General features: G+C 36.9%; 1 protein-coding gene and 1 non-coding gene across 7 annotated transcripts; both read left to right on the top strand.

Moving 5' to 3' along the window:
- Positions 1-55,126: 55,126 nt before the first annotated feature.
- CBLB (Cbl proto-oncogene B) lies at positions 55,127-274,676 on the top strand. Of its 6 annotated transcripts, none has more exons than XM_037063336.1 (19): positions 55,127-55,147; positions 56,681-56,862; positions 70,490-70,740; positions 146,096-146,242; positions 162,781-162,937; positions 168,200-168,321; positions 171,929-172,066; positions 175,348-175,435; positions 178,646-178,777; positions 192,259-192,462; positions 213,631-213,816; positions 215,340-215,705; positions 223,567-223,661; positions 238,793-238,939; positions 242,208-242,305; positions 242,421-242,552; positions 245,563-245,703; positions 256,584-256,703; positions 271,131-274,676. In XM_037063336.1, exons 2-19 carry the CDS (start codon positions 56,695-56,697, stop codon positions 271,388-271,390), a joined length of 2,952 nt encoding a protein of 983 aa, XP_036919231.1. In that variant the 5' UTR covers positions 55,127-55,147; positions 56,681-56,694; the 3' UTR covers positions 271,391-274,676. The 6 variants fall into 6 exon arrangements, with proteins under 6 accessions (XP_036919231.1, XP_036919234.1, XP_036919235.1 ...); XM_037063339.1 differs by lacking the exon at positions 55,127-55,147 and adding an exon at positions 55,221-55,347; XM_037063335.1 differs by lacking the exon at positions 55,127-55,147 and adding an exon at positions 55,359-55,746.
- Positions 170,051-170,157, top strand: LOC118999026 (U6 spliceosomal RNA). The gene has a single exon (XR_005069019.1). It is a non-coding gene; the product is annotated as a U6 spliceosomal RNA (small nuclear RNA).
- Positions 274,677-288,358: the final 13,682 nt, after the last annotated feature.

Genomic DNA, 288,358 nt, shown 5'->3' with positions numbered 1-288,358 from the left:
GTTCATCATAATCTACTAACAAGTATTAATCACTTATATCCTCATTTAAATTTATAAGTAGCAACTCTACAGTGGAAAAGTATTATCTTCACAATTAGAATTAAACCTGTCATATTATGAAAGCTGTAATCTACTATGTCATCAAATGGAGCAGAAGGTCTTTCTCTGATAGACAATGTTCCCTCCCCCAGAAATATGCACATATTTCATATATGCTACTGATGGTCAACATTATAAAGGAAAGTTATTTCGAGAAATATTTTTATATAGAAAATTTAATAATGGCTGTTTACCATGGGATAGGTTCAAGTAGTGATGAAAATTATCTCCTTTTCCTCTTCCTCCTCCCATTCTTCTCCTCCTTTTTCTTCTTCTATATCACGTCCAATAGCAGCAGCAGCAGTGTCTTGCCCTAATTCACTATGAAGTTTGAATTTTCTAATCCCCTGAAAACAATACAATACACTGAATTTTAAAAATTATCCCTACTCTACTAGTTTAGCGTTTTGCAGCAGGGTTGACTGATTTATTTTACTTTTATGTAGGATGACAATTAATGAAACTAAATTGTAAATTTAGAATAGGTTCCACATTGGTGTAGGAGGACAGGCTACGTAACCTTTTGAGATAATTCTATGTCATGAAATTTCATGAGTATTTCACTTATGCAACACTGACCAGAGGGTCTCCTAGTGCTGATTTGATCAAGATAGACTCTCAAAAAACTGTTTCAATATGTTAATTTTAAAAAATGGTATGATTGAGGGCCTGAGTTTTTTGTTTGATTTTGTTTTGTTTAATATCTAGCCATTGTAATGGTTTGGGAGTTGATCAGCACACATGTGCACTGTGACTTATTGAAGAAGATACTACTTTTATAAAAAATAAGCAAAATGCTTGCTTTTTATAAAACAACTTAAATGTCCAACAAGTTTAGACCCATTTGAAAAAAAACTTTAAAAGAAAATTTAGAAGACCATTTATAACCTAGAGATTGGAAAGAAATTCCCATATTAAGAAAAATATATAGATACTATAAAAATATTTTTATGCAAAAAATGGTATTGATATACAAATACTAGTGTAAAGTACAAGGTAGAGGACAGAAAAAATGAAATAACTATAATGCATAAAGAAATTTCACAAAGTGGTTATAAAAAGCTTAAGAACATGAAAGACACAGATGAAAATGATATGATATGCATACAAGACACAGAAGAGCAAATCTAAGTGGCTGATGAACGTATGAAAATGTGCTGCATCTTCATCAATGTCAGGAAAATATGAACTAACTAAAAAGGATAACACCTAATGCTAAAGGGAATCAGAATGAAAAACAGTAATCTGATACATTGCTGCAGCAATTTTGGAAAGTAGTCCTGCAACATCTGCTAAAATTCAACTATACATGCTCTTCATCCCCATAATCCAATTCCTGGAATTTTCCTAATAAAAATAAAAGTACCTGTAGGTAAAGGTAGACACAAAATGGAGTTTGTCACAGTGTAGTTTAACGGGATATAAATTAAACACACACACACTAGTACTGTCATAAACCACGGTGTGTTGGTAAACTGGCCCTCTGGAAAAAAAAAACAAACCAACTGGATTTGCTGCATCTGCTGTTTTTCATGTTCCCACGGTTGCTGATTCCAACCTATGAACATGATTCACTGCATGCAAAATTGGGAAGAGATAGGCTCCTACGAGCCAACGCAAGCTGACTCCAATCCACCACTGGGCATGCTAAGCAATGAACTTTACTTCATACATATTATGGAATATTATACAGCTGTTAAGCAGTATGCATTAAAGCTACTCATTTGCATTAAAGAGATTTCTACAGGATGCTTTTAAGTGACATAAGAAGGACGCAGAGAAGTATATGTAGGGGACAGCCTTATTTGTACAAAAGACATACAGGCTGCATTATTTCCTCTCTGACCCCTCCGCCACAGTCAGCGAAGCAGCACCACAAGGAGGTTTGCCCTGCCCAGGTGACTACCAAAGGCCCCATCCCCTCACAACTTATCAGGGGCCCTGAACAAAGAAATTGGGCCAAAATGAAAGAGCAGAGCAAAACCTCAGAAAGAGAGTTAAGCAAGAAGGATACAGCCAACCTATCTGATGGAGAATTTAATGCCCTGGTAATGAAAATTCTCACGGAATTGGTTGAACTTGGTTGAAAAATGAAAGATACCCAAAATGAAATACAGGAAAATATTCAGGGAACCAACAGTGACAGGAGAGAAACTAGGACTCAAAGCAATGATTTGAAACAAATCAGATCAGAATAAAGAAAAAAGAATCTAAAAAAATGAAGAGAGGTTGAAGAATCTCTGGGACAACCTGAAACTTTCCAATATCTGAATCATAGGGGTTCCAGAAGAAGAACAACAGCAAGAAACTGGAAACTTATTTGAACAAGTAATGAAGGAAAACTTCCCCAATCTCGCAAAGGACATAGACTTTCAGGAAGTCCAAGAGGCTTGGAGAGTCCCAAAGTCGAACCCAAAGAGGAACACACCAAGGTACACATCGTTAAGCTACCAAAGATGAAAAACAAAGAGGCAATCTTAAAAGCAGCAAGAGAAAGGAGACAGTTAAACCTACAAAGGAGTTCCCATAATACTATCAGCTGATTTCTGAAAAGAAACCTTACAGGAAAGAAGGGTCTAGAAAGAAGTAGTTGAAGTCACAAAAGGCAAGGACTTACATTTAAGATTTCTCTATCCAGCAAAGCTATCATTTATAACGGAAGGGAAGATAAAGTGCTTCCCAGATAAGGTTAAGTTAAAGGTCAAGAGTTCATCATCACCAAGCCCTTATTATAGGAAATGTTAAAGGGACTTATCTAAGAAAAGGAAGATCAAAAATATGAACAGTGAAATGACAACAAACTCACAAATATTTTTTTTAAAAAAGACATACAAAGGCCAAACTCTGTGTATGTATGTGCACATGGATTTAAACTTGATTATATGAGTGCAGGACAGGTACACACAGCACTAACAAGATACGCGCCAAAGGCAGGGGCAGAGCTCAGGGGAGGTGATGCCAATGTGGAGGAGAAAGCGCTGCCACCCCTACCAGCAAACTTTATGCAAACGTATTCATGAAAACCAAGGAACTCAGTGTGAAAGAATTTCAATCTAAAATGGAACTGGAGGACATAAAGTGGAAAATCTCACACATGTTCCCTCAGGGAAACAAAACTTAAGGCCTAGGAGGTTGATTTCCCATAAATGGCTGAAACGTACCACAAATGACTGATAATGTTGGAATTTCTTAAATGATAGAGAATTGGTTGGGGTGCTTTCTATCAACCTTGGGAAGGCTAGCTCATGGTTTCCAGAGGCATGAACGAAAAATAATCCGGGTCAGTTGGTTGCACAAAAGAAGCTGGATTGAGCTCTATTTGTATGTCTGACTAGTTTTATCTGCTCAGGGATTTTTCAAAGCTGGTCACCATTTGTTGTTTACTTGAACAGATTCTAACTAAACTTTCTCTTCTCTACATTCCTTGTCCATACATGCAGCCTATTCCAAACCCCCAACAGACTTGCCTGTATCTTGCTACAACTTGCATGTCCAGAATAAATTTAGCTTTTTGAGTTTGCCTCAGTGTATCTCTTTATTTAGTCTGACATCAGCAATAAAGTCCCTAAACAACACTGTGATACAAACTGGAGAGAATCAGCCTGGAGGAAGACTGAGAGCTGTATCACTGCTATTCTCTCACCACTGATTGGCAAAGGTTTGTACCAGGTCCTTTGAAGGCAGTAACTGGAGACTAACATAAAAATTTGTTCTATATCTTTTATACTCAGACCTTAAGAAATTGTCCTTTTGTTTTTGTGGGCTCCAGACAATTTGAATATTGGCAATTGCACATGGTTCAACATACAATGCAATAATACGTATGTTTAGCAAATGGTAATCTCATTAAATTTTCTGAAATGGAAGAGACTTGGCTTTGTTTGATGAGCATATGAGGCAGTGCCCAGAAGATGTTTTGTTGAGTTGTGCACTTGAAACTGGTACGGGTTTGTGAACCAATTAAGTCCATTAAAAAATTCTAGTTCTGGTTGGTGTTACTCAGTTGGTTGGAGCATCACCCCGCACACCAAGAATCCGTGGGTTCAATTCTGGGTCAAGGCATACATGGAGGTTGTAGGTTCGATTTCCATTCAGAGCACCTACAGGATGCAACCAATTGCTGTTTCTTTCTCACATCGATGTTCCCCCATCTCTCTTAAATCAATAAATACATATTTTTGAAAAATTCTAAACATTCTAAATTTTGAAGCACAACAATGTTGAGAGGAATTAAAAGTCAGTAAGTAGGATGGATAGTGAGTTAGATAGAAAGACATAGACAGACAAACATAAAAGCCCAAAGAAGAGAGTTTGGTTAAGTTGTGCTAAGCATTAAATAATAATCTTTCGAACATTCCTACCCAAACCAGAAAATAGATAAAACTATTTCCATAGAATTGTTAACTTGTTTCATGTTTCAGTTATCTTGCTTAAAGAAACCCAAGGTGTCAGTCCACAGGTGGTATTTTTGTGACTTTGCTTGTGGAAAAGGTAGTGGAGATGGCTCTCTAGATCCATGCTTTGATCTGTGCGCGTATGTACAAAGGATGTTTACCCTTTGCTATGGCAACACACTCAACACATTTCTAAAGAAGATGAGTGTATGATGCCGCTGAAGGGGTAATAGCTACTTTCCCCTCAGTGCTGATACTTTGATAAGCCTTCATGGTGTGACAGAAGTCTCCTCCACTTTGTCCAAGCCAGCGCTTGTCTGCCTTCTCAGAGCTTTTCTTGAGCAACCTTGAGTGCCGTGTGCTTTCCGTGTTCCCTCCCTGCATCAGTAAATTCCATTTTTTCCTTTCTTCTCACAATTAAAATGACCTATAGCAGCTTTTGTGCAAGTATATGCAGCGGTTTCCAAAGTCTTCCCATTTGCCTTTTTCGTACACTAATATTGTGTCTTCTTACCTGTGTTCCAGCTTCCGCTCCATTCCTGTCTGTCTCTGGAGAGGCAATCACCAAAGAAATAATGGGGCCTCAAACTTCTCTGGCTCATAATTTCTCTTTACACGATGAGTGTGGGCAGCTACACACAACCCTATGTGGCTGTGTGCACATCCTTTATTACTCCTGTGTATCTCACACACAGGGGTGTTCCAGGGAAGGCTTCTCCAGTGGTCTGCTTCACTATGAAACCCTCACAAAACAGGGATTAAGAGATGGAAAGATTAAACCCTTGTCTGAGGTATCATTGATAAATATGTTTTCTCATACAGTTGGTTCTCTTTTTATTTTAATACTGTTTTCTTTAGCCCATCAGTAAATGAATGGATCAAAAAAACTATGGTACCTTTACACAATGGAATTCTATGCAGCAGAGAGAAAGAAGGAGCTCTGACCCTTTGCAACAGCGTGGATGGAACTGGAAAGCATTATGCTGAGTGAAATAAGCCAGGAGGTGAAAGACAAATACCATATGATCTCACCTTTAACAGGAACCTAAACAACAAAACAAACAAGCAAGCAAAATATAACCAAAGACACTGAAATACAGAACAGGCTGAAAGTGACCAGAGGGGAGAGGGGAGGGAATTTCAGGGGAAAAGGGGAAGGATTTACAGGAACTAGTATAAAGGACACATGGACAACAACTAAGGGGGGTGGAAATGGGAGGGAGGTGGGAGCCCTGGGGGGGGGGGGCGGTTGAGAGGGGAGTAAAAGAAAACTGTACTTGAACAAGAATTAAAATAAATGAATTTAAAAAGAGAGAGAGAGATGGAAAGAATGGGATCAGGCAGTACAAGAAATTCAGAAAGATATTTCTACTCCCTAGAATGAAATGAAGTTGATGTTAAAGGAACTGAGACCAGAAAAACTGGTCAAGGAATTTTCCTCCAGGCTGTCCCAAACCAGGACCCAGGAAGAGATAAGAGTCTTTGCTTCTGCTTCTTCTTGAGCAACTTGTTCCCAAAGGAAATAGGTGAAAGCTCCCCTGAGAGAGTAACCTAACTGATAGATTTTTATGAACTTCTCTTTAAACTGTGGCATTATTTAAGTCCCGTGGGATGCATCTTGGTGTGCTGTTTACGCTCCGTATGCGCTTTCTAACACTGCTGCTCCCTGTTTCTCTTCTTCTGAAACTCATATTGGACATAGGCTAGAGCTTTTCGTTTCATCCTCCCTACCCTTTTCCTCCCTGTATTTCCCATCTCCCTGTACCTTTGCAATTTGCTCTGAATCATCCTCAGTGCTATGTTGGCGGTTCAGCAATTCTCTTCAGCTGTTCTGACCTGTGCCTTAAATCTGTTAAGTGATAATAATAACAATAATTGCAATAGTTTGGTTTAATTCTTGTTTTCTAGGTAACCCTTTTTCAAGTGTTTCCATTCTCATTTTGTGAATCCCAGTCCATCCTCTGTCTCTTGGAAAAATTCAAACAGCTATTATAAACTTCCTTTTAGGTTTCTCTCTGTCTCATCCGTGGACACATGGGGTCATACTTCTTCATGTGTTTTTTAATTATTACTTTGTGTTCATCTTCAGAATTATGTTCTATCGGATACTTTCACATGGCTTTTAAAGGGCCCCTTATGGGAGGACTTCAAAGCTGCATCTGCCAGGGGCTTACAGAGATCACAGTAACAAACAAGATTTTAAATTAGGTTAGGCCTAACACTGGTGTGCAACATAGGGTCTTAGGTACAATTGTCCTGGAATGACTCCACACTTTGGGACAGAGAGAGACCTTTGGTCCAGGTGACAACTCTCCTGTCCTCATTCCCAGTGAGAAAAGGCTATTTATTACCAGTTCTCACCTTGTTCTACACAGAAAGCTCCATTTTCGTGCCCTGCCACACCCCAGCCCAGGGACTGAAAGCCAAGTCCCCAGGTTGCTGGAGAAACCACTTGCAATATGATTTCTGAGAAATGGAAATACAACAGGTCTTCCTTTCTGTGCCCCTCTCCACTTCTGCAGAGAGTCCCAGATCTAGCAGAAAGTGATATGGAAGTTGCCCTGGTTCAGGGACCAGTGCAAATAAGGCAAGATCTCTGTCTTAGAGAAACTGGGATGGGTCATCTGGAACTCAGACACAGGGAAATACCACACAGGGCCTCGGGGGCCTCTAATGCAGATTGAGGTGCAGAATGGCAGCTTGTTGAACTTCTCATCTTAAATTAATTACTCTTCTTCCCCCTCCCCCACCTCATCCTCGTTCCAGAGCTGGAGCGTGCTCACCACTGAGTGACGGCTGATAGCTTGTGATTGTTGGTAAAAATGGATGAAGTGGCGAGAAGCCAAGCAGATCTTACAATGTTGACTGTCTTTGGGTTAGTACAGAAGTTATTTTTGTTCCATGCAAGGAATGGAAGGAAGTACCATGAGTGTTTGTATAATATTTTTCACATATTTCTGCCACAATATTCTATAAACTGCAACTTTACCATGTATTGTATTTTGAAAAATCAGACCTATAGTGTCAGACTTCAGGAATGAGAAACAGAGACCAGAAACAATAGGAAAGGTATCTCAGTGAAAGAGGAATATTTCTTTTTCATATCCTATGAATCCTAAAAATGTTTGAAAATAAGAATAAAGCCTATTATTAAATTATTTTTGAGAGGGAGGGCTCAATTCTCAATACTAAAAGGATTATAATATTAAAATTATATCCAGAGTAACTGCTTAAGAAGTATGCTCTCTTTGGAATAATAAAAATATTTGGAACTAGATAGATATAGGAGTTATGCAACACTGTGAATGTACTAAATAAATTTTTACCTAAATAAAAAAGTGTATCAGAAAATATTTTCCATGTGTACATTTTTCACTCGATGTCCTCAATTATTTCCTGTAGCCCGACTGTATTCAATGTCAATGGTTACATGCTCAACAAAAAAAAATATGAAATGGAATATACTGCCCTCATATTGAACTGAACATCTGCCAATATGCTTTTCCTGAGAGATTTTCACTGGGGTTTTGTCAGTTTTAATAGATGTATTTAATCTTCTCCAGTCCTAGTTTTCATATTGACTAACCATGTCTCTGTTCATGGTAGAGTCATAGAACCTAAGCACCTGTTTTCCCAAGACTTAGACCACAGAACACACTGGTATAAGGAAAGGGATAGGCAACAAGAAGCATTAAGTAAAGGAAAAGAAGCAGAAGGATTTTGTTAGGCATTCCCAATTTAAAATAGGCAGATCATTAAGCAAACAGAGCAGTGATTTTTTAAAACGTGCAATACCTGACTCTTCATTCAGGGGCACTGTCCTTTTCCCTTAGATTGTCAAATAAAAAAAACGACAACAGCCAATACAACAACAGCAGGCCGGTGTGAGTGAAGCAATATTATACCTAGTTTTTTGTGTGTCAGATTAGCAAAAAATATATTTTTGGTGTGCCTCAGAGTTTTAACAACTAGTTTATGTGTGTCATGAAATGAACAGGGTTGAAAACTGCTGGAATAGATTATGCCTTCCAGATTGGGAGGAAGGAGAGAGAGCCATATGAGTAAGGACGCTGGGACGGAAATACTGGAAATCCAGTGCAATCATGCTCAGGAAATGAAGAAAAGCGGAGGGAAAGCTGCTGTGAAATAAATTCAGAACCAGCTTCAATTACCCTTAAGACTATCTTTCGGTACTTCTGCTTCCATGTTGAAATTGATTTTGTGTACTTGAGAAGAAGTGATGCTTCCCTACAAACTTGAACTGGTTATTACTTTTCTTGTCTTTCCAGAATGATCGTTAAGGCAGGAAGTGAAACAGTGTGATTGGCCTAGCCCTGACCATGTCTCCACCCTATACCATAAGTGCAGGGTCTGTGCTTCCACAAGGTTGTGATGCAGGACAAGCAATTCCCAAGGGAAGATGGTGCTGCTCAGAGTACACAACCAGAGTCCCCTGTAGAAATAAACAAGTAAGGTGCTCCTCTGGTGCATTAAGCACTTTACAACTGCATTCAGACACCATCCCATACATTGCACACTATCCCATATGTTGCACATGTCAGTTAGTCCTCACAGCCACCCTGAGTTGTAGTCACTGAAACTCAAGTTCAGAGAGGTTGGGACTTGTCCAAATCTAGCGTATTTAGCAAGGCCTGAAGGAGGATTTGAATTCATATGTGATTCTAAAGTTTGCTCTTTTGGGGTGGGAGAATGACAGCTTCTTTGCTAATTCAGGTACTAGAATTTCTCATTTTTGTGCCTCCAAACATTTAGTATTTTTCAAAGGGACATGCTGGATGCAATACCAACCACACATCCTTCTAAATTTCAAGCAGCAGAACTAGCAGATGGTGTAGGTCCTAGACCTCTGTGATGTTCTACTTCCTTCCACCCCTCTGGAAATTAAAAATATAGAGCAAACTTCCCTCAGTGAAGTGGATCTGAAAGGAGGAAACTCAAGTCTCCTCTTGCACAAGTGCCTGGCTCAGCCAAGAGTTGCTTAGGCTCTGGGGCTCCTGTCTCTGTGATGACTCCTCTCCTTCTCCTGTGTTTGATGACCGGTGACCAAGAACACTAATTACCTGAGCCACTTTCTCAGTGTCTGGGATATTTGATCTCACTTTCAGGGGAGAAAAGAGATATCTCTGAAATGGAAGAGAACAGGAGAAGGGGAGGCTGGAAACATCAAAGACCAATCTCATCCAATTCATAATCTCGCCTAAGGCTGTTTAAATTATGACCTTCGAATGGTTATAATTTATTCCTACATTCTCATCCATTTATTTTGGATATACCTATGCCTGGCCTGAATGCTGAGCCTACCCAAAGAGAGTATATAAACAGACAAATAAAGGTTGTAAGTAAAGGTTTTTGCTTATTTATTTATTTATATTTTTATGATTCAAACCTGCCTGAGGTATAAGGAGGCAAGTCACTCCTAGGGGTCAATTAATACTGCCTTCAAGAAATTTATATAGTAAATTTTAGAAGTAAAAAAATAAACCAAAAAAGATTAGTGAATAATATAAGATATGATAAGTAATAAATGGCCTGGAGTAGCAATGGATTAATTCAGAAAAGTAGAGATTCTTGTTTATTACTTGTTATAGATCATAACAGAGCTTGGTCAGGTCAATAAAACTTAGTGCCTTTTTATAGCTTTAAGTTCCAGATTCACATTTTTAAGAATAATATTTACTACTTAAAAACATACCACCAACATCTGACGGCAAGAATATACTAGTAACCTAATCTGCAATGTAAATCATGGGCTAAATCATATTTACCACAAGACCATGCATTTTCACTATCCTTTTAAAAATAAAAACTATCAAACTAAACACAAGTAATATTTACTGAATCAAATATTCTTTTTTCAAATATTCCTTATAAAAGGCAGTATAATAAATGATTAAGGTTTCTGTTAATATCTTTCTCAGTAATGTTTTTCTTTTTCCATATTGGTTTCTAAGTCCTAAACTGTTAAAATATATTAGGCCATTTATTATTTAAAATTATTGTTCTAATTCACTTCACCCTGAAATTTAACTGTATAACTAAATCTTACTTGGGGCCAGTAAACAGCCATCCTATTTCCAGAAAACCTGTCATCAGAAATGCTTGAAGTTTTACTGATCTGTTAACTTGGAGAACTTCAGTGGAGGGAAAAAGCCAAATAACTATCTATTTCACAGACTAATTCTAAAGTAAAAAGACATACATTTAAATTCTCTTCTCTCTGATCTTTTTCTTCATGTCTCTGTATTAGTAGTCAAAGTAATAGTGGTTAACATTTCATGAGGGCTTACTGTATATTATCAACATTATCTCCTTTAATCCTGTAATAGCCCCTGTGAGTTGGATGCTATTATTCTCAGCCTCCTGTTGTGGATGAGAAAATGCAGGTACAGAGAGGCTAAGCACGTTGCTTAGAGGCACATCTCTCATAGGTGGAAGAGCCAGGGTTTAAACCCAAGCAGCCTGACTCCAGACCCCAATCTTTAAATATCCGATGATCACACAGACATGAAAGATAACGAGAGATACGTGGAATTGCTTTCAAAAACAGTTGAACAGTATTTCTCTTCATCTGCTACTTTATTTCTTAAATGACTCTGCAAACATAGGATAACAACATTTGGATGTCTTAGCACTGTTTCTAGTAATATCTTTGCAACTGTTTAGCCAACAGGAAAACACATATTAATTTAGAACTCAGTTTTCAGCTCCCCTACATTGTCTTTCACTTCTCTGCAGTTCAATAGGCGAATTTTAGTGAAGGGGAAGGCTGAGTGCACCCTGTAGAGAAGAGCATGGAAGATGAGTTGGGGGAGGAAGGGAAAGGCAAAAGCCGCTGTAGTCAGTTCTGGGTGACAATTTTGCTTTTGTTTTTTGTTTTGCTTTTAAGTTTGGAGAGAGGGAGAAGAGAGTCAAAGGAGGACTTTTTAAGATATTAGGATAGAGGCAGAGAATTCTAGGTTGTTTTGGTCTGTGATATAAAAAAATCGCAAAGTATATCTCAACTCTATTTTATTATATTTTGAAAGACTTTATTAGATATTTGACTTACCTTTCTTTCTCTCGCACTCTCTATGTCTCTATCACTATCTCTTTCTTCCCAACATTGGGCTAATGCTGGTATTTCTTCTGAAACATCACCAAGCAGAAGATCAACAACTTTATCTGTGTTACTGTTTCTAACTTCCTTAGTTACATATAGAGTTCTACATCATTCTTTTGTAGGGGCTGGGGGCTGGGGGTGGGGGGATCGATCTCTCTTAAACAAAGAAGAAAAGAATGTATTACTTTATTTAAGTGTTTGAGTGGTGCCTTTAACGTACATTCCCAGCAAACACCCTAACTTCAATTTTTCTTTCTTCGCTAACTTCCTATTATCTTTGGTAAGTCTCTCAACAGCACACACTACCTGAGTCTTCTTATTTGTCAAGTAATGCCTTCTTTCCTTTAGTTCAACAGAAATTAAGTGAAAAGCAACTAATGAGAACAAAGCCTATTGAAATAAAGATTATTACAAATCTAGATAGTATTAATTAAGTTCTTGGACAAATCACATGTAAGTCATAGTCTGTTTAATAATTTCCCTTTGCTTCTAATTTCTGCCACAACAGCCTATTTTTCTAGGCACAGTTCCTTTATCTCTACCTGTCCTTAACAATTTTGATTCCCCTACCACCACGGGTGTCAAGCTCATTTTCACCGGGGGCCACATCAGCCTTGCAGTTGCCTTCAAAGGGCCCAATGTAATTTTAGGACCAGGTAAATGTAACTACTCCTTAACAGTTAAACAAGAGCTCGGCACTGCTGCTGGGTAGAAACAAGGCGCCGGCCCAGATAAAATGAGGTGGAGGGCCAGATTCGGCCCACAGGCCTTGTGTTTGCCACCTGAGTCCCTAGCCTCTTATTTTCCCTCAAGCTGTCAGGCCCCTCTCCCAATGTCTGAGTTCTTTGCCTATCTCCAACTCTATATCTGATCATCAAAATGACTCTCAGTTCACCTTCAATTTTCTTACATTCCCCTTCTTCCACTGCCTTGACTCAAAATGAAAAAAAAAAACCTGTATTATTGCTAAAACCTGCCTTCTGTGCGCCTCTACTGTAGACAGAGCACCTGGGTGGAAAAACTGCTCCACCAAGCAGCTGTGACCATTTCTAGTACTCAGTGTTAGATCCCACCTGGCTCCTCTGTGCCAGTAGCTGTTGTGTTTATCTTTGGTTAGCTGTTTCTTCCACTTCCACGAATGATTATTCCAGATCTCAGTCTCTTAAATTCCCTGGCCCACTCCCTCCACGTTCTTTCTCAGCAGGAGACCTTGCCTCCAGTTGTGCCAAGACCTCTGAGGCCCTCAGTTACCATCTATCCCTACCTCAAGGCTCTAAATCTACAAGTCTGTCTATAAACAAACCCAAGTTGACTTTTTCCCCCAGTATCTAAGAATTCTATGGCTTCTTACCTATTTTAAACAAGCCTGTGCATTCATGGTTGCTCTGGAAACTTGTGCAGTTAAAGATTATCTTACCTCTTACTGTATTTTCAACCTCTCTCTCTCAACTTGCTCTTATCTGTGAGATCGTAAACATGCTCAGGTGTTCCCCATTATAAACAAACTTCCCTTTAATGAAATATTTTCTTTTTGAGGCCATGTAATCTTTTTCAGTCCTTTCTCATTCAAACTTTTCGAAAGATTAATGCGTATTTCTATCTCCACTTTATCATCCCTGCACTCATTCCGAATCTGTAGAAATAAGAATTTCGTTTATTTTTTTCTATCACAACCCCAGATGATCCTTCACCTGAAAGGGCCCATTAACTTGTTTACTGCGTTGGGTTTTACAGCTCTTAGTAATCACGGGCCACGTGGTTAACAAGTCACCTGCATTAGCCCTTGGCTACAAGCCACCTGCCTGAGTATATTATGCCCCTTGCCTGTCTACAACAAGGCCCCGCCCTTTTCAGTGTGGCGTTCCCCCGTCCCACTGCTGTCCAAGACGCTGCTTCTGTCTATGTGGTCCCTTAATAAACTCTTCCCATAATTCTGGAGTTGCCAGCCTTTTTTTATAGGTCTCCCAGCCACAGGCAATCCTCACAATAACCTATGTCTCTAGGATCTTTTATACAACTTTGGGGCTTCCCCATCTATCTAGTAACCCACACTATAAATATTTACCCAATGATTTCTTTGCCCTTATGTCCTCCCGTTTAATAAGTATCCTGCTGATTTTACCACCCAGATATTTCTTAAATATATCTAATTCTCTTCTTTCCTATTATTCCCACATTATCTTTAAAATGCATTATTTTGGCATTACCCCAACAGGCTCCAAGCTATCCCCCTAAAATTAATTCTCCATATGTCTGCATGTGTTTGTAATCTTTCTATATCTCTACATTTCTTATAAGAGAAAGGACCACGATCCCACACATGACACGGAAGGTTCTCTACAATCTGGCTTCTACCCATCCCTCTAGCCGTCCATTGACGACACTTTTGTTCTTCTACTTCCTGTTTTAGCAGCATTAGTGGAGTTCCCCAGATACCACCTGTCTTTGCTGATTCTATTCCTGGTCTCAGATGCCTACCCTATCTTTATTGACCAATTTCTGCTCATCAGTTAAGACAAAACCTGTAGGAAGAACCCCCTCTCCTCCCCATCGTCTGGAATCCAGGTCCGTCTTCTCACAAGTATTCAGTCACTGCACGTCCTCTGTTGTGCCTATGTCCTCACTAGACTAGCCTGTACTTGACTGAAGGAGACATAAATGTCCACTGCCTAGAATGATGCCTAATACTCCCTGAATGTATATTTGAAAAAAGAAAAGAACAAATGAGTAAATATAGCTACCAGGAATAATGCCAATGTACTGAATTTAATTTACAACTCCTCCATGAACATCTGACACTAAGCCCAGCTACTACTCCGTATTTTTGAGAGAGTTATCACTATTTCACTTAGCCCCACTAATCAGCATAAAGGTTAATTTTATGCTCAACACTATAAATTAATGTTGAGCCTTTATACTTTTCTTCCATGACAATGTTTAGTCACAACAACTGAAAGCATACTATGATGTACAAAATTATAGAAATTATTAAATTTTTATGATAAAAATTGTCATAGTGGTAAAATTCTGTTGTAAGTGAAATAATGAATGATAAACTACACAGACAAGCTAAAAGTTTATTTTTAGCTTATTGTACGTAGATTCTTTCTGCATCCAGCTTTTTAAACAAGGTAAAATTTTTATTTTTAATTTTCTTAGTTTGCCTGTTTTATGGTTTAGTGGTATATAGACTGTTATGGTGACAAAAAGAGAGAATTAGAAAAATTGAAAACAATTTATGAATAATCTCTCCAACATTATATATATCAGGGAAATCCCAAGAAAACCAGAATCACCTTCCAGAGGATGGGCCCCTTGTTGTACAGGCTTCCCCCTCTACGTGAGTCTTCTAGGAGCCTATCTGTATCAGTGTGCCAGCTGGCATTGTTGTGAGAGGCTGTGTTTGGCCTCAGTGAAAATTTGTTGAAGACTCTTTCAGTGTGGTTGCCCATTTCATGATGAGGAATTTACAAGCACACCTGCCCACACTATTCTGAGCGTTCAGCAGTTTTTGACCAAGAACAGCATGACCCCCGTACCGCACCCTCCTTATTCAGGTATGGGATCTCATCCCCAGTGACTTTTTTTGTTTCCCTGGATGAAGAAAGTTCTCAAAGGGAACATTTTGCCCTCATGAAAGAAGTGAAACAAAAACCAGCAGAAGCACTAAAGAGGCATCAAAATCGACAAGTTCAAAAACTGCTTTGAATGTCCCAATAGGTGTATTGAATCAAATGGAGAGAACTTTGAAGGTGATTAAAGTTTAGACATGTAGAAATACACAAATTTTTATAAATAAATTCTACATTTTGGGGGTCTCCCTCATATACGTATATACATACATATATATGATATGCAATAGGAAATATTCTGCTACTAAGATAATACAGGTAGAAACCAGGCAGTTCATTTCAATGAGGAAAAACTTAGGTATCTTATCTTATCAAACAAAGGCCTCCTTAACCAAAGCCCCTTTATGAAGCAAATAATGACTGATAGGGGCAGGATCTGAATTTAAAGACAAATTATGTAATTTGAGTGGTGTCAAATTAAGAGATGTCAAATCAACAAAAGTCTAGTTCTTGAGTGTAGCAGCCGAAGTGAAGCCGCCAAACCCACAGTTCCAAGCCCACACACCATAAGAAGGTCTCTAGCAGTACCAGCAAAAGGACACCATTCAGTAACCACGGAGTCATATTATTTTAAACAATTAAAACACTGCATTGTCTATAAAAAATAGAAATTACCTTCCACATTAACATATCTCCAACTGAAATTTTTTAAATGTTTTGCTTTCAATGGAAAACCACCTGAAATTAATATATGCTGAATGCAATAAAACTTTTAAAAGTAATGAGGATGAATTAAATTTTTACCAAAGCTTCAATCGTTACGCTCAAACTCTTACTCTTTGTCAAGATGCAATCAGTTTCTATGCGGTTTTATAACAACGCTTTCTGTAACTTGACAGATTTTAAGAAAAATGTTTAAGCCCTGGCCAGGTGGCTCAGTTGGTTGAAATGCCCTGTACACGGAAAGTATGGAAGTTCAATCCCTGGTCATGGCGCATACATAGGCTGCAGGTTCGATCCCCAGCCAGGACTTGTACGTGAGCCAACCAATTGATGTTTCTCTCTCTCCCTCTCTCCACCCCCCTCATCTCTAAAATCAATAAACCTCAGGTGAGTATTAACGTAAAAGAAATAAGTTTAAGATCAAGAGCATTCTAAGACCCAAGGATTACCCTTGTCAATCTAACCAAGTAACATTTAAAACATCATGGATTCTTATTTCAGGAGTACGTATCTTTAAGAAGCCGGGGTATTTTAGTACCTTGAACTTTCAGTGGCATTTGGAAAATCTCTCTCAGAAGGAAGTGGAGTGGTGAATTTTCTATTTTAATGTTCCAAATCCTTCCATGATGTCATGTTGGACAAATCTTCCTGGCAACTGGCTTGCTGGCATCTTGTCACTCACTGCTTTCTTAACATTAAGATTTTAGTAATTAAAGACCTCTCAATACTTATCAACCATTAATTTACCTATATTTGTCTTTCCGAATAAACTCCAATATCTTAGGATGCACATTTTCCTTTTCTGTTCCACAGTGACTTTCTTCTGCTGTCAAGGGTTACTAGTGAGGACTTGGCTTTTATTATGAAAGAAATAAGTAGGCAGAGTTACTAGAAGCGATCCCAAAGGTACAATCAAGTCAGATTAACGAACAAGGTTTCCTGGTGGATTTCTGAAACAATGTAAGCAAATTACTGTTTAGTTATGAGATGAATTTTACATTTACTCTAAAAGTTTATCCTGAATATTGACTTGTTTTGAAATTCATACTTTCTTCCGCATTTTTACCAATGAAGCTAAAAAAACAAATGTATTGTTGAGTAATCTTAATATAATTAGGATATAATGATATTAAAATGATTAAAAGATGATTTTTAAATAAAAGAGAACTATACTCCTATGATAATTATTTTATAAATTGGAGCAAATTACAATGAACTAATTTTAATTTAAACACACACACACAAATACCAGACCCATGCCCTTATGATAATTATTTTAAACTGGAGCAAATTGCAATGAATTGATTTTAGTAGTTTTTAATATAACAAATTTTAAAACCAGTGTCTTCACTGAATAATTTTGTAGAATTGAAACTCCTCTGAAAAAGACTGCGATACCTTTAAATTGGGCAGAGGAAAATAAATGTCTCTCAGCAAACACGACCAACCTTATAAGGCTTTGGGAAGTGCGTGGAGGTAAGCTCCTTCCTGAAGTGTTATGGCCTCTGAGAATAGGAAAGAGATCTGGTTGCCAAGGGACGCTCTCATTCTCATGGCTGGTTCTGCTGTCTGGAAAAAGAGTCATGCTTCATTTAGTAATTCCAATGTTTCTTTCACTTCCTGTAAATGACAGGGGCAGGACTGGGGAACACATTCATTCACAAAAAAGGAATTGAAATATGCATCCCGTGGGAAGGTGACATTTATAGAACTGTCTAAAAATATGTATCTGGCTAGGTCAGCTGATCTTTTGTAATATTATTGCAATGACCACTAGGTTTATACATTGGCTTTGGATATGTGCTCATTTCTGAAGCAGAGTCATTTTGAAGAACTAATAAAATGAGCTTGCCAAAGAGATACATTGTTAATATAGCTAAATCTCTTCATATCTAGTTCAAATCAGTACCCCCAAGCAGAACGTATAAATACCTATGAAATTTTAAAAAGTAATAGTCTACTTAGGATTTCTTATCAATGACATTATCCTCATAACATCTTCTTACGAGCTATAGTCTTTTTAATTTCATGAGTAATTTTATGACATTAAATAGGTCATAAAAATAACTAGGTAACAGAGAATAAACATTGCAGGACAAACCAGGTCACTGTAGCTCACCAAGCACAGTTGACTAGAAAACTGGTCATTCTTGGCCTCTGCTGATTTGAAGCAGGAACTGGATTTCATCACAGCTAATAGGGACCACTTGAGAAGAGGCAGAGGATAGCGTGTATGGGACACAGATCACAGACACCGTCTTGGTTTCCAGGCTTTACCACATTCCCACTACCTCTCACACACTGCACCACCACAGCCCAAGATTTTCACTTCTTTAAATCTTGGGTTCAAAACCAGGAGTGAGAACTGAATAATTTCTAAGGCTTTTTTGGGGGGCTCTAAATTCTGTGATTCCACATTATATTATCTTTAGCTCTCTTTCAGTCATAAATGGAGACCCTATTTGGCTTGTGTTTTTAGGTTCATTCAAGTCAATATTTCAAGTTAAAATTAAGCAGTTTTACTTTCTAAAGTTCATTAGGTTGTCTGACTTGCATATCTTTTTACCCACAACACAAAGAGAATGCATCACGCCCTGTCCTTCAGAAAAAAAAGCAGCCTCTCACTTAAAGACAGAAACGCAAAGGACCGAAGGCACACTCTTTCTGAGACGGTGGCCACTGTCTGCACAGGAGGCTGCTTTCTCGCAGGAGGGTGAATCAGGCCCTCTTTAGCCTCCCCCAAGACACAATGCGAAATACATATGCATATATGGCTTTCTCTACTAAATAAAGAATTGGTGCAATTTAAGGTAATAACTAAGTAAAATGAAAAAACTAAAGATTTGTGGTCAGTAGTGCATTTTCAGTTTCTAAAGTGAAAAAATAAGAGGTGAGTTCTCCACAAGGGAGTCCACTCATAGGTATCTCCCTCATGCTTCCCAGTGCAACCCGCAGACCCCTCTACACACACACACACACATACACACACACACACACACCCCTCATAAAAGGAACAGCAATCACTTAGTGCTTCTTTCCCAAAACTACTCTTCACCATTGTTCATCCATCTTTTTTTTTAATTCAGGAAACTTTATCACTGCTTATTCCCACAATATATTTTCCCACAGTGCATTTTTCCTTGTCTCAGTTCTACAGTCTAGATTCTTGAAGGGGAAGAATTTTTTAAAGATTTTATTTATTTATCTTTAGAGGGGAAGGGAAGGAGAGGAGAGAAATATCAATGTATGGTTGCCTCTCGTGAGTTCCCTGCCTGGGAACTGGCCTGCAACCCAGGCATGTGCCCTGACTAGGAATCGAACCGCGACCATGTGGTTTGCAGGCCCACACTCAATCCACTGAGCTATACCAGCCAGGGGGAAGGAGAAGAATTTTGACCATCCAATGAAGAGGCAGGGACCAACTAACTGTCTCAATGACCCTTTCTCAGGCTGGAGGAGGAACACAAATCAGCCTACCTCTAAGGCCCTATCTTTGTCCGAAATCAGAAAAGTGAGATGGAGATCAGGTTCAGATCAACAGATATTATCCTGCCTTTTTGCACCATCCTGGTCATTTGGAGGTGTCTGGTCTATGCAGAGGAAGGAGAAGCGACATGAGAGTAGGTAGGGGAATGAAGAGCTCAGGAAAATCCTGCTTTAGAAGTAAAATGCAGGAGTCAGCTGTGGCGCAGTATAATCAAGAGCCCAGTCCTGATTGCAATGTCTACCACAGAGGGTAACTTCTGCAATGGCTAAGGGGTTCCCAGTGGTCAGGTGGTAAGGGAGCTCTGAATTTCACAAACTCTAGTTTCTGTTTTTTTTTAATGAATTTCTTAGGAGTAGGATCTAATTATTTAATTTCCATGGCATTTCTTCCACCAGTCCATCAAACTAACCCCTAGTTACACTCTGCTTCCAACATTTAGTGGTTCTGCCATTTGGGGATCCAAAAGATTGCTTTACCACATATAAATATGTGCATTTATGGTGCTTACTGAATGGTGTTTGGTTTTGAGAGTGATATTTTCACACCACACAAACAAATTTTGTACCAACTGAGAAATAAACAGAAGAGTCAGATAGAAATGAAAATGTATTCCTGACTTATATCTGATAAAGACAGATTAAAACTTCTCATGACCTTGAGACCAAATGGGTTTCTTCACAGGTCTAGGCATTGGAACTTACCTTTGGAGCGAGTTGGGTATGCAAAGTAGTGCACATTCTATATCTGCCCCACAGTGAGTTGCACACAGAGTTCAAGAGAAAAACTCACACGTGTTTGACAACCTTTAGCATAGTGACATTGGCATTAGCCAAGAAAGGCATAGATCAATGTAAGTCAGACACCTACCAACATACCCAGCATACAAATCACTCCTCCTTCCAAGGAAAGGAGCAAGGGAAGCCAGAGAAAAGTAAACGGTTTCATTGTAATATTGTTGAAAGAGTTAAAGTTCCTTGTTTATAAAAAAAATAGAACATGGGATGAGAAAGTGGACAGTTTCCCTTGCAATGGTAATGAGAGCAGTAACTTTTAGCAGATTACCCCGAATTTATACATGGACTGAATGTTAGTTTTTTTAAGTTAATGATTACAAAACCTGGACCCTATCTAATAATTTTAATAGTGCTCATATTTTTTTACTTCTCCAGGGCTTATTGTAGATGCATTCCTTTCTTTACTCAGCGCACATAGAATTCTTACTCTGTGACAGGTACTAGGGATCCGATGGTGCCCCTGAAGAAAGAATGATGTACTTGAGATGAACAAGTGAGGAAACAGCTTCAGTATGTGGTGGAAAGTGTTACAGCAGAGGAGAGTGATGGGGCAAGTTTCACACAGGTGGTTATAGAAATTGAAATTTGAAAGATGAATAAGAGTTAAACGGGCAGGGCAAAGAGAGGAGAAAACATCCTAGGCAGAGAGAGAGCAACATGCCCAAAGGTGTGAGAAAGCCATTCCACTCCAGCTTTGGGTAATCAGTGCAGTTTGCCTGGAATTTAAGCAACCAACTAAAGGGGGATTTCTTTATCTTCCTCAGTTAGATCATACCCCTTCTTTTTAAGACATCACTTCATACTTTCATGCAAAAGACTTATTGGACTCTGTTTCCTTCAAAGTCAAGACAATAACAGAAATGGAGCCGTGTTCTTCTTTAATGACTTCTCCATACTTTCACAAACGAAAAGCAATATTGTAATTTATTTCTTTGCAGTCTTTTCCTTAATACCTATATTTGAGGGGAGCTCTTGTGTTTATACTTTGTTTTGTTTAGAGAGTAGCCAAATTTTCCCCATATTAAAAAAATTATGTACTGTTGCATCTATTCCTGGGGATATTTGCAGAAGTTCTTTCTTAGGACCTTTGTTTTTCCACCTACACTTTAAACTCCATCAGAAAAGAAGTGGTCTCATTTAGGAAAATAGAGGTCATAAATTTACTATGCCTGAGAATTCAGAATACATACAAAAAAGAGGACAGAATTTAATCGTGGACAATTAGACAAGGATCAGCTGATTACAAGCTTTGAACTATTCATAAAGAAGTCATTTGAAGGGAGCAACATGATCATATCTGTACCTTAAAATTTTTTGTGGGGAATGGACTTGAAAAACACGACATGAGGAAGACTAATTGTTCATTGGTCTCTATATTCATCAGGATAAGCTATTAGTAGAAGTTTAACTAGGATGAGTTTAAAAAGAGAGAAGGGGTGGATCTAAGAGAAGTTTAAAAGGACAGTTTGAGAGGATGAGGTGGAGAAGGTAGGGATAATTAAGGGTAAAGACTGGCAGAGACCTTTGCCGAGATTAGAAAAAGGTGGAAAAGGAAATCCATGGGACAGGGAGTGGGGGAAAATACTGAATGTAATTTTGGACTTTTTTTTAGCGTGAGTCCTCTGTGGGGCAATCAGTTCTTTTGAAATATTTTCAAAGGTAGTAAAAGATCTATCAGAGTAGAGTCCATTTTCAAAAGCTGGCAAAATTACCTCCATAGTAGGACTGCTATGTAAAGTGCATTTGGTGTGAATGCTCTTTTGTTTTTATTTTAAAGGCCTGTGATTATAAATCAGTCATGTATGTGGTTTCTACAACCTTACTATAATGTAGCTTAATTTTTATCCCAAGTTGAAGCAATTGGCATAGATTAAAGACCTATAAAAGATTGGTATGCTTAGGCAGTCAAGAATGACATTTGAAAAGTCTGAAGTCAGAAAATAAAGGAAAATTCTTGGCTGAAATGTAGGCTATTTCAGTCAAATCTCCATTTCTCTCTCATCTATGAACTCAGTGCCAAGACATTCTTATTCTATCAAAGTCTCTTGTAATGTTTTCAATGAAACTCTGTTTCTAGAAGCTTCAGCATATTGTCTACAATGAGATAAAATGTCCTTTAAGATCCATCTTCCTTCCATAGACTCTCAAATAAGAAAACTTTAAATAATAAAAGAGAAATGCATGCTTAAATATGTAAATCCAGAAAATGTCTATCTCTCAAGATTTTATGAGTAGCCTACTTTTGTGGAGTATCATCAAGGGTTATCTGAGAATTACTAGGAATATTAAATCAAAATTATCTATATGACTAATGATGAGGTCTTAAAATGCTGCATTTTTCTTCAACGGGTTAAAAATGAGCTACGGAATGTGCTCTCCATCTCTCCCAATTCACACAGTACAGGTCATCCCTTGGAGAAACTATTCACATCCAGGAAATGTTGGGTTTCCAAAAGGAATGAAATTCTGTCTTTCCAGATTGGATAATCTTTCCAACCAGATTCCCAAAAGGAATAAAATTCTATCTCTAAATTGGTTTTGGTTTGTTCGTTTGCTCGCTTGCTTGTTTGTTTGATTATTTTCAGATCAGGCGGTGGATGAAATTCCCAGGAGAGCCCTGTTTTGGCAGCACAAGTGAGGGATGAGTTGAAGTTTATCTCAATGCCCAGTACTCTAAGAAATGGAAAATAAACACAGGATGGCTGTATACAGTATAAAATGCCAAAACAGTTTTATACTTGTAAATAATTATGTTAAGACTGTAGAAACATTTGCCTGAAATATTAGGTAGAATTTACTGTTATTCCCTAAATCTGCATTATTGTCTCCTAAAGATTTAATTTTTATATATGTGTAATGTATCAGAAATGGGCCAATAATAAGGTTCTGATTTATAGGTTCAATGTTAAATAATTATTTGGATGTCTCATAACAATCACATGCTAGAGGAGCAAGTTGCAGATTAAATTCTATACCATTCCATAAGGCGAATGGAGTGATACATTTATTTAATAGGTTTTAATAAAAACACATTTATTTTACTAAAAATAACAGTACATTTATGTAGTGGAAATACAGAGAAAAATGGCAATTAAATAAAAATTGTCTTCTCCCACCCCAAGCATCCACTACCAACCTTCTGCAGTCTCCCCAGCCTTCTTCTCTCCCAACCTACCCATGAGGAACTACTGCTATCAGCTGTCAGAGTCTGTTTGCTTTTATTTATTTGTTTGTTTTTTGAATATTCATTTTTGTATATTCTACTGAAAAAAACTTGTGTATTTAGATATACATATGTACTTACATATGTATCAACAAACCTATATACTTCTTTTTTAGCAGAAATCTGAACACATTGTAGCCTATTATGCAGTTTAATTTTGTTTTCACACATATCTTGAATATTGTTTTATATTAATGAATAAAGAAGTACGTTTTCTTTTATGGTGCAAGCATGGTGTTCCATTGTATGAATGGCTATAGTTTTAGAAAGAGCCTTTCCCTAAACTTTCAATAAGTTTGGTTAGAGAATATACTGACTTTTGAAGTCTCAAAAGTAAAAAAATCTAATTACTGTTCAGTCAGGTAGGTCTCAATTCCATATCACTTCTCTGAATAATTTTATAGGTAAAGGAAGAGTCCTTAACAGCCACCCCCTCCTCCTGCCAATATAGAGGTCAATATCAAGGTCTCAAATACTCTGCTCTGCCTTGAAGAGTTTTAATTTTAAGAAAAAATACTCTCAAAACACTTAGATCCTTGACATGGTAAATCCACACTGAGTGCAATTACAGATGGGTATTTCCTCCCTTCCTCTTTGTACTTTTCATCTGAAACTTCAAAATGTTTCGTATTAAACCTATATTAACTGGACAATTAAATGTTATAAACTTAATGATAAAATTAAGAACCTTAAGAAGAGAACTGCAAGGTCAGCAAAAATTCTCAGTCGGAGGAAGGTCAGGCATCTGACTGCTCACAGGAGTCACAGATACCATCTGCAGCCTTCTGCCTGTTGCTTCATAGTTTGGGATTCTTGGGTCAGGAAGTGAATTCCTGAGATGATAATCTGTGGGAATTTCTTGTGTCCTTCTCAGATTCTTTTCTGAAGACCTCAGCAGAAATGATTCGCCAGAATGAAATCTAGGGAGAGAATTGATCTCAAAAGTTTACTCTGTCCCTGAACTCCTATGTCTTGAATTCACAAAGTCAGCACCTACTGTCAGAGCTCACCAAGTAGTGTGAATGCAGTGAAGAGTCCTGCTCTCCCCAGACACTTCTCAGAAGCCCCATAAGCTGCTCTCCAAAGATTCTGCCTCCTACGGAGCAGCTTGGAATAGAGCCAGCCTATTGCTCTGGTTTAATAAAACCAGGAATCTTTGTTGGACTGGGTGTTTCTCTGATAATACTTTTCTACTTGTTTTCCTCTTCACTCTCAAAAAGTTAATCAGTTAACAGCGTGTTTCTGAAAAATATTACTAAAACTTAATATTCTCTTTATTTTATTAATAAGCTATTTTGAAGAAGTAAACGAAGTTAATGTGTCTGCAAACATACTTTGTTTTTGGAGGAAAGTATATCCCTAACCATTTTGGATTCAATATAGTTTGTGCCTCAGATGTGTCCCCTTCCTAATAAATACAACCTTTCGTATGTTCCATGTTGATCCGGGCTATTAGAAAAAATTCAGCCAAGATTCTATTTCCAAGATTTCTACTGTATGTTAATTCTAGACTCCAATGCTTTCCAACTGACAGTAAAGTCAAATAAACTCAAAGTCGAAGGCCCTTTCCCCAATGTGGATCCTGGATCCATACTTCCTGTCCACACCTCTCCTATGAAGTTCTCCCAATGCCCAGCACTTCACCCAGAATTCCCTGCTGTGCTGCCCACTCACTTGTCTAAAACTTAGACTGACTTCAATGAACAGGTTACGCCAATGGGAGCTTGCTATGCCCATCAGTCACTATGCATTGGGTAATCTGTGCATGGGGTAGTTTTCTGAGACAGTATCTGTAGCAAAACTAGTTTGTCCAGCTTCTTCTCTGCCTTAACTTTGATTGAAGCTTGATTACTCTGTTCTCAACATCCCGCATTATACCAGTTTGAACATCTCATTCCTGAAGCCACCTGATTACTTAATTTAGATTTAAGGAAATTCTTCACAACAACTAAATCTTCTTTTTTGGCTATTCTAGCTGAGTATGCCATTCTTGATCCCCTAAGACAGGACTAGTTGCCTCTACGATTTCTGCCATAATGCCTTCTATTTATGCCAATTGGTGCTTATTACATTATATTGTAATTAACTGTCAAAAATTTTGTCCTATTCACTGTTACAGCTCAGTGTCTAGCACGTTGCCTGGCATGTAAAAATGTTCCATAAATATTCATCCAATGAGTAAATGAAATAAAGTTGAAGCCAAAGGAGAAAGAAAACCATAGTGAGAGATGTGAGAACAGAGAGGAATAGAGATGTGGCATAACCATCACAGATGATTTCTTCAAAAGCATGTTGGTGTTAGAAGTTAGTCTGACACGTAACCACGAGCAAACCTTGTGCAAACCTGCCGATATACAGCAATATGATACATGGTGATGGAGTGAGATGAATTCTGAAGCAGAGAATAGGATAATTTTTGACGAAAAATGTATTATAAAGAACAGTAGGAGATGGAATATAAAAGCACTTTATCATAGATTACTTTAAAAGCATTAACATACCAAATGTTAAGATCACATTTAAAGTATATATATATATATATAATACAATGTGCCTTGGCCTGTGTTTCTTTTTGAAGTATAACTTTAATGAAAAATTATGATATAATGTCAACTGGAAAATAATTATGCAAAAATGTATTCATGTTTCAAATACCACTACTGCAGCAATACACACACACACACATATATGTGCACTGAAGGAAAAGGGAAACATCTCAAAATATTACCAGGCTATGTTTGGAGAAAGAATATGGCTAACATTTTTAATACTACTTGTTTTCCAAAATTTAATTTAACAAGCATATATTGCCTTAATCATTTCCAAGTTTCTTTTTTTTTCCTTGCAAAAAATCAATCTTGTGAACAAAGAATGTAGTTCCCATAGCAACTAGACAGGTTGCAAATCTGTTTCCTTGAGTACACACAACCATTGATTCTTTTCAACAGAATAAGACAGTGAAACTCGACATTAAAAGAATTGTTTATACCCAAACCAAACATATTATTATACCTTTGAGGACTAATGAGCACTAATTATTATTACAAAAAATTCTAATGCTTTAAGATATTTGCAGGCAAAGACATGTATTTCTCATTTCTCCACAGGTGTCTCCAAGAAGGTGGGGCATCTAAGCATGTGGAATGAGTCTTCATCTATTCTTCTCCATCTAAAAATGCACAATCATGCACTTAAGACATAAATGCATAACATAAAGAGACATTCTGCTAATGTCATGTACGAGTCCAGAGCTCATTTAAAAAAAAGAGAGAGAGTATGTAAATAAGATTTAGCTGAGCAAATAAACTATAGAAGTTTTATACCCATACTCTGAGTAGGTAGGGGTCTTATGGAAAACCAAACACTATCTGTGAGCATTAAAAAATGAAATTTATTTATTAAAAATCTGTATTTATTCTTACATGTTTAAAGCTCAGCCACCTTCAAAGTACACTCCGTTTGATGCAATACCCTTATTAAGACATTTTTTTTCTATTGCTCAAAACAGCTTTTGAACTTGTCAATTTTGATGCTAAAACTTTTAGTGCTTCTCCCATTTTTTGTTTCACTTCTTCCACATCAGCAAAACTTTTCCCTTTGAGGACTTTTTCATCTGGAGAAACAAACAAAAAAAAGGTTGCTCAGGATAAGATCTGGTAAATAGGGAGGATGAGGCATGGGGGTCTTGCTGCTTTTTGTCAAAAACTGCTTTACACAGTGCAGTATGGGCAGGTGAACTCATAAATACCTCCTCATGAAATGGCCAAATGCATTAATGAGACTTCAAAAAAATTCACTGAAGCTGAATGCCTCCTTTCACAATAATGCCAGCTGGTACATGAATACAGATGGGTTCCTAGAACACTGAATTAGCCGGGAAGCCTATACTACATGAGCCCCACCCTCCAGAAAATAATTCTGGATTTTTTTGTATGACTATGTATATGGATAGATAGACAGGTAGGTAAGTAGGTAGATGGGTAGATAGACGATACATGAACAGGTAGGCAGGTGGATAGATATGGATCCTTGCTTTCATGGATCTAAATATATCTTAAAATATAAGAGAATAAATATTTCTCTGCTTTTATTAAAAATAGAAAGGTCACTGAGATTTTTGGTAGTACCACAACTTTTACATTGGGCCCATTTTACTTGCATTATAGAAACTTTAAAATAAAATTGTAACTGTTTATATAAAAATAGCTATTGGCTGTGATCATAATATCATAACTAAAATAACAGTACCATTTCAGGAAGATGTCAACTAAAAGACAGTCCAACTTATATTAAAATTTTACTCATCATCAAAATTACTAGAACATTGATTACTAGAACATTCTTCCTTTTAAATAGTTTTTAAATTGTAAATTTCCATTATGACCATTCATTTGCCCCAAAAACCTGAAATTATAATGGTTTCTCTAAAGCTTTCTCTGGCTTCAATAATTAAATTGCAAACCCACAAAAAATAATAGGGTTTTATAAGGGAACATCGTAGAAGCTAATGTTTTTTAAATGTATAAAAGCCATAATATAAGTAGTGCTTCATTTCTGCTTTATACTTTGATTTTTATTTCTTTCTTAATGATATGCAAATTGGTATTAACTAGCTCTAGGTAAAACATCAAGAAAAATTATAGTAATTATTCTTGATTCATGTTTTATTATTCTATTTAAGTAGAAAAATGTGTTTTCAATGATTAGCAACCTGTCTTCAGGTTCAATTCTTTATATTCTCAAAGTTTTATCTTTATAACTAATTACTTAAATATTCTTCACAAGTTTAGGTAATTAGAACTATGAGAAAATTTCAAAATTGTTTATTTTAGTCAACTTAGATTCTCTGTTTTTTACTGAATATCCATTGCTTTTCATTGCTCTACATATAAATAGAAATGAGTATTTATTAGTTGTCATTCGTTTTCCTACAAATGTTTACATGGACATCAATACATAGATCATAAAACTATTTATTAAGTGTGTTCAATATGTCAAGCCTGTGTTCAATATTCACATATATTATCTCATTCAATACTCACAGCAACTCTATGGAGTAAGAAGTATCAATACTATACTGATTTTGCAGATTAAAAAAATAAACAAGGATGAAAGGACTAAAACATCTTGACCATGACCATGGCTTACAGGAGTCAAAGTAAAGGTTTCAACACAAGCAGAAAACCAATAAAATATATATCTAATCAATCTATCTAATTTAATAATAAAATTCACATGAGGTCAGAAAAGGTGAGTAACGAAAAATGTGGCTAATGATTTCAAATCATCTTCATCTTGTTGATATATGAACTACCATATTTTTTCGTGTATAACACACTCACATTTTGGTGTGCATAATACATGGATTATTATACCCATGGAATGTAATCATTATATCCATGTATAATGCTCATCTTTATTTTTCTCTGAAAAATTTGGGGAAAAAGTATGCATTATAAATGGTAAAGTACAGGGTATATTTTGTAAATTTTGCTTAATCTTAATTTGGAGTCTGTTTTGTTTGTTTTTCTTAGTGACCTAACAGTCATTAAGAAATGATCATGAAAGTGAGAATCATGAAGACAAACCAGATGATAACAATGCTGTCTCCAGTGATTTCAGATTTCATACTGAGGTACCTGGATTCTAAGAAAAGCCAGGGAAATGTGCATATTAAAAACTGCTCAGCAGGTATAGATGTTTATTTGAACAGAAATCCATTCTTTTTCCTAATCAGGTGACTTTGGAAGTACTCTCTGAATTCTGGAGGCAGAAAAGGGAAAGGAATTAGCAGCGTAGGAAGGATCTGTAGCAATTTCACAAGCTAAAGAAAAGTTGTTTCATTTGCCAATTCTCAGAAGTCCAGATATTATGCTACCAGATTCTAAGACTAATTCTAAGACACAGGTAACATCATGATGTAGCCCCAGGTCCTATAATGTTTTCAAGAGTAAGAAGTGTGCAAAAGGCTACTTAAGAGTCCTCAATCTTAGGTAGGCAGCTTGTCTGCCAGTAACTTTTGTCACAGACCTTGGCAGGGGAAACATTTAATTTCGTAAGCCTTTGGGTTGTTTTCCCGTGTTACTGAAAGAGTGAAAACCTGAAAACGTCATACTTTGGGTTGTTTGTCCAGACTAGGAACTGTGACATTAAACCCAATCACCTTTGACTTAACTGCCTCATCTCTGATTCCTAGTCCTCTAAATCAGGACTTACTGATCTGTGAATGTCACATGACCAGTGAAATACAAAACAGATTGATAGCAGAAAGACTGGAAACTGAGTTCACATTTTCTAGAGGTAGAATATAAAGGAGAAGACCATGAAAAATGCATGATAAAATATTTTTTCTAACATGATTGAAAATGTGTGTGTGTGTGTGTTTTTTTTTTTTTACTTTTAACCAATTAGAAAGGAAGTTAAAGTAGAAATAAAGCAACTAGCCCTGGCTGGCATAGCTCAGTGGATTGAGCACGGGCTGCAAACAGTCGCAGGTTCCATTCCCAGTCAGGGCCCATGCCTGGGTTGTGGGCCAAGCCCCCAGTGGGGGCCACGTGAGAGGCAACCACACATTGATGTTTCTCTCTCTCTTTCTCCCTCCCTTCCCCTCTCTAAAAATAAATAAATAAAAATATTTTTAAAAATTTTTAAAAAGAAATAAAGCAACTAGCAAAAAAGTCACCTCAGAGAAAAAAATTAAGAAAAATTTTTTTCATATTCCATATTTTTTATTTTAATTGTTGTTCAAGTACAGTTTTCTGCCTTTCTCCCCCAGCCCTCCCCACTTCCCTCCCATTTCCACCCCTTCCCCATTATTGTCCATGTGTCCTTTATATTTGTTCCTGCAAACCCTTCACCCTCTTTCCCCCTGAAATTCCCTCCCCTCTCTGCTCTGGTCACTGTCAGCCTGTTCTCAATTTCAGTGTCCATGGTTATATTTAGCTTGTTCATTTGTTTTGTTGATTAGGTTCCTGTTAGAGGTGAGATCATATGATATTTGTCTTTCACTGCCTGGTTTATTTTGCTTAGCACAATGCTCTCCAGTTTCATCCATGCTGTTGCAAAGGGTAGGAGCTCCTTCTTTCTTTCTGCTGCATAGAATTCCACTGTGTAAATGTATCATAGTTTTTGGATCCATTCATTTACTGTTGGGCACCTAGGTTGCTTCCAGCACTTGGATATTGTAAATTGTGCTGCTATGAACATCGGGTGCATAGGTTCTTTTGGATTGGTATTTCAGGGTTCTTAGGATATGATCTTAGCAGTGGATTGCTGGGTCAAAAGGCAGATCCATTTTTAGTTTTCTGAGGAAATCCATACTATTTTCCATAGTGGTTGTACCAGACTGCAATCTCACCAACAGTGCACTAAGGTTCCCTTTTCTCCACAACGTTGCCAGCACCTGCTGTTTGTTGCTTTGTTTATGATGGCCATTCTGAGTGGTGTGAAGTGATATCTCATTGTGGTTTTAATTTGCATCTCTCTGATGGCTAGCAACATTGGGCATCTTTTCATGTGTCTCTGGACCCTCTGTATGTCTTCCTTGGAGAAGTGTTTGTTCAAGTCCATTGCCCATTTTTTAATTGGGTTGCTTGTCTTCTTAGAGTGGAGTTATGTGACTTCTTTATATATTTTGGAGATTAAACTCCTGTCTGTGGTATCATTGGCAAATGTTTTCCTATATGGTCGGTTCTATTTTTATTATAATACTGTGTCCTAAGAAAGAAAATATTTTGAGTTCTACCTTAGGTATGGCTGGTTTACTTTACTTGGAAACTCCAGTTTATATTGAGTTAAAGGATTAACTAATGAAAAATAATTGAATTTACTTAAAATTGAGTTCACTTAATAACTAAGTTCATTTAGTTATTTTTATAAAGTTCTCTTTATGTATTGCTTAGGAAGCTAAGATAATAGAACTCATTTGTGATTGTGCTATGTAGTATACTAGCCATTAGCCACATGCGACATTTAAATTTTAATTTTGATTCATTATAATTAACTTTTAAAATTGATGAAAATTAATGAAAAGATGCTCAACATCATTAATCATCAAAAAATTCAAATCCAAACTATAACAAGATATCACCCCACATCTATTAGAATAGCTATTATCAGAAAGACAAGACATATTATAACAAGTGTTGGTGAGGATGTGGAGAAAAGGGAACTCTTGTGCACTGATGGTGAAAATTTAAATTGGTGATGCCACTATGGAAAATATTTTGGAGGTTCCTCAAAAAGCTAAAAATAGATCTACCATGTTATCCAGCAGTTCCACTTCTGGATATTTATCCAAAGAAAACAAAATATGGATCAAAAAGATATATGCACCCCCATTTTCATCACAGCATTATTACAACAGCCAAAATATAAAAACAGTCTAAATGTACAACAATGAATGAATAGATTAAAAAATTGTGGTATAGCTGTGGTTGCGTGGCTCAGTTGGTTGGAGCGTCGTGCATACGAAAATGCCGTGGGTTCAATTCCCGGTCAGGGTATATGTCTAGGATGTGGGTTTGTAGTTCCAGTTAGTACTTGTATTTTCACGTCAGTACGCATATGGTAGGCAACTGGTTAATGTTTCTCTCTCTCCCCACCCCCCGCCCCATGCTTCTTCTCTCTCTAAAATCTATAAACATATCCTCGGGTGAGTGTTAAAAAAAGAATGTGGTATGTATATATCTAACACAATAATTGAATATTATTCAACCGTAAAGAAGAACAAAATCTTGCCAACTGCAACAACATGGATGGACAACACAGGCTTTATGCTTGGTGAAATAAGTAAGAGGAAAACAAATACCACATGTTCTCTCTTATATGTGGATTCTCTAAAAAATGTATATCTTATATAATAGATTAGTGATTGCCAGAGGTAGGAGATGGGAGAAATGAGTGAAAGGGATCAAAAAAATAAATTCAGTGAAATTTAAAATGTAGTCCCTCAGGATCATTGACTACATTTCAAGTGTTTAATAGCCACATGTGGTTAGTGACTACTTGTTGGGCCACCAAAGAGATCATGTCTGTCGTTGCTGAAAGTCCAACTGGACTGGTATAATGCATAAAGCAAGGGTTCTAAATTTGGACACACCTTAGTTAATATCTTCAGCTATATCACTTACTTGCAAGCTAATTTACTTACATTCAGCCACTATTTTATGCTTTAAATAGAGATAATGTTCTCTACTTTTTTCCATTGTAGTTCTTATACTGGTAAATGTTGTGATTAGGTCAAGAAAGCTCCATTTAGGGGAGGTGGTATTGTTAGAGAGTTTGAAGTACCGAGGTCTGGACTTAGAAAGGCCTGGGTTTGAATCCAAGTTCTGGTGCTTACTAGCTGTGTGATTTAGGCAAACTACTTAACTTTCTAAACATCAGCACCTACCTCACAGGGATGTTATAAGAATTAAAGAATTAAAGAAAAAATACAGCTACTAAATACTTTGCCTAGTGCATGGTTCCCATTATGTATTCAAAACATGCAAGCTAGCAGTTGTGTTGTAAATGTTATTTACCTATCATACCCAAGGCAAATTTGAATGCTACAGAATAATTTTTTAATTCAATAAATCAAAATATAAAAGCCATAAGATTCTGCCAAATTCATAAGTAACAATAATAGTAAAAATTGTCACTGCTGTTATTAAGGAGTAAGATATTCCATTAATTCAATTCAGCTGTTAACTAATATATGCTTTTCCTTGTCGAATATAATTAATTTCATTTTTATTTTAGAGAGAGAGAGAGGAAGAGATAGAGAAAGGACATCAATGTGCTGTTCCACCCATTCGTGCACATATTGGTTGATACTTGTATGTGCCCTGACCTGGGATGGAACCTGCAACCCTCACCTATATTTTTCTCAATGTTTTACTCAGAATCAATGTTTTAAATAATGTTTTTGTTTCTTAAATTATCTTGACCTAAGTGAGAAGAAATTAATAAATGTTATTGTTAAAATAAACTCAATAGAGTAAGATTTCTCTACTATGCTTTCATTTTGAAGTGAATAGACTTTTCTCTTGCTGTATACTGAGGCACTGGTGCAGGCGATGGTCTGTTTCCAAACCACTTACCATTGACATCACATGACATTGTGAAAGGCTGCAGGTTTCACGACCACAGAGTTGAATTCTGAAATGGTGCAAGGATGGATTTATTTTATTTTTTGGCACTTCCACACATGCACATTAAATTTACTCCACAGAAAGGCTTTCAGTGTCTTTAAATTATGACTGGAAAAGCCTTTGAAAATGAAAAAAATTTTTCCCATGCATTTGTTGGTTTGTGGTTTTACCACCATGATGTTCACATGTGAAGTTTTATTAACGGAGATATTTAAGCTATCTACAATAGACTGTCATATTGTTATTTTAATCTATAAATCTTTGATACTTTATACACTTTATGAACCATAAAATCATATAGCTATGATTTTCTGTAGCATAGATATATGAAATGCATTTTCAACTTAATGATATTTTCAACTTACAAAGGGCTTTTTGGGACATAACCCCATTGTAAGTCAAAAAGCATCTATAAATATATATGAAATTAAAGGTAAAAAAGGTTACTTTTTTATTACTTAGATGGTTTATGTTGAAGAAATATTAAAATGGAAGATAAAATATGCTTTAAAATATAGAGGACTCTTGCTAGAAAATATGTACAAAGCACTTGCTAGAGTATATATATATATACTTATTAAAACTACTATTTAATAAACTTAAGATTTGGTTTTTGCAGAAAATAAAAATATATTTGTGTTCTTCACAATCAAAATTATTATTTTCAGGCTGACTGCATAGAAATACATACAAGCAATACTATGGTAAATTGCCTTAGCTTCAAGTGTCAAGAATGCTCATGTTTCACCTCCTCTAGAAAGAGTTATTTCCTGAGATGAGAGATGGCTATTGCAGTAAAAGCCAACTTAAAGTTTTCCACAGCGACTACTATAGTACTCACAGTATATAGGATTAATTTCGATAAACTTTATCTTTCTCCAGTCTTTAACCAGTTTATGGATTGCATGTCATCTCCGAGTCCGGGAAAGTGCAAATCTTTAATAAGTGTTTGTGCTCATCGTTCCCAGGTCATAATTTTAAAATCCTGTTCTTGTCAGTCTTGAAAAAAATGAAATATTCTTAAATAGCCAAAGAGGAAGATTTCATAAAATCTTATTTTTTGGCTGTCTTTTTGAAAATGATATGAAAAACCTCTGAAGATATAAAATATACAAGGAAGTATTTACCTTTCACAGACTAAGGCTACTGAAAAAAGAGAAAAGAAGGAAGCAATTTATTAAATAAATCTATTGAACAGCATTTGTCTCCAAAGTTTCGATGTTAATCACAATACCCTATACAATCATAAATAAAACAGAGTCCTCGAACGTAAGAATGTAGTCTCGAAAAGGCAGGTAGAATTTGTGCCGGCAGGACAAGGAGCTCTGGGAGGAAGGTAGGCCAGACAAAGTCTTTGCAGTGGTTAATGCAGGGCATGTACTAGGCACACAAAATATTCCAGTTAGCTTGGAATATAAGGTGTTAAAAAGAAAACGTTTAGGTTTAAATAAGAAAATATTCATTGAGTCAAGAGAACCTATATGCTGGATACTCTATTGATTAGACAGTTTGGAATGCTAAAATTATTTTTTTTATTATGGGAGCAACAGAAAAGTGTTTTTGGAAGACTAGAAGAAAGATTGAGGCAAGAAGAGATTAGATGTGGACTCCACCTGGGAGATTTTGCCACAGCCCGCAGACAGGGTGGGGTGGACCCGCCGCAGGAAAGAGCAGTGATGGCACTGAGGACATTTATGAAAAGTGTGCTCTGGAGGTAAAGTCCATGACACCTGGCAAACAAATAGAACTAGACAGCAAGAAAAACAGAGAAGCCAAAAAAGTCTGAAAATCTGGGCCTGTGGTACAGGCGATGATGTAAAACATCAACAGAATTAGAGAACTCAGAAGTGTAAGCACATTTGGAGCTGAGTTGATGTGTTAAAATGAAGAGTTTAATTTTTATCATATTTTTAACAAATGTTTATTGATCTTCTATTATCTGCCAGAAACCAAGCTAAGTGCTGGAGTCAAAAATGCTGAGCACGAACAGACTGAGTCTACTGAAGAAAACAGCTGAGCTGTTGGACCACACAAATGACTAGAAACTTAAAAATGTAAGAAATGTAAGCACTGTGAAGGGGAGATAACTGAGTTACACTTGAGTTTATGATAAAAGGAGGGGTTTGGGGGTTTCTAGAGAAAGTTTTCTCCCTCTAAAATGACTCTTCTTCTGAAATCTGAAGGACAGGGGGTGGAGGTCAAACAAAGGCCAGCAAAGGGCCTTCTTTCTAAAGCTCTCTGTGTGTGTGTGTGTGTGTGTGTGTGTGTGGTAAAAACAACCACCGCCACTGCTACAGCTCCTTGTCGAGAGAAGGAAGATGGTATTTATGAGAAATGGAAGGGTGGCCATGACACTGAAGTAGACAGTGACAGATGGGGAGGCATGATTTTGGACAAGAGCGTTAAGAAAGAGCTAAACCATGCAGATTTTTGTAGGCTGTGTTAGAAGATTTTTTTCTACCTGAAGAGCAATAGAATAACAGGGAAAATGTTTAAGCACAAAACCACCATAATCAGAGCATGAGGGGGAACCACAGACTAGTGGAATGGGAGCTAGAAGACAGGGGAGAAGTAAACATATTTAAGAAATAGTTTGGTGGTAAAAAGAGTAGAATTTTATAATGGATTGGAAATTGTGAATTAGGGAAAATGAAGGGTAAGGGTGACTTCTATATTTTTGTGTCATCCGACAAGATGGTTAAGATGGGGATTGTGGAAAAGGTCCATTCACACAAGAGGAGAAAACTATGAACTGAATTTTGGACACAAGTAATCTAGAGAACCAAGAGAATTTCCAAATAGATATATCTGTAGCAATTAAAATTGAATAGGTATCCTTGAGGTAGGTGAAAAATGGAAATAAAGACCCAGAAGTCACTGGCTGGGAGCAATAGTTGAAGCCATGAGAGTAGATAAGAATCCAAAAGTAAAATGAAAAATGAGATGAGGGGAACCAAGGATAGAACTTTAAATACCAACATAACATAAATGAGAAAACACAAGGAAGACATCCCTGGGAAGCAATAATCACAGAGACAGAGTGGAATCTGAATAATGAAACACTGCAGAGTTTCATAAAAACATAATTACCTACATTGTTCATGTATAATCTCTGTTACTTATTTAATGATATGAACAGCAACAAAATGTGCCAATAGTGCCTTTGATGGTCTTCTAGGTCCTTTTTCCCCACCACTCCACCACACACACGCACACACACACACACACACCAGTTATATTAGGTAAGTGTGAGTAAATGGTTATGAAAGTTACCCTTCATATTCCTCAATAACATGTCTCAATTTAGAGCAACAGATTCTTGATGTATCCTCTTGTTTGTCTGAACTTAACCTGTTAAGATATTGTGGCAGAAGGCCAGTTTAACTTAACAATGGACGGTATCAGCGTGTAACAACAAAGTCATAGGCTTACATGAAAACTATAAAAGGATATTTGCTGTATTGTTCTTGCCCTTGGAATGCTCCTTCCTTCCTTTCCTGTTTTCTTGCTGCCATAGGATGTCAGCTCAGATTTACTGTCATTGTTGTCATTTGGCCAATGAATATCATGAAAATGGTAGGCACTTAACCTTGTGTGACTTCACTAGCAGGCAGTCTGAAGTCTGACTCCTCTAGGCAGGTTATCAGATTGGCTGAATGTTCTTGGAATACAAATGTGACTGTGAGGTTTGTCTCCCCCCCCTGAAATTTACCCTTCAGAATTGTTTTGCATCTCATATAAAAGTTACAGCTTGTAAAAACTACAATCTGCTTTCTCATGGGTTTCAACAGTAGTCTATAGATTTAGGTAGCATTCTGAAATCTCATAAGAATTTCCTTAAAAGCAAAGACCTTTTTTTTATGGGAAATAAACCTAAGGCAGGATTTCTGAACTTCACCCTATTACGTTTTGGACCACAGCATTCTTTGTTTGTCTTGTGCATTGTAGAATATTTAGCAGCATCCCTGGCTTCTATTTTCCAGATGTCAGTGGTACTCTTCGTCCAAGTCATGATAATCAAAAATATCCCCAGATATTGCCAAAGTTCCCCTGGAGGCAAAAATCACCCCAAGTTGCAAGCCTATGTATCTCATTGGAAAGTAAAAATAAATAGCATTTGTATAATATACAAGGGTGGGCAAAAGTAGGTTTACAGTCATGAGTACATGAAACAGTTTGTTCTTATATTATTACTTATTAATTATTGTATTATTTTCCACATAAATAACTGCAAACCCACTTTTGCCTACCCCTGTGTACTGTGAAACATAATTAAATTTCCCTATGTCTTTCTGTCATGAAGTGGTATAATCACACCTAAAAACAAATAGCAAGTTCTAAATAGTAAACCATCAATTTCTAGTAATGATTGTCTTAGCTTTTTAGTTTTACTAAAAAATTAGGTAAACACTTTGAGGGTGAGCTTTTGGGGGGGGTAATGTTTTGAATTTTACATACCAGTTTCATTCATTCATTCATTCATGCAATTAATATTTACCAAACTACCTTGATGCTCCCATTATTGAGTGTTAGGGAAAAAAGAGGAGGATAAGCAAGGTCACTGCTGTTCTCAGACTTGCATTCAATGAGGAAAAATACAGTACACAAATAAAGGCCTGTTAAGCAGAGAAGCAAAATAGTTTGATGTAATTGAGCAGATGTTGGCAAACAATGGTGGCCTGTTTTGGCAAATAAAGTTTTATTAAAACACAGTCACACTCTTTTATTTACTTAATGTTTGTGGCTATTTTCCTGCTGCCACACCAGTCAATTAGTAGTAACAGAGAAGCTATGACCAGCACACCTCATTGTTGCTACCTGGACCTTATAGAAAAAGAAAATTATAGACTCCTGGTAATAGAGTAAGATTGGGTGGCCATTTCTGATTGAATAAATAGAGAACAGTTGTGATACTGAGCTTTACGGTGAATACATACCTAGTCTTTGCCCTGCACTATCTCCTAAAACTCTTGGAATCTTCTGAGTGATAAGAGGAATAAAGTTGTCTTTTGTTATTCATAACAACTCTTTCGAGCACTTCTGGAAAGCCCCTAAGGATAAGGGCTTATTCCCAAGGGCCCCAACCAAGTGTTTAGGGGGTTGGAACTTTCACCCACATCTCATACACCCTCCTTTCTTCTAGATTGACGGGGGTGGGGTGGGGTGGGTGGGTGGGTAATGAGTGACTTAATCACCAAAGGCCAAAGATTAAATACTCATGTTTATAAGTATTGAAGCCTCTATAAAAAAATCTCAAAGTTATGAAATTCAGAGAGTTACTGGCTTGTGAACAAATTTGGAAGCCCAGAACCCTGCAGGGGCAGAAGCTCATGTGCTCAGGACCCTTCCAGACCTTTTTCTACGTGTCTCTTCATCTGACTGTTCTTTTGTATTCTTTAATATACTTTGTAGCAATAAAAAGGTAATCTAGTAAGTAAACTGTTTTCCTGAGTTCTGTGAGCTGCAGTAGCAAGTTAATCAAACCAGAGGAGGGGGTTGGGGGAGCCTCCACCTTCTAGCCATCAGTCAGAAGCACAGGTAACAACCTAGACTTACGATTGGTTCCCAAAGTGGGGGAGGGGTGGGGCAGCCTATGGGGCTGAGCCTCTAAGCCATGGGGTCTGGTGCTAACTTTAGGTAGATAGTGTCAGAACAGAATTGAATTGTAGGACACCCAGTTGGTGTCCATCACAGTTGAAGAATTGCTTGGTGTGGGGACAAGTGCTTACACACCTGGAGTACAGAAGTATTAAGTGAACAACAGAGAAAAAACAGGAGAGTTTTTTAAAGACAGCATTCTTCACAGAAGACATTCAAACTGACAACCGACTAGAAGAAATCGGTTCTGAGAAGATAAGGGGGCAAAGTATCCAAAAGGGGAGGCTGGAATGATACCCCTGAGGCAAGAGTGTGCCTCGGGTGGGTGGGAAATGAGAATAGTCTCAGACGAGATCTGAAACATAATGGGGACCAGGGGAGTGGGGGCCAGGAGGGAATACCAGGGACCAGGACTTTACCTCCAAATGGGATGGGAAGCTGAGTGAAATGTGAGAGTTTTGTGTCATGCGAGCCAGGTCACATTTTGACAGGCTACTCTAGCTGTTCTGCTGAGAAAAGGCTAAAGAAAGGCAGGGGAGGTCAATTAGGTGGCTCCTCGCTGAGCCAAGTGACACCGGTCTCTTGGGCAGGGTTGTTAACACTAGAGATGGGGGGAGGGATGAATTAGGGGTAGGTTTTGAAATCCGAATTTACATGATTTGCCACTAATGTGGCTTTTAAGTTGGAGACAAAAACAGCATCAAGACTAACATTTAGATTTTTGTCTTAAATATTTGGGTGAGTTGCAACGCTGTTTACTAATATGGGGACTCAAGGGAGGAAATGGGTTTGAGAGTCTATGATATCAGAATTTCTGGGTTTGGCCTATTATATATTCCTGTGGAAATTATGTACATATACACACATATATGTGTGTGTACACATACATGAGCCTAGGGTTCCAGGGAGAGGTCAGAGTTGCAGACATGTGTTTAGAATGGATATGTAGATGGTCTTAAGGTCATGAGGGTGGATGAGGTCATTTAAAGAGATGTCATAGAGAGAGAAGGACAGGAGGGGAACATGCAGGGTAGAGCTCCAGTCTGTCTCACACTTAGATCACTACAGCAGGAGTAGCTGGTAAAGTACATGGAAATAAAACCAGCAAGGTCGTTGTCTTGAAATTGTCACACGGTGAACAGAACATTCCATTATTTTGTGATACCAGCTCTTTATGTTTTCACTTTACAAGAAATGGGAGGTTAGTGAAATTGGGTGACTAGTTAGAAGAGAGTAATCAGTACAATGACTAAACTTAGATCTTAAATACGCAATGCTCACAACTGAGGCGACCCTTGGTTTTTGTACTGTTAGTGCCTACACCTCCCCACTCCACTCTCGAGCTGGAATAAGGTTCCCTAATCAGCCTTCAATTTTCTGACTCCAGTTACTGTTTGGGGGATAGATGGATGATACAAACCAGGAGAATCAGAACCTTCCCTGGGAGTTTCCTCCAAGCGTTGGGAAAGAGAGATTCTTTTCACTTAGAGAAGGAGGACGCGTTAGTAACTGTCAGTGGAGGATGGACTACCACGTGGAGCCAGCTTGCTTGCAAATAGGACCAACACAGGGGCAACACACGGATGTCTGAGTCCCCATGAACCCAGCTGGGCCTGAGCCAAAGGCATGACCTCCAGCCCCTCCTTTCCTCATTATTTGACTTAAACTGGCTTGAGTTGATTTTTTTAGCACTTGACACAAAAAATTTCTAGCACAATGTTTCTTCTTGTTTATTTTGTGTAACAGTATACCTTCTTCTTGTTTATTTTGTATACCAGTATACCAGTATACATTAAATGAAACTGAAATTTCATTGTTTAATGATAATATATTGATTTAAAGTTAAGCAATCCGTTCAGCTATTTAGCATAGAGAAATTAAAGGATCTTAAAAGCTTTTCTTTCTATCAATACTCAAAAACATTCACTTATAGGAAAAGAACAGCTTCAGCCAAATTGTTAGCCTATTCAAAATGTCAGCACTTTGAGAAATGAATGAAATTTTTCTTTGTTATTTTTTCTTTTTAAATTTAAAATCACCCTTTTTTCCTCCCTTGCCTTTGTTTTCATAGTTTTATGAATAGACAAATCAGGGCAATGTTCTTCTGGTGGTTTCATTTGACCTTTGTCTAGTGTTTAAAGTGTACTATCACATGTACCATATTTCTTACCCTTGCTGCTCCTTGAGATCTGACGTGATAAATTTGTTGTTATTGTAAGTGTCTAGTACAATGCCTCTTGCACTCTTATATTGCAAACAAACTTTTAAACTTATGAAAAATATATGTTACTGTATTATGTTTATTGATATAATCAGTATTACCTAATTATGGTTATACCCAGCTGTTCTCTTGAAAAGTCTGTTTCTGTAAACTAGTATTGGTATATTTTGGGGTTGGAGATAAATAGAGTTATGACTCCTTCATTGTGTAGAGCATGAGATGGGATTTTCAACTACTCTACATTTCTCTGGGATCAGAATGAAAAATCTGACTTCTGTATCAAACTGTGAATATTATGGTCATTATTTTGGTGCTTTTTCGTCTCTTCTAAAATTACAGACACTGTTTCTGGGTTTTTTTATTTTTTACCAGAGAGAAAGTAATCCACTATTTTCTAAGACTATCTTATGAACAGAGATAGTGGCATTTTAGAACTCAGTGGAATCTTTATTTGTAAGTGCCCTCATCTAGGGCTTATTAATGTTCTGATTCTACCAGCAACAGTCTCTGTACTTCTAATGTCTTTGCATTAGAAACTTTAAGTGAATTTAGTTTTTTGTTATGAACAAAACCCAAGAACCACCGACCTCTATAGTTAACTTTAGTCACTGCATAGCTTGTTCCCTTCACTGTTAGGTCCTTTTTTATGTCATTAGTTATTAAGTCCTATTTGCACTTTTCTGGCCTAATCTAATCCAGTTTTGTTTCTTTTTTTACGTCAGGTTATTAATTAAATTGACACTGATGTTAAGCAGTTTCCTTAACCCTCAATACCCCTCCCTATTTTTGCACTATTTGGACAAGCTGGCATTTATTAAATACTTATTTTCACACATTGTCCTTTAATGACTTTGATCAACTCCTTTCTGTCTTTAGTATGGGTTTTAAGATACAAACATTATTAGGAAATCTTTGGAATAAATTCCACCTATTCCATATAAGACTCCAAATAGGTGTTTTTGTTTCCATGGTGATAAGCTTCCTTAACTAGTTAAATATTACATGTTAGAAGCTGCCATGTATGAAGAATACAACCTGAACTATACAGAATAAGAATATTCTCATGAAATCCTGATTCAGCACATCTCTTTAACTATGTTATGCAGGAAGTTATTATAAGTTTTTTCTCTTGAATTTATATTTATTATTAAAGCTTACCCTTTTATGATGCCTCATGTCAGGTATCTTGTGTTATGTACATGTTGAGTTTAATCAGTAAGAGAAATGATCTCTAGCGGGGTTTGAAACCTTTCTCTTTGCTCTTGGTAGGAGGTCTTGTAAGGTATATTTGGAAAACTTTCATGCATTTGGGCCTGATGTGTTGTAAATGGCCCTGTATATCTATAGGGGATGTGCGCATGTGGGTATGTGCGCAGGTTTGAACTGATGGATGGCAAGAAGGCTAATTTATGCAATCAACAAGATAGGTAAAAAAATAGCTGAGTAGCATTTTGAATGAAATATGCGTCAACTGAAACAAACAAATGAACAAATAGATCACAACTGATGGAATAGAAGACTGCTTACCAAATTAACAGTCTGTAAAATAACCAAGGCCAGCTACACTCTATAATGGTAATGAGACCATATCTGCAACAGTATTTATAACTGACCATCAGGCCTTTTTACTTTATGTTTTAGAGCAGTTTTAGGTTCACAGCAAAGTTGAGAAAAAGATACAGAGGTTTCCCGCATCTCTGGTAACCCCACACATTCATAGCCTCCCACATTGTCAACATCCCTCACCACAATGGTGCAATTTTGCATTTGAGGAAGCTGAATAGACACAGCATAGTCACCTAAGGTCTACAGTTTATCTTAAGTGAGCATCGTATCTTCAGAGATACAAACTGGAGTACGGTCAGAGAAGAAACACCGAAAAGTGAAGGGATAGGAACCAAATAACACAAGGACCAGTTTGAGAAACTAAAGTCAGTTAGCGTAAAGAACTGAAGGTTCAGGTGATGTATGTTGTCTTATTAATACACTATGAAGATCTTTCAGCCAGACGTTGGCTCTCTGTAAGGAGAAGCTTTCTTTTCACAACCAGAAGTGCCTAAGTGGAACCTAATCAACAAAACAAACAGGCAGGCAAAATAGAAGCAGAGACATGGAAATAAAGAACAAACTGACAGAGGGGAGGTGAGAGGGAGATAACAGGAAAGAAGGGGAAGAAGGGTCAGGTCAAGGAACATGTATAAAAGTCCCAGGGACAAGACAAAGGGTGGGGTCGGGGAGGATTGAATATGGGAGGTGGGGTGGGTAGGGGAGGGAGAGTAATAGGGGAAAATGGGGACAACTGTAACTGAACAACAATAAAGAAAAAATTTTAAAATAGAAGTGCCTAAGTGAGAGTGGAATCTCCTCTTAGTAAGTTGATAAAAGGCTATTTCCTCACTTAGTAGGATTGTATATTTTGGAAGCTTTGGATCTTGTTAATCCAGAGACTTCCTCTACCCTAAGATATTTTCCCATCTATCAAACTAATTGTTATTTAGCCAGATACTTTTAGACATACGATGTGGAGGAAGACATTGAATCTACATGAAAACTAAAAGACCTCTTTATCGCCTAATACGGCCTCAAGCCCATGTGTATAGAAATACTTACTCTAACCTCAAGTCAAGTTTATTACCCCTTCTCTATTCTTGTCAAACATATATGAGTAGATACATGCTGCTATTTTACTTCTTTTAAAAATCATATTCAAACTGAGTCAAAGTCATTATCCTTCTTTAAAGTGTGTCCAGTCTTCATCCTTTTAATGTCTTCCCACTGCAAGAGCTACCGTACCACTCCAGACCCTAAACTGTTCAAACCAAACCAGGTCAGCAGCTTCCTAACAAGAGCTTCTGCTACTAGTCTCCTCATTTTTATATCCTGTTAGATAGTTCACCACACTACTAATAATGTCTCTCGAGTATTGATTTTATTTTACCTTTACCCTGTTCAGTAACTCTTGAATTTCCCCTTTGACTACTGAATTAGCAGAAACTCCCAATTATATCATGTACAACTTCTCATAATTCAGTTTTCATTACCTTTGGTATTTTGTCATTTTCAATGTGAACTTTCTGGCATAGGAGCTGATACCTTTCCTTCCCTTGGATATAAACTTCAGTATTTATTATGTTTCCTGTGCGCACTCCATTCCTCAACCTTTAACCCTCATCTCTGAATTTATATTCTGTTCATTTATTGAAGGTCTAGCTTACTTCCTCCCTCACTTCTCTTGCCCTAATTAAATAGCTGTTTCTTTCTTACTTTCACAGTAGGCTCTGTAATTTTGTGTTTATATCAAATACTTGTTAAATATACCAGCAGCAGCCAATTTACAGTGTGCATGTGAGAAACTCCAGATACATAATGTGATCCCATTCACTTTCTACCAATAATATGGCTTAATTGAGCATATGCAACTTCAATTCCACATTGACACTTATTTCTTACTAACATTAATTAGCCCCTGAAAAAACGTGGGCTATTCTCCGTCATCCACTGAGAGGAGGAAATGTTTCCATCTAGTATATTGCAGTTAAGAAGCATTAGACAGAGGATATGCCATCCACTAGGAACTGAGCGAAGAAGCTTGCTTGCACGTTGCAATGAGCTATGATAGCATCTTAAAATATGTTATTTTTAGCTCTGCCAAGAAATATCTAATTTCATGCAAGAATTACCCTGCACTTGACTCAGAGCTAAGACTCCCTGGCTATTTCTTTTAAATATACAGGGATGCAACAGTAGAATTGTTTAATGTTTTAAAAACCAAGTAAGGAAGAAACGAGAGAAAGAAGAGACATGTAGGGTTTGGGGAGTTTTTCTTTCTTTCTCTTTCTCAGACTTATTTGTAACTGGGGGGAAAAAGACTGTCAAGAGATTTTGCAATTGACAAGTATTAAGGTGGTTATTTTTCCCCAAATTTTTAAAAATCATTTTTTAAGCTTCTTTAGAAAATTGAGTAACTTCAGCAGGTGGTAGCTAGTTCTCTCTCTCTCTCTGCTATTGACATTCAACTCATACAATCCCCTCATTTATTCTTTTGTGTACATTAAAAAATCAATGTTCATAATTTTGATTGCCTTTTCAGAAATCTTCTGGTGACTTGTGAGAGTAAGATGGAAAATTGAAAAGAGGTCATTTAGAGAGCAGGTTTAGGGGGAAGAAGAGAAGAAATCAATTGTATTCATCACCCTAGTCCCTTCCCAGAGGATGCCTTCCCAAATACCACCTTGTATTTTCACATTCATTTTTCTTCATATTCAGATGCAACTGTAACTGGTGAGAAAGCCTTTGATCTATATTTCCTAGGTAAGTATTATTTGCATGAATATTTCTTTTCACTATGATAGAAAATATAAGCAGCACATATCTCCCAACTGAGGTTTCTTACTCTCATCCTTGTGTGATGGTCATGAAATTATATTTAAAAAGTACATCTGGTTTTAATTAATGCAAAAGATAAAATAGCAATATGATCTTCCCCTTTAATATTAGAAATAGACACTTTCTTCTAGTGAACAGGCAAAACAAAAACAAGACATGTGGGGCAGGGGTGGAGCGAGGAAGAATATACAGCGTAAGTGAACCAAGTGACTTCCTGCCAGGAGTTGTGTGACATGGTGTAGTGGGGTGCGTATAACCAGATGAATCAACCCATCCCAAGCCTGACCCTTCATAAGACACTACCCAATGAAGATACCTATCATCCTGGAATAAATGCAATTGTTTGGGAAAAAGATGACATATACCTACCATGTGAGACATTGTGTCATAATTTTACAACCAGGCAGTTGGGAATGGGAGGAGGGAACGAGTGAAAAAGGGAGGGAAGAAGGGAGGAGAGAGAACAGGAGCTTGCTTGCAAAACTTGAATACAGTCTGAATACAAAGTGTACAATGCGGGTAAACTTAACATTAAAAACCACAGGCAGCCGCTGAGTCCAAGAAACTTGAGATGAAGTAAAGCAGGCTTGGTCAGACTGGCCACATAAATTTGTGAGCATCTGCGTGCATGTGTGCATTTGTGTATTTTGTGTGTGTGCACACACATGCATTCGTGTAAATGTGTAGGAGTGCTGGAAAGGGAAACCATTGTAAAGAAATCACTGAAAATGATCAGGTGGTATCTGTCATACCCATGTCTAGCCAGCTGTAATTGAAATTGTTGGAAATCTAGTCCATAAAGGGCATAGTCTGATGAAATGTCTATTGAGAGATGCTGACAATTGACAGAGACAAGAATTTTGGTGATGAACTTAATACTGTTGGTTCTTCTGGGTGATGCATGAGAGAGCTGGGACTCGATTACTCCGCTTTCTGATTTTTCAGTATGTAGCACCCAGTGTTGGAAAAGAATTTGACTCACGAATATATATCCTTTACTCATAGATAAAGATTAAAATACCATGTAATAGGGCATGCAATGGTCCAGAAAGTTGTCCTTGTGTCTCATGTTTCCGTACGTCGTTTTATAAGGCCATTTTCTTTTCTGGATGATTACCAATTCACTTAGTGTGACAGGACACATACAAAATTTGTTAGTGCTTATATACAAGTAGATTAAAAACAAATAACCCGCCCTGGCTGGTGTAGCTCAGTGGATTGAGCACGGGCCTGTGAAGCAAAGGGTTGCCGGTTCGATTCCCAGTCAGGGCACATGCCTGGGTTGCAGGCCGGTTCCCAGCAGGGAATGCACGGGAGGCAACCATGCATTGATATTTCTCTCCCTCTATCCTTCCCTTCCCCTCTAAAGGTAAATAAATAAAATCTTAAAAAAAAAACAGAAAAAACAAACAAAAAAACAAATAACCCTCTTGTAATCCGAAACAACCCACACATTTACAAATAGTAAAATGAATATAATGTTTTTAATGTTTTATTATTTGTGAAAAATACCTTAGCACAAACATTCTAAATCTGTTTAGTATAAATACGAGAAAATATCTTATTTCCTATTTCACTCTGGTGACTGGAAAAGAAAAATCCCTACAAAAATGTAGTATTTAAATATATTTAACGACACATAGACTGTACCTGAGAGTGTATCTAATGAAATAAAATGCCGCACACAACCATGTAAAGTTTTACACAAGCACATGACCAAGTCTAATCTTTTCTGTCAGGCTTTGGTTACCAGAGCATGGCTTCCTGGTAGGCTGAAGCATGCTAACTCTCCATGTTAAAAAGATGACCTCCATTACCATGTGCTCTTTCTTCCTACCTGACTCGCTTGAGCCCTGTAGTTGATCACCTGAACTACTTTCTCACCAAAAGCCTTGATTTCTTTCATTCTTGTGTTTCTGCAACACCTGCTTAGTAAAACACAAACCTGTGTTGGAACTATAATCTTACGTCCCCAGCACCCTGCTACAGAAATTCACAAATCACTCCAGCTTGGCATCAACTATCCGATTCATGGTCTCCAAGCTCCATTGTACCCTCAGAATAAATTCTCAGTCTTTCTCTTGTCCTTTTGGCTTTCTTCAACTCAAAATCTTCACTACTCTCAAGTGTCCTTCAATTTAAGATAACAGTTTTGTCTACTACATTCAGTAGAGGTGGAAACCATCAAGCATGACCACTCTTGACTTGTTACCTCCTCTAAAAGGAGGTAAGTATTTATCGTGAAAGTATATGTAGTTTCATAGATATTATTTATATATTTCCATGTTTCCCCTTTTTATTCTCAGAGGTCTCCTTTTTCATTCTCATAGGATAAGATGCCCTTTAATTTCTCTTAAAAATATATATCTCTGCATTCATCTACAGATGTGTCTGATTTCTTATTTTCATCCTTGTACAGATTTCTTAAAAGACCAATCTCTACTTTTCAATTTATCATCTCTCCTTTGTTTCAACCCATTTTTCAATTGGCATCGTTTCCACTAAGGTCACAAATGACCTCTCAGTTGTTAACTCTGATAAATGTTTCTTTCTTTGTTTCTCTCTCTCTCATCTCTTTCTTTCTTCTCTCTCTCCTTCCCTCCCTCCCCCTTCCTTCCTTTCTTTCTTCCTTCCTTCCTTCATTCCTTCCATCTTTCATTCTTTCTTTCTTTTTTCAATAGGACCCCCCTGCTCTGTTGGAAACTATTGTTTGCTCCATGGAAATGGTGTGCTTCCCTGGTTTCCAGTATACGACACTGAACTGATTTCTTTTGTGCTCTACTTTTCTTCTCTGCTTTTCTCTGAAGTTTGATCATGAGGGTTCAATTTACCATTTCATGCTTTTCTTACCCCATATAACTGTCCTTTATTATTTTATAACACTCAGGAATTACTCACTTGTCGATGTTGCCAAACTTATGATCATATACATCCATATATGATCATATATATATCATCTAACTAAATATTTCTTCTGCTTATTTGATAGATTCCTTTTTTATTTTTAAAAACAAAATTAATTCTCCCTTTCCCCAGACTGTTGTTTGATACTCTCTGTGCTAGTTGTTGAGTCTATCTGTTACCAAGTTATTAAAGCTAGAATACTATCATATCATTCTTGACCCTTTCATTTCCTGCACTTTTCATATTCCTGTAATTATCAGTGACTAAACTAAATAATCTAGTTCTGAACCTCACTTGCTAATGAGGATCACCTGGGAAACTTTAACACTACCCGCAAGCGCAGAATCTCTGGCAGGGGGGCCTGGAAATTTGTTATTCTAAGAGGCAGAGAATTGGAAACCACTTACCATAATATTTGTCACCTAGGTCACTTGTGTTTTGACTCTAGTACCACTGCCCCAACTTGTAGGTCTTCATCATCAATGTACTGCATGTGTCCTAACTGGCTACCTGCTTTCAGTCTTATGCCTCTCCAATCTACCAACAATCTGACCATCAGGGTAAACGTTTTGAAATATAGATGTTACAATGTAACTTCCCCCTCTCTTCTAATCTAATCCTATGTACTCTACCCTTGCTTAAAATCCTTCAGTGTTTTCCAAAAAAAGAAAAAATGGAGAAAAGAAAGGATGAAATCAAAATCCAGGTCTTTAATTGGACAGCCGAGGCTTTGTTTTAGTTTACTCATCACTTGCCACTTTTGTCCCATATTTGCTTCTCTATTTTCTACAAACTGGACCCATTTATTTCTGTGCATACGTAGCTGTATTCATTCTTTTGTGCCTTTACTCATGAGTTGTCCCTCTGACTAGAAGGACTCCTTTGCGATTAACTATTAATCTTCTTTATCTTTTGTCTCAACTTTGTAATCACTTTCCCAAGCTGGGTTAAGCATCTTGCTCAGTTTGTCATTGTGGACTCTGCTGAAAGAAATCTCTGCTTTTACTGCTTGAGCTCATTATGACGTCTTACTTTGCCTGCTTTCTCTCTGGAAACAATGTCTGGCTGAATCACCTTTGTATTCCCTGGTGTCTGGTCAGAGGTGATCAAATAAAGTTAGATGGCTGATAGACGTTGGGTCCTGAAACAATCAAGCTTAAAATATAAAGAGATAGTTTTTGTACTTGAGAATGTGAGCCTGGGATCCAGCAAACAAGACTTTCTGTAGATTTAGAGTATATTACATCTTTACTAACATTATTTGTGTTATTTGCTTCAGATTTGTACATTCATTTTGGAAATTTCCGGTCTTAATTTGGCTGTTTCTTTTGGAAAAAAGAATATATAACTAGTCTATATTAATAGTGGTCTAATTAGTATTTATGTTTCTTACAAAATTACATAATTTTATACTACTCAATCTGTGAATTTGAGTTATTTTCTATATGTATATAAATTTTAAACGTACTTCTTTTTTATATTTTATTTATTTATTTTTAGGGAGAGGGGATGGGAAAGAGAAAGAATGGGAGAGAAACATCATTGTGTGATTGCCTCTCATGTGTCCCCTACTGGGAATGTGGCCTGAAACCCAGGCATTTGCCCTGACTGCGAATTGAACTGGTGACCCTTTGCTTCACAGGCCCATGCTTAATCCACTGAGCTACCCCAGCCAGGGCTATTTTCTATATTTTTAAGGGCCCAATTACCCTGGGCAAATTTGCCAAGTTCCACATCTGCTAAACTGAGTGAAGTGAATTAGTATCAAGATTCTTGTCAGCTTTAAGAAATTAGGAATTTAGCTCTGGCTGGTGTAGCTCAGTGGATTGAGCACAGGCCTGCAAACCAAAAGATGGCGGTTCGATTCCCAGTAAGGGCACAAGCCTGGGTTGCAGGCCAGTTCCCAGCAGGGTTGCACAAGAGGCAACCATACATTGATGTTTCTCTCCCTCTCTCCTTCCCTTCCCCTCTAAAGATAAATAAATAAAATCTTAAAAAAAAAGAAATTAGGAATTTGTATTTTGTTTAATTGTAAAATAAAAATCTAATATTTTACTAATATACACACATCAAAATGCATAAGGATTATAGATAAATTACTTTGTGACAAATGTTATCAAATTTTACATCCTCACACAAATGTTTGCGAGGACAGAAAATTATTCATAGTTTTTTGAATCAAGCATATTAAGTGAACATGAAAAATGTACTATGAAACATGAAGAATGCTATGGAGGTACAAAGGTATACAAAACAGATAAAGCAGTAGGTTTATTCCAAAATGTGAAGTGTCTATTTTTAACACTTTATTATAAATCCTTTATCTTATTACAAAGAACAACTGCAAAATAAATCATTATCTGGGGAAAAATGTCAAGGAAGTGATTTTGAAGATTTTTTTTCAGATATGTGATTGTTTGATATGAACTTTAAGATGAAATGTAGTAAGGAAGTTACTTATTAATTTTGCCCATTTTACACCTGGTGATATTGAATTGTTTAGGGTTATTGAGCCTACATGCTGTAATGAAAATTGTAAATAATTTACATATACTTACATTTGACAAACTTCAACATATATATGTGTCTGGTAATACATCTAGAAGATGCTAGTGTCTGCTAAGGAATTGATAACACATATAGTATCATATATTAACTGGTTTATTAATCATAAGCTTAATTCTTAGAACAAGATCTTTGTGGTAGGATTTTGTAGTTTCTTGCCAAGCATCTACGTACTCCTTTCTCTTCAGAAACAAGACCTAAATTTTTGGCTGGTCATATTCTTTCCCATAGTAGAAAGCACATTGCCTTCCAGACATTTTTACAGCTAAGTTTTTTAATGAAATTGAGTCTGGCTTTGAGATAATAAAGAAAAATATTTGTGAGAGTTTTCTGAAAATGACTTAAAGAGAATTGACTCGGCTGAAAGTTCAATATAATGTTCCACCTTTCTTTTTATCATTTAGCCCCCAAAATCAGTGGTGATAGCTGGAGCACCAACAACCATATTGGAACGTAAGGTGATTGTGAGAGTAGAAATTTAGGTGCTGGGATGATACAGGAATAAGAGAGAAACTTGTGTCCTTGAGAAAATTATGCAACCACCATCCTGCCAATGGTTTCTACTTTCAGACTTTTTCTATGTGTGAGAAGGATAAGGTTCTATCTTGTTTAAGTCATTGCTATTTTTGCGTTGCTGTTATTGTTAAGCAAGAATTCCACCTGAGCCCAAACTAATACTCAGAGTGTGCTTATATCTGATGGATCTGCACATCAATACCCTTCACTGCCAGCTATTAGTATGCTGGTAAGGAGAGCTGGAAATTTATTCCTCTCAGCACGGAATGACTTATTAAATACCTATGTGACTAGGTAATAATGCTCTTATTTCTCTTTAGTCTGAAAATTTGGACAGGAAGAGGGACAGCCTTTTTCCTAGGCAATACCCTTAAACAGTAAATTTATTTCTTCAACAAACATTTTTTTGACTAGCTATTATGGATCAAATAAATTATTGGAATGCTTTGCTATTTAGTCAAATCATGTTCATTATTACAAGAGTCATCTGTAAGTTTGGAGAAAGTAGAAAAAAAGAAAAGAAAAATATTTGCTCCAAATAATTGTGTTTTTAAATTTTTTCCCCTGTGTTTAAACACAGGATTATATCAAATATTAATGCTCAAATTACAAGGGTTTGTAGGTACCATTACAAAATTGCTCAGTATCCCTTCCACAAAGTCTGCCAGTCTTTTCTGGGAGTCTGGGGGAGGGATTTCACATGTGCTTAGGATCGGTCTGTATGTATTCATCACCCACTGGCCGCTATGGTGTTTGCAAGACTCTTAGGCAGCTGTCTCACCATTCTGCCTCATGTAAGGATCTTCCGGGAGAACATTCCTCTTCTATAAAAATGCCATATCCAAGTTCACTCTAGGTTACAAATCACCATCCTGCCAAAGGAGGCTACTTTCACGCTAAACTACGCGATGTTGGAAACTGACTTATTTTGTTTACAGATGAGGAATTTCTCTAGCCAATTCTGTCACCTTGATGCAGTACTGCTTATGTTCTGAGTATCACAAAGTCTCCCATGAAAACATCTGTTTACTCTTTCTAGTCCCTTAGTATACATTCATTTATTATGCTCTGCCCCTTGTTCTCCATTGGAAGGGCATGAGGTATGAAGTTTTATCTCAGTAGTTCTTTACTCTCCCATGTGTGTCAACTTACGCTAATAGTTTGCAGGAAGGACTACTGTATTATTAGCTAGACATAACCAAATCCTTCTTTGGGCTCAAATGAAAACCCTGCTACACCAGAGCTTAACTTGGACTCTAGGTGGCATTGATAAAACAGCTAGTTGAGAATGAAGCTGCAATTTCTTGATATTATGTTTTATATGTGTGTAACATATATGTATCAACCGTATCCCACAGAACTTGTAATTTGTATCAATGTGATATGCTTGATACCATCGGCAATGCCATTTTCTCATTGTCATTTCTCTCAGTTGCAAAAATAATATAAAAGAAATGCACACGCTATTACATGTATTTTATTTATTTAGATATAAATATGAGTACTGTACTTATTCCCTTAAGCCACTGTTTTCATACACACTAAAAACTTTCTACATATGGCTTATACACTTTTTGGATTTATTCAAAATGTGACCCAGTAAGTTTTTTCCTTTTGCACTTTTCCCTTAGGAAATGTAGTTTCTGTTACTATAAGTAACAGGAGAAATGCATGGGTAGAGGAGATAGGGAGAGGCCAGTACGTTTGTAGATAAACACAATGTGAAAGCAAGGGAATACTCTGCAATTATTGGCACCGAAATAATGGCGAAGAAACGAAATTATTTCCTGAATCATATTTTATCACCTTACTCATTGCAAAGAAATGTTTTGCCTGTTTTAATGATCTAAATTTAGGGCTGTAAAGTCTTTTATGAGAACACAGGATCCTGGATAGTAATAATTGCAGTAGTAAAATATTTATTTAGGTAGAAAGTGGTTATAACTATTGAAAAACAGTTTATCAGTTTATTCAGAGAGCGAATATATATATATTCACCCATGTATATATATATATATATATATATATATATATATAAAACAAAATACTACATCTGAGAAGCCTACATGTAAAATTCATTTAAGACTACCAACTGTAGGAATGAAAATTCCAAAGCATGACAATCAGAGCAATTTTTAGTAGCACATGTGGTAGATCGAAGTTAAATAGAAAAAAAACAGAAAGCATGTCTTTAGTCGAGTGTTGTTGAAAGAAGAGTCCCGGCACCGTAGCTTTTTCCTTTTAAGACTAGCTGAATGTGGACCTTTCCAATGGTATATAGAGCCACAGAAAGAGAGATTATAAATGCTAGGAGAGAATGGCAGATACAATAAAGTTGTTAAAACCAAAGGAAAATGGAGACCAGCTTTGAATCTTCTTTGAGCAGACAAAATCAGTTTAGTCATTAATTTAGTTTAATTACCAATCACTGTGAAGATACTGCTTTCTCACCATGTAAGTTGTTTTGTAATGATACACCCCAATCTCATTCCCTGGTTTGGTTTGGATGCTCCCAGTTTGCAAACTGTCTTTTTGTGGTGTGCCCAGTAAATTTTTATCAATTACTACTTTATTGATTTATTGTTTTTACTGTGGCTATTTCTGAATTTTTGACAGGTTGCTTTTATGATGAAGAGCAATTTACATAAAGGTGACTTGGGCAAAATATAAAAGTTGTGTCCTCTTCAGTCATTTATGCAGAAGCTTCTACTTAATAAAAGGGGTGATACATATATTAGCGACTCCCATCATCACTGCCCTGGCACTTATGGAGACTGTGTGGCCATTGTAGTCAACTATTTGCTTTCTCATCACCCTGGTATTTAATCTGCAGTTCCTCTACGACTAACTGTAAGAAGGAAACACTCAGAAATTTAGGAAGTTTTGTTTGCCAATCAGGTGGGTGACTGTTGCTCTTTCTTTGACAGCCAACAAGAAGCATATCTCAGACCTGCTTGGCTTCTGTCCTGGATAGAATAGTTTGGCAGCCCTAGGGAGATGAAATTCTTCAGCCTGGGACACGCCCAGAGTAGAGAAGCAACACCCTCTCAGCCACTACACTGTTGCTATGAAACAAAAGACTAGGAAGGTGAGCAAAAGCAGGAAGTCCCGCCTTTTAGTCCCGGTTGGCTTGGGCTCCAGCTCCCAACACTCACGCCCACCCGTCCAGTCCTGATTGGTCAGCTCCCTAGGGTGCTTGAATCTTTCCTTCCATTTCTTTTCCCTTTTCCACTTTCGTTCTCGGATGATTCCAGTACTCCCATTTCCCTCAGAGTCCCTTTTCATTTGGGCGCTACGACCAATGGGCCTTCCTTTGGAGCCATTGTGTACCCTGGAAGACGTGGACCGGGTGGTTGTGCACAGGCGGCCGACACCTCCCGCCTATTGGCGCCGCCCTCTGTCTGGCAGTGTAAGACCTTACGGGATTGGTTCATTCCGGCTCGGCCCCGCCCCCGGCCCTGCCCCGCGCCTGGGTGTCTGTGTGTGTAGCCTACGGGGGTGGAGTGTCCAGCGAGTGGTCTCCTCCTCCAGCTGAGTGCCGCTGCGGCGTCCCGCGGCCTCTCCGAGAGTCTGGCGGGAGGGGAGAGCGGGTGTGGATTGGTCTTAACGGTAATTGCTGCGTCTCCCCGTCTCGGTGGCGCGTTGCTCCTTCCTCGGGAGAGTGCGTTTACGGCGATTGCTCCCTGCCCGGGTTTACCCACGTACCGTGGGCTCGTGCGTATAGAGTCGGACTCGTGCACACGCGTGTCTCTGGACAGATACGGTGTCGAGAGGCCAGGAGGGAAGTGGGCACCCGGGAGGCTCGACGTTTCTTTCCGGCCAGGGGGCCCAGGGGCAGCCAAGCGCGGGCCACTGAGGAAGAGGGGACAGCCCCAGCTTCCAGCTGTCGTCGCCGCCGCAGTCACAATTTGAAGAGGGGTATTTAAAGAGCGGAACCGGGCCGGGCCCTGGGAGGAGGAAGAGGGAGTAAAGCAAGACGGGCTGCTGGAATCGCAGACAACCCGGGAGGTGCGTCCACTCGGGAGCCGGACCCGGAGTGCCCCGGACGGAAGGGGCTGCGGGTGCTGGAGGCGCAAGACATAATTTGTCCTTTCTCCGTTCGCCTTCCTCCTCCAGCTAAGGTCCGAAAAGTGGCAGGGGAGGGGCCTGAACGTGGAAGGGGGGCACAGGCGTCCCGAAACAAAGCTTTGGACCGACCTCCCCCCGCAATCCCACAGCCGTGGGTGAGATGAGAGGCTAGGAGAGCAAGATGTGAACTCGTCTTTCTGTGTCCGCTCTTGTCAATTTCTCACCCTCTCTTTTGAAATTGGTTTTTTTTTTTTGTTTGTTGTTTCTTGGTTCATTTAGCTCTTAACTTTGGGATAACTCCACTGCTTTGCCTTAAAGAATAGTGTGTTCATGTGCCCATACTTCGTGGTTTTAGCGGGGAATATCCAAGTCCTGAGTCTTTGTTGACAACAGACGTGCTTCTTATGCTTCTGTAGAAAAATCTTTACGTTTATATAACTTAGTGAAACCCAGCAGAGTGAAAGGGCGGTTTTCCAATGAGTCTCCCAAAAATGTTTCCAGGGACTTAAGTTCTAGACTTTTAAAGTGGAATTAAGGCAGGGAGGGGGAGAACATTATGTTCTCATCTAGTTGGAAGAAACCTATGCAAGTTTTTTGTTGTTGTTTTGACTTGGGTATTAATCAGTCCTTCTCTGCGTTTTTAACTCTTAGTGTTCCAAAAGCAAATCTAAGTCCATTGCAACCTAACATTTTGTGTGTAGAGATTGAAAGTGCAAATTCACACTTTATTTAAAAGTTGAATCTGGGACCCTGGATTTTGTTCTTACTGAAGAAGGAGGATGTAGTGTGTGCAAGTTAACCAGGTCAGTTTTCTGTTGGCTAAGTATTTTTATGACCAGCTAACTTTTCTTTTTTAAAAATTTTCCTCTCAAAGAACTAAGATTCCAGATGGCAAATTCTATGAATGGCAGAAACCCTGGTGGCCGAGGAGGAAACCCCAGAAAACCACGCATATTGGGTATTATTGATGCTATTCAAGATGCAGTTGGACCCCCTAAGCAAGCAGCAGCAGATCGCAGAACTGTGGAGAAAACTTGGAAACTCATGGACAAAGTGGTAAGTTTCTGTGTGTGCCTGTACTTGGCCCTGTTCACCCTGAATGTGGTTTCTCCAGTTTTATTTATACTGCTAATTAACAATAATTGTTATGGTGACAGTCTTTTGATTTGGATTGCCCATGTTTCTTACATCCACTGTGTGTTTTAAAAAGTTGGATTCAAACCAAAGACTTTTTTCCCTTTTGTATTATACTTTAAGGATCCAACTTTTTCTACATGACTCAGATACGCAAAACTTCCAAAGTTTTTACTGTTGGCTGCTCTTTGTTGGTGCATGGCCATAGAATACTTTGGAAGTGTTTGTTCTATTTGATGTGAAGTTGTGTTGCTATTAGATAGCAAAAGAGTGCAGACAAATAATTTAAGAAATCTTTGATGGGCTGCTTGTGACAACCACAGTGTGTGATGCTGAGAATATTTGCAGGGGAAAAAGCAGATCAGTCCTTACACGAGGAAGCCGTATTTGAGAGTTTCCATTTTCATCTTTGAGAGTTCATCTTCATTAAGAAACTTTTTTGTTGTTGTTAATGGGAGAGTTATAGTTTCTTTCATCTCTTCCATTTTGAAACAGGAAGCCTTTTTGATTGCACATTGTTTATCGTGAAAGGAAAATTTATGATGGAGGTGTGGGGCTAAGAGTATCAGAAACCTCTGTGGTTTTTGCATGTTGCTTTCAGATGAACTACAATTTCACAAGAAGAAATTAGGCCAGATGTCAGAACCAGAATTAATAGTTCTTGCTTTTGAAGCAGTAGTGCTGTCCCCTAACATGTTGGTAAATGTTTTAGCACCTTACGGCTTTATTTCATAGATATATGGGGGTAATTATACATTTACTTGGGTCAGGTTCTTGATATCTTTGTGATTGTGGAAATGGAGGTTTAGAAAAAAAACATTCCTTTGTAGGGATATACTAAAGCCTTTTACAAAAACAAATGGTATCAGTCATCTTTACCTTGGTTTGTAACAGTGTGCAAATACTTGCTACAAAAAGCCAGTGTTGGTGGTATTAAAAATACAGAAAGATGGTAAGATTTACCTTATTTTCATTTATCCTTAGGGAAAGTACAGATGGATAGGTGAGTGATAGGCTTGTTATTGTGTGTCTAGTGGGGCAGAGCCAGAGTATTTTTGCCAGGTAAATATCCTTAGTTTTGGGCTTAATTGTGACCTATTTAAGCTTCTGCCAGTTTATTCAAATTGTGATATTAAAGTGCTCCAGACAGAATGATGTCATAGTGTCAGCCCTGCAACTTGCTGCTTGAGGTCAGATTTTGACTATTTAGCATTGGATACTTAAGAATGAAAAGTATGCAGTTGAAAAAATTGCATTTATTTGGCAGGCACAATACTAGCTGCCTTTGCATTTCTAAACAGTATGCAGTTGAAGTCACTCTCATTGCCTAAACCATTATTTGGGTGTAAGAGGAGGAATGTAAGGTTTTTCTCTAAACTATCTGTTTTTTGAGTGGGAAAAAATGGGTCATATTCTCCCAGGAAGCTGCTCCTCCCACTTTACCCCCTTCTTTGAGTGGTCAGAATTTGTACAGAACATCAAATGAAAAAAGATTTATGTAAGGAAGTGGTGAGCTATAGTTAATATAAAGTTGTTATTTGTGCAGCACTAAGAATGTGTGCATATAATTTTGGTCTGTAACTGATTACTCACATAAGTTTTGTCTACTTTTATTTATTTCAGCATGGGTTATGGTAAAATAGATGGGTATTTGGTAGGTAAGCTTCTGCCATTTTTTATTTGATTAACCCTTTTGTGCATTTGGATTTAGCCTCTCCATTTGAGAAACTTGACTTACAAGGAAATCTATTACTTCAAGTCTCTACTTAGTGGAATGTGGGTTGGGGTATTGGCAAAGGTGGATTGTATGGTTTTTACCCCATTTATCTTCATTATTTGTCAATGATGAAATTGTTGTGTTCACTTATGAATGCATTCATGGGCTTTGTGGAGGGAAATTACATAAACCATCGTAAAAGAGCTCAGTTTGTTACTTTTTCATCACATAATATTAAAAGGCATTGATAATTACTAACTAAAATATATTTCATTTAATTGTGTAATGTGGAAACATTCCCCACATGTATTTATCTTTTCTTCCTTCTTTGTCAGTGGTGAAGGAAGCGAGCGGTTCATAGTCTCAACATTGTCCTAGTGATTACATCAGGATCTTTATTATTAGTCCAAAAGTTAATCTCCTGACACATTACCTAACTGTTTTGTAAAACAACTGCAGTAGTATGAGTTTAGCTCATGAATAACAGAAAGTCATAATTTCAGATCTAACTGTAAGTTGTGTAAAAGGCAGGGTAAAGTGTTTAGTTAGCGTTTTTTTTCTTTATGAAGCCTCTTCAAGGGCAGATCTTAGAGGTGTAAATAAAAAATACGCTTTAAGTTCAGTCTGTCTCACCTACGTACACAGTTGGATAACTTATTTTGCCGCGGATATGAAGCAGTCCAGGGTATAGTCTTACCATACCCTGGCCTATAGAATTTAAAATGCTCAACTGAGATTCCAGTTCCAACTAATTGTTATGTTTTTAGAAGGAAGGCTTTCTATACAAGGTCACTGAGAGTTGGAGGGATTAATTGCTCAGTGTGTTCCTTACAAGATGTAAAATGTAACAAAACTTCAGTTGCATTGAATGTAGTAAATTTACTGAGAAGAAGAATACTGGCATATCCCAACGCCTCTCACATTTTCTGGCCTTAGCTGTATGTGTCACTGTAAGTCAGTAGCTGACCCCAAATTCTTTCGGGTCAGTTCATGTCCATTTGATACAGTGATAGAACTGTGATCTGGGTTCAAATATTCTGAAATGTGGGTCTGTTCCAAAGTATTACGGAGATGGGGTTTCTTAAACACTTAGTAAACATTTATTGAGGGCCTACTGTGTTCGTATTAAGTACTGAGGATGCAAAGCTAGGTAAGATACAATAAGTTTGCCCTTGACTTGTCAAGGAATTCAGAAACTAGCCTCAGAGCCAGGCATAATTGGATATGGATAATAGGGGCTGTAATGCAGACTTACACAAAGTACAGTGAGAGCAGTGTCGAAACAACCACCTTGTTTTCTGGCCACTGTTGAGACAGTTGTCTGTCTGGATTCTGCTGGACACTGCCTTTAGGAACAGCATTATTGTACTCTTGAATACGTGTATGCTGAGGTGTGAGGGTGAGGAAGTGATTGCTAATCAGTATGGTAGGAATGATAATTTATTAATGTGAGGTTCCTGAGCAGGATTTTCACAAGTGTGATGGAAAATGGAGGAAACAATTTTCTATCTAATAGATACTAAATGTACTGAGCATATGTAGCTGTTCAGGAAATTAAAAAATAATTAATTGAAGCCTAAGAGCAAAGCACATTGAGTACCTGCCTACATTTTTGTCTTGCTGTCCTTGTCATTTATTTGAAATTACATTACTGAGTTTTAAAAGCCTTTAAAAAGTTATGCCAAACAGCCTTTTGTGCCTTTTACCCTCAGTACGTTTAGTATGTTTGTCAAGCTTTGAATATAATTCATACTCTATCTTTATAACTTCATTGTGACCATAATATATTTTAAAGTTTGTCAACCAAAGAAGCTTGAATTATATGTAAGTATTTGTTGGGTTTAAGAATATTATCTTCATTGGGCCCTTGGGACAGGGAATACCATTCATTTAAGTAGTTCTTCATGTATTTTCTTTTCCTTAGTGAAGCTGTTCTGTGTCAGCAGAATCACGGGCCCCAGTAGGTTTAGACCGATGATAACGCATTAATTACTTGGGCATGTTGTTTAGTACTGAGTTAGGTTTTGAATTTGTTCTTAAATAAATGAAGTGATCCCACAGTTTGCTACTGTCACTGTTATTTTCTTTATTTAGTTTTATTTTTAGAAAATTTTATTGAACTCATTGGGATGACATTGGTTAGTAAAATTATATCGCTTTCATGTATACATTTATACTACATCATCTGTATATTGTATTGTGTGCTCACCACCCAGTCAGGTCTTTATCACCATTTACCCTGCTTCATCGCTTCTACCTCCCCCACCCTCTTCCCCTCTGGTGATCATTGTATTGTTCTCCGTGCCTATGAGTTTTTCCCCTTGATTTTGTCACCTTTTTTAACCCAGCCCCCAAGCCCCCTTTCCTCCAACAGCTGTCAACCTGTTCTGTATTACTATGAGTCTATTTCTATTTTGTTTGTCTATTTACTTTGTTCATTAGATTCCACGTAGAAGTAAAATCCTATGGTACTTGTGTTTCTCTGACTGGCTTGTTTCATTTAACATGCTTTCCAGGTACATCCATGCTGTGTTACTTGTCACTTTTAGAAAAAGCTTTTGATGAAGTAAAAAGAAAAAATTTAAAGCAGCCCTCCCAAGAGTTACTTTGGCTTATCCTTATTATACAGGGCATGTAGCAGATGCCTTACTCAGTTAGTAGTATTTTAACTGGTATAAAATTATAATCATCCAGATTTTGAATAAATTTACTTTATATCAAAGTTCCTTAATATGCTGCCTATTGGTTTTCTCTTTCATTTACCATATCTGAACTGTAGAGAGAAATTTCATAATTAATCATACCATCCTGTAAAATGTAGTAAGTGCCATAATATGTGAGGCAGTGTGTGGTGGAGGCAAAATGCTAATATGGAATGCAGCATGGTGGAGGTGCTAACCAACTGTTAATTTGCATGTTTTGGGTTCCAGAAAGGGAGAGAATATATAGGTTGGAGGGGTGATGGGTAAAGGGAGATTACGCAGTGAGAGAAGGTGAGTTAGAGAAAGACGAAGAGGCTTTACCACTATGTCTAGGAATTTGAACTTTATTTGGCAGACAAAGAACCATTGAAGTCTTTGAGCAGAGAAAAAGTCAAGGCTATGATGTGACAGATTACTCTCTTGAATCTACAGAGTAGGATTAAGAGAAAAGAAACTTAAAAGTAGGAATAATAATCAAGAGAAATTAAAACAGACTAGACAAGAAATAATGAAGGGCTAAGCTAGAGAATTGACATTAGAAAAGGCAAATGCTGGTTCCAAGGTGGGAGGCATTTTGGAGGTAAAATTTGCAGGTCCTGCTGACTCTTTAGATACACAGAATGAAAAAGAAGGTGAAGTGAAAGTGACCCTTGAGGTTTTCAGCCCAGTTGACTCTGAAGGCAGTGATGCCCTTAATGATATAAAGAACATAGGAAGAAAAAGAGGAAGCTTGGGAGTTGGTGCATGATAAGTTTGTTTTTGGCCATGTGGAGTTTGACATGCCAGAGTGAAATACATTTTTTTCTCTATTTTTATTGTTGACACTACTACAGATGTCCTTACCCCCCCTCCCCCCATCCCCAGGCTTTGCCTATCTTCCTTCACCAAGTCCCTGGCCCACCTTACCTCTGTCCATCAGAATGAAATGCATTTTGAAGTCAGAAAATTGTGCAGTTTAAGAGAAGTCGAAACTAGAGACATGTTTGGTGGATATGCCCGTTGAGGTAGCATGTCAAGCTGTAGAACAGCAAGAGATTTGCAGGGCAGAGTGGAAGGTGAGAGTCAGAGAAAAGGTCAGGGATTGGAATTTTTGGCTGTGTGTCAAGTTGTATTTGTCATTAGATGGCAGTGAAGGAAAAAGAATCAAAGAACGGTATTGAGAGAGGTAGGAAAAGAATTGGATTGGGTAGAGACAGCTTCAATAAGGAGGTAGTTTCAAATTTGTAGAAAGTCAAATTCAAGTGGAGAAAACTAGGTAGAATGAAAATTTAAGAAGTCACTGAATTTCAAGATTAGTGACCACTGTTAGTCTTTTAGAATAGTTTCACTTAGGAGATGGGGCTAGATTAAAAAGAATGGAGTATTTAAAAATTGTTTTAAAATTTTGACAACTAGTAAAGGAAGTAAGTTGTGATACCTTAAAGGTTTGAGTAGAGTATAACTGTGTGTGGGGGGTGCTGTTGGAGATGTTAGTTGGTTGTGGAGAAGGAGTATAGGGAGGGAATGACTTAAGATGTAACGGAAGTAGAAACAATGGATAAATCAGCATTGTCAGTTACAACGCTGAGAGGGAAAGGCTAAGAGCCTGTAAAAGACTAAACTTTTGGTAGATCACTAACTTCTGGTTAGACAAAAGGAGAATAAGAAAATAAACAGACCTTTTGAGGGAATTTGTAAATTTTATGTTGGGTTTGCAGGAAGTGGTTTAAGATATACCATTTGTAATGTTTACACCATGTTTGAAAATTGCATGTTATAGAATAAACGCAATATATTTTAACCAGTCTTCTAGCAATAAGTTGGTAAATAAATAAAACATTAAAATGGAAACCACTTCTCACCTTGTACATTAAGATCATCTTAGAAACATACTGTGACTTAAATGATGCCAGGATGCTTTTTTTATCTATTCTGCTTGCTCATATATTTAAGTATTTAAAATTTTAATATATATTTTTAAGTTGCTGATTTTTTTCTTAGTAATGATAAAAGTATTTTGAAAATATCTGAATATCTGACTAAACTTTGGCTCTTTAACATGTTACTATTAATATAATTGTTAAGCTCACTCATATTATCTTCCAATAGCAATAACAAAAATAATTATTAAATTAAATGTATTACCTGTTAAAAATTTTCATGTCAGCATTGTTGAGAAAAAGCCCCAGTAGTCTAAATTGAAGATGGGTTCCAAAGAGCTGACAGGTGGGCTTATTCAAATCCATAAGGGCTTTAATAGGAGAAACTTGCATACACTGGGCAGAGCGGCTGCTCCCCATGTGGCCGGTGGGAAGACTCCACACCCCTCCCAGGACAAGATCCCTTTTTGTAGGGGGTTAATAGTGAGACCATATAGTGGGTCCTCATGTGGACCACTAGAATAATGAATAATGCATTCCTAAGCTAACAGATAACATCAGGCCGTCATCCCACTGTATACATTTGCTAGTCTCCTTCCTGGGGGCATGACGTTTATCTTTGGGCGAATTCTGATTTTCTGAGTAGTGAGCCAAGCCTGAGGCTGCAGAGAGTTAAGAGTCCAGCATTTCCCAAATGCTTTTGCCGGGGGAGCCATATTGTATCTAATGTAAGTTCTCCTACAGGGATGTGCTCTGGCGGACTGCCTTGGGCTTATTAGCTTTATTCTTTGCTTTCCTGCACCAGCATTCCATACTTTTAAAGAGTTTCAGTTACTGTGAAGAACTTCAGGAAGTAAAAGAGCTCTTAATGATCAATAAAATGCTCAGTACCTTTGGTCTAATTCTCATACATTTGCAAAACCTGCAGGGATTTTGCCATGCTGTGGTATAATATAAACGATATAAGGAGAAGAAATAGTAAAGAGTAGCAGGTGTCAACTATGTGCCAGTTTCTGTGCAGAGCACTTTACTTTTCCTCTTCTAAGAATTAGAACATCCTAAGCAGTTTCTAGGAGAAACTGACTCAAGGTTGTAAAGCTAGCAAATGGCAGGGCTACCTCCTAGGTTTGAGTGATTCCAATGCCTGTGTTCGTAGTATGCAGATTGAGTACACTGCTCCATGGAGTAGTGTGATTGGCGTCTTTCCACGAGTGTCAAGTCAAAAGCATCTTTACCCTCTATATTTGATGTGAGAAATTCTTCTCCAAATTTTGCACTCAATTTTTAGACAGGTTTATTCAATCTATTATAGACTTCCTATTCATATTATTAGCCTACTTCTGATAGGTTCTTCCTTTGTTCCTTTCCTTTTACTCCTCCTTCCCTTCATCAAGTATTTATTGCACATTTATATACAAGATTGTACATTAGGTGAAAGAGATAGACCAGTAAGATAGATATTTTCTCCACCCTTAAGGAACTTCCATTTTTATTTGGAAGAAAGATTGTGGACAAATGAATACACAGTTGACATTTTAATTACATCTAGTCAGTTATTCAGTGGTGCTTCCTATATACATCTTCTAAAGACACCTTCCTTGAAAACCACAAAGGAATTGGTAGTTTCCTCCAAATCCTACTATAATTAATAAATTAGATTCATAACCAGTTTTATATGCTATCTTTCTTGTTTTGCCCAACTGATATTCTACGTAGAAAGAGTTTTGTATTATTTTTATACTTTGTACAGTTTTATATTTTATATATTTTTGTACTTTTGTACTTAGTGATGATTTGCCAACTTCAAATGGAAGGAACCCAAACTACTCACAGATGCATTTAATCATGATGATGTGCTTCTGTGTGACTGCAGTAAGGAACCTCTTACAACGTTGGCATGAGAAGCAGAGACAAGGCATTCCTTCAGGGTTTGGGGATTGTCTTTAAAAATGGGGTATTTTGCTTCATGGGTACTTTTCTTGATTTCATATAACTAAATGTTCCATGAAGTGAGGCGTGTTTCATAATGAAAGTCTGTTGTAGTGTAGATGCAGTTCTCCCTTGATGATGAAGTTTCCATTTGCTTCAGTAGACTTTCTTTCATACATTTTAGGGGCTGGTTTGAACCTTGTTTGCAAGAAATATGTTAGGTGATCTAATACCTTTCTTTTTGTTATGTTTTGGCTGGAAATTTTAATTAAGGCAGAGTCAGGAAATTCTTTTAATGTAAGAGTATTCCAAGAATAATTGATGGCTTTGAAAACTCTACTATATTGGTTTGTATTTGTGCTTTTGCTTTTGTATGGTTTACTATAAGTATATGATGTATGTACATATAAATTCATATGTTTTCTGAAATATATAGTATGTATAGATTAGACATATATTTTATGTGTGTCAAACAGTGCATAATTATAATATAGAGAGCTCTGCTTAAATATCTTTAAATACATTTAAATAAATATACCAGGCAATTATATAATGTAATGGAGAGAGTGCTTGACTCGTCAGTCTAGACATTTGAGTTCTGAGCAGTAAATTCTGCTGGGTTCCAATTCTGTGTTTTAGTATTGTCATGTCAGAAGGAGGGAGTGGGTCTTGGTGATCTCCAAGGTCATCTTTAGGTAGCTATAAAATCCTTTTGAGTCAATGACTATTGTGGAATTTTTAGCCCAATTCCAATACTGTTTTGCTTTTTATTTCAAAATCAAAGAGTAATATTGCTAATGAACCAATCTTTTCACGTACCGGTTGGTGCCCTAAGAAGTTTATTATTATATTATGTGACTGAAGATTGTTTTTTTGTATAAGCTCTTCTGGGTTGGGACCAACTTTTATTCTAGGGAGTGACTTATGTAATTCTAGAAGAGATCTAAGTTGCTTGCATCAGAACTTGAACCTTGTGGTGAGCTTGAGTTTTTCCTTAATATACTGCTTTTTGAAAAGCAATTTTTCTTTCCATGGCTTTCACAGTTCCTTGCACATTGCAGGCACTCAATAAATATTTATTGAATTGAATTGAATTTGACCTGCTTAGAAGGCATAGTCCTGGTGTAGGGATATTCATTTTCAGCAGGAGCTGTCATAAATCACAGGGTTTAATACTAATGCACCTGATGAACTATACACGCAGCAGCATATGGTAGTTCAAATTTGCACTTTCCCAAGTGCAAATTTAGAAAACTGTGACTTAAAAGGGCCTTGGTGAACTGACTCTAGCCTATTTTAAATCTATTCGTACCACACATCCATGGGTTTCTTGTGTCCCCACCTTTTTGAATGACTGCTTTGACTCTCCTCTTCACACACCCTGTACTCTGGTGCCTCTCAAGCCTTTCACACCCCTTTGTCTGGAATATTCCCTGTACAGATTTAGGTATGCCTTTCCTAACACTCCTGTGTGTAAACAGGTGAGCTGCACCATTTCTCCTTTAGTGCTGTGTACGTTCCTGATTTGCAGTACTCATATTCTGCTGTCATCAGAATTCTTTTCTAAGCCACTGGTCTTTTTCAGAAAATTGGAGAGCAGGCCTATGATTTATTTCTTTTTGTATTCCCTAGGGCCTGAAACAATGCCTGTCACAAACATTTGTAGAATTAAAAAGTCAATTTGGAAGTTCATGTAAATGTGCAAATGGAGTAAAATAAAAATGTAAATGAGTTTCACTAGAAATCATCAATTACATGTCTGATTCTAATTAAATTGTGATATAGTTAGAAAGAAGATCAGCCTGAGATTCAGAAGATGTAGGCTCTTGTGTTGGATTAATGACTTTTTAATAGTCCCTTAATCTTTGTAGTTCTTAGTTTCTTTATCTGAAAATGAATGGATTGGACAGGATCTTTACTAAGATCCCTGCAAGCAAGAATTATATTGCTCCTAAGTTAATTACAGAGAACTAGGTCTCTTCTGCCAGACTCCTTGAGGCAGGAAGTATGTTCTAATCATCTATAATTTCCTGGCACAAAGCTTAGTACCTGGTGTATAGTATTTATTCAAACAATGTTCCCGAATAGAGCGATAAATTCCCACAGAGTATTATGATTTAAATAAAGCAAATGAGAAAAAGTTCAGGTAGATAATAGTAAATTAACAATGTGTAACATTTTAAAAAATCTGTTAAAGAACAGTTATTTGGAATGTCTGAAAAAGGTACCTGAGAGAATTTTATTTTTGAATTGTGGTTTTGTTGACCATGGAAGAAATTTTTTATTTATCAGTTAAAATATTCAACAGTAGAGGAAATGAATTTGGAACCACCTAGTTCCCCAACTACAAGTTAATAATTTATCAATCTGTAACATGTTGTACCAAGTTTTATGTTGCTGAAATTAAACTGCTCCTGCTATAGGATGTTGGTAGTAATGTTTTTGAAAATTGTTCATATTAGTTATACTATTTTTCAGTTTTAAGAATTGAAAAACTATATCCTGTTTCAGCAAGGATTTGTTAAAAATCATTGACATATTTGTGACACCATTAGTCTGTGGGGAATGAGCATCTCTCATTGTATCAAGAAGTCACAAAAATAAGAGTGTATAAAAGTTTAATTGGCCATTTTAAGTGTTCCTTTGTAAAAATTTGTCAGTTTTTTGATAAATTATTAGCTGTCTCAACTTTTCTATTTGTTCAGGAGATCAAAATAATGTTTTTACACTTAAAGTATGCCTGTGCCTTTAAGTTATTGATTTGAATAATTGTATAGTTTAAACATGAAAATAAGGAAGTAATGTAACCATATTATTTATGTATAATTTATATATATGTACACCCATACACTATTCCAGAACCAATCAACCAAGCCATCTACATTTCTATTTTACTTCTGTGCTATGTACTAGACAGTTCTGTTTTAGGCACTGTATACAAAAAGAACAAAGATATGAAAGTGCCTTCAGTGACTGTGAGAAATGTTTCTCTTAAATTAGGGGCTGATATTTGATAGTTTGAACAAGATTTTTTCCCCCACAAAAATTGTATGGCTATTTATTAAAGAAAGGAAGTGAGGCTACTTTTTTTTCATTTGTTGTTTCTTCAACTTTTTATTTGTGGTTCTTGAAAGTATTATTTTTCAACTGCTTTCTGTTTGGCCCAGGCACTTTTGTGAATACCCAGTAGTGGACCCATGCTTTGCAGAGCCTGAAATTTGGAGAGATCCTTTTAATAAAAAAGAATACAAATACAAAAGTATAAATACAAAACTGGGTATGAGAGTGAATTTTCTTAGAATAATAAAGTTATAATAATTTATATTTTGATTCTCTTCCATTGACCACATATACTTCTAGTTCTTGGTACCACTGGCCACATTCAAATGACCAGATTTTGCCTGGACCTTCCTCTTGCCCCCATGCTGGGCTAGTCAGCCCTGTGGCTACTTGAAGTATTCTAGAAGCCATTCTTTTGTCAAACTGGTGACAGTAATTTAACTAGTTCCAGAAAGGACTATGCACTTCACATATACCTTTCACTAAGCTAAACTAAATGTATCTCCAACTCAGATTCTAGTTAGCCAGATTCCAAAAAACTCCAGTGCCATTCAACAGAAAGTGAAATGTGATGGAGGTAAAGTCACTCTAGAAAAAAACAGTCAAGTTAACCATTGTTAACCAACTGTATTTAAGGTATCTTGCTCTTGAAAATTTTACAATAAAAAAATTAAGGTCTTCAAGAGTCAAGTATCTGAGGGGCCCTCAAGTTTACATTTGACTAGCTTCTCAGTAAATCCGCCTGTATGTGTGCATTTTGCCTCTTGTAAAAGTGTGCACCCCACACTGTGTATGATCTTGTGCCTTTCCCAATGATTTCACTAAATAATTACTGGTTTCTTATGCTCTGGTTCAGGGGTAAGAATGAGATATGTTAATTTTGACCAAATCACATGGACAAGTGGAAGTGAATATAGTAGTTNCCTCAAGTTTACATTTGACTAGCTTCTCAGTAAATACGCCCGTATGTGTGCATTTTGCCTCTTGTAAAAGTGTGCACCCCACACTGTGTATGATCTTGTGCCTTTCCCAATGATTTCACTAAATAATTACTGGTTTCTTATGCACTGGTTCAGGGGTAAGAATGAGATATGTTAATTTTGACCAAATCACATGGACAAGTGGAAGTGAATATAGTAGTTGAGTTACTATCTTTCCTTGCTAGCAGAAGGCATTTTCAGTTCTGCAGGCGGCCCTCAACACCCCACTGGTTGTGTGGCACTTGAGTGACTGAACCGTTATGCTGCACTGCAGGTTTGTAGGCATGGGACATAATCTGGGGAGATGGAATAGACCCATTCTAACCTGACTCCTATTACTATTTAATGACTCAGTTATTAAGAGTGCACCTCTTTGTTTCATTCTCCTCAGGTTTTGGAACAATATACCAAAACATTAATTAAAATCAAGCCCTGGCTGGTGTAGCTCAGTGGATTGAGCGCAGGCCTGCGAACCAAACAACTGCGGTTCGATTCCCAGTCAGGGCACATGCCTGGGTTGCAGGCCAGTTCCCAGCAGGGGACACACAGGAGGAACCATACATTGATATTTCTCTTCCATTCCCCTTCCCCTCTAAAGATAAGTAAATAAAATCTAAAAAAACTCAGCAAAAAAATCAGTGAAAGTATTGTAGCTGGGAGTTCAGCGTAGTAAAATAATGCATAAATATGAGACAATGGTTACCAGTAGAAGAGGCTCATTTCCTCATTTTTATTTAAAATAGTGATTTAGTGGTATACAATAATTAACACCCTAAAGTTCTATTAAACCATGAACAGTAAGATATTGTAAAAAAGAAAACAAAATCTTAGGGGTTGAAAGTAAAGGTATGATGTAAGAAAAATTGAGCAAAAACAAACTCATGGACACAGACAACAGAATGGTGGTTACCAGAGTGAAAGACGGGTGGGCAGAGGTAGAAGGGGGTAAAAGGACAGTAAATGGTGATGGAAAGAGAAGACTTGTGCTGATGAACACATGATACAGCACACCGATGATGGATTATAGAATTGTACACCTGAAACTTACATAATTTTATTAACCAATGTCACCCCAATGAGTTCAATTTGAAAAACTGAATGGGAGAAGAAAATGGGATTTAATTGTATTAAGATAGATGCGGGTATTTGTCAACTCTTTCCAGATTGTTAATAATTTTAACATTAAAATTTATATTATGCAAAGTGAAGAAATAGTACATAGATTACTAAGTTTCTCAGTTTTTCTCTGAAAGAATGTATTGTGGTTCATATGAAATATTTTATTTTTGTCTTTGTTTTTAGGTCAGACTGTGTCAAAATCCCAAACTTCAATTGAAAAACAGCCCACCATATATACTTGATATTTTACCTGATACGTATCAGCATTTGCGACTTATACTGAGTAAATATGATGACAACCAGAAACTTGCCCAACTCAGTGAGAATGAGTACTTTAAAATCTACATTGATAGTCTAATGAAAAAGTCAAAACGGGCCATAAGACTCTTTAAAGAAGGCAAGGAGAGGATGTATGAAGAGCAGTCGCAGGACAGGTAAGAATTTTTCAGGTTTTATGTCTTGTAGTTAATTATGGTCATCTGTGTTGCTTTTTGTTTTGTAGGTAGCATGAACGTCACCATGTTTGTTTGGGGGGAAATGTCATTTCATTTGTGCATGCACTTTTCACATTATTTAAACCTTCTAGTTTTATATAAGTTTATGATAATAACTAGTTTGTGAGATAGTGTTCTTATTTTTTAATAGATATTATATTTAAGAGCATACTTAGATTTACAGAAAAGTTATGTGGAAAGTACAGAGTTCCCATATACCCTTTCCTCTCAACATGCAGTTATTCCTGTTAATATCTTGCGTAGTATGCTGCATTTGTGAAGACAGTTGATGATCTTTATTGATGCAGAATTATTAACTAAAGTTCATAGTGTATATTAGGGTTCAGTACTTTAAAAATAACATAGCTCTTTGTGGTTTAGCCTTATTATAAAGTTATATAGTTTAAATCATGTAATGTAATACTTTCAGACCTGCTTCATTCACTGAACAATAGCTTGGCAGCTCATTTATTTTTATCCTTGAATAATACTAATTACAAGGGCCTACCAGTCTATTCATTTATTTCTTGATGATGTCTTGGTTCCAAGTTTTGGCAATTATTGATAAAACTGCTATAGATATTCATATGTAGGTTTTAGTGTAGGCATAAACTTTTAGCTCATTTGAGTAAATACCGAGGAGCATGATTGCTTGGTCTGTGCTCATCTTGTGTACCTGTGTAAGAAACCCCCCGACTGTCTTCCGAAGTGACTATAACATTTTACATTCCCGCAGGCAATGAATGAAGGTTCCCCATTGCTTCATATCCACCAGTATTTGATACTGGAGACACTGTCTTTAAGGCAGAGTCTAGATTGAATGAATGTATGGGTGTGGTGGATGCGGGTGGGAGATGTATGATAGATAGCTTGGGCTCTCATACTTGTCTGTAAAGTGAGAAACTGGGCCGAGGTGGCAGAGACTGAAGTGACATCAACTGACTCCTTATTTTTGTAGCTATAATTCTTGACTTGGAAATTCCTCATCAAAGTTTGTTGTTTGGCTAATTGAATTTTAAATTTTATGATCTACCTTAAACCAGATAAAATAGTAGTTTTTTATTTCTGGGATATTTTAAATGTATCTAGAATATTCACTGATAGTGGTAATTTACTTAAATTTCTAAAGGAAAAAACAAATATGGTATTAATTTAAATATATCTTAACATAGTTCAGCTGAATTTCACTTTAAGATACTTAACCTCTCTGGATTTTACTTTACTTTTATACATAGAAAAGTTTCTAAGAAGCCTGTAATGTTCCTTTCAAATTGGAAAAACTAGCCTAATGAAACATAGGTTTTTATAAGAGAAAATTCAGTTATCTAGGTATGCAGACTCTGAAGTTGTCCATAAAACAACCTAGAGTGAGTAGATATATCTAATTTAGATCTAGAAAAACTCTGCCAAATGTAGAATGTCATAAAGTATTACTTATTTATAGTTTGCTCTGTAAATTGGTGATGGATGCCAACATAGGAGTCTAACCAGTTATCTAGCTGTGGGCTCATCACTTATATTCTTGGACCACAGTTTACACATCTTGAGGGTGGTGAATCTTCCAATTGCCTTTTAGCGTTAAAGCTCTAAGACTCTTTCTAGGACCACCCAGGAGAACTGGCAGTGCCAGAAGGAGCGGGAAGAAAGGTGGAGGCCTATCACAGGGGTGGTTTCTTCTTGGAGACCTTTCAGGAATGGCCAAGATTATGGGAAGCCAGATATTTGTTTAAAACTATATTTTCACTTTGTAGTTCTAAGACTGATCTAAGAAGACTAAGTTGTTTTAGAAACCTCATTATGGTCCCTATTCAGATTTAGTAGCCCTGAAATTCTTTCTGGTCCAGCAAGGTAATCCATTAACTTTTACATTTTAGGGTATTAAGACAGTGAGAAGGTATGTAACTTCTAGGAATTTGTATTGATACAGTGTTTTAATTGGATATAGTAATATATGATGTGGTAAACTTGTATCCCACTTTTACATCTTCTATAGTAACAAGAAACATTTTCTGACTCATTAGATGTCTTGTAACAACCATTTCATTTATACATTTTGATATTTGGGGGATTATATAAGAGCGTATCATGGGGGACTGTATAAACTGGTTGTGTGTAGATATCTGTAGATGATAAGAGATTGCGTAATGCTGGCTGATTACATTGAGACTCCTCTTTAAATTCTGTGTTGTAAGTAAATGTCACTTTCCTAAATTCAACCTTGAGACAAAGGTTATTAGTTTCTTTGCTGGTACAACATTCCTGGTTGGATTTTACTGTTGTCCATGTCCTGTATTTTGATGGTGCTGTGTGGCCGGCTGTGTTTATGCAACACTTACATCTGGTAAAATAGCCAATCATAGTTTATAATGTACCATTCTTGGAACACCATAACAAGGACATGGATTTTTGATTTATCTTTCTTTTGGTAGTAATATGTTTTTACACACTCACTTCCAGGTTCTGCTAGGGTTCCAAATGCAAACTGAGGCTAAAGTGTGCCATTGTATGTGAAGCTCTTGGGTATTTTGCTCTGTAGAATTTAAAAGAAACTTATTAAAATGTTATCATAGTTAACAGGCAACAGAGTATTCTATTTAGTAGACTGACTCTTATCTAACATGTATGCCACACTAATTATTGGGAATATTATAAATTCTCTGAACAATCTCCTTTTTTACATTCTGCAAATAATATCACTGAGGACATTAGTATTATTGCTAAAAATGAAGGACAGTGATAGTAGAAATAGTAATTTGGAGTTCAGTGACTGCACCAGTATTTTCTCTAGTGTTTGGTACTTTTTTTTAAAAAAAGATTTTATTTTATTTATCTTTAGAGGGGAAGGGAAGGAGAGAAGGAGAGAAATATCAATGTATGGTTGCCTCTTGTGAGTCCCCTGCCAGGAACTGGCCTGCAACCCAGGCATGTGCCCTGACTGGGAATCGAACCGCGATTGTGTGGTTCTCAGGCCTGCACTAAATCCACTGAGCTACGCCAGCCAGGGCTGTTTGGTACTTTATTAAAAAAAATTGTGCTGGATGAATACATGAATAAAAATGTTTATTTTAATGTCCCTGTTGTATCAAGAATAAGCTCTGGATTTGTTTTAAATGTAAGGGGAAAAATCAGCTATCAGTTTTGAACTAGCTCTGTTTTAGTTGATGGTCAAAATATGACTAGCCTGAATTTTTAAAGCAATTTAACATACATGTGATAAAAATAAGAACAAAAAAGTAAATATAGCAAATGGCATGAAATGTATTTCCTGAATAGAAGGCAAAAGGTAGAAATTATAGTTAGAAAAATTCACTACTGAAATAAATATTAAAGGCACATAGTACAAGTCTCTTGCTTTGAGAATAGGTGGAATAATGACTTCTGGAAGAGGCAAGCCTTGATTGATTTTTACAGTAAACCTTTTCCTTGTCTAGTTTCGCTTTTCTCCATTTTTTGTTTTTGGTTTTGTTTTTCTGTTTTTCTACCAACAATTGAACCTCACACTGGGTCACTGTTTCTCCAGCTTGAGTGTCTAAACCATTCTGAGCTGGTGTTTCTGGGAAGAGTACAGTGATTTTTGGCACACAAAGTTTTTGTGCATATGTGTGCAGTGGGGGTTGGGGAGCTGGTAGAGAAGGGAGAATTTGTACTTTCAAGTACAGAGACGAGGAGGAACTTTATATCATATTGCTTAAAGTTTAAATGGCAAAAGCAAAACTGGTGTGATGGCGTTTAGAGCTGAAAAATGTTGATCCTGGAGATGCCTTTCTTCAGTGACTTGACTTGCAATTTCATCAGATGACCATTTTAATAGCAAAATTTTTATATGATAAGTTATCTATTAATCACAGACTGTGCAAGGCCTGGGGTTGGACATTGTTTTTAAGAACACTCAGAGAGGATGGCCTAACAATGTTCAGATTTTCCATGTTTTAGAGCTGCTTCAGTGAACCGGGGTGCTACAACCCATTTTTTCCCTCCCACACTCTGGTTTTGCAACCACTGAAACAAAACCAGAAGTCGACCAAGGTGGAAAATAACTGTTTGATAACCTCTCTGCGAAGAAAATAAAGGCTTTTAAAATATGTGTGCCAGAGAGTAATACATAGATGGTGTATTATTATTAATGTCATTTCCAAGTCCTGGACCATTCCTTATACACATGTGTTGTACAAAGCAAATCATAATATATATAGTTTGTATAATATTCATTCTCATTAAGATATTTTTTAAAAATATTTTGACATCAAAAAATTGGTTCTGAAATATACTAGCCTTTATTTAAAGTCCTTCAGGAAAAAACCCTTTTCTTCATTGAAAAAAAGAAAATGTATAACCTGTTGATGTTAGAAAAGTGCCATTCCTCCTAAAGGACCACAGATCACTGTGCTTGCTCTTTGTATCTGTGTGGACCTTTGTGAGATACTGTACCAAGAATGTGTGGGAGTGATAAATTAAAGAGACACGCTAAAGTTGAAAGTTGAATCAAAAACAGTCTTAGTTATAACAATAACAACAATAAAAGCAACTACAAAACACAAAGCCGCAAATAAACCTACCTTTTTTCCTCATATCCCTGTACGACATGTCACATTGCTTTGGCCTAAGAATAATGTTGCATAAATTTAAATATTTATATTTGCATAAACACGAAACATGTTGATTACATGGTCATTGAAAGAGTTCTGAAATTACTCATGGATTTTCAGTTTAACCATATAAAGAGGTTGACTTGTTTGTACAATGTGGGCTTTATGTAACAATTTTGTTACTACATCTCACAGGTTAATAGCCTTGTTTATAATGTCACTTAGTTCCACATTTTCTCATAGGCAGCTTTGTGCGTTATGAGAAGGAAATGAGGAAAGAGCGCCGTTGAACTGAGTGCAGGAGTCTCACGTCTGATGCCTTTTCTGCCCCAGGTGGTCTTTGTAACCTTTGTTGGTTTTCTGACTCCAGTCTGTTTCTTCAGCCTTTAAATTATTTTCTGGTAGTCACAATAGTTTTTTTGGCTCAGATATTTCAACATCATAAAAGGAAGATATAGTTTGTTTCAGACTAATGATGTCGTTGCTACTTTAGTTTATTCATTTTTCAAATTCAGTAGTAGTTTATGCTAAAACTATTGTTTATGTTATTACAGTAATCATTTGCAGAAGAATTCATCTTAGGGTCGTATCTTTTATAAATAATTTGTACACTGTCAAATGCATTTTATTTATTCTGTAAACTATCTATTTAATGGTATATGAGAGGGAATGGCTTATACCCTTTAGAAATAATTTTACAATAAAAAAATGAACCTAGTCTATTTCTCTTTTTTATTCATAAATGGTGAAAATTGCAGTTCTTTTGCATTCATGAGGAGAAGAGATAAGTGCAAGTAGAAAAACATGATTTCTAAATAAACCAAAATAGGTTATTAATCTTTTTTGAACTCAAGTATTTGCTGTTTACCTTTGCTCTATATTTGTTTGCATTCTAGGCATTTTTTCCATTTCAGTGGAAGACTAGAGAAATTAAAAGGTTAAAACATGGTGTTTTAAAATGATAATATATAACTTGGATTCAGAGGACAAATAGTAGTCTGTCCTTTTATGTAGAAGTGTGTCTGCCAGTTAGGACATGAAATTTTCTTTAGAAAACTTCCTGAGATTGACATCATAAATGAATAAAAAGTTTACTAAGTTTTGATAAGATCCTTTATTCATATTTCAAGCATCTGGGATATATGAATATACTTTTCTAAAGTTTGGAAATGAAGCTTATTTCTTTAACATACTCATCAAGTAGAGGCCACAAGAAAGTTAATTAAACACATGTTTTCGAGTTACACAATGGGAGTCTGTTAGAGTGGCCAGGTGAGAACGTGCAAAATCTTTTGACCGTTAAAGACTTGAGGGCTAGCTGTATCCACACTTCTTTGCTAACCAGATACAAAGTAAAGTTCATGTTGATTTTCATGTAGGTGAAAAGTGAAAGGGGTTTCCCCAGCAGTTTCCTCTTTGGGGTACAATTTCAAAATACAAAAAATACATATTATTCAGATATGACTTTAAACAAAATCTACTGTTTTTAAATAAAACATTTACATTTAATCCATTTATTCGCTGTTTTATTTTTTCAGCTCTGTGTTAATACCGCTCAGCCTCCTACTCTGTTAAAAACTTTATTGCAATTTCTTTAATTTCCTTCCATGTCAAATTATATATTATACACACATGGCGGTTTGATTTTAAAAGGAGAATATTTGTTTTGCAGTATAGTGTTTATCAAATGTTTATAAATTCCTGAGAGTGGTAAGTGTTGGAGTATAAGAGAGTAAGCCACCTCACAAGACTCAAGTGAACTTGGCTTTACGGTTGAATACCTTTTATGTTTTCAGTCTTAAGGAAGCTTATTAAAATTGATGTTTTCCTTTTAGTAACTATCTGGTGACATTCAAATTTGATAATTAAAATCCAGAAGCACTTAAGAAAGAATGTCTGTTTTTAGTTTCCTAATAACAACACTCCCACAAAGAAGGTTGCTGAGTGATGTCTTTCAAGTGGCAGATTTGTTATTTAGTTAAAGAAAGCTCCTTTGGCAGTTTCTTGAAAAACTAAATTAAAGTCTGTTTATGAAACAGACAAGCTGCAGTGATAATCCTATAGCCTGAGGAATGCTTGGCAGTCTAGAAATCTAGGCCTAGAAGCATCTTTTTTTTTTCTCTTTCCCCTAGAGATTTAACAAAGAAGTGGCATTTTCAGGGATCCAAACAGATTAGCATCTAGCACTAATTGATTAGGTCATAATGTATTTCTGTCTGTAATGTATTTTTGAAATATTGCAGTACTTCAGAAATACTCATTTTTCTAAATGTATTTTTAATTTTAGTCTCTGGTATCTTTAAATTCATTGTTAAAACATGAGTTCTTATTTGAGGTTGCATTTACACACATAGTTTGCAGGATTGACATATGAAATCATTACAAAATTCAAAAATAAAAAGATTGAGGCTGCCTGTCCTGTTTGGTTGAACTGCTGAGGAACAGATGATACTGAAAATAATTCAAATTTACTATTGAAATGTGTCACTTTGAGCATCTGATCGTGTGATCATCCAATCATAGATGTGTGACTTAGTTTTCTAGGGCTGCTGTAACGAATCGCCACAAACTGAGTAGCTTAAGCAACTGTTTGTTGTTGCTTCAGTTGATTCTCTCGCAGTTTTGGAGTCCAGAGGTCTGAAATCAAGATGCCAGCCGGGCCATGCTCCCTCTGAACCCTCTAGGATAGGATGCTTCCATCACTCCTTCGGCTCCGGATCGCCCCGGGCGTCCTGGGCTGGTGGCCCCGTAACTTCAGTCTCCGTCAGCGCCTGCGGTTCTCTCTGTGCATGTGCCCGACTTTCTCTCATACAAATATTAGCGTCCCTGGATCAGGGTCTAGCCTAGTGACCCTGTCTTAACTTTATTTTTACATCTACTAAGTTCTTATTTCCAAATAAGATCCTGTTTACAGGTAGGGTGGAATTAGGGTTTCAACATCTTTTTCAAGGACGAAATTCAACCTGTAATAGTGACTGAATATGGCAGTGTAGAATTTATACTAAGGAGAGGAAGAAAGTTGAAACTCGGCCTGTATGTTGTGAGTGTTTTAAAACTTTGATAGAAAATAATGCCAAACAAAATTATTTAAAATAATTTTTTGAATGGCCTGTAGCTTAAATGTTATTCTAGTTTTTTTCAGACATGATAAAAAGCATGGTGAATAAATTTATTTGTTAATTTTTATGCATATATTGGAAAGCATGGTGAGTTCAACTTTTATCAGTAATAAAATTTTTATATGTATTGACCTGATTTAATTTATAAGTACCTTGTTATAACAAACATTCTCACTAATTTTAATGTATAAAATGCCATTTCTTTAGGAATTATTAATGCTATAAATATATATTTAATTAAAAGTTATAATATTAATAGCCTTGATTATTCTTAATATAGAATTCCTGTGCTATTTTATTTTATGATAAGCTCTGGAGGATTAATTAAAATATTTAATTATGACTTACATCATCACCATTAAATCTCTTTATAAAGTTTCCTCTATTGTAAATAAAAAAAAGGGCATAGGTATTTTCTGTTTTGATGGCATAGAGAAGGATACATTTTACCTTCACTTTGTGTCTCTAATATTAAGATAAAATGTATTTTAAGTATGATTTCATATTAAAATTGTAGAGAATCAATTCCAGACTTTTACTTTAAATAAGAGTAAATAATGGTTTCTAAAAATGGCGCATGGATTGGCTTAAACCAAGGTTCGGCAAACTGCACAGAGCTAGATACTAAATATTTTAGACTTTGCCAGATCATGTCTGGCAGTTGTCAATTCTGCTTTTATAAGTAGGAAAGCAGGCATAGACAATATGTAAATGAATTGGAATGGCTGTGTTTTAATAAAACTTTATGTACAGAAATGAGGTAGACTGAATTTGGTCTGTGAGCCACCTCTTGGTTTAAAGTGTTAATCTCAGTTTTGGGTGCTAAAATTTTAAGTTTTTTTTTATCAACATGGATGGAAGTTGTATCACTTAGGAATGTGTTTTGCTGAAAGTAGTAATACCTGACCAACACTATACATACATAGCATACACATATATATACATATGACAGTTGCATTGTGACATTCTTTTGAGTTAATAAAGCACTTGTAATAATCCTAACCTGCATGTCTTTTTCCGTACAAACAACTGTCAACCTACTTTTGCCCACCCCATATATCTCTCACAGTGCTGTCAGGTACCCATTGTCTTTCTGGCTTTGGAATCTCTTTGCCTAGTATTTGGGTTTGTCCTCATTCTAGGCACTTCATTGGGGTGCCTGGCCCCAATGTGGAAATGTCTTGGGCCAGCTGGTACGTGTGGGTTCTTTGACTTCGTGTGGGAAAGATTTCACAACACAGTTCCACGTGATTATGAGAGTATGCTTAGTAAAGCTGGGGACAGTGAAACAAGGAAAGGTTTAGTGTAGATAGGGGTGTCAAACTCATTTTCACCAGGGGCCACAAAGGGCCGAATATAATTTTAGGACTGTGTAAATGGAACTACTCTTTAATGGTTAAATGAGAGCTCGGTGCTGCCACCAGGTAGAAACAAAGTGCTGGGCCAGATAAAACAAGGTGGAGGGCTGGATTTGGCCCACAGGCCTTGTGTTTGCCACCTGTGGCGTAGAAGAAGCAACAGGAGAGCCTAGGTGAGGCTGCTTTGGCTTTCTAGAAATGTTACAGGAAAGAAATGAACCTAGGTGGGCCTGCTGTTAGCTCACTGGAAAGTCAGAGAAGAGGGGGCTTTGGAAACAGGTTTAGGGGGAAGCCTGGGATGAGCTGCTGCTGTCCTTTGCTCCCCTGGGTGCAAGTCTGGTGGGGTCCTTTAGAGTTTAGGAGATGAGCGCATGTGGGGGAAAGAAAGCAGGGGGGGGGAGGTGTGAGTGCTCCCCAGAGGAAGAATGAGCTGGGTCCTTTGTTTTGAGGGTTTCTATCTCTTTCTTGCTGGTGGGAATCAAGGAGGTGTCTCAGGGGAGGGTTTCAGCAGAATATTCATCAATTTTCCAGGTGTGCTCTTTGTAGTCTTTGCTGATTGACTGGTCAGTGCCAGGACGGGGGATCGATCATTGGTTGTTACAGCATGTCCTGGTATTGCTACCCCCCATGCCCTTCCTCCCAGTTCCCTGGTTTTGCTGCTTTTTTGGGCCTAGAGCTGAAATACAACTGAGGCCCAGATGTTATCTCCAGGGAGATGATCTTTTGTGTCTGGCTGTAAACTGTTCAGCTGGTTTGTTCAGCCGTCCGTCTCAGTTTCCCCGTTTCACTTGCCAAGGAGTTTTCCTAGGTTTTTACCATCCTGCCTCAGTGAATGTGGAACTCCTGCTGCAACTCCATCTGTATTTTTTAAGGCCGGAGGCCGGAGTAAAGAAGGGCAGCACCACGTATGTCTGTGCTGTTTTTATCGTTGATTGAAAAGCTGCCCTGGAACCCTTCCACTGACTTGCTCCCTGCAGCCAACTTCTCTTAGGTCTTCTTAGGCCTGAAAAAATGTGACATCCAGAACAATAGTGCAATCTGTTCAATGTGATTTTTTTCTATTCTTCTTGGCTTTCTAGGAAAAATGTTCAAAAATAAAAGAGGGCATAAATATACTAAGATAGTTTTATCATTTTAAAAGAGAAAACTGTTGTGTTCTTTTTTCCTTGAGTATTACCTCATTCCCTTTTAAACTTTTACTATTGTAAACTATGTTTACACTCAAATAATTAAAAGCAAATTATTAGTAGCTTAGGAAGACTGAATTTTTTTATCAGAACTAGATCATTATCTTTGTTATCAATGTTTGTAACTCAGAGATGAGTGGTAAATATCCCAATGCCATTTTTTATCTAGAGAAGTGAAATGGAATGGAGGCTCCATGATTTGTGTGTACTCCTGTGTTGTGTATTTCTAAATGATGTCTCATGGCCAGCTGGCGTGTGTGAGCCTGTGGCTCCTGGCATCTGAAGGTGTGTCAGCATTGTAAACCCTTTCTTAAGTTTGTCTCAGGAAGACTCTTTGAACAATGAGCACATTTTATACTTGTAGAAATGAAATGTGTTTTTTCATCTTCATTAAACCAGTATTCATATTGTATGTGAGTTCATTAAACCAGTATTCATATCGTATGTGAGATGGTCAGTTAATGCAACTTTGTTGTTTTTTTAAACAAGACAGTTTATATTTATTAAATTTGGGATTATTTATTTAAAGCTTAATTTCTGAAGCATGCCTTTTTCTCTCTCTCTCTCTTTCTCTGTGTGGCTGTGTGAAATGTTGCCTGTGATTTTCAAAGCTTTTAATTTTTCTAGTTGATCAGGGATTTTTAAAAATTTTTTTGTTTCCTTTAAGGAAATAGGAAAGATTACTTAAATATTTTTTTCTGAAATATGTCAATGAAAACAAAATGTTAGCTTTTTTTGCAGATGCTGGGAACACTTCAATTTTTGTTTTAAAGTAGTTTTTATGAAGTATATTCATTTTATGATTGTAACAACACATGTTTATGTGGAGCTGTCCAATTTATTCTTTTCCAGAAATTTCAGAAAACTTTAATTTGATTAAAGCTCTTCATTCTGGTCAGCCAGGTCTGTCTTACCTGATTAAAGTACGTTTTGAATGGATTCAAGGCTTAAGAAACAGCAAAGTCTCCTTACCAAATTTTGCATTTTTTTCTATAAAATTCTAATTTAAGTTTGTTTTCTCCACAGTTGGATATGTAAAAAAAATTTTTATAAAGCATCTGAAGTCTTGAAGTTGCTACTGTATCACATACTTTTTTCCACTTTATCAATATCTGGTAAACTACAACCTGTAGGCTAGATCCAGTCTGCACTTCTTTTTATAAATAAAATTTCAGTGGCATTTGTACATGCCCATTCTGTCTAAAATGACAGAAGTAGGTAGTTCCCACAGAGATTATATGGTTCACAAAATGGAAAATATTTATTATCTAGGCATTTATTGAAAAAATGGACCAACCCCCGCACTATTATAATGTATTTATAATCTTAAACATTTTCTTTGTAATGATTTTCTTTTCTCCCCTATTTTTGCCAGTGATGCTTTATGAACTACTGACCATTGTGATCTTCACTTCTAAAAAGTTAATGAAAAATTTCTAATGATTAAAAGCTAAAGCCCACCTAGATCCCTATTTCCTATCTTATATCAGTATTCTGATGTGTGTGATAATTTTTAAAATGCAATAAACTTAAAGTCTTGTAGGTTTTAATTATTTTAATCCTCACATGGGGATATTTTTTTATTGCTTCTTAGAGATAAGAAAGGGAGAGAGAGAAATGTCAATGTGAGAGAGAAGCATTGATTGGTTGCCTCTCATGGGCTCCCTGACTGGGGACGGAACCCGAAACCTATGCATGTGCCCTGACCTGGAATCGAACCACTCCCCTTTGTTCATGGGACGATGCCCACAACTAACTAACTGAGCCACACTGGCTAGGGCTGTAGGTTTGTTTTCTTTTTATTTTCTTTCTTTCTTTTTTTTTTTAAACACTAGATATATCCCTAATGTCTTTGGCAGTCATCTGGTCTCGTGCTTCCCCTACATAGTCCAAGGACCAGATGATATACTCTACTCCTCTAGAATGATTAAGTCAAGATCCCTAACTTCCTGCAGTACTGCTGTCTTTGTCACCTGGGATCTGAGTAGCCACACTTATAAAAAGTACCTTAGCTGCTTCTGATAACCCACCTGCCCTTAGGATCACCAAGTCAAATCATGCTTTGTGTATACAGTTATCAGGGACCATTGAGATGGCACAGATGGAACTAGAGTCCTGGATCTGTTCAGAATTCTTTTCACTTTACTGAACTTAATTCATCGTCACTCTAGGGATCTGCTCCCAGTTTGTTGTAATTTATTTTAATGGACCCCCAAGAAAGATAAGTTTCTCTAAGGTCTTCGAAGGAATGTTATTGGACTATGCAATATCTATTTAGTCGGGGCATTGACTGCTTTTCCCTTAGATTTTTCAAGTTCAAAAAATGGCAATAACTAACATGAGATAGTCCTCTGGTGTGAATGCATCAAAATTATGCCTATTTATTGGTCAGACTGGCAAAAATCTAATATATTTTTAGTGTGTTGCAGAATTTTAGTAATTACCTTATACATGCCATGAAATGAAATATGTTGACAATTGCTGGCCTAACCACTATCCTTAGAATTTACCTTTGCATGCCTGCCTTTTATCCTGCCATTTTCCACTCTTCTTCCACTGTCCCCCTTGTTGACGCAGATCCCTTTTCTCATTGTCGACGTCACTAAAGCTCCCACTCTGCCCTCATCCCCCTCTTGTTTGAGCATTTTCTGATTGCTCCAGGCGAATGTCTTTTTTTCCCTCTGACTATAGATTTATTAAGACCTTTTATGTGGCACTAAACTATATTTTCAAATATCTTTTATCTTTTAAAAAATATTGGCAATAAGAAAGGTCACTTTTTCTCCTGTGTATCTCCCACAGTATCCAGAGCAGTATTCCATAGCTGGCAAACATTCCTAAGAATGTACGATCCTTTCTCTAGAATTGCTGTAGGGCTATTTGATAACCCTTGATTGTGGTCTACTAGGGTCCGGCAACAGGAGAAAGTGTTACACGGGGAAGCGTACTGTAAAGTGGCCAAAGACTACTTTTTATCGTTTGTAGATAAACTTGGAATATCAGTGTCTTCAGATTTGGCAATGAGTGCCACTGATCTTCAGAGGGAAAAAAATGTCCATAAACATACTAGTACCATTACTTATTATAGAGTAATCATATTTTAAAACAGTTCTTAATTCTCTGTGTGTAGAAATTATCCTTAACGCGATGACATGTTGAGATAAACCTGGTGAAGTTACTACAATTTGGAAGTACTTTTTTTAATGGAGTTTTAGTTACCCTTATCACCTATAAAATAAATCCCTGAAAATTTTACCATACTGCCTGTTCCCACAAAGTACACAAGGTAATGAGCACATCTCAAGGCTCTCCGACTGACTGAGTAGTTCTCCTTCTGAGCCCTTCTGAGTGTTCTCACTTCCTCTCATCCTTATTTTCACATTTCTTCAAAGACCGTTTTTGTTTCTGTGCTATGTTGTATTTATGGCTCTGAGTACACAGGACTTTTCAGCAACTGGGAATCCTCCAAAAAAATGTGTGCTTTTGACATGAATAGTCCAGTTTCATTTGGCATATATTATTGACATAAGTGCTTCATCCTTTTTATAGCCTGCCTGTGTAGCAGATGGTTGTTACGTCATTTATGACTCTACAGGGAGTGCATCAATACATGTGCACAAATAAAAAATGGCTTATTATGGTAATCCTCTTGCGCTCTTCTTGATGGGGTTCCCCAATGCAGATAAGGACTTTCAAACTTGAAAATGAGTGTTCAAATTTTTAGCTAACATTTTATTTGTGTTCATGTATTTACTTAAATGCTATCTTTTTTCCTTTTTTTTTAAAAGGCAAGGTTAGATGGCTGGATCTGCTCTTCTTGCCGTATATGCTGCTTTTTTTCCCTTTTTTTTTGGCAGGAGCGTTCCAGCTCCAAGAGACATCTGAGACATTTTGAATGTGTGGACAGGGCTTTTAAAGAAAGGAATTGCTGTTCTCTTTTATCAACCACGCAGACTTAGAAACAGACTTTAAAGGAAAACAGAGGCATGTGTGTTCTCCCTGTGTGTTATTGTTGCGCCCCCTCACAGAGCTGTTCGGGTTTGTCAGCAGTTTGTTTTGACTCACTGTACCAAGGTGGGCGTGGTTTCTTGTGTTTCTGTAAGTTGACTAGTGTGGGATGTCAGTAATCTCAACTTTACCATTTTGGTTGGCCTTGATCCATCCTTTTCCTAGGCCATATTTTAGTACTAACACTTGCCCTAAAATATTTACCAAATAGTTTTTTCTTCCTATAATATTGGAAGTCAAAACTTATCCTTTAGATACACAGGGTGGGGCAGAAGTAAGTAGACAGTTGTTTGTATGGAAAATAATACAATAGTTAGTAAATAATAATACAAGAATAAACCGTGTTTTGTGTACTCAAAACTGTAAACCTACATTTGCTCACCCCTCTATACTCTGTTTGTGCCTCTGTGGTATGTTCCTAGTAAATTCTCTAGTCTAATTTGGGAACCTCCTTGAATTATTTTTTAATTTATCTTGATAATTTTTTTACATAGTGAAATTTAATTTTATTTATTATGGCAAGATTGGAGATTCTTCTAAGTTCACATTTCATTTCCTGAGAGTCAGTTTTAGAAAGAACCATGACAGATTGTTTTGACCAGGGATGAGGAAGTCTTTGGTAGCATCCGAAAGGATGGGGCCTCTGGACTTGATTAAAAGGGGCTTCCAGTTTTAGAACCGTTAACAAGGAAAAGGTGGATTAGGCAGATCTGTTCTGACGTGTTCATTGTTTCCTAAGAGAAGTGGCCCTCCAAGGAGTTGTGCAGTACGGTGGTCCTCGTACACGGTTTTGACATGATTTTAAGATTGGGAAGTAAAACTTTCTGTATGAGACAGAAAAGGCAAACTGTTTTTTTTTTTTTTGGTCACTCAGGGTCACCACTACATTTAAAAGGTCAAGTGTAGCTGTCTTATGTTGCTGATAATTTTCCATTATGTAACAGCTCTTTATTTACTTTATTTATGTAGGATTAATAAGAATTATATATTTATGTGGGATTAAAATTAAAACAGCTGTTTAGATGAGATTAAAATAACTAGAATTCTTTTAGCATTTTTAGTACTTGACATTTCAGAGACAGATGGCAAGTAAACACAGTGAGAGAAGGACTTTATTTGCTGTGTTACAATCTCAGACTACTCTAAAGAATTTTAATTAGATGCTATTTTAGGAAGTTTCCAATTCACTGCAGGTCAGGGGAGCTTGGACAGAGCAATATGGACTCCAGGTAGTTTTACTGTGTCAGTAATCTCTTGCATGTGGTTAAAAGTTCATCTGGAGCTAGAGGTTATATTTTTAAAATTGTGAAAAATTTTCTGGGCTCCAAGTATGCCTTAGAGTAAAACTATTTTTCTACTTAACTTTAAATAATATTATTTTAAATTTCTAGTGGGAGTTCAGAATCAAGTTGGTTAATTTACACATTTAAAAATTTCTTTTGGTATCTTGTTTTATTTTTAGTAAGCTCGTGTTCATTTTTCTTTATGGTGATTTTGTGAATATTTTTAATTTCCCACAGCTCTACGGGAGATGTTTTTGACTGTGAGATAATAGTTATTACATAATTCAAAGTTCAGTTCTTCAGTTTGCCCAAAGAGTATTTGTAAAATATGACTTTAAATTTTTATTTTTCTGATCGAAGGTAGTTTTTAGAACTGTTCATGGTATAGGAAAATAAATTTATGTATAAAGCTATCTTGTTTCTTTTCATCTGTACAAATAATATGAAGATGTTAGAAAAACTTTTGCTTCTCACCATTAAGATGAAAGTGAAGAGCCTTAAAAGATGTCTGGTACAGATAGTTCATGGAAGTTAACAAGTGATACGTAAAAGGCAGACCACCCTTCAGTTGCAAAATATTACAGTTTGTATAACTGACCAGTTCAGGGGACAGCATTTACTCATAGTTTATTTGGTGAATAAAAAAAGATTCCCTTGAGAGGTCCTATAGATAAAATTTCCCTCAAGATCACATCACTGATGGAGAATATAGTCTCTTGTGATACGGTCATAGTAAAGTTAAAATAATAATGTGACTTTCTCTAATTGGTATAGAGAAGATAAGATTAGAATTTTAAAAAAGACCTATGCACATTATGTGTATTGTTTTTAATACAAATGAGTTCTTTTTGTTTTATTCTCATTTTGCATTTGTAATCAACGTATATAGTTAATTTTGTGCTAAAATTTGTTTTAAGTACTACATAATAGTATTATGTGGCTCATTTTTCTTTCCTCATTTACCTATATTAATCCTCTGGTTTCTCTTTAATTGCTAGAAATATATTTGTGTTTCCTTTAGCTCTTTTGTTGGTTTAAATAGCATTTAGCATTATTTTATTGGAAAAATCCCAACTCTTGTGTACAGCTATATATAAGAAGCAGTTTCTTGGATTCTGGGTAAAAGCCTTAGGGGGTTACCATCAGGAAGTCTGTTGTACTGTTGTGTTAACTGTTTCTCCAAATTAAGTCAATAGGGCAAAAAGTGAAGATCCTGGTATTCTCATGTAGGCTAGATTTTCCCTATATAACCTGTTCTTTTATTATCAGAGTTAACCTAGTTCTTGAACATCTTGTTTTCAAATTCTTGAGTTCATTTTGATTGTTAAAGCTTTGAAGTATATAGAGTGAGGATTTATTTTGCAGTAAGGAAAAAGAAGCGGTAGCAAAATAGAAGGGCTATTTAATGGATACTTTGAGAAGGTCATTTTGTTCTGGACCTGGTAATCTTAAGGCTTAGAAAAATAGTAACTTTCAGGGTTTTTTTTAAAATTAAAGGTTTTACTTAATTTACAAGTTCTAAATCCTTTGAGATACTGGTCTTTAACGATTGTGTAACTATTCCAAAGAAAACTGAATTTTCATTTTAAAATTTATGCTGCTTCAAGATTTTTTAAAAAGACCTATCTTGAAATTATTTATTGCTGATGTCAGTAGATTTAAAAGAGAAGAATATTAGATTTTTGAAATTTTCATTAATAATAAAACTATTTGAATTCTAAGGAAAATGCCTTGGTGTATGAATCTTACTTTATTTCAAGTAAGAATTAAACTCATACATATATACACAGAATACCTCTGGATACTGAGAACACGTTTTAATAGCATTTCTAGAAAATGAAACTGATTTCAAGCAGAAAGAAAATATCCAATTGAGTGTTTGTAAGCCAAAAGAGCTGTAACAAAATAAAAACCACTATTTTTTATTTTACATGTAAAGTGTTTTTGTCTTTAGTTTTAACTGGTCATGGAAATTAATAATGTCTGTTTGTCCCGGAGAAAAGTACAAAAGTTTGGTCTGCTTTCACAGTGCTGCTTCAAGAAAGACCCCGGCATGCCCTCTAGAACCTTCATGTGTAATGCGTTGTAGTTTTTATTTTCTGGTCTCAGAATCTATTCTCATTATATAAGACCGTATGGGTGGAATGAATGGAAACTGTGATGGCAATAACCTTGAGAAATAACATGACAAAAACCACTATTTATTCATATGAATGGTTTATCTCTTACATTTTTCCATTATCTACTTTTCTAACCCCATCTCAAGACAGTTTCCCTCAGGTCTTTGTGCTTTAGCCACTTAACATTTTTTAGTTTTTCAGGCCTTCAGGACCTCCACACAACTACTGCTTCATCTGCCTGAAAATGTTTCCAGCCAACTCTCACTCGTCCTTCAGATCATAGCTTAAATGTCAGTGCCTGAGGGAGGCCTTCCTCCCCACTCTGCAGTATTCTGCACTTTTTCTCATGGTACTCCATTCTCTTTCCAGAACCTGTCATAATTTATATAATTTTCTTTCTTTTTTTCACCATTTTCCCCCAGAGCCTACTCCAGTTTCTACACATAGTAGGTACTTAGTAACTATGTATTAAAGGAAGGAGGGATGAATATCTACTAATCTCAAGACACGTGGTATTTAAGGAGCACCATAAAACTTGGCGGGCGTGATTAAACCTGTATGTGGACAGGGGCTGTTGCTTTGTTTTTGTTTTGTTCAGTTTTGTTTTCTTCCTGGGGGTGGAAGAAAAAATTTAATACTTATTAAGCCAGAGAAATGCAATTAAATTGGGCTTGTTAATCTTGTATGATATTTCTTTTAATCACTTGAGGATTGTATTTTCTTGTGACATTTAACAAAAGATGAAGAAGGCCTTGCCGCCACATTCATCACTCTTTTGCCTGCTGATCTATAATTACAGCCACCATCTACAGTATGTTTTAGTGTAAACTAGGTAGCATGGAAACATCGGGGTTACAAGTGAAACCGCTTTCCTCATATTTAATTATGTGCTGTACTTCGCTGCTTAAAGTGTAGTATATTTAAAAGTTTACTCAGACACATGATATTGGAACCTGATGCATCAATGATATATTTCTTCTTGTTAACAACTGAGCTGTTTCTTGGTGGCAACTCTTTAAGTTCATGAACATAATATTATGAATATAATATAGGTGGGGTCTTTGATACACAACTTTCTTCCTGAAACAGGTGAATAATACTGTAATTATGTTATATCTTCTTGAAATAATTGTCATTCTTTTAATAATTACATCATGCCAGATTATTTTAATAACATTTTTAAATGACTCCTTTTTTTTAGTTGTATCAACCTGAAACTGTTGTGATTAGCTTTTTGGCTTCACCCTACTTTTCTGATCCATGTTCTTTACCTCCATCTGTAACTCAGTACCCCACACTGCAGTATTCTCTCATCTGGTTTTCGTAAATTGAAATCTTTTTAAAAAATATCATGTTTCTCTCTTGCTTACTCTTGAAAAACAAATAAGCTTCAGCCTTATTTGTCTAATTTCAATTCCTGGATTGAGCCATGATCTTTTCCACTTTAGTGCCTCTTCAAATTGTTTCCCTTTTCTGAAAAGCTCTTTCCCTTGACACCTCACATTTTAGGCCAAGGACAAAGACTGAAGTGTACTTATCACCTTAAATGGGTCTTCTGTGACCACTAAAATAGCTTTTCTCTATTAGTATTCTCAAAGTTTGCCAATGGTTTCTTCTTTTTATTTATGTAACCTGTTGTTCAAGATACAGTTGAAGTTCTTACACTTGAAGCATTTTTTGAACAATTGAGGGTTGGCACTTGAGTTATTTTAGCTTTTACTATTTGTCAAAACATTCTGGTTGGTAGTGTAGAAACAGTTTTTTCTTGTTCTTCAATGTCCGGTATCTAGCTAAGGGACACTCATATCCCTAAGACTCACAGAAGGGGGCACCTGAGTCAACTGGGGGGTTAGGGAAGACTTCCAATGGAAACTATATATGAGTTGATGCTCGAGGGTTGAGTAGCAGTTTTAGATATAGGCTGGGCAAGGGTATCATGGGAGACATTTTAAAGGTATGGGACTTTAACTTTAGCTCAGGAGTATGTGAAAGCATGTTGTATTGGGGTTTTGTGGTTTCCAGTATCTCAGCAGCGTGGGAATTTGAAGATTATGTTCCCTTATTGCACTTCACTTTTTCTCTTCTGCTCTCTGACTTTTCGACTAGGAGCGTGGTTATGTTTCTGATGGGAGGCATTGGGCAGTGTATATCAAAAAAACAAAAACAAAAAAGGAAGATACTGTGATAGTGTACCACACCTTTTTTGTATTTAAATAACAAAGTTTTGCATATGGGATATTTCATACATTAGCTGTTTGTTTTGAAATTTTGATACCACTTCACACTGGTCAGAATGGCCGTCATAAACAAAGCAACAAACAAGTGTTGCAGAGTTTGTGGAGAAAAGGGAACTCTAGTGCACTGTTGGTGGGAATACAGCCTGGTGGGGCTGCTGTGGAAAACAGTATGAAATTTCCTTCGAAAACTAAAAATGGAACTGCCTTTTGACCCAGCAATACCACCGCTAGGATTATATCCTAAGAACCCTGAAACACCAATCCAAAAGAACCTATGTACCCCAATGTTCATAGTAGCACAATTTACAATAGCCAAGTGCTGGAAGCAACCTAGGTGCCCATCAGTAAATGAATGGGTCAAAAAACTATGGTACTTTTACACAACGGAATTCTACGCAGCAGAAAGAAAAAAAGAGCTCCTACCCTTTGCAACAGTATGGATGGAACTGGAGAGCATTATGCTAAGTGAAATAAGCCAGGCAGTGAAAGACAAATACCATATGATTTCACCTTTAAGTGGAACCTAATCAACAAAATGAACAAGCAAGCAAAATATAACCAAAGACATTGAAATTGAGAACAGGCTGAGAGTTCTCAATATATAACCAGAGGGGAGAGGGGAGGGAATAATGGGGTAAAGGGGTGAAGGGTTTACAGGAACAAGTATAAAGGACACATGGACAATAACAAGGGGCTGTGGAAATAGGGGAAGGAGGTGGGGAGGGCTAGGCTGGTGGAGAGGGGTGGAGGGAAGAGGTGAACAACAATAAAAATTTTTTAAATTGAAAAAAAGAAATTTTGGTGCTACTCATTTGTGTTTTCAGAGCTTCAGTACTTTTAGCTTTCTACTAGATTATGTGTTCTGTGCAGAGTGGGCACTCAGTTAGTACTTGAGAGAATCCACCAGTTTTTGAGAATAGAGTTTGACTTTTAAGTTTGGTGTTTTTTTTTCTTCATTATGCCCTAATTGAAGTTGTAGAACACAGTGTGTTTCACATTAGGCTCACGAGGGAAGCATTTGATTATATGAAGGTATGTGTCTTACTTTGATACCCTGAAATGGCTTTGTCTCTGAAAATACATGATCAAATATTTTCCTGTTTTATAACTTCTTTAAAATTTAATCTTAGACTGCAGGGTTGTTGTTGTTGTTTGTTTTTAACAAACTTAGATGGTATTTTAAAAGAAAAATTTATGTAGGTCTCATCTGTCTTCTATCTCACAACAAAATCTGATTGATCTTTCTTGTTATCATATGATGTTTCATAAGATTGATTCTGTATCAAGGTTACAGACACTTCCCCTGACAGAGGAAAAACATTCAGATCTTTGTGTTGCTGACTCAGGGGAAAGTGTTATATACAGAGGAAAAGGCTTTAATAGGAAACGTTGCTTCCTCTAGGAAATGAAGTACGAGGATATAAATGTCTGTCATATCAACGAGGGACAGCCTTATTAGGCAGTTTTGGAACACCCATTCAATGGCTTCATTAGTACACTTTTCCCATCATGACTCTCAAGGATTTGTAAGATGATTATACCAGTCTTACAAGGTGTTTTATGTCGACAGTGATGCACTGTGGAGGAGGAGTGGAAAGTACAGAGTATAACTCTACATTATTACTCTCTTACTTGTTTCTTAGCATCTAAAGCAGTAGAATTTAATCTGTGTCCCACTGACAATGGAGTCAAGTCGAATCAGCCTGATCACTGGGGTTCTTGGGTTTATACGTGTGCTGACTGGTTACATATAAAATGAGATATTTCTGTAAGTTAAAACAGTATTTGAAGACAGCATTTTATATACTGTTATTAGGATTGCACTAAATTTTCAGCAATAATAAGTGATAGTCATTTCTTATAATGACTTTCAGAGCAGGAATTCCTCCATTTAGAAATGTGAACTAGTGTTTCCAAAATTATATAATAATATATCTTTAATCTTTTGTGACATGCTACATTAAGTAGTAGGAAATTTTAAATTAAAGCAAAAGCTAATGAAGTTGAGGTTTGTCTCAAAGCTAATTGGGAGACTTCGGATGTGACACAGTGCTAGGAGTTACTGATACCAGGTCTTATTCTGAGAAAAGTTAAACAGAAAAAGATAGAAAACTTTAGTTTTAGAGAAGTTTTTCTTTTGTATTATAAAGAGAGCTGCAGTAACGCATATAGAAGTTGATCTTCTGCCTTCACTGTGAGAAAACAACTATATAGATAAACACTATGCATTACATTTATTTCAGCCATGTGTTTGATAGTGTAATGTTTATTTTGCCATAAATTACAAAACCAGATTGGAAAAGTAACCTATATTTCCTAAAGTAGTCATATGTCATAAATTTTGCAAAAATGGTATTTTTAAAAAAAGATTTTATTTATTTAATTCATTTTTTAAAATTTTTATTTATTTATCTTTAGAGGGGAAGGGATGGGGAGAGGGAGAGAAATATCAGTGTATGGTTGCCTCTTGTTCATCCTCTGCTGGGAACTGGCGGGCAACCCAGGCATGTGCCCTGACTGGGAATCAACCACAATCGTGTGGTTCCCAGGCCCGTGCTCAATCCACTGAGCTACACCAGCCAGGGCTTATTTATTTAATTTTAGACAGAGGGGAAAGGAGAGAGAAAGGGAGGGAGAAAAACATCATTGTGTGGTTGCCTCTTGCATGCCCCCACTGGGGACCTGTCCCCCAATTCAGGCAACGTGCCCTGACTGGGAATCAAACTGGTGACCATTTGGTTCATAGGCCATTGCTCAGTCCCCTGAGCCACACCAGCCAGGGCATAAAAATGGTATTTTAAAATATTTTATCATTACATTAGAGGATGTTATAGTGTCTCTTTAGCTGTTACTATATGGGGAATAGAAGATTAAAAATTTTTTTATTTTTATTTTCAGGATGACTGTAACTGAAAAAGAATTATAGCAAGTTTTTCATGTTAAATTTTCTGGTATAGAAATGTGGCATTTAAGTTCCCTAGAAGCTTCAGTTCCATTGTGGTTAAAATGTTTTCTCACCTGTTTGTACTACCTCATTACTGCTGATGTAAGTGCTATCTTGAAATGTGCCTAGAGAAAGTTGTATAAAACTTCCTTTGGCCTATTCTAGACCAAGGGCCAAGCCACCTTAGATCCGCTGATTATCTAAAAAATGATAAAATAAAAAATCAAGTAGGTTATATTCAGATATGTAAGTTTATTTATTAAGATACTTCAATTTATATTGTATAAATAATTGTCTTTTGTAAATTTATCAAAGAAAGGTAGAATGTATTTTGCTCCAGGTCAAGAGTAATAGTATTTTAATTTATTGAGGCATATTTATTTATTTTTTATACTACGATTATAAAAAATTTGAGGGTGAAATGGGGAAAATATTCATTTTAGTGTTAGTTTATAAAAATAGTTGGTAGTTTATATAATCCTGCTGTTAATGTTTCTTGGCATCTGTCTTAATATTTTGTCCTTTAAGGAAAGATGGTCTAATTTAGCTTCATTCACTCAGTGAGACTTCATGTAATATCTAATGAAAATAATTTTGTAGTTTCCATTGTTATTTGTATTAGTGGTTGCTAAATGTTTCCCACAAATGTTTCTCATTTTGCTCCTTTCTCATCATGACATGGTCCTTCCCAGTTTTTACCCGTAGTAAAGAGTACTTCCTGGCCTCACCTGGAGCTGATGTAGCCTTGTGAGTAAGTTCTGACTAATTGGGTCAGAGTGGAAGTGAGGTGTGCAGCTTCTAGATTATGCCCTTAAAGGGAGGCCACATGCCTTTCTCTCCTCCTTTTTCCCCGCTCCCTGTTGGCTAGAGTGTGAGGGTGGTTATGAGTCATCTTGGCCTAACCAGGAGAAGAGTGATTGTAGAACTTCAAGGGAGAGAAAGCCTTGGTCATCGAGCAAAGCATAGATGAGAGCTGCTGCACTTTTAGGTTAGGGGGAAAAGAGCATCAATGTGGAGCACTATTATTCTGTGTCAGCCCAAACTACAAGCTAAAATCTGCCACGGTGTTGAAAATATTCACCGTTTCTGCTGCATTGTTTTGTGATTTAAGTTTGGGATTTGTGTAAGTGAAACTGTGGCCATATAAATAAAGCTTTATGAACTATGCCTTGTTTAGGCTATAGCAAACACTGAATTCATGCTAGTGAGGCCCTTTAATACTATAGTATTCTTTTTTTAAAGATTTTATTTAATTTTAGAGAGGGAAGGGAGAAAGAAAGAAAGGAGAGAAACATCAATGTGTAGTTGCCTTACATTGCACGCCCCCTACTAGGGATCTGGCCCCCAACCCAGGCATGTGCTCTAACTGGAAATCGAACCGGCAACCTTTGGTTCACAGGCCGGTGCTCAATCCACGGAGCCACAGCAGCCAGGACTAATATTATAGTATTCTGACTTATGTGATGTGGTTGTTCTATATTAAAACATCATGTAACTGTCCCTAACTGTTGAATTTTAGGACCCATTGAGGAGTAAACAGGATATTATCTCATAATAATCTAGATATCCTTTGTTTGTAGTGTTTGTATCTGATTTACTAGACCTCCCTTAATTTATCTTTGTCCCCCATGTCTTTTTATTCCCTTTCCACGTTTGGGCAGTGTTTGGGGAAGAAGCCCTGGTGCAGCTCTGCCTGACTAGTTCACCAAGCCCAGGTGCCTGGCATTATTACTGAACACCCACACTGGTGAAATTCAGTTATTTGCTTGGAGGGCTTGAAGCTTGTATTATAATGGATGGAAAAATGCCCTATGCTTTGCAACCTTTTAGACCAAGTAATAACACTTACAAGAAATTACAAATGTTATAGGAACCAAATCTTGTGTGGGAGATAAATACAAGGGGGAAAAAGTTTCATAATGATGAGTGAGAAATTTTCAGAAAGCATTGTTTAGTTTATCATTTTCAATCTAAAAGGCAACTTACATCATCACATCGGGGATGGGGTGTAGCTTCAGTGAATGATAGGGTTTGCTCCCCAAGTCATTGTGGCGTATTTCATTATATTGAGATACTCTGCCCCTGCAGATTCATTGAAAATTGTGTGATGCCATAAGTGGGCGAGTTGAAAGAAGGGGGGAAGTATTGTATTGCAGGAACAATGTGTGTTCCTCTATTCCTGTTCTTTCCAACCTCTCTATTTGTGTCTGTGCCAAATTCCATCAGATTCTGTATGTGTGGATATAAAGCGTGCAAATAACAGGCATCTTGCATTACAGAGAAACCTAGGAAATGGCAACATGTAATCTTCATTGCTTATGATTCATTCACATTGTAAAATTCAGTTTATATGTCAATGGGCAAAGTGTAGGGAACATTGCCTTCCATATCAATATAGAAAACCTTTTAGCACCACATTCTATACATGTACCCTGATCCTTGGACCAGTGTTGGAAATCTCTTGTACAACTGTAGCCACTTGTACACTGTTGTTCTCCTAATTACTTTAAAAAATCTTCCTGTCAGGGCTTCCACAATCTTCTGACTCTTTAACAGGCACATCCTTGTATTGGGTTGGCCAAAAAGTCTGTTACATTTTTTTTTCTGTAAAATAAAAGACACCTTTTTCATTTTCACTAATTACTTTTGATTTAGATATTTTGAGTATGTTGGCTGCCTCCTGCTATTTGTTTTAGTGAGTAGAAGCCAAAGGTACTCCTAAACATCTTCCCATGCATAAGACAGCCCCATAGCAAAGAATTATTTGGCCAAAATGTCAATAGTATTAAGGAACTTAATACTATTAAGTATTAAGGAACCATTAATTAAGGAACTTAATCCACTTTTGTCAGCTTCAATTGGTCACAGCTCCAGTACACCTTCTCCATACACTGCAAAAATCCTTTTTTGTGTTTCAGCTGTGTTTTTACCTTTCTTGAAATAATAAAGCATAATACACTGAAGATGTTACATTATTTTCTTCCATGTCCAATATTTAATTGGCTATATAAAAATTCACCAACTTTGATAATTTTTTAAAAATGCATGCTGATATGGCAGCCGTTGAAGTTAAAAATAACAAAAGCTCTACTAGAGCCATTGTATGGGGGGAAAAACTAAACGAGCTTTTTGGCCCACCCAGTAGATGTCCATATCAGTCTTTATAGCATCCTCTTGCATTTGAGGGGAGCTTCCTGCGGAGTCTATTTGTGCTCCAGGTGTTACATTTGTACTAAGCAACCATAATTCTCACCTCATTGACTTGAACGTCAGGGACTCTTACCATTATTCCACTCAGTCCTGTATATCTCTGGCAAAATCATGCTATCTTTTAGAATTCTTAATTCCAGAATCTCACTCTACAAACAAATCCCCAATCTTTCTACCTCTCATTTCCTTGTATCTATGAAATCTCCTTTTAAACTTCATTGATATTTCTGTTATTCATTCTTCAGGCCCCACTCATTTCCATACCCAGTTTAGATCCCATTAATCATTAGCCAGACAGATCTGAGTTCAAACTCTAGCTCCCCAAGTCAGTAACTGTGTAACTTAGTTACCTTTGTGTATCAACATTTTTACTTGTAAGGAAGGTATTGTAATAATGTTCATCTAGTGGAGTGGTTGAGTATATGTGGAAAAATACTGGTTATCTGCCTAGTAGAGGTCAATGCAATTAGTTAAAAATTAACCCTGGCTGGTGTAGCTCAGTGGATTGAGCACGGGTCTGTGAACCAAAAGATCACAGTTCAGTTCCCTGTCAGGGCACATGCCTGGGTTGTAGGCTAGTTCCCAGCAGGGGCCAGTTTCCAGCAGGGGATGCACCAGAAGCAACCATACATTGATATTTCTCTCCTTCTCTCCTTCCCTTCCCTTCTAAAGACAGATAAATAAAATTTAAAAAATTAATATGAGCTTTTATATTTTAATATTATTTGAGAGAATGATAAAAGATGATGACAAAGCAGAAGATAGGGACAAAATAATGAAGGGTTCAGGAATATAGATTTGATCTTACAAAAGTCATGGAGAACCACAGTAGGTAAAGCGACACCATTTACGAAATACATGTGAGAGGTTACTCTGGCACAGTTTGTGTGACAGTGGGAAAGACTGGAGAGCCGGATAGGAAATTCGTTGGATGATACACTGGAGCTATGGTGTTGCCAGGTTACTGTGTCTTGTTTAGTAATTTATCTCTCTTTAATGAAGATTGTGTTTTAATACTGCATTGTGGCATTTTGTACTATATGATTTTAATACTTTTTTAATGAATTAATAGAGAACATTTAATGTATGTAGTAAATGTAAGTTCATTTTTCTGGTCAAGGACACAATAGGTTTCTTTTGAAGTACCTAGTGTCTCGTTGCCTTAGAGTTGTACGATGAACTTGAGTCTCCACAAACACAATTGGGGTTGTTTCATGCTGGAGCCATTTAGAAGCCCAAAGTGCTTGGTGTTAATTTTCAAAAAACAGTTGGATTTGCTGTTGACATGCTTAATTAAAGCGATCTTCTCAGAAATTTGAATCTCATTAAATTGATTTTGTCTAATTTTAATGAATTTATGTTATCAAAATAGTCTCAAAGATGCCATTCAGATTTGAAATGAAATATGAGTGGAAAGATTGTGGCTCACCTGATAATAGGGTGCATTGTTTATCACACTGGAAAGTGGATACTTCAGATTAGGACGGGGACATAATGCCTCCATAAATTATTGGCTTCACACCTTTTCATCGGTATAGTCAGTCAAAAGCAGATGAGAATTTCAGCTAATGGGAAGGCACTGTCCTTGTTCTTCCTTTCTCCCCCTTCCCTGGGTTCAAGGAGTTGAGATGGGACTTCAGAGTGGAAGATTGGTTTAAAGACGTCGTTTTCCCACCCAGGGTTTGAACCTTGGCTAGTGTCTGATAAGATATTAGCGGCAAAGTTGTGAAAAGAAGAGAGAACAATGACTGGATGAAGCCCCTTACCCCACTGTTATCTGTTGAGGGTTCCCAGTGTGCCATCGTGTTCCAGGCACCACAGTTTCAATGGTGAACAACGAGATGTGCCTCCAGTTCTCTTGGAGTGTGTAGTGAGTCTTACTTAATGTCATCGATAGGTTCTGCACCTTGAAGTGAGATGATGTAGAAGGAAACCAGCTTTGCCACAGACTGCTTGATGTAAACAAGAGTTAAGTTCCTACAGCATTTCATCAACGTCATAACAAAACAACATTGAACAAAACAAGTAGTATAGGGTCTGCTACATACATTCTAGTGGAGATGCACACCATGAAATTAACATATACAAGATGCTACTATTTCAATTAGTGATGTGTTCTGTGAAGAAGAGTAATCTAGGGGAAGAGGATGGAAAAAAGAGAAGATGCTTTATAGGGATGCTCTAGGTACTGTTCTGCTTGCAGCCTGGTGTTATGCACATGGCTCTATAATTTCTTGACGCATTTCCCAGGAGTGCAGGTAGTTCTTCCTGTAAGTCTAAGCTGGAAAGGGTGAAGGTAGGAGACTGAAATTGCCCTACCAGTGGCTGGCGTGAGGTGGAAGGATGCAGGAGGCTGTCCGCTGCCCTCAGTGTTCTTGCTGCCTCATCAGGGTTCCTCTATCAGTTGAGCCGTCAGCCTTCTCCATTTCTACCACAAGGACTTCCACAGTCAGTGTCCAATCCTAGTTTACTTGTTATTACTGTACACCAGTTTTGAGGAGGAATGTGCTAGGTGATGCTGGGGAAGGGTGCAAAAAAAGAATAAAGGGGTCCAGAGAGGGGAGGGTGGAATTCACTAAAGACAGCCTTTGTCTGCTTCACAGGTACTCTGAGCCAAGGCTGTGTTTGTGGTGTTAGCCCTTAATGTGACAGAAATACGTGGCATTTGGTTTAGGTTCTATGTACATATTTTGTTAACTAATCTTGCTTGGACAACACAAGACCAGTCTGTAGTCCATTTTACATGAGTAAGCAGGGTTGGTGTTTGACATTTGAATTCGAAACTGTGGTAACAGTCACCGCAGTAGTACCCTTTACAAGGCCCCTTATGCATAAACTTGCCCTTTAAAGAAAGAAGATTGCACTTCCTCCCATTTATCCCCAAAGAGTGAATAGGGCTGCAGAGGGAATTCTTGGGGATTTGACAACCTGTGAGTCTGGAGTTTGGGGAATTCTGAAGCTATAGGAAGATAAGATCGGTAGGCTTGAGTTTAAGATTCCCAGTGAACTTCCCGCCCCTCAGGAAAACTGACGTTGGGGAGAAGAGCTGTGAAAGAGGGAGGGTTTTAGAGAACCCCTGAGGAATGGTGACTGTGGCGAGAAATGGGGAGAAGGAAAGAACCTTATTTGGATTTGAAAAAAAGGACACGGGGCAGGTTGAGAGTCAGCTATTTAGAATCCACAGTAAAGCCAGAATTGGGGGGAGGGGTGGGAGGTGCCATTGAGGAAGGAGAGTAATGGAGAAACAATAAGAGTGGGAACTCTTAAGGAGCCCTATAAGGTGCATTTTACTCTGGGAGTGGAAGAATTTCTAGGTGCGGCGCTTAGGGGACCCTGGCGAGTTAGAGCTCAGCACAAGAGAGTCATTGCAACTTGAAACAAAAGGGTCATTGTGACTAAGATAGAGAAGTGTCCTCCTTTTCAAAGGTCAAGACTGCTGAGGCACAGGGCTCACCATGTTCCTCATGAGGAGGAGTAACCCAGGAGGAAAGGCAGTAGTAGCTTGTTTATCAAAATGTACAGGTGAACTTGGAATATATTGATTGATTTGGAAATAGGATATATAAGCTAACTAGGTAACATGAAACTCCCATATGCTTCTCAAAATGATTACTTTAAACTCAAGATTTTCTTGTAATTTAAAAATAGTTTGTGGTCTGACAATGTCTGTGTTGAACTGCTATAGCCTGGAATGGGGTTTGTTGTATCTAGAGAAATGCAAAATTTAGTCTTTAAGTCTGGAGCGGGTGCTCAGAACTTCTTGCTCTTTCGCCTTACAGTGGTGTGGATGGGAGGGGTTTAAGGGAAGCAGAGGTGCAAGCAGGCCGTGAGCCTTCTGTTGTCCTGTGTGGTTTTGTTGGTCAGGGACACTGATCATAGCCAGAAGCAGCTGTTTCAGTGAAGTTCAGACTTGCCATGTATTTTCAGTAGAAGCAGGAAGAATGTCAGAGGTGATGTTTGAATTTTATGGCCTTCTATAAGGGTGTAAGATAAGGCTGTTTAGACCTTCTGTCCTCTGTTATTTCATTTATCAAACTCAAGCACAGCTTTTTAATTTCAACACACTTAACTTCTGGGGATGAATAGGGCATTGAACGGGTTCTATAAACAAGTACGTTTCTGAGCCATAAACAGGAACACAGCAGCACAAAGATAGCATGTCAACAAGACAAGGGATGTGATGAGGGAACGAGGCTGAGAGCTTTCTCTACTCCATTCTGGGGAAGCAACACTGTTATCTTTGATTTAAGGAGCAGTGAGGTTATAAATCAGAAAATGCTGATGTGCCTACCTGCCGTTATTCAGTTCTCTAGACAGCTTCTGAGTGATAGATATGTGAATAATATTATATGTTGATTAAACACATGTTGCTTTTTATAGAAACCACAAGATGGAAAGGCAAAAGAAATTGGATAGAATTGCTTGGGTATTAAGAATAGTGGAGGAGACTTTGAAGAAAATTTTAAATCCTGTCACTTGGGAAGTTTACTTGGGAAGTGTCACTTGGGAGACACTTAACCACTCCCCCGCTGCCCCCCACCCAGTGCCCTGAGTCCTGTGTGAGTGAGAGCGTTATTTTAGTCCTCTCCAAAGGGAGGAGACCCCATTCACTGTACCCAGGATACAAAGTGCCAGTTTGTTCCAGAATTAACCAGCCATGGGAAGATGTAAAATCTTTGCCTGCTAGCATGCTCATCCTAAGAATAGGCCCTGAAATGCTGCAGTTACTCAGGAATTGGCAGACCTGAGAACTGTTAAGAGGTTTTCTTTCTTTCACATTTGCCGGTTTTTCCTGAACAGCTTTCCTGTGCCTCTTGTGTTTAGAGCCACGTGACATGTTATTCTATTCAGAAGTGTAATTTGTTGTTAAAGAGGTTAACCACTGTCATTATAGTTGTATGCATGCATATGCACCATATGTATTTATATTTAAGTGCATATGAATAAAAATAATCATAAAAGTTGTAATTATAATTTATAGTAGCAAATGGCAGAGAATCAAAGAAATTATGTATCTATACAATAGAACATTTTTGTTTGTAAAAATAATGAGTTGTATCTGTACATGCTGGTATGGAACAATTTTCAAGGTTTTACACAAACAAGAAGGCACAACTAAATGCAGACAAGTGTGTTTAGTATAATAACATGCTGTGAGCAGGGATATATACAGACACACATGTTAACATCTATGTCCGTTTATATTTGGACCATGAGAAGAAGTGAGACGGATGGAGTCATGACTTTGGAAATGAGAAACTCTGTTTCTTCCTCTAAGATAGGGGGACAGAAGTTGGGCAACAATAAAGAGAATATTGAAATGATGAAAAATTAGTTGAGGGAAAAAGGAAGGGAATTCAGTGAGCACAAATCCTATGTATTTTTTGAAGCGTACACTGTAATACCTGGGAATCTTGCGAATGCAGGGTCATCAGTTGAATAGCTGCAGTACCTTCTCATATGCTCAGGGAAAGGGGCGTGGAGAGTGCCAATTCAGAGTTGGCACCAGCATTCTTTTTTTGTTTTTAAGATTTTATTTATTTATCTTTAGAGGGGAAGGGAAGGAGAGATGGAGAGAAATATCAATGTATGGTTGCCTCTCGTGAGTCCCCTACCGGGAACTGGCCTCCAACCCAGGCATGTGCCCTGACTGGGAATTGAACCGCGGTCACGTGGTTTGCAGGCCCATGCTCAATCCACTGAGCTACACCAGCCAGGGTGGCACTGGCATTCTTCAGTGCCCCTGACCTCTGGCATCAGGTTCTCTTCTACCTGCCTTGCATAAAGTTTTTCTCCCTCCCTTCTTTCTTCTTTCCCTCCTTTTCTTCCTCCTTTCTTTCCTCTCCTTTTGTCTTGTCACCCCCCCTCCCCCTTTTTGTGTTCATTTCCCTAACCTCTATTTCTTTCTTTTTGCAGTAACACTTCCGTGACTCTGTACTCTTACTGTGAAATGTTAACATCCTGCCTGTAGACTGGTTTTGGGGATAGTATGCTACCTATTGGTAGAACTAGAAAGGGCTTACTAGAAGTAAGATCATTTGCTTTGGCACTGGACTTTTAGGAAGGCGAATGTATAAATCTTTCAACTATTTGGCATTGAAATATGGATGGATCTCTTAGGCAGATGTTTACTAGTTGAATAGGTTATGTGTCTCTGATCTTCAAGAGACTAGAATTGTTGAATAATGTTAGGCATCTAAATTATTTTGTTTGGATGTGAGGGACAGAATGAATGCCTTGATCAGTGTTCTGAATCTTATAAAATTAGGAAAGTAGAAACAATGGAATATTTAGTTCTTACTTGGCATTTGTATACAAATTTAAATGTTGGGGATCATAGCATCTTATGGTACCTTACAATCATCACTTTATGTCCTACCTTAAAGGACATAGTTAAATTTTTTTTTAAACCAGATCAGATGAGCCTTCATTAAAATGTTGAATTATTAGTTTTTTAAAAAAATAAAATTTTGCTTTCTCTAGTCAAGAACAAAATGGAGTGGAGAGTAACAAAGATGGAAAACATACTTCCTAAACTTTTTAGCCAAATGAATGTTTTTTTTTCCAACTTAGCAGTTGATTTCTTTGCAGTGGAACAAAGTCTAGTATCTGTATATATTTTGTTGATTTTATGGTATAGAATTCTTAAACATTATCCTAACAAATTTTCTCCTGTAAACTTTTTGAGGTTTTACGTTTTTAATATTGTGCTGGGTGAAATTCATAAAACTTTAAATTGTGACTGGTTTAAAACAAGTGAATTGATCTTTCTAAAGGGAAATAGTTTATTTTCTTTGGTTACTGTAAGAACCAAAAAAATGGGATTGGGTGGGGGAAGAGAACTGCTAATTGTCGAGCATGAGCTATGATATCTTAGCCATTTATTTATATACAATTAATTTTTCCTAAAACCACATTAAATTAGAATCAAATTAAATGTACCCAATCTTATTCCTATTTTAAATTCTGTTAGCTGCTTCTTTCTGAACTCTTATTATAATTAGGATGAAAATATTTCATATAGAAATATAATATTTTCATTTTAGGATTTTTTAATGTAATAATAGCAAATCAGTATATCAACAGAATTTTGAAATTGTTTAATATTCAACATATAGAGTGAGCAAATCTGAAAGGAAATGTGGCGTCCATTTAGAGAATTTTGCGCGAAGTTCTGATATTACTGTATTTCTAGAAATGATAGTTGAAACTTTTCAGGAGTGAAGAAATGAAGGCACAAGAAATGTGACCAAAACATTTGTGAAAACAATAAGAAAACAAAACTAAAACAACAACAGAAAAACTATAATATTGATTACTTTTGACCAGAAGTTAAGATGTAGAACCATTCAGTTTCTAAATTCAAATATAGAAACTAAGTTTCATTACCTGCTTTCACCTAATTTTATATTTTTATGAAATCTTTTAATTTGACTTTCAGAGAAACTCTGTGCTCCATATTTAAATATTTATATTTATACATCTCAAGTGGTTTACACAACAGTTGACTATATGTAGCTGATATCCAAGTCTAGGCTTAGTCATGTTATATCCAACATTTTATGAAGTACGTATGATGCATAATGGAGTTTCTGTCTTCATGTGAGTAGGATTTCTGTTTTGCAGATTGACAGGTGCAGTAAGTCAGAGAGAATTGAGTTGAAATAGCTATTTTTCCACTTTCCTTTTGCTCACAGACACAGGCACTTTCTCAGGATTTTTTTTCCATGTTAGTGCCATGGGGCAAATCTTCACTTTACTTTTTCTATACTCTATATTTCATAAACTGCTAAAAGACTTGAAGAGATAGACTGGCTTAAAATAGCTGTATACTCTATTGTTTGTAATTGTTTCAATGAACCTAATCTTCACAATGACCATTTTGTAAATTTCTATAGGCTTTCTATGTGTTATTGGTTGAAAATTCTTCTGTTATGTTTAGAATTATTTGAGCAGTATTTGCATTTCACTTTCTCTAGGCAAGAACAAAATGGAGTAGAGTAACAAAAATGGAAAACAGACTTTAAATTCAGTGATAATGTACAGTTGCATTTATGGTGTATCATCAGAAGTAATCATAATCACACTTTTTTGTTTTTTGGCTTTTAACTTAATTTTGAGATTTAGTTTTTTGCCTTAAAAATGTCACTACTGTTTTTCAGCATTTTAATTGATGTGAAAGAACTGCGCAGTCATTGTAGTTTATCTTGAAATTGCTCTCTTTTAGTAGGGAGCACTATTAATGTGAACCCCATTTTATTACCGTTTTAATGTCTTTCCAGCGTCTGTAATCGCCTTCCTATTAGTACAGGAATGGAGTCTCAGTACATGTTGATTGTTGATGATGATGAACCATTAAAATTAATGACTTATTTACTAAATGGAATTATTATGGAATAAAGGGTTTTGTGTTTCTATAGAAGCTGATTTTGTAAGATTATGTGTGTAAATACATTTCATTAGTACCAATTTATTAGTTATCATTCTTCAGAATAATTATTATCAGAAGTTTTTTTAGGACAAGTTTTCACTAATTTTGGTGAAGTTTTTGGTAATTTTTTTAATGCCAATAAAAAATGCAATTTTTTTTATTGCCAGTCTGGTGGTTTACACAACTCTTTAATTTTTCCTACAATGCCTTCTGTTATTTCCTGGATTTAGGCTACAGTATATTCTGGTTTTCAGAACTTGCCCTGAGATTATCTTTGACCATATTATTTAACTCAGTGGCTTGTCTTCTGCTGTTTCTCTCACTGGTTTTTGAAATAGTCACTTCTCTGGTTTTCAGTAACATTATCTGTCTCAATTCATTTCTCACCTCTAAACTATGCCTTCTGTATTCCTCTGGTCAGGTTCTCTTCCTCCTAAATGACAATATTCCCCATGGCTTAGTCTTTGACACAGTCTTACCTTTTCTTGGTGACTTCATTTAACTGCCAGTACCATTGTCATGTTTATGCTTCTCGTGTTTCTGATTATTTCTGTTCAGTTTAGCTCTAGTTCCACATTGTCTGTGAACATGTATGCTGGGAACTCGTAACATTATTTCAGATGAATGACTCTGAACTCTTCTGCTTAACTCCCAACATCCTTGCTTCTACTAGTGTCAGCAAGCTTCAAATCCTGTGTGGCTGCTCATTCCTCCCCATCTCCCTTCTTCATTTAGTACTAATTTCTGTTCAGTCTCCTCCCCCTTAAAAATTACCTGTGCTGCTGCTGCTGCTGCTGCTTCTCTGTTGTTGCAACTATGCTTTTTAAGCCTTCTGTTACTCGGGGCTAGATTACTGTTAACAGCTGGCCTTCCAGTATCCTGTTCCTCTGTTGTGCTAAAAGCTTGGGGAGTCTGCCTTAACACTTGTGTCCCCATTGTGGACATTTGCCTCTGTTTCCGAAAATTAAAAGTCTTTGTAATCTCATTTACTTTACATATCCTATCTCATTTGTTACTCTAGACTCGTCTCCATCTCTTTTATTTCCTCTCTTAATCCTAGGCACCTATCATGGTGATTTTTGTTTCCTTTGGTTATAATAGGTCCTCCCACCTATCTGAAATCTCTTCATTTTCTCCATGCAAGTCCTGTCCTAGCTATTCATGAGTCTTTTGGCCTTGCTGATTTCTCCTTTTCCTAAACCTGTCTTAGCTCTTTTGAGCTAGATACCAATGTATGCAAAAGTATATTTTAAATTCTACAGTTGTGGTAGACTTGTCATTTCAATTGAAATTTAGATTCCTTTTGTAGAGATCATTTACTTTTTGATACTTAGTTTGGTAGTGCTGGACCCATATTTTGATGCTCAATAAACTTGATAGTTGATTAAATCAAATAAGGAGGTGATAATTCAACTTTTAAGTACAGACTTTGTTTCTTAAAAGTGCTTGGCTTGAGATTAAGTGAATAGCACATGTATACAACACATAAGTAGAATTCATCATTTATTCCTGTAGGTACTTCTAAAAGTACTCTTCGCCTCTCTTTTTTCATAGACTTTATGGAGTGCTTCTATTTCTTAACAATGCATTTTTAGCGCAGGGAATAATGAATTGTATTTGTAAGCGTTTCATTAGTGTATTTATGACTTTATGTGTACTCAAGAGAATTAATATAGCAAAATTAAGGTTTTGAAGAAAAGAAACGCTTAAGTACTAAATACGAAGATTGGGCAAAACTGCTTAGTAGTTACCTAAATGGTTTAAATGATATCAATTAACAAGTTTATTTCCATTGGCTTTAATGCAGTCAGTTTGCTCTTCTTAATTTTATAGTTTAGCAAAGTGGAAAACAAGATTAAATTAGGTGATGCCATGCAATTTTTGTGTGTTTCAATGGAAGTGGTAAAAATGTTATGGATATTCCATTGTAATGTAAAGCTATTAATAGTCTTTCTTCCTGTGGTTTTTGCTTATCATCTTTTTTTAAAATATTTTATTTATTTATCTTTAGAGGGGAAGGGAAGGAGAGAGGAAGAGAAACATCAATGTATGGTTGCTTCTTGTGCATCCCCTGCTGGGAACTGGCCCCTGCTGGAAACTGGCCCCTGCTGGGAACTGGCCTGCAACCCAGGCAGGTGCCCTGACTGGGAATCGAACCGCGATTGTCTGGTCCACTGAGCTACATCAGCCAGGGCTGCTTATCATCTTTGAATCTCTCCTTTTACTACTACACTCAAAGAGAACAAAGAAAAAATTTTCACACATTCAAGAAACACATAGGTACCTCTTGATCTGTAAGACATCCTCTCTAGATTTAAAGTTGTCTATCCTGAAGGCATTCTCAGATTAAGGGAATAATGTAGGTGTACAAAAGACATTAGGATTTTGCAGAGGAAGAATGCTGGGAAATGTTTTGAAAGAAGTATAAAACAGAACTTTTGAAGATGGATTTCTTATGTCATGCTGGACCATTTATGGAGAGTTTTGTGAACAGCATTTGATTCCATGTTCAGAAACAAATGGGCTATCTGTGGGCAGAGGGTGGGAGGTGGAAAGACTGTCCTGTGCAAGGTACAGGGCAGCAGATACGAGGTAGGTAGTAGGGAGTGTGGAGAGTAGAAAATACAGATCTGGAGATGGGTGACACCAGATCTTGAATCTTAGACTAAGGAATATGTGTCAGATTCTTTAGGATGTGAGGAATAATAATAGCAGAGTAGCGACACAATCAGTTGTGAATTTATGAAGATTTGACACCACTGGGCAGGAAAAACTGGAGTTTGATGAAATCAGTAATCAGGGCACTTCTATATAGGCTATTGCAATAGTGTAAGTAAGAAGAAGTTGAAGCCTGAAATTAAGATAGTGGCAGTGAAAATGGGAAAGAATGAATGGGACAAGAGTGATTTTGGATGAATCAGCAAAACTTGGTGCTATATCCCTTTGTGCTTCCATGAGAATATTTAGTCATTAAATATACACTACACATTTATACTATTCTCTTCAAATATGGTCAATGGTGGAGTACTTAAGTAATTTGAATATTTTAATTGTAGCAACAAAGTCTGTTTACCGTTACGGCAAATAACTTAGATGAGATTTGTTACAGAATTAAGTCAAGTTCAATACAGTATTTTGCATAAAATAAAACAAAATGAAAGTAACAGTTATTTGGCTTCAGTGATGCTAGTTGGTTTAGCTATATTGACAGATCTTCATATCTGAGTTCTATTTTGTAAGTTTTATTTTTTATCAAATTATATTTTTCTTGTTGATGAACATGTAAAAATAAAGCATATAAGAGCTTTGACTGGGAGAATTTAATTCTGTCCTCCTTGAATTTTCAAATTCTGCAGCATGAATGTTTGGGCATAAAAACCAGAGGATTTTTTTTCTGTTTTTAGTTGAAAGAATTTAAAAAATCAAAATTGCTTAATTGAATTATATTTTAAGCCAGAAACTACATTCAAATTTCAGTATCATCAACCAACTTTTCCTGCCCTAAAATATTTCTTCATTGAAGAGTCTAATAGGCATTGCTAGGAGCATGTAAGACAGATTTTCTTCCCTGAAATTCTGCCATTGATGAAGAGTAGAAAAGCAGATTTCCCATGAGGGAAGAAAAATGGCCACAGTTTTCTAAAAGGAATTGAGTGTGATACTCAGTTTGGAGTTCTAACTGATGTTTTGTTTGGTTTTTGGTGTAGCTTACCAGTTATCTCCTAAATTTGGTTCTGTGTGCATAGCTGCTTACTTGTGCCTCGAATGTGAGTCTTTTTCCTCAAAATTATATGTTCTCTAATATTTCTGTGATAGATTTTAAATACTATATTGTTTTTGGTTCTTGGGGGCATAGCCCAATAGACCTTGGATGATAAATGTGTAAGTAACTTGGACTCACATTTCGTAGTAAAAAATGCTAATGTTTAGGAGGAGAAAGGATGGCTTCTTATAACTTTATTCAGAAAACCTTTGCATAAAAATAATGTAAATATGAAGTGATTAAGGAATACCCACTTAGTAACACTTTAGAATAATCAATAACTGTTGTCTGCAAAGTGGGTTTTCTTTTATTCTCATATCTGTTATTACTAATTCCTAAAAAATATTTTCTTTCATGAAACAAACTCGTGGAGGTAAGCCCCAAGATAACTATGCTGAAGATTTTGTTTGATCTACTTAATTTGACTTCCTCCTGTTTTGTTTGTAATTGTCACTTAGAAAGTATGTGCACTTATATAGTGAAATATTCTGTAGAGTTTCTTCTTAATCATTTTTCCACTTTTCTTTCAGAGAAGATGACCAGTCATTTTCCTTCTGTGTTAGCTGAGTTTTACCCATTTAAAAATGTTTTTTGTTAGGTCATTTTTAATAGTATTAGAAATATCATTTTAATACATATACTACTTTATTCTTTGCTTTATCTTTTAAAATGCATTTTGGCATTTAATTCTTTCAACAGATATACGTGGGATTGATAATTTTGTTTATATTTTATAGATGAGAAAATTGATAGACTGTCAGTTTTTCTTCTTTCTTTTTCTTTTTTCATGTTAAAGCAGAAAGTTTATTTAGAAAGTTACAGAGGCAGAAAAAGGGCCCTTGCAGCTTAGGGGCGAGAAAGGCAAAGGCGATGAATGTGCAGGGGCCGGGAGGGGAGGGGGTCAGAAGAGATGGAAGGCCACGGCGCTGGTGCAGAGCCTGTGTGACGCTACACTGTTTGAGCAGCCTGCCGAAGATGACCAAACTGAAATAAGAAAGTGGGGTTCTGAAATTAACATTGATTTTGTTTAAAACAGTAGTCAAGGAGAAGCTTAGCAGTTACCTTATATAAAATTATAGAAATAGGAAGAACAGAGGATATGAGTCTGAAATCTTTGGCAAGTCTCAAATCTTAAACATAATCTACAATGCCCTCCTGAGTCTGTCCCTTGCTTTCCCTCCAGATTCATCTCATATCCGGTTTCCCACATTTCTTTGCTGCATCCACGGACCCTTTTTTTTTTCAGTCTCTTGAAATTGCTGTTCCCTTTAACAAAGAACTTTTGCCCATGCTTATTTTGCCTGTGGCTCTCCTATCTTTTCAGTATCGGTAACCCCTGCTTATTCCTCAGATCTCACCTTCCGCAGAAAAGATGTTCCAGACTTCACCAGGTGAAATTCCTTTGAGTAGCCCAAGAAACAGTTGCAGTGTTACTTTATTTTCGTCACAGGTTGATTCCTGCCTTTGTCACACAGACCTGTAAATTCTGCAAGACAACTGTGATGTGCTTGGGTCCGCTTTTCTGCACTGTTGTATTGTGCGTGACTAGCACAGACATCGGGACACACTGGGTTCTCAGTAAACCTTTATTACGTGAGTGGGTGGGTTCATGGCACTATCTTTGCTGAAATTTCTCCCAGGGTCTTTTAACATTAATAATCAACCAGTCACCTTTGTCAGCTTCTGCATTTACCTATTGTCTGCTTTTACTCCAAGTGCCGCTTGCAGGAAAGTAATAATGCAGAAATGACTGGTAGGCTGAAATCACTGGAGCTTAATTAAACAACAAACAAGTTTAAGAAGTGGAAATGGAAGAAAGGGAGGGAAACCAAGTAGGAAAAAAAGGAAGTGATTTTCACAGTACTACAAATTTCATAGCTGGATGGAATATGGGAATTTATCTAGGCAAATCTTTAAAAAAAATTTTAACCTTCACCTAGTCTCCCTCAGTGTTAGCATCTTGCATAATTGTAGCGCTATATCAATAGCAGAAAATTGACATTGGCATCGTTCACAGAGTTTATATTCAGATTTCTCCAGTTATATGCATATACTCTTTTGAGAGAGAGAGGAGATTTTTAATGAAAAAAAAATACAAGTTTATAGACTTGCTTCGGTGACTTGTTCAAGGTCACCCACCAATCCATGAGACAAAATAATTGTTTGTTAAATTCGATGTTGCTCTCAGTCCACTGGCCATAAGTTACAGAATTCTGCAAGTATCTGGACTGTTCATTAGCATTAGTGCTAGCATTTGGTTAATCTTCTTACACTGAGAGATTAACTACGCCTCTTAACCGGCTATGTTCATACAGACTCAGAACATTTAGTTTTATCAACTTGGATCTATGTCAAATATTGGAATTAAACCTCCGCTTTTGATTTTGCCCAGCAGGAGACGTCTAATATCCAGGGAAGGCCTAATTAAGGTTTCCTGAAACTATTCTTTAATCACTTGGATTAGAATAAAAAATAAATGTTTTTAATTGCTTACTTATCTGCTGATGCTTTTCTTCTGGTAACTAATTGCTTCAATAATAAAATGTAGTAGTAAAAGTTGAGGCTTAATGGATTTTAAACATGTGGCATCTGAACTATATATGGTATAGAATACTATATATGGTATGTATACTTAATGCATTGAGCGATATTTTAATCTTAAATCTATGAACTACTGAAGTATGAACCTATAAACCCTAAAGTATGAATTACTTTGAGTATTAAAATTGATCATCAGTGGGCAACCTTAATACTTCACAGAAGTAGCAGGCCTTTATTTTTATTAAGAAATATAAAGAAATTAATATAAATTGATATTTTATTTGGTTTTGAAATCTGATAAAAAGTTAACTTCTTCTTGTTTGAAAGCAATTCTATTAAAAGCCTGTCTGAAAAAAATAAATAAAAGCCTTTCTGTATTTTCTGATTGTAGAAAAAAATAGTTTATAACTGAATTACTTTCTCAAACTATGCAGACCTTTGATTGGGGGAGTTTTCTAGCACTTGACATGACCTACACAATTATGAGGGTAGAACTAAAGTTTTACTAGGAATGGGTGGCGGTTTCTCCCCTAAGTTCAAGTTATACCTATGAAGTAGCTTCTAATTTTTTTTTGTAATTTCATTACATTAGGATAAGATATAGAATATAGGTTGTCTTTTAAAATGTGTGATTCTTATGGATTTAAGATAATAGTAAACCACTTTAAATAAATCTCATTCACAGAAAAATTCTGGGTATTTTAATTTTTATGGAAAAAAACTTTTTTAAAGGTTTTGGGCCAAGAACTTTTTATTTTAGTATTGTAATAGAGAGTGGTATAGTGGTGTAGATTATAATTAGAATGTCAATTATATCAGAATGTCATTGAATAAAAAATGAGGGAAACATATTTCCTAGTAAAAAATCTCTTTGGATTGGCACTATTACCAGGCAGTCATTGATTTTGAATGGGCAGAAATCCACAGCAAAACCAATTTCACTTAATTTGTAATTTGTAAGCCTCCTATCTAGGCTTAAAGCATATTTCTGGGTGTATGCTTTTTGTACTTGATGAAGTGTTAGCTTATTTCTTCTTTTTGAAGTCAGTGAAGAATTTTAAAGTTTTGTTTTTTTCTTCTAATGTCTATGAAAGTGCTTATTTAGGAATGTAAAACTTGTTATGTTTGCTATGCTAGCTTATACTTCTTAGTTATTAGGGAGTTCTGGTTCACTGTTTCTAAATATCCCACCTTTATTTTTCACTGAATCTCTCCATTTCAGAAGCATGATAGTGGGACATTAAAACCACATGTGTCATTTACCATTTATTGCTTTGTTGTTTTGCTACATACCATTAAACAGTGTATGTGACCTTTGCCCCATCTGAGCACTCATCTGTTTGAGAAAGCAGTTAACCAACTAGGATTTGCAAAGGAAAACAAAAAGAACAGTGTTTGGCAGTTGCTGAATGCCTGGAATTTGTACACATGCCTATCTTCCAGTCATTGGTTTTATGACTCAAATAACCATAAACATAAAGAAGACCTTTTATTAGATAGACTGGTATTAAAAAAACAAGATGGTGGTGAGATTATTTTCTTGTTGTTGACTGTAATTTTTTTTAGAGACAATTTAGTTTCACAGCAAAATTGATGGGAAGGTACACTCTGCCCTCAAACATAGATAGCCATCCCCATTATTAACATTACCAACCAGAATGGCACATTTGTTACAGCTGATGAACCTACATTGACACATCATAATCACCCAAAGTCCATAGTTTACACTGCGGTTCATTCTTGTTGTTTACACTGGATTTGGACAAAGATACGACGTGTATGCATCATTGTGTATGGATGTATTGTGTAAAGGGACGACGTGTATGCATCATGCAGGGTATTTCACTGTTTTGAAAATCTGTGCTTGTTCTCTTCGCCCCCACCCCGCAACCCCTAGCAACCACTGGTCTTTTTACTGTCTCCATAGTTTTGCCTTAGATTATTCTTTTGCTTGTTATTCTTGGCAGATTATGGGTATGTTTCATAATAAGAAAATGTCTGAAGTCACTCTTGGCAAGCTTGGGAGTGTCTTTGTGACAGAAGCATCATACTGGCTGGTTGTCTGGTTTCCTGCCAACCTCATTAGCTTTCCTGTAGAAGTCAGATGATTACTGACACAAATTTCAAGTAATGATATCCCATTCATGTCATTCAGTTAGACTGTATTAATAATAATAATTTCCTATGATTAAATTCAGATGTTGGTATATTTGTTTCCTGAGCTCTTCATGGATGGAATATGTGTTGCTTATATACTTAAACAAAAGCTACTTCTGATCTTACTGTAACAAAATAGAGTATAATGAAAAAAGTTATTCTTAAAGGTTTTCTTTCATGTGTGTATTTGTCTGTTTTTATCTGACTGTTCATTCATTTATCTAAGTATATTTCCATACATTCAGAGTTATGTCAATATTGCCTAGAACTGTGCAGGGCAGCTAGCTAGCTGAACTCAGTAAATGTCCCGCGAGTGCGTGAATGAATGAATGCATCAATCTCCTTACATGATGGGTCGTTTTATGTGTTTATTTAAGCAGACAGCATCTGATCTTATAAATGAAAAGATACAATTAAGGTAGCTAATACATTACTTAATTTTACGAATTTTTCATAATTTACTTTCCATGCTTCCAGTCTTTGGATATAAGTTAGTCTTGGATTTGTCTTAAAATGACCTTTTAAATTATCACATAAAAGCATTTGAACCAATAGTTACTAGTTTCTGTAAATGGAATAAAAGCAACCAAATAAACAACAACAACAAATAACTGTTGGGAATATTGCCAGTAAATAATATTTACTAATGTTATTCTCATCTTCAAAGTATTTCCACCTGAATGTATATTATTGTTGGTGGCTCAAAGAGTGAGAAATAAGTTCAGATTCTGTTATCTATGTTAACTAAGAACAGTTGAGACATTTAATATGTACAAATTATGTAAGGGAGAACAAAAGAAATATAAAGTATGAGTCCTGCCTTCAAGAAATTTAAGAATATAGTTGGATAAATAGAGTCCAATGACATAAGAAAGTCTATGACAGGGGTGTCAAACTCATTTTCACCAGGGGCCACATCAGCCTCACAGTTACCTTCAAAGGGAGGAATGTAATTTAGGACTGTGTAAATGTAACTACTCCTTAATAGTTAAGTGAGAGCTCAGCGCTGCCACTGGGTAGAAACAAGGTGCCGGGCTGGGTAAAACTATTTGGAGGGCTGGTGGTGGCCTGCGGGCCTTGTGTTTGTCACCTGGGGTCTGTGATATAATAGGAAACTGATAATAAGTTTATATTGTGAAAACACAGTGTGCGTCCTAATGGGATCTCTGCTGAACAAGTGATTACCTGAGCAGCTTACCACAACAGACTCCAAAGGAATGCAGATACGGATCCTTAGGGAAACAAATATTACTAAGGATTGTGGGATGAGGATTGGGCGTGACATAAGGCATAAGGCTGAGGAAGAGAGAATAAAATTAATAATTTAGCTTGGTCTTCTGTAGCTTTAGTGTTAAGCTAAGGATGTTTAAAAGTTTATTTTTTATGGTTCTTAAGTTTTTAACAAAAACACTATTTAAATTTATTTATTTATTTATTTATTTATTTATTTATTTTATTTATTTTTAGAGAGGGGGGAAGAGAAGGAGAAAGAGTGGGAGAAAACATCAATGTGTGGTTGCCGCTCATGTGTCCTCCACTGGGGACCTGGCCTGCAACCTATGCATGTGTACCCACCAGGAATCAAACTGGCAACCCTTTGCTTCACAGGCCCGCACTCAATCCACTGAGCTACACCCGCCAGGGCACAAAAACGCTATTTAAATTAAATAATTTTTGTAGAAGGATGGGACACTAATTTTTTCTTCTTACATTTATATGGAAAATTCTTTTCCTTTTATTGATTTTAGAAGGCTCAGTAGAAGAAAGACGTTAATACCAAAGCCTGTATAGCCAAGCTAGCCAAACAGACAGTGGATCAACAATATCTTTTAGAAAAAGTTCTGTAAATAAAGGTTCCTTCTTGGTGACTTGGTTTCTGACTTTATTACATAAAGCAGTGACACATTTATTCCATACACAGGGATAGTACAATGAATGAGTACTGACTAAAGGATCTTAAGATTCCAGATGTGGTTCTGTTTCCAACTAGTTGTATGATGTCAAGCGAGGTTTCTGGATCTTTTACTTTATGAATTCATGGAGTTGCTCTACATGATCTGGAAAGTCCTTCCAAGGTCTATTAATATATTTGATTTGACTTCAAAAGCAGTAATTCTGAATAATCTTTGAGCATAATCTTAAGAAGGATTGCAGTTGATTATTTTTCTTTAAAGTAAATAAGATTTTTTGTTTTGGTTGTTAATTCTTACTATGTTTTGTGAAATATGTATATATATATAAAAAGAAGCCATGTTTTCCCTTCATTGTTTGTGTTTCTCTGAACATTGTGTTATTTCACAAATAAAACTGTATTAAACTATTAGAAATGCTAACAGGACACATACCAAATTCGCAGGGTTCTTTGCAAAATTATGTGACTAGTTAGTTTAGTGATTGAATTATTAATAATGAAAACTGGACTCTCTAGGAGAAGTAGCCTTCCTCAAAATTTTACCTAGTAACATTTATTTCAGTGCAGTTTCGACGTTTCAATAGAAATTTACTTAGAAAAGTTAAAGTTTCCCTTTAAATAATGGTATCTATTAGGTATATGTGATCAAATGTTCTAAGTACTAATTGACATAAATATTTAGTTCAGTATTTTTGTTAATGAAAACCAAGTAATTTCCAATTAGTGAGGAAGCCTAAAAAACTCTTTATTTGTGTCTTTGAACAGCTCAACAATAGCTTACTAAATTACATGGTTCTGTTTTTAGGTTTGTAAATGAAAATGTGTTTCTTAATTTTTTAAAAAAAATTTGTAAGCATCTGTGACAACTTGAACTGGCCTCATTTGTTTTTTAATTCTGGTAAATTATTTAATTATTAAAAAAATTTCTATTCTTATCTGCATTTTAATGGTTTTCAGATGTTTATTTTTACTAAGTCTTTTTTTGCTTAATCTTTTTAGAAACTTTCTACCCATTAATTTTTAACTTAAAAATAAAAATAACCCGATGTAACCCATGCTATTTCCTGTGGCATATCTATTTTCTTTGAGTTTCTTTTCAGCTAGCTATTTGCAAAGCCTAGTGTGAGGGATTAATGCTCATCATATCTTGGTGACCTTTAAGAAGAATATATGCTTGCTGGTAACAGATAGGGATCTTACTGTTACTTACCTTACGCACTTACTATCTCTGTCTTCTTTGAGAAGTTTTAATGAGTCAGTTTATTAGACCATGTAAATAAGATAAGGAGTTTGACTTTTAAAATTTTATCAGTTTGTTTGATTATTGAGTGGTGAGTATTCCTAGCATCCTGGTTTTTCCATCTATAAAATGGATGCATTTGTACTCACAAAAGAGATGCTCTCAGATTAATGATCTGGGGTTTTGAAACCCCTCCAATGTAAGTATTCTAAAATTTCAGTGTACTATTTTTGCCCTGAAGACTCGTTGGAAATAAATTTCATTCAGCAAGATGTAAAATTGAGTTGTTGTGACCCCTTTCTGATTTGTATGCCATCTGCCTTTTTCCTCCAACTTGCCTTGTTCGTTTTTCTTTTCAAATTTTTCATTGAATTTATTGGGGTGGCTTTGGTTAATAAAATTAAGTAGGTTTCAGGTGTACAGTTCTATAACACATCATCTGTGTGTTGTATGTTCGCCCCTTGTAGTCACGTCTCTTTCCCTCGCCATTTATCCCCTCTTCTACCTCCCTTTCCCTCTAATAATCATTATACACATTCTACTTTTGCTTTGGAGTGAAGTTTGGTGAATAGTTCAAAATATAGACAACCTCCCCTGGAGGACTGTGTTCATTGTCCTAAAATTTCCTTTGTGTGGTAAAGATTGGTTATGTTTGTTGAGATCTTTCCAGGCAAAGGTACCTAGCAGAGGTTATATAAAAGTTATTTATTCATTCACTCAACACATGCTAGTGAGAATGAAAAATCTCTTTGAATTTCTGAATTTTAAAAACTGGAATGAATTTGTTTGCATTGTTCTTTGTCTAGCAAACGTCTATCCTACTCAGTCTCTGCTGTGTGCAGATCACTATACGCAACATAGTGACTACGTGACCCTATCCTTAATACTCTTTCTTTTTAATTGATTTTTTCTTTTCTTTTCTTCCTTCTGACCCTTTCTTTCATTCTTTTGCTGTTTTTTCAAAAAGAATCACAGCAGAGGAGACAGATCAATGAATACAACTCAAGGGAAGAAAAAATGTAAATGCTGCACTTTTGATACTGGCAAGGTAGTACAGGGCTCCAGAGAGTAGAGGGATTAATTGCACCTTCTGGGACTGGAGGTAGCTTCAGTAAGGGATGAACACAATTTGGATAAAGCACCCATGCAAGGGGAGGGTTTCTCCGTCTGAAGCAATAGCATGAGTGAAAATAGGGGTTCTGAATGTATCTGGCATTTCAGAGAATTCCATGTAAAAAGTACAGGAAGTTGGGTCAGGTATTGTAAGGAGACATGTAATGAGAAAAATGTGGCTGGCTGGGATTGTCAGTTCCGGCCTGAGAGAATGACTGACATGTTCAGAAGTGTGGATTTTGATCTGGCTGGTGTGGCTCAGTGGATTGAGTGCCAGCGTGCAAACCAGGGGTCGCTGGATTTATTCCTAGTTATGGCACATGCCTGGGCTGCAGGCCAGGACCCCAGTAGGGGGTGCGCAGGAGCCAACCACACATTGCTGTTTCTCTCCCACTCGTTCTCCTTCCATTCCCCTCTTTCTAAAAATAAATAAATAAAATCTTAAATAAAAAGAAATGTGAATTTTTATAAAAGTAAGGCTGCCATTGACATTTGTTTCAGGAGACGAATGATCTGACCCACGTTTTAGAAAGATAATCCTGGACAAAGTATGGAAATGTATCAGATAAGATAGACTAGAGGCAGGGAAACCAGCAGATACCCATGACTATCTTTTGGATGAGAGATGGTGAGGGTCTGACCTAAGGAACTGTTATTGTGGTGGATGTGGAAGGTATTGTGTATTGAAGAAGAGGAGCTGATAACTATAATGTTGGAACTATAAGTGCTGGTTATTTCTTTTAGATACTGGTAGTGAGTGGCATTAAAGATGGAATGCTCCTCACTATGCACTGAGGATAGAGGAACAGCAGGTCCACTATAGGGAATGTCCTAAGTGGATTCAAGGATCTTTAAAGAGGAGACAAAATAAAAGAAAACAGAAACAAAGCAATAGATGTAACTGAAGGTGGGAGAGGATGAGTTTGAAAGATGTCTGCTAGAACTATAATGGAAACCACATGCAATTTCAAGTTATCTAGTAGCAGATGAATTAATTTTAATGCTTTGTTTAATCCAAAATGACAAGTATCATTTCAATATGTAATCAGTATAACACATTTTTAATATTTTTCTTTTTTTAATACTAAGTCTTAGAAATCTACTGTGCATTTGCCCTTACTGTAGATCTCAATGTACACTAACTGTGTTTGGAGTGCTTAATAGCAGATGTGCCTAGTGACTTACCTGTAGAGGACAGTGCAGGTTTAGGAGGTCTTTTTTTTTAAATTGTCTACAATTTATACATATTAAAATTGCTGGGATTGGTAATTTAAGTGTGCAATCAGTGCTATGTGAGAACTGGTAATTTTATGGAATAAAGTTGTATGTAGCTCAAGAGAAAAATGCACAGGCCTTCATGTGAATAGAGGAAATTTCCTCTTAGGATTACCTTAAAATGCACTCCTGTAATGGAATATCTTGGTATTTCTAATAACTGTTCCTAGTTTCCAATATTTGGGGGCCAGCAGTACATGTTTTTAAAGATTTTATTTATTTATCTTTAGAGGGGAAAGGAAGGAGAGAAATATCAATGTATGGATGCTTCTCATGAGTCCCCTGCTGGGAACTGGCCTGCAACCCAGGCATGTGCCCTAAGAATCGAACCACGATCCTGTGGTTCACAGGCCCGTGCTCAATCCACTGAGCTACACCAGCCAGGCAGCAGTACATTTTTGAGGGGACAGTATAACTTTAAAAAAAAAAGGTAAGGTGATAAAAAAAATGTAGCCATTCAAGGGGTATAACATAATAAATTTAAGTTGATTTTATCATCCTAAAGATATATACACCAGCCCTGGCTGGTGTCACTCAGTGGATGGAGTGCCAGCCTCCAAACTGAAAGGTTGCTGGTTTGATTCCTAGTAGGGGCATGTGCTTGGGTTGTGGAGCAAGGTCCTTGGTTGGGCACCTGTGAGAGGCAACCAATCAGTCTATCTCTTGCACACTGATCTTTCTTTTCCTCTCTTTCTCCCTCCCTTCCCCTCTCTAAAAGTCAATAAATAATGTCTTTAAAAAAAGACTATATACTCAGCTTTATTAATAACTTTGTCATTTCAGTCAGCTTTTAGATTATTTGAGTTGGATTTTCCACTAAGAGTATACTGCTTCCCCCCCGCCCCCAGCCCACTGGAATAATAGAACAAATAATTAAAACTAGCACATGGAAGAATTTTAGGAGACTGCTGAAAAGGGCGCAGGTTGAGCCACAACGCCTCTGTGCCCCACCCTGACTGGAGGAGGGTGGAATGCATGAGTGGAGTGCTTTAAGACTGGCTCCTTTTTTCTGAACTTTGAGAATGCTGAGGAGGTGGTTCACTTCATGAAAATAAACTGCATGTCTTTATGGTACCCTTGATACTTTGAAAGGAACTGTACTTAATAGCAGATAGCGGTTTTGGTGGGGAATTGGAGACATACAAACTGCCGTGCAAAGGCAATTCAGGAAGGGGCTTGAAAAATAAATCTCAGCCCTCATAAATTCAGTCTCTCCTCTCTAAAATTGAGACTGAAGAAATAAGTAGAGGTTCTATAATTATTCTACAAATTGTGTATTCCAAACTCTTGAGTAATTATCACAACTAAAAATTAAACATTACAGTAACCACAAGTAGCAAATTACCTAGAATTGCTTGCTCAGTGAATATCTTTCAGTAACCAAAATTTGGACATAAAGTGATTATGCAGGAGAGCTATTTATAATGGAGTACTTGTTAGCATCAGCTGGTGTGAAGACTTGGCCAATTTCTCTAATTTAATTTTCATCAACACTACAGGTTTAAATTGTTACTTGCCTCCCTGTCTAAGCCAAACAGTAGTCCTTGTCTTAAACTAAAAAGCAGCTAAACTGGTGAAAGGGAATAATACATTAAAATATCTACATGCATTTATAAATTCCAAGAAAATATTAACATTCATATGTTAATTCCCTTGATAATGCCATTAAATTTTTTTCCATCATTAAATGAAAATTTCATTGTCTTCTAAGTGCAGTTAATTTGACAGTAGAGTCCACTGATCCTATAAAATGTCTGAGCTGGTTTTATAATAGTTTCCGTGAGTACAGATTGAGCTGTGTCTAGATGGAACCAGCTAAACATCTTCCTCTTCCCTTCTTCTGACCTTCCTTGTCAAAGTATGGGGATAAGTGGATGATTGATTTTTACCGCCTGACTCTTAGGAATTAAGCATCATTTTCACCTTTTTGGTTCTGGCTGTGAGTCTCTTCGAAGCTGTTTGGGATCTGTGAGTCTCAGTGTCTGGGACTTGGATTTGGTATTTGGCTCCAATGCATTATTGAGTTTTCACTGAAGATTTTAGTTAGCAGCTTTGGTGAGCACTGGTTTCAAACCTCTTCTGGCTTGTAGATACCTTTAAGAGTCTGGTAGGGATCTATGGATTCTTTTCCCCAGAAAGATATATGAAAATGAACAGTTTTGCATAAGGCCTGGGAGGAATTAGTGAGACAGAAGCAAAGTGGGCATTGATCCAGCTGGAGAGGACGGGGAGTGAGAAGGGGCGCTGGCGCCTGGAACAGCTGCCTGTTTAGGTAACGCAAGTCCTGTATGAAGGTCCCAGTGCGGAGTGAGGCTGAGGGCAGGGGCCAAATAATGAAAGGAGGGCAGGGATCTGACATCCAGTGTGATACGCGTGTGTGTTTCTCGTGAGGTATTTTAAAATTATGTCACATTACTGGCTTGTTTACAAGATTACCTTGAAAATTATTAATATGATTCAGCTTATTAGTTCTGGTGAATTGATATGTTTATTATCTTTGATTCAAATATGTATATTTTTCTTTATGTATTTGAAGGAAGCTGTTTCTATTCCCCCTTACAACCCAGGTACCTCCAAAAATCGTGGGGTCTCCAAGCATTCCGTCCTAGGTTGTAGTTCAAAGTGTCTTGCTGATAGAGATGGCGTCCTGAGCTTGTCCTCATTTCTGAAGCACATTTTTGAGGAAATCCTATTATTATTAATTCCTGCATTTAAGAGTTTTAACAAACTTGTTTTTGTTGTTAGCAGTAGGTTAGTTTAGAGTCCGGTCTTGCCTCTGCCAACACAACAGTCGCAGCAACAACAACAAATTGCAGAGGCGCCTTCAACACGGGCAGCTGGCAAGGCCCAGCCTGTGGGGGAGGTCCCCTAGCTGCCGGCTGCACCGCAAGGGGTGGAGGAAGGAGCCCACCTCACAGAAGTGAATTCGGTGATGTGGTGAAGCACAGCAGAGTTCTTTGTAAAACGAAGACGTCATTTGTACAGACCTGTGTTAACACTAATGCTTCCTTAGAGGCCAGTGAGTAATCTGACTAGCAGTTGGTTAGAGGGTTACTCATTTTGAAGTAGCTAAACATATTTTAAATAGTCTTAAATTAATCCGTTTAGTTTTAAATAATTTTAAATACATCAAAATTATTAAACATAATAACATACTTTCTCATTAAAAATGTTGTATTTTCCCACTTTCATAAGTGTGGTATTTAGTAGAGTGATTATGTATCATTTTAAGTTTCCTATAGCTGGGTTATTCAAGCTATTAAGTTACAGACCATTTATGTATTAATAATGACTACTGCTGCTTTTTATGTTATTTTTCTGAGTGCTTTACAGATTATTTTTATTAATAAGTCATTATTTCAGGGCCAGTGAGGGTAAGTTATAAAATTTGGCTTTCAACCTGCTCAAGTCATGAGTATTAACTTGTTTTAAAGTATAAACTTACTAATCAAACATTCAAGGAGTGTGTTTTAAAACTCTTACCAAGATTTTTTTGACATGCCAGAGTAGCATTTTCTTTCTCTCTCTACTTCTGTCTCTTTCTTCAAGTGGTTGAATAAACCAAATGGGTCAGCATTCTTTTTTTAATAAAATATGCATTAAACTGTCTTTCACAATTTGTTTTTATATCTATTTACTAAATCGGATTTGTGCAGTAGTTTGTTAAAACCTAAATCGTACGCCTTTACATTTTTTACCTTTGTCAATGTACTATAATTGTCACTTCCCGATAATTCAGATCATTCCAGAGATTTACTCCAGAATTATCAGTAAGTGTCCTTAGAATATTATTTGGCTCACAGTTTTAGATTAGATTTGTGGTTTTATGTATATTTTCATTTCCTAGAAATTTGGATGTAAATTATAGGTTTTTGTTTTCAAACCTGCTATAACCAGATAAGAGCTTGACACTTAAAGAATTCTGAAATTATTTTTTTCTGTACATTAAATGTCTTTTTAAAAATACTTTATTTATTTATTTTTAGAGAGAGGGGAAGGGAAGGAGAAAGAGAAAGAGAAACGTTAATGTGAGAGAGACATCCACCTGTTGTCTATTGCACGTCCTCAACTAGGGGCTTGGCCTGAAATCCAGGCTTGTAGCCTGGGAATTGAGCAGGGGACCTTTGATTTTCAGGGTGATGCCCAGCCTACTGAGCCACACCAGTCATGGCTAAGTGTGTGAATCTTTACAGTGATTTTTAGTCATGACCATCCATTAGAATCATCTGGAGAGCTTTCACAGCAACACCAGTGCCCTGATACTCTCTGAGGCTCTGATTGGTCTGTGCCGGTGTGGGCAATGATAGGTTCAGTAGGCTTCTCTGGTGGTTCTGATATGCCAGCCACCTTGGGAACTGCTGAATGTTAGAAGGTTCCTGGAGGTCTTCCTGCTCATGATTTTCAGTGTTGGCTGTACATTGGAATCACTCAGAGAGTTAATTAAGCAACTCTTGGTGTCTGGGTCCTATGCCTAGAAGTTTTGATTTAATTGTTCTAGGATATTGCCCGTGCATGTGGATTTTATAAAACAGCCAGGTGAATGTATACAATGGCAAAGGTGAGAACCACTGGTCAGCAGCTTCTTTTTTTCAGGTGAGGAATCTGAGGCTCAGAGTAGAGAGATTTAGTGAGTTGTCCAAGATCCACAGAACAGAACCACAAATCTGATTTTAGGACTTGTAGTAAAATATGTTTACCAGGGCATCACATATTTTTATGGAAGTGTGGGTTTTGGCATGTCAGAAGTACCTAAAAAATTATATTCTTTGGCTCCTTAGTTCAGAAAATGACAAATATTTTCTCTATTTTAATACTGGACATGTGAAAGTTAGCCAAGATTTAGTCATTTTCACAGTTGTGACAAAGCAGGAATTAGGAGCTAGAAATTAGATACATTTAAGTATTCTAGAACTTGCACACATTAATCTGGAAGTAAATTACACTAAGAAAATAATCCAGCTGAAATGTATTATACCAGGTTAACCCCAGGCTTTTATTTGTATAGCAGGAATTAAAGATGCTTGTGTTTATAAATGGGTCGTTCTCTAGGAGAAGGTTGCACAGATCTATACGGTTGGAGTTATAGCTACAATATACGTTATAAAGTGTAATTTATCAGTAAAGATAATAGCAAAGGTAGAAGTTAGAGAAGTGGTTTAGAAATATAATTTTTAGAGTGTCAGGGAGGGAAAATATTATGAAAATATTATAGGCTAACTGTATGTTCTTATATAATTAGGTAACAAATGTGTGTTTGATACTCCTAGGGCAGAGGAACGGTGTTAGCCCACATCTAATTACTTCCCCAAACACACAAATGAGTCTTTTTGTAGGCGTAGCTCCAGCTGTAGGCGTAGCTCCAGCCCCCTCCAGTCCCCACCACACCTGCCCCTGGCTTTATTATTACACTTATCTTTCTGTAGCCTTTTGCTTAGCATCTTCGTGAATATAGTGTGTATTTAAGAATTATTTGTCAAATAACTTAAGTAAACTACAAACTCTTAAGGTGGTGTTTTGCAAAATATGACCTGCATACTAGCAGAATCAGCAGCAGGAATGCCTGGGAAACTTAAGGAAAGGCCAATTATCAGTCCCCATTTACTGAATCAGAGTCTCTGAAAGTGGAGCTCAATCATCATTGCTTTAGGACCCTCCAGATTTTATTTTGCTCATTGTCACAGGTGAGGAATACCATACTTTTTTCGTACTCTCTGAAAGACCTAGAATAAAGAGTAAGATGGTGGCATTTACAAAGTGAACATGGATGCCAGGTACTATGCTGGGTGCTTTACAGACTTTATCACAGTGCTTATTAGCTTTTGCTGAATAATGAACCAAGTGACTTAAGAGAACAGTAATTATTTCTCACGAGTCTTTGGGTTGGCATGGTGGTTCCTGGGGTCTGGGCTGCTCAGCTGTGGCTCAACAGTCTACAGTGGCCTTGCTTTGTATGCCTGCGGCCTTGGCTGGATGGCTGGAGTTCTTTCCATGCGTCTTTCATCCCCAAGAAGGATAGTCTGGGCACGTTCATGGGATTGCATAACGGTTCCCAGGAGAAAGAGAAAGGGCCCACCAATGCACTAGGGCTGGAGAAGCCTCTGCTTCTGCTGCAGTTACTAATGGCTCATTGGCCTAAGCATGTCACATGACCAAGTCTTGATGAAAGGAGTGGAGCCAGAGATCCCGTCTCTTGATTAGGGAGCAGTCATATTGCAAAGGTACATGCATACAGGGATGGAGGAATTTGTAGCTGCTTTATAATTTATTCTGTAAATATTTGTTGATGATAAAACTTGTTTATTCGTCACAGAATATAATTAATGGCCTAAAGGTATAAGATATCCGTTGAACACAAAAAGGACATTTAAAGAGAATTCCATTTGTGATAATCTAACATCTTACTCTTTCTATCATGGAGAACTGTTTTATTCCTGCCTTCTGCAGAAAGAAGGCCTTTGGGTACTTTTTTAAAATTTGTGGATCTGTAACAAAAAATGGGTATAGGAAATGGCAGTTTCAAATTCTGGACTATTTCAATACAGCATTCTTTCTCCTAAAAATATAATGATATAAATGTTTACTTAGGCGTCTTGGTTTCGGTCTTCCTTGGAGTGGGTTTATCAGTCATAACAGGAGCTTTAAGACCATACACACCCAATTCCAAGTTGGGCGTCTGTGTTGGGGGGGAAGGGCTGGTAGGTGTGGACAGCAATTTAAAGTATGTCCTAGAATACTAGTTGCTAGGAGAACATTCTTTCATCCTGTATCCACCTCAGACCTCAAACCTGAATCTTCAAAAATGTATTTTATTGTTGGCTGGATTATATACTTACTATAGAAAATGGATTATATACTTAACTATAGAAAATTTGGAAACACAGGAGTATAAAGGGAACAATAAGATAAAAATCACATGTATATAACCTCCCCACCCAGAGATAACATAGCACAAATGCTGTTTCTGAATCAAATGTTGCAATGCCTTTTTTTCTTATATGCAGGTATTTTATTGCGGATGGGAGTTATGAGCCACTAAAACTTCATGGTGCAACTCTTGCTTCATTTATTTAACAAATGTTTACTAATTATGCCTATTATATGTACTTGATAAAGAAGTAAAGACTGCCAAAAGGTAGCTTTTCCATGATTAAATGCTCTCTTTTTTAACTTAACTTCTACATTAAACTTTTTGTGTTGTTCTACTCTTTATTTCATTAATTTGTTTATCCTGTTAACCTTCTTGATGTTTTTTCTTCTCATTTTTTCAGTTGAAGGGACTTTTTTCTTATTATTTATCATGTGTTCTTTTCTCACTACTATTTTTTCTACATTTTAATTTTTATTACTCTGGTCATTTTTATATTTTTATTTCTTCCTGTAGACACATTGTTTATTGGATCTTGAGAGATTAGCAACAAATTATCATCCCGGAGGTCTCATTTTGTCTTTCACCATTTCTTCTTTTTGGAAGCACTGGTATTTCTTTAGGAAAGAAATGAGTCCTTCCTTGCTGCTGAGCCCTACCTCACTACTCGATGACCTTTTGAGGAGTGCAGCTTAATTTTTGGCTTTATCTGTGATGCTCAGCCATCTCCAAACAAACAGAAAAAGACCATAAATGCCTCTGAATTCCTGACCTTCTCACACGGGCACATTCACTAACAGGTTTTGAGATCTAAGCTGCAACTACATTCGAAACCTTGTATGTTTGCATATAAACTCATAACACTCAAAATAAGCAGTGAAGTGGGGAAAAGGGTAGTTCCTGGGTTTTAAAAGAGGAAGTTTCTTTCCCCACCCCAGTCTCAATCTCTAATATCTGGTAGTGACAAGAGATGAAGGTAAAAAAGGACTTAAATTCCCTTTCAGTCTTGCCGTCAACCATTTGATTTCTGGTAAATTTTAATTTTTATTATGGTCTGTAGGGTCAGATGTTTTGGCTAATGACTTGTAACAACCTGAAGGTTGTTCTGAATGCCTTACAGTTTTCTGAGTGGTCATGTTACCAAACAGCAAGTGGGGTCCTGCTGCCCACTGACACCCTCCAGGCAAAATTCTGGAGGCCAAGGTTTGCTGGTAAAGGAAAGGAGTCTTTATTCAAAAACTTCACATTTTGGAATAACAGCTTTCCACATGCGTTAGTCACTTAAACCTATCAATGAAAAAAATGGCTAAAATCTTTAACTCTTTAGTTACAGCTTTAATCACTTAAGCTTTTCAGTTAAGGTTAAACTCTTTAATAACACCTGTCTATCATTCTCCCTGTTGGTTTTTAATTATCTTATTGTTATAAGGTTAATTTACAAACAAAAACGTAAGATACAAAAGTTACACATTTCTGGAGGAATGGCAGGCTTCTGGCTCATAGCCCGTCCTCTCTAGAACACCCAAAGGAGAGTAACCCTGCCACCTTCTGATCCTAGGCTCTGCCCCGAGTTCCTTCCCCTCCAAAATAGTATCTGTTGGGAAAGTCAGGCTGATGCAACATGATCATCAAGGGATCCTCCAGGGAGGAGCCAGGTTACCATCCTCAGCCCTCCTTTTATTTTAAACATTCTGGCCCATAATTCCATGCATTCTGGAGGCATTCAGCTTCTCAGACAATCCCATTCCTAGACTGTTTACCAGTATCTTGGGCAACCTCCTCCTCTGACCTCTCTACGTCTCCCCAGTGATCTGATCAGACCCCTGTATCAGTTATAGTGAGATATGCTAACATTTCAGATCCCTGGATAGGGTTAAATTTGATCATTTGCTAATGAAACTTTGAGGAAATCACTGCATCTCCCGTATTTCTGTCTCGTTTTAGAGACAATGACAACAACAACAAGCACACACATTTAATTCATCTACTGATGGCATTTTATTTTTATATTTTAATTTAACTTTTGAATAGGAAATCATTTCACACGGGTAGAGTTCAAGTGGTGCTGTGTGGTATCTATTTTTAAAATTCCACTTTTTAAAACATTTAAATTAGTGCTTCACATCTGTTTTTGTTTAGTGTGACAAGTTTAGTGTAGCATTTAAAAATATTTTAAATAATTTTCTGAGATTTCTTTGTATATTAGCTTGTCTCTCACAGAAAACTAAATGTGTATTTGCATCTGGTGATGAGTGTCCCCTTCAAATGTAGAATGACCAAAATGGGGTGGTCTGCACTGCTCTGCAGCGGGCACCGGAGCTGCAGCCCAGCAGTGAGCCCTGACCTTGTTTTCATCTTTGTAATGGGCGTGTTGTGGAAGGCCCAGTCCTACTCAGTATCAGAACTTCAGATCAGCAAGCATATTAGTATTGAAGCAACGTTTGTTAGTGATACGTTCTCAAGGAAGACAACAGGCTGGACCTGGCCCAGGTGGGTGAGAAAGGCCCAGGCCCCTGGTCTCTTGTCCTGAGGATTTAAATAATTTGTGAGGGAATTACAAATTGATTTGGTCAGAGAAGGTAGTGCATACTCCTCCAAGGGAGGGTGTGACCTCCTAAGCATAAGTATGGGTGGAGGTCTGTTAACTCAGATTTTTATCTTGCTCCAGACCGCCTCTTCTTAGCCTGGTTACAAAACAGGTGCTGGCAGTTAATCAAACTTATTTATGCGCCTCTTTTGCAAGTAGTATGGAACCCCTCCACCCCTCCTCCTCCTCCTCTTAAACTTCTACCTAACCACTATAGGTGGTGAGAGCTTCCCCTTTCCATTATCGTTCCTCCTGCTTCCGTGCACAGAATTAGGGAATGCCTGAGGAAGAGGACTTCATACCCAAGAAAACCAAGTTGTCCTGATAAGTGAATTTATAAATTACAAACTTAAATTAGGCCTAATTTTAATTACCTTGATTTACATATTTACATCAAGAAGTTTTGAAAGTATTCTGTGGGAAAACTGAGTTTTAATTGAAATCCAGAATTTATTATGAAAGGTTGGTAGTTAGTATTTTTAATGGAGGAAGGTGAATTGAAAAAAAAACCAGTATTATGATGTGCACAACAGCAGGTTGGAAAAAATGATGAAACAGCTTTCCAGTATTAGCCTCAATTCATGGGCTTTGGCAGTTTCACGTTCAGCTTTAGGGGTGTTATAAGATAACCTGAGGTATATTAAAAAATCTTAAATTTTATTTGAGCAAAAATTAATCAGAATCTGACAGCATTCAATCCAGTGGAAAGAAAGGAGGTCCAAGGAGTTGTACAAATGGAAAGACTTTTATAGGGAGAAGGGTGCGGGAACAGGAAGTTATTCTAGGCAGCTGCATGGGTTGGTTGTGGCAAGGTCACTTCCCTAAAATGGGGTAGCAGGGGCTTATGAGGCAGATTCACTAACTTGTGCTCATCAGATGATGTCTGATTCACTGGTTTAAGATGGCATTTCTGGGGGAGCTGGAACTGTAATGGAATTGAGTCTGTTTGAAAATGTGAGGCTTAGTATGTGATTTCATTTTGATCTTGATTTCTCGTTTTTATTATTGGGTAAGCTTAGACTGAAAAGTAGCCAGTGGGGAAGTCAATCTCTGGAGTTCATAAGATTGTGATTCAGGGAGTGACTGAAGAAAACAGCATAAGTCTTTTCTTCCTTCTTCACCCAGAGGAGGGGCAATACATACATATATATTTCACACATGCACTGGACATGTATCTGTCCACATGTTTGTGATTGTATCCATTAGTAGGTAATACATCCTTATATTAAGTGTTACTTAAAATACTTAAGTAAATATTACTTAAAAATAAGTAAATAAAATGAAACCATGTGGTATATACTTTTGAGCCTGGTTTATTTTGCTCAATATTGTGATTGTGACTGTCATCCTGTAGCTGTGTCATGGGGTATGTCTTGTGCATTAGTTGAACATATGTGTGTGTGTGTGTGTGTGTGTATAGTGTCTGTTATTTACTTGTTTTGTCATTTAAACACGAGTTATGTCTGATTAATTGGCTAGCCCACAGCAAAGTATTGCCTGTTTATATTGGGGACAAAATATGTGTGTGATTTCAGTAGAAGTAGAAGTTTGAAGACTTATTTCAGGCCCCTGACTGGTCTGTTATATTGAGTCCATCACAGCCTTTTTTGAGTTTGTGATTCCACTTCTATAAATAAGAAGATAGACGTAATTATGATTTCCAGGGTGCCTTCCTCTCTTTACCTCTGATTATTTTGAAGTATCCTAGAAGAATGTCCTAGAAGAAGTATGCTTTAGTGATATGTGCTAACAAAACTACCTAGTAAGGTTAACACTTGATTATATTATTTTCACAGTAATTGAACAGTATTGAGATATGCAGAAATCTATTTGGGTTTTTCAGTAAGCGGGCATGACTTAGTGATAGGCTAATTTACATAAGATTTATGTTAAAATAGTGATTTTTCTTCCTTTACATGGTAGTAGTTGTCAAGAAGTTTAACAGAGAGTATTTGAAATTAACTAATGTTGCTATCCAAATAACTTGATAACCTGGAATTTTATGTCCAAAGAAATCTTTGTATTTTGTATTAAACTTTGAGTTGCATTAAATGGATTAAATGAGAACTATTGTCTTCCATCTTATTTTTAGTGTTGGCTGGCTGTATTTTAAAAGTTATTCTTCGTGGCCTTTTTTCATGTATAGTCTGTAATTGCAAATCAGTTTCACAGTTGGGGAAAAATGAGGTCATATTTCATAGGTGAATAATAACTAATTATTAACAGACTAATGTAATTCATTTTTTGTGAGAAGTTTCTTCAACACTTTATATTTCCTTTCTCTTTCAAAGTTTGTATTGCGTCCCTAGCTCAGTTGTTCAGCTGTGATCAGGCGTATGTGGAGGTCCTGCAGCGTGAAACTTCTGTGCTCCTCATGATTCTCTGCATTGCTCCTGCCCAGTGTTCCTCAGACCTGTCTGTGGCTGGGAACTGGAGTTATAGCACACATTTTAGTGACTCTTCTATGAAGTTAAATTTATTTAATTTAAAGGAATACATTTGCTTCCCTGAAATTATGTCCATCTTGTTCTTGTGGTGTGAAAATATTCTGTAATGATATTTTTTTTGTTAATGCCCTTTTGGTGAAGTTAATAGGAATCATCTGTTAGTTTCCCGTTTTTTGTCATTGCAGACATTTCAAGGTCTTTTAAACAAAAGCAGCGGGAAGCCAGTGGTTTATAGAACACCTTCATCAGTCCTGTAATATTGAAAAGGCTTGCTTCTCTGCGCCACCGTTTTTCAGAGCCTTTTAATTCATTTACCCTTGATTTATTGCTCTAAGTCACCTCTCAGTGTTGGGCATGCTTATGTGCTCTGCCAGGAGAGTCTTTCTCTGCCTTTCACTTTCCTCCTCTCAGTTGCCAGAGTGGAGCAGCATCGCCTTCAGGATTCTGCAGCTGCTCCTTTCAAGCTTTGACATTCCCTGGCCTCCTGCCAGTCTGTGGTGTTGCATTCATCATTCCACCATGGGCTGTGCCAAGGTCTTTCTCTCTTTGATTGGAGGTTCTCATGATAAAATTAGTTAGCCGGGCTTGATTGACATTTTCCAAGGATAGTTATGGTGGTGGATAAGTGGGGAGGCACTGATTGCTCTTTAATTACTGTTACAAGGAGATATATAGCAGTGAGAAAAATCAGTTTTAGGTGGGAAAAGCACTTGTGTGGCATTTCCAGAAGCTTTTTTTTTTTATTTCTCAGCTGGCAGGCCTCACTCTCCCCCACCATCCCAGCCAACTTCTTTGCTGTTCTTAAAGATAGAATCACGCGTAGTAGATGGATTGCTTGCTTGCATTACAAATCTCAAGGATAATGGTGATTGAGGGAGATAATTGAACGGAAAGTTAATTTGTTCCTTCCTCAAATTAGACATAGGTGAGCTACACTTACAGTGAACTAGTGCTGTGTATGTCGTCTTCTGTTTCCTATAGTAGGAGGAAGCAAGCCCTCCCTCTGACCTCTGGCAGTGTGTTAACCAATCAGAAGAAATGAGTTTTCTCCCAGGATAGAGATGTAGGGGTGAACTAGGGTGTGGTGATGAGGCTATTATCAGCCTGATGTTAATGTTTATAAATGTGAAAAGTATCCAGGACTGGGCCACCAACGACTAGGGGCAAGTCCTTAGGATTGTTGAGCAAGAGGTTTGACAAATGAAAGCCTCATGAGTAGCTGCCCCTTAGGTCTGTCCTGAAAGAGAGGCTACATCCCTTTGGTCTAAAACAGTGATGTTCCAGCTCTGTGCTGGCGTTAGCCAGCTACCAGTAAGATGGGGAGGTCTGGAGCAACAGAGTGCAGTCTTTCACAACTCTGTAAATAGGTCCTTAGATCTGGGGGCTGCTTCACATGCAGTTTTACCTAGAGGCAGAACAATGAAAAATGAAAGATCTTTTGAGGTTCCTGTTAAACTCATGCTTTTCAGCAGTTAAACATACATGCAAACCCCTTAAATAAGAATCCGCATTAAAGTACAGAATGATTGATTAGTTCTGGGGCAGGGCTTGAGATTTGCATTTTTAACAAGCTGTGAAGTGATGTTTATGCTGCTGGTCCAAAGATATAATTTTGAATATGATTGTTAGACATTTGTTTTTGTTCTTGCCTTAGAACTTGAATGCCACATTGAAATCTAAGGCCTACAAAATAAATATTAGTACTCATTCATGTTTAGTCTTCTTTTTTTATACTTGACTATGAAAATGCTATTTACAATGAAAAGGGTATAATGTAGTGTGTGTATATATATATATATATATATATATGTAGTATACATAATAGGTGAATTATGGGAAGAACCATAATAAATAATAGATATTAGTAGAATCCGAATTAGGTTCACCAACCAACATACTAAATTTTTTCTGATCAGATACCAAATGCTATGATATACATTGCTATTTGTAGACATCTCATGCAGTACCCTATTCACATGTGCATTGTACCAAACAGATGTCTGAGAAACATATTTTTGTGGCAGATTTTGACACAGGAAATGCATCAGGTGCCATAAAACTTAATGGAAAAATCTATTTCTTAACTCCAGTCCATTTTCAAAGAACAGATTGCAGTGCATTCAGTAATCAAATGGGTCTCATTCTTGAGAGCTTCAGCAGAGCCTCTTATCTATTGTATTATCTGCAAGGATGTCATCTGGTGGCGTGGTGGTTGATTGGTTATTGATAATGTCTGGGATTGGCATATTGAATATTCTGTTTTAAGTCGTGGAAAAAGGATACATTATTACACTAAATACTTATCTGGTGAATCATTTCTGGAAGTGAAGGGATTGCTTTGGTATTTTGAAATGGAAACACATCCTTTTAGATGCGTATCAGCAATGCGATCTCTGCGTCTGTTTCAAATGGTAATACACCAGGGCCTGAGACTCTGCCAAAGAACATCTGCATCTAAAACGTAGGCTTGTGGTGCATTCTTCTCTGCGTGCTATTACTTTCTTCTGCTTGTTTTTTTCAATTTGTTAAATTTAGATTATATTCCATCAAAGGAATAGGGAAGAAACCCTCCAAATTCAATTACTACCTTATAACAGAGAAAACGTCAACCAAATCTTTTGAATTTGGATCAAGATTTAAGAATTCCTAGTCATTAAATTCCACCTCGTGAGACATTTTATTGAAAGTGGTTTCCTTTTACAAACTACCCCTAGGTGCAGCCCTGCCTGGTGGAATCCTGTTTAGATATGTAATGTCTTCTCTCCTCAAGCAGCCTGCTAGATGGGCTGGGCCTGTGCTGGTAACATGGGCAGGCCTGCTGCGTAGGAAGCAAGTTTAAAATCTCTAGTGTGGTCTTGTTACCCTGTCAGACTCACCTCTGAATACAAATCACTTCTGACCCTGCAATCTCTCATGTTGCCAGACTGATCTACACCCACACGGCTGTTTCTAACGGTCTTGCTGCTTTTCATCTGGTGTGTTCTTCTGTCCTTCCCCGTCTGTCTTAACTCTTTTTAAGAGGCCCAGATTGAAGCACTTTCTCCCTTTAACCCATGTGTTCCTGAAGCATATTGAGTGTTCCTCAGTTTCACAGGGTGGGGTAGAAGTAGGTTTACAGTTGTAGGTACTCAAAACACGGAGGTTATTTCCATACAAATACCTATAAACCTACTTTTGCCGCATCCTGTACAATGATACTGTTACAATTGCGTGCTTTTATATGTAATTACATACTTAGATTATTAACTCCCAGAAGGCAGGGACATAACTGGTTTTCATTTATTAATCCCACTGCCTAGGATAGTGACAGACCAGAGCCTAAAAAAATAGTTGGTGAGTGAATACGCTTTATTAAAGTCACTGGAATATCACATACGTAGATCACAATTGCTATGCATATAATTTTTTTTGAAAAACAGAACTGACATTTGTGCAAACAAGCTAGACTTTTAGAGAAGCAGAGAGCTATATCATAAAGTAAGATATATTACAAGTAGAAATGATTAACTGGTGTTCCTTTTACAGTCTGATCTTTGTGAGTTATCGTAGCTTTTCTTCCCTCTCAATACTTAATTCCTTAAATACTTGACTAAACAGGAAATAGTTAAGCCAGAAATAAAATTTCTGTAAGTTATTACATGATCCTTCTTCTAATGTTTGACTGAATATCAAAAACAGCTTCTTCTTTTTACATATTTGGATTTTCTTATTTCCACTAACTTTTAAATGATAGATATCTTCAGGAGAGGAAGAATGATTGGTTTTTGTGCTTAGTGTGTAAATTAAATCCTGCAAGTCTTAGGTATAGCAATACACGTATTGAATAACCATTTTACTTAAAAGCATTTGCATGGGTAGATAGGTACAGTGACCTCTTCAGCAGTATTTTTAAATGCTCGAGATTATTATAGTAATGGTTTAGGTACAGCTGGAAGCTAAAAAAATTATGATTGTATATACTGTAGAATTGATAATAAGTAAGGGATTGTTAATAGTGTTTGGCTTTTAAACAGAGGCCCCAGCGAGTAGAAGTGACAAGCCAACATTTAGAAGGATTTCTTATCTAGACATATGTTAAATCTAGTTATGTTAAATAGTCTTCCGAACACATGTAATTTAAGTGGCAGTTCAATTAAAAGATAACTGTAAAGTCTCTAAACAGTCCAGGTTTTTGCTTACATTTTCCATAGATATGATGATACTAAGGGGATTCTCGATCTTTGACCGAGCATTTAAGACTGGTGGAGATTAAGTCTGTTGTCAGTAGAAATCAGTGGATCCATCTAATGGCATTTTCACATCTAATGTTTGGCCATCTAAGTAAATATGTTTTGGGAATTCACTGTAGTAGTCAGCTGCATTCCAATTAGTATAGTTCAGATTTCTTGTAAAAACCTCTGTTGGGTGAGAGCACTTCTATATTATGTGGTGTTGGCCAGATTCAGGTTCAGCTGGAGGGTCCATTGGCCCCACTCACATGCCCAGCATTTGTTGTCTTCTTAATTCCTCATTGAGGCCTTTCTTGTGTGACTGTTTGGGTTCCCTCAGTGCATGGTAGTTAAATTTCAAGGATGTTTTCCATGATGTAAAAAGACAGAAACTGCAGATTTCCTAAGGCCTAGCCTCAAAATTTGCAGATCATCATTTCTACCACATTGTGTTGATCAAAGCAAGGCACAGCCTAGCCCAGGTACAAGTGGAAAGGAATGGACTCTACTCCATGGTGAGAAGAACGGGAAAAGGTTTTTGGCTATTTATAATCCCCCACAAAACCTCTGAGATAAGTAATGTTATAATTTATTTTTTTTGAAAGGAGAGGAGGAAACTGAGGCTTAGAGAGGCTCCCTTAATACCCAAGGTTATTCAGTTACTAAGTGGTTTAAGCTCCAGTTTAGGTAAGTTTGACTCTAGAGCTGAGGCGTTTGGCCATCATAACACTCTGCCTTCAAGGTTTAGGGTGATGTGATCCGTTTGTCTTTTTCAAAGCCAATATGGGAAGGCGATTTTACTGATGTGGGTGTTATCCCATTTGCAATCATGCTGAAATAGCTAAGGGATTCGATTCATATTATTGATTAGCCATTATGTCGTAAACATCACAGTCTCCCTAAATTTAGGCAATTTCTAAACTCTTGGTTGTGATGAAAATTAAAATTCTTATACCTAATATTATTCTGTGCCTGCTATATATAGTAACACATTTCCTTAACAAGAACAAATAAATAAAGCCAACTTTTTAAAATATAAATTTCCTAGTGGGAATACTGTGTTCTTGGTAGTCCACATTTTTCATATGGTTTAAATATTACAGTGTTTACTGTTCATTAACATGAAATATAACTTTTCAGTTGCCCTTTTTTATTATTTCTGCTGCTTTGTTTTGTTTTGAGAGCCAGTGTTATTCAAGGATTTGGCTTTGTTGAACAAAGAAAAAAAAAGAAATCTCAGAGATCCCTGTTATGATAAAAAGAACAAAGTAAAAATCAAAACATTCAAATAATACTAATGAGTTTTTATTCTGACATATTGAGGAATGTCTGCAAACAGAAAATGTGATATAGCATGTTTTACTTATGCAGTAGTTGCAGGATGGGAAACGGATTCAGAGTTTTTACCTAAAGCGTGTGGACTTATTAGTGCCAGGGCTCTCTGATCATCTACTGGCTGGGATAGAAGTGATCATGGCACCACACAGTGACACGGGCCTCCGAACTTAGGTATGCAGTCACCTCATTTTGTGGAGGAAAAACTTTGGATAAGAGAAGCTTTCAGCTCATTTTTATATTATGGAGTCATGAGACAGGCAGACTTTGGTGTAGAACCCTATTCTCTAGTGCTGTGTGTTCTTCCCTCTACCATAGAACTTCGTCCTGAGCCTTCTTGTTGGGAATGTAGAAACTACTTTTCTAGAAGGCATTATAATCACAGTTAAACTACAGAATAAGTTATGTTCAGTTCAACTTTTGCCAGCTTAAGGAAATCTGAGACCTATTTTTAAAAAATATATTCATTGCTGTTGTAATATCCAGAAAGTTTAAGATTTTACAGTGGTCTTACGAAAATTTTGCGACTAGAACTGGTAAATTATTATAGCCATGATTTTCTATGATTGCTTTGCCTTTTTTGTTTTCCATTTTGAATGAAAAAAAATCCCAATATAGTCTTACTGCTTAAAAAAATAGCATTTCTCTGTAAGGCCATAGACATCTAAATTATGACTTTCTCTTGAACCGATATCATGCATGCATGTCATGTATCTGGTAAGCTGAAGAAGTATTGTGTGGGTAATTGAATCCTCTGGTCATGTGACTATCAATTTATTTTATGCTGTTGTATGATAAAGAATATATGTATTGTGCTCATTTATCTATGTAACCATAAGGGGTTTTCTTCTAAAAATAATTTAACTTGAGGCAAATTTTTAAGGGGACTGTTACAAAAGCAGGAGGCAAAGTCTTTGATTAGAATCAGACCCCTCATTTTATTCGATCAGTTTCTGGACTGTTCGAGCTGTGTATTCCTGCTTTATAGTCCAAAACTGTGAAATTATAGTTGAGTCCTTTCAGGGAAGGATACTAGTCCTTTAGAGAAATACTAGTGCTCCATTGGTGAATGTGCTCTGGGGGAAGGGCCAACAGCTTTCAGAAAATTAGGATTAGTGGGCAAGTCAATGGTTTGGGTGCTGCACCAGGGGTGCCTTCTCCACTGGAAAGCCAAAGCACCCTGGTGTCGCCGGGGCCTGTCAGAGGGTCGGGGCGGTGGTGTCTGGAAACCTATTTGGTGTCGCATGGACACATTAAAGGCTTGCCTACTGGAAAATCAATATAATGGCTTTTAATGATGTTTTTGTTTCTGATTGAAAATAGGAAAATTCAAAGAAAACAGTGAAGAAAAAATTATTTATAAACTAGTAATAGAGATTACTATTGTTTGTGTTTTTATAGCCTATATATTTTTCTTCTTATCTATAATTTGGTAGTAAGTTTTTTTTTAAAGAACTAAGAGGATACTGGCATACCATTTGTTATCCTCCTTTTCTCACTTCACACTTTCACGGTGCCTCATGTGCACGCACACACACATGCAAAACATTATGATGTTGTATAATCATATCAGATTATACCAAAAATGAATGAGAATTGCTTGGCAAAATTGTGCTTGCTTTTATTTTTACATTTGCTCCAACCATATAAATAAAGATGATTTTAACTCCAGGGGAATGAATGGACTAGATCTCATGATTTTACTTTTCTTCTGTTAGTAACATACAACATGAGCAGCACCAGAGAGATGAGCCATCCCTTTCCTCGTCCTGTGGTTCATTTGTCTTGTACTTCCTCTCCTGCAAGAGGCGAAGTAGGACAAAGGTATCAGTAAGGAAAATTTCCAAAGCCACAAGGAGGAAGTAACTCTCAGGGAACAGATAGTGTGATGGAAAACTATGTTACGCTTCCCGCAGAACTGTGACAAATTTGTTCAGTTTACTTGAGTTTCTGGAAACTGCTCATGGGGACCATAGCCTTAATTTCCTTTTGTTTGCTGGTGCTATATTTTGCCATTCACAAAAAAATTATGAAAGATAGGGAAAGAAAAGGAAAGATCTCAACACTCCTGTGACATTTTTTTTGTAATTTAGAGTCAAACCCCAGATTTTTAATTGTCTATTTGTATAACTCTTGTTAAAGGAAACCCTTTCTTATTTATAGTTCTTTAAATATTTTCATTGTTCTTCAAATTAACAAATTAACAAATTTGTTGGCTATCTGTTATGTGTGAGAACTATAGTCCTTATCTGTTAGAGGTGAGAATAAGACTTTCTCCTCCAGCTGAGACTTTTGCTCTGATAGAAGTCTAATGCAATATTTGTATAAGAGAACTGAGGTGCTCTTCGGAGAAACCTCTGTGTCATGGCGGAGTGATGCGGCATGTAAGAAAGGGCCTGCTGGGTGACATCTCTGGGAGGGGAATGGAAAAGAGCCCACGGGACGCCTCAACGTAAAGCTGCTGCAGATGAAAGTTAAATAGGCCGAGGCGCAGAACTTTGGGTCAGAGAGGAGGCAGAGCCGGAGTAACCCAAAGTGTGGATCGGGGAGAGCAGACCATTCATACAGCTTGATGGGAGCACAGAGAATGGTAGGAGAAGTGGCAGATAAGTAGAAAGTAGAAAGAAAACATTTTAGGAGAAATTTTAAATATATTCCACTGAGTAATAACAAACAAAAGCCGTCTTTGAAGTGTGAAATATGACAAAACAAATGGTGGCCTATTGGGACTTGCAAAGAGGAAAAGTGAATCTAGTTTTTAAAATAAAATTACTGCTTCCAGGTCAGGGTTATTTTGTGTGTGGGTGAGACATTTCTTTTATCAAATTACCCTAGGTCATAAGATTATAGTTTGAACTTCTAATGTTTCAAAAGAAAAAGAAAACAAAGTTCAGTATTCTGGTTACTTCTGTATGAGTTTCATAGCAATGATGACTTTCCGCTTAGTTCACAGAACTGTAGCTGTATTTTATCTTAATAAAAAGAAATGTAGAGTCTTGACTGGTATAGCTCAGTGGATTGAGCACAGGCCTGTGAACTAAAGGATTACAGTTCGATTCCCAGTCAGGCCACATGCCTGGGTTGCAGGCCAGTTCCCAGTAGGGGACACATGAGAAGCAACTATACATTGAAACATTGATATTTCTCTCCCTCTCTCCTTTCCTTCCCCTCTAAAGATAAATAAATAAAATCTAAAAAAAAAAAGGAAGTGTAGAGGTGAGGTTTTTTTTTTTACTCCAAGTAGTAAACTAGTCTGCATTTGAAAAATTTAGTTTACAAAGGGTTACCTGTTACAGATTTTTTTAAAGACAAAAGAATTTTCTTGATTGAAGTAGATATTGTTAAGCTTTTAAACCGAATGAAAGTACAGCAGTCATATCATAATAAATTTTTCATATAAAACGGTTGAAATTATCAAAGGGATGTTGTTAATCCTGTTTTGGTATTGCCACAAAGTTAACATAATTGGCATTTTAAAACCTATCTGGGAAGGTTTATTGAATATGTTAAGATTTACTGTATATAGTCCTTTCCTTCCTGCAAACTACTATCACAATCATTGATTTTAAAATTCACATGGCCCCACTCAGCGGTGTCTAATTTCTAGCCTAATTCACCTTCACTCCGCCTATCAGAATGCAGCACCGCATTCCGGTCAGAACTACGTCGCTCCAGAAATTATATATTGCTCTTACAGATTACCATGTTTGTTCTGGTTCTGTCTCAGCTCTATTCTCACAATTTTGTATACCTTGGGAGATCACTAAGCCTTTTAAATTTATTAAGAGTAAGATTGTGTCATCTTCATCTCCATATCATCAGTGCTTAGATCCCACCTGGCATATAATAGACAAATAGGGTTTGCAGAGTAACTGACTGAATGGGTGAATCAGATGCCTGTTCATTACGGAATTGTGAAAGGCCACCCTAGCAACTGATGATTTTAATAAGGGGAGGAGGATGATTTTGCCTTATTAAGATAGCTTTCAGTTTAATAGACAGTAGTTTTATATGAGAAAAAGAAGGAAGATTACTACGATAAATATTTATACTCTTGAACAGAAGAGGTAGGTAAAATTAATAATAATGGTAAGTGATTTCTTGAGTGTTTAAAAGTAAATGTGTTTGACTTTACCTACATGTCTTCTCACAACAACTCTGTGAGACGAGCATTTTTATTTAAAACTTTTTGAGTGGAGGAAACTGATTCAGGGAGACAGGTTAATAAGTAGCTTATTCAAGACTGCCAGCAGAGTAAAGATGTGAACCAAACACTATCAGACTTCAGGGTCAAACTCCTTAATTTAGGATAGTTGATAAATGAGAGCAGAATCTCTCTTGAGTTATCTTCTGAGAACTTGTCAAAGGGTACTACAGTTGAACATCACAGGCATGTTTTGTGTTTGAGCTGTGTTTAAGAAAGGCATTTGTAAGTTCTTGTAGAAAGGAATACCTTCTTTTGAAGGATAGCCTCTTGCTCTTCATAGACCTTTGTTGGCAGCATGTTCTGGACTGTCTGTCCTACAGGGGTTATGGGTCAGCTCTCCCACCCACGACTTCGGGGCTTCTCCTTTCTAGCCGAGTTGGTGCATTATGTTTTCTTTGATGGAGGAAAAACACCTTCATAGGTTACCTGTTTCAGTGAAGTTTTTTGACTGACATACTTTGCTAAATTCCTTTTTAAGAAAGCCGTTTAATTTCTGTAAGGTAACATGGAGCAATGTGGAAAATTGTTCTCCTGCCTGCATCTTAGGTTAGATCTTTTCTGCATTCACGCGGGACTTCCCTTATGGCTTGGTGTAGACTCTGAGTCTTTGTTGATTTTTGGACTTTTAAGATGTGCTTCATATTTCCCTAAGAGGTATTGAAAACTTAAAAGCATTTAGGTAGGGGAGTAGGTAAGATCCACCTTTATTTAAGACTTTCAGAATCCATCTTAATAGTAGTCTGTTCCCAAGAGGGAGAAATGAAAGGCAAGGCTTATATCAACCTAGTCTCCTCAAATTCTTAGGAACTCTAAGGCTCCCAAGGTCAAAAGCAGTGTGAAGTAACTGTTAAACTATCTTGCAGACCACTATGTCAGAAATTCAGCGAATGGAAATTGCTCTTTAACTGAATGTCTCACTTTGAATACCACTGTTTGGATTCTTTATGTCTTGCCTTTCTTTATATGTTGAATTTGTTTCATTTTGTGAAGATTAAGAAGAACACATTCTAACTTTTAAATTTGAGAATTGAATTATAAATATTTTTTAATTGAAAAATGGTCTCCCCCTTTTTGTCTCCAAAGTAGTATATCTCATAGACTTTGGACCTCACTGATATAAAGTGTCATTAAAAGTTTTTCACTAATTCAGCATTTAAAGCTTTTTATTTTTCTTTGATTTATTATATACAACTGTTTTTTTTAATGGAGAAAATGCAAAAATTGCATTCAATTTAATTAGATTGCATTGTTGTGCCCCCCCTCATTTTGATTAGTGGAAGCTACTAATCAAATCTTGACTTATTTTTCAAACTTAATTTATCACATGGAGATGTCTATAGTTGTTGCATTGCCGCCACTATATTGTATCATAATAATCTATTCATGCCTTCTTGTCCCATGCTATGTGATAGATTTATTAAGAGTAGGATTATGTCATTCTACATCAAAACTAGTGCACCTCCAGTCTTAGGAAGTTTGGCTCTAGCCACTTTAAGCTTCAAAGACTTATTTATGAACAGTGAAGCTCTGTAATCTCAATAGTCATGCTAATTCACTCTGGTTCAACTATATATTCTGTGCAGTAATGTAACTTGACTTTTGTTAAAATCGATTCATACTGTTTTAAAGAAATACAGTGTTAGGTGATTGAAGCGAGAATGAGATATTTTGTTTGCTCTTTAGGTGATAGTCTTGACCTTGCTTATACATTACTCACACTTTTTTTTTTAAAGTAGCTAGCTTTCCTTCTCTTCTCCCTCCTCTCTATTTTCACTCCTTTTTTTTTATTTCCTCTAATTCAAGTAGAGATGTAATATTAACATCTCTACTGGATTACCAAGTATTTAAATCTAGAAGCTATTTCTGATTACTTGGTATATCAAAATACTTTGATTTCATAATTATTTCTTATAAACAAAATCTCACACAACAATTTTTTTAAAAGGGCTTAGCTTGTGATGGTTAGTGGGAAATATGAGTTAGTAATTAGTCACAATAAAGAGCTCTTATACTAGAAATGAGAGTATTATACAATTCCTTATAAAATTAATTAAATTTATAATTATAAAATTATTGAGTCTTTGTAGACAAAATTTTATTTTTTTTCATCATTTTAGGGTAGGGAGCTTTAGTGATGGAAACATTCTTAATGAGTAAGCATTGATGCTTACTAATCTTTATTAAGCAGTCATTATTACTGGTCTTATGATGAGAGGTAATCAAGGGAGAATTACCCACATGTGGAAAAGTTTTATAATAAGAAAAAGCATTTCAATTACAAAGAAGATGTATAGCTATTGCCCTTCTTTCCACTGGTTTGAGACGATAGCTATTGCCCTTCTTTCCACTGGTTTGAGACGACTGTATTCTTGGAATTTACTTTCAAAGTGAGAGGTTATTTTTTTAAATGGATATCTAAGAGTGCAGAGAGAGGTGGGGAATTAAAGAAAGCACATAATGTGTAACAAAATATAGTAAACAGACAAAAAGAAACCCACGCTTACATAAAAAAGAAAACCTATTTGTCTGATAGTAAATTTAAATGATATTAGGTAGTAGAATTATCTGTCAGGTTTTTTTTCATATCCTGGTGTTGATTGCAAACTGTAAATCAGTCTTTTAAATAATGGATTTCCAAAATGATTCTTTATATGTGTATGGTATACATGTGTATTTAAAAGTTAAATATAAAAGAAATATAGTCTGATATATGTGAAAAATAAGGTAACATGAAAGTTTTGCATTCATATATTGTATGTTTTAACAACTTGAATTTGACTTTTTTGAAGACTAAAGGCAAAGTTCATTTTCTTTCTTTTTTTTTTAAGACTTATTTTTAGACAGAGGGAAAAGGAGGGAGAAATAGAGGGAGAGAAACATCAATGCGTGGTTTCCTCTAGCATGTCCCACACTGGGCAACCTGGTGTGCAACCCAGACATGTGCCCTGACTGGGAGTCAAACCTGTGACCCTTTGATTCACAGGCCGACACTAAATTCACTGAGCAACACCAGCCAGGGAGCAATGTTCACTTTCATTGCCTTCATATGCAAAAAGTAAGACGTGATGAATAATTTGCAAGAATTAAGGAAATTGAACTATACACATATTTTATAATTAAACAATGATTAGATATATAGGGACTAGTGATTACTAGAGTTTCTGGATTGTAGAAAGACACAATGTTACTTTTTTTTTAAGTTTAGTGTCTACATAGCCAGTGGATCAAATATCCAGAACGGGTAATTATTGGCATTGTGCCTCAGACTTTAGAGCTTAACAAATAAAAATGGAAAACATTTGGATATGATTAAAGAACAAAGAAACGGGGACAGAAAGCAACCAATTCAGAAAATATGGAACAGTTGGTTCACCCTAATTATAACCATCTTTCTTTTTTTTTCTTCTGTATGTATCAATTAGAAGTTCAGTTGAAAATTAACCCTTGGCCTAATTATAGAAATAAATTTGGTGCAGATTTTCTGAAGCGACTTTATTCTTTTCCTTAAACTCAAATTTCAAAAGTCAGTTGCAGTTTATGTTGGTCACAATTCTTTCCTCTAATGTAGGTCAGCAGTTTACTTTTCATGTCCTAAGACTTGAATTTCTTATATATCCCATCATCTAAATGAGGATGTGTTGACATAGATGAGAAGATGAAAGATTCAACTAATTAAAGAAGTTTTACATTCGAGTAGTCTGAGTTGGACGGAAGTGTGGCTGAATCTAAGCAAATGACGGAACATTATGCATAATGATAATGACTTTGCAGATTGTTCATAGCTGCCAGTCAAGCACAAAAACGAGGCCTAAGTTCTAACCCTTCTTTTCCAAAAATCTCATAGACATAAAGGTTATGGAAATTGGGATGCATTTGGTTTTCCAATAGAGATGAATTTATTGAGATGCAGTTTACTTTGTCCTTGATTGCTGCTTTTCAGTCTTTCTTTTTCTACTTGTTGTAACTAGTATATTCATTATTCTCTATTCATACTATATGAGAAGTTATGTGGACTTTTTTGTTAAGTGTTTTACAAACAATAAAACCCATTGACTTTATCAACAGATGTATATTATATTATCTATTTGGTACCTAACATGTGTTTTTTTGGCCTGTTATTTGAGAATCATTAAACATGGGTACAAGAGCAACAGTGAGGAAAAAGAACCAAAACTTTCAATGTCAAAGTCATGTTGAAACATTGTAGGGTTTTACATACAGTCCAGATTTGATGGCTTTCTCTATTAATTTCCCTCTATATTTACTTTCAGTCCTAAAGTAATTATTGCAGCCCTGACCCCTACCCTTCAGATGCCTCAACCTGCATTTTTTAAAATTCCAAACCATTTTTTCATACTGTCAAAACATTTTATATCTAAAATAGATTTGATCATGTCCTTATTCTAGTTCATTTTGGCTCCCTATTCATGCCTTACAGCAGGAGCTGTAAGGAGTACAGTAACAGGAGTACATTAGAATTGCTTCTAAAATATACATGTACCTGAACCCCATCGTCAGAAGTTCTGATTTTTTTTCGTAGAAGTGGAAAGTGTATTTGCAATTTTTTTTCACTATTTCAGATGCCCTATATGTCATGTTCCAACCAAACTTTCTTACCCAGTCTCATGCCATTTCCTCCAGCCATCTTCAGTTCTTCTGTAGCCAGGCTAAATTTAGGTATTCTACAGATCCTTTTATCCCATATCTCTTTGCTTTTGTACATGTTGTCCCTCATCTCCAAAGTATCATCTCTTTCTGCTCTCCCCTTCTCATCTAAGTCTCAAATCTGTCAAACAATTTCATATCTTCCTGGATTCTCCTCTAATGACAAATCTTTCCTTGCGTGTTAAAATAGCTACTCTATATTTTGTATTTAGCATTTATATTTGGTTACTTTTTTACTGTCTTATTTCTCCCATTAAATGCATGTAATTAATCTTGTTCCTGTTTATATTAAATTGGATTAATAATAAGTGAAAGGCTTGTTAGGAATTTAAATATTCAACCTTTTTATGAACATTATTTTTAGAGTCATAATGAGACATTTGTAATCAACCCCCAATACCTAGGCTGGTATTATACATAATTTTATTTTTATAATATATGGTACCTTTAAAACATATTTATTTATTTTTCTTCCCTTTACTCCCTTGTGTCTACAGGCGAAATCTCACAAAACTGTCCCTTATCTTCAGTCACATGCTGGCAGAAATCAAAGCAATCTTTCCCAACGGGCAGTTTCAGGGAGATAACTTTCGTATTACGAAAGCAGATGCTGCTGAATTCTGGAGGAAGTTTTTTGGAGACAAGTAAGTAAAAAATCATTTTATGGTTTGGATCCATGTTTGCAGAATGACCTAGTCCCGTTTCCACTTTGGTACTGTGGATTTTAATTGGAGTTTGGGAATGTACTTGAATATTTTTGATAAGTGTTTTGATTGCTATTTTTTTCTGGTTAGCCACCAAAAATATACCTTAATAACTGAATTGTTTTATGTGATTCCAGAGTAAATGTCAGTTATACAGCATTTATTTATTTAATCATTATTCATTGAGTAATCATTAATTAATTTTGATTAACATGGATTAATTCATTGTTAATTTGTTCTAAGAAGCAGGATTGTATAAGATACAGTTTCTATTACATGAGATGCTTGAAACTTTTTATGATACAGTGAACATACAAGATGTGTACAAAATAAGAGTCCAAAAGGCATAGATACTTTAAAGGTGCCATAAGTAAGTTGCTCAGAGGGGAACCGTTGCTTCATGATTTCAGGTATCAGGGACTGCTTTCGGAAGGGGGTGGGGCATAAGCTTGGTTAAGGTCTGAAAGAGTGGGAAGAGGCCTTAGAAGCCCGATTCAGGCTTTGTTTGTATCATTGCACAGCAAGCACAGTGTAAGCAAGATACAGAAATGAGGATAATATCAACACAAAGTTGCATTATATCACAAAATGGCTGGGTAGATATTTTTTAGGTACTTTCTACCCAGACTCAAGTGAGCTTGCTAAATAATAGAAGGTGAATGTTTGAAGCCAGCATAATTTAAAACTATAAAACTTTAACAATTTTGTTGGGAATCCCTCAGAAAGATGATCAAGAACTGAACATCAGGAGGCTCATGGTTTCTTGAGTAACATTTTAAGGGTCTCTTTGAGGAGGGTGCACATCAGGATGTCCTTAAATGTAGGCAGAACTCCAGCTGAGTCTTAAGGAGGAAGAGATTGTTTATGCCTGGATTATGGCTCTCATCTTGTAGTCTGAAGTCTGTCTGTCTCTCCCTCTAAATATATATATAATGTTGGTATACACTTTTGGTGGTCTTAGTCCTCATATGCTGGTGAATTGACTATAACTTTTTTCTTTCCTTAGGAAGTACTGTGTTTATCTAGAGTTACCACCATGATTAGAACATGCTTACATAGCATTACGTACTTTATTACATACATAATGTTTTGGGTTTGAAAATGTTAAGTCTTTTTCCTACTTAAATAAAAGTATTTCTGCATTATTTTTAGAGACTAAAGGAGGAAATGCCATTATTGCCATTAATAAGGACATTCTATATTCCAGAAATCTACCTATTTACAATGCCCTGGTATCCAATCACAAATGAGAAACTTAAATATAAAAGGTTCATTCTCCTCTGAGCCAAAAGTCTATTAATTAAAATTTTTTGAATAGTAGAAAGGAAAAAGTCATTGTTGAGTTCCGGGAGAAAAAGCTGAGGGTTTCCTGAAGTTACAATTCATGCATTAACACTGTGAACCTGATGCAAACAGTCGGTAACCTTTAAAATAAACTTTATCTTGAAATTTTAAGAAAATCTATAGGAGAAATTGTTTGTGGTATTTCTTTTTGAAAACTGAAAACTTCAGTGAGTCATGAAATTGTTTGCTTTTCAAAAGGTCAATAAAAAATGGAGAGATTACTCACACTTTTTTCAAGAGAGGTGTTTGTTTTGCTGGCACCTTAAGCCACAGAGAATTATGCACTGGAGACATTTTTACTTCCCTTTATTTGTAGTCATAGACATCAGGGAACTGAAATTTCTGTTCAGCTGCTACATGAGTGAAATCACTACTAAATCAAACAGGATTCTTAAAATACCGATGAAATACTTTCTCTGCCTCCCAAAGCCTTGTACTTATGTCTGCTGTCTTCGCTTACTTAAAAAAGCTACTTAATTTTTCTTTAACATTTTTACCTTTGGGATGAGAGCCAAATTTAAAGCTCCTTCTGAAACTCGGACATATTTCTGTAGTCATCAAAATTAATGATTCTTTTAAGAGATCATTGGAGGAACCATCTTTATGTTCTCTCTGGATTTTCAGCTTACTGTTCCGCAGTATTTCATTGAACGAGTGAACCAATGTATGAATGATAGAGTCTTTCAAAAGGTTGAATTCTTCTGTCTTCTTTATGCTCTAATACTAGTTTGTATTTTCACATAACTTAGTTCTTACATGGAAGCATTCCTGTCATTTACCTAGCTACCCATTGAGGTCATGTGAGGTTTTTTTTTAAAAGATTTTATTCATTTATTTTTTAGACAGAGGGGAAGGGAGGGAGAAGTAGAGGGAGAGAAACCTCAATGTGTGCTTGCCTGTTGCATACCCCCTACCGGGGACCTGGCCTGCAAGGTGTGTGCCCTGACTGGGAATTGAACCAGTGATTCTTTGATTCGCAGGCCAGCACTCGATCCCCTTAGCCACATCAGCCAGGGAGAGTGCTTTTATTTGACCTAACCAATGCCTTTGAACATAAGGCAGTGTTTTTTACTATAAACAGGACCATTGAGAGGTTAGTTCTAAAATCAGCCAAACAGATTAAAACTTTTATACAGCAGCTTTTAGCTTAAGAAGTATTGTGGCTTTTTTTTTCTCCAAAAGGAACTCTCAGTAAAAACAAAATTTTAAGATTGAATTCAAATTGGGAAAAAGCTATTTTTTAAAGGACATTGTAAAACTTTTAAAGGCAAGTTTAGGATTCAGACCTTATAAAACACAAGCAGAAGGCATAGAGTCTCTAGGTGTCATGTGCCTAATGCTTAATTTCTCTGCTTCTCAGCCCTTATGAAGTCAGGGCAGGGCCCCAGCTCAGCTGTGTGGGGAGGGCCTGCTGGGAATCCCGAGGGGCTGAGTAACACAGCTGTGTCAGGCTCAGCTGGTTGGGAAGTTCTGTGTTTGTTAGAGTTTTATGCAAATTCGCTGTTTTAATAGTTGAGTCCTGCTTTTGCTTTCTTAGTCTGTTGACTAGGAGATAGTAAAAATATGTAAGAAAAGAGAAGTGACATTATTGAATAAATACGTGTAAGTAAATTCTGAAAATGAAGCCAATACCAAACTGAATATTGACACCATGGGTTAGTAATTTTTAATCTAGAGACTGTAAGCATGAGGCTCAAAAAAACACGTTACTTGCTGTTAAAGACACATTAATGCATCAGACTCTGGTTGATAGTCATTTTTATAAGCAGGTCAGGTAGTGCTTAAGTACTTCTTGACGTTGAGGATATATAGATATGCATTTCCAACCAAGTAATAATTCAATAAAAACTGTGGATTCTAACTCCTGAATCTTCTTATGTATCCTCTTTTCCTCATCTTTGCTTCAAGTTCTGTTCTTTCAAATTCATATTCTTTCTTGAGTTTCTGATCTGTCTCCTTACCTTCAGTAACCTACTCAGTTGTTTTTCTTAGTGAGACCAGTGATCTCTCTAAAAAATAGAACTAAGCCTTCTAATTTTTTTTGAAGTGCTTCTATGAATCCTTATTGATTGTAGGTTAAAGTCTAAAATCCCATCAACATGACAGGCTTTAGGAACTTTTTTCCAGCTTCATCTTTTTGTACTCAGTTTATCCTCAAAGACGCAAACTGTTCAGCATGCGGTACTTATTTCCTAATGTGCGCCCCCTATCCCCCCTCACCTCAATCCTCTGAGTGGGAAGCCTGTTTTCCTTTCCCTACCTGGTGTTACCACTTTGGAAGTTTTCTTGACGACCCTAAGCCAAGACAGACCCTGCTCTCATCTGTTGTGCTAGATTGCAGTGAACTGCTGAGGTGCACATTTCCCAATAGACAGGAAGGTTCCTTGAAGGCAGGGACCACGCCTTCCTGATTTGTATTTCTCAGAGCCAGGCACACTTTCTGGTATGTGTGGGTACTAATAAATGGTAGCAGACTATATGAATAACTCAATGGGTTCTGCTAAAAATTTTCAGTGAGTTTATTATCTACAAATTTGTTAATTTATTTTTTATCAGTTCCTATTGTTCTGTTCCTTGGAATGCCTCTTTCCCTCTTCTTTCTTTTTTATTATTCCAGAATTTTGATACCCTTCTACAAATCTAGTTCAGAAATCCCCCTTTCTTGCTTGTTCTCAATAACATACACCCTTTTACACAATCAACTTATTTACTCCATGCTTTGAGTTCTTCTTGCGTTTCAAATGCATTTAATATTATTGAATGTTTGTTTACTACATAGATCTTTTCACTTGACTATGAAGCTCCTTTTTGATTTTTTTTATCCCAAAATTAGTGAAAACAAATATTTATTAGAGTTATATATTGAACTCTGTGGTCATTGCTTTCATACAAACTAACCTCATTTTTAACATAATGTTTAATCATTCCTTAAATGGTCATTAACCATTTAGTGGTCATTTATACACAGCAGCAGTTGTTGGTTGAGTTCATGGCATATGAAATTCTGGCATTGAAGCTCTGTCTTCCTTTCCTTATTCCTATTCTCCAGTGAAGTGGATTCTTTGGCTCTTTCCTGTCTATGTCTGTGCTCGTATCACTCCTTCCACTTGAAGGTTTTTATTTTATAGTCTCTGGCATCAGAGTTATTACTAATCTTTACAGATATTTTTACTTAAATCATTTTTGTTATTCAGTCACTGTTAGTTATCTCTCAGTGTTCATCTCACTATAGATTCTCTCCCTGTTGTTATTACTAGGTCTCTTCTTAAACTTCTCTAAGCTCTCGCTTAGCCCCCGACATTACTTACTTTCATTGTCTTATTAAGATTATTTGTCTAGTAATCTTATTTCCCGTTAGACTATAAGTACCATGAAATCAGCCTAATTTATTCACCTTTGCATTTCCTGAAGTAGCACAACACAATGTGTCATATTTTGACTTTGGGCAAGTGTTACTCATTTTATTCAGATGAGGTCAGGTGTGCAGGAGTGTGTGCGAGCATGTGCACATGGGAGTTAGAGAGAAACAGGCCTTGTTTGCTTGAGTGACTGGGCAGCAGCAGGCCTGGAGGCCATCTGTGTTTGGGTTCTGACTGCAACCTTTACCAGCTCTGTGACTTTGGGCAAGCCACTTGGTTTCTCCATGCATCAGTTTATTCACTTATAAAATCTGGGTATAATAACAATAATAAGAACCCTACTATCTAGGGTTGTTGTGAAGGTTAAAAGAGCAAAAGTCTACCTACAATGCACATAGAACAGTGTCTGGTCCAAGTCAGTAATTTATGTTGTGGAATAATGAACCAATTTAAACCTTTAATCTTGCTCAAAGTGAGTGTATTGATTCATATTAATTCTACAAATAATGTATTTAATATTTCAACTTTGAGTAAGGAAGATTCTATAGTCCCTAGAAGTCTCAAAGCAAAAGCTAAAATTAGTACAAGTTTTCTAAAATTGTGTGTAGCCCTATATAAAAGTAGGGTAGAACCTAAGAAACTATCCTGCTTACTCTGGAAAAAAATCATCTATTTAAAGCTCAGTTCATTACCTCTACCTTTGATTTCCTGGGGAAGTGGTATGGACCTCCTTTGGTTTCCTGTATTTTCCTTTCACTTTTAATGAGAGACAAAGGACAATGGTTACTTTACCTTTCCAGTGAGTAAGATACTTGTTTTTCTAGCATATTAACTAGATCAGTTTTCCCTCTACTTAAAGAAGAGACAAATTAGTCATACTTTAATTAAAGGAAGGGTTGCACAACTGAAATTAAAGATTTTTACAAGGAAACTGCTTCAGGATCCCTAGAGAAAAGAAAAACACTAAGATAGAACTTGAGGAATGCATTTCAATATTTTGATTTAGTCAGATATTATTGTCTATTTTTAAGTCAAATTTTCTTTATATTAATAAGGAAAATAAAGTTACAAGTTCTTGTAACAATATCCTAGATATAAAAAGCAAATAAGATGCCAAATTATAATTTTCTCTTTTAAGCAGTATGTATACAATTTGATGAACACAGTATATTAAAAATGATAAATGTTTAAGATCACTTTTGTCCATTTAGAAAAGTGTCTAAAGAATGTCACTGATAGTAACCCACTTACTCACTAGAGTGGTCAGAGGACCACTCAGGTTCCATGTGGGAGCTGGTAGTGTGCATGGGCAACGCATTTGTTCGTGCAGAGTCTAGCAGTCTGCGCTGGGCGAATGCGGCCATTGGGACTGACTTGTTATGGCATCTGCCACAGGGAAGGGTACAAAGTAACTTCTGGGTTACATTAATTGCCATCCATTTGTTAACCCTTCTTTTTCCCTTCTCTCCTCTTGGAACCCCTCAATAAGTGACATTTACCTTCGTAAATCACCATGACTTAAGTTCTGGGTCTGATTCTTAGAACCTGATTTTAGTAGGGCCAAGAGCATGTTTAGAGAGTGGACACAATTCAGCTAAGACCTGTAACCAGAGTGATGGTTTTTAAAATTTGCAATGATTAATGCTACTCTCAGTGCTACTCACCTACATTCCTTGGTGAACATGGAATCCATTATAGGTCTTTTCTGCTTCAAGGACTAAAATAATCGAAGTTGTTATTCTCTTTTTTGGACTATGCTCTGAAAGATTTGTCCACTTTTGTCCCTTCAAACTTTGTTTATTTGTATGCATAGTTGCATTTTTGAAACTTTGTTCTTTGAAGGTCTGAGAAAAATGGGGACCCATCAATGGTTTTAAGTAGGAAGGTGGTCACACTTGCATTTTCAGTGGGTTGCCCTTGCTAAAGTATGGATAATGAATCTGAGCAGTGGTTTCTAAACCCGTTCGTTATATCACTTACCGCTGAGTACTTTTTATGCATATCAGGATCTGTCTGTCTATTACAAGATAATTAAAAAAAATTCACAGCTGAAGACTTTTTAAAAAGAAAGGGTTTATTAAAACCACAAAACAGAACCAGGTCTTGGGGCATGGAGTCTAAATCACCAGCAATATGGCTACATAGAAAAGATAAACATGTCTTTTGTCTTGGAGTCGATGGACACTTTTATACATTATTTTGGGGGGAAGAAAGGGTAAGTTTTTCTGAAAAAATTTATATTGGTTACAGATAAGGAGAATGGAAAAAGGTGAAGTGAGGGCAGTTTTGTGATAGGTGTACAGTCTATAAGAAATACTTACTGCTATTGATTGACCATAGCCTACTGCCCTGCAAGTTCATGCATATGCAGGGCACTGTGGCATTTGGTGGTCATTACAGAAGTTGATTCAGAGTTCCAACATATATTCAGGAACGTGCACAGTCTTTAGGGAGTTGGCCCACAGCTATTAACTACTTAATTAATGTTGTCTTTTTCTGTTACTCTCTTGCCTAATGTAATTTAATATAGGGTATATCAGAATATTTAACCTGTCACTATATGTCATCTGCAAAAATGTATATGTGTATGTGTATATGTATGTGTGTATATAAATACACCATAGATATATAAATATATATACTACTATATGGACAATATACAAGGTCAGCATGACTCCCCCTTTTTATTATAAAATCTTTTATTACAAAATCATAAGCATGTAATTCTGTAACATAACAATATCACACTCAAGCACACCATATGGCATTTCAGGTGAAATGTTCAAATTAAAACTGTAAATTTTTACACCCATATTATCCCACCAACCACAGTCAGCAAGCCTTACTTCTGCCAGACCCTGTGTATTCTCATATGTAATGCAAATAAAGGATACATTATAACATACATTTTTAAAGTTAAGTAGAAATCAGAGTAGAATTTCAGTATTCTCATCCAGAAGAGGATTGGCTTGTGTTCCCCTGGGATCTGTGACTGTGACTCTCCCCCTCCACACACACACGCTGTAAAAACTGATAAATTACAAGAGAAATAGGAGAGAGATGGGTAGGATGCCGCTGTAGAAAGCTAGGTGGAGTTTATAATAAAACACTTATGATAATCAATACATATAATAAAATATAATTAATACACAAAATAATGTCTCTGAATAAAAGAAGTATACAAACTTAAGAATGATATGAAGATACAGTGAACCATACTGGATTTTTAAAATATATGAGGTTAAAGAAAGGAGTTAAATATGCCTCAACTTCTGATTGAACAACTGGGTACCATCACTGAGACAGGAAAAATAGGAAGAAGAGCTTTGGCAACCAGATAAGTTTAGTTTGGCATATGTTTGCTTTTGAGCACCCAGGTAAATCCACGTGGTGATGATCTATTAGTAGGTTGGATATCCAGCCTTATGTTGTGGGAAGAATATAGAATAGGGGTAGAGATTTTAGGACTGACAGTACATTTATGAGAGTTTGCAGATTGACTGTCTGTGGAATGGTTTCCTTGGCCTCATGCAACATTTACATTAAAAAAGACATAGTGGATAACTTTTACAAATTACTGATTTTACACAAAAATATTATATTGAATTTAATTGAAAATTGGGAGTGATGGCAACACTGCATCTAAATTCTGACGGGGCAACGATTGGCTGGACCTGGGTGCCAGTTACCCAATTTCGATGTGTTCTCCTCCAGTTTAGTGCCGTCCTCACCTGGACCTCTTGACGCATTTATATTCCTTGACTAGTCCCCAGATATTTGACTCTTATGATCTCTGAAAGCTATTGAAGTCAATTAACAAAGACCATGGAGACTGTGCAGAGACAACGAAGAGGACAGAACATACCAATCAGACTTTGCCCATTACTTTTTACCTTTAATTACCCTATGTAGAGAGATTTATGAGGATTTATTAATATTATTGGCATTTTTATTTGTTGGTAAAACAGTCTGGGCTCTTCGTGCTAAAGGGAGGATCATTTTAAAGCCTTCATTAAGCCCTTCTGTGGCAGGATTTGCTACTTTTAGGGTATACAATTTCCTAAATTTGTTTAATCTGACTTCAGCAGATCAAAGGCGTCTTGCCGTCATCCAGAAGAGACTGTATCTCATGTGTATTGTGAACCTACCAAGTTTCACAGAACTTTCAGAGAAAGTATATTGAAGAACAGTTGTACATTAGAAAGAAAATGACAATATCTCTTGTTTTAAGAATAAAATCTTTCTGTTGTATGGTCATGGCTATTAAGCAGGAAAATTAAAAAATTAAATTGTGACCTGTTTTTATGGATCGTACTTGCAGTTTCTCTTCCCATCACTTTTCACCAATAAACTTTATATTTCAAAGCCGGGAAATAAATGGAATTACATGCAAAGTAATTTCATGGCTACAGTAAATTTACTATTTACTACATTCAAAGTTAGGTTGTGAGCCTAGCAGTTACGAGGTATCAAATCTATCACATGAGGATAGTGAGAAAATCAGTAGTATGTTGAAGAAACAATCTCCTTGTTTTTGCAATCTTCTGAAAATGTTTGACAATAATACAGGCAAAATGCTATGAATTTTTTTACAAAGAAAAAAATCTGTCACAAATGCCCGACATCTATGTCCTTCTGTATGAGTCCTTCTGTATTTTCTTTGATGAGGAAGAATAGTTCGACCTGATTTTGTGTATCCTGGGTGACCGTGGCTGTCATCCTGTCCATGGTGAGTTAGTTGTAAAGACTATCTGATCAGAGGGTTTGATAGCCTCTCTCTGTGGGTTACTGGAAAGCAATCATTTTTCTCTTAGTGATGGAAGAACAGAGCAGCAGTAGTAGCCTGTTAAAAATCTATTTTCATGTCCTTTAACAGAGTCATTACAAAAAATTGGATTTAAGGAAATACTAAATGTAATATATCAACAGACTTAGTAATCACAGAACTAATATTTTTGCTTCCACAATAAAAACAAAAATCAAATATCCTATGAATTTTCTATTTTCTTCTGAACAAAAGTAGCCTTCACTTTAAGGGTACTGACGCTGAACCATGTCTTTGTTGATCAAGGTGAATTTTCTGACAACATTCAGATGAAATTGAAAGTAGAGATGAGCTAATAGAGAACAAGTTTTCTGTTTGTGTAAAGTCATGAGGACATTTTATATCCCTGAGCTTGAATGGGTTTTAGGCAGCGACCATGACCACCGCCACAGCAACAAAACCAACGACCAAAAACACATGCTGGTTTCCTTATTTATGTCATGACAGGTACTTTGTCTTTTCTTACATTTCCTTTCTCTCTTTTTAATCTTAGATATTTTTAAGTTTAATATACAGAAAAGTACACAAATCATAAATGTAGGGTGAGGAGTTTTCACAAAGTAAACACACTAATATAAATGCCACGTATGTGAGATCATTATGTAAGGTATTACCTGCAGTTCAGAATCCACCTTCTCCCAGACCTTCAGTTCTTCCCGTGTAGTCGCTACCTGCCCACAGTCTCCTGCCTTCTGTCATCATGGAATCATGGGGTTGCAGTCATGTAATTACACTCGTTCAGAAATATCTGGCTTCTTTCACTCTTCATTGTGTTTTTGGAATTCACCTGTGTTCTTGCACAGTGCAGTGCTGTGTTCCTTCTCCTCGGTGCACTGAATAGCTATTCCATTTTACCTATTTGTGGTGGGCATTGGGTTCATCCTCCATCAGATTATTGTCAGTAGTGCTGCTATGGCTGTTTATTTTTGAACGTTAAAATATGTATCTATTCCTGTTGGATGTATATCTAAGAGTGTAATTGCTTTCTCCTAGTGTATGCATCGTTTTTGCTTTTGTGGCGTTTTTAGTAGACTACCAGAGTTTTCCCAAGTGGTTTACCAATCTAATCACCTGTGCCTGAAAATCTCTGTTATTCCATAGCCTCACCAACACTTGATGATATCATTCATCTCTCCCTCCCTTGCCCCAAATAAGCCATCTGGTGGGATAGAATGGAATCTTACTGTGATTTCATTTACATTTCCCTGGTGACTGGTGAAGCTGAGCACACCTTTGTATGTTTGTGGAACATTTTGATTTTGTGCTTTTGTGTGTGTGTGTAGAAGTTATTTGTCCAGTATGTGAGTAATCATTATTGAGATGTTTTTATATATTGTAGATAGGAGTCTTTTGTTGATCTTATGCATGTAAATAGCTTCTTTCTGAATGGAGCTTTCTCTTTCACTATGTTCATCATCTCTTTTCATGAATATCAGTTTTTAATTTATCTTTTCCTATATTTTTTTTAGCATTTTGGGTCCTGTTTAAACCGTCTGCTCCAGAGTAAAGCAGGTGTTCTCATGTTTCTTCTAAAAAACTTTATTGTTTTATCTTTCATAATTAGGTCCAAGATTCATCTAAATTGATTTTTCTGTGGTATTATATAAGGGTCAGGATTCATTTTCTTTCACACATGTATCCATTTAACCCACAAACATGAATGGAAAACAGTGTCCATTACTCACTGCTATTTACTTGTAATCGCTATTGTATGTCCAGTGTCCAGAAACGGTTCCATTTGTTTCTGAAATTTCTGGTTTTTTCCATCTGTATTTCTGTCCTTGTGCCAGTACCATACAGTTTTTATTTTATTTTTACTATTTTACGGAATTCACTGGGTAATCAAAGTACAGAGTTCAGGTGTACAATTCTGTAATACGTCATCTGTATATTTTATTGTGTTTACCACTCAAGACAAGTCTACTTCTGTCAGCATTTATTCTCCCTTCATTGTGTTCTATCGTCCCCCCACCCCGTCTTTCCCTCTGGGCATCGTCATACTGATGTCTGTGTCTGTGAGGTTTTTTTTGGTTTGTTTTGCTTTTTTGCTTAATTCTTTCACCTTTTTGCTTAGCCCCACCTGTTCTCTATTCACACTACAATTAACTTAGAGTGTAAGCTTGTCAGTGTTGTGTTTATTTATGATTGGCTTGGTTATTCTTGGCTTTTGACATTTTCCTATAAGTTTAAAATCAGCTTTTCAATTTCAAGTAGAAAAATATCTTCCAGAATTTGTTATTGGGATTATATTAAATCTAGGAATCATTTTGGTGAGAATTTACATCTTATCGAATCTGCTAATTTGTTATATGAATAAAAATTAAACCTTTAGCCTGTTTTGAACTTATGGTTTCATGAAAATGTTTTGCCTTTTGCCAGGGGGGTCATTCTCCTAACTTTAGTTTGTCTTTCTTTTCTTATATTTTGTCCTAAAAGTGCAGAATTTGCCCTGGCCAGTGTGGCTCAATTGGTTGGAGCATCATCCTGTACCTGAAAGGTTGCAGGTTCGATCCCTGGTCAGGGCACATTCAGGGGGCAACCAGTTGATGTTTCTCTTTCACATTGATGTTTTTCTGCCTCTCCCTTCTTCTCTAAAAGCAATGAAAAATGTCCTCGGTGAGGATTAAAACAAACAAAAAAATAGAACTGCAGAACTTTCAAATAAGGGTTAAATTATTTTGTGTATTGTATCTCTGGTTGTGTATGTGTCTGTGTTTGTGTTGTGGCTTCCATGATCTTTTATTAGCTTTATTCCTATTTATTTGAAGTTTTTAGATGTATTGTAAAAGCAAGTTTTTTAAACCTTATATTCTGATTATGTTTTATTTTTGTATAGAAATACAACTGATATTTATATATTGTTCTTGTGTTCAGCGAGCATATTGAAGTATCTTATTACTTCTTAAAGTTTAATCTGAAAATTCTTTTGTATTTCCTGTATAAAAAATCATATCATAGGTAAATACTCTTATTTTTAAGCTATTCTGCCTGTGGTTCCATAATATATTTAAAATGGTTTTAGTATACCTTTTGTTCCTGTAAGCTGTCAGAGCCCATTAGAAATATATAATCCTACCCTTGTGCAGTTATCATCAGTTAAAATCTGTGTTGACCTCTGTAGGCATTCTATATAGTTTGTAGCATTGGATCATAAAGAAAATACAATTTTTTAAATGCTGCTCCCATTTAATAATAGCCTATGGACATAATTTTCTTAGTGGAAATCCCTAGAAATAGGCTTTCTGGGTCAAACTTGCTGCCAGATTGCCGTCTGGCAATGCTGTATAAATTCTTACTCACTCACACCAGAACTCTATGTACTAAAGTTACTGTTTCCAAACACCCTGGCCTGTGTTGAGATTTGCACCTTAAATATGTGATTTTTTTCATGCAAGTTATAAATAAAACCTATAGCCTTTTTTGAACTTGTGGTTTCATGAAAATGTTTTGCCTTTTGAGGGGTATCAATCTTTGAGGTTTTTTGTCTTCCATTCCTTATACTTTTGTCTTAAAACTGCAGCATTTTCAAATTAGAAGATCTAATACCCTCCTCCGCTTTTACGGAGGAGGAGGTGAGCCTGAAAGGTTGAGTGATTTCTCAGTTGCTGGCCTCCTGACACCTTTGCAGTTTTGTTTCTGTGTATTGGTTTGACCTTATTTTCTCTGAAGTGACACTTTATTTTCAAGACTTTATAATTATTTTGTTTTTGTGATAGACCAGAACCCATTATCTCATAACAGAATTATAAATATGGCTTTATATTTATCAAGTTCATGTCTCTCCTGACGTTCTATGAACCCTCTACCCCTTTTCTTAAGTCATCGAGGGTCTCTGTGCAGGCGAATGGTAGCACACATTTTAGGCTCTTTCTGTGTGAAAGACTCTCATGACTTCCCTCCATACAGTTTAATTTGAAAACACAAATTTTAGTCCCATGCCTCATTTGTCTTGGGCAAAGATGAATACAATATAATTGTTGATTTCATGGATCTCCATCCCGTGGGGTACCCATGGCATATGCATCTCTTTCTGTGACAACCTGAGTTCATGGCATGCCATCATTTATTTACAAGTCTTTCCACTTGTAAGTAGTAAAAGGGCAGATTAAAACATTTCTGGATTGGTGAGTTCTTAAAGCTTAGATGGCCCTTTTATGTTCTCCGTTCTTTTTCTTTCTCTTTCTCTTTCCTTTTCCCAGGTCTCCCCCAGCACACTGATGTTTCTGTGTGTTTGTAAGACAATTTGCCAACATTTTCTCTCACTTTCTTCATCTCTAGGGAGAGGGGTAGTAGAAACCAGCACTCTGACTTGTTGCTACAGTTTAGTTTAAAGATGTGAAAGTCCTTTTGCATCTTCCTGTCACATCTTCCTTTCTCCTTCCCCGGAACTCACCTCAGGGCTGATTATGGTAGAAACTTGAAATCCTCTTTGGTAAGTCTAGATTCTTAGTGTAACTATTTTAAAACAACTTTTTAAAAGCTGCCATTGTAGTCTGTTTCTGTTTTTCATTCATGTGTCCCCTTCCCCACCATCCCCTTCAGCTTCTCCTCACGGTGGAATTTAGCTCAGCCAGTCAAAGGCAGGAAGGATATCTGTTGTACAAACTTGTGTGCATAGTAAGTTAGCCAATACTGCCATTCTTAATTCCTTTACTACTCTTCTTTAAGGTTCCAGCAAATGCTGTTTGAATGTTGGGTTTATCACAAGTGAACTGTGACGAAGTCTCATGTATTCGAGTACTATGGAAATAGAGCTTGCCCTTTGTAAACTTCTGTTCCTCAGTGCTGTGTTAGACTGCAGTGTTAGAAATGTGAACATTTAAAAACACAGTTTGCTCTGGGAAATTGTTGGGTATTCAGAAGAATTATGGTCTGTATCTACCTTAAATACGGGGATGAGGATCTCTTTTTATGGGAATAGATAATAAAGATTTCTATTTGATCAGTTTTTATACTTTCTATACTTCATATACAAGACAACTTTTAAAGCATTTCCACATAAATGATAAAACTATGCCATTCTTAAATCAGTAGTTCCTTAATTTTTTTTAACGTTGACGATCATTGTTCATGTCCCTTTTTTGTGTTGAATATTTGGAACTTTAATTTGGAGGAGAAAACTGCTTCTTAATCGTTACTACTTCCACAGTAACTATAATGAAGCTGGACAAAATGCCTATTTACACTTCACTATCAATCAGTAGTCTTCTGTTATTATCAAAAGTTTTCCTTGTTCTTTTAAAACAGCAACATTTTGGTTACCTTAATCAGAGCCTGATGTGTGTTTCTTCTAAATGGCATCTGATGTGGTGTCTCTCTTCGGTTCTCTGTGGTTTCCTGTTTTTTTCATACATAGAGAAAAGCCTTTTGATGTATTCAGCCTCATATTTTTTCTTTTAATGGACTATTAGACCCAAACTTTTTTGTAACTGCAGCATAATGTTGTAAGCCTGGCTCACCATTCATTTATTCATCTTGCCACAGAGCCCTCCTTTGGAATTCCTCCAGTACTTCCTTAAATATTCTGCTCTCTATTCCTTAGCACTAGGATCCTGAAAATGTGTGCTCTCAAGGACAGAGATGGTATTTTGTGTTTCCATAGTGAGATTTCTCTATAGAGACATGCCTTGCCTTAGCAATTAATAGATAAAATAGATCAGTGACTCCCAAATGTTGTTCCCAGACTGGCAGCATCAGCATCTCTTGGAAAACTTGTCAGAACTATAAATTCTCAGGCTCCAGCAGTCATCCCAAATCAGAGTGCCTTGAGTTGAGAATCAGCAATTTTCGTATTAAGAGTCGTTTCAGTGATTCTGGTGCTCAGGTTTGGCAGGCACGGCCGTGGATGCTCATTGACGAATATGAAAGTTGTGCGTTTACGTGACACTTCACGGGAGGATTGGGATGAGATGGGACCAAGTTAGTCTGTTCTGCTTGAGTCTTTTTTCTGAAGAGACACTGTGAAGAAAAGCCTAAGATTTAAATATATGCAGTCTTATAAGAAGGTATGTGTAAGAGTTAGGCATAACTCTTGTACATACAGCTGTCACATTGTGAAAACTGCAGCTTTAAAATGTTAAAAATATGAATAATTTCTTTCTTCCGCCTATTCAGGAGTAGGCACTTAACATTCCACAGGAGGAAACTTAACTGTGGAATGAATAATCAGTGTCCTTGTTGTCACACTGGGGAGGAGGTGGGTGACTGTTGGAAAGGTGGGTCAAGTAGGGGGATGGGTTGGGAACCTTTTCCCTGATACCATACTGTGCTATTCTAAATTTTTTAACCATGTACATGCATTACCTAATAAAATTTTGATACATGATATCTAATATAAATAAATTAATAAGTGTTTAAAAATAAATTTTCATGTGATAGACATTGCATGGTTGGTAAATAAATATTAATATTCCCCTTTGCATTATATGAAGGGTTAGGTCACATATGCGTTTCATCTCTACAGAAAACATTGGGGTGGCAGCTGAAATGTCTTAATGACTTTCCACCGATGCAGCATGGTAGATGAATGGCACAGTGAACAAAGGGTTCTATTATATGAACCCATTGTCCTGTAATTATTTTAAGGAAATAAATAGAGGGGGGAAATTTAACTTGATTCTAAGTTAAATAATCTTGTATACACAAAGAGGTCAGACATACAGGACTTGGACCTAATACCTTCTTCCACATGTATTTTTAGAAATATCTTGATAGTCAAGTGCTGTTTGAGAGAAAAATTGATTTAGATTTTTGTCATATTCTTAGCAAATGGAAAATAATCCAGTTAGCAAAACCCATTACATGTGTTCTAAATTATGAACAATATTCTCAACTATTTGTCTTTCAGTACAAATGCAATTATGTTAATGTTATGATTGAATTTTGCTGTTTCAATGGAAGGTATGTCTTAAATGACACTTAATTCAATTACTCTTTTTTTTCTCACATAGAACTATCGTGCCATGGAAAGTTTTTAGACAGTGCCTTCATGAGGTCCATCAAATTAGCTCTGGCCTGGAAGCAATGGCTCTAAAATCAACGATTGATTTAACTTGTAATGATTATATTTCAGTTTTTGAATTTGATATTTTTACCAGGCTATTTCAGGTAAGTTTCCGTCCCCTTAATCCTCCCCTTTTGTGTTTGTGTGCAGTGCACACTTGCATTTGTGTGTATGAGTTTCTGTCGTTCACATGCATGCACAGGCACAAACACACACACATGTTGGAAAGAGTCTCATTCTTGGTAGTGTATAATTTTAAAGCCAGTCACTATGGTAAGTTTTTGGCCAGTGCTGTAAGTTTAGAGTTTGTTTGGACCATCAGGTGCTGTGAGCTTAATGGTTGCCTATTAGTGTTGAAAAGATTCATGCAAAGGAGCTTTGTTTTAAATTCCTTATTTAGGTTTTCACTTTACTTTCTTAGTCTTTTTTTGTCCAATATTTGATATAATGCAGCTTTTACATTTGGGCACTTGCTGGGGTTGTATCCCAGCTTCTCTCCTTTGCCTCCACATACGTTAGGTGAGAAGGTAATCAGTACGTAAACTTGGAAATAAACAGCACGTTTACCCAGTTCTGTATAGGAGATCACCGTGGGTGTCCTGTTTCACCGCTCCATTTTCTCATTCAGTTATGTGTTATAAACATCTTTCCATTTTGACATTTTGTCAAAAATATTTTCATCAGTATGCATTTTAATTTTTAGTCGCTACATAGTATTCCATCAATATAATAGGTCATTTAACAAATTTCTCTTTTGGGAGATTAATACTTTTTTTCTGTTTTCTCCCTAATGTATGTGATTTGGGGGTTAACCTTCTTGTGTAGTTTATTGTTTTTTAAAGCCAGTTCTTTTTTTAATTTAGTTCTTATTCAAGTACAGTTTTCTGTTTTATATTCCCTGCCCTGACCCCCCTCAGTGCTCCCCAGTTCTTTATAATTGTCTTTACATAGCTACTCAGAGAAGCAGCTGTTACACGATGAAAGCTGGATGCTATCATTTTACTCTTTTTTGTGTCTTAATGGACTTACCCTAAACGTAAAGACCTGAAATTTGATTCAAGTAGTCATACAATGAAAGCGTCCCTCCAAAATCTTTATGATAAATTATATAGTAAGTAAGGAATATAGAAACCAGGCTTGTTTATATTCTGATGCAGTTTTTTATTATTTTAGCCTGTAGTAAGATTTATTCTGTTGAAACATGCTTTCAACAGACGTTAAGAGTATAATACTGGTTTTCATGTTTGCCGTGATGTAAGTATTCTGCTTCTGTGGTCTGTGACTCTACACTGGCCTGCAGAGATTGGGTGACTGATTATGTAAGAAAACAAGATTGCATGGGATTAACTTTTAATTTATGAAAGAACCTGTTAACAGAAGGCAAATTAACTCTTATCAACAATACTCATAGAATATATTTTACTTCATTACAACTCTAAAGTCATAATTTTGCCTAAGTGTATAGGATAAGGTATTAGATAAATGACTATAAAAAGTGTCCTTTTGCTTATTTTCGATTTACAGCAGTTTCATGATTATTCCCTTGGTATGTATGGGTTCTTAGCTTATATAATTTCAAGATAAATTTTAGAAAAAGGTTGTATTAACTGATACTGATCATTTTATAATGGAACTTGTCCTTTCTTTAAAGGTGTCTGATAATTTTCCAAACCCCTTATTTAACATGGTACAAAGACACTCCTAGCAACAGAGGCTTTACTTCTTCCTCTTGTGAAGGAAGAGAACAAAGGTTATTTTCATAAACCTACTCTTCATTCTAGGAGTATTGTGTGTTTTGGGGTGGGCAGGGGACCTGGATGATATTTAGTATGGTTGTTAAATGCCGGAATACCTGTTATAAAAAGTATGAGGGCAACTTAATATTGGTTAAACACTTAGCCCAACTGATATTTAGTATGTGCATATATTTTCCTAAAAGTTGTTTCACTTAAAAATAGCCTAAATTACCTTAATATACTATTAGTATATCTTGTTTTTGCTCATTGGGATGGGAGAGGAAAACCATCTTTTTTAAGCAGAGCTACTGTGAAAAGTTTTGGATAACAAAACCAGACTCTCCTTTGTGGACCAGAGAATGCCTAGTTTCTTTAAAAACACACAATTACAGAAGTAGCTAAAGAACTCATATTAGCCTCTATATATTCCTGAGATTATTCATTTCTTTCGGTTTCATTATTCAATGAGTAATCATACATGTACTTTAAAATGATAAAATTGCTTCTATGACTAGAAAAGTGAAATAGAAATGTATTAACTTTTACTGATATTTTCTTTTTTACACAACCTTAAAAATTGAGTACTAGTTTTAAGTCATAATTATATATTCTCTGTGAAAGTATAGCTTTGTACCTGCATGAACACACATCCTTCTGCAGCTCTGATGTTGGGGGTTAATGGGCAGTGGATTCCTCTAGCTCTAAATTGTTAGATGTGGGGTGTTTAGCAGACTGGGATCTGAAAGTAGGCAGGGTACTCTCTCGGATTGGGGTCTGACATTGGTAATTAGCGTACGGTTTGAAGAAGAAGTCGCAGAAGCTAGGAGATGAAAATGCCTAGGACACGGGAGAAGTGAGAAACTGGATACTAGTTACTAGTTACCCTTTCTTCTTCATCTCTTCCCTCATTCCCTTATTTTGCCAAAACTTGAACAAATGCTGGGGAGTCAATGGAAGGAACTTGCAATGGCCACCTTCTGTGTTTCTTCCTCTTTATTCTGCCTTTAATCTTCTCCTCTCCAGGTAGTTCAGAGACCTAGGATTGGCAGGTATTCATGTCCTGCGTGGAAAAACAGGGGTTTTGCTTCTCTCTTCCCTCTCCCTGAGGCTGCTGTTCCCCTTTTTCCTTACTTTTCCCCACAACTAGAGAAGACTGGGTTGTTGAGAAATGGAGCAATACAGTTGAGGGACAGCAGGATAAGGGATGAGTGATTTGAAAGGTGTAGCATCAACGGGATGGTGAGAGAAATAAGAGGAAGAAAATCACTCGCTGTGGCAAGTAAGAAAAAGTATCTGGACAGACCACCTGAGGCCCCTCTTCCAGCACAAATTGTAGCTTTGTAAATGGTTATTTTTGAAAATAATAGAATTTGGGAGAACGGAGGGGCTAATCTCCTTAATTCACTTCCTTAATTTATTACTAGTCATTCAAAATTTCCAAGTAATTTTGTTCTAATCTGTGTAAAAAGATTTTCTTTAATCTCTAAAACAAATTGCAAAAATAATTTTTACTTTCTAAAGCATCCGTTTTGCCTCCTTTAAACCATTAGTTGGCAAAATACTTAAAAAAGCAACAACACAATGACCACGTGTTTCTGACCGTGGGTTGCATTCACAAGAAAAACAGTACACAGACTCTTTCTATTACATAAATATTTTTGCAGTTAGAAGCTGGTCCTCTGGATTATGTACTAAGAATTATGCACTAGTTGGCTCAAAACTCAGACTTCATTTTTTTCACTTGTATTTTGATCTGTGCATTGGCTCTCCATAAAGTTCAGCATTTTTGAAACTTGACTCTTCCATTAATTTGTATGGACTTTAATGAAAGTGACCCAAATATTTTATATTCTTTTCATCCTTGCCATTTGTAGATAGGGAAGCAGAAAAAATAAAAGAAAACACAACTCAGTGCTTGTAATAGCAGGTTTTTTAAAAAACATATGCTGCTATTCTTCCAAGTGTTGTTTATATAATTTTTAGTCATGCCTTTAAAAATTAAAAATATATTTTGTTCAAGTACATAGACAAGACTTTCATAATAGTATTCTCTAGAGCTTCTTATTTGCCCATTTAGATATTTCAGCTTGATGGGGAAATGCCTTAATGCCTTAAAGATACTATTTGTCAGAAAAGGTTAAAAAACTCTTCATTACTTAATCATTCTTGCCCTTGTTATCCTCATCTCAGGGGATGTTATATTTGACAAATTCTGCCTTATAAATTTGAAACACTTAATGATAATGAGGAACAAGTGTCAAAACAAACAAAAGCAAAAGCTCTCTCTCTACCAGTATCATTTCTAGGATGACTATTTCTACAACTTTCACTTGGCAATATAAACTATTTTTTTTCTTTCATGTAGAAAATTTGAATTAATAATCTGGCACATCAGATACAGTATGCTGCCAATTCCCTGGGGGGGGGGGGGAGGAATGTAGCTTCAGCCTTAAAAATACAGCAGAGATGATTCATTTACACCCTCAAGCAAAGTTGTGTGTTAATGATTGCCTTTTTTCTTTTGCCATGGTAACTAACTGGAAGGACAACTAATCACATTAAAGAGAAAATGATACAAACCTTGTGTGTTTGTGTGTATTATTTCTGGGAAAGATTTTTACATAACTCAGTAAATTATAAACCTTTTCTAATTTTATGACTGTGCAAGGATAAACCAAATGTGAATACAAGGGTGTGTTACCACAGAAAGAACACTGGAGTAGGAGTCAAGGCCATTTAGACAAGTCACTAATGAGGGGAGCTAGTCAACAAGGATCCCTGTATGATCACTGGGTTTCTGACACCATGCATCAGTGCTGGTATTCCTTTGGTGAGCAAGACAAGCTTGTTCCTTGCTCTTGTGTAGCTTATGGTTAATGTGTAAGACAACTTACATTCTCTGATATGGTTTCTTGTTCTATAAAGTGAAATGCCCACAGGTACAATAGTGAACAGAACAGACACATGGGGAGATAAGTAATGTTATGAGAGGTAACAGTTTTAAAAGGGAGGTCTGATAAGGCTTTATTGAGGAAGTGACATTTGGAGAAAGGAATCATGGATATTTAGAGAAAGAATTCAGGTAGAGGATTTGGCAAATGCAAAGGCTGTGGGGTGAGAGAGTATAGTTGCGTTCAAGCCAACAGCAAAGAGGCCACCGTGCCTGGAGTAGAGCAGAAAGTGGGAGATATCACAGCAGGCGACATCACAGCAGGCGAGGAAGAAAGGGAACTGGGATCAACCCTGTAAGGTCCTTCTAGGCCACTTATGGGGACTTTCGCTTTTACTCAAAGTTAGAGGGTTTTGAACAGAAGAGTGATGTGACTTAAGTTTTAAAATAATTACAGGTGCTCTACTGGGTATATTTGTAAGTAAGAAATTATGTGTTTTTTCTTTTTGTATTGTGTTTTCTGCTCCTTAGAAAAGTTTTCTACTTAATGACTTTTTTCCAAAAAAGAGAATACGTTTCTGTATGTTTGCTATTAGATAATAAAAGTTGACCTAAGCCACTTAAGCCCGTTTTCACATTAAAAATACCCAGGAGAATTTCAGTAAGTGTAGTAAATGATGGTTTGGTGTGCAATTGATGGTTGGTATTATCTGGGTGATACGTGTTATTTATATTTTTAGCCTTGGAGCTCTATTTTGCGGAATTGGAACTTCTTAGCCGTAACACATCCAGGTTACATGGCCTTTCTCACCTATGATGAAGTGAAAGCACGACTGCAGAAATACAGCACCAAACCGGGCAGGTACGGCGTTTTGGTGGTCCCGTTATGTAATGTAATGACGACCTAGAGTCCTTTCTGGTAACTTTCTAAGTAGATCAGTAAAACCCACGGGGTGGAGGGACGGCAGTGCTAACAACACCGCAACCATGTTTCTTTGGTGGATCCTTCAAACGGATACCTTGTGCTTGCTCTGCAACTTAGTGCTCATAAGATGAAAGAAAGTACTGTGTAATTTGATGAACTTAGAGATTTACTAGATCTCAGAGTCCTGATTTTCAAATTGGAGTGGAATATTAGCATATTGACTATTTTCGTGGTCCCTGTGTTTGTGTATAAAATTGTATCTATCAACAGTTGAATCCAAAAAACAAGCTCAGCAAACAAGAACAGAGTCAGAATCATGGATATGGAGAGGGTTTTGATGGTTGTCAGTTGGGGGGGGTGTGGGGGGGATGGATGAAGAGGTGAGGGGATTAAGTACCAATATGTAGTTACAGAATAGCCACAGGGATGTAAAGTACAGTATAGAAAATGGAGTAGCCAAAAAATATACACATGACCCATGGACATGGACAATGGTGTGGGGGTTGCCTGAAGGAGTGGGGGGTGCTGAGTGGAGGGAGGCAAAGAGGGAAAATTGGAACAACTGTAATAGCATAATCAATAAAATATAATTTAAAAATTGTGTATATATGAGTATTGGTTCCATGTTCATTTTAAAATCATTTTTCAAGACATTCAGTTTGACTCTGTGATAAACACATGAGTACATGTAAAGATATAAAAATGCATAAACATACATAATCCGTTATTATAATCCAAGCCAATTTTGTTTATGAGAATTTCCATTATACCCCATGCTTCTTTATAGCCACAGAATTTGTTTTACTTTCTGGATGATAAACTGAGATTCACAGAGGTTTGGTCGGTTCCTTTGACTTTGCCCAAGAAATCACGCCTTATTAATGGCAAATCTGGGATCAGAAAATGACTCATTCCTGGTTAATGCGTTTTCCCCACATCTTAATTGGAAATGCATTAGGCACATAGTGGCCATTGGTGCTGTGGCGAGTGAGGTGCTGGGTATGGCAGTAATGACAGTGGAGACCCGTTGTCACAGCCTCTCATTTTCAGTGTCCTTGAGTGTCCTTATTTTCATGTAGGGGTCATTTCATTTTTGGGAAGGAATTTAGTTGCTTTTTTTAAGTCTGTCTTTTTCTTCTAATATCATTTTTATTGATTTGTAGAGCAGATGGTGCTTGCGTATCTTTTAGTAGTCTTTTCAAGTACAAGCTAATATTGTTGATGCCTATCTTCTTTGCTGTAATGAAGATTTCTCCCTATTCATATTTAATAATTTGTATGGCATATAAAAAGAAAGCACTGGGTGCAGAAAATGGGTTAGCCCATGTTGAGGTCTTCTGTTAAGATTAAGGAGAATTAATTCTCTTTATGATCATGGCAGCAGGTCATATATTTTGCACATTGACAGTGGCTTTAATGAGTCATTCTGATTCATCCAAGGATCTCCCAAACCAGGATTTTCCATAGTCTTTACTGTCTAGATTGGCATCAGAGTTTTTTTTTTTTTTGTTCTGGAGTATGATTTGAAAGATGTGATATGGGTGGAATCCTGTAGTCTTACCAATTTAACAGAGAAGTTATTTGGGAAATTATCTTCTTTGATGCTCTGAATATAATGAAGAAGCTGAGTCCCTTTTATGGTCTCTTGTTTAAAGATCTGGAGATAGTGCTCGCTTCGGCAGCACATATACTAAAATTGGGACAATACAGAGAAGACCAGCATGGCCCCCACACGAGGATGACATGCAAATTCGTGAAGCATTCTATATTAAAAAAAAAAAAAGATCTGGAGATGGCCCTGGCTGATCTCAGTTAATTGTGGCTCAGTTAATTGAGTTGCAGGGCTGGAAACCAAAGGGTCACCAGAACCTGCCTGTGTTGTGGGCCAGGTCCCCAGTAGGGGGCCCTCAAGAGGCAACCATACATTGATGTTTCTCTCTCTTCCTCCCTTCCCCCTCTCTAAAAATAAATAGATAAAATTCTTTAAAAATACTATTTAAGAAAATAAAGATCTGAAGGTAGTTAATGACTGTTGGAAGCAAAAGCTGGGTCTCATCACCATTGGAATAGTTTTCTTTTTTTTTAATTGCTGTTTTTTGTTTTGTTTTGTTTATTTATCTTTAGAGGGGAAGGGAAGGAGAGAGGGAGAGAAATATCAGTGTATGGTTGCCTCTCATGTGTCCCCTGCTGGGAACTGGCCTGCAACCCAGGCATGTGCCCTGACTGGGAATTGAACCACAATCCTTTGGTTTGCAGGCCTGCGCTCAATCCACTGAGCTACACCAGCCAGGGCAGGAATAGTGTCTTAATAAAAGGATAGTGCTCTTTGGAGAGATGTCTTCCTTTTCTTCCCAACTTGCTTTGTAATGATTTATTCTACTAAAGTTTAAGTAAAGATGAGACATTTAGTGTGTGGTAAATTATATAATATGTAAAATATGATGGAGATTGAAAATGTGTTTAGAAAAACTCTCTTAATGAATAAATCAAATAATTTTGATAAATAATTGCTTTACAGAATATATCTGTTTAACTGGTCCTTTGTCCTGGAAAGTATTCCAATTCTGGTTTCATGATAAAGAAAATAGCTGGGCCTTTTCCAAGGACATTTGGGTTGTTCAGGTTGTATTGAATTTGGGATACAACTGGCAGTCATCAGTCTATGTGGAATTTTTTAAAAATATATATATATGTGTGTATATATATATATATATATATATTAAAGATTTTATGTATTTATTTTTAAAGAGAGGGGATTTGATGGAGAGGAACATGTGTGGTCTTCTCACATACACCCCCATCTGGGGACGTGGCCAGCAACCCAGGCATGTGCTCTGACTGGGAATCGACCCTCTGGTTTGCAGATTCATGCTCAATCCACTGAGCTACACCAGCCAGGCTGTGTGGATTTTTTTTTTCTGACTAAGGATGCTAATAAATGATAGGTTGATATTCTGTTTTCATGCTGTTGAGGAGAATGTTTATAAACTTTTCTGAGAACTTCTTTCAAAAAGTTCTGTAACCAAAGTAACATTCTTAGTATTCATAGGTCACCTTTTTTTTAAAGAAAAAGCATATTTTAAACAATAATACAAGTTATTAACCACCAAAACTGCATAATTTTTAAATTATAAAATATTGAATTCCATAGTACAAACTGGATCAATTTCTAATATGGACAAATTAAACTTTTCCCTGCTTATTTTACTACCCCAAAGTGATTTACGTCATAGCTGTTTCCTACCACCAGCACTTTTATACAGAGTATCCACTACTGGTAATGGCAAAAAATTCTTTGATAGTTTACAACTTAAATTATTTTCTCATATAACTGTGGAAATATTTAAGTGAAATAGTGATTGCTTCTGTTACAGATCAATAAATGGAGAAGTAGAACAGTGTTAAAATAATTTAGAAGCAAGAAATTTATATCAGAAATTCTAAATGATTGTTTATTTTTTTTTGCTTAAGAAACTTAACAAATTATATAGTACTTATATACCTTTTGAATGTGATTCAACCTATTTTTTTTCACGTTTTACAGCTACATTTTCCGGTTAAGCTGCACCAGACTGGGACAATGGGCCATTGGCTATGTGACAGGGGATGGCAATATCTTACAGACCATACCTCATAACAAGCCCTTATTTCAAGCCCTGATTGATGGCAGCAGGGAAGGATTGTGAGTATGAGAAATGGGTGTCAAGGTGTATTCACAGATGCGAAAAACACTGACTGCTCTGTGTTGGAGAGAATGGGTAGTGAGGCTGTGACGTGGTGGTTTTTTACCTCAAGAGTAAGAAGTGGATGCTCCTTAGTTTTTATGTTTCTCTCTTAAAATGGTCATTTTAAAGTAATTTAATCATTTGCATTTAACTATATATCCTAGCAAATAAATTCCAAACTGAAGTGACAGTGAGTTTATATCTTTTATAGGAGAGGAAGTTGCAACTTAAAGGTTGTTATAAAATAGATGTAAAACTGTACACACACACACACACACACAGGGATGGGCAAAGGTAAGTTTATAGTTGTGAGTACGCCAACTAACTTGTTCTTGTATTATTTATTAATTACTGTGTTATTTTCCATACGAACAACTGCAGACCTTCTTTTGCCCACCCACAGAGTACAGGCGACGTGGTAAGTCCCTTCACAGTAGACACATCTGTCATTCGTTTAGCCCTACTCTGTTCCGTCCTGTGGTTGTATTTTCGGTGTCACTTCATCCCACAGACTTTGTTGCCCTTTGCCTTGCTGAGCAGCACGGGGACATATGGGACTCAGGGTGCTGCAGCATGGGTTGTGGTAGGAACCTAGCAGGAGACCCGCCTGAGTCAGCAAAGAGCACATGATTTACGTTTTATCTTCTGAAAATAATCGCAAGGAAAAGAAAATAAATAAGTGATGGGATTATGTGAAGGAAAATAATACATTTTTTAAAGTTGTGAGTTTTCTAGAAATTGTTATGTAAGAATTGTATGACAAACTGTGGTACTAAGTGTGTTCTCTCTTTTTCTCTTAATTATCATAAATGTGCTCTTCTCAGTTATCTATACTTTACCTCTAGTGCAGCAGAAATTCCTGTGTGCTCCTTCGATGCACTATGATTGCGGGATTTTTGTTTTTAAGAAAATTTGCTTTAAAGTTTTAATTTATAAGTAGAGGTCATGAGTGGGCCTTCTGTCAGTTGATGTAGTTTATTTATATTGTTACAATGCCTTCCATCTAGCATTTTTCAAAAGTCAATGAAAAATAACAAGCTGTAATTTGTAATCAGCAGTCTAGCCTCTGAACACCTGTGAAAGTTAACTGTTAATATTTCCACACAAACACGCACACACACATTTTCAGGGGAGTTGAATTTTTCCTTTAGGGATAGATTACATTAAACATAGATCAGATGGAAATTTTAATATGATTTTAAAATAGATCGGATTTTTAGATGAGATTAAAATAGGTATTCTATTAATTAGATCATCTTTGTTTTAAGATCAGTAAAAATGAGGGAGGGAGACGTCTATCTAGTCCAGCTGTCATCAGGGCCAGCTGTTCCGATAGTTAACCCAGGATTGTGTGCCGCAGGTGGTGCATCTGTTGCGATGAGCAGCTGGGGTTCTTCCCTCCTTCGCTGCCTGTACAAGGGGCTCGTCAGTGCCCTCCCGGTTTAATGAGGACAGTGGTCATTGATTTGTCCTTCAGATGTTAAATAAAAAGAGCCTTTTAACCTGTTCTTAACAACCTTATTGTCATAGTTGTAATCTTTTATTTCTGACTTTTCCTAGGAATTTCTACATGTTTTTGAAGTGTGATGATCAAAATGTTATATGATTTTTAAAATTGGCCACTGTAGTGTATAAAAAGAAAGTTACTAAAACAACTTTTACTTATCACCCCTCACTTAGTATTTATTTGCAGCCTTTTATTTCATCTCCATAATGAAACTCTACATTTGTATCACATTCAGATATAGTCAACTTCTTTTCCTAAATCTTAAGAAATGTATCTAACTGATTTGTTCTTTACCATTTGTGAATTGTCTGTTCTCTAAGTTCTTTTTTCTCTGATTTTTCTGGGTATATTCAACAGTAACATATTTATAGACTCTTCATTTAAGGATAAATATTCTTTGTTACTTCAGAGAGTAGTTTTAGTATGGTTTGCCCCTTAAAATATTCACCATTGTAATAGTATATTTTTAGCTTTCATTTAGGGCATCTAGAACAGAAGGATACTGAACAAAATTAACCAATACTTAAAATAAATTGACAAAATCCAGCAGTGATACTGCCATTTGAAAAATTCTAAAATAGGCCCTGGCCAGTGTAACTGTGTGGATTGAGCACTAGACTTTGAACCAAAGGCTCACACTTCCATTCCCAGTCAGGGCACATGCCTGGGTTGCAGGCCAGGGCCCTGGTAGGGGGCGTGTTAGAGGCAACCACACATTGATGTTTCTCTCCCTCTCTTTTTACTTCCTTCCCCCTCTGTCTAAAAATGAATAAATAAAAATCTTTTAAAAAACCTAAAATAGGTATTTACCAACACAATAAACTTTATTCTAGTGAATTTCTTAATAAAAATGGTTTTAACATAGCAAGATGGCATTATCACTATAACTTTTATTTCTTATTTCAGTTCTCTGTAATAATGGAGCTTTATATAAATCATTCTGGAGTTTAATTTGAAGTATGTGAAACACAGGGTTGTAACACTTTCTAATTTATCTAAGTGTGTGTATGTGCACATGTGCGTATGTGTTGGGTGAGAGGAAGGTGAGGTGGAGCCAGGACGGGAGCCTGGAGAAACGGAAACACTGTACAGTGTTTGAGTGACTTCTGGGGGAAAGCCGTGGGCGTAATTCCAGTTTTCTCTCCTTGTGTGGTTGAATGCGATGTAAAATGGTGCATTTAACATTGACTGTGCTTCCGGTGAAAGATGTAGTATTTGCAAGGATATGTATATTCAAAGTATATTAGAATGGAACACGAGGGACCAGTAAAACAAATGTTTAACTTACCTAACAGACATAGTAAGGATATTTATTTGAAAACCATTGCTTAGTGGCTGAGTCCATATTCATTATGTATTTCTTACATGAAAATGATTCCTAGATTTTAAATGTTTTAAAAAATAACTACAGGGTCCAGCACAAATACCGCCCCCTTTTTATTACAAAATCATAAGCATGTAATTCTGTAACATAACAATATCACACTCAAGTTCACCATATGACATTTTAGGTGAAATGTTCAAATTAAAACTGTAAATTATTACCTCCTACCAACCACACTCAAGAAGGCGTTACTTCTGCCAGACCCTGTATTATGGAAATAATGATAGGGTTACATAAAAAAGGAAATGTCCAAATGTATGATTAAATATAAAAGAATCTGATTAAATAACTTATTTGCAATTAAAACTTCATTGTTTATAGTAATAAGGTTTCTATTTATAATCCAGCTACCTTTATCCTGATGGGAGAAGTTATAATCCTGATTTAACTGGATTATGTGAACCTACACCACATGATCATATAAAAGTTACACAGGTAAGGATTGTTGGTGCAAATGTGTTTATAATTTATAAGTATCTCTCATACCTTTGACATAAATAAGATTCTCTACTTGTGCTAGAACCAAAATCATGGACACGGACTTAGTGCAATAGATAACCCAAGGAATTCCAGGAGTATTTTAAAGGAAAACACATTACCTTTTCCGTTTTTTGAATAAAAGTTTCTACTGTTAATAGACTTCCTTTCAATATAATTTTGTTATTTATTTGAGGAGACAGATAAACCCATAGGCAGATAGATAAACATGGCAGAGCCGTGGTCTTAGGAGACTCCATAGCAGATTAGGATAATTATGGGCATTAGCTTTTAGAGTCAAATGAATAAGTGAAGCCAGTTAAAATTAATAATTACATTCTTATAAATTCACTGCTGGCAGCCTCATAGATTATGAGTGGGAGGATAACTTGGTAAAGGCTTTCTAGATTGTGACATTCAGTAATTATCAAAATCTAAATAAAAATGTCTTTGACTCTACATTTCATGTATTTGGCAGTTGCATAGACACACTGATCTGTATACCAGTGTTCACTTTAGCATGTTTCATACAAATGAAAAATTACAAAATACTGAAATATTCTATTATAGGTTAAAAAACATATTACTTATACTGTGTTATACCATAAAGTCATTAGTAAGAGGGTAATAATAACTCTGCATTTTCACATGAGCATCTCTGCATTTTATGTAAAAATGTTCTGTTCAATGATATAACACTTTATTTTGTAAAATTACATGAAGTTCAGTTTTTTTAAGTACAGAGATGACCAAATATGAACATAAGAATATATTTTAAGAAAATGAAAATTACCAAACACCAGACTGGTAACAGTGTTTTAACTGAGGAGGCACGGATATTTAGGGAGTCGGGAAGGGGGAGGGAAGGATCTTTCTACATCTAATCTAGTTTTAAAATGTCTGTAACGTGTTTTTGTGCTTTGTATGATAAATAAAAATCTGATAAGAAACAAATTATAGGTGTGAAGGAAGACGATAGATAATTTTTTATTTTATTTTATTTCTGATTCTTCAGGTTTTAGTCCTGGTAGTCTTGATATTAGATGAAACATGCTTGTTGACATATGTACAGCTTTGTGGGCAGCTTTTAAAATTTAATATATGATTTTCATTTTTTAAATGATCTAATTCTGTATTATATAATATTTAAATATAAAATATTTTACATTTTATAAAATTCCTCTTTATAAAACTATTGTTTAAAAATACATATCCAGGAATAGTATCATTCTCTTTTTTTAAAATTATTTTTTAAATCTGTGTTAATTTTTTTAAAGATTTTGTGTATTTATCTTTCAAGAGGAAGGGAAGGAGAGAAGGAGAGAAGTATCAGTGTATGGTTGCCTCTCGTGAGTCCCCTGCTGGGAACTGGCCTGCAACCCAGGCATGTGCCCTGACTGGGAATCGAACCACGATCTTGTGGTTCGCAGGCCCGTGCTCAGTCCACTGAGCTACACCAGCCAGGGCTGGAATAGCATCATTCTCTTAAACGTCTCATAAATATTTGACTATAAGCTTACCCCTTATAATGCATTAAATTCTCCATCTAGTTTTTTAGCTTATGGTGATTTTTTAATAATTGTAGATTGGTCAAAACCAATCTGGATGTCAAAAAATCCTTGGATGTCAAAACCAACAGAAATACTTACGTATTTTAGGGACTTCAGTGATTTATAATTTATATTGGGTTACTTCAGATTTATCTTTTTCTACACTGATCCATTCTCCCTTTTATTTTTTCCTTAATTTTAAAAATAAATTACTTTTATGTCATACATACATTTATTATTATGACACAATTTACATAGTAATGTATATGTATATGTTTGTAAATCTATGCATGTATATATATATTTTTTTCTCACCAATATTGTAAGATTTTTTAGTAGGTTAGGCATTAAATATTGTCATTTATTTATCTTAGTACCAAGTACATAGGCACTTTCTAGATTAGAACATTGTCTTATTTAAACAAATTTTATTTCCATAATATTTGTATCTCTATTATATCCAGAGATATAAATATATATCTCTAGATATGTATGTATCTAGAGATACAATATCTAGATATAATAGAGAGATATATATCTCTAGATATATATCTCTAGATATATATCTCTCTATTATATCTAGAGTATCTCAAAAATACTTTTTTGTATTTTCTTTACATCAATATATATATCCTTTGTAAGAGTTCTTTTCAATATTTGAACACTGAAAATTTTACTATGCCAAAATGTTCTAAACTAGTAAATCAAGAGAAAGAGTTTTTATAAAACAATTCTTGGTTGCTGAAGTGATTAAGATGAGGAGAAGATCATGCAATTTAGGATTAGTGATTTACTATAGATTTGAGAAAAATTTAGACCTATGGACCTTCAGGTATTTTATTTAAGTTCAGTATATCTTGTTATGTTTTGGAAATGACATGACAGTAAATGTGGGCCTCTGCACCTGATGTGAAGGAAGGGATTTGCAAATGCTGCTTCTCTTCCATTCTGGGATTTCTATAGGTATCTAAGATACATAGTTTAATGCAGCCAGAATCACGTGTATTTGTCTTTTGACAATAAAATTAGATATGTGGCATTTACAAAGAAAATAAAGTTAATTATATTGATTTTTAAAACCCTAAGTATTGTCTTTTGAATCACTGTGACTAAGTAAGTCCCTTCCTAAAGGAATACTACAAAACATTAAATATTTCAAAGATGTAAAAAAAATAGCCTATATAGCCCTGGCTGGTGTAGCTCAGTGGATTGAGCACAGGCCTGCGAACCAGAGTATCAAGGTTCTATTCCCAGTCAGGGCACATGCCTGGGTTGCAGGCTGGTTCCCTGCAGGCCAACTCCCAGCAGGGGATGCACGAAAGGCAACCATACATTGATGTTTCTCTCCTTCCCCTCTAAAGATACATAAATAAATAAAATCTTAAAAAACATAAAAAATAGCCTATATAATTTCTAATGGAAGCTCAAATATTTTTGAAAATTACTTTGTAAACCAAATGATTATTACCAATTTATAACATGTCTCGAATGGCACTATAACCCTGACATGATCAAGTGTAAGGATGTATTGTGAATCATTGTATTTGAGAAAATTCAGCATTACCTGCCCATGCATCATATGTATTAACATTGCTTTTTTCTTCCCCCCAAACTCCAGGAACAATATGAATTATATTGTGAAATGGGCTCCACTTTTCAGCTCTGTAAAATTTGTGCTGAGAACGACAAAGACGTCAAGATCGAGCCGTGCGGCCACTTGATGTGCACCTCTTGTCTTACGGCGTGGCAGGTATAATCGGGCCCAGCCCCGTGAACAGCTTTCTCATACTTCCTGTCAGGGTTCGTCTTTCCGGTTCTCTTCATCCAGTGAGTCGGGAAATAGTGCTGATATTGGCTTTGTTGGAGTAGTTGTTAATAAAAACTCATATTTGAATTTCTTTTATTTATATAATTTGATTTTATGTTGAATTAAGTTGTATTTTAATTTTATGGTATTTTATTTTATATCCGTCACCATGCATTCCCCCTATGCCCTCTTCCGCCTGCCCCCCTCCCCCCTCCCCGACAATCACCACACTGTTGTCTCTGCCCCCAGTCCTTTCTTTCCCTTTTCGTTCACTCCCTCCACCTTCACACCGCCAGAGCTGTCAGCCTTCTGTGTATGTGTTTGTCTCTATTTTGCTTGTTAGTTTATAATTTGATTTTTTGCTGTGCTTTATGTTTTGTTTCTTTTGCTTCTATAACTTTGTATTAGTCATAGTAGTTCTACTTCTGTAAAAGTATTTGTTTTAGTCACTTACCCATGTTACCAGTTAACTGTATTTATACAATTTACTGCAGATCAGGTCCTGCTTACAGCAGGCCAGACTGTATAGCAGAGTAAACCCTAGTAGATAAAGCGTATGTTAATGTTCCAGCCCCCTCTCTTCTCCTGAAGAAGTAGGGCTCCAATCTCACACGCACTGTGGCTGCTTGGTAAGGCCAAAATGGGGGAATGGGATGGGAAATGTCTCCCAAGTATTTATGGTTCCCACAGAAACCGGCAGCAAATTTTTCAACTTGCAGAAGCAGAATCGAAGATAAACTGCCTTCCCCTCTCTAGGCAAATGTTCAGTAAATGTAAACTGATTTGATTTTTTTAATAAGACCTAGAGAATAACTGGTCTCCGCAAGGGCTTTCTTGTATTTCTTTAACTGTAATAAAGGGTGAGATTTAAAAATAGATCATTGGACAGAATTTCCAATTTTGAGTGCGTGGAGGAGTCTCAAAATATTTAGATCATACCATTTTTAACTGCTATTTAACACAGCCAATATTGATGTGCATGTGATTGATGGGGCTTAGAAAGCAAATAGTTAAATTTCAGTCCTTTTTAAAAATTGCAGCTGAGTATATAACCAATATCCCCCCACCGTAGTCCTGAGCCCTCTCAGCGCTTGGTGTTCTCTGCAGCGCAGACCTTGCCTTGCCGGAGGAAGGGCCCCCGTAGAGCGTCCATCCCGGAGGGGAATGCACACTGGAGGGGTGTGAATGCCCACTGAGCTCATTACTCAGTAATGAAATGTAATGATTTTCACCTGTTCACAATCTTATGAGAAGGGGTCTCTTCTTCCTTTGGGGATATTTAAAAATGGGTGAAAAAAAGAGGAAGAACTAGGAAATTAATTACAATTGAGCTAAGTTTTCAAAGCCATCCCTGAACTCCTGATATCCTTGTTTACTCAGTTAAAATCATTCAACATCCCTATACTTCTCTCTCTCAGTACACACTGGGGTTACATTTTACTTCAGTTTTTCCTTGATATCCTTGCCCTAACAACTCGCCTTTATTCCTTCCTGATGTTGGCGAATTTTGCACAGTATAGGAGAAATTGGAGGAAGGAGGACGTTCAGTATGTCATCAGGAAGTTCACTCTCATTTTCTGGGCACTTGATTGCTATTTAAGTGTTAGCAATAGTAGTTTGCATACTTAGAAATGTTGTTTTTATAAATGACTTTCGATAAATTTAGCTAAGCTGGTAGAAGGTGAAACTGTTTGCAAGTGTGTTTCAAATGCCACCCTGACTGAGATGGGACTACTTTAGGATGCTGTGCTTTACCTGGTACCCATTGAGTACTGTATTTCAGTGTAAGTATTAAACTGACAGAGGTTCAGTATGCATGTCACTCCTTTGGATTGACCTATGCCTTCAGTGTGGTGGGATGGTTCTCACAGGTACAAATAGTGAAAATTTTCATCCTCCCTAAAAAAACCTAGAATTTTAGGCTGGTACAGATTCCCAGTACTATGCCTCCCTGGATGACTGGGCATTCCAGCCTCCTCTCTTGCAGCCCTGTCTAGGGGCACAGACAAACACACATATTGTGGGACTTGGCATCTTTAACTCAATACTAAACTTGTCTTTGGAAGTTAAGTGGATTGAAAAAGTCAGAAGCTCTCAATAGTTTGCCAGACACCTTTGATTAACAAAGATTATTATTTAAAGTGTTGTACAAAAGTGTTTACCGGTGGCCTAGTATGAATAAAAGAGCAAAACTGGACATAACCCCCGCAAAAGATTTTATTTTACTTTCTGTATACTTTTGAAATCTATACCTTTTAACATTTCAGGGTCAGTGCTATATAGTTTATTAAAGTTTGTGAACTATTTGCAATAGGAATGTTATGTGCAAAAGATACGGGAATTTCCCAGTTGTCAGTGGTGTTTTTATTACTCTTTGTGCTTTACATTGCTACAGCTTCTCTGTATGTGCATTCTCCAAATGGTGCAGTTCCTCTTGCTAGTAGCTGATCAATTCCTTGATTCACTTCATGCTTTTTTGCATTGATCACATGGCCTTCTATGAAGATATGTCCAATCATATTTGTAAATTGTTAACATTTGCTATTTCTGTTTTACTCTGAAGTACCTCTCATTTCTCAGCTTCACTTTCAGAACTTGAGGAAGTGCATCAATTACCAAGCACCAAAAACAGTCTGAATAGAATTTTAGGAGAAGCCATATAAAAAAGTAGTAATGGAATAGTAGTTTGCTAAATAAAGTAGTAACAAAAGATGACAAATTTATAAGTACTCAGAGGTTGAAATAATAATAAAAAGAAATCATACTCATGGCACCAGGGATTAGAGTTATTAATGTCTTAATCTGATCATAGAATTTTTCATATAGAGTAATGAAAAGTGTGCTAAGGAATTATTTCAGCATTATTTTTTATTCTTCCCACACAAGGCAGTTCATGATTAATAAGTAGTTTTCTTATATATGTTCCTGTAAGCTCTTCATTGTATTTGTATTGTAAACATTTGTCTATTTACCCTTTTCTCCCCTAAAGTGTGCATTGCTTTACCTATTTTAGAACTCCTCTCGAGTACTCAAGCATGCTACCTACCTACACATTAGTAATTATGACTGTATGCTACAGGTTATGTAAATGGAAGAAAAGAGGACTGAGATTACATTAAATAAAAGGACATTGATACTGTAAATCAGTTTCAAAAAGCCCTTATAATGTCTTAGTTCTGTCCATTTCCCTTTTGAGAAGATTCTATGATCTTATCAGAGAACTTTTCTCATGCTCAAAAACTGAGAATGAATTCTAAGGATTTTAAACATCAGATCAATTTTTACATTCAGTAGTTGGGTGATTCCCTTCAACTTATCACAGTTCGAGTTTTTCCACTTATTTTTTATTCCATGTTATTTTACTTTTATTGCCTGCAATAATATAATGCAGAGGCAGTAAAGCTGAGTTTCTTTTTTAAAGATTTTATTTATTTATTTTTAGAGAGGTGGGAAAGGAGAGAGAAAGAGAGGGAGAGAAACATTAATGTGTGACAGAAACATTGATCAGTTACCTCTTGCTTGCACCCCAATTGGGGACCAGGCATGCAACCCAGGCGTGTCTCCTGACCAACCCACAACCTTTCTCTTCGTGGGACAGTGCTCAACCAACTGAGACATGTTGGTCAGGGTAAAGCCGAGTTTCTTTTTAGTGCTTTCTTACACCAAGAAACACGGCATCATGATCCCTTATTCAAGTTTTCTGTACCCGGAAGACTGTTCTTAGGCCACGGTTTGGAAGAATTCCAAAGAGATATTCCATACATAGTCTCTGTTATCTCAATGGGATCTTAGTGTTCAAAGGAAGCTTCAACTTTTGAACATTTCTGCTTTTGGGATCTGAATGTTTCTTCATTTACATATAGATTTGACACCGTGGTGCTTCCTGCTAACCAGCAGAACTGTTCTGGCAGCTTTCATATGTTGTATGAACCTGAAATGTTTGACAATCATTTAAAAATGTGATCACAAACGCACCCATTGCTGAATAAAAATAAAAGTCTTACATAGTTAATACAGTTGACTAACATTACCTATTCCAAAACCCTTACATTGTAGCCTTAATGAGTTGTTCACTGGACTTAACCTAATTGATGGTGAATAAGAAAACAAAATCATTGAACATCTTCATAGTTGTGCAATACACTGTCAGACATTGTATCTCAACCTATAGCTGTAATAGGAAATAGATGAGTGTTATGTCTGTGGATATGAGTGCATGTAGTTAAAATGTCTCTTTTGCAACTTTCTCCTTATTTAAAATGGTACAGGTTTACAGTCCATATTTTCTGACTGAAGCCAAGTGTTTCTATTTTATATGCATATATGTTTTTTCTTTGGAGAAAAGGTGAAGTTTTTAAACTTAATTATGCACAGGGATCATTTATTTTGCTTTTCCTAACTGGTTTGGTAGAAGCAGACACAGATTTGTTTCATCTGTCATTCTTCATGATTTCAAATCCATTAATTCATTTACTAATTTATTTACTTAGGAAACATTCCTTAAACAGCTGCTGTGTCTTGAGTTCTGTACCAGTCTCTGAGCTAAGAACACTAAGAAATAGCCCCTACCCTCAAGAAGTTAAAATTAAATCTGTGAGTTTTATATTAAGGAGCATGGTATTAATAATTGCTTCAAATGAACATCCTGTTATCCTTCATATTTAATTATGGATAAGATGTATTTTTTGTTACTTTGTCTTATTTTGGTGGAGCTTGCTGATATGGAAAGGATTTTAAAGGCTGTATGTCTGCCAAGAAACTCTGATAAATCAGTCAGAGTCCAATTGGAAATATTAAACCCTGGCCATAAAACATTACGCCTGTGCGAACATCTAGCAAGTCGTTCCTTGCCAACTTTTCCTTCTAGTTGATGCCCTACTTTGTTTTAATTGAAATTTATTGGAGACTTAAATTTTAGGTAATTAACAGAAACCCTAAGAAATGCACGGTAGCAGTGTCAGTTGTTACAGGCTGCAAGCAGTTACTCTTTAATTGCTGCCATAATGGTCCGATAGTCATGCCTCTGAAGAAGTGTCAGATACTTTTTCTCCTTCTGAAACATTTGTTATTAAATAAATTGAATAAGCAAGCCAGAGTTTGCAAAGAATACTAAATAAGTTGAATCATCACTTCTCTAGAGGCATTCTTTGAAACAGGATCATGCTGGGTGTGGTATTTCTGTTCTAACTTTGGCAATAAAACTTGGAGGGCTTTTTTCACTTCCACACAATTCCATGGATATTAACAAAATATGTTTTCTTCATCTTGAATTCCTCCCTATCTTCCCTTTTTGTAGTAGCATATTATGCACCTATGATAATTGCAGGGTAACCACGTAAAGTATAAAGTAAGGAATTGTTTCCATTCTATGTTTTTTCCCCCAGGAATTCAGAAAATAGTTCTCTGAGCTCATGACTGGCACAAACTCAAAACCATGTTCATCAAATATATCTTTCAAAATAAAAATGGATACTCATGTATTGAAATTTGCAGACTTGTTTTGATTACTACTAAGGATTTCAATTAAAAATACAATTAGTTTTTTCCTATGATTATTTCTTTTGCATACTTTTTCAAAATAAAGGAAAGATACAGTGTTCAAAAAAGTCAATAGATGTAAATCAGTAAGCTCTGATTTTACTATGACATGTGATTAAAGAGATTTTATGGATGCCCTATGTTTAGTGAGCATTGTCAGAGAAAAAAAATGTGTAGTTCTCTAAGACAGGTGAGAAGCCAGTAGCATCACATTCAAGGCATTAAGAAATAATCTTTTACTGCATCTTCCTTCAAAAGTGACCAATTTCTAGCCTCTGTGAAATTTTGTAACTGTAGTACTATAAATATTTGCCTTTAAGAATGCTACAGATTGGTATTTACATCTTTGATTACATGTTGTGTCTTTTTGTGTATGGTAAAATGTCGGAGCTCCTCCATTTTGGGAGTGATGCAGGGGCTACTTAAGTTGTACAAAACTGTTGTTCTAATGATTGATGAGCTAAAGTTCTTAATTCTACAGAGGACAGGAATGGAAAAGGTGAGATAGATATGAGAAATTAAAATCTGGAAGAGGAAATGTGTATCTCTGACTCTAGTGGCTACATTAAATAGATGCTCACTGCATATACTGACGCTTCGGAAACATTTTCAGTTGGTTCTAACAAGGGCCTTTAACAGGTGCTGTGAAAGTTGGCTCCATTAAATTAAATGTCTTCAGAATGCAAACTCTCATAAACTTTGTGCATTAAAGCTTTAAAATGGATTCTAGAAACATATTCAAAAGAAAAGCTATTATTATGTTAAAACAATACCACAAGGAATAGTGTAATTACTAGGACAAATTTTTCATCTTCATATTGAACATTGAGGCTTTTCAATTAGAGCAAATAGAATATTTATTGCTTATAGTTACTTCTTTAACTGAAACTTGTAGCTAAATTATTGTTGTATAGTATAGTGGTAGTACAGTGATGAAAGATCATGATCTTAGAACAGACTTCTAGGGTGGAATTTCTTATTGACTCTTCTTTAGCTGTGTGACCTCCCTCATATTATGTACATTTTCAATGTTCTTTTTGGCAAAATGTGAGTAATAACTGTACCCGTCCTATACATAGGATTACATGAAATAATACATGGCTAGTGCTTACAACAGTGCCTGGAATTTTAGCTGTTACTGTTCCTAATATAGTAACTGATAGTATCACTTTAGGAAGATATCTCATATTTCTGATTATTTTTAATTTATATACACTGATAATTGTGCAGTTTTTAAATTCATTGTATTATAAGATAGAATTCTTATGGATATACAGATTTTTTTTACATGCTCAAATATGTTTTCTTGCTTATCTTACTATGTTTATTCTTGAGAATATTTTTATAGTAGTTATACCACCTGGAATTTACATAGCAGTTTGGAAAGCTCCCCCCGCCCATAGTCAATTTTATTTCTACGTCCTGTGTAGCTGTGAGCAAACCATTTCTCTTACCTATTTCATCTTTTTCAAAAATCTATTTTATTGATTATGCTATTACAGTTGTCCCATTTCCCCCTCTTTTCTTCCCTCCGCCCAGGGCACCCCCTCCCACCTGCATTCCCCCCCCTTTAATTCATGTCCATGGGTTGTACATATAAGTTCTTTGGCTTCTACATTTCCGATATTATTCTTAACCTCCCCCGTCTATCTTCTACCTACCATTTATGCTACTTACTCCCTGTACCTTTTCCCCTGCTCTCTCCCCATCCACTCTCCCACTGATAACCCTCCATGTGATCTCCAATTCTGTGATTCTGTTCCTGTTCTGGTTGTTTTCTTAGTTTTTGTTTTTGTTTTTATTTTAGATTTGGTTGTTAGTAACTGTGAGTTTGTTGTCGTTTTAAAGTTCATGTTTTTGATCTTCCTTTTTTTTAGATAAGTCCCTTTAACATTTCATATAATAAGGGCTTGGTAATCATAAACTCCTTTAACTTGAGCTCATCTGAGCAGCACTCTGTCTGCCCTTCCCATTCTAAATGATGGCTTTGTTGAATAGAATAATCTTGGATATAGGTCCTTGCCCTTCATGACTTGGAATACTTCTTTCCAGTCCCTTCTTGCTTGCAAGGCCTCTTTTAAGAAATCAGCTGATAGTCTTATGGGAACTCCTTTGTAGGTAACTATCTCCTTTTCTCTTGCTGCTTTTAAGATTCTCCCCTTATCCTTAATCTTGCTAATGTAATTATGATGTGCCTTGGTGTGTTCCTCCTTGGGTCCAGCTTGTTTGGGACTCTCTGAGCTTCCTGGATTTCCTGAAAATCTGTTTCCTTTGCCAGATTGGGGAAGTTCTCCTTCATTATTTGTTCAAATAAGTTTTCAATTTCTTGCTTTTCCTCTTCTTCCAGTACCCCTATGATTTGGATGTTGGAATGTTTAAAGATGTCTTGGAGTTCCTAAGCCTCTCCTCATTTTTTGAATTCTTGTTTCTTCATTCTGTTCTGGTTGGTTGTTTATTTCTTCCTTCTGGTCCACACCATTGATTTGAGTCCCACTTTCCTTCTTGTCACTGTTGATTCCCTGTAGGTTTTCCTTTATTTTACATAATGTAACCTTTATTGTTGCCTGGGTCTTTTTTATGCTGTAGGAGTAGCCAGTGAGTTCCTGGAGCATCCTGATTACCAGTGTTCTGAACTCTGCATCTGGGTTGGCTATCTCTTTGTCACTTATTTGTATTTTTTTCTAGAGCTTTGATTCGTTCTTTTATTTGGGCCATTTTTTTTCCTCTCAGTGCACCTGTTATGTAGTAAGGGGCGGAGCCTTAAGTGTTCACCAGGGTGGGGCAACCCACGTCGCTGCATCATGGTGTTGTATGTGGGGGAGAGGTCTGAAAGGGAACAGTGCCACTTGCTCTGCCTTCTGCCAGTTTTCGGTCACTTCCCCCGCTTCCCACAAGCAAGCTAGGCCCTTCTGGTGCCGATTCCTGGGTGGATGGGTTTGTGCACATTCTAGGACCCTGTGCGTCTCTCCAATGAACTCTCCTGGGAGGTTGGGAGTTTCTCTCCCTGCCACCTCAACCTCCACTGTGTTTTCAGGCAGAGGTTTGAGACTCTATTTCCCCCACAGTGGCACCCTGGGTTGTGTGGTCTGTCATGTCCCCCAGTTGTTCCTCCCAGTTTATCTGTAAGTGAATGTGGGACCGCCTGGTCCTCCACCCACTGCCTTGCTGCGAGTCCTCTCTGCCTGGATGCCCATCTCCTCCCCTCCTACGGGTCTGGATGAATGTTTCTTCTTTAACTCCTTGGTTGTCAGACTTCCATACAATTTAATTTTCTGTCAGCTCTGGTGGTTTTTTGTTTTTAAATTTGATGTTGTCCTTCTTTTGGTTGTACAAGGAGGCACAGTATATCTACCTATGCCTCCATCTTGGTGGGAAGTCTCTGGAAAGCTTTGACTAAATTTATCTTGCCTTATATTTAAGATGCCTTTTGAAACATACATTTTCTCAGACCCTGCAAATAAGATGAAATGGCTTATTCAGTGTCACAACTGGTGGGTGTAATATTCCAACCAAACTGTCCTGATTCAGAATGTCGTGCTGCTTTTCCGATTTACTATTTTTGTGGGTCTCCCAGATTAAAACTAGAAGCTCTAAGTCTAGGTCCACCTATGTCTTTTTCCTTCCCCATCATAAAAGCACCAAAGCCAAAATCTTTCCCACTCTGTTATTTGGTCTAAGATTACTATTAATGATCTTCATTCATTCTTTTTACAAGAAGTTATTTAGTTTCTGTGGGGATTATTATGCTCAGAAAATGCTTTCTATGGACCCAATTTACTCTCAGTGTATGTATGTATCCAGCTACATACCAATTTATTTATTTATTTCTAATTGTTCCAGTTTTAGAAAAAAGATTTATGGCAACTTTAAATCTGCACAAAGTATAACAAAGTAGTATAAATTAGATGGATATGGACAACACACCTGCACAGTACAGATATAAAATGCGCTCTAAAATGAGACTCATGAAGTCCTGCGTGTCCTCTCAGGCCTTCCGTGTATATTGAATATGTGTGAAGGCATGAGTGTTTCACTGTAAATTCAAGTTTGTCCTCAAATAATCATCCTGAAAGCAAATACATTTTTTGGAAACTTTTTCTATTTTTCTGTCATGGTTGATTTGTTTTCAGGTTACCTAAACATAATAATTAATACCATTAACTTACATGGTGATTTTCAACCTTTTTTATCTCAGGACACACAAAGTAGTAAAATTTTTCAGCGTACCTCTTGCGGCACCCCAGTGTACCAAGGCGCACTAGTCGAAAATTGATGGATTATAGTATTAAGGGCTGGTATAAGTCTGAATTATTTTATTATGAGCATATTGCATAGTTAAGTTTCAGATAAACATAGTACCTACCGATAAGTTCTGTATCTTTCGTTTTGGGAGTATTTCTTATTTGAGGAAGTGAAATCTACTTACTCAGTTAGAATGGTGGAGTCCCAAGTACTTCCTCTTAGCATTCTCAGAATGTTAATATGTTGGATACTAGAAAAGGGGGTATTTGTTGGTATTTCTTTTTCATTAACATATGCTCTTGATTTTGCATTAAGTATATGTTGACAGAAACATTATTTTAATTATTGAGGCTCAATGCTAATGAGTTACATGCCCGCTAAAGGCATTCTTCATGTGTAGTCAGTCAACCATCTGATAGAAACCAAGGCATAGTACCAAGGTAGCATTTGAGAATTTATGGTTAAACTTAATTTGCATATGACAGTAGTCAGTATACGGAGAAAGAGTAATGGGTGAAATCATATTGTAATAAATACCATTAAGAAGACACATTCAGTGTGATCCGTGAGTGCCAGTCAGAAAGGATATATATTATAGCTATTTTTTGAAATCTAGTAAGTAATATAAACTCTCAACAGAGATAATGCTGACAGAAGATATCTTTCGTGATACATACTCCTAAGACTGCTACTCTGACACACATCACTAATTTGCATAGCATTTCGGAGAGGAGAGATGGAGTAGAACCTAAATTGGGCTTTGTAATAGACTGTTTCCAGTCTTTTTCTTGTACCACCAGGATGCTATTACTGCCTTTTACCTCCTTCTCTTTCCAAACTTAGTCTTTTTAGTGACCTTCTGTTAGGAAATATGTGGCATAAACTGTAAGACCCCTTAACAAAAAAAATGCAAATTGACCTTGGAGGTTCTAAGAAAAGCATCTGTAGTCAAACAGAGTGGCTCACACATTCTAGGCAATGCACTCAAAGATACTGTGGCTACAGTGGTTTAGATTGAGTGGACTCATCTTTAGTTATGGTAGTTGTATTGTAGGTAGATCTTAAGAGATTTTGTACTTCTGAGATATGCATGCTGGAACATTTACAGGTGAGTTTATGTAATGTGTAGGATGTGCTCCAAGTAGTCCAACAGCGGAGGGAGTGAGTAAATGTATAGATGAAACAGGATTGGTCGTGAATTGATAATGGTCGGGGTTGGGTGATAGGTACATCCGAATTTATTAGTTTGGCTAAAAAGCATGTTATGTGTTTTCCGTGCAATGGCTGTAATAGTACTTAATTATCTTTAACTTTATTCAAAACAGTTTTGTTAGATTGATTGTATTGTGGCAGCTGTCATGTCAGCGTGCATTTAAAAAATCAAAATAAGTAAATTTTTGTGTAGCCATTTTAATACTGAAAATGGAAGAAGATACACAATATTTTTGGCATGTTATGCTTTATTATTTCAAAAGTAAAAAACCAACTGAAATACAAAAACAAAACAAAAAAAGATTTGTGCAGTGTGTGGAGAAAGTGCTCTAACTGATTGATCATGTCAAAAGTGGTTTGAGAATTTGTTGGTACAATTGACATTTGGTCAAATAATCCTTTGCCATGGGGCTGTCTCATGAACTGGAAGATGTTTAGCAGCACCCCCGGCCTCTACCCACTAGAAGCCAATAGTGGGAAGTAGATGGTATATTCAGTATTTCCAAATCAGTAAGTTAATGGTGAAAATGAAAAATGTATCTTTTATATTACAGAAAAAATGTAACAAACTTTTTGGCCAACCCAGTATTACACTTTCTGCTTTTGTATGTTTAAAATTTTCTGTAATAGCTTTTTTGTTTTGTTTCCTTTTGTTTTGTTTTAACGTGTGAATGAAGTAGGCCCCACTGCTTTCCATCCTTCATATAGTAAAGACATGGGGAACGTCAGCTCTTTCACATCTTGCTCTTATGCATTGCAGCTGTCTTTTTGAAATTACACAGATTGGTAAGAAAATTCCATGAGAGGCACACAACAGGGATCCCTTTTAACTTTTATAATAAGGGGGTTTCACCCAGATGACAACATATATTGAGTATGTACTTAAGTTTAATGTCCTTGTTATCAAAAGATAGGAGACTTAGTTTTGTGTTAGAAAATACCCATGGAAGATAGAAAAATGAAGTTTCAACTTTATTATCTGTGAAATAAGGACCAAATAATATTTCAGTTGCGTCGAAGCCCACCAGACCTGAACATGTGTGGCAGTAAACAGAAAAGGATTTTGTAGCAGCATGTCTGTATTTTTGCCATCACTTTAGTTCAATTATTTTACCCCAAGATTCTGACCCATATTATTTAACAGTAAATAAATAAGGAATGTTGCAATTTCCTTTCATTACCCAATCCAAGAAGTTTTTCTTTTTTCTTCATTTTGACAATATCTGTGGCAATGTGGATGTTCACCTTGTTAATCTGAGTTACATTTGGGAAGGGCCCTGCCTCAGAGGGGTTGTGCAGTAACTGTCCCGTGAGAGGAGAGTGAGAATGTCATTCCACTGCTGGTCAGAGCACCCCTGCAGCACAGGTGGTCTCCACCTTCCTGTCATTCCAAGGGGGTGGGACGGTCTGGAATTAAGGACTGAGCAGTTTCTGTAAAGATGTTACTTCTCTTTGCATCCCTTGTCTCAGCTTCAAAAATGGTTCTAAGTCATCCCATTTCTGCCTTTACATGATTTTATGATTTTTACTGTGTTTTAAATTACACACTACTAAAGTCAGGGTATAATGCAGGAACAAAAATGCAGTGGCGGTTATCGAACGCCATCTGTGTTTTGTAAGGCAGCACTATCTACAGGGCAGGAAACAGTCTTGCCCTATTTTCCTGCCAGTGATGACTTCTTAGGGCAGTTATATTTGAGAAATGGAATTGGGGAACTATGTACAAAATCTTTAATAATTACTGTAAATAAATTTCTGTTGGAAAAAGTATTTGCACAAACCTTTTTGTAGTGTGGAAGGAGACAAAGGGTGACACTAACCATGTCACATAGTGTGCTTCACATGGGCTCTGGGAACAGTTGATGGCTTCTGAATATGGAGTTACTTTGTGTTTTCCCACTTACAGATCAAGGTTTTAAAAGACGGAGGCAATTAAAATGGCAATATTTAGTCATATTTTTATGCACAGGATCTTTTCCAGAGTGAATTGTAAAATGGATTGTTCTAATTGTTACTATTATTCTATTTATAATAAATTGTTTTCAAAATGTTCTTTTTATAAAATGTTTAGTTAGTACTGGTGCCTGTTGGTAAACAGGGACATGATTCAATTTCCAGTTTTCTGCAGGACTGAAATTTTGATGCATTAATATTATAAGTGAACATTCAGGAAAATTAGGCTCCTTTGCTTTGGCCGAACTTTTTTTAAAGGAAATTTTTTAAAAAATGAAATTTGATGTACTGAACATTTATCACATATTTTGGCTTTCTGTTCTACTCTACTGTCTCTTCAAAACAGACATTTTCCCACTGACTAGCCTAAAAAATCTTTTTTGCAACTTCTTTTTATAGTTACAAAACTTTGGCTCCTCCCAGTACTGTTTTATTTGAACAAAGACCAATCAGCACATTTTTTTTTTGTATTTGTTCAGGAGTCAGATGGCCAGGGCTGCCCCTTCTGTCGCTGCGAAATAAAAGGAACAGAGCCCATAATTGTGGACCCCTTTGATCCAAGAGACGAAGGCTCCAGGTGCTGTAGCATCATTGACCCTTTTGGAATGCCGATGCTGGACTTGGATGACGATGATGACCGAGAGGAGTCCTTGATGATGAACCGGTTGGCAAATGTCCGAAAGGTAAAACTAGAAAACATGGGCTTAGTTAGCGTGGCATGTGGACATGAAAAAGAAATGGTGCTGGCACAAATGGGGTATGACTGAGTGTGTTTTGGAAAGAAAGATTCGGGCATCAAAAGAGGGGAAGGTAGAAGTGATGTGGACAAAATGACGCACTCATACACTGTGAAAGAACTGTGGACCCAAAGTACACTCTCACTAGTTTTAGACTTCAAAAAAGGAGGCGGTGTGAACTTTTATACAGAGGTATGTTACCTAAGACTGGCAATAGGAGATTTGTGAAGAAAAATTTAAGGAAGAAAGTACTAAAATTGGAAACGATGAAACTGATCAAAAATAGTCTTTGTTGAAGTCTAAAAGAAGTATCTGATAAAGTTATTTTATTCCCAGGAAAGCCAGTCTTCCATTTGGCTACTAAGAGGCCACATATGATTTACCTTTGTGCATTTACCATAGTCTGTGGTTTGTTTATCCATATTGCCAAGTCAGAAAATTGATTTTTTCAGTTTACCGAGAATGGATGCTACTGCCCAGTTGGAGTTTATGTAACCAAGCTCACAAGAGACTAGTCAATGAATCAGAATGGGAATTGAGTAATTTGCAAACCAGATACACAGTGATCAAGAGAACTGGACTCTAGATATCAAGCTCTTCTCTGTACAGTAACATACATGAAATTCAGATTATACTCAGAAGCTTTATGCTCTCAATATCAGCAAAATGGCAATGAGAGGTATGAAGGGGCTTGCAAATACTGTGTGAAGGTGACCCCCTGCCTCCTGTGTCATGGCAAGCATGGCTAATCAGTCATGGCCCTCACCAAGTTCAGATTTTGCCTATACAGCCCTATGGAACCTCCACTGTAGTTCATCAAGATTTGGCAGGTAACATGAAACCTATTTGCCATCTAGGTGGAGTGATGATAATGTGTAAGAGCATCAGATTGTATTTGCTATATACATTTATCACTCTGATAGGGAAACACTTGGTACAGAGAACATATGTGGGTATTCAAATATAAATTTTAAATAATTAAAAGGTAATAAAATATAAAAAATTTATTCCTCAGACACACCTGACATATTTTAAATGCTCAATAGCTACTTGTGTTGTGGCTACCATATTAAACTCACAGATACAGAACATTATTCTATAGGTGTTGAAATATGTAATGAAGATATATGTAATAGAAGTATCTATTATCCTATTATCCAGTAGATAATTCTATAGGACAGAGATTCCTTAGATCACTCCTGCACTGTAGGCTCTTATTGAAAGATGTTAAGTCTTGGTACAAAAGATCATTCATTTAAATTTGATAAGCTAATGGCCTTTGCTTCATCTGGATATATGGCCATGATCTAGCACTGGAATCAGCAAATTATGGCCTGTTTTTGTTTGTTTTTCTGTGAGCTAAGAATGGTTTTACATTTTAAATGGTTACATATTTAAATGATTTTGTAAATACCTACGTATTTCATTGACTTTGCATCTTGGCCTGCAAAGCCTAGAATATTTACCGTGTGGCCCTTACGAAGAAGACTGCAGCCCTTGGGTCTAGGGCACTATAAGCCAGTAGAGGATGGTACTGAATGCATGTACTGTAATAGGGAATGAAGGAAAAGTGTTTGAAAAAGCATGCAACAGTTCAAGACTTTAAGTGACTTAGATGGTAATTTTTTCTAACTAGCAAAAAGGCATTTCAGTATTCTTAACCAGATGGAATTTCTTCTTTCAGTGATTCATGTCAGGGGAGGGGAGTGGGGTGTGAAAAATAATTCTTTCAAGAGTGTTGTATACTTTACTGCTTGGGGGAAAGCAGTATTTTCCCCATGTGATTTTTGGAAAAAGTTGCAGTCTTGGCCTGTCTTCCACTGAGTGAAGTAGAATCTTGAGCTTTTTAAAAAATTTTATGTATTTTAATTGTTGTTCCAGACATTTTTCTGTCTTTTACTCCCAATCCCAGCACGCCCCCCCCCCCCAGTGCTTCCCCCCTCCCTCCCATTTCCACCCACTTAGTTTTTGTCCGTGTGTCCTTTATACTTGTTCCTGTAAACCCTTCTCCCTTTCCCCTGAAATTCCCTCCCCTCTCCCCTCTGGTCACTGTCAGCCTGTTCTCCATTTCAGTGTCTTTGGTTATATTTTTGCTTGTTTGTTTTGTCTTTAGGTTCCTGTTAAAGGTGAGATCATATGGTATTTGTCTTTCACCGCCTGGCTTATTTCACTCAGCATAATGCTTTCCAGTTCCATCCATGCTGTTGCAAAGCTCCTTCTTTCTTTCTGCTGCATAGAATTTGTCAGCAGTGGCTCTGGCAAGTGGAAGGAATGACTGGTAGCATAAAATGAGCAGAATGATGGAAGGTGACTCCGGTGGTTTGCCCTGATCTTTTCACCGCTTTCAAGGCCGTGCATGTTTTGTTCTCCCTAGCACACCAGTGAGCGTTCTGTCAGGGGAGCTGAGGGATTTTCACATTAATCTTCTCTCTAGTTTGTGTGAAAAGGAGAATGGTGCTTCCAGATGTCATTGTTCCAAAAGCCCCACTTCAGTGGTGTATTTGGCGGTCAATAGTACCGTTTAATAAAGCTTTCACTGCAGTCAGTGTTACTTCTGTACATTCCTATGGCAGTTAGATATTGGAAAAATGTAAAGAACTTGGAGTTATTTGTTCTTAAATTGAGGAATCATTTGAATTAAATGTCTTTATGTGCACTGATCTGCCTCTAGTCCATTAAACAAATTGTTGATTTTATAATATTTCACAAATTGCTGTCACTTAAATGTCAGTAAAATCTAAATTTTAATGTGCATATAAGCATCAGTTCTTTCTGAATAACTGGCAAAAATATTGCTATGACATTATGTTCCTAGAATACTCAATATGTACTTCTACTTCAGTAGTTATACTAGATGATTAGAGGAATATCTTCTCTATTAGACTATTAATTCATAAGCCTAGGGTCAGCTTCTTGTCTACCTTTTGTTCCTGGCACCTAAACACAGTGTTATCTACTAAGTGAAATAATGAATGCACATGCATGCTTACATGCTCTTTGGGGACAGTAACCCAATTCTACACTTTTTTTGTCTTTGTTCCAATCTGAAGACTGAATATATATGTACAATATATCAAATTAGAGATTTTATTCAGTTCTGTCTTGTAGCTGAGTTTATAAACAACTATCGCATGGTCATTTTGACATAGTAGCTGTTCTGGAATTTTCCTCTTCTAGGGTTCTTTTTTAAAAAATTGAGAGAGGAAGAGGGAGAGAGAGAAACAAGTTGATTTGAGAGAGAGAAACAACTCATTGGTTGACTCTTGTATGTGCCTGATGGGAGCTCAAAACCCATAACCTCTGTGTAATGGGATGACACTCTAACCAACTGAGCTACTTGGCCAGGGTACCTCCTTTATGTTCTTTAAATCATTCTTTTGCCTCACTCACTTATTTTTTATTTTTCACCCTTTTTTATTGTATTTTTTTATTACCATTTAGTCCCTTTGTACCCGCCTACCCCACCCCGTAATCACCACACTGTTGTTCATGTCAGTGAGTCTTCTTTCCTTTTTGCTCAGTCCCTCCACACCCTACCCTCCCTCCCTTAGCTGTCTGGCATCCTGTTATATCTGAATCTGTCTCTCTGTGCTGGTTTAGTTTAGTGTATTCATTCATTTTTAAATCATTTCATTTTCTCATCTCCAAGAGTGACTGTCAGTCATTGTCCAGCAGAATGATTTCAATTTTTTATCTGCTTTTTAAAATACTCATCTTTCTCCTCTTTTATGAACAGGTTGATGACTACATTATGGAATCTTTCTACCTATCTTATTCGTATTTCCTTCTTTAAATTAGTAATGCTTCCATCATATTATACATGACTGAGTTCTTTATATATTCCTGTTACCATGGTGACATCCCACTACTGGAGTTTATAAATAGTAGCATACTAAACATTAGACTTTATTATTATGAGTTATTTATAATAAGGTATTATAAGACTTATTATTATAAGGTATATTTAATAATGCTAATCTTACAGAAGCAAATGGAGCCTACAAATCTATAATATAGTATATATTTGTCACCTTTCTTGATATAGACTATTTTATGATTTTACCTAGAAGATGTTTTAGAATTTGCTTAAAATTGTACCATAGCCTGTGTTCTTGATTTGTCAGAATTTCTAGGATGATTGGATCTGATGTGAGCCCTCAAAGGAATTCCAGGGTATGATTGGTAGGCCCACATCCTTCTCTCTGACTTCAATGAGATCAGAGCTTAGAAAAGGTGTCTGTGTGGCTAGTCAGAATTTTGTTTCATTTTGCCAGAGGTGTAAAGAGGCATCTAAATAGTTCCTTAGCAGTCATGTTAATAGAATGTATTATTCACCAAGTACATAAAATTACAAGCAAAAAAAAAGATTTGCATACAAAATAAATATGTTGATGGACTGGCCTGGTATATGAACCCAAATTAATTCCTTTGGTCTTAAACATTTTATTTATTTTTTTAAAGAGTACATAAAATGTAAATGAATTGCCATATAAGAACAAAAACTGGTATGGCTATAGGTCAAGGGAATTTTTTAATTTTTTATACATTCTTCTCATGTTGTCACCAAGTAAAATACATATTACTTTTTAAAAATTTAACATATCATATAATTCTTGCTTTTCCTAATAATTGTCAAAAAAGGATCCATAGTATTTCTCTTTTTTTTATTTTTTTTATTTTTTATTTTTTTAAAGATTTTATTTATTTATTTATCTTTAGAGGGGAAGGAGAGAGGGAGAGAAACATCAATGTATGGTTGCCTTTTGTGCATCCCCTGCTGGTAGTTAGCCTGCAAGGAACCGGCCTGCAACCCAGGCATGTGCCCTGACTGGGAATCGAACCGCGATCCTCTGGTTCGCAGGCCCGCGCTCAATCCACTGAGCTATGCCAGCCAGGGCTGGATCCATAGTATTTCTAATCTTGAGGAGAGAGTTAATGTGTACAAATCAGTGTCTTTAAAGTGTTTTTAGAAGAGTTTTGCCTTCTTAACATGACTCAGATTCCAACGACAGGGCTCGAGCCTATGCCACAGCAGTAATGACAAAAGTTACAACAACAGTGAAATACAGAAATAACAATAAACATTCACAATGTAATTATTCTCCACTATAGGCAGTTCTGTCTGCTAAGAGTGTTCAGAAATATGTGGGGACATTTTTGGTTTTCACAATGACTGATGGGTGGAGGAAACCACTGGCATTTAGTGGTCAGGGCCAGAGATTGGAAACGCCCAGGGCAGTGCCACCAGAGGGAATCAGTAGTCCTCACTGCCAGTAGTCCTCACTTCTCACACTGTACACACAGCTAAAGTCAGGGATGATGGTAAGCAATCCCGAGTCACAGGTTCATCCATGTTTGATGTTGAACTGTGTTAAGTTCACTTATGTTCCTAAAGCTCTCTGCAAAATAGTAGTATTTTCTTCATTAGCATATGGTTAACCAAGCAAAACACTGCTTTGTGCTATATGATATAGGGGACCTTGAAGGTACTGTTATGTATTCTGCAAAAACGGTTTGAATATGTAGTAGCTTAGGAAAAGCAAGCACTTGAAATCTCCTACTTGGTTGGCCACCTGTGGTGGGCTGCAAGCTCCTGGAGGGCAGAGGCCACACCTTGCTCTTTTCATCGTCAGAGGCTTGCACAGTGTGATGCATCCTATGCCACTGAGAAAGTTTTTTTGTTTTATTTCTGAACAGTGGTGACACTCTTCCTAACTGTACTTTTCTTAAAGCTATGAGCCTTAGCATCCATCAATCTGGGTTCATGTTCTAGTTTTGCTGGGTAATTTCTGAGTGCCTCACGTTGGTTATTCAACCTCCCATGCCTCAGTGACCTTGTCTGTGAAACCTTCCTTCTGAGGGCTGAGATTCAATGAGTTCATGTATGTAAAGCCATTGGAACAGTGCTAGTACATAGTAATTGTTGTTATTAACATTAATTTTTATATAGTATTACTTAAGACTCCTGAAATATTGCTGTACTTCTGAGAATTAAGTATCAGTGGTTTTGAGGTGTTTATGGACATTTCTTCTTTCTTTTAAATGCTGTTACCTGTCATTCTTTAACAAGAATTAGGTACCCAAACTATATTAGCTTGGTGAGCAATTGACTGTGTTTTCTAATGTATCAATATCTATTCATAGTTATGACTTCATTTCATAACCTCATTAAAATAACGTACTCAGCTCTGGCTGGCGTAGCTCAATATTTGAGCACAGGCTGTGAACCCAGAGTGTTGCTGGTTCGATTCCCAGTCAGGGCATATGCCTGGGTTGTAGGCCAAGTCTCCACTTGGGGGCACACAAGAGGCAACCACACATTGATGTTTCTGTCCTTCGCTTCCTCTCTCTCTAAATATAAATAAAAATAAAATCTTTGAAAAAATAAAAATAAAATAATGTACTCAAAAGCCATCTTTTATATTTAAGAGTCAGAGAAAATGCTCATTTAAATGAGCTCACACGTTTTATTTTCTACATATGTAAATTGAAATGGTTAAGTATCCTCTAACGTAGTAACTAAATAATACTTACTTATTCTAAACCAGCTGTATGTGATGTTTTGGAACAATAGAGATTTCACATGAGAGCATTTTTCAGCAACTGAAGTTTATTCCTTTAATTCTCAAAATATTCTTGTTTTTCAGCCATTTTATGGAAATATTTCTGAATTATATACATCATTCTTACCTGACTTCTCAAAATTGGTTATGCAGCTGAGTGAGTGAATCAAAGGGTATAAGAGGCTACTACAACCAACATGGCATACTTCCTGAAGCCTACATTGTGCTACAAGAGTTAAGGCGAGATTGTGCAGAGGGAGGGGAACCACTGATTTAAATTAAAATCACATATATTTGGATCAGGATGCAAAATTCATAGAAATGTTTAAAGTAAAATATGAAACTTCAGAGAATTGTTAGTGTTACAGAGCCTAGTAACTAACCTGGAGATTACATCCTTCTCATAAAAGGTCCTTCAAGGAGAAGCAGCATAGCTCTGTGTAGCCGAGTGTTTCACATGTTAGCAGAGCTGTGCCCTTGGGGTTATTCCACTTGTGAGGCTGTTTGCAACTTCTTTAAAGTAGACACTTGGCAATTTGATTGACCCATTCTCGGTCAAACCTCAAGGGAAAGTCAGCTCTTAATCCAGTTGATATTTCTCCAAGTGTATTTCAGTTTTCCTGTTCATTGCTTCTAATTTGTAGTATCTAAAATTTTTTAGAACTTACTAGTGCAACTTGAGTGATCATTTATAATAGTAAGCCTCACTTCACACACACACACACACACACATCCATGTTCTTAATGAAAGTGGGAAGGTGCCTGTATTTCCTTCCTACAGAGAGAAGTGCAGCAGAATTCTCCTCTCCCCCAACTTACAGGATATTTTCTTGCTGGTGGTTCTTTTGCTTTGTTTTGTTCTGTGTCGTTTTTATATTTTAAGACTTTTAGAGCTTTTAGAGCAGGAAAAATTGATGGGAATATACAGAGATTTCTTTTTTTTAAGATTTTATTTATTTATCTTTAGAGAGGAAGGGAAGGAGAGAAATATCAATGTATGGTTGCCTCTCGTGAGTCCCCTGCTGGGAACTGGCCTGCAACCCAGGCATGTGCCCTGACTGGGAATCTAACCTCAATCTTGTGGTTCGCAGGCCCGCACTCAATCCACTGAGCTACACCAGCCAGGGCTTGGGAATATACAGAGATTTCTTATCCATCTCCTGCCCCGATGCGTACAGAGCCTACCCCATTATCAACATTCCCCACCAAAGTGGTACATTTATTGTAATTGATTAATCTATTTTGGCACCTCATTAACATCCAACATTCACAGTTTATGTTAGGGGTCACTTTTGTTGGTGTTCATTCTCTGAGTTTGGACAGGTGTTTAGTGATGAATGAATACACATAGTAGTATCATGTGGGATATTTTCACTGCCCTAAAAATCTGTGTTTTGTGTGTTCATTTCCCCCACCCCAGTCCCAGCAAACCTTGGTCTTATTAATGTCTCCCCAGTTTTCCAGAATGTCATATAGTTGGAATTGTACTGTATGTAGCTTTCTCGGATTGGCTTCTTCTACTGAGTAATATGCATTTAAGATTCCTCCATGTCTTTTCATGGCTTAATGTGGGTCATTTCATTTTAGTACTAAATAATATCCCATTGTGTGGTTGTAGCACATTTTATTTATCCACTTATCTACTGAAGGACATCTTGGTGCTACCAAGTTTTGGCAATTAGGAATAAAGCACTGATAAACATCTTTGTGCAGCATTTTTGTGTGGAACTAAGTTTTCGACCTCTTTGGGTGAATACAAAGGAGTATTACAGGGTAAGAATATGTTTAGTTTGTAAAAAACCACCAACTATCTACTGAAGTATCTACTATAATGCATTTCCACTGCAAGTGAGTAAGTGTTTCTTTTGCTCCACATCCTTGTCAGCACTTGGATTTTGGCCAAAAAGGTGAATTGTGGTATCACATTGTTTTAGTTTATATTTTCCTCTTGGCATATGATTGACAGCATCTTTTCATATTTCTATTTGCCATCTCTGTATCTTCAATGAGGTTTCTGTTAAGGTCTTTGTCCCATTTTCAATTAATTTTTAGTTTTCTTATCGTTGAGTTTTAAGAGGTTTTTGTATATTTTGGATAAAAGTCCTTTATCAGGTGTGTCTTTTTCAATTTTTTTTCCTAATCTGTGGTTTGTTTCTTCTATTCTCTTGATAGTGTCTTTTAGGAGTGTACATTGTTAAAACATTTTTTAAAGATTTATTTAAAGAGAGAGAAATATCAATGTGTTTGCCTCTTGAGCACCCCCTACTGGGGACCTGGCCCACAGCCCAGGCATGTGTCCTGGCGGGGAATCCAACTGGCAACCGTTTGATTTGCAAGCCACACTCAATCCACTGAGCCACACCAGCCAGGGCCCAAACAGTCTTGATTACTGTAGATTTATAGGAAGTCTTGAAGTCAGGTAGTATCAGTCCTTCAGTTTTGTTCTCCTTCACTGTATTTGGGGTCTAGAATATACTAGAATATATCTAGTATATTAGTAGTATATTCTAGGTGTAGATATATCTAGATATATCTATATCTATCTATCTAGATATATAGAATATCTAGAATATACTTTTGTCTCTAGAAACTTAATTTTTTTTCTTTTTTTAAAAGATTTTATTTACTTTTAGCCCTGGCTGGTGTAGCTCAGTGGATTGAGCTCAGGCCTGCGAACCAGAGGATCACGGTTCGATTCCCAGTCAGGGCACATGCCTGGGTTGTAGTCAAAAAAAGAAATTAGTGAATGCCAATTAAAAAAAAAAGATTTTATTTACTTTTAGAGAGGGGAAGGTGGGAGAAAGAGAGATTGACTCACACCTGGCCCCCACTGGGGACCTGGCCTGCAACCCTTTGGTTCGCAACCCATGCTCAATCCACTGAGCTATACCAGCCAGGGTTATCTTTAGAAACTTTAGAATCAGTTTGATGATATCCACAAAATAATTTCCTGGGATTTTGACTGGGATTGCAGTGAATCTATAGCTCAAGTTGGGAGAACTTTTTTTTTTTTCACTTCGAGGTTCTCCCTAAATTCCTATAAATTGAGGCTTCTGGAAATATGACTATGGATAAGAGGAATGACTGTATTCTCATACGACATTCCTCATGTGAGCTTGGAATGTAAATAAAAAATCTGTTTATTATCTCAAATGGAACAATAATACAGGTACTCCAACATACATGAACATAAATCATGTATACTTATCTTGTAAGATTCATTACATATGGATCTGTGTGTGTGTACATGTTCCTGTAATGGATACCTTCTAAGTTATATTCTGTACAGGCTATTTTTTAAAGGCTTTAGGTTTGTTATGTTCACAAATTAATATAGAAAAAGAAGAACAAAGACAATAGTTAGTAGAAAGGAAAATATACTTAGAATATTACTTTTTTAAATAAAATTCTTTAATTTTCATGCATTTAGAGGGCAATGTTGACCATCTAACAGCCCTTCTCATCATTCTTATAATGCATGTCTCTCTCCTGCTCAGATATCAGAATTCATTAAGTGAAAACCTTGTTAGAAATATTATAATATTGACTTTGGTTATCTCCAGGATTGTCAGAAATCTCATCTTATTACTAATTGGAGAGTTTCCTCTTGTCCTGTTTTTATTAATAGCCTGGCTGGGTTTGAGGTTTCTTACCAAATGTTTTTTCATTTGCATATAATGGATCTTATTAAAGCTTTTATAAAATCAGTCCTTAGAAGGTATGGATAAATGAAGAGTGACTAAACTAGAATGAATCCCTGATTATTATTGGTAATTGCTGAGTATGCCATGACAGGCTTTTGACTACTTTACTTTTTGGACCTTTTCTCTCAGACTTTTGTGTTGAAATTACAAATTTGGACCCCTTTATTCATTTTAGTAGTTATTAGTGTTCTATTCTAAATGCTAAGTAATTATGTAAATTTTTCAGAGAAATGAAGAATTGTATTTATGCATTTCAGGAAGCAAAGACCTGGGGATACTTGGTATGTAGACAGAAAGGGATCAAATGTAGTCTTTTAAATGTCTAGAACACCAGGATTCCAATTTGTTAAAGACATATTCATCAGCAACTAGTACTAAAGAACTTAAAAGAAATTATTAGAAAAGTGTGCAGGTGTGCTGATAATACAGGTGTCTGGCTTTTGCATTTTGATAGGATTTGAAATGAAAAAAAGACAATTTAAAGTTCTGAAAGCAAGTGTAATGCTAGAGAAAAGTGAATATTACCTAAAATCAGGGTAAAAGAATAGAATTATACAAATCAGCTATACTCTGACTTGAAAGCAAGGTTCCATTCTTTGCAACTCTTGCAGTTACCTTCACATATAAATGAATTTTAATATTGTGCAATAAATTATGTCCACATCCTATTTCCTGTATTTTATGAGTTAACTTTTGCAGACATAGCCTTTTACTTTGTTATCCTAACTTAATAAAGTAGGTAGAGAGAGATGAAAGAATAACAAAGAAAGGAATTCATTTAAGGCATTAGCAAAAAAGGACAGGATCCTTTTAAGAATCCCTTGATTAAAGACCATTTATTATACTAATTAAATTTGACTCATTCATTAGCAGATTAAAACCATAAGAGCAGAAGTAAAATCTCTACCGTAAAATAATTACAAAATAAACTGAGGAAGATGTATTTATGGCAATTATAATATAGAGAGGCTCACTATCCTAATATATAAAGAGCTCATTCATGTCAATGAGCGGTAAATAAAATAATATAGATAGTGGGACAAAGAACATAAAATGCTAGTAAACAAGAGAAGAAATACATGTGGCAAATAGAAATTGTAATATTTTCTAATTATTTGTTAAATTCAAATTTAAACACCGCTGTGGCCCATTAAAATATCAATCAAGTATCAAGCAAACAAATTTAAAACTAAATACATCTTATATGCTTCTGAGGATTATGCAGTGGTAACAGTCACTGGTAAATAAATTGGCTTTACCATCAGAATACCAAAAGGGTCTTATGAATATTTCTAATGTTTTGCCAGTTACGAGTTTATTTTCCCTATGCTTAAAATTTTCTAGGATTTTTTCTTTAAAAATTAATGTGTATAATCAAAAATTTCTTTATGTTACCACTTTGTAATTAAGAAAAATTGAAAACAGCATTGGTGTTCATAGCAAGGGTATAGTTATGTAAATATAATTCATCCTTTAAAATTATATTTATGAAGAATGTTTTTATTCTTTTGGTATAATGTTAAGCAATGTACAGTAGACTTAAAAACATGTATGTGATTAGGAACCATCATTGATGGCTATATGTACATGTTTTCAAAACATCTATATGTTTTTCTATAATTTCAAAATTTTATGCAGTGAAATTATGTTCTTAATAATGAGGAACAAAAAATGAAATGGAAACACAATTGAAAAGATAGGAGTGGAGTGCCCAAACCAGTAAAAAGTGTTTATTATTGTAAAAAGTTTGATAACATGCCCTAAACTCATTAATCTATTCATACTCTTAAACTACTCCTACTATTAGTTGTTATTTCTATATTTAAGACAGTATTCAAATTAGTAAGAAAAAGTAAAAATATTTAATTCAGTTCTAGACTTTTGTGGTGATGGCCAGTGTTAATAGCAAATAACAAGCATTTTTATTTGACTTTTGAATGTATTACAAGAATTTAGCATAGAAATACCTGTTTAGGTATTTGATTTTTTATCACTGTTGCTTTATTTATGCCTGATAGAAAAATTGTAGAGAACAAAATTTTAAAAAACAGGAGGGTGGGAACATTTTGTTTAAAGGTAAGTTTAATACAGTTCTGATAGTGAGAATGAGCAAGTTTTGACTAGAGATACAGTGGATTGTACATGCCACTCCTACTGATGGTCATATCAAGATATTCAGTATTCCTAACTGTATCATCCAAGTAGAAATGAAATGTTTTTAGAAGCTTTTATTTTATCATACTTTCTTTAATTTTATTAACCCATAAAGTTTCCAGAAAATGGATTAACCTTATCTGTAATCTATAGGAAACAATAGCTACAGGTGTTGATTTGTATAGGACTACGCAGCATTTTAAAGTTCTTGCCAAAAATAAGAAATATGTTTAAATGAAGTCAGATTTTACAATTAATTATGTGTTTTTTAAAGAAAAAACTAAATCTTTATAATCAGTTGGCCTGGGAACTTTATTTTGATAGCCACACTTGAAATTCACATTCCAATCAAGTAAATCTCTATTAATAAAAATGCTTACCTATTATTATTCAAGATTTAAATAAATACTTTCTTACTCTTCTATTCAAGATATTTTACATGCATGTCTTAAATATGCATTTTTTATACAGAAAAGAAGTGGCAGTGATTATGTGGGTTACTGGACAAATCAGTAAGGAGCGATTAAGTTAGCCCAGTTCACAGTCTTAGAATATAAGCCTGAGGATTGGTTCCAGTATTGTTTGTTAGGATTGGTTCCAGTATTGTTTCTTGTTGTTTTCACCCTACAACTGCCTGTATGATGTGCCAGAAGTAAATAAAAATAAATGACCTCACTGACTTTGGGATGAGCATTGGATCTATGGACGAAGGCAGAGTGAGGAGCTGAGGGGAGTTTCTGTTGAATCCACGTAGAAATAATATAAAACCAGTAGACTGAAGGTGACTGGACATATCCCTTCATCACATCTTGGCTTTAGAGACATTTGTTGTACCTGATGATACCCTATAACAGGGAAATTCTGACAGTCTAGAAGTTGAAGTCCTTTAAAAGACCAATTAAATATTAGAGAAAGACAGAGGTGTAGTTTAAAGAATAAATAACTTGGATCTACATTAAATCAGTCTATTTTGTTATTACTTCTTTTCAGAAGGGAAAAATGGCTAAATATGTCTCCTTCTCTGTAAGTTGAACTGATAAATTTTTTATTTATCTTTATTATATTTTTTCCATTATCGTGTAGTCAGTCCCCTTATACCCCTCTACCCCCAGCAATCCCCACACTGTTGTCCGTGTCCGTGAGTCCTTTTCCTTTGACTCAGTCCCTCTGCCCCCTCACCTCCCCGTCTCAGCTGCCATCCTGCTCTCCATCTGTGAATCCGTCCCCATTTTCCTTGTTCAGTTTGTTCCACATATTACTGAAATTATATGGTATTCATCTTTCTCTGACCGGCTTATTTCACTTAGCATAATGTTCTCCAGGTCCATCCATATGGGGTCACAAAGGGGAAATTCTCTTTTTTATGGCCAAGTATTATTCCATCGTGTAAATGTCCCATAGCTGTTTTATCCATTCATCTAGTGACAGGCACTTGGACTTCTTCCGTATCATGGCAATTGTAAATAATGTTGCAATGAGCATAGTAGTGCTTGTTTTCTTTCAAATTAGTGTTTTGCGTTTCTTCGGGTATATTCCCGGAAGTAGGATAGCTGGGTTGAAAGGCAGATTCATTTTTAATTTCTTGAGGTGTCTCCACATCCTCACCAGCACTCGTTTGTTGACTTATTAATGATAACCATTTTGACTGGTGTGAAATTATATCTCATTGTGGTTTTAATTTGCATTTCTCTGTTGATCAGTGATATTGAGCATCTTTTCATGTCATGTTGGTTATCTGTATATCCTTTTTGGAGAAGTGTCTATTTAGGTCTTTTGCCCATTCTTTAATTGGGTTGTTTGGTTTTTCAGTGTTGAGTTTCGTAAGTACTATATAAATATTGAATATGAACCTTTTGCCAGATGCATCGGCAAATATATTCTCCCATCCTGTGGGTTTTCTTTCTATTTTAATGATGATTTCCTTTGCTGTGCAAAAACATTTTAATTTGATGTAGTCCCATTTCTTTATTTTTTCTTTTGTTTCCCTTGCCTAGGGATATATATCCAATAAAATATTGCTACAAGCAGTGTCCAAGATTCTGTTGCCTATGTTTTCTGCTATGATTTTTATGGTCTGTGGTCTAATATTTAAGTCTTTTATCCATTTTTTGAATTTAGTCTTATGTGTGATGTAAGAAGACTGTCTAGTTTCATTTTTCTGCACTTATCTGTTCAGTTTCCTCAACACCATTTTTTGAATAACTGCCTTTAGCCCATTGTATGTGCTTGCTTCCTCTGTTGAATATTAATTGACTATAAAGGTATGGGTTTATTCCTAGGCTCTCTGTTCTGTTTCATTAATCCATGTGTCTGTTTTTATGCCAGTACCATGCTGATTTGATTACTATACCCTTATCGTATAGTTTGATATTAGGTAGTGTGATTCCTCCAACTTTATTCTTCTTTCTCAGGATCTCTGTTACTATGTGGGGCCATTTGTGGTTCCATATAAATTTTTGAAATATTTGTTCTAGCTCTGTGAAAAATGTCTTTGGATTCTTGATAGGAATTGCATTGAATTTATAGATTGCTTTGGGTAGTACGGACATTTTAATGATTTTAGTACTTCCTATCTATGAACACGTTATGTGCTTCAACTTATTTGTATCGTCTTCATTCTTCAGTGTCTTACAGTTTTCCAAGTACAGGTCTTTTACATACTTGTTTAGTTTTATTCTCAGGTTTTTTATTCTTTTTGTAGAAATCGTGAATAGGATTGTTTTCCTAATTTCCTTTTCTGTTAGTTTGTTCTTGGCATACAAAAGAGCAACTGATATCTAGATACAGAAAATTAATGTAATTTTGTATCCTGCTACTTACTGAATTCATTTCTCAGTTCTAGTAGTTTCTTGGTGGAATCTCTATGTACAGGATCATGTCATCTGTAAATTACGACAGTCTTACTTCTTTCTTTACAATTTGGATGCCTTTTATATTTTCTCCTTGTCCGATTGCTGTGGAGCTTCCAGTGCTACGTTAAATAGGAGAGGTGACAGCAGACATCCCTGCCTTGTTCCCAGTCCTAAGGGGAACACTTGTAGCTTTTGCCCATTGAGTAAGATGCTGGCAGTGGGTTTGTCAGAAATGGCCTTTTTTGTGTTCAGGTATGTTCCCTCTATTCCCACTTTGCTGGCAGTTTTAATCATAAGTGGGTGCTGGATTTCATCAGTTTTTTCCCTACATCTATTGATCTGATCATGTGGTTTTTAACCTTCATTTTTTATGTGGTGAATCACATATATTGATTTACAACCTTGCATTCCCAGAATAAATCCCACTTGATCACGGTGTATTATCTCTTTGATGCATCACTGTATTCTGTTTGCTAATATTCTGTTGAGGGTTTCAGTGTCTGTGTTCACCGGGGTTATTGGTCTATGATTCTTTTTCTTTGTTGTGTCTTTATCTGGCTTTTGATTTGGGATAATGCTGGCCCCATAAAATGAGTTTGGGAGCCTTCTCTCCTCTTGGATTTTAAGAAGCAGTTTGAGAAGATGTGTTAGTTCTTCTCAGAATGTTTGGTAAAATTCACCTGTGAAGCTATCCAGTAACTGCTTCAATTTCAGTAGATCTAATCTGTCTATTCAGATTATCTGATTCTTCCTCATTTAGTTTTAGAAAAATGTATCTTTCTAGGAATTTATGCATTTTTTTCAGGTTGTTGCCATATAGTTATTTATAATATTTTCTTTAAAAAAGATTTTGTTTATTTTTAGAGAGAGAAGGGAGGGAGAAAGAGAGGGAGAGAAACACCAATGTGTGGTTGCCTCTCACATGGGCCCCACTGGGGACCTGGGCCACAGCCCAGGCATGTGCCCCTACTGGGAATCGAACCAGTGACCATTTGGTTCACAGGCCACATTCAGTCCACTGAGCCACAGCAGCCAGGGCAGTTATTCATGATATTTTCATACAATCCTTTGTATTTCTTTAGTGTCAGTTGTTACTCTTACTCTTTCAATTGATTTTATTTATTTGGGTCCTCTCTCTTTTCTTGATGAGTCTGGTTAAAGGTTTGTCAGTCTTTTCAATCTTTTTAAATAATCAGCTCTTGGATTCTTTGACATTTTGTATCCTTTTTTTTAGACTGTATTTCATTTACTTCTGCTGTGATCTTTATTATTTCCTTCCTTTTACTCACTTTGGGCTTTGTTTGTTGTTTTATTTCAAGTTCCTTTAAGTGTAAAGTTAGATTGTTCATTTGAGTTTTTTCTTTGTTTTTGAGGTAGGCCTATAATGCTATGAATTTCCCTCTTAGGGTTGCTTTCCCCTTGTCTCACAGATTTTGAATTGTTAGGTCCATTTTCATTTGTTTCAAGGTATGTATCTCTTGATTTTCTCCTTGATCTCATTAACTAATAAATTTTGATGTCTTTAAATTTTTAAGTCACATCTAGACATTTAATTATGAGCTAAAGGGTGAAACATTGTGTTGGGCTTCTCTCCTCCTTAGACTTTCAAGTAGGAGGGAAATAAAAATGGTAATTATTCAAATAAATTAAAGATGACCTTTATATGACCATCTACTAAAAAATGTTTACAAGGCCCTGGCTGGTGTAGCTCAGTGGATTGAGCGCAGGCCTGCGAACCACACGATCGCGGTTTGATTCCCAGTCAGGGCACATGCCTGGGTTGCAGGCCAGTTCCCAGCAGGGGACTCATGAGAGGCAACCATACATTGATATTTCTCTCCCTCTCTCCTTCCCTTCTCCTCTATAGATAAATAAATAAAATCTTAAAAAAAGAAAAAGTATAAAAAATGTTTACAAGTGTTCATAGTTAGCATTGAATATAACCAGCAATAAAATTTAATGCAAATATGCAGTGCTCTAATTGCAGAGTTGTCCATAGAAATAGCAAAATGTTTGATCAAACAGTACTATCATGTTATTATCTAAGGGGTGTTGTTAAATCATCTACACTTATATGGGAACTTTATTATAATTTAGGAGAACTTGGGAAAATAAATAAGTTATGGTGAATTTAATCTACATAATCAATAGATAAAATGTTTTTGTCTCTTTAATACAAATATAGCCTTCATAAAATTCTTCTACCTACGTCAACTTACAGGTACTATAATGCCTCAAAATGAATTAGTTCTTCAGAAGAACGTCTATAATCACCTTGAGAATACATCTTGAATTACACTAAGCAAGGTCTGCTTCCGGTTACATTCACAAAACTGTAAGACAGTGTGCTTGTTGGGAAATATCTAGGAATTCAAGGTTATTGCTGCATCACACACATCAGCTTGGACATCTGTCTTGATGACTTTCACTGTACCCTTTCAAAATCTGGTAATTCACCCATTTCAAATAAAGTCCACCCCATTATTTATATGTGCTAGGAATTTGGTAACTGCTTAAATACTATCGGTTAAAGTGGAAGTCAAGATCTGATGGCAAGGGGCTGTTGGCTCTATCAGAGGTCCCCTTCCTGTTACAGGTAATGAGGGAAGCAGGAGGATAGTTGTGGAATAAGAGGGCTTGGAGAATAGGTCGTGTTCAGTAATCCTTCAGTGTGTGCACCTAGAACTGAAAAAGTTCTCTGCAAGTACTTTTTCAGTACCTAAAATAGTGAAATGCTGTATTGTGTCTGTGTGTGTGTGTATTTTGCATGGGGTAGAAACAAACTACTGGGGATAGAAATTATGTGAATAGCTTTACTTCTTGAGTCTTTTAAAAAAGAATAATAAGCAGATTAACAAAGTGTTTTTATTAGTTAAATTTTGCTGGCTCTCAGAGAATGTAGTTTACCCTGAAGAGAATGGTGGAGAATCAGATGTCCTGTGACATCTCCTGATTTGAAGTGCTGGGGTACTGTGGTGCAAACCCATAGCTTTACATCAGGAATTCTTTTTCTTTTCGCTGTGATCATTTTTTCATAGATTTCATCCCACAAGGTTAAAATCATGACCATGTAAGGAAGGCCCCACAACTTTATGGGGGGAATTGCTATTTTATTAAGAGTCACTAACTGCATTGAAATCAGTTTGTGACTATAAAGTTTCTACTTTTTCTCTTTCAACTAACAACTGAAAATATTTTGTCTTATCACAGGTAAGAGATATAAAAAGCATTATGAAGTTACAAAAAAGATTCTTAAATTTGTCAGAAAGTTATGTCTGAATATATTGACCTGTTTTAAATTAGTTTAAAGTAGTTGATCAATTGAGAGAGACAAACACTTGAGAGTTTAGCAACATCATGGCAGCATTTCAGCATATTTGGGATATGGTCATATGGTCTAGAAGCTTCTGCTAGCTACTCAAATTTATTTCAGAAAGACTCATGGACAACAATGTGGTGATTGTGGGGGCGGAGTATAAGGGGAAGAAATGGTAATGGAAAAATACAATTTAAAGAAAAAAAGCCTTTACAAGAGGAGCATAATTCCCTACTCCTTAAGTGTGGGCTGTGCATAATGACTTTCTTGCAAAGAGTACAGTGGGGAAGGGGGAAAAAAGAAGGTAACTTTACAGTTTATAGTGAAGAAAAGAAACCTTGACAGTTAATAAATATATCAGCTGGGTAATCAAGGTCAGCATCAACAGTGATGGATCCTATTGATAGTGTGGACCCTTGACATGAAGTGGTTAAAATGTTACTCTACCTCTGTCATCTTCCTACCAAAAATCAGCAACCCCTGTCTAATCATGAGGAAAACATCAGATGAAATCCAGCGTTAGTTAATGAGAAAAAAAAGGTTCTACAGTGTAACTGAGTGTCGATGTGAACACCATCTCAGTTAGATAAGACAGAATGGCTAAATCTTTCTCACCGTTGCTAGAGTTGGAATTACATTCTCAGTTGTTGACATTGACTACTCTTACAGAGGTGAGTAATGTTAGGGGAGAAATGGCTTGAAAACAAACTTAAAACTCTTTAGAAATACTAATGTTAGGAAACAGATGAATATCCAAGCATGCTAGATTGTTGCAATGGGTGTAAAATTTATGCCTTGATCTCCTAAAAGCTAGTAGTGGCCTAGAAAAGCAAACTGCCTAATATTTCAGAATAGAATGTTAATGAAGTAGAGGGGCTACTTGATTAATTAGTATGTCTTTTATACCAAGTAGCAATCAGGTTAGTTCACAATTTAAAAAAATACAACACCTTATAAAGTAGAAAGCATTATACGAGGTCTGTCCAGAAGGTATTCAGCCATGGAATAAAATAGAAACATTTATTGAGGAAAATACAAGATATAAAAATCATTGTAAATCAATGATACCTCAGTCCTCTTCAAAGTAGGCACCTTGGGACTTCACACATTTCTTCTAGTCTCCATCAGCTGCCCTGTCATACTTTTCTGAATCACATCGATGGTTTGAAATTTCTTCCCTTTCAAAGGTGATTTTAGTTTTATGAAAAGGCAGAGTTGCAGGGTACCAAATCTGGGGGGCGGGAGCTGAGTCACCTGGGTGATTTGATGTTTTGCCAAAAACTCTGTACAAGATGTGATGAGGCTGCCAATTACCAGTTGCCCCTAGCCATGGCCTTCTAAATCATCCAAATAGAAATAGTCTCCACAGAGGAATGTTCAAATTTAATGCAAAATTTGATGCAGATTCATTGCTCTGTTCACTCAGTCATTTTGAAAATGATAGCCACACAGTGCACATGTGCCCTCAGCAGGGTCTACCGCCCCCACTGACTAGTACAGTGAAGTTGTCATTGTTCACACATGTGCATTCCAGTCTCCTTGGCTGCCAGGTTACCTCAGTGTCACACACACCATCTTGTTATATGAATGATGGCCGGACTTTTTTTGTACAGAGCATATAATACATAGAGGTACCTTATTTTTACCCAGTATAATGCACACTTTTGCCCAAATTTTTGAGGGAAAAATAAGGATGTATTTATACACAGGTATGGTGATTATATCCCATGGGTATAATAATGAGTGTAATGACCCCGTGTATAATGCACATGAAAATGTGGGTGTGCAGTGAACATGGGAGTGCATTATACGTGACAAAGTACAGTATTTGTTAGTGTTTTTTGGATGCTATCTACCAGGCAAAGTAGAAAACTTGTAGTAGCATAGAAATATAACAGTTTTTAGCAGAAGCACAGACATTTCTGGATTTAGTTCATTGTTTGAAAGTAAAACACATTTAGTAGGGAATTATTTTTCCATATGAAGTTTTGGAAAGAAAGTACTTGGGCTCAAACCAGTTTACTTTAAATAAACATTTTTCCACCTTATCTGATTTAATTGGTTTGTAGAAAAGTGGACTATACACTGGATGCATACATACTGTATATGGAGCAAAATGGTTTCTTACTTCTAGACCGTGCTGTAAATAAAAGAGGGGGGAAGGACAGGTAACCAAGAACAATGTGTGTTACTGTATTGCGTGTTTTTGGTTTCCTGATAAAAGTGTAGATGGGTTTCTAGAATAGTGTCTGCACTTGGTTATTTTTACACTGCACGTCTGCTGTTGTTTTCTCCTAGGCCCTTTCTGCAATATGTAGGAGAAAATTATCCATTTATTTTTTTACATAATACTACCTTTCAGGGACAATGTGAGCTCTTTCCATCTATTAGTCGGATTTAACTAAGTAAGTTTATTTCAGCAGATGCTCAATGTCAGACACCTTCTCAAAACCAAATGTCTTCCTTATGAAAGGCATTCACTTGACACATTTGTAAAAAAGCATCTGTATCTTTTTTTGTTGTAGTGCACTGACAGGCAGAATTCACCAGTCACCTCACCAGGGTCATCTCCCCTTGCACAGAGAAGAAAGCCACAAGCGGAACCTCTCCAGATCCCACATCTAAGCCTGCCTCCTGTGCCTCCTCGCCTGGATCTGATTCAGAAAGGCATGGTTCGGTCTCCGTGTGGCAGTCCCACTGGCTCCCCGAAGGTGACTTGACTTACTAGAAACAGATAGTGATTTCATATGGCAGTGTCGATTGCTCGGGTTCTTTTAAATGTCACTTGTCGTATTTCTTGTGCTCTTAATTGTTACGGGCAACTTCGATGGCTTTCTCATTCTGTTTATGGTGAGCCCACTATTATATTCCTTGCTTCTTATTATGACAGCTCCATAGTTTCAAAGGCAGCACATGTCTGTAACGGCCTCCTCATTTGCTAAAATAAATAGTAGAGTAAGTACAATTATTCTGTAAAATGGTTTTAAAAGGTCATTATATGTATTAAAATACACTTATGAGATGATATTTACAGTCATTTTCACAGTGTCATGACAAGAAGAATGTGAGGGGAGTATATTTGCATAAGGGCTGAAGGCGTAATAAATTATCACCCATGTTTCAAGGTGACTCAGAAGAGGGGATTATATGTACTTTTTATACCTAAAGTAATGAATTATAAAGAATTATAATATTTGCAGAGTAATTACATTACTGTTTAATATTAAAGACATAATTCTAACTCAGTAAATCTAAGCCCACAGTTTTAATTCTGTGCGGATTTTTTTCAAATTTGATAAGGGCATATATTGCTTTATTAAATATAAGATTTAAAATTAATTCCATTTGGCAATATGCTTTATAGTCTAAAATTACTTGGAAGCTCAATATTTTATTAGTATTTGTTTCTCCATTACAGTTAACTTGGTTTTAAGATCATATTAAGACTTCTTACGATGTTATTTAGGGAGAATTAGATAAACACAATGTATTTCTTTTCTCTCTAATATCAAAAGTACAAATCATTCTTCAGATGAAGCAAATATACAAAAGTAAAAGCTATGCAGGTTTCATAGATTCAACTGAAGAGCATATATATGCCTTCATATTTCCATAAAAGAATCATTGATTTGTTGTTCACTTTTTTTTCATTATAAGGGTCCCTAAAATTGAAGTGAGGTCTGTAAATAATGCTATTCTATTATTGTTACTTTTCAGTATTCTGGTGGTAACTGATACAGCATAGAGTCAGAGCAGATCTGGCCCTTACCATTTGTTTCATATTGCAGTGGTTTTGCCGCAAAAATGGCAAAACCAAAAGTATTTCAGGAATTACAAATAAAATTGCTCTTTAAAAAAGTGAAAGGACAACTTTGTTTCTTCTCTCTCTCCTAATTCATAGAAATGTGCAAATAATTAATGACTCAATATTATTTTAATGTAAACCATTCAAAATCATCATGTAATTTTGGTATTTTGCTATTATATAGTCTTTATAATTTTAATATTTCAGCTTATATATTTCTACAAAAATTTCTAATGAAATATATTTATATGAGTCTTCCCATTACCTTAAAATTTTCATTAACTGGTAATAATCAGAAACTTAAAGATGACATAGGAATCTAATAAAGCTCCATTATGACTTAGAAAACAAAAGCAATAATATACTAGTCTGGAAGTCATTTCAGTGCCTGGTACAGTGTTGATTTTTTTCTCTCTCGTGTCTCCTTAGTCTTCTCCTTGCATGGTGAGAAAACAAGATAAACCGCTCCCAGCACCCCCTCCTCCCTTAAGAGATCCTCCACCCCCTCCACCTGAGCGACCCCCCCCAATCCCACCTGACAATAGACTGAGTCGTCACTTGCACCCTGTGGAGAGTGTGCCTTCCAGAGACCAGCCAATGCCTCTTGAAGCCTGGTGTCCTCGTGATATATTTGGGACTAATCAGTCAGTAGGATGTCGACTCCTAGGGGATGGCTCTCCTAAGCCTGGAATCACAGCGAGTTCAAATGTAAATGGCAGGCACAGTCGGATGGGCTCAGACTCAGTGCTAATGAGGAAACACAGACGTGAGGATTTGCCTTTAGAAGGAGCCAAGGTAAGAAATATACAAAGCTGCTTAAACTCTTCTGATAGGAGGTAGTATAAAAGATTGGGCGGTGGTGTTTGTTGGTTTGGTTTGGTTTGGTTTGGTTTTGTGTGGTACTTCCCTGCAGGTCTTTAATTAACTCCAAGTTGTAAATAATCAGAAGCTCATTAAAACTTGAACTTAAAAAATAACAAGAAAAAGGTTCTAAGTAATTATTTTAATGTGAAGACACTGGACAATTTGTAAGAGATGTATTTCGCTTCCCTTATTTCCATCTGCCATTTTTTTTTCCTGTTAGTAACTAGTAGGTAGGGAAATTAGCACTGTTTTTTAAAACTCTCCTAGTACTATCATATTTGAAAAATAATGTTGTGTAACTATAGCATATCATAAATCAGCATTGGGATTGTTGTCTAGGACAATACATCTCTGCATCCAGGTGAAATGAAACTTTTCACAAATGTGAAAGCACCAAGTCCAGTTCACTGTTAGAAAGCAAGCGGTTTCTCCATAAAACCAGGAGAGACTCACGTGCATTGAGTTCTTGAGGCTATCACCACCATCATCTCTATGTCCAGGAAAGAATGTAAGTGTACAGAAAACCAGTGGGGCAACGGCAGGAATCATTGAGTGTAGAACTGTTAGCAGGCCCTTGGCAGAATTGCTCACATTCTCATTTTTGCTTCCATATTTTTGGCTCTGAGATCAGATCATTACTATCTTCTCTCAGCTGAAGGAGGCTTGCCTCTTTTGAAGTCTTTAATATTAAAGTGAAGATACCTTTTTGATCTTAAATTGTTAATTTAAGGGAAGTAACTTATTCTTTCAGAGCCAATGGATTCATCCTAAAATCAAGAAACAAAGAAGTGTGAATTGACATGTTCTCAACTCCCATGTGTGTGTTTGTGTGCACTGTGTGAAGGTAGAGTGATGATGAGAACTTTGTGTAATGATAGACGACCTCTGTGATATTCCAGGGTAGCAGGATAGGAGAGTCAAACTGTCCTGTGTGGTGCTCAGCTCAAGGGGCATGAGTGATGGCCCTCTGCCCTGACTCAGTCTCTCCCCTGCAGTAAAAGAGGAGGGCTCCCTATATCCTCCAGTGCCATCCAAACAGGATGCCATTGAAAGGGAGAGCCCTTACCAAAGCATCTTTACAGTGCTTTCTGAAAATGGAGAAATTATTATCCTCCAAAGAATATTTCCACAACCTAGATGCCTTATGGGAGGAACCCGCCATTCTTTTTTTAAATTATTTTCCTTTAATCTGTATTATTTTTCATTCCTCCATGATCACACTTGTCTTGAGATGAGTGTTGTAATGATCTCTGACGTGAATTGACTAGCTATATATTAGCAGCATGTAACAATTTATTTCCTGAATGCACTTCAGAAATATTTAAAATATAATAATTATCTCAGCCAATTCACTGAAGACTTCTTGTCCCAAGCTTCTTTTAAATACTATGTTACATAGTTTTAGCACTAACATAAACCTGTTCTTTTAAGCTCTAGAATGCTGGCTGTTAACTTTTGTACTGAAGGGTTACATTTTTGTGTCCAGTGTAACAACTGTTATTTAGACTTGTTTTCATTAGAGGTGATGCTTCAAATTAAGTATTAATTTCCTGTCTGAGGATGAGAAAACTTGGATAAGTTCTGAAAGTTTAAATTCAAATTAAATGCACATATGGAATGCCATCAGGGGAATCCATAAAACTAAACACCCTGTGAATGGAGTGACAGCCTGCTCCTGTCACCATGTGTCTTCTCTCCGTGTGGCTGTTTCCATCACTCATTAGAACCATTTTCCCTTTTTATCGACATCTTCACTGCATAAATGGTAAGGGAAGGAAGAATAAATTAAGTTCTAATTACTCATTTGCTAGTTGTAGAGAGCTCTGAGGGGGAAAGCCCTTTAATTCATAGTTAAAGTGAAGTATGAGACTTTTCTGTGACTTTCATTTAGTCCCTGTTCTCTTCTCCTTGCCACTTACCATAATCAAATAGCTAACATAATACTTATTAACACGAATCTGCAAGCTCAGAGTTATTAACATTATTTATCTTGTTTTACTTTCTTGGTAAGAGATTTCTGTCATAGAGCACTGTTTCCATTCTCTGAAATTCTCAGATTCTAGTCACATTATTACTCTGTTCCTTAATAAACATTTTCTTGGCTAGATATTTATTTATTATTGTTGGTTGGTTTTGTACGTGTGTGTGTGTGTGTGTGTTAATTATCTGAGGTAAAAGTATTCGCACTAAAATGTTTTAAAATGCCTTTGGAAACTTGAAGTTTATCTCTTTGTGTGTGTGTGTGTGTGTGTGTTTATTTTTTTTAATATATTTTATTGATTATACCATTACAGCTGTTCTATTCCCCCCCTTCATTCCCCTTCACCCACACACTCCCTCCCCCACCATTCTCCCCTCCCTTAGTTTATAACCACGTGTCTCGAGTTCTTTAGATTCTATATTTCCCCCACTATTCTCGCCCTCCCCCCTATCTATTTTCTGCCTACCATCTATGCTATTTTCTGTACCTTCTCCCCCCTTCTCCTCCTCCCGCCCCCCTGTTTCTAACCCTCCATGTGTTCTTCATTTCTATGGTTCCACTCCTGATCTAGCTGTCCTCTTGGTTTGCTTTTGTTTTAGGTGTGGTTGTTAATAACTGTGTGTTTGCTGTCCTTTCACTGTTCATATTTTTCATCTTCTTTCTCTTATATAAGTCCCTTTAGCATTTCATATAATAAGGGCTTGGTGATGATGAACTCCTTGAACTTGACCTTATCTGAGAAGCACTTTATCTGTCCTTCCATTCTAAATGAAAGTTTTGCTGGATAAAGCAATCTTGGCTGTAGGTCTTTGGATTTCATGACTTGGAATACTTCTTTCCAGCCCCTTCTTGCCTGTAAGGTCTCTTTTGAGAAATCCGCTGACAGTCTGATGGGTACTCCTTTGTAGGTGACTGTCCCCTTATCCCTTGCTGCTTCTAGGATTCTCTCCTTCATTTTGGTCTTGGCTAATGTAATTATGATGTGCCTTGGTGTGTTCCTTCTTGGGTCCAACTTCTTTGGCACTCTCTGAGCTTCCTGGATTTCCTGGAAGTCTATTTCCTTTGCCAGACTGGGGAAGTTCTCCTTTATTATTTGTTCAAATAAGTTTTCCACTCGTGGCTGTTTCTTTCCCCCTTCTGGTACCCCTATAATCCGGATGTTGGAACGTTTAAAGATGTCCTGGAGGTTCCTAAGCCTCTCCTCATTTTTTTGAATTCTCATTTCTTCATTCCTTTCTGGTGGGATGTTTTGTTCTTCCTTCTGGTCCATTCCATTGATTTGAGTCCCAGTTTCCTTTCCATCACTATTGGTTTCCTGTGCATCTCCCTTCATTTCAATTAGTTTAGCCTTCATATGTTCCTCTAATCTGTGACTATGTTCCTCTCATTTGTGACTATAATCTACCAGTTCTGTGAGCATCCTGATAAATAGTGTCTTGAATTGTGCATCTGAGAGGCTGGCTATATCTTGGTCACTTAGAGTTATTGGCTCTGGGACTTTGAGTTCTTCTTGCACCATCTTTTGGGCTGTTCGTGCCCGTTCCATAGCAGGATCGGAGCCCTAAAGTGTTCACTAGAACAGAGAAACTAAGTCGCTGGGTTGTGACGTTGTATGTGGGGGTGGGGTCAAAGAGGGACAAAGGCTTCCCGTCTGCTGCCTGCCGCAGCGGCCCCGGCGCCACAGCCACTACGGTCACCAGGCCCACGCGTTTCGTTCCACTGCATGCGAGTGTGCCACCGCCCGTCAGCCCTCCACCACTGGGTTTGCCCCCTGGGGCCTGTGTGGTCCATCTCACTGTGTGTGACTATGCGACCGCGGTCAGTCTGCCCCACACCCTGACTGGTTCTCGTCTGCCTGCGCGCCTAGGTCTGGGGATCTGTCCTGCCCGACCCTGCTCCGCTGCTGGCTCCGCCCCTCTTACCGTCCCGTTGAACGGTTCGTAGTTGTCGGACTTCCGTATAATTCCGTTTTCTGGTCTTCGGGTGTGTCCTAGTTCTCCAGACCTTTGTTGTATTTGAACTTGGTTGAGGGAGAAGGCACAGTGTTTCCACCTATGCCTCCATCTTGGCGGAAGTCCTGAAGTTTATCTCTTTGTTTCTAGGTACTAACGTTGTGTCGGACTATCTCTGTTCACTTCCCTGGAAAGACTGTAGGACCACTGCTCTTTGTTAGTGATGATAAAATCTACCTCTGACTTACGTTACTTCACATGGTGTCACTCTGAGCTGACCCTGTGTGTAATAACCTGTTGAGGATGTTCCCAGATAAATAACATCAAGTGATCTCACTTTTTGAAATTGAGGCTTTTGCTCTTTTGGTGGTGAGGCTCGTGTTTATATGAACAACCTTAAAACATATCTGTAATCACAAAGACCTGAGTCCTCTGTGTGTGTGTGTTTCGTTTCCAATCTGACGTTATTGAAGAGCAGACTGTAGCAACACTGTAGCAGAGTTTGTGTGGGATAAGGAAAATGGGGCGTGTTAGGGATTCTGTGCAAATGAAAATGTTCTTCTTAATCGTGCCAAGATTCACAAGAGTATTTGTTTTCCCTATTATCTCAAGGGCCCCAAATTCTTTTACCTTAGTTGTTGTACCTGAATTGTAAGGAAACACTTCAAACTACAAGATTAAGATTCAGTGCTCTCTCGAAGGATGTAGAAAACATATTAATGTAGCATATGAGTAACCTAGAATTTATAATAAGTCATGTGATAACCGAGATTATAGTTTCATATGTCAGAATGTCCCCTAATATATTTTTATTCCTTCAACCTATTGTGGCTGTGTGAGTACTTAGGATGTTCAAGACGCTGTGGGGAATACAAAATGAATGAAGCACAGCCCAGTGAGGGTGGGACAGGTATACCAGTAACTCAGAGGTAAAACACAGGAAGAGCACCCAGGAAATAAAATCTGGGTTTGCCAAGAAGAAAAAAATACGCTAATTGAGATGCAGGGTAAAAGAAACAATAAAAAATGCAAAAGGGTCACTGGCGGTAGACATCATTGTTGTAGACAGTACCTGCTGTGGACCGGCAGGTACTGTGTTTGTGGACATTACCTGCTGTGGACCGGCAGGTACTGTGTTTGTGGACATGGCAGGAGGGAACACAATGGAGGTGGAAGGACGGACAGAGAGTAGGAAGTCAATTTTGGACACAATATAGGGTGTAAAGACAGGGCAGAATATAGGGCAAAAAGTGGTTTTACGTTTAATGAAATGGATTCAGGTGGGGTCATGGAATTCAGAATGAAACTATGTTAAATCTTGTCGTTCCACCACTACCAGGTAATATAAATAAGCACTTTAGATGAACAGAAATATGAGCATCATCTTAGTACCTGTATATTTACGTCCTTTGCTGTTTGCACATATATGTAACCTCTATCAAATGTGAAAAAAGTTATAAAGAATTACTTGTTTGGTATTAGGCATATTGTATACAAGGTCAGCTGTTAAACAGATTGTGTACATTTGCTGAGAGAATGTCAGTAAACTAAAGAGTTTCTTCCACCTGTACGAAAGGAAACTAAAGAGTTTCCTTCCAAATGAAAAGGAAAGTCATTTCATTGGGTTATGCCTCTGTTAATAAGGTCATCGAAGCCAGTCCGCAATTTTCATCCCAGCCATGCTGTGTGTAAAACACTGAAGGAATGACACACAAATCGGAGAGGCTTTGTGCTGAGACTCAGTGTGGCATGAATGCTTTTCCACAGAACATAGCTACACATAACAGAAGCAAAATATCAGCACATGCCAAGAACCAAATGAATGGTTGGGGGGTGGGGGGGACTCACTGACATTTCAGAGGCAGGGGAAATCCTTGAGTTACTGTGTGGTAATAACAATGTGTCTAAAGCAGTCAAAGTACTGTTTGCATTTGAAAGCATATTAATACATTGTTTCACAAAATTAGGGCAAGTCACTTAACTTTCTTAGGTTATTGATCTCCTAAAATGACTGCATCATTAATTATGCTTCCAGGTTTTACTGATGACAGACACTGTTGCCTATGTGAAATTTAATACCCACAATGTCATGTACACTTTATTATTAATATATTTATTCTTTCATTTACCAAATGTACAAGTGAAAGATTTTTAATATCAATAATTGTTTGAGTATATTGGTATTTCTTTTCATATATGTTCACAATGTCTTGATTATAAAATTATGGTCAGTTTATTGTTAGATTGGAGCCTATGTAACAAATTATTTTTTCCTTATTTCTCCTTTATGGCTGCTAAAATTTTATTAGTTATCAGCACTACATTTAATACTTTCTCTTAATAAAACAAATTATTATAAATAAAATCCATACCACATTTTCTAGAATGAAATTTTAAATATATTTGTGACAGAAACATCAAGGAGATTTGATTGCAAGTTTTACATTGTACCCATTCCAGTAACATGCACGGGGTGCCAATTAAGGATAACTTAAATATTCATTATCACAATGAGCATTTGTGTTCTCCTACGTGTATCTGTGAGTTAAAAGGCATTTTTTATATTAAAGGTTTTTATTGAACTTTGTAACAAATAATATGTATTGGAAATTTTTCTCTCTGTGATAAAGTTCAAAAACAGCCTTGTTCCGTTATTTGGTTTATAATCAGAAGCCTATGATAAAATTATTTCATTTAAGGATATGTTTTATCATAGTGTAGCAATAATATCGAGTCTAATGGGGGAGATAGAAAATCAGAAGTGTAGTACAGAGCCTAAGAGTTATAAAATTTAGATTATGTAGCTTTGAAATGCAAACACTGATATATTTCAAATGAATTCTTTAAACATGTTCCTTTCCATATTTTAAGTTGATAGAGGAGGGTATGTATGGCTTTTTCAATTTTGTGTTGTAGCACCACTCTAGAAATGGGGGGGGGGAGAAATTGGTAGGTCACTGATTGGGTTACCTAGGCCTGTTCAAGTTATATTACATCCCTTTTCCCCTATATCACCTGCCTATACCTTTTAAGTATTAATAAGAGTTTGGGAAAGAACCCAATGATAAAACACTAAAGATTGCTTAACAGTCTTAAAATATGTTTAATGTTTGTTGTGAATACGTCTTTACAAAAGCATTCTCTCCTTTCTTCACGTTGCTTTAATTTCATGTTGTTGGATTAATAAAGAACAGTTCCTGTAATGTAACCGAGCAGGCTGGAAGTGAAAATTTCCAAATTCTGAGTAATGAAACAGTGACTCTATATGTTACAATTTTGGTTTGTGTTGTTACATGCAGAAAACTGTGTATAAAATCACCTACACTTTGAAAGCCAGAGCGGGTTTCTAGTTATTTTCGCAGTGCTAGAGTTTGAAAGCACACAGGCCTCTCTGAGTGTACTCATGTGTTGCCAAGAATAAAACTGTCGTTAACCCCAGAGAGACACGATGTAGAACACTTACTTGGAAGGAACTGAGGTCAGAATTGCACCAGTGCTGCTTTTTTGTTTCCTGAATCTTTCCAGGGAATACTGACGTTTCAATGAAAACTGATCACATTTGGGGAATTGTCCTCGTTCTTTAGCTAACCAGATCCGATCTACAGAAATTACATATCCCCTCAATATGTTTAAGAATCAGGTTGCATTGCATTTCTTTCATGTAAACTTCATACTACCTTGGGTGCTGGTGAATTATCACTGTGCTGCTTTTAACGGTCACGTAAATTATATGGCATTTCACTTGTTCAAACAAACTGAAATTATATGTTCTTTTCAAAATGATAGATTTTCTAATGCTGCTATTGTTTTAAGGTCTTTAGAAGTTGAATTCTAAACTAACCCTTTGATTTCCTTTCAGGTCTTTTCCAATGGTCACCTGGGAAGTGAAGAATACGATGTTCCTCCTCGGCTTTCTCCTCCTCCTCCCGCTGCCACCCTTCTCCCCAGCATCAAGTGAGTTTTACCGAATGTGGAAGTCGTTTGTCCATGCCTAAAGATGTCGCAAATACTGGTTGTGATGTTCTCAGGAGTATAGGGTGAATTCAGATGCATCAGTGAAGATGATCCAGCTGTATTTATAAACTGGAGTACCAGAAATCAAGGTCCTTCCTGGTTCTTTGCTGGTAACCACAGCACCCACGAGACCCAACCTAACTCTGTGATTACACAGAGAGAGTAGCAGGGAGAGAAAGTGTTGTCTTCCCTGCGTCCAAGAAAAGCGTAGGGTAGCACATAGCACAGCAGGTTCTCCCTTCCAGTTTAGCTCTTTCCTCAGAGATATCACTTTTCCCCAGCTGCTGATTGTGACATCATAAAATAATCTTTGGTTCCTCCAATTTTCTCACTTCTCAAATCCACTGATCCATTAAGTCCTGTTGATTGTTCTTCCGAAGTTTTTTATATTCAACTAATCTTCCCCATTGCCTTTGCTTCTCCTTGTAGCTGGAAAACTGAACAAACCTTGCACCTATCATATGATATGATCTCAGAATGAATATTACTAGACTTTAAAACTGGGAAAATGAGTTAACCCAAGTGTCTCATTTGAAAAACGGGAACACAAGTGCACAATGGACAGTGTATACACACACACTCCGAATCAAACTACGATGAAAACAAGCCTCCTGATTCCCATGCGTGCCTACTCTTTGTATTAAGTCAGGCTGCCTGCCTTTCCCCCAAGAGATTTTGTTCTCACAGCTGATTCAGTTTAAATTCTGCTTTCTCCAGGTCACTTTCCTGTTCAAAACCCAGCATTGTTCTTTCTTTCCTTCTAAATTATTCTGTGCTCTTTTCTGCTAGCAGTAAGATCCCTAGAATTATACCCAACTATAATATTGTTCAGTAATTCCTAATGTGTGCCTCTAATCTTCTCTTGATATTTTTTCTGGCTTTGTGAGTTTTCATTCTGTTCCATTTTATGCACCACTTTCTCAGAATCTTTATTCTAAAAGTCATGTCTCAACCTCTATTTCATCATGAAAACTTTAGTGACTTCTTCAGGCATGATGGTAATAGTAGAACTGATCCTCATTCTTGCTGCAGTTTATTTTCTACACATTTAGTTATATACTCTGCTTTATTGTTTTCTAATTTTTAAGTGTTGTTCTACATTAAAAAGATTGTAAGTTTCTGAGGGCAAAACCCTATTCCGTGATTCTCTTGCAACACCTGTTTTTGCTGTACAGTCAGTGCTGAGAATACATGGTTGTATGGCTGATTGACTCCCTCTGCTAGGATTCTCATTTCTAAATGAAAGTTTTTGAGCATCTTCATTCCTTCCTCTGGTGGTCACTGAACTCCACTGTACAGATGAATCTGAAAGAAGGATGAGCTAGATAACAACTCCCCCTAAAATTTACAATCAACTTTGTAATGAAGTTAGCATACATGAAACCACTAGAGAACAATATGCACTAAATTGTGTGGCTCTTAATGTTTTAGTTTTTATGGAAGCTTGGAGGATATGCTGTTGTAGACTTTGTAAGGCAAGGATGTTTAATAGAGAGGATGGAAATTTCCTGCATAATGGAGGGTAGGTACAATCATAAAAAGGGGAGCACATGAAAAAAGAGTGGAGCAAGAGTGTGAAATTTGGCATCGTTCAGGGGACAGTGGAAAACTAAGCTAATAGGACCATTCTCCAGTGGCAACTTTTTTGGTAACTGCCGGGTCCATAGTAGACATACGGGCTGGAAGCGCATACATGCAATCTTTGTAGTAGGCTCTAAATCAGTAATAGCATGTGGCATTCTAGCCTCAAAGGGACTCTGTATGTATGTATATGTACTAAAACATCTAAGCTCAATTACCTTGAGAATGGAGAGAAAACCAGAAAATTAAGTAAGTGAAACTTGTTATTAAAGGTTAAATGGTCACATTCTGTTTATTAACTTATATTGGCAAGTGGGATAAGAGGCAGAGGTCGCAGTTTGCTTCATTTGTATTTAATAGTAAGTACCTATTTCTTTATAAAGAGTAAAAATAATAAATTCATAGTAAAATATATCTATTGACTTTTTAAAATACTTCAGTTTATACATGCATGTGGATATACTTTCTCCCTTTTTTGTCTTGATTTTTCCAACAGAAACAACACAGTTGCTTTACTGAACCAGAGAAATATTTTAGCAATGTGTACTTAGTAGCAAGTTAGTTTTGTGTTTAGCATGCTGCAAATTAACCATAGTTAATAATACAAGTGTTGGCTTTTAATGGCACATTTATCTCTCTGATTTATTTCTTATTTTTACTATTAGGTAGCAGTTGGTCATTGTAAAAAATACGGAGAGTATTAATATATAAAGGAAAGAAAAAATTAAATACTTAAATGCAGATATATACATTTCCCCAAATATCAATGATCAGTTTTAACATTTTGTCATTTCTTTCTTTTAAGACTTTTAAAAACGTGATTTAGATTATTTTGTAGAGATAATTTCATGCCTTCCTTTGTCACTTAATAATTAAATAAGCATTTTTCTTAAGCCTTTATGCACTTTATTTATTATAAAACCAGCATAGAATTCTAAATGAACATTAAATAAAAGCAGACCTGGTTCCAGACCCTACACCAGCATTAAGTATTTGTCTGTCTCTGAACAAGGTAACTTCTCTGGGCCTCAATTTCTCCACTTGCTAAATGAAGGGATCCATTTATTTAAATAATCTCCAATGTGGTTTTGAACTTCTGCTTTTTAGGTTCTATACAATTTTCTTAAGAGAGAGAAGGGAAGAGACGGAGAAAGAAAAGGAGAGAAATACCAATCAGTTGCCCCTCGAATATTCCCCAAACCAGGCATGTGCACTGACCAGGAATCGATCCTGCAACCTTTTTGTTTTGCGGGAGAATGCTCAACCAACTAAGCCACACCGCTCAGAGCTATACAATATTTTTAAAAGAGTACTCAACTGTACTGTTAATTATATATGAAATATTTGGCAACTTGAATATTTATTTATAGTTGGTCAGTTATAAACTTACTTATGTTGAAGCCAATGTGAGTTGGATTACTGGCGTAGTTTTTTTATTTCTTAAAATTTTGTCAACTGGCCTCATTACAGTTTATAACTGAAGTACAATGAGTAAAGATCCTCAGCTCTGGAGGGGCGTAGAACAAAAGTCTTGACAAAATTTAACTCACTGAAATAGGGAGTTTGATGTTCATGTACCTATTTCTGTATTAGTGCATGTTTCAGACTCAGGCCAGAGCAAAATTGATCACTACCTAACATAGGCTATTGCAGTGCTCATAATTATTGAAAGCCCCAATGTTGAATTAATGTCAGAAATGCCATTTACCACCCTGGCTGGTGTAGCTCAGTGGATTGAGCATGGGCCTGTGAACCAAAGGGTCACTGGTTCGATTCTCAGTCAGGGCACATGCCTGGGTTGCAGGCCAGTTCTCTGGTTTGGGGCATGCGAGAGGCAACCACACATGGATGTTTCTCTCCCTCTCTTTCTCCTTCCCCTCTCTAAAAATAAATGAATTGAATCTTTTTAAAAATAGCACTTACCTTTAAATCTACACCATGTTTGTGTAAATATTTACTGAGGTTTCATTGTTAAATTATTTCGTATTACTCTGGTTCCCATTTACTTGATATTAAGAGGCCACTCTGTGATGGTGTTTACTTGTAAAACTGTATGTTTGTAATTATGTGACTTTTTCTTTTTAAGATTTTATTTACTTATTTTTAGACAAAGGGGAAGGGAGGGAGGGAGAAAGAGAGGGAGAAAAATGTCAGTCTGTGGTTGCTTCTCAGGTTAGGTCCCAACCCGGGACCTAACCTGCAACCCAGGCATGTGCCTTGACCGGGAATCGAACCTGCAGTGCTTTGGTTCACAGGCTGGCACTCAATCCACTGAGCCACACCAGCCAGGGCTGTGACTCTTATTGTGTAGTATATTTTGAGACCTAGAAGAAACTGTACTTTTTCTTGTTTTCAGATATAAAAGCTGAAACTTTACTAGTGTGTATAAGTTTACTTACTTTTTCTTAAACTGTTTTTCTAAGTTGTTTCTAGTAACCTTGCATTTAGCTATACATTTTTAAATAAAATCTTGAAATATAGTTAATTGGTTTTTTGGTTGTGGGATAATAAAAAATTCTTCATGGATTATTTTTACTTTGTGGTGTAGACTTATTTTCAATCATGAAATAATTTGATTTTTCAAAATTAAACAATATAACCTGAAACAGTTAAAAATATTTAGTTTACTTCACATAAGGTAAGATGTTGGAAAATGAACAAAGGAATTATTCCAAGTATAATGGAATAGTACTTCCAGGTAGGATAATATTCTGGAATGCTGAGGAAGGATTTTTTTTAAAGAATATATTTCTTTTGCCCTGGCTGGTGTAGCTCAGTGGATTGAGCGCAGGCCTGTGAACCATAGGATCGCGGTTCGATTCCCAGCCAGGGCACATGCCTAGGTTTCAGGCCAGTTCCCAGCAGGGGACAAACGAGAGGCAACCATACATTGATATTTCTCTCCTTCTTCCCTTCCCCTCTAAAGATAAATAAATAAAATCTTTTTTTAAAAAAAGAATATATTTCTTTTTCCTTGTCTTTTAGAAATGGACCTTTTGTAGTTTTTGATACATTAAGCTTTCAAATACATACAAAACAATATTATGTGGTTCATATTTTTATAAAAAGGCTTTGTGTTGTTGGAGGTGGTAGCGTTGACTATTGCCATATATTTTTCTAGACATACAAGGTTGCTAATATTTTAGGTTCAGTATATTAAGGAGTCAAATTTTGTCCTGCTTTCATTCAGTTGCACGTACTGACTGGAGATTTAGTGTGAACGAGATAAAAATGCCATCTTTGGGATTGGTGCTCCAGTTAGGGAGAACAGAAAGGAAACCAGTAACTATAGCGTATTGTCAACTATGGAAAATACTAGGAGAAAAAAGTAAAGCAGGGAGGGGGTTAATGGTGATAGGTTTATACTTTACATGAGCTCATTAGGAAAAGTAACAGAAACCTAAAAAGTCAAGGAAGGAGCCCCGAGGTTATCTGCATGACAAATATTCACAGAACTCGTGTTCAAAACAGTGGGACAGGTGAATCCCTTTGCCATATTTGAGGAAGAGCAAGGAGGGCAGTGTGGCTGGAGTTGATTAAGGTATACAGGAGATAAATCATGCCTTTAAGGCCATGCTAAGAATTTTGGTTTGGTTAGTTTTTGGAGCCATTTGTAGATTTTGATCAGCATTTTGACACGATGCTAGTTTGTGTTTTTGAAGAGGTTCACTGGCTGCTCTATGGAGATTGTCGTTAGGAAAACAGAAGTAGATTCAGGGGGACCAATGGAAACTCGCAGTCGACCGATGTGCCAGACTAGTAAGCGATGGTACAGCCAGAGCTTTGACTGGAATGATGCTGATGGAGTTAGATGGTCAGCTTGGGGTTGCATTTTGACCCAATGCCTGATAATGACATAGAGGTCTGTCAGTCAGGTATGATGGTCAGTGATGACACTCACATAGCTTTTTGGCTAAAAAATCTGGGTGAACAGGTGGTGCCATTTAACGAAGTGAAGGGGATCAGAGAAGGAGCATGTGTGGGAAGGGGGCAGAGGTGGGGAAGTCACGACTAACGGATCTGTTGAGTTCTGGATGCCTATGGCACAACACATCTCCAGGCAGACATGTTGAGGGGCTAGTTGGCCATGCCATCAAGCCAGCTCCAACTATAGCGACCCTGTGAATGAGTGAACAGTCTCATCTTAAGAGTTTTCAAGGTAAGAAAAGTGGAGAGAAGGAAAGATTGAGGAAGAAATTGCAGCAGTGGTTACTCTTGCCTTCGGCTGCATAGTAAGTGCAGCCCACACACGCTCAAGTTCATGGTGCGGCATATCACCGAATGCCTATGACATGGAAACACCCTGCAGGGGAAAATTTCAGTAGGTACTACGTAAAGCTGATAAACTCATTTCTTCACAATGCCAAATTTAGTAAGTTGGTTACATTCTTAGACATGTGAATGTAATTCATTGAGATTTTTAACAATGAAGGAACTCATATACTTAAACTATTACTTCAAGGTAACTACATACCGTTTATCCCTGAAATGTTGATATTGTAGAAAACATATTTAGAACATTTCTATGTAGAAAAAATTTAGTAAATATTATGTGCTATTTGTTATTATCATAATTTCCCTTTATATACCAAATTGCTGGGGAAAGTAAACTATCAACGCAGATATGTAAATGCAGCCTCAACTACTGCTACCTTCTAGTGAAAGATATCTAAGTATTGGGAGTGTGTGTGTGTGTGCGTGCCTGGGAGTGTAGTTGTTTTGTAACAGTGGCTAAAGCCAGGTGGGCAGAGAGCGCCCACAGCAAGGCAGCAGACCAGGCAGGCAAGGCAGTGCTGGCTGACCAGGAAAGTAAAGACTCAACACCTCTAGCTGGAAACTACTGTGGGGGTCACGAAGGCAGGATACACTCCCAGTCTCACAGGAGAGTTTGTTGGGAAGTGAGGCTAGAGCCAAGCAAGTGGCATTGGTCCCTCTCTGACCCCTCCCCCACACACAGCACCACAAGGTAGCAAAGAGGGCTGCCCTGCCCTGACACATACCTAAGGCTCTGCCCCTTATCACGTGATAAGTATGTAGAGACAAAGAAGTATGTCCCAAATGAAAGAGCAGATAAAAACTCCAGAAAAAGAACTAAGCAACAAAGAATTAGACAACCTATCAGATGCAGAGTTCAAAACGGTGGTAATCAGGATGCTCACAGAATTGATTGAGCTCAGTTGGAAAATGAAGGCTACACAAAGTGAAAGAAAGCACAGGGAACCAACAGTGAAGGGCAGGAAACTGGGACTCAAATCAACAATTTGGAACAAAAGGAAGAAATAAACATCCAAATGGAACAAAATAAAGAAACAAGAAGTCAAAAAAAAATTAAGAGTCTGAGGAACCTCTGGGACAACTTTAAATGCTCCAACATCTGAATCATAGAGATGCCAGAAGGAGAAGAAAAACAGCAAGAAATTGAAGACTTATTTGAACAAATAATGAAGGAAAATTTCCCCTAACTGTTGAAGGAAATAGACTTCCAGGAAGTCCTGGAAACCCAGAGAGTCCCAATGAAATTGGACCCAAGGAACATACCAAGACACATCATCATTAAGTTACCCAACATTAAAGATAAGGAGAGAACCTTAAAATCGGCAAGGGGAAAGGAAAGAGTTACCTACAAAGGAGTTCCCATGATACTATCAGCTGATTTCTCAAAAGAAACTTTATAGGCAAGTAAGGGCTGGAAAGAAGTATTTGAAGTCATGAAAGGCAAGGACCTACATCCAAGATTACCCTATCCAGCAAAGCTATCATTTAGAATGGAAGGTCAGATAAAGTGCTTCTCAGATAAGGTCAAGTTAAAGGAGTTCATCATCACCAAGACATTGTTATATGAAATGTTAAAGAGGTTTATCTGAGAAATAGAAGAAATCAAAAACTGTGAACAGTAAAATGACAACAAACTATCAACAACTGAAACTAAAAAACAAAAACTAAGCAAACAACTAGAATAGGAACAGAACCAGAGAAATTGAGATCACATGGAGGGTTTTCAGTAGGGAGGGTGAGGGGAAGAATGGTGGGGTACAGGGAATCAGAAGCATAATTGGTAGGCATAAAACAGACAGGGGTAAGTTAAGAATGGTAGAGGAAATAGAGAAGCCAATGAACTTGCATGTACAACCAATGGACATAAACTAGGGGTCAGGGCAGGGAACGCTGGAGTGTGGAGCCTGCAGGGCAGAGGGGGGATAAAGGGGAGGAAAAAATTGGGACAAATGTAATAGCATAACCAATGATTTATACTTAAAAAAAGAAATAGTGGCCAAAAATGGTCCATAAATAAGTGTAAAACTGTTGAAGTTAGATCAATTTGACTGAAAAGATGGGCAAATTCATTGTAGAGAGTAAAGTTTTTGTTTTATTTTGCTTTTTAACTACAGAGTAAATGACAGAAAAACAAGTACTGAGCCACAGAAGCTATTAAAACAAATAACACATAGTGATTTTTGCAAACTTAAGGGTAATGAGCCTGATGTACATTTTTTTGCATTGTACATGGTGCGCCCCAGGCCACGTTTCTTACATTACTGTCAAAAGGTCAGGGAAACTGCTGTTTTCTGTTATTTTTCCCCGGAGGGATTGTGTTCGGAGCCTGTGCTACAGTTTTACATTAATCCTATTCATGTTCAGTATGAAAGTAGTATCACCAATTTAAATATAGCATAGTAGAAAACTTTTTTAATGGAAGGTAAAGTTATATAAAGGATTATTCTATTTTATTAACCCCAGCGAATCCTAGTGAATGAACATTGTTGCTCTTTTATTTGTCTTTGAACCAGCTTTCATTCCATTAGCTTAAAATCTTTTTAAGACTTGCTAAAATGATACAGTATTTTTGTTTATTATTTCCCCTTGGGTGGATGGAAAGGCACGCTTTTATCAAAGATGGCAGTTTCCTGTAAATAACAGTTGACACAATATGTAGGGGGTGGTGTGAAGGGGTCCTTCTTTTCATTTGTTCCTTAAGATCACTGTGGCGTTCTTTCATTTATATATCATGGAGAAATGTTTGCGCCTTCTGTTTGAACCCATGGATATGATTCAGACTTAATTTATAAATCAATGTCATTATGCCAGAAAAAAATATAAGTGTTATTTAAGTGTCCTGCAAAGCAGTTGACTGTCCTAACGTAGGTTTTCCAGTGTCTTGCAGGGGAATCCCTGGGACCTACTGGGCTGGCACATCGATAGAAAGAGCTGAGGGCTGCAAGTGCATCATTTTAGACTAGCCTCAACAAAAAGAGCACGTGTGTGGAAAGGGTGAAAAATAAATATGGGCATTGTTTTTCTTTTTTATTTTAGTATTATAATTTTGAGAATTTTAGTATTTATAATTTTAGTATAAAATTAGTATATAGAATTTTAGTATTATAAACTTGAGGATTGTAACCCCCCCACCCTCTCTTCTGTTACAGGGAAATGAGTTTTGGAGGTTGGCTGTAATCTGGGTGGGGGAGTGCCAGTAATCCCACTAACCTTTCATTTTCTCTGCCTAAAAGCCGTAATGGGAACTGATGTGAACATTAATCCCAGTGGTCTGACAGATTCGATACTTGTGATTTATGATCACAAAAGATTAGGTAGCCTTAGACAGACATGTGAGCCATTGGGTTGTATTTACATATGCAATCTAATGTATATTCCTCATACTGTCCCTTTTTTTGTCCCACAGACACATAATCTACCATATATTCTCCTCCCCCCCCCCAAAGAATATATGACCCTCTGATAGAAAATGCATAGGGTTGGAAAGCAATTTTATTTTCCTACTAAGAGCATTTTCATGTATTCCACCATATTCAAGTATTTCTTATGCTTCTGTTGATGTTTCTCCATAGGCTCAAATAGGATTAAATAAGGTTTTGAAGGCCACTGAGAATTTTAAGCAAATTTGTTTGTGAATGATGCTTATGGGCAATATATTTTTATGGGCATTATTTTAAATGAGTTAAAATAAAACTTTAATTAAAAATTCCAGTTAAAGTATAATTTATATACAGTAAAACTCAGCCTGTTTAATGTACATTTGTTTTAACAAATGCATAGTCATGTAACTAACACCACAATCAAGATATAGAACACTTTATCACTCAAAAACAAAAAATCCCCGTGCTTTGTGTAAATTTATCCTCTCACCCCAACCCCTTGGAAATTATCACTCTGATTTATGTCTGTGTAGTTTTGCTTTTTCCAGCCCATATAAATAGAACCATACAGTATGTAGTCCTTTGAGTCTACATACTATAACTTCTTTCAAATTAGCATAATGCATTTGAGAACAATCCATGTTGTCAGGTGTTTTCAATAGTTTGTCCCTTTTATTGACGAGTAAGTATTCCATTGTAAAACACGTCCACTGGGTAACTTTTGGGGTGTTTCCACGTTTTGGTTATTGGAAATAATGCCACTTTAAATATCTTGAAGTCTTTATTTTTTTCAACATGTATTGGAAAGTTAGAATCCAAGAAAGATAAAAGTTTCTTCAACATTTATCTTTTTGATTGCTAATACAGACCCTTAAAAGTATTAGAAGGAATACTGGCCCTAATTAAGTTCATTTGAAAATATAACTTGAAATTTGTTTATACAATTTAAAACCAAATCAGTGAAAATGCTTACAAATGAAACATATTAAACCTAATAATATACCACATTAATTTTCCTTAATGTCATGAAAGAACCATCAAAATTAGTATGTATATTACAAACCTCACTCTGATAATTGGGGAAATGACTTGTGTGCTGCACATGTGCCGTCATTTCAAATGCAGATGCACTTTGTGTGACCACTTCTCTGCGCTGTGATTTCTCTGAGTTAGGTATTTTCTCTGTTAGGACTGGGATTGTTACAAGATTTGGTTTTCATAAAAGTTTTTTAAAAGCTTGTCTGCAGGTATTCTTAGATTACATGTTGGACTAATTGAGGTATTAAAAATTGCCCAAATGTAGGCAAGAAAAGGACTTAGTAGGGTGATGATTAAAATCTGTTACACAGGTAAAGCCAATGGGATATGTAAAAAGGTCACCCCTCTGATTATACAGGGTAAGGCAAAAGTAGGTCTGCAGTTCATATGAAAGTAATACGTTACTAAATAATAATAGAAAAATAAACTGTTCGCATACTCACAACTGTGAATTTTCTTTTGCCCCACCCTGTCTGCCTGACCCCAGGAATATGGCATGCTGTACAGGAATGCACCTGTGAGCCTTCAGTTCCAAAAAGTACAAATCACTAATGAAAAACAGTGTTAGATTATATACTCTTGGTTTGTTTGAAATGTGCACCTGCAGAAAATGCATGCATCACTCACTGAAGCCTCAAATAACACGAATTTTACAAGAGGAGCAGTTTGCGGTGAGGATGGCTGCACACTTTTGAGAGTGTCTGTCCTTGCGCATTACTGGTGTATTAATTCAGGGGTGACAGCCGCAATGGGGAGTGCTCCATGAATGGATGCTGATAATATGAAGAAAATGAAGTAACAGATGTAAGTGGAAGGGTGGTTTACCTGGCAGCTTTAACTTGGAACCAGCGAAATGTAATTTGTGTTGTTTTTTTTTTAATTTTGCTGGTGTCCTAAAATTTCCCATAAGCTAAATTAGCAACCGAAAATTTTCCTGTGTCACAAAGTTAGATAATTTCTCTACTGCCAAAAGTAAATATACATTATTACTAGGAAAATTCTCAATTATATAACCACTTATTTAGTTACCATTTAAATTGAACCTGCATCTAGAATGAGTTTGCAAGGGGAAAAATCCCACATATAATTACATATATTGTAATTGTTTGCAAGAATTGAAATTTCTCTTTTGGTATTTTGCATAAAACTTTTTTATCTTAATTGCACCCTCCTTTTTCATTTTTTAAAATAAGACTTTATTTTACAGCAATTTTAGATTCAGGAAAAATTTGTGGAGAAGGTACAGAGATTTCCTATACACACTCCTTACCAACATACATCACACTCCTTACCAACATACATCACCTTCCTTACTTTGGTTTTCATTTCCTTCAGAAATGTTTTCTCTGTGGGTTTGCAGCAAAGAGAAAGAGTTAGAGGGGAATTACCCAGGTGAAATTCTTTATCACTGAAGAGAAAATACAAAGTCAGCCACAACAGATGTGATTTCAAAAATTGTTAATGTCTTGTATGCTGTGCTTCTTGACAGACTTGAGTCTTTGGAACTGGCCTGCAACAGGCAGATAGTAGAACATTCTTAACAATGATATGGTTGTTGGCTACTTGGTCATTTGGTCCTTTTATAGAGTATGTATTTGAATTGCATAGGAAAAAAGTTTCGCTATGAATGAAAGTATATTAGGGCAAAAAAGAATGTGTAATTTCTCATTTCATTTGCTAAAAGAACCCGCGCTGGTCCTTGAGTTAGTCAAACTGATATATGGATACTCACATTTATTAAGAGTTTGTGGAAAGGTAATGTTTGAAATCCCTGCTCTAATCAAGTCGTCATTTTGTTGTCCATATGCTCACTGGCCTTCATTTGGAATGTACATCTTGCAGGACTGTACCACGGAAGGGGTAATCCTTAGCTATTAGTACGATTAGTATCTGGTGCTCTGGGGACTGACAGTGGGCTTTGTTACTGTGTCATCTCTGTGCTTTCATCCTACCGTGAACTGTCATTTGATTTCCAAGATCTCTCAAGCAAACAAGAATTAAATCTTGGTATTAAAAAAGTCTCCAATGATAGGTAAAAATATACTTTTGAAAAATCTTAGAAGAAATTTTTCTTTCACCTCTGAACTTCTAGATAATTCAGTTACATTATTGAAACGTAAAGCTTAAGGTTTTTTAGAATGTCTTCTTGTAATGGGCACAACGAAAGCCTTTAAAATTGTTTTAACTCTAACTAGTGAGAAGATATCAAAATGAAAGTTATTTCAGGATTGCTTGATGGCTAATATACCAAAGGCCTCTTGCTCCCTCTACAGAAGGTGCTTCAAAATTGCAGTCCCAAGTTTTTTGTTGTTTTTTTTTTTAGTTCCATTTTTTTCATTGTTGTTGAGGTACAGTTGTCTCCATTTTCCCCCAACCCCAGCCGTCCTCATCTTCTCCCCTCAGTCTTACCCCCTTTTGGCTTTGTCCTGTGTCCTTTGTACATGTTGCTGATAACCCTTCCCCTGTCCCTCCCATTATCTCCTCCCACCTCCCCTCTGGGTATTGTCAGTTTGTTCTTTATTTCCAGGTCTCTGGTTCTCTTTTGTTCACTTGTTTGTTTTGATGATTAGGTTCCAGTTAGGTTCTTGTTTGTTGCTCTCCAGTTCCACCCACACTGTCACAAAATGATAGGAGCTCCTTCTTTCTTTCTGCTGCATAGAATTCCATTGTGTAAATGTACCATAGTTTTTTGATCCATTCATTTACTGATGGGCACCTAGGTTGCTTCCAGCACTTGGCTATTGAAAATTGTGCTGCTATGAACACTGGGGTGCTTAGGTTTTTTGAATTGGTGTTTCGGGGTGCTTAGGATATAATCTTAGCAGTGGAATTGCTGGGTCAAAAGGCAGTTCCATTTTTAATTTTGTAAAGAAACTTCACACTGTTTTCCACAGCAGCTGCACCAGTCTGCATTCCCATCGATAATGCACTAGGGTTCCCTTTTCTTCACAACCTCACCAGCACTTGTTGTTTGTTGATTTGCTCATGATGCTCATTTTCAATGGTGTGAAGTGATATCTCATTGTGGTTTTAATTTGCATGTCTCTGATGGCTAGTGATCCTGAGCATCCTTTCATGTGTCTGTGGGCCACCTGTATGTCCTCCTGGGAGAAAGTCCTAGAGGAGAACATAAGCAGGAAAATCTCAGATATTTCACGCAGCAATATTTTCACCAATATGTCTCCTAGAACAAGGGACATGAAGGAAAGAATAAACAAATAGGGCTTCATCAAAATAAAAAGCTTCTGCACAGCTAAAGAAAATATCAGCAAAATGAAAAGGGAACCAACTGTATGGGAAAACATATTTGCTAAAGAGAACTTGGACAAGAATTTGATCTTCAAAGTATATAAAGAACTCACACGACTCTACTCCAGGAAGACTGACAATCCAATTAAAAAATGGGCAAAGGTTGTGAATAGACACTTCTCTGAGGAGGACATACAGAAGACCCAATTTTTTAAGTTTTGTTTTACAGTTCCAGTTATTTCCTCCCCCTTGTCCTCCTCTACCCAACCCACCCCCATTTCCATAGTCCCCACCCCGTTGTCCATGTCCATGTCCATGTCCATGTCCATCGGTCCTTCACACATGTTTCCTTGATGCATCCCTTCGTCTTCTTTCCAACTGTAGCTTCCTCCCTCTTCTCCTCTTCCCACTGTCAGTCTGTTCCAGAAACTAAAGAAGCCAGTCAGTGAAAGACAGATACCATATGATCTCACTTAATAAACAAAATGAACCAATGAGGAAAATAGAACCAGAGGGATAGAATCACAAATTAAAAAAAAACAACAATGAAATAGATTTGTTAAGAGGTCCATGATGATGAATAAAAAGCTCTGGACCCATGTGTGCCTCTAACATCTTGTAGACCTGTTGGCTGTCCTGAAGTTGGTCAGGATAGGTTTGTGCTTTTCTAATTGGGCATTTTTCTCTTGCATCAGCAAGGGTTCAACTCCAGTAATAACAACTGTGAAAAAGAGTAGGTTTTTGTTTGCTTGGCTTTGTTTTATTTATTTGCTCTCATGGATGAATAAAATGCTTGAACAATGTTTCTGATACTAAGTGATCACTCTACTCATTTTCATTCTTTTTTACTTTACCTGGGAATTTAAGCCAGAAAAATAATGTACTGTACCTCACCAGCTTAATTAGTTCTTTCATTATCTACTTCTAATTGTTCAGTCATTTTTAGTTCTTAGTTGGTGTGAGGGAAAAATTAACAATTTGAATTGTGACTTCTCAGAAGGAAGAATTGTTTTTAATTAAAGTGGATTTTTTTGACTATAGGTAATATTCACAAGAGACAGAAAACTTGTCCTTTCTATAAGAACTTCATTAATATATAAAACTGTCATCTATACTATATATAACTACTACATATGTATGTATATATAATCTTAATTTACCCATTTCAATTGCAATAAAACATTAATATTTTAGTAGCTTTGGTTTGAATAATTGTATGCATTTTCTTTTACAACTCCAAGACCATTTTATTTGACAACTTACTAGTTTTCCTTAGTGTGCCATTTAAAGTTATAACAATTCTTTTATATGTAGAGTCTTAACAAAAGATAGAAAAATTCATTTCATTTGTATTTAGCATAAGAACAGACCTTCTGATGTTGTGCTGACTCTGTAATTGAAAAATGCATACACATGAAAAAGTAGCTTCTTTAATTTGAATATATCACATCAGACTTACCTGCTGTAGATTACTATGCTTATACCTGTTGTAAATTATTATGCTTATACTAGACTGGATTTTTTTGTTTGTTTTCCGCCCTCTGGTAGGTGTACTGGTCCATTAGCAAATTCTCTTTCAGAGAAAACGAGAGACCCAGCAGAGGAAGATGACGATGAATATAAGATCCCTTCGTCCCATCCTGTGCCCCTGAATTCTCAACCGTCTCATTGTCTTAATGTAAAACCTCCTCTTAGGTAAGCGTGCGGGCAGCTTCTTCATTATCGCACATCTGCATGAACAGTATCATTCGTGGTGTTTGTTTTTTTTAGCAATTACGTTATATCTATTTATTTAAAATCCTTGATTTCTTGCTCAAAGCCTCTTATTTCTATGTACTGTTTTCTGCATTACTTTCAGAGAAAACTAAAAGATAACAGATTTTTCAGGAAACCATTTGACTAAATTAGTTGACCAGTAAGTCTAATGGGACGTCTTGTTGCCTCTCTCTTCCAAAACAAACTATATTCTAATAAAACTTTGTAGGTTGCCTATAGTGATGATTAATTCATGAATTTTCAATAAGCTATTTTTAATCCATTTTATAAGTTTTAAGCACCTATCTCATGAAGAAAAGTTAGTGCTTAGAAACTAATGTATTACTGCCCAACTTCCTTAGAATTTTTCTTCATGATGTAAAGAGTAGTATAATTTATATTCATTTCTCATCTTAACATGCTGCCTCCTTCTATTCAGATCTTGAAGAAAAATTTAAAAACCCTAAAATTGGGTTTCTTAACTGTTTTTTATCAGGTACTATATATTTTACGTTTTCTTACATAAAATAAGAATGTGAGGAATAGTGTTATTATGGATTTTTTTCACTTGTTTTTCCTAGCTCAAATGGAGATATCCTTGATCTTAGAAGTTGTAGCTCCATTGAGGTATATGAATTATTAAAAATGAGTGGTGTGTATTGAAATATTAGTTTGTGTTTAGGTAGAAGGATGATTCTGCATTTGTGTAATTAGTAACCATAATATAATAATGTTATTCTTTTTATCTTTTTAAAAGACTGACCTATATGAGATACTCAGTGAGTGAAATCTCAGTTTCAACACTTATTTTTTAAGCTCCAGCTTTCACTGTCTGATAACGCCCCTGAAGCTGTGCTGGGAAGATAGGACACAATTACTTCCGGTGGCCTGGTCTTCTGCCCCCTAGTAGCTCGTGACCGAGAGATAGGAGAGTGGTTGACCACTGCATCATCTGTGCCATCATAGTGGGCCGTTTCCTTTTTAGGGCAAGTCAGTCAGCAGAAGGCATTATATTTTATGTATGGACTGTTCCTTTTTCAGATGAAAAGTCTAAAACTGTTTTAATGCCTTTCTCTGAGTATCATATGGAGGTAGAAAACACAACATTTGAGAAGCAGGTGTTCATTTCAACCAGACATCTTTCTTAATGAACGATCCTGGTTAGAAATATCAACACTCTGCAGAATTATTAACCAGAATTATTAACATTCTGAAGTCCAGGACTTCATATTTCCAAGCAAGAACCAAAGTACTTCTTACTAATTGGTGTTTAAGACATTTGTTGCTAAAATAGTATCTATGCAGAGACAAAAAAAATTAACTGAGAAGCAATTTGTTATATCAAAAGAACTAGTTGTCTGCTGCTCTCATTAGAGAAAAAAGTTATTCCTTTACATCAAATATAAATTGTTACAATTTTCAGTTCCTTTGACTCTTACCAATGTGTAGTAATTTTTAAAAACTGAAATAAGATGAGCTTTTTCTGTCTACATAGCGTTTCATTATTTTTCATTGCTGGAGAAGTGAGGAGTATAATTTTAATAGTTTAAATTTTTTTATTGTCATAAACATATTTGTTGGAAGCATTTTTTTAAAGATTTTATTTATTTATCTTTAGAGGGGAAGGGAAGGAGAGAGGGAGAGAAACATCAATGTATGGTTGCCTTTCACGCATCCCCTGCTGGGAGTTGGCCTACAGGGAACTGGCCTGCAACCCAGGCATGTGCCCTGACTGAGAATCGAACCGCGATCGTCTGAGTCGCAGGCCCGCGCTCAATCCACTGAGCTACACCAGCCAGGGCTAATAGTTTAAATTTTAATTGTCACATCATATTGGATGAGTTCTTTGGTGGCAGGCCTCCCAAAACCAGAAAATAAATTTGAATTATGACCGTCATTACCATATTTGTACTGTTATAGAGAAGTAATAAATGTTGATAATCCCTAAACCTAATTGGAGTGCATTTTATGTCTGGTTTGTTTCTGAGAGCTGACGAGTGAAGCGTATTCCTATGTCCTCTGCAGGGCGCACTGTAAGCTAAACAGAAGTTTCCCCTCTGTCCCTGCCCTCCCCTTCGGAGAAGCAGAAGTAAATATGTGGAATAAGTTAAATAGTAGATGAATAATTCAGTTCAGTTTTAGTAAAAATCCATCATTATTATGAAAATCCAATCCATGATAACTATTTCTAAACCAGCCATCTCTGGCCCTTTGAAGCGAGGTGGCCACCAGAGAGAATGAAAATGAATTTCAGATGAAACACTCTTCAATAACTATTCAAATATCCACTATCTCCTCCAATAGATATACACTTCTACTTTGCCTGAGAATTCAGAGTAAATTAGAGAAAAGTAAATTATAAAGCCCGCTTTCTGTATAGCTCTCTGTGAGCAGAATAACTCAGTGAGCAGAGAGATCACTGTTGCACAGCTGTATTCTGAAGACAGAATGCACTCTGCATTTCCCCTCCCTGCTGCTGTCTTCCCATGCCCCCGTTTTATCCAGTGTCCACAGTATGGTTTCAACAACAAAAGTGCTTTTCCATTGGTACTATCCTTTCTAGACATCTAGATCAAAACATTTGTCGTGTACCTAAGACTTCTGCGAAGGTCATTTTGGTGCTTTTGTCGGAAGCACCAGCATCTTGTTCCCCACAGTAGTGGGATTATACTGTAGACTCTGGGTCTTTGAAAATGCCCGGCCGGACTGTGATGGGATTGCTGCTCATTAGATAACTGTCCATCGCTGGGCTCTAGTTTATTATAAGGAAAAGTTAAATCACAGAAATAAAAATACAGTGTTAAACACCATTAAAATATAATGAAATCATTGGGGTTGTGAACATACCTTTGCTTTATAATATTTTTTTCAAAAGTGTGACAGTTATTAGTGAACTCTTTCAAAACATTATGTTAATTTCAAAGATGTTTAGAGTAGCAACAATTTTTGTGACGATTGTAATTTTTGGTTTAACTTAAAAAAGAGAGATTATTTGTCTTCAGTGAGATGTTTACTTCTGCTTTGTAAAAATATTTGAGTAGGAGTATCTAGATAATATTATTTGCACTTTTCTCAGAAAACCAAATTAATTATTATTTGTTTTCATACCTTATTATATGAGCTGGGTTGCTAGTTCCCATCACCCTCCCAAATGACTTTCAGATGGAAGGGGGTTGACCTTACGATTTCTATCTGTTCTCTGCTTTAGGTCTTATGATAATGGCCACTGTGTATTGAATGGAACACATGGAACATCTTCAGAGATGAAGAAATCAAACATCCCTGAGTTAGGCATATATTTAAAGGGTATGTATTACACATATTCTCTTTGCACTCCACATCTTAATGGTTGGAATTTTTAGGCAAAATTCCATGCCACTGTTGAACTGAAAATACATTAAGATTTTGTGTTATCCTCTAGGAGATGTTTTTGATTCAGCCTCTGGTCCAGTGCCATTGCCACCTGCCAGGCCTCCAACTCGGGACAGTCCAAAGCATGGTTCTTCACTCAACAGGACGCCCTCTGATTATGATCTTCTCATCCCTCCATTAGGTTGAAACCTTAAAAAAATTTCAAATAAGCCGCCCTGCCTCTTCTTTCACTTAATATCTGAGTTATCAGAAATCAGAGTTCAGTATAATACAGACTCACTAGGTTATGAATTTGTCTGAATTAGAGATGATCCTTCAGGTAATAATGGTAGCTCTCAAGTTCATGTGACCATTATTCTGTTTAAATCTTTGATTTTCAATCCATGTGCCACGGGACACTGGTGTGCCACAAGAAATTGTAAAACAAGCAGCCCCTGGCTATTTAGTCAGGCGCACTGAGCTCTTTTCCCTTAGATTGTCAAATAAAAGATGGCAATAGCCAACACAATAGTAGCCATCCAGTGAGTGAGTCAAAATTATACCTATTTATTTTTTTGTCAGATTGGCAAAAAATATATTTTTTGGTGTGCCACAGGATTTTACTCATTGATATATGTGTACTATGAAATAAAAAAGATTGAAAATCGCTGGTTTAGATGTTTGGAGCCATGGTGTGACTAGCTGGCCATCAGTCAGGATTTTATTAACTTGTGTACTAAATGTAGTCTGCAGAAAACCTACATGGGAGTGTTGTTCAGGCACTTGTGTTCCAGTGGAGCTGAACCGTTCATCTGAGATTTCTTTTAAGTACAGTTCTTAATGAATATGTATTGTTGCTTTCAGCATTTAATGACCCAGTTTCACTTAGCTAGTTACATTATGGAAAATTACATATTTTATTGTAAGGAGCTAAGAATAAATTCTGTCTTACAATCATTGAAAAGAATTGCCAAAAACACATGCATAGAATTTAAATTTCTTTGTTTCAGATGTTAAGATGGAGAAGTATACTGTTGTATGTTTCCTGTGTGTACATGTATGAAGATTCATACAGGTGTATATGTACATTAAAATTAGCTGTCTGTGTTTATTTCATTAATTCTGTGTGGGAAGCTTCTTACCCTATTTTTGGAGGAAAACAGAACCTTCACATACTTTAAGGCTTCACAGTGGCAAGTCACCATAATATAAAATAATGTATGATGAAAGTCCGCTTATAAGCTTAGCTGAATTATTAGAATACAAGAAATGTGAAAGGAACCTTTTGATTTTTTCCTCAAACACCATCAACCAGTGTTTCCACTTAAATATTGCAGTGTATTTTGCTCTCCTATTCCTTTTGTTACACTTGACACCTCTCCTGTGTTCATTCCTTCTGTAGTTCAACACTTTATTCTCACCTACATGAATTACAAGAGCCTCCTAACTTCCTTCTTTACCTGGTGGTGTTCTCCCTTCTTCCGGTACTCTGATTTTTAACCTGTTACCCAAGTCTTTAGGACCTACGTAAGCACTGTCCAATAGAATTCTGTGTGGTGATGTAAGGAGTCTATATATGCACATGAGCGATGGGGAAACTGAGAGGACAATGATACGTGTTACCCATTGGGGATGATGTCTCGTCATCTTACTTCTGGACAGGATTCTCCCATTCTGCTATGGCAAGCATAATGTTCTTACTCATTTCTGTATTTCATATCACAGAATATATTTAATGGATGATTATGAAATAGAATAAAACACATTTTCAAAGCAGGAAAAAATCTACATAGCTACATGTGGACGGTGACTACCATACTGGACAGGGCAGATAAATGTTCCAACCTGTCTCTTTAACGCCACCTTCCTTGTGTACATCTCATGCTTTATTCATACCATTTACTCTGTCTAGAGGACACCATCCTCACATTTCATGAGTAAATATTTTTGAGCCACTGATATTCCAGACCTTCCTGGTCTTGGTAATGCCTTGCTGAATGCCACTTTCTTAATTTCTCTTCCTTCTTAAAATGAATATATCTGTCTGTGGGACCTTTGTGACTTGCGTCCTGAATCATTTGTGAACTTTGCTGAGATCTCCATGTGGAATCTAAACTCCTTGGGTCAAGGCCGTATGATTTTGATCTTCACAGTGCCAATGTGCCTAGCATGGTGCCTGACATTTAGGTGCTGAAAAAGATTTGAACGAATAAGAGAAGTTAGCATATAGCCGAAGGTTGGAATGCAAATGGAAATAGTGCTCTTATACCTTCAAATTTTTTAAGTTAGAAAAATATTTCTGATCATTAGAGAAAATATTATCGCTCTTTTTTGCAAGGCAAACTGGATGAATGGTAAAACTTTAAGTATGCCTTTGTCTTTGTCAGCAAATTAATATGCATGTGAATTTTTATTTCTGGAATATGTAAGTGTTCATTTTATACTGTTTCACAAAGATTGCTTACAGAAATACATCACACTGCAGCTTTATTTTTTTAAAGAATCAATATAAGGGAGCATCTGAGTCGAACAGTATATGTGGCAGGGAAAATAGACGCATGCGACAATGTTCTGTGGTTAGTAAAGCTGGGAAGTAGCAAATGTAAACAACTGGCTTTGGGACCACAAAAGGTAGCTCTATACCTAGCTGTTCCTTTTTAGAGCTATCTTGTAAGTAGAAAAGTATCTTGTTCTTCTACTCTAGGTGAATTTTCTACATATTTTGACAATGAAATAGATGGAATATTAGCTTCAATATTAAAATCCAGTGGAATAAACTTTAAAAGATGATCTATTCTGTGACATTAAATTTTTTGTGCATAGTATGATTTTCTAATTAGAGGCTGTTACATAAAGAATTCTGTTTTGAATGTATGACATAATTTTTAGTTCAAAATTCTAGTGTCTTAACATCATAACGTTTAGAGATGAATAATAGGCTGTTTTATAACCTGCAGTACTCCCTTTTAATAGAAAGACCCGAGGGATAGAAAAAGTTTGCACACACATGTGTGTTTGTGTGTCTAGTTTGCTGCTCTCCAAACTCCTACAAAATAATTAGGTCCCATTATCAAAGTTGGTGAACAGCTGGATAGACACTGCAGGGGAAGTTCTTTACAAGCAGTGAGAGAAAATCGATCACTGCTTTGGCCTGATGCTGCGTTGTGACTAATGAAGTTCTGCTGTTGATTCTGGGATTTCTTTAAATGCAGGTGAAGATGCGTTTGATGCCCTGCCCCCATCCCTCCCACCTCCCCCACCTCCTGCAAGGCATAGTCTCATCGAACATTCAAAACCTCCTGGCTCCAGCAGCCGACCGTCCTCAGGACAGGACCTTTTCCTTCTTCCTTCAGGTAGGAGGGAAAAGCCAAGGAAAGCTTTCCACTTAAAGCAAAAACATTTCTAAGATCGTGCTGTCAAATACGTAATTCCTTGGTTTCTATCTCCCTAGCAGAAAAAACTCTGAGTGAGGAAAACAGCAGTTGTGTAGTTCTGTTTGTCAGTTGGCTGGTTTAATCGTAAAGGGATTACAAAAATGGAGAGAGCAATAGGGAGTAACAGAATTCAGAAACGGTGCTCTGGAGATCACTGAGTCCAAGTAGCGGCGCCCTGTGGTCCCAAAGGCGTTCCGGAGACCCAGGAGGGCCCTGTGTCTGGGTGTTCGCCACAGAGTGGTGGGGACAAAGCTTAAATGCCGTCTCCAATTCCAAGTACTGTAATTTCTTTCTAGTAAGTTTTGAAAATTTTACTACATATATCTTGGCATAATTTTGTTAAAATATATTTTGGTAAATTGTTATAACATTGATAAGTGTTTCTGGAATACCTTTATTCTGTTACTTTATTTTTAATGTCTCAGTGTATCTACTCAAATTATTATCTTCAAGGAAAAATTAATACATGGCTTTTTAAAACTCAAGTGTACAGTAGAAATAAAATAAAGGGACTTAAACCATCCACTCCATGAGTCAGAATTATCAGGAACAAATACTCAGTTATACATTAAATTAACTGTTGCAAGCTGCCCTGTCGGTGCTGCTGGGATCTAGGCTCTGAAAGAGTGCCTCCTCCACTTGGGTGGGTTAACAACAGGGTAAATGTCTTTTTTCCTAACAGCTGCTTTTACATTTCTGTACGAGATAAATCATGGACAAGCCTTAAAAGAGTACAGTTCGTCCTTTGGCCACTGTAATACTTTGGAGTCTTAACCATTGTCATTCACCTTTAGCCTTCATTTTTCTGTTTTTTTCCCACTTGGTTTCATAATTCAGAAAGTTTGAGCTTTGTGTATAAGACACAAATCAGACATGAACCTTGGAATGTACAGCTTCAGTTTTTAAGAAATACTTTTGAGTTTCATCTTTCACCAGTAAAATGCACTGTTTTCTGTGCCATCTGTCCTGTTGACATGCCCCCCACCCCCTGAAATGCAGAGGACCACAAAACGCTCATCAGAGAGCCAGGCCCAGGCAGTGTGGGTAGGCATGCCCTCGGCTCTTACATGTTTATACAGCTTCACATAAGCACTAAAATTTGCTTTACACTTATACTTTTTCTCATCTTTGCTTTATACATGGACTTTAATTCATATTTTTTATTTATTTTTTTTTCAAGCTTTTTTTTTTTTTAAGATTTTATTTATTTATTTATTTTTAGAGGGGAAGGAGAGAGGGAGAGAAACATCAATGTATGGTTGCCTTTTTTGTGCATCCCCTGCTGGTAGTTAGCCTGCAAGGAACCGGTTTGCAACCCAGGCATATGCCCTGACTGGGAATCGAACCGCGATCGTCTGGTTCGCAGGCCCGCGCTCAATCCACTGAGCTTCGCCAGCCAGGGCTAATTCATATTTTTTTAAATGAATCACTGTAAATCTTAGTTACTAACCTTTCCCAAGGCTAAATTCTGGATAGTGTCTGGCCAGATTCCTACAGTGTACCTATCACCTTTTTTATATGTGATTTAAGCCCCATGAAACAAATGTTCAATGAAGTGCTTTCTTTTAAAATTAGGTCATGCTTTCCAGGAGCTAGACAAAAACATTTTACATAAATACATACTTTCCCCTATTTTTAGCAATAGAATTGATTGTAAAATATTTGGTGTCTTTATCATGATTTTATTGTTCATTGTGCTTTATGTAAAAGTATTCATAAATATGCTCTCAAGACTACTACAATTTGATACTTCAAAGTGAAAATACCCCCTTTTATTAAATAAAAATTGTATACATTATTTTGTAGTACTTCGTATACAGGTTTGATTGCTTTGACTTTGCTTGGCTGCAGGGGGCGCAGCAGCAATGGCCCTTAACCCAAAGGTTGGAGGAGGCAGGCCCACAGGGGCCCTGAGCAGTGTTGCTCGGACCTGCTGACTCTCACTTGACCTGCTTTTACACACGGGAGTATTCTAATTGCATTCACGAAGGTGCTGACATTCCTTAGAAATAAACAATTTTAATAAAAAAATGGCAGCATCTCTTTTCCTTTTCCAATCTTGTATGTCATTAATAAGACATTTCTAGTCTGTTGCCAGATCCTTTGAGATCCCTTGAGAAGACTTGTTTTTATTCCATTTTAAACTGTATACATTAGCTGTCGTCCTCCTTTTAAAAAGAAATATTTTACTACTTCTTACCTAATCATATCATAGACTATGAAGGTTTCTTCCAGCTCATAAATAAGCATTTGACTATTATTTTGCCAAGTAGTTAATACATTCTAATGTCTAAAGAACTACAATAGAAGATTCACAAAAGTGGTTCTTCACCCTAAGAATTGGACTTCATGTAACAATGCTAAAGGAATGTTTAACTCAACAGTTTTGGAACCATATAAGATTTTTTTTAAAGGTTAATGCTAAATTTAGCCCTGGCTGGTATAGCTCAGTGGATTGAGCATGGGGCTGCGAACCAAAAGAACGTGGTTCGATTCCCAGTCAGGGCACATGCCTGGGTTGCAGGCCAGTTCCCAGCAGGGGACTCATGAGAGGCAACCATACATCGATATTTCTCTCCCTCTCTCCTTCCCTTCCCTTCTAAAGATAAATAAATAAAATCTAAAAAAATAAAAATAAAAAATAAAGATCAATGCTAAATTTAAAGAGACTGTACAAGCATTTTACAGCTATTGTTTTTTTCTATTTAACATGTAAAATTTTAATCCAGTGTAATAATAAATCTTTTCTGGCCACTATTGGTAAGACTTGGTTGAGGAAATAATTATACCCAATTAAAGACAAAGGTTGGATTTTCTCTTGATATTGTATGAAACACCTAATCATACCTACCTCTCTTCATCACAGCTCTCACTGTCCTGCACACTTGGGTCAGGTCCACCTTTCCAGCCCCATGGCCCAGCGACTGCTCTATAGTATTAAAAATTTTCAAACCGCAGTCCAGTGTTTCTGCAAAGGAGCCTTAGGAGTCCAGTAGGATCAAAGGGGGAAAGTGAAGCTGGGGCACAGCTCTGTGCTCCTTTTATCTATTTTCTATTTTAGCCTTGCCTGCAAGATTTCTTTTGGTAGAATAGTAATGCCCTGCTGTACATTAGCTGTCTACTTGGACAGGACAGTCATATCCTAGTAAAACCAGGAGAGTCCTCAAACCACGCTCTACACTTCCAGTCTTCAAGCCCAGGGATACGGCTAGCATATATGTGCTTTCATGTGAATTACAAAAAGGCACTTCTTCTGTGCTGGCATATTGGAACAGGCACCCCTCCCTCCACTCGTGCCAGGGCCAGTGCTCTGGGAACAAAACCAAGGCTGTATTTATGTCTGCGCATTCCCATAACTACGTGTCTTTGCGTGGTGCACAAAATACAGTGTCTGTGGTGCCATTATTGAAGCTTCCTTTCACCAATTTTCAAACCTGGAATCCCTTTTGTAGTTCATATCCAATTTTATATCACAATTCAAATCTAAAAGGTAGCAAAATTGACTTGATTAGAGATAAATGAAAATTTTCCACTTGGATCCAGAAATGCAATTGCCTAAGGAAAATACAGAGAAAATTTGGGTCATTTGTAAGAATACTGAAAAGTATGTATGGATACTTTCGATGACCGTGACCTTTATAAAGCACTATCGCAATGTGGCCACCAAGGGAGCTTTGTGCTGCGGCAGCGGGCTGGGGTGGGGGCTGCACTCCCAGAGTTCCCGTCAGAGCAGAAGTGAGGTGGGGTCTTCCCCAGGGCTCAGGGGTGTGGAGACTACTAACTTGTTCAGCTGTTGAAAGATTGCTGGGCTAGAGCTAAAATTGTGGGACCAAGAGCATCAGCATCACCTGGGGCTGTTTTTAAAATGCAAATTCAGCCCTGGCCAGGTGGTTCAGTTGGTTGGAGTGTCTTCTGTACAAGGAGAGGTTACCGGTTCCACCCTGGCTCTCCCCAGTCAGGGCGCATATGGGAGGCAACTGATTGATGTTTCTCTCTCACATCAATGTGTCTTCCCTTTCTCTACCCCTTACTCTCTCTCTCTAAAAAAATCAATAAAGATATCCTTGGGTGAGGATTAAAACATAATAATTTACAATGCAAATTCACAGGACCCACCCAAGGTTTTCTAAATGAGTTAAGACCCAATAATCTGTTTTCATAAGTCAGGGGTGTCAAACTCATTTTCACCTGGGGGGGGGGCACATCAGCCTCACAGTTGCCTTCAAAGGGTGGAATGTAATTTAGGACTGTGTAAATGTAACTTATTCCTTAACAGTTAAATGAGAGCTCAGCGCTGCCACTGGGTGGAAACAAGGTGCCGCGTCAGATAAAACAAGGTGGAGGGCTGGGTTCTGCTCGCAGGCCTTGTGTACGCCGCCTGTGTCATAAGTCTTCCCAGTGATTCTGATGCCTGCTCCGTTTTAAGAATCTCTGGGTAGAGAAACACCTAAGAAGTGTGCAGCCTGGATCGTAAAGGGAACTCTAACTATACCATGTAAACTATAGTAGATTAAAGGAACTGAGGATGTGTAACTCGGAAAAGAGGCAGCCTTGGATGTTATTAGAGCTATCTTATATATTTCAGTATTTGTGAAAAAGGATTAGATTCCTTCCCGGTCTTCGGCCCATTTTTAAGTCATTTATTTTTGTGTTAAGTTATATGAGTTCCTGATATGTTTTAGCTCTTACCCAGTGTATTTTGGTGGATATTGAATATGTATTGCCATTCATTAAGTTGTCTTCTCATTTTGTTGGTTTCCTTTCCTGTGCAGAAACTTTTCAGTTTGATGTAGGCCTATTTGTTTATTTTTCTTTTGCTTCCCTTGCCTGAGGAGACGTACCCCAAAAATATTGCTAAGAGCAGTGTCAGAGTTTATTGCTTACATTCCTCTAGGAGTTTTATTCTTTTGGGTCCTACATTTAAGGCTTTTGTCCATTTTGAGTTTGCTTGTATATACATATGGTGTTCATTCGTTTGCATATATCTGTCCATTTGTCCCAATACTATTTTGAATAGACCGTCTTTACTCCATTGCATGTATTTGCCTCCTTTGTCAAAGGTTATTTGACTATAAAGGCATGGGTTTATTTCTGTGCTCTTTATTCTGGTTCATTGATCTGTTACTGTTTTCGTGTCAATAGCATACTGTTTTGATTATATAGCCTTGTGGTACATAGACTGACATCAGGTAGCATAATACCTTCAACTTTGTTCTCTTTCTCAAGATTGATTTGGCTATTCAGGATTTCTTGTTGGCCCGTATAAATTTTAGGATTGTTGTTTTCTAGTTCAGTGAAAAAGGCCATTGGTATTTTCATAGTGATTGTGTTGATTCCATAGATTGCTTTGGGTAGTCTGGACATTTGAATGATGTTGATTCTTCCTATCCATGAACACAGTATATACTTCCATTTATTTATATTTTCTTCAATTTCATTCTTGAATACCTTATACTATTCTGAGAACAGGTCCTTTATCTCCTTAGCTAAACTTATTCTTAGGTATTTCATTCATTTTGATGTAATTGTTAAGTAGGATTGTTTCCTTTTCTTTTTTTTAAGATTTTACTTATTTATGTTTAGAGGGGAAGGGAAGGAAAAAGAAAGGGAGAGAAACACCAATGTGTGGTTGCCTCTTGAGTGCCCCCAACTCAAGACTAAGCCCTCAGATTAGGCCTTAGTTGTGGGACCTGGACCACAACCCAGGCATGTGCCCTGACTGGGAATCGAACAGGTGACTCCTTGGTTCACAGGCCCATGCTCAATCCACCGATAGGATTGTTTTCTTAATTTCTGTTTCTGATAGTTTTTTATTGGTGTATGAAAATGCAACCAATTTCTGAATATTAATTTTGAATCCACTATTTTACTAAATATATTAGTTCTTACATTTTTTGGTGGATTCTGTAGGGTACTCTGTATAGAGTATCATGTCATCTGCAAATAATGACAGCTTTACTTCTCTCCAAATTGGATGCCTTCTTTCTTTCCTTTTTTTCTTTCTTTTATCTGATTGCTATAGCTAGGACAACCAATAAGAGTGGGCATTTTTGTCTTGTTCCTAGTCTCAGGGAGAAAGCTTTCTACTTCTCACCATTGAGTGTGATGTTGGCTGTGTATTCCTCGTATCTGGCCATGTATGGAAGTGTATTCCCTTTATCCCCACTTTGCTAAGAGTCTTTTGTCATGAAAGAATGTTGGATTTTCTCAAAACTTTTTCTCCATGTGTCGATATGATCTTACAAATTCTATCCCTCCTTTTGTTTTGTGGTGGATCATATTAATTGACTTCCAGATGTGAACCACCTTGAATCCCAGGGATAAACCCTACTTGATCACGACATATAATTTATTTTCACTACCTTGTCTTCCAGGTGGCAGGTTTTATCCTGTGCTTCATCCAGTCTGTTGTTGATTCCATCTAATATACATTTCATTTCAGTTATTGTATTCTTCATTCCTGAGTCGTTCTTTTTTGTTTTCTATCCCATTTTTACCTTTCCTACCTCATTGTTGAAATTCTCACTGAGCTCACCTACCCTTTACCTGTGTTAATTGAGCACCCTTAAAACCAGTGTTTTGAGCTTTATATCTGGCATATTGCTTGTCTCCATTTAGTTCTTTTCTATAGTTTTGTCCTGTTCTTTTATTCAAGACATGTTTTGTTGTGTCCTCATTTTGGCTGACTCCCTGTGTTTGTTACTATGTATCAGGTAGATCTGCCTCACCTCCTGGTCTTTGCATCATGGCTTTATTTAGCTCTATTGTTGGACCCAGTAATAGTCTCCTTGGTCACTTCACCTGGACAGTGCTCAGAGATGTCCCCTGTGTGGGGGTGTGTGCCTTCCTATTGTAGTTGAGCCTTGATTCCTATGTTCATATCAGTGGGTCAATTTGACCTTCTGGCTGAGGGGGTCTGAGGACTGGCTGTGACTATAGTGGATGAGCTATTATTGTACAGGGGTTGACCCCACAAGCGGAAATCACTCTGGTGGGGCTCAAGTGCCAGCCAAATCCACTCTTCAGGTTTGTAACTTGTGAAGCTAGTTGGGTGGGGCTCTGGTGTGGGTGATGCTGGCCACCAGGTGTGTTTGTTCTGGAGCCTCTTAAATGGGGCTACAGTGCAGATCAAATTCATCTACTGCTTGTTCCCAGCTTGGGGGTGTTTAGTAGGAGCTACAAAGTAATATGTGTTTGGTTCCTGCTTGCGCTGGGCTGCGAGGTTCCTGAGTGAGACTGTTTTATGAGCTAAGGCTGGCAGCCAGTAGTGTTGGACTTGGAACCCTTTGGCAGGCACCACAGTGTGAGTTGAGGCCAGCTGCCACTTGTGCCACATTTGTGGCCACTTAGCTGAGGCTACGTTCCAAGCCAAGACTAGATGCTTCTTATGCTGGGCTTGGGGTTACCTGTTGGGAGTTACATGGCCAAGTTGAGACTGGTCATGCCAATCTTGAGGTAGTTTAGCAAGAGGTACTGGACACACCAAAGCCAGATACTTACTGCTTGTTTGCATTTTGTGGGCCTTTGATAGGTTTCAGGAAAGTCTGAAGCATGAGCCGAAGCAGGCTACTTGTGTGAGGAGCAAGTAGAAGAGATTCAGCCAGGCATGCTAAGTAGGATGAGGCAGGGTGTCAGGGAATCACTAAGGTGAGGCAAATAGTGTTAGCCAGGTTAGTAAAGATCTCAGATTTGGCACCCACCTGGGCCAGGACAGTGGGGTGCGGGGAGCGCTCAACAAAAATATAGTGGTACCCACCAGTACTTCTGTTACTGGAGAGAGCTGTCCTGAACCCTGCTCTTCCAGCCCTGGCCCTGAGGCCCGTCAGTTGAGTTTCTCCTTATATGTCCCAGGCAGTTTTTGAGCTACTGCCTTTGCACTGGAGCCCAGAGCCGAGTGAGTTTGTGCTTAAGCCCTTTAAGACCTGCAGCATCTAGTTCTCCAGCCTCCCCTTCTCTCAGATTCAATCCCTGCTGGTCTTTACAACCAGATGTTCCTTGGACTCCTCTTTCTGGCACTGGGGCACTGCTTTAGGGATCTTGGTGTGGGGTGGGAACTCTTGCTCTCTCGAGGCACCTTTGCAGCTGAGATATCCATCCTAGTTCTTCACTGCCACACTGTGGGTCCTGCCTCTCCATCCTGTCTGCATCTCCATCCCTCCTCCCAGTTTCCACATGGCTTCTTTGTGTCTTTACTTACAGGGCATCAACTAGATTTTATGTGGTTTACAGTGGTGGTGGTTGTGTAGTTTAGTTATAAATTTGAGGTGGTCGTGGGAGGAGTTGAGCACAGTGTTTACCTACTCTGCCGTCTTTACCAGAAATCTTTCCCACTTCTTTTACAATTGGCCAACTTTTTCTTCTAGTGTTTCCTTAGTATTTTATAATCTTTAAAATAGTTATTAAATTTTAAATTTAGCATTATATACTATCAATCGCAGGCAGTAGTACTTTGCTTTTTATAATAAATTAATCCCATGATGTTTATTCATTCAGTTCTCAAACATGTACTACTATTTAATGGCACATTGGCTATGCTATTTTCAATTTGTATGTTCTAGTCCTAAGTATGAATATAAAATTTTATTGTAATTAGTATTTGAAGAGTTATTTTTAACAACTTTATTGCTTTTCACATTTTCCTTATCAGGAGACGGTTAATTATTGTATTTTCTGTAGTAATTGTGTTGTATATCTTTTCCCATGGAAGCATGAATGCTTCCAACTGCACAGCCTGCTATAAAAGCCCGGTTTACCCCATACCTGACAGGTAGCAAACTCTGCATGACAGAGCATGGCAGTGGTTCTGAAACTGAACTATAAATATTTTTATAATTTATGGTAATATTTTTAGTGTATCTAGTGACTTTTTAAGTGAGGTAGTTTAATGGAATAATATCATACAACTGTATATTTTGTGTTTTATTTATGGCTCCACAGTGTGTCTAGAATCTAATGGTTGGCCTTAAATAGATTATTAGAAATAGCATATGTGTATCTGGCAAACCTATAAATTACCCCTAAGGAAATTTTAAAAGTACATGTGTACTTTTACATGTAGAGGAAGATAATCTTTCCTCTAACCTGTCATGTCATTGATGTTTTAGATTGCAGAAGAACTGAAAGTAAACTTCATTGAATATATCTAAATTCTTGGGAAATTTCTAACTTTATGCAGAAATTACCATATTTGGTTCCTTTGGTTACTCTTTCTAATCAAAGATTAACACTTGTTGCGTGGAATTTGATTTATGTTCCTAAAATACTTCAGCAAAACTAATGATGCTGAACCACCGACTCTTCAAATATTGAAAGCTCAAAATCTAAGACTCATTTTAATCTTGAAATTAATGAAAGCAAGCGCAGTAGCCTTGCTTAGGTCAAAAAGTCTCCAGCAAATCTGGGGATAATTATTGTACTCAAATAGGGGCAAAATTAATCAATGACTTCAATAGTTGCCTTACATTATCTAGTGAAAAATTGGTATAAATTAGCATGTATTACTTTCTTAAGTAATCAAACTCTTACATACTCTGAATGAAAAACTCAAATGGAAGTTAAAACAATGAAATGTAATTAGGTCTTTAGTATTTACATTTTTAGCCTTATGTTAGAAATCCAGATTTCATGAATTTATCAGTGAGATTCATAGGTTTGTTTTGAATTCATGGAAAATCAATCTGTGAGCATTTAGTTTTTGTAGTTAAAAGTAAATATTTATGAAATCCAGGCTATTTGCTTGGCAGCATTCTTGCTACTATGTTATGTTAGGAGATGAAATTCAAACAGTGTGAATAAGACGAGGCCTCTAACCTCAGAAGAACTTACTGCACTGTGGAGAGCCTGGCAGATGAGAAAGTAACGGAGAGGAGACCAGGGGAGCTGAGGTGGGCGTGGTGGCAGAAAATCATCCGCCAGCCAGTGTTGCAGAGGCGGCGCCCATCCACCCAGAGGAGGAGTCAGTTCTGTGGAGTGAGCCCGTGCACTGCTAATTTTAAACCAGCGACGTTTATGGCCCTCACAGTTTGGTATAGTAGCATGGACAAAGTCTCTTTTTTAGACTTTAGTTCCAGTCAATAAATATCATTAGAAGTAGTAAAGTAAAATTTAATTTCTCTAGAATTTACATTTTTCACTATTTCAGATGCTCCCTCTCTCACTGCAAAAGTAGTAAAAAGAAAAATTTGCTGTATGTTTAAACCTTACTAATAATACAGCCTAATTTAACAGTCTATTTTACTATTCAGTGAGCCAGTGACAACAAACAATTCTTAACATAGGATGTGCAATCTAGTCTTACTGTATAAAGCACCCCGTATGTACAGGAGATCTCACGTAAATCCATCTATGCTCAGAAATCGCAAGTGTGAAGTCCGTTTCCAGACCGCCTGCTGCTGCTTAGGGAGAGACCAACCGGCTTCAAATATTCTTGTAGACAAAAGTTCAACACCCTCCCTCTTTCTCAGTTTTGCAACAGTTTCTATTCATTGTACAAGAAATATTGGGACAGAAAATAAAAATTAGGAGTTTTATCAACAATTTTGAACAACTAAGATCTGAAAAATATAAATATAAAATTTGTATGAATATATTATCTAGGCACAAATGGAAAGAGTATATTTGAGCAAGTAATAGAAAGAAAATACGCTGGTAGATTAAAAAGTTGTTAATATCAGTTATGAAATTAGTTTTCTAAATTATTTCCTAAAAGTAGGATCTTTATAGAGAATTTCTAGAATTTCTCCTTCAGTCAGCCAGCAGAGAAAATCATTCTAATTTGAAAATTATCTTGTATTTTTAAGATCCCTTTTTTGACCCAGCAAGTGGCCAAGTTCCTTTGCCTCCTGCAAGGAGGTTGCCAGGGGAAGGTGTCAAGTCCAATAGAACATCACAGGAGTATGACCAGCTTCCTTCATCTGCAGGTGAGTTGGCTACTATTAGTAGTAATAACACCTTCGGGTTATAAAGTGCTTTTTGGAGTACCTTTGTATTCATTATGTGATTTAACAAGCACTGCCAGCCTAAGAAAGGATTTCTAACCTTTGCAACTTGCTTATAAAGCTTGCGTATAAGAGGACTGCCTATAAAATTACCTCATGGGAAGAAAAAATTCTAGCCTTAATATTATCTTTGATCAGTCAGTAGAGCATATTCTCTAATGCAAAATCTATTCATTCTTGAACTTTTTTTTTGCCTTACCAGATACTGGAAAAGAGAGAAGTCTGTATAGACACTGTAATGCCTCCTTCTCTTATTTCTCCATTAAAGGAAGAAATCGCTTTAGAATTAATATTAGCACCAGATTATTAATTTTATAGCTTATTTAGGGCCACCATGCACTGATTCATTGCCAGCCAGTAAGTAGAAGAATATACCCTCATTGTATACTATTTTAGTAAATACAAGTCATACTTAAAACCCATATTTTTGAACAATATGAATAATATTTTTATGTCATAATTATAAACATCAGAATTTTTCCTATTAGATTGTCATCCTTTTTCAAGATTTTTTTCTACAGTTCAAACCTCAGTTCACAGAAGATTTGTTATTAGTGATAGTCACATATTTTCTAAGTTCTGAATCAAATTAAGTAATTGCTGATTTGAGAATTATCAACACTGTGATTCTTATATATTTTATAACATGCTTGGGAGATGTTGAAATCCTTCTATAGCTTTGTAAGTTTTAACACTTTGAATAAAACTCAGGAGAGCATAGAAAATTTTATTAACCTTTTCGAATTTTGGTCAGTGCTCTCTTACCAATTCTGGTCTTTCCAAGATTTCTGATACACCTATTGGTAACCATTAAAACACAGTAGTTTTCAGTCAAAATAGTGGATTTCCAGATTGATGAAAAAGTGTGAGCATCAAAAAGAGGGGGACACAATGCCTGACAGCCTGTAGGTATAAGAAGGAAGCAAATCCCTTAAGAAAATAATGTTCAAATATAACTTGGAGGTGAGACCCATTACTGATTTAAAATAACACATTCAGTACCACCAACACTGGATTAAAAGAAATACATACGCAAGTTATGGGAAGAGTTGGGACCAAAATACCCTATTTTCATAGCTTCTTTACAGTTCTACAGTATGTGGGTGTTATAGAGGCCAGAGGAACATCGGTCACATATATGATTTCAATTGGTGGAACTCTGATTAGCATTACTCTAGAAATTGTGTGGATAAACCTTGAGTCACAAACCTTGTGGAAATATCCCCAAATAGGCATTTACCGGAAGCCTGAACTGGCTTGTACCTGAGTGATAAAATAGTCCTGATTATTATTCAGAGAGCTTCAGCTAGCTGTAACATCAAATATTTCAACACACTCCCTGAAGTCTCTTTACAAACAAGGTCAAACCACAGAAAATAAGATACTTTTTCCAACAAGATATTTGCTCACATGCAACCTAGAGGGCTACCAAGCTGTCACTGGTTAATTGTACTCCAGCAGAGGGCTCGGGCTCGCCTTCTGGGTTAGGTGTTTCCATCAGGAACTTGAGACTGGATGCTCTGTTACTTTAGGACTTTAACAGCTTGTAATTTTTAGTAATGTGCTTTTAATAAGGCTCTTTAGGATGACTCTTCAGGATTCTGATATAGTTGCTACATGTTAAAATTCAGTTTTCTCTTGTCTTTGTGCTCATCTAAATGACTCATAGTGACTTATTTATGTGCAAGATTTCTATGCAAAGTCTGTTTCTAAAGAATTCTAAAATATAACTTTATATAAAACTATGTTCTTTATCCAGTTATCTAAAATAGATGTGTGCATGTATATGTATATCTGCACATACAAAGAACCTTCCAAATATTTACAATTATAAAAATTGGGGGGGAGAGAATTAAAGTATTTCTTTTTTTTTTAAGATTTTATTTATTTATTTTTAGAGAAGGGGAAGGGAAGGAGAGAGGGAGAGAAACATCAATGTGTGGTTGCCTCTTGCACGCCCACTACGGATGACCTGGCCCGCAACCCAGGCATGTGTCCTGACTGGGAATCAAACTGGTGACCCTTTGATTCTCAGGCCAGCACTCATTCCACTGAGCCACACCAGCCAGATCTAAAATATTTCAAATGTAGCAATGATAGTTAATCAGAAATCAGTGGATTTAACCAGCCTGCATATGGGGCAGACTTTTTTTTGCTTATAATCTGCTTATTTCTTCACATGGTTATATTCATATGGTGTTCATGGCTATTATTATCTATGTTTGAGTTTTTGCACATTTTACAGTTTGCTTTTCTTTGTTATACTTAGCTACAGTTTGAATATCACTCTTTAAAAACTCAGGGAATCCAACTTAGAGTAGAACAACAAAGTCATAATGATGTGCTTGTGCTGATGCAGTGCAGCATTAGCTCTTGAGATCTTTCATATTGTTAGTATTTAGAAGGCAGTTCAAGGCAACACTTGAGAATAATGCAATAATTTCAGCATATAACTTTTATGAAGCATATTTGTAACTGCTGAAAGACCTTATTGCCAAATACACAGTCAAAAGTAAGGAGGTTTCATTATGAAAGCAATTAACTCCAATACTGCTTTTCCTTTACTAGCTTAAAGGAAAAGTAATGAGTATTGAATAAATTTTATATTAAGACCAAATACTCTATACTTATCTCGATTAAGATCGCATTTGGAATAGTTGGAATTGTGTTCTGATGTTTTAAGATAAATTATGTATGTAAGAGTTTTGTGTGTTTCAACAGGAAAGTTGCAGCGTTGTAGTTCCCATAGTTGGACTATCTGATTTTTTTTCTTACCACAGAACCTGAAGTCTTTTCTTCTTATAAATCTTATAGTAATGCTCTTTAATAACCATAAAAATATTGTATATTATAGCCATAGCCTTAACTATCATAATTATCTACCACAGTATATGTGACGGTTTTTTTATTTGTAATTTAGTGAAAACTAGGTATTAAATCATTTCCATCTAAATTAGTGCATCTTTAGTGGCAGCAATTCAATTTTATGGTGTAATTGAATTCCCAAATTAATTGATTCTACTTAGAAAAACACAGCCTTAATAATAATATATTGGGTTGGCCAAAAAGTTTGTCTAGGTTTTTCCATATGATGGCTCCAGTGGTGCATAGTTATCTTTAACTTCATTCAAAACCATTTCGTTAAATTGTATTGTGACAGATGTTCTATCCCTGTGTGATTTTTTAAAAACTTAATATTGAAGATGGAAGAAAATATTCACCATTTTCTGTGTATAATGCTTTATTATTTCAAGAAATGGAAAAATACAACTGAAACACAAAGATTTGTGCAGTGTATGGAGAAGGTGCTATGACAGATCAAATGTGTCAGAGTAGTTTGTGATGTCTCTTGGTATTAGGGACATTTTGGACAAATAATTCTTTGTTGTGGGGCTGTCTTATGCATTGGAAGGTGTTTAAGCAGCACCTCTGGCCTCTACCCACTAGGATTCGATAGTGGGAGATAGCTGACATACTCAGAATATCCAAATCAATCAAGTTATTGGTTAAAATGAAAAATGTGTCTTCTATTTTATGGACATTTTGACCAACTCAATGATTCAGATTTCTTTTATGCCTTAATTAAATGTATATTATTTTGGTCATTTAATTCTCAGATATAGTTGAGAATATCTTTAGTCTAAAAGTTCTGATGTCCATCCCAAGTGTTGTCACTGAACTATTAAGTAAGTTTAGAGATTATGTCTCAGATTGTACAAAGTAATGATATTTAAAATTTGTTGATCACATACTATGGTCCAAATGTTATGCTAAGTATTTTCAATATAAACATGTAGATTATATATGAGAGATACAATATATAACAATTTATGTAGCTGTGTGTCATATTTTATGTTATGTAATAGGTTAAGTAGTTTGCATGAATGTAATTATAAAATATAAGTAAATGTAAACTTACCATATAATATAGCTTAAGACATAATTTTATTTCTCACAGCCAATCTTAAATAAGTACTTTAATGTCAATTTATGAAATAAAGTACAATACAACAAAGTTTAGTGATGTAACCAAAGTCTTCACAGCTAGTAAGCATCAATGTGGTAGGGTTTGAATCAGTTCTTTTATCAGTAACCTTTGCACTCATTCATTTATGTTTATTTTTTAGCAAAGTTAATGTAGTTAACACACCAGTAGGTGAGCCAAAATTAAATTTAAAAAATTGCACATGCAGATAAACTTAACGAGAACCTCAACAAGGTGACAGAACAATAAAGAACCAGTCAAAATGAACAATGCAATAACTGAAATAAAGATTAGATGAGGTAGAGGATGAAAGCCATGTAGAAGACAAATTAGTGAAAAACATGCAGTCAGAACAGCAAAAGGAAAACAGAGGCCTGACTGGTATGGCTCATTGGGTTGGGCAGTGGCTCGCTCTCTGGAAGGTCCACAGTTTGATTCCTGGTCAGGACACACGTGTGGGTTGAGGACCAGGCCCCTGGTTAAGGAGTACAAGAGGCAGCCGATGGATGTTTCTCTTGCACATCAACATTTCTCTCCCTTTCTTGCTACATTTCCTGTCTTTAAAAATAAATAAAATCTTTTTTTAAGTAAAACTTTTACAAAGTAAGCTATTTAAGGGATTTCTGGGACAAGCTTCAGCATACCCCAGGGGTACCAGAAGCAGGGAGAAAGAGAGGAGCTAGTGTGTGTGAAGGCAAAGGATTGAAAATCTGTTTGAAGACATAATGCCCCCAAATTTCCCTAACCTAGTGAAGGAAATAGACATACAAATTCAAGAAGTGCAGAGAATCCCTCAAAGAAGTCCACAACAAGATATACATCATAATTAAAATGCCAAAAATTAAAGACAAAAAATCTTTTTTAAGTATCTACATGCTTACACTATTTATTTATTTTTAGGATATTAGAGTACAACTTTTTTTATTGTTGTTCAATTACAGTTGTCCCCATTTTACCCCCATTACTCTCCCTGCATACCACCCTGAACACTCCTAATTTCATCGGATCCCAGAAGCTAGGCAGGGTCAGACCTGGTTAATATTTAGATAGAAGACAGAGAATATTAAAAGTAGCAAGAGAAAAGCAGTATGTACAAGGAACTCCCAAAAGATTAAAAGCTGACTTGTCAACAGAAATTTCTTAGGCCAGAAGTAAGTGGCATGAAATATTCAAAATATGAAAGAGCAAAAGTCTACACAAAGATTACTCTATCCAGCAGAGCTATAACTTAGAACAGATGGGGACATTAATTGTTTCACAGACAAGAAAATGCTGAAGGAATTTATCATCACTAAACTACTATTATAAGAAATGTTAATATGAATTATTTAAGTAGAAAATTACATAGAGAACATTGGCAGGAAAATCTCAGATATTGCACTCAGCAACATTTTTACTGATATGTCCCCTAGAGCAAGGAATATAAAGGAAAGAATAAACAAATGGGATCTCATCAAAATTAAAAGCTTCTGCATGGCTAAAGAAGACAGTATTAAAATGAAAAGACAACCAGCTGTATGGGAAAACATATTTGCCAATGATACCTCAGACAAAGGTTTAATCTCCCAAATATACAAAGAACTCACACGACTTCACTCTAAGAAGACAACTAACCCAATTAAAAAAATGGGAAAAGGACTTGAACAGACACTTCTGCAAGGAGGACATACAGAGGATCCAGAGACACATGAAAAGATGCTGAATATCACTAGCTATCAGAGAGATGCAAATTAAAACCACAATGAGATACCACTTTACACCAGTCAGAATGGCTATCATAAACAATGCAACAAACAACAAATGTTGGAGAGGTTGTGGGGAAAAGGGCACCCTAGTTCACTGTTAGTGGGATCGCAGACTGGTACAACCATTATGGAAAACACTATGGAATTTTCTAAGAAAACTAAAAATGGACCTGCCCTTTGACCCAGCAATTCCACTGCTGGGATTATATCCTAAGAACCCTAAAACACCAACCCAAAAGAACCTCTGCACCCCAATGTTCATAGCAGCACAATTTACAATAGTCAAGAGGTGGAAGCAACCTAGGTGCCCATCAGTAAATGACTGGATCAAAAAACTACGGTACATTTACACAATGGAATTCTATGCAGCAGAAAGAAAGAAAGAGCTCCTACCCTTTGCAACAGCATGGATGGAACTGGAAAGCATTATGCTGAGTGAAATAAGCCAGGTGTTGAAAGACAAATACCATATGATCTCACCTTTAACAGGAAGCTAAACAACAAAACAAACAAGCAAAATAAACACAAAGACGCCGAAATAGAGAACAGGGGGACAGCGACCAGAGGGGAGAGGGGAAGGAATTTCAGGGGGGAAAGGGGAAGGATTTACAGGAACTAGTATAAAGACACATGGACAACAACTAAGGGGGGTGGAAATGGGAGGGAGGTGGGGAGCATGGGGGTGGGGTGGTGGGCTGGGATGGGAGTAAAAGACAGAAAACAGTACATGAAAAAGAAAAGAAGAAAAAAAATAAAATGCCAAACCTGTTCCAGAAAAAAAATTACATATAAAACACAGCAAAAAAAAAAAAAAAAAACCTCCCTGAAAAATCCCCACCCAGTAATTTCTAATCTTGAAAAATAGTTGGCCAACCAACTATACAGCTAGTATAAATGTTAAATGACAAAAGTAGAAATAGTATGTGCAAATAAATTAAGGGATACACACAAATATATGCATGAAAGAAGTAAAAAAATAGTGACAAAACAAGCATGCATGGATGGATAAGAATGATAGTGATTTTAGAATGTATTCAAACTGAAGCAACCATCAACTTAAAATGTATTGCTAAAAACACAGCTTGTTGTAAATGAAGCACATAGTAACCACAAACCAAAAATCTACGAGATAAAAAAGAAATAGAGAAAAGGACCAAACAACACTATAGAAATTAGTCATCACCATGAAAGAGTGAAAAGCAAGTAAGAAATAAACAGAGAACAGTATAAAAACAGAAAACAAAAAAATAATACTAACTCCTTAACTATTAATAATTATTTTAAATATAAATGGACTAAATGCTCCAATCAAAAGACACAGGGTGGGTGAACGGATATAACAAGACCTGTATATTATGCTGCCTACAAGGGACCCAATTCAGATCAAAAGACACACACCAACTGAAAATAAGGGGATGGAAAAAGGTATTTCATGCAATTGGGAAAAAAACCTGGGGTAGCAATGCATCCATCAGACAAACTTTTAAACAAAGACTGTAACAAGAGACAGGAAGGACATTCCTTAATGATGCAGGGAACAATTGAACAAGAAGGTGTAACTCTTATGAATATCTACACATATAATATAGTTGCAACTAATAAAGTAAATATACAGAACATAAACGTAGAGATTAACAGTATACAGCAATAGTAGGGAATTTGAACATCATCCTGACATCAGTGGATTATCCAGACAGAAATGGGCTTATATGAGACATCATACCAGAGGACTTAATGGATATTTTTAGGACGCTTCATCCAAAAGCATAAGAAGATGCATTCTTTTCAATGCACATAAAATATTGTTCAGGATAGACCCATGTTAGGCTACAAAACAAGTTCCAATAAATTGAAAAAGACTCAAGTTCAATGAAGCATCTTCTATTGTAGTGGTATAAAACTAGGAATCAGAAGAAGAAAACTGAAAAAACACACAAGCATGTGGAGAATAAATAATATGCTACTAAACAATGAATGGGTTAATGATGAGATTAAGGAAGAAATCAAGAGACACCTGAAAACAAATGAAAATGAGAACACAATGGCCCAAAATCTATGGAATGCAGCTTCAAGGCGGTTCTAAGGGGGGAATTAATAGCAGTGCAGGCGTACTTCAAGAAACAGGAAAAATCTCGAACCATTTAACCTTACACCTAAAAAAATAGGAAAAGAAGAGCAAAGCCCAAAGTGAGTAGAAGGGAGAAAATAATAAATATCAGAGCAGGAATAAACTAAATGTTTTTTTAAAAAACATACAAATGTCCATAAAACTAAAAGCTGGGTCTTGAAAACATAAACATAAAACTAAGAGCTGGGTCTTGAAAACATAAAATTGCTAAACCTTTATTTAACCAGACTCATCAAGAAACGAAAGAGAGAAAAGAAGTGACAGACACCACAGAAATACAAAGGATTATAAGAAAATAATACAGAGAATTATAGTCAATAAAATTGGACAACCTGGAAAAACAAATTTCAGAAACAAAATCTTCTAATGCCAAATTAGGGAAAGCAGAAAATGTAGACAGACTGGTAACTACTAACAAAATCAAAGCAGTAATAAAAAAAAACTCCCAGCAAACACCCTGGATCAGCTTGCTTTACTGATGAATTTTATCTGGTTTTCAAAAAATGGGCAGAGGACCTGAATAAACATTTCTCGAAAGAGGACATACAGATGGACAACAGACCAATGAAATGCTCGCCATTACTAATCATTGGGGAGATGTCCATTACGAATACAATGAGATATCATCTCACAACTGTCAGAACAGCTATCACCAATAAATCAACAACCAAGTGTTGGTGAGCGTGTGGAAAAGGAACTCTTGTGCACTGTTGTCAGGATTGTAAATTGGTCCATTCTCTATGGGAAATCGTAAGGAGCTTCCTCAAAAAATTTAAAATGGAACCAACACATGACCTGGTATTTCTACTTCTGGGTACTAGTCTGAAGAAATCCAAATGCTAATTCAAAAAGACTTGCACCCCTGTGTTCACCCCACTGCAGGATTATTTACAATAGTCAAGGTATGAAGGAGCCCATGTCCATTGATAGAAGAATAGATAAGATGTGGATATATACACAATGGGATGTTACTGAGCCATAAAAATGAATGAAATCTTGCCATTTGCAATAACATGGATGGACCTAACATTATTATGCTAGGTGAAATATGTCACACAGAGAAAGACAAATGTCATATGGTTTCACTTAATATGTGGAACCTAAAAACCAAAATAAGGGAACAAATGAAAGAAACAAATGCCTGGATACAAAGAACAGATGTATGGTTTGCATATGAGGGGATAGGGAGCTGGGTGATACAGGCAAAGGGATTCAGAAGTGCAACTTGCCAGAGATGTAAAGTACAGCTTAGGAAGTAGACCGGTGTTGGCTGGGTACTAGACCTATCAGGGTGATCACTTCATGAGTTATATAAATGTCTAATCACTGTGATTTATACCTGAAACTAATTCAATGGTGTCTGTCAGCTGTAATTGGAAAATAAAAATAATAATTGTGGGTGCATACAACAGTTGTTGAAGAGAGTTTGGAGATGCCCGATGTGAATATCTAGTAAAGATAGTAGCAAAGGAATAGCAGCAATGACAAAGAGATGGAAGAGGGTATTAGAATTGTAAAATTGTATTAGGGATTTCAGTACCTGGGTGCTGGTCATTTTTCACCTGACCTTAGGAAGCCACTCACTGTGTGCTCTCTATGCTTCGTGTATCTGCAAAACCAGCGTTTCCCCCTCTTAGATCTGTGAGCAGCTCAGACCTCTAAATAGCAGAGGAAATCTGAAGCTATTTTCCTGCACTTGTCTGTCCAATTTTCCCAACACCATTTAATGAATAAACTGTCTTTAGTCGCTTGTATGTGCTTGCTTCCTCTGTCAAACAAATTGGCTGTAAAGGTGCGGGGTTATACGTGGGCTCTCTATTCTGTGGTTTATGTGTCTGTTTTTATGCCGATACCAGGCTGTTTAGATTACTGTGGCCTTGTAACATATTTTGCTATCAGGCAGCATGATTCTTCCAACTTTGTTCTTTTTTTTTTCTCAAAATTGCTATTGCTATGCAGTATGTTTTGAGGTTCCATATACATTTTTGAAATATTTGTTCTAGTTCCATGAAATATGTCATTAGAATCTTAATATGAATTGTGTTGAATCTACAGATTGCTTTGGGCAGCTTGGACACTTTTTATGTAAGAAAACTAACATTAAATGGGTTTTCTTTTGTCTAAAAATACATAACTTTTGGTGTTGTAGTTATTGTTAAATAAGACTTAATATAACAGAAAGAAAATGTCATTAATGATAACAGATACTTACTAGACACATCTTTCCAAATACGGACTAAAAAAACCCACCAAAGTTCAGACAATGAAGGAAAATCTAAGGGCCCCTCCTGGTAAAATAGTTGGTAGCCACTGGGGTAGAGGTGCCGTCCCCTCTTGTGGATGCAGACACTCAGCCACGTCTCCCACTTTTTTAAAATAAGCTAAAGGCCTTTTTAGGCCTCCCCCCGGTTCAGTCCTGCCCCCCAACACACTGAAAGTTTATAACCACAGATTTGTGACATACTTCTATGCACTGTGGCTCTTTGGAGGGCCACAAACCCTTACAGGGTCTAAGATCATTCTTTGTCCCTCAAGGATCAATTTTTGGCCTGTTGAGGATTGATAGCGTCGCATTTAAAGTGTACTATGTGCAGTAATCACTAAAGGAGTTATTTTAATCGTATTGTCTTCAGGCTAATTCCCAGGCCTTCCAGCCAGCCAGGACTTTTCTTTATGCCTCTTTGCTCTTTAACAGGCTCAGAAAATGAAAATTCAGTCAAGATTGTCCCCTAAGTCAGTGCTTCTCAAATCTTTCTCCACACCTAAGTGGTTAACTCTGAACAACATAGGAACTAAGGCCTTAACTAAAAGTGGGTGATCACATGTAGGAAATTGCTTCAAAGTCTCATTTATCTCAAAAATATGTGCAAATTGTGCATTTTATTCCTTGATATATCTGTATTCAGTTCAGTATTAAAAAATACTAACACTGTCTCATCCTTGAATAAAATTGGTGCCCTGGGAAAATGTACTATTTATAGTTTGCACTATATCCTTGCACTTATTTTGATACCATTGCCACTACTCACAGGAGTTTAAAAATACCTTAAGCCCGGACAACACCACTAGAATAAACACATGCTGTTCCAATGACTGTTTTTAAGGGTGATGTTTATTCAGGTATAGAAATTCCCGCAGAGTGGTAAAAATCCGTAGGCATCTACTGCCAAACTACAATAGAATAACTTGGGAATTGTGAGATAGTTTTATCTTCTGTTTCATTGCTTCCCTCTATTACCCACACATTTAAAGTGAATAAGGATTTGGCGTCTCCTACTATTAGACATTGGGCAGGGGTGGGAATAAGTGGGGGCAGTGAACGCTGTTTATAAGCTTTGGGAAGAAATGTATCAAAAGAGAGATTAGTTTTAAGAGATTTGCTCTAATGACCAGCAAGGAAATGGTCTGCCTCTTTCTTCTTTTTCTTTTTTTTTACAACAGCTTATACTATTCAGGTTGTAACAGATCTTGTTAAGATCTTGCCTAAAAGCTTTCTGTAGAATTATGCACTCAACAAATTCTGTGTTTGTTCTGTCCACATCTCACTGATATTCCTCTTAAAATACAGTAATTGCTGCTTCCAGGATAGCATTGATCATTATAAATATGAACTCATTATCCTATTTTTTTAATGGGCTCCTCAGCACATACACTGAACATTTTGTTAATTCATTCATGTAACTACCTGACTGAGAAGGGGTAAATAACTCTAAAAATGGAGACTCATGGGTGGATTTGGAGAGTGCAATTATAAAATTGCTTAAATCAAAGTCACTCAAAATTTTAGTAGCCAAACTGAGATGCATCTGACCAAACAGTCAAACAAAAAATTAAGATAATAAAAATTAAATAAACATTCGGTGATAAGTAGAACTTTATATATAGTAAATCGCAAAATATTGCAACATAGATTCCATTTCACTTCCGTATGTAGGCCTAATACTTGATACAGTTCAACCTCTGAGCGCTTAATTGTAGGGTTCTGAAGAGACATCATCACTCTTTAGGGGAAGTAAATTTTTAGGTAAGGCAATGAGGACTAGGATTAAATATGTTTTGGATTTAAAAGGGAAATCCATCTATTGAAAAAAATTTGCTTTAGGAATGTTTTATTTTTATTAAGATGCCTTTAAAATATGTCATGATTCCCTTCCGAGGTTATGTGAATTATTTTCTGTATTTGATGTTTTAAATATATTTTATGTACCAAGAAAATGCCAATTCCAGAATGAGAGCTACTTTCAGTACTCTCACTAGAGATTTGATTTAATCATCGTGAGTATTTTCCCTGTTAATGTAGGTTTTCTAGATTACATTTACTGTTTATTTTTAAGTGTATAGCTTTCTCTTAAATAAAATTAGTCACCTAAATTCCACTGCATTTGGCCAGTATTCTTCATAGACGCTTCACGGAGCGGATGGGTTTCTTGGAGTTTCTAATAGGTGCCATCTTTTTTAGTGCCATCCATCAAGATCAAAGACATTGTCCGTGGGTTTATTAAATGCAGAGTTCTAAATCTTAAGACCTCAGCCCCAGCCACCCTGTCCACAGCGCCCTGGCCCTCACACATGGGCAGTGCACACACAGCCCATCTGCACACAGAGGCTCGACATTCAGGCGCCCTTCTCCACAAACAAAATAACAATATTAGAAAAAAACTTTAGAAAATTACCAGCAGAAAAGAAGGAATTTAGACTTGATTTTTCTAGGACTTTTCTCAGTGTATCAGTACAGATGAGATTTCAATGTATAAATTCTGTGGTCACTGATTAAAGGAAGGCTTGCTAGAATTTCTAATAGTTTTTTGGAAATTATTAGAAGCAAAATATAATTTATTCATCTCTGTATGACATAGTGGAAAAACTTAATAGAAAAATAAATGGAACCTCAAAACAGTAAAAAATGTGATTTAGCAGACCATAATAATTTGAGATGTTTAGTTACAGCAAGAAGCAATATGAACTTAGGAAGAAACAAATTAATGCATTCTTATATGTGAGCATAATTTAATAAGTTGTATCTACTATATAATTTTTTTAAACTGAGTATTCTCTAAGAAAGAGAAAATTAAAAATAAGACTATAGTCCAATTTGGTATGGAACCAGATATTTTCATCCTGGATGCCTTTATTTTGTGTATGTTGTAGATGGTGCCAAATTGTGAATAGGGTGATTTTTTTACAAGTTATCTTCTCATAGAAATATATCATACTTAGTACAATATGAAGGTATCATACTTAGGAAAATATGAAATAAAGTATTAGGTAATTTTTATGATTTAGATTTTATTGCTATTGAAAATATCCATTTGCAGAATCTCCTGCAGCCGTGGGGGAATTGGGCAGGCAGCAGAGAGCAGGAGGGGCAGGACGGGGACCACAGGCAGAGGGCGTGTGGTCCTAGGCTCACCCTGCTCACTTACTTACCTGTGTCCTTGGATTTATCATTTGGCATTTGTATGTAGGCTATGAAGAAAATGAAATAAAGGTTGATGTTTATGTAGTGTGAATCCATAATGTATTTCATGGTATAAAATGACAGTTTTTGTTGTAATCTTTTTAAAAATCTAGTCTTCTGAATTAAAGTTTTCAATACAGATATATGGGAATCCACAAAAAAGTACCCTCTTAAGTTATTAGCCAATGCCCTGATGATATCTCTATGGAGTAGTGGTGTGTAATTAATTTCCTTTTTCTTAATAAAGTTACTCGCCACTCATGGGCACCAGTGGTCACCAATGGTCAGTGGTCACTCGGTTTAACTTTGAGAAACTGATCTGGAACCCAGTTGCCCCTGCTGTTGTTTCAGGTGGCTTAGCTTTTTCTCAAGCAAAACTTCTTGTTGTTGGAAACTGTATAAACTATTTCAGCAAAATATTTCTGTTCAACCTATTGACAAATAGTAGACTCAAAGCATCTTCATTTCTTATTTCCCTCCCTGGGGTCAGTAAGGCATCACTTTAGAGCATTATTAACTTGAAACATGAGGTGGAGACCGTACAAAGCATGCTTCTCAGAGCGGTTCTGTTGGGAGGTGGGCGGGATGGAGGGTGGGGGGTGTCCGTGAGGAGTGTCTGTGAGTTTGTAGCCGAGTCCCATCTAGTAGAAACTTGCCAAGAACCTTCCCCCACCCGGCGAGTAAGGAGAACCTGTATTGCCAAGGTGAAAGCCTGTCTTTTTCAGACAGTTTTTATTTTTTTCTTCTGTACCTCTTATTTCATAAGGCTTGAAAAATACGATGTGAAAATTGAAAATAAATGAGTGTTGATTCCTCAGTTCAATTTTCAGCACATTCTACCTCAGTCTTCTAATGCTCAGAATGGGGGAAATATAACCTACCCTACAATAGTGTATAAAAATAAAAAAACAAAGACATTTATTTGTAAAGATAATGAAAAATAGGTTTTCATGTAAAACAATGTGATCATACTAATGTTATCGTGTGTTTTATCTCATTATTTAAATGATATTTCTCTTTAAAATCTACACAGATGGTTCACAAGCACCAGCCAGACCTCCTAAACCACGACCCCGCAGGACTGCACCAGAAATTCACCACAGAAAACCCCACGGGCCTGAGGCCGCATTGGAAAATGTCGATGCAAAAATTGCAAAACTGATGGGAGAGGGTTATGCGTTTGAAGAGGTGAAGAGAGCCTTAGAGATAGCCCAGAATAACGTCGAAGTGGCCCGCAGCATTCTCCGAGAATTTGCCTTCCCCCCTCCAGTCTCCCCACGTCTGAATCTATAGCAGCCAGGACTGTCGACACCCAGATGGAAAGTAAGCCTCGCAGATTCCAGGAGTGTGAAGCAGAGAAGTGCGCTGTAATTTAAGAAGGAAGGTGTCCCGTCCTCACCTGGCGTTTTGAGAGAGGCTGGAAAGGGCGGCTTCTCAGAAGACGCTGTGTGCTCAGGACGTCGATGGCTGCGGCTTCCTTGTTTTTGCTAGCCATACTTTTAAATCAGGGTTGAACTGACAAAAATAATTTAAAGACGTTTACTTCCCTTGAACTTCAAATCTGTGAAATGCTTTTCCTCGTTTACAAGTTGGCGAAGTTGCAGTTTGTTTTTAGTTTTGTTTTCTTGATACTTGTACTGTGTTCTTGGCGGACCCTTTGAGAGTGGTCAGGTCTGCTGTAACACTTCCCGCCACTCCCTTGCTGTCCACGTGGCACAGCTCAGTCTCATACTCGCCCGTCACGCCTCCACCCCCACCAGGTCTCATCTCTCCCATTTACAAGATGCTTTAAAGGTTCTGATTTTCAACATCAAATTAATGCAAAAAAAAAGTGTGTGGCCTTCACTACTGAGTCTTTTTTTGGAAACCATTGTTGTTGAGAGATGGGGAGAATCTGAATGTATAAAACATTTTATTTTTCTCAGTGAGCTGCCTTTTCTAAGGTGTTTTCATATCATACAGAGGAGCTTCCCTTTGTAGTGTAAGTTCTGGGATCTGTAATCTTCTGCACTCATCTTTGTCACCCCGGGGTGTCACAGCTGTAAACATCTGAACATTCAGAGAGCAACCACCGCAGATGCGGGGGAAACACACTTGCACATGACGATGCTGCGTGGAAGTTCCATAGTGGGGTCCCTGGTACATGTGCCCGCGTTACTCTGAGGCATGCTAAATGGGGGGGCTGTCTCCCTGGAACATAGTAATAATTTTCAGATAAAACTGTGGTCATACCTCTCCCAAGTAGAACAGAGTTCATTTCCTATTAGAGTGATTACACTCTGGTACGTACCAGAGTTAGGAACCAGGTCATTTTGCAGTGGAAACATTAAACCTTTCATGCACTGTTAAGTGCTAATGCTACTGTGGCAATGTTTGTTTTTGTTTTTTCAAAATCCTTAGTAGTTTTCTCTCTGCAATCAAATTATAGTTCATATTTAATTTGTAGATTCATTCATTGCTTCACATAGCTCCATCCGGTCAGGTGAAAGAAATTTTATAATGTTGCCTTATTTGAAAAATGGAGGTTGGTTCTTCAGAAACCATATTAATACTTTTAATAATTACAAATATTTATCGTGTATCTATGATGTGCTTGGCACTGTTTTCAAAGCACAAACTTACAGGCTGATTTTAGTATAATGATTTGTTTTATCTGTGCTTTTGATGGTAAAAGTCTCTCGGTTGGAGAAAGTCTGGAAGGTTTCCACCAAAGCTTCAGAATTTTCAGGCAATCTGCTTTTATTTTCTTGCCTAATGAGAAGTTAGTGGAGAAATAAGACAAAACCAGGTCTCTGTAAACCAGGAGAATCCACGGAAGGTGTTCTAAGTGCCACCTGACTGCAGAACTGTGCATGTCTCTCCTGCGCCTCAACTTCACACACCGTGTGATGTAGAAAGGTGCATGTGATGCTGAACCTCTCTTCAGGACTTGAAAGGGCGTGGCCAGTCATCTGGCAGATCCATGGGCAGTGATGCTGTTTTGAGACTCGTGTGGTCCCAGGTTGACCTGGGAGGGGAACTAATGCATTCCTTTGCAAAGTAGTGCCTGCCCTTACCTGACCCGTTTCACTATCATGATATGAGGTACTTGAGGGGTCACAGGCCTGGGTAGTTTGTGCTCGTGTCTTAATTTCTTCAGGTGATGCTGAGCTGATTAATGTCCCTGGAAGGGAATTTTTAACTTGCCTTAGCTGTTCTTCCTGTGAGTTAGGTATATGACTGCAGTTTTTTTACACTTTTTAAAATTATATTGGCCGATTCTCCATTGCTTTGTGAACTCCATATTATGTCATTATGGTTTTTCAGTTGTTTGATCAGTTTCTGATGTCACATTGGAATAGCACTGTATATTTTGGCTTGTTTATGACTTGCTGATTGTAGGTACAGTCTAAAATCTGAAGGTTCTGACTTCAATGTGATGACATTGTTATGACAGACTTAAAGGATTAGGGAAGGCTGCACAATACACATTTTAGAACATAGTACATTCTTATTCAAACAATTGCAGAATAATCTGTGAAAATTTCAACTGAGAATTAGGAAAAAAAGAAGTGACTGATGGTAATAATATTAAATTTAGACCTGAAAAAATTTTTTGAATCTCTTTTGCAAAGAAAACTTACTAGCCTCCACCCAAATCTCCAGATCTTGTATGCAATAGCAACCATTGGCTTTATCTTTATAAAGAATGGATGAAAACTTCCACGGTATGAAAGAGAAAAAGGGAAGATATACCAGACACTGTCATGAAAAGCCCACTGCTCCCTATTACCTGTGGCTTATCAAACTCCAAGAAAAATGTTTGAGAAAATAATTAAATGCAAATATTTATATTTATAAAAATGACTGCCCATTAATGGTTGGTAATGATCCCAACTTGGTTTCACTGTGATCCAAAAAAGTTAGACACTTCTCCCATTCCTCAAGACCTAATAATATGTTTTTTTAGCCTCTATTTTTTTGGCCCTAATAATTAACACATTAACTCTCCTTTCCCCAGTGTGTCCTGGGGGTAAAATAGTTTATCCTCAATGATAGTCAAGTAAATTATTCTCCATAAATTAATTTCTTCTCAGTGTCTGTAATACCCTGGCCAAATTTTTTGGAATTGAATCAGAGCAGTGCTTATGGGTAAGTTGAGCTAACTTCCACAAAGATGACCTTTAAGCCCTCTGTAACCATTTCTCCTTTTGCTCACATTGCAAATACTCTTAATAGACCCTGACTGCAACTTCAGAGGGCCCATCTGTAAACATTTCACACAAGAACACTTGCAAAGATTTCTTTATAATGTGAATTTTTTCTTCTCTTAGTCCCAGAAGTATTTCCTACAGTTTGGACATTGTTTCCTCTTGGATGTTCAACTTGAAGCTTTAATTTGCACTGAATTATCTAACCTGGTTAAAATTTTAATTTTTTCTCTTCAGCTGACAGATTTGGAAGCAAATTACAGAATGTTTTCAACAATACAGGTACTGCCTGTTAACCTGGAATGTTAGTGCTTCTAGGAAACGTTTCCAGAAAAAGACAGCAATAGAGTGAATGGTTTTCTTCCCAATTACTGTTTTATTTTTTAAATGCCTTTTAAAAATTTGTCTAATGTGACAAAATAGTTATGTGTTCAATTAATTTATATTTTATCCTTTTTTCAATTCTGGTTATGTAAACTCAAGTACTTTATCTGTTCTTTTAAGGTATTTTATAAAACGAATGTTAACTAAATACAGAGTTGGTATTTTCTTTTCAAATAGACACAAACATTTCTTTCAGAGCAATTTGTTTTTCTTCTTCTTCTTCGTGTTAAGCAAAAGACATTTAACAGCTAACTGGACAAAGTAATGAAAAGTAACTACCCCATACCATTAAGTGTTTAGGAACCTTTATTGGGCCCTCACTGTATGCAAGGAACTTAGCATTAAAGCATTTAACCCTTTCCATCACAGTCCTGCCTCTTCTAAGCAAAGCAGTGTATGATACATTTCTGCTGGGAAGTTTGACAAGATGTAAAGCTGAATAGCCTTTTGTCAGCCTAAACGAGGAGTTAGGTTTTTGTTGTTAAGGAAGCACTCCAGAAGTAAAGGTTTTTTCCTAGGAACAGCACATGTAATAAGAATACTGTTACTTAGCAGCAGGAAGTAGTGGGGTCTAAGGAACAGGGAAGAGACTGGGAGGGCACGTCGGCACCTGAGGGTAAAGGGCAGTGCCAGGCGCTGTGAGGTCCCAGGGACTGTAGGAGTGGGAAACGCTTGCTGGAGATGAGAGAGAACTGTAACCATGGAAATACTGGAGAGGAATCTGGGTGTTAAATCGCCGTGACAAATGATAGGCAACAGGCTGAAGGAAGTTTAATTCTCACTCTGCTTAATGTCTGTCTTTTGGATTTTTCAAGGGAAATTTGGGCAGTATTCTTAATTACCCGTTTTTGCTTCTTTTTCATCCCTACTTCCGCTACCATCTCTTTGGATCTGAATTACGACTCTGTAGAGTTTTAAATAGCCTCTAACTGACCTCCATCACTCTAGTGAGAAACAATGAAGGTTCTGAAATTCAAACCCAGTGCTGCTTCTGGGTCTAAAACCCATTATGGCTTCCTTTGGTTGGGATTCCTTGCTTGCATTCCCCTTTACAACTTACTTTCCAGCCAGCCCCTTTTACTTCTGCTGTGCTTGCTATTGCCCATCTGTGCTCTGTTTTTGTACATGTTAGTTCTTCTGGCTCTTACTTTCCCCTTTTCCAGCCTGGCCAACTCTTTAAAGCCAGCTCATGTGCCGGCTCTGAATGATCTCAGGCTGAGCTGAGCATCTCTTTCACATTTCACAGCACCAATATCATAGTACTTAACGTGTGATGTAGCAGTGACTTCAGAGATGGCCCCAATTCAACGGCAGCTCTTTACTAAAGGGGGAATGTCTCATTTTTGTATGTGCCCAAGCTCCTAATATAGAGCCCAGCACACAGTACACAATGTAATATTTCAAATAAATAAAAATTGCACTTGTAAATATGAAGTAGTGGAAATGGTCTGAAGCTCTGGCTTCAGCTCTGCCACTGGCTCCCTGTGTGGAATAGTGTCTTGTCTTAGATCCTGCTTTCCTCACCCAAGCACTAGGAGACCTACAAGCCTGCTCACTAATGTGGTTACAGGAGATGCCTTGGTTATGTTGTGCGCTATTTGGATGAGGACCAGCAAGTATTTAACAAAATGAGATTCACAAAGTTAAAGCTAGGAGATTTAAAAATTGGTTTTGGTAAAGTTCAAACCCATTCTTTAGTCATTTGAGAAGCTAAAAGAATATTTAACTCTCCATACATAGGTTATGACACCATGTCTATTCAAAAGGCTGCTACTCTTAGCTCCCTAAGGCAGTGACACAGTGGCAGCAAAGGCAGGCTCTGGTCAGGATGGCAAAGTACGTAAATCCCAAACTCTCCTCCCACGGAGACATCAAAATGACATAATAAAACAATCATCACTGAGAATCACCTGAAGACAGATTTCCTATAACGAAAAGTTATAAAGAAACCATGCCAGGATGGGTAGGAGGGCGGGGATGTGGTCAGCCCACGCCCATGGTGTAGTGATTAATAAATGGGAGAGTATCTCAGCTGCAGAGGGGCCCTTTGAAGAACAGGGGGCCAGTGCACCACACCAGGCTCCTCAGCCCGGGGGGGCCTGTGCCAGGAAGAGGAATCCCAGTAACATCTGGCCTCGAGCACCAGTGGGATTGCTTTGTAGAAAGGTGAGGGGCAGTGACAGATTGAGACAATGTTCCTAATTTGTGCCCAAAATCACTGGCTCCAAGCTCCAGCACAGAGGCAGCACTTCCAGAAGCGCCTGGATCATCTGGGTAAGAAAAAAACTGACTAACTTCAGGGCGAGAGTGGATGGGCAGGGATCAGTGGGAACTCTCAGGGGACAGAGCACTGATGGGTGCCATTGTTCCTTTGTGAAGCTCTTCTCCCACCTATTGGCCCAGTGCAGGCGGGCACAAAATCTGTACCTCTTCATTAAACTGGCTAATACCATTTGCCCACATCAGCATTTCCCTGACACCTCAGCACACCCAACCTATGTGCCCTGGCCAGAGCCAATTCCAGGGGCTCTGGACCCTCAACACAAGTGGTGGCCAGCCTCAGCTCACACTGAAATCCCACAAGGCCCTCAGGGTTGGCACAAGTAGCAGCCAGCCTTGGCTCACATCGTGTCTCCTATCAAGCAGCCCCAAGTCCAGCACAAGCAACACTGGCCTCAGTTCACACTGAAGCTCCTAACAAAAGGCCCCATACCTTGGACCTATGCCAGCTGGCCTCAAGTCACAATGTAGCTTCAATCAAGTGGCCACAAGTCTGGCACAAGTGGCAGCCAGAGTTCACTTACATCATAGCTCCCACCATATGGTCCCAAGGCCAGAATACTTGGTGACCCCCTTTGGCCAACATACCTCATGGCTACCCTTGGCCTGAGCCAGAGGCCCACCAAAGCGGCTCCGCCACCAGCACATCTTACAACAGTAGCTCTAAGCTGGCACAAGAGCCCAGCTAAAGCAACTCCTGCTCTGTGTGGCCAGCCCCACTCACCACAGCTTGTCCACTGTGGTTGTGGCCAGTTCTCTGAGCCAGTCAGCCTGGGGTCAACACTGTTCACTGATGTGCTTGGACAACCCCAGGCCAACTACAACAGCAGAGCACACACAATCCACACATCCTAATCCGTGTGGGACACCCAAGGAGCACCTATGGTGACCAGAAAGGGTTGTGCCACCGGGCCCCACGAGACACCTTCTACATAAGGCCACTCTTTGAAGACCAGAAGATGTAGAAGATATATCTAGTATGTAGAAACGAGCACAGAAAGGCAGCCAATATGAAGAGAGAGAAATATATTCCAAATGAAAGAAAAGAATAAAGCTCAAAAAAAAACCCTGAATGAAGTGGAGATAAGCAATCTACCAGATAAGAATTTAAAACCATGGTTATGTACATGTTCAATGAGCTTGGGAGAAAAACGACTCAGTGAGAACATCGACAAAGAGGCAGTAATGTATTATAAAAAAGAACAAATCACTGACCTATACGGCAAAGTAGGGGAAATCACCCAATCAGAACAGCAAAAAAATAATTAAAACGAGGATGTTTATGAGATTTCTGCAAAACACCAAGAGTGCCGACATATATACATCACAGATGTCTCAAAAGGAGAAGAGAGAAAGAGCTAGAAAACCTATTTAAAAAATAATAGCTGAAAACGTCCCCACCCTGGCAAAGGAAATAGACCTACAAATCTAGGAAGCACAGAGTTCCCACTAAAAAATGAACTTAAAGAAGTCCACACCAAGACACATTATAGTTAAAATATCAGTTAAAAATAGAGAATCTCGAAAGTGGTAGAAGAAGTTATTTACATACAAGGGAGCCCCATGAAACTATCAGCTGAGTTTTCAACAGAAACTTTACAGGCTGGAAGAAAATGGAACCACGTGTTCGCAATGATGAATGGGAAAAGCCGACAGCAAAGATCATTCTGTTATCGTTAAGAAGCCTTTCTCGTTAAGGATTGAAGGCTACGTAAAGAACTTTCCGGACAAGCAAAAGCTAAAGGAGTTCATCAAAATTACATAGGTATTACAAGAAATGCTGGAGGGTATTCTTTAAATGGAAAAGAAAAGGTCAAAATTAAAAATAAGAAAACATAAAAAAATCACACCAGGAAAGGCAATGCTTAATATAAGCAATGGACCAAGCAATTATCAAGTTAGTATGAAGGTTAAAAGAAAAGTACTAACAACATGTGTAAATACAATATTAAATTAAGAGATATACAAATGATGTAAAATATGATTACAAAACATAAACATGAGGAGATGAGTAAAAAAAATACATATATTTTTTACTTGCCCAGGCCAGTGTGGCTCCGTTGGGTCGCACATCATCCCATATTCCAAAAAGTTGTGGGTTTGATTCCTGGTCAGGGCACATACCTAGGATGTAGGTTCAATCCCCAGTCAGGGAGTATACAGGAGGTAACCAATCAATGTTTCTCTCTCTCTCAAACCAATAAATATATTTTTTCTTAGAATGTTTCAACTTAAGTGACCATTAACTTAAAATAGCCTTCTATGAACATAGCTTGGTATTGTGGACCACTCTGCCTGGCTTTAGGAATTGTAACTCCACCCCCTGTGGCTTAGGATGAGCAATGACCTCTGGAATGCAAGCTGCAGTAGACAAAGCTTGTCTCTGGTAGCAAATGCTGCCTCAGTTTCCTCCCTGCCCCCAAAGCATGCTTGGAAGTCCTTGACAGGTAAGACCCCTCACAGTGGGGGGCAACCTAAGCCAGACACGATCTCTTGGGAGGCCATCATGGAAGGACTCAGCGGGGTGCTGCAGCAAAGAGGGAGCAGTGGACTCTCGCCCCTGGCTTTGACAAAGCCTGAGTCCCCATGTTTTCTGGGAAAAGCGCTTCCTGGCTCTAATCCCTTTAAGCCCGAATACCTGATGGGGAGGGGTGCAGCTCCTTGCCTTGCTAGAGCAAGTCCTGGGGAAAATCTGGCATCACAGAGACTTGCTGATAAACCTGTGAAATCTGCTCTGCTAAGAGTGCTTTCATTCATGTTAAGGGTTCGAGCAGGAAACCCTAAAACTCTTCCTGATAGACTCTGACTCATAGTAAGCCCTCAGATTTCTTTGAAATGTTATCTGCTGTTTGATCCTCGCCACCCTGTATTCCTGTGTATTACAACCCAATAAAAGCCCCTGGAGGAAAGGCCTCAAGGCCTTTTTCCCCTGAGAAACTGGCCACTGCTCACGGCCTTTTTCCTCTGGGATATTGGCCACCCCTCCTCCCCAAGCAGATCACATCATGTCTCAGTCATGATTACTTTCACCCGTGGCGCTCCGGGGGACTTTCGAGGAAAGTCTCAGCCACAGCTTGGTATATATGAATCTGTTGGTAACCACAAATTTTAAAAACCTATAATAGGTACACAAAAATAAAGAAAAATGAATCTAAACAAACTCTCATAGAAAGTTATCAATGTACAGTGAAGAGAATAAGAAAATTTGAAAAAGAAAAAAACGAATAAAATAGTAAGTATTACATATCTATCAAAAATTACTTTCAATGTAAATGGACTGAGCACTCCCATCAGAAAAAGGTGGGAATTGCAGGTTCTGTCCCCATGCGGGGTGTGTATGAGGAGCAACTGACAGGTGTTTCTCTCACATCGAGGCTTCTCTCCTTCTCTTTCTCCCTTCTTTTCCCTCTCTCATAAACATAAATAAAATCTCTTTTAACAAGACATAAGTTGGCTGAATGAAAAAACAATCCATATATATATATATATATAAAATATCCATATATATATATATATATAAATGTATATATATTTCCCCATATATATGCTGCCTACAAGAGACTCACTTCAAGATCAAAAGACACACACAGACTGAATATTATGGGTTGGAAAAAGACATTTCATGCAAATAGAAACAAGAAATATAGTAGCCATATTTATATCAGACAAAATAGACTTTAAAACAAAGGCTGTCACAGGAGACAAAGAGAAGCATTTCATAATAATAAAGAGATCGACCCAACAAGAGGACATAACTCCTATAAATATCTCTACATGCAATGTTGGGATGCCCAAATACACACAGCAAATATTAATAGAAATAAAGAAAGATCAACAGTAGTACAAGTGGGAAACTTTAACAACCCACTTACATCTATGGACATATCATCCAGACAGAAAATTAACAAGGAAACAGTGGCCTTAAAGGACACTTTAGAGTAAAGAGACTTACTAGATATTAAAGAACATTCTACCCAAGAAAAGCAGAATACACATTCTCTTTAGTGCACATAGAACATTTTCTAGGACAGACCACATGTTAGGTCCCAAAACAAGTCATTACATTTAAGAAGACTGAAATCCCCTGGCTGGTGTAGCTCAGTGGATTGAGCATGGGCCTGTGAAGCAAAGGGTTGCTGGTTCGATTCCCAGTCAGGACACATGCCTGGGTTGCAAGCCATGTCTTCAGTAGGGGACACATAAGAGGCAACCACACATTGATGTTTCTCTCCCACTCTTTCTCCTTCCCTTCCCCTTTCTCTAAAAATAAATAAATAAAATATAAAAAAGAAGACTGAAATCATACCAAACGTCTTCTCCAACCACAATGACATGAAATTAGAAATCAATTTCAAGAAGAAAAGTGGAAAAAAACCATGAACAGGTAGAGGCTAAACACCGTGCTACCAAAGGCCATATATGACAAACCCTCAGCCAACATGATACTCAATGGGCAAAAACTAAAAGTATTTCCCTTAAGATCAGCAACGAGACAGGCATGCCCAGTTTCAGCACTCTTATTCAACATAGCACCGGAATATGTCCGCACTCTGCAAAGCAACGCACAGATTCAGCACAATTCCTGCAGAGACCCCAATGGCATATTTCACAGAACTAGAACAAATATTCCAAAAATTTATATACAACCACAAAAGACCTTGGATATCCACAGCAATCTCGAGGAAGCAGAACAAAGTTGGAGGAACCACTCTACCTGATATCAGACTATATTACAGTGCATGGTTATTGCATAAACGGACATACAGATTAATGGAACAAAATAGAAACCCAGAAATAAACACATGTCTTTATGGTCCATTAGTACTTGACAAAGTAGGCAAAAACATACAGTGGAGTAAAGACAGTATATTCAGTAAATGGTGTTGGGGAAATTGGACAGATATCTACAAAAAATAAAACTAGACCACCTTCTTACACCATGCACAAGAATGAACTCAATATGGATTAAAGACTTAAATGTAAGACCTGAAACCATAAACATCCTAGAAGAAAAATAGGCAGTAAAATCTCAAATATTTCTTGTAACAATATTTCTTCTGATATATCTCCTTGAGCAAGGAAAACAAAAGCAAAAAATAAACAAATGGAACTACATCACTCTCAAAAGTTTCTGCACAGCAAAGGAAAACATTAACAAAATGAAAAGACAACCCACTGAATGGAAGAACATATCTGCCAGTAATATGAGGGGGGACCGCCCCCCAAAAAAACCAGAATTATCCTCTGGAGGGCAGACCCCTTGGAGCACGGGCTTCCCCTGCAAGGAGACTGTTCTTGGAACCCATCTGTATCCGTGTACCAGCTGGACTATTGTGAGAGGCTAAGTTTGGCTTCAGTAAATTTTTCTCTTGAAGACTCTTTCAATGTGTTTGCCCATTTCATGATGGGGGATTTATTTACAAACACGCCTGCCCGCAGCACACTGAGTATTCAGCAATTTTTGACCAAAACTGACTTGACCCCCGTGCCCCACCCTTCATAGTAGCCTGATCTCACCCTGAGTGATTTTTCTTTGTTGTTTTACAGATTAAAAAAAAGAAGAAGAAGAAACTCAAAGGGAGAAGTTTTGCTGATGTGGAAGAGGTGAAACAAAAAAACAGCATCAAAATTGACAAATTCAAACTGTTCTGAGCCGTGGAAAAAATGTCTCAGTATCTGTGTTGCCTCAAATGGAGAGTGCTTTGAAGGTGACTGAAGTATAAACATGTAAGAATAAATACACAATTTTTTATAAATAAATTCCCATTTTGAGGGGGTCCCCCCTTCTACATCTGGCAAACAGTTAACATCCAAAATTTATTGTATGCGAACTTATACAACTCAACATCAAAAACATCTAATTAAAAAAAATGGGCAGAGAGCTGAATAACTACCTCTCCAAAAAGTTCATACACTACTAGGCCTATAGGCAAATAAAAAGATGCTCAATGTCAGAGAAATGCAAATTAAAATGAGATATTATCTCAAATAAGTCAGAATGGCTATCATCAATAAATCAACAGAGCAAGTATGGCCAGGTTGTGGAGGAAAGGAAATGCTTGGTGCACTGTCTGTGGGAATGCAGACTGGTGCAGCCACTGTGGACAACAGTAGGGAATTTTCTCAAAATAGTAAAAATGGAACTGCCTTATGACCCAGCAATTCTACTTCTGAGAATATATCTGAAGAAAATCGAGACTTGAACTAGAAACAATGTTGAACTCCTAGGTTCACTGCAGCATTCTTTAGAACAGCCAAGATTTAGAAGCAGCCCGAGTGCCAATCAGTAGACGAGAGGATAAAACAACTGTGGTACATTTACACAGTGGAATACTACTCAGTCATAAAAATTAAAGAACTTTTGCCTTTTGCAACAGAATGGATGGACCTGCAGAACATTATGCTAAGTGAAATAAGCCAGTAAGAGAAAGACAAATACCATACTATTTTACTTATAAGTGCTATCTAATAAACTAACAAAATAGAAAAGATGCATAGATATGGAAAATGGACTCATAGCTGTCAGAGGGGTGGAAGAGAGGGGTCTGGGTGGAAAAGGTGAAGGGATTAAGCAAAGCAACAACAGCCATGAAAAATCACAGACACAAATAACAGTGTGGTGGTTTCCAGAGGGAAAGAGCGTGGGGGCAGGTAGGAGAGGGTGAAGGAGGAATTAATGGTGATGGAGGACTTGACTTCATGTGGTGAAAGCCAATATAATATACAGAGGATAGATTGTAGAACTGTACGCTTGAATCCTATATGAATTTATTAACCAAAATCACCCCAATAAATTCGATAAAAATAAAGGAAAGAAAAGTGATAAAAATAAAATCCGTTTATATATCAATAAGGAGATTTAAGCTTCACATACCTCAGGAAATGATCAGGGGTTTGATCCCACATTACAGATCAAATGCAAAAGCACAGCGCAGATTTAGTAGTGCTGGGCTTTATTTAATTTTGTGTTTAGTGGTGTTCATGCTGTATTTCATTTTATATTTTTTAGTTACGTTAAACTCGAGCATTCTCAGATTTTACTTCCCGCCTCAGGAGTTAATATACGACACAAGATACTGTGAAAATCCACTAGCAAATTTAAAAGGCTTCAGTGATGTTCCCTACATTTAAAAAATATATCCATAAAATCTCTACATTTTTTACAGTAATCTGCAACTAGAACTCACTTTTGTTGTTTATAGATTACATTTTTCCAACTTCTCTAACACACTGCTTCCTCATGGAATTTTCTCTGATCCAAGTTCTTAAAGGGACACTGTGGAAAATTCAGTGGGCAAAGCCCCCAGAAAGTGTTCTGACCTCTAACGTTATCCACCCATAGCTTCAGAAGTCATTATTAGGCCATGGCCTCATTCTGCTCTTAACTGTCTTAGAGCATCTAGACATTGGAGAAATATTGCGTGTTTAATGACATCAGATCCGTGACTGCCATTTTTGGTTTTTCACCTCATGAGCAAGTCATGTCATTTCTCTATGGCCATTTCCTCATCTACAATGTATCGAGCCTGGACTAACTTTTTCTCTATGTTCTCTCAAATCTAAATCAATATGGGGAGGAGGATGTCAACAAAACGACAACATAAGCGGCGCCTGAATTTCCCTCTTCCCGTGGATGCACTAAATATACAGCTACACATGGACCATTTCTCTCTGAGGGAGATCCAGAAACTAATTAAGTGATACCTACACAGCAGCCACCTGAGAAAATACCCACGTCTAACCGGGTAGGGGAAACTGAGATGCACGTTTGTCGTGAATCCCACAGCACCTGTCAATCTGCATGGACCCCCAACTCCCAGCTTCTCACTGAGGAGGGAAGGGGTTGTATCAGAAGGCCCAAATTTTCAGTTATAAGATGAATAAGGTCTGAGAATTGAGATGTAACAATGTAACTATAGTTGATAATGCTATATTATATCATTGAAATTTGCTAACAGAGTGGTACTCAGGTTTTCTCACAAAAAGAGTAAATAAGTGAGGTATGATGTGTTAATGAACTCAATTGTGGAAACCTTTTCACAATGTCTGTGTATATCAAATCATCACATTATACCCTTTAAGTATACTAAAATTTGATTTTTTAATTATACCCGACTAAAGCTGAAAAAATAAATTAAACATAAAAATAAATTATATGAGAAAAACTATTCTGGGTGAACTAGTACTTAACCTCTTGATGAGTACAGTGAAGACGATCAAATGTGATATTTCCTTGAGGTTAGAACTTGTGCCTCCTTTTCATTAGAGCATCGGTGGAGCTAGCTTGATGACAAATGAGCCAAGCACACCTAAATCTGCTTCTTGGCTCCCCCATGGATAATAATCCAGAAACAATAAGCATAAAGCTTTTCAGACTTTCAAACGAACTTCAGCAATTCAGGAATTTAGAAGCCAACATTTCCAGGAGAAATTGCTGGAGAGGTCAGCAATAGCTTCTGCTGTCTTTGGTATATTATTAGGAAGATTATCTTTAATCACTTACTGGTTGAGTTCTGAGCAAGATGAGTGACTTTTTGTTTCCACGAGGGTGACAGGTTTGCTATAAATCCCTAAGTGTTAACTTCTGGGAACCGAGAGATAAGCAGCTGCTTAGGGCTTTGCATTCTCTCCTGTTATCTGAAGACAGACACGGCACATACTACAGAACTACCCACTTGAAGAAACCTCTAAAGCCCATGTGCTGAATGTGAACTTATTCAGGGCATCTCAGATGAGTTGTGTTCACAGATGGATAGCCCGGGGCCAGCCTTGGAGAGCTCAGCCTGTGCGACTTCTCCACCTCAGTGCTTTGTCCTCGTTATCTTAAGAGGTGTGCGCACCATATGCAATCCAGACTGAGCTTCTCTAGGTTTGACCGAGAGCTGTTTGTTCTCCTTAGTCATCTCATAACATTCATGCCAACTCCAAAGGAGAGTTCAAAGCACTCAATATTTTTTAGTTATGTAAATTGAAAGCAAAGACATATCCTTGATGTACCGTAAGACTATCCGACATTCTGGTCAAGTGAAAAATATTAATGTATATTTAGACACAATTAAGTTTCCCTTACATTAAAATATATGCACTGGCTACCACCATAATTCAAATATTCAATTTAGATCAAACTTCGCTCAAACTATGAGTACAACACGATAGCAGCTGCAACCTCATGCTTCATTTTTGTAAATGCAACTTCTGCTGAGGGCCTCAAAGCAATAGCTTCACTCAAAAACATTAGGGATTCTGCCTGATGGAATGAATGTATGCACTAGTCTCCTGAAGACAAAAGATCTTATTGACAAACTAGTTTCCTTATCTATAAGGAAAAATGGTGATACCGCCTCTCATTTATGGAAAAGAACTTAGGAAAAATTTAATAAGCATTATTTTGAAAAGTTCTGAAAAGATTATTCAAAGCCAGTTAATAATATATTGAAAGATACAATGCTTTGACTACTGCAAATGCGCGCTCTAGTGTGTGGTTCATGAATCCACCCCCGAAGTGAGGGGAGGGGGCATTTCTTAAGAGACAGTCACATTCTAATTTGAACTCCTAACCCCATGTCGCCCTGAAATTAACCATCAGCGTGCAGCAAATATGCTCTCGAGTCGGAGTTGAAACTGTGGCAGCCCGCTGTGCCTTCAGTCCTGGCACAGCAAGGACAGTGCCGGACCAAGGCAGTAGGATCAGTCTCTAAATGCAGTTCCAGTGACAGCCCCCCAACCCCCCCGGAAAGAGAGTAAATCAGAGGAGATGGAAGGGAAAGCCTGGGAGACACCTGCAGAGAGAAGAAGGGAGCAGGGGAGAGCAAGGAACAGAGAGAAAGCTCTAGAGAAGAATAAACACACTACAAGGACAGGGAAAATATGGCACCCAAAATTGACAGCTGAATCTCATTTTATTTTCAACTGACACATTTGGCAGATTTAGCATATCTCATTAGAATTCATAAGTAAAACCTACAGAATTTAGGAAGTAGGATGTGAGCCTGAAGTTTATTTTCCACTGTTAGATATTTGAGATTAGCACAGGATTTGTTTCAAGGAGAGTTAAGTAGGGCAAGGTCACTCGAGACAACCTGTGCGTCATCCCCATTTAGTTCAAGGGCATGTGCTAAGTGCCCATTCAGTGCTCCCCGGTATGTAAAGGAATGGGAATTAGACACAGTCCTCACCTACAGGGATCAGGGGCTTGGTATATGGCAGCAAACATTCATAACTAGTTAGAATGAAATGAATCAAGTATCCACTTACAAGTGGGAACAACCTTTTCATTATCATTGACACTGAATTCGGAGGAGGATCCCCTCAGGGTACCTCTCCTCCTTTGCACATTCAATGCTAGAGGTCCCTTTAACAACATCCCCCTTTTGACAATGCCCCATGCTCTAGAATTTTCTCTTTCTCAGTGCACATGGCTGAAATATTCCTGGAAATTTCTGCAGAACCATTGCTGTCTGCTAGATAACCTTGTTAAAAAATAAATAAGTGCACACACAAATAAACAAAATATCCTCTGTATTATAATCTAGAAATATCACCTAGAAAGTAAATACATTATTGAGGAATTAAACATACGGACTTAGGAGTCAGACGGCATGGACTGTATCTTACTACCTTTATGATTTTGACAAGTTACTCATTCTTTTTAAGTGTTATCTATAAAACAAGGTTAATAATAGTATTACTAATAATGGTATTATTAACCTTATTTTATTTTTAACCTTTAGTAGTGTTGAAAGGATTAAATGAGCATATGGTAAACACTTCAAATGTTAGCCACTATTTCCATTTTGGAGGTAGCATTAGTTTGCCTGGGCTACCATAGTGAAACGGCACCGACTGGGTGGCTTCAACAGCAGAAGTTTATTTTCTTCACAGTCCTAGAGGCTGGAAGTCCAAGACCAAAATGTCATCAGGTTGGTTTCTTCCAAGGTCCTGCCTCCTTGGCTTGCAAAAGCCTACTCTTTCGCCGTCTCTTTACAGGGTCTTCTCTACATTCACATGATCCTGGTATCTCTTTGTGTGCCCAAATCTTCTCTGCTCATAAGGTTAACAGACTGTATTACACTCTGCACAGAAGACCTCCTTTAACCCTAACTATCTCCATAAAGTCCCTGTGTCCACATACAGTCACACTCAGCAGTAGTAGGATTTATGATTTCAGCATGTGAATTTTTGAAGAGACCCAATTAAGTCCATAACAAAAGGTATAAAATGCTTCCAGTAAAGTACATTTACACACACATGCATTCATGTGAGCACTTCCTAGAAGATGATGGAGAAATTCTCCCATTACCCCAAATGTTCTATCATACGCCACTGCAATCATCACTATCCTCTCTTGCAGAAACAGCCCCTATTTTGAGGTCTATCGTACTAGATAAATTAGCCTGTCCTCGAATTT

Source organism: Sturnira hondurensis, unplaced genomic scaffold (assembly GCF_014824575.4).
Source record: "Sturnira hondurensis isolate 20B ecotype Veracruz unplaced genomic scaffold, ASM1482457v3 Scaffold0014432, whole genome shotgun sequence".
In the NCBI taxonomy this organism is placed as follows: Eukaryota; Metazoa; Chordata; class Mammalia; order Chiroptera; family Phyllostomidae; genus Sturnira; species Sturnira hondurensis.
Note: the sequence above shows the minus strand (reverse complement) of the source record. Positions and strands in the feature narration are given on the sequence as shown.

Excerpts from the sequence above, each read along its gene's own strand:
- CBLB (XM_037063336.1), top strand. The coding sequence starts at position 56,695 with ATGGCAAATTCTATGAATGGCAGAAACCCTGGTGGCCGAGGAGGAAAC. Across the intron at positions 70,741-146,095 it reads GAAGAGCAGTCGCAGGACAG|GCGAAATCTCACAAAACTGT; the intron begins GTAAGAATTTTT and ends TTGTGTCTACAG. Across the intron at positions 172,067-175,347 it reads GATGGCAGCAGGGAAGGATT|CTACCTTTATCCTGATGGGA; the intron begins GTGAGTATGAGA and ends TTTATAATCCAG.